Source organism: Chanodichthys erythropterus, chromosome 11, assembly GCF_024489055.1.
Source record: "Chanodichthys erythropterus isolate Z2021 chromosome 11, ASM2448905v1, whole genome shotgun sequence".
NCBI lineage: Eukaryota > Metazoa > Chordata > Actinopteri > Cypriniformes > Xenocyprididae > Chanodichthys > Chanodichthys erythropterus.
In genome coordinates, this window is record NC_090231.1 from 12,693,667 (window position 1) to 12,930,847 (window position 237,181).

Here is a 237,181-nt window from a genome sequence, read left to right on the forward strand (position 1 = left end):
GTCCACCAAGAGAGAGATACGTGACAGAACGAACGATCAAATAACCTTCAATAAACAGGAACCATAAAACACTACACACAGGAACACTGACACAGGACAAGGAACTGAGGAAAATCAAAGGGCTTAAATACACAAGGGAAGATAATTAACAGAACAGGGAACAGGTGTGTAAATCAATTAGAAACCAACACAGAACTAGAACGCACAGGAAGAGGAAAAACAAACTAAAACACTGAAAATAAACATAACCCTTATGGATAGTTCACCCAAAAATAAAAATGTTCATAATTGTCATAATTATTTTCTTTTTTCTGTGGAACATAAAATAAGATATTTTGAGAAATGTTTGTGTTTGTTTTTTTGGTCCATACAAAATAAGTCAATGAGGTCCAATGATGATTTAGACTCCACTGACTTTCATTTTATGGGCAAAACTGTTAAAACTTTCAAAATCTCTTCTTCTCTCAAGTAAATTTAAGTTATTTAAAGGTGCCCTCGAATGAAAAATTGAATTTATCTTGGCATAGTTGAATAACAAGAGTTCAGTACATGGAAATGACATACAGTGAGTCTCAAACACCATTGTTTCCTCCTTCTTATATAAATCTCATTTGTTTAAAAGACCTCTGAAGAACAGGCGAATCTCAACATAACACCGACTGTTACGTAACAGTCGGGGTGTACGCCCCAATATTTGCATATGCCAGCCCATGTTCCCAACATTATGAAAGGCATTAGACAAGGGCAGCCAGTATTAACGTCTGGATCTGTGCACAGGTGAATCAACAGACTAGGTAAGCAAGCAAGAACAACAGCGAAAAATGGCAGATGGAGTGATAATAACTGACATGATCCATGATATCATGATATTTTTAGTGATATTTGTAAATTGTCTTTCTAAATCTTTCGTTAGCATGTTGCTAATGTACTGTTAAATGTGGTTAAAGTTACCATCGTTTCTTACTGTATTCACGGAGACAGGAGCCATAGCTATTTTCATTTTTAAACACTTGCAGTCTGTATAATTCATAAACACAACTTCATTCTTTATAAATCTCTCCAACAGTGTAGCATTAGCTGTTAGCCACGGAGCACAGCCTCAAATTTGATGTTTCCCCATTCAAAGAGATTGCATGATGCCCAGGATGCCCGAGAGGCGTTTCAAAGATGGCCGCCGAGTGAAATGACTTGTCTTAAAGGGACTTTGACAATACTCACATAATCCGACGCATGCATGCTGCATGCATGACGAACACTTTGTAAAGATCCATTTGAGGGTTATATTAGCTGTGTAAACTTTGTTTATGCCCTGTTCAAGGCAAGCGTGAGCTCCGTGGACATGGAGCAGGAGAATTAAAGGGCCAGTAGCCCTGAATCGGCTCGTTTCTAATTATGCCCCAAAATAGGCAGTTAAAAAAATGAATAAAAAAAAATCTATGGGGTATTTTGAGCTGAAACTTCACAGACACATTCAGGGGACACCTTAGACTTATATTACATCTTTTTAAAAAAAGTTCTAGGGCACCTTTAAAGCATGTTTAGATTTTGTTTTGTAAATGGAAAATGCTAATTAAGAAAATTACTATACTAGCCATATCTGCTAGTCAAAAAGGTGCATGGCAAGTTTGAATGATTTTGATCATCTAGATTTTAATCACTTGAACAAACAAGATCTACCAAGGTTTATCAAAAACGCAAGGTGAAAACCACTAATGCAAAATGGAAAAATTTACAAGCCCCTGATAAACTTAAGCTAATTCTTGTGAAGGACGATGATTCCAGCTTATTGAATTCATTTACGCACATTGTATTCCATGTTTGTGATGTTGTTTGCACACAGCAAGAACTGGTTTATCTTGAAATGTTACAATTGTAAAAAAACAAAAAAAACAAAAAAAAAACAAATGGAAGGATGTTAAAACCATCTAAAACAGAGAGCGAAAACCCCATGAAGAATCATTGCAGGCTGTTTCTAATCCAGGAGTGTGTCAGGTAAAGACTTTCCAGAACCAGAACTTAAGGTAAGCATTTTTGTGCAAAGTAACATTTGCATATATGTACAAGAGGAATGTCTGACAGTGTATTATTTACAGATTTATACTTGAAATACATTGATCAATACTGTAGTTGTACAATATTTAATTCAACTCAATACTAACTCAAATCAATATTATGTTTAAACAATGTACATTGAAAGACATTTAAGACAATTTAACATGCAAATACATTTATTAAAGTCTTTAGTGCATAATGATTAACTGCTTTCTCAAGACTGTCAGTTTAGACCCTCATTTGTAAAGTTTAGTATTTAAAAACGAAACATTTGTTTTTAATGTAATGCTCCATCATATTTTAAATACTACAAACTCACGACCTGTAATAAATGCACAATGAATTCTTTTTGAATCAAGTCATGCATTTCCCTGGGTTGAGATGTTGTATGCTTTGCATAGGCACCATGGATCCAAAGCAAATGTGGAATTATGTGAAATCTCCTCCAGGAGGAACTAATACAGCTTGCCTTGGTATGAAAGTTTTATTCCCTAAACAATTGTTACTTCTGTACTTAATGAACATAAAGTATACTGACTCTAGCAACTTTTGGACTGATTTGTATTTCAGTGATTTCAAAACTACTACTCCTGGCTCTTCCCATTGCTCAGATTGCAATAGGTGTGTTTCAGTGAATGTAAGTAATGTAGTTATTCCTCTGCCATTACCTTCAGTCATTTAAGGTGCTCTGGTGTTGCTTATGATATCACAGGTGCAGTATATCTTCAAGACTGTCCCCAGCAGCACTATATCCCACTGTATGTGCTGGTATGTGGAGTGTTTAGTATACTTCTGGCCTTGTTGTCTTGTCTGCCCTGTGCCAGGGAGACAGAGGAAACGAGTCGTACTATGCTCAGCTTCATCTGCACTGTGTGGAATGCTCTGGTTTCTACCTTCTTGTTCTGCTGGCTGATCAGTGGTAAGATAGGGTGGTGTATGTGGGTAGAAGAGGTCATTTAATGTGTTCATAGGTCTTCGACAATGCTTTGTGAATTGTTCCGTTAATCTATTACAAAGACACTTGCCAAACAAACAGCAGATTTCATTAGAATTCTGAGCTGTGAATGAAAAACACTGTCAACGTGTTTTTGTGTGTGGGTCTGTCTGAAATTTGGGTGTGAATTTGAACTTTTGTTCTGTAAAATAGCTCAGACAATGTCTGTTTATTATGTAACTTAAAAAAAACAACATTTAATTTTGAACTTTGCAAATCTGAATTTCAGAGACAAATTTTGCTCATTTGAAACAATTAACAATATGATATTCTGTATAATGCCTATACTTTAATGTCAATGTGCCATGCAAAGAAAAGGGATCAATTCAAACTATATAGCAAGATCTATATAGTCTATAATCTCAAATAACAGTGTAATTTTAATTACCTCACCTGTTGAAATGATGCCGGTGAATTGCAGAGCTTAACATATCCAAATCGCTATGATCAGATGCTTTTTTAATCTGTTTTCTCACCACTGTCATTTTTGTTGTGTTTTTGTTATTGAAAAAGAAAAGCATAGCCTAGCACATATTAATCTGAAACGTCGCTCTCAGCTGTGTGGACTGTCTGGATGTTCATAAAAAGGCCAATCTCTGTTACATTATGTGTGCAAGAGTGCGATCACGAGCAGTAAATTGCTGGCTGCAGTTCACTTTACATTCACTGGTGTCACTAATAACAAGGGTTTCTAAACTTTGAATATAGCCCCTTTTAACCATTTAATTAATTCATTAATAAATAAGTAAAGGTTAAAAAAAATAAATGTGGCAAGTGAAGTCGTTGCCTTTATTTATTGCGCTTTATACAACTGAGATTGTTTCAAAGCATCTTCACAGTGTTAAAGGGTTAGTTCACCCAAAAATGAAAATAATGTCATTTATTACTCACCCTCATGTCGTTCCACACCTGTAAGACCTTCGTTAAATCTTCAGAACACAAATTAAGATATTTTTGATGAAATCCAATGGCTCAGTGTGGCCTCTATTGCCAGCAATGTCATTGAACCTCTCAAGATCCAGAAAGGTACTAAAGACATTTAAAACAGTTCATGTGAGCACAGTGGTGCTACCTTAATATTATAAAGCGACGAGAATACTTTTAAAGCCAAAAAACAAAAAAATGAAATAGCTTTAAGAATCTTTTGTTTCATATTAGTGATTCGGATCGCGTATCAAACTGCTAAAACTGCTGAAATCACGTGACTTTGGCGCTCAGAGACACTGATTCGATTCGTAAAGCTCCAAACCAGTGCACAAAAAGTATTCTCATCACGTTCTGAAGATGAACAAAAGTCTAAGGGTTTTGGAACAACATGAGGGTGAATAACGACTTTTGGGTGAACTAACCCTTTGAACAGGGAAGTAACAGAATGATGCCAAATCCATCAAATCGTAATATAAAATAAATTACATTTTTTATTTATTTATTTATTTTTTAAACAGGCAGTGTGTGGATTTACTCTATTTACCCTCCTAACTACAACCAAACCCTGGCTGAAGTTCCCTACTGCAATAAGACCCTCTACTTGTTTGCATTCTGGACCACCACTCTGGGATATGTTCTGTTAGGTGTGGCGCTGTTGCTTGGATGCTGTTTCTGTATCTGTACTTGCATTTGTGGATTAACAAAAGGTTAAAAAAAACACTCTGTGGGGCACTGTAAAAGTGCAGTTAGTGATTTCTGAGAAACACTGCTGATATTTGAAATCAACCCAAACAAACACCACCCTTCATTGCTCTGCCCCCAAAATACAAAAACACACAGTGAAAGAGAGGATGTCTCTTTATCATAACTGAAGCTGAAAGCGAAGAATAAAGCAAAGATGATGAACGAATGACAAGGAAGAAAAAAAATGATCAATCAGTACACCAGAGTAAACACAAACCAGAGTTGGTTGCTAGTCTCCAGCAGCACACCAGCTCCAGACAAACAATGATCCTCAAAACTGTCCTGTTACTTTAGCTAACATTACAACAACAGCATATCTTGGTTCTTTGAAACATGGCAAAACCAATGTTACTCACATTCTCACATACCTCTGTGTCTGTTTTCAGGCCTTCCCGCTTTCAGGTCTCTCCAGTGCTGAAAAGCTTTTCTAATATTAACATGGGTCCTAAAGCTCTTTCCTGATCATTAATGTCCCTCAGCCATCTCTCTTTCTAATAATAATAATAATAATAATAATAAATATAGCTGCAAGCAGCAATTATGGGGCCAAGCACAAAAACGGCACAAGAAACCAGCCAACACGGCTGGGAGCATCAGACCAACTGCAACAGTGAACAATTAAAGACGTATTAAGATCATTTTAGGCATAAGAGCTGAAAAATTATCAAAAATGAGGATTTAATGGTTCATAACTTTCGACCAATAGGTGGCGCTGTGTCCAAATTGTTGTGGTATGGTCAGAGTGAGGTGACAATGACACTTCCAAAGTTTGGTGTCAATATGTCAAAGCACTGAAGAGATACAGCTTCAAGAGTCATTTTTGAATCATGCCTCAAATTCTTTGCTCTGGTATACAAAAACGGTTTGACATATGGACTTGAAATCCATAACTTTTTGTCGGCATGGTCTGAAGATGACACGGTTCAATTTTGGTGAAAATCGGAGCAACGGTCTAGGAGGAGTTCGAAAAAGTAGGTTTTTAAAGAAAAACAATATGGCGGACAGGACGTTTAGCTGACTATGGCAAATTTGATATCTATGTTCTCAGCATAACCCAAGGAATCAACAGAGACCAGTTTCATTACAATTGGTTAATATAGACAAAAGTTATTAGCATTTTTGTAAATTTTGTTATAACTTTTGACCACGAGGTGGCGCTGGTCCGAAACTTCTCAGGCTCCTTCAGGGCATTGTCCTGATGACCCATACCAAATTTATGAATTTTGGTCAAACTCATCAGAAGTTATGAGCAAAATAACAATTTTTCATATCTCCAGTAGGTGGCGCTGCACCGAAACACTGTATAATGCCTCAGGTCATGCTTGTGATGACATGTACCAATTTTGGTCTAAATATGTCAAAGCATTGTAGAGATGCAGCTTCAAGGGTAATTTTTGCATCACATCTCAAATTCTTTGCTCCGGTATACGAAAACGGTTTGACTTATCGACTTGAAATCCATAACTTTTTGTCGGCATGGTCTGAAGATGACACGGTTCAATTTTGGTGAAAATTGGAGCAACGGTCTAGGAGGAGTTCGAAAAAGTAGGTTTTTGAAGAAAAACAATATGGCGGACAGGAAGTTTAGCTGACTATAGCAAATGTGATATCTATGTTCTCAGCATGACCCAAGGAATCTACTGAGACCAGTTTCATTACAATTGGTGAATACAGTCAAAAGTTATTAGCATTTTGTAAATTTTGTTATAACTTTTGACCACAAGGTGGCGCTGTGCCGAAACTTCTCAGGCTCCTTCAGGGCATTGTGCTGATGACCCATACCAAGTTTTGTAAAGATACGTTAATGCGTTCGTAAAAAATACAGCATTTTAGCACAAAATTCTAAATGGCCGACGGCCAAAATGGCCGATATGGGCAAATTGGATATCATTCGACTTGGCATGATTCCCCGAATCCAACGAGACCAAATTTATGATTTTTGGACAAACCCATCAGAAGTTATAAGCAAAAATACCCATTTTTCATATCTCCGCACCAGTAGGTGGCGCTGCGCCGAAACACTGCATGGTACCTCAGGTCATGCTTGTGATGACATGTACCAAGTTTGGTCTGAATACGATAAAGCGTTGCGGAGATACAGCCTTACTTCTGTTTTCGCAAGCACTACGTACAATTCGTTCGTGAGTTTTTCGAAAACGGTTTGAGGAATCAACTTGAATTCCATAACTTTTTGTCAGCATGGTCTGAAGATGATCTGATTCAATTTTCATGAAAATCGGAGTAACGGCCTAGGAGGAGTTCGAAAAAGTAAGTTTTTCAGAAAATTCAAAATGGCGGAAAAATTTTCATGACGGAAAATGACGTCATTCTAGCCCTTATGGTTCAAAAGTTATTAACATAAACATAAGTGCAACTTTGGACAGCTGGTGGCGCTAGAGGGATTGAGATAGAGACTCCAAATTTGCTGTGGACAAAGGTCAGACTGTCCTCTAACTGTGTGCCAAATTTCACAACTTTCCCGCAAGCGGTTCTATGGGTTGCCATAGACTTCAAGAGCGGAAGAAGAAGAAGAAGAAGAAGAATAAAAAAAAAAAAAAAAAAAAAAAAAAAAGAACGCCAACAATAACAATAGGTGCCTCCGCACCTTCGGTGCTTGGCCCCTAATAATACATTTTATTTAAAGGCGCCTTTCAAAACACTCAAGGACACCGTACAGTAAAAGGTATAAACAAATCGAGACACAATACAAACAAACCAACAGCTAACTTTCTACAGTCATTCTTCAAATCTCCCTCTTGCTCACTCTCTCTCCTCCCCCATCATGAGTGGACACACCCCCTTCTGCTGATTGGCTACAAGAGTGTTGTGGCGCTCGGTCTGATCCACTTTTTTAACAGCACTTCTCAGAAATCACTTACTGCACCTTTAATGGATCTTGATGACAGGGTTCTTGATGGTTTGGGTGATAAACTCAACTGAGCTTTCTGTATAAACAATTTGTTTAGAAAAAAAAAAAACATTGTAATTTTTTTTTTAAATAATTGAGTTTTGGTAACATTTTAAGCATTGACAGTAAAGAGAATGAATGTAACTGTCTTTTTTTGCTTACAATGAATGGTGATTTTAAATTATAATAATCTAAAATTAATTTGTAAACAGAATATTCTTTGCGCTACTGGTTGCAACTGTGTAACATCATCATAAGACAGCTGAAAACGCATTTTGTTTTTCTGAGCACTAAACCTCATCTTAAAAAAACAAAAACAAACCTATCCTTTCGCTTCATTTAATCCCTCTCTATTGTAGCTTATGATACTCTGCAATGTCCAAACTTGTATTGTGAGAACTTCTTGTGTCTATTTGCCTCTTCATGATGACTTGCTTGTTGTATTCCTCACTTGTAAGTCGCTTTGGATAAAAGCGTAAAATGTAAAATGTAAATGTAAATCTTCACAAAACATGTTTTAGCCACCCATGCACAAAGTGTTTTTATTATTATTATTATAATTATTATTATTCTGTTCAATGTTACAAAAACATCAGAGAAATAATTAGAGGAGAATAAGAGTGGTTAGAAAACATTACAGCTGGATACATGTGAAAAATATATGCATGACGTCACTTTCCCGCCGGAACACGCCCCCTCAGCCCGACGAAGTGGAAAAAGAGCCTGCTGCAAGCAAGACTGGATTTGATAGGGGAAAATGCGGGAAAGGTTGGACTCAATATAGTGTTCCTTAAAACTTACCAAAGATCCAGTGATCCATGTATGTTGACATGCAGTGTTTCCTGACATTTATATGCCTGAAATACATAAAGCAAATTTACCTGTGAACACATCCGGGTGATCACTTATACCAATGTTTCCAGCCCTGAAACTATAGTTTGTCAGTGTTTATTTTAAACATCTATTTGTACTGTAAATCGCAAAGATCTTTCCCGTTTTAGATGTGTTTTGCGTTTTTTTACGGCATTTACGCTAAAAACCAATGTCTTTTTTTGCTACTCAGTGGGCGTAACCCCAGTCACTCCGGCCGACGGTGACGTTACGTGCATATACAAGCAGGCAGTGACCTCTGCCGTTCAGGCAGTGACATTACATCCTCCTTTGCTGGAGAAATAGATGAGCAGTTTAGCGAGTTTATTGTCTTTGCTACATGTCGTTTTTTAATATTAAAAAAGAGAGCATATCTTGTATTTAAACCGGCATTCTGACCACATTTTTGGTCAAAACAGTATAATAAAGCCACCCCAATTCTAATACTTTGAGAACTAACAAGTAAAACTGATAGGCGAGTAATCTTAATTACTATAAATATATGCCATTGTTTAAGTTGAAGTTGAGTAAGGGTCATAGTTTGTGCTATATGCAAGATGTAGACATGTAGGCTACTTCCAACTGGAAATGTAGTTTCTCCGATATAGGCTACCGAAGAAAAAGCAGAAGAATAGACTTACACTTCCGTTCACAAGTTTGTGGTCAGTAAGATTTTTAAAGTCTGTTCTTTAAATAACATATTTGTAAAATTAAACATGTCTTAACTGTCACTTATGATCAATTTAATGCATTCTTGCTGAATAAAAGAATCCCTTAAAAAAATCTTATTGAGGCCCCAAACTTGTGTTGTAATTTCTGTTGGTGGTTTTAGGAAAGATTGTAAAAATGTGTAAACATTGTCTCAATGTGCTGTTTTTATAGTAAATTTCAATAACACATTGATTTAATTGTTTTGGTTAGGCCCAGTGTGGGGCAATGAGTAAAGAATTTTCCTCTATCTTGAAAATGACCTTCAGTCTGGAAAGTTTGCAGCTAGACATTTATGTTCTGGGAATGTTTTATTTTTGTTCCCAGAATGTTCTGCTAAAAGGTAGGATAGCATTCTCTAAAAACATTCAAAAAATGTTTAGTGATAACATTGTTAGAACATTATCCCCTAACATTCTAATAAAGTTTTTAGCGGGCTGGGAAGCTTCCCATTGGGCATAGGATGTGCACTTTAGATGTAAAAGTTTGGTTGAAAGTGAAAATCCAGCCTTTGTTTGACGTCAAGCTCCAACATCATTAAATAATAGCATTACCAGCTTCACTTATTATAAACCAGACTTTATTTTTGACATGTGTACAATGGTTCTTACTGAGAATAAACATATGTTGATGCATTATTGAATAGTTTGGTTTGATGTGCTCATTATGGTGATCAGTATTTGATTTAGTTGGGCAGATTGACTCTTGACTTTTCAATGTTATTTTTATAACATTGAAAAGTTGTTCAATATTAATATTATAAAGTGACGAGAATATTTTTGGTGCGCCAAAAAAAATAAAAAAAATAACGACTTATAAAGTAATGGCCGATTTCAAAACACTGCTTCATGAAGCATCGAATCATAAATGAATCAGTGTATCGAATCTACTGTTCAGAGCGCCAAAGTCACGTGATTTCAGTTTGACAAGCGATCTGAATCATGATTCAATACACTGATTCATTTATGCTCCGATGCTTCCTGAAGCAGTGTTTTGAAATCGGCCATCAATAAAATAAGTTGTTATTTTGTTTTGTTTTTTGGCGCACCAAAAATATTCTCGTCGCTTTATAAAATTAATATTGAACCACTGTACTCACATGAACCTATTTAAATATGTTTTTAGTACCTTTATGGATCTTGAGAGAGGAAATGTCATTGCTCCCTATGGAGGCCTCACGGAGCCATCGGATTTCGACTAAAATATCTTAATTTGTGTTCCGAAGATTAACGAAGGTCTTACTGGTGTGGAACGGCATGAGTGTGAGTAATAAATGACAGAATTTTCTTTTTTGGGTGAACTAACCCTTTAACTGAGGCGCTAAAGCGATCTGTCACGTCACATTATACAGCACCAAAACAGTATTTATTTTTTCAATCCCATAATAAGATGGACATCATTTGAAATCTTAGACTTTGCTTCATATCAAAAGTAACAAAGCACAAAGATTATTGTGATTTATTGGATGGGAGGCGCTACATATTCTGCTCATTCATCAACTGAAAACAGACTAGACTAATCGATACTTGGGATTTAAGAATTGATATTGGTTCGTAAAAATGAGAATCGATTAAAATCGAGAAATCAATATTTTTTACCCAGTCCTACACATTTATGATGTCTTTTTTACTTATAGCAGTTATTTTACATAGGCCATTCAGCAACTATGATACTCTGAGGATGGACAATTCAAAGCCATCATCATTTTTGACATCACTGTTCGGTAAGAACTGTATTAACAATTATGTTAAGATTTTGTTACTTAAAAAAAAAAAATCTATATTAAGACAATATATGTATTCCAAATGTCATAGTTTCACTGTATACTTGGCAAATTGTGTAAAAAATATTCTTGTCTCAGCAGTCTCTTCATTTTTCAGTGATACTGCCTATTGTTGTACTGGGAGTTGCTGCAATTGGAATAGGTAAATCATGTACTTTTACCTCATTATTCACTGTTGTCTGTGCTACAAACATTGTCTTTGTAAACAAATAATGTGCATGTATCAATATGTTCCGGTATAATATTGACAGAAACATTGACATACTATTGTGTACAGTGTACAGTGAGCAAACACTCTTCTCCAAAGACTAATGAATTTTATTTTTATTATTTTTTAGGGGCCTACTTTCTAAGAGAATGTCCTGTCCAGCCTTACATCCCAGTCTACCTTATAGTATTTGGTGTATTTGTTTTGCTTGTTCTGGTAGTCAGCTTTCTAGGCTTGTTCCGTGGTTCGCTTGCAAAAGACACCTATGAGTTGCTAGCATTGTCTATGCTGTTCATCTCCATCAGCATCATCCTCTACCTGTTTGTTGTCTGCTGGTTCATCACAGGTGAGTGGTAATAAATTTGTCAAATGGGAATAACAGAAGAAGGGGTGAAGATATTTTATAGAAAGAATAATGCAGAAATTATATAAAGATGAAAGGTATAGTATAATGTTGTGATGTTGTAATGCTGAAGAATGTGGGGCTACAAAGTCACAGTTAAAGGGATAATTCACCTCTGGCAAGATGGGGGTTTAATAAAAGTTGTCTGTCTATGCAGTAGAAATGTGATTTTTTTTTTTAAATCGGTGCTACATGACTAGAGAAAACTGAGGTAAAGAGCTGTGGTGACAAAAGGTATGAAAACTTCAACACCCATAATGCTCTAGGCTTGATCAGACCCTTGATTGTGCTGGTCTTTCATGCAAAGAACTCTCCTCATATTAATGCATAATGGTGCATTTAAAGGTGCCCTAGATTCAAAAATTGAATTTACGTCGGCAAAGTTGAATAACAAGAGTTCAGTACATGGAAATGACATACAGTGAGTCTCAAACTCCATTGTTTCCTCCTTCTTATATAAATCTCATTTGTTTAAAAGACCTCCGAAGAACAGGCGAATCTCAACATAACACCGACTGTTACGTAACAGTCGGGATCATTAATATGTACGCCCCCAATATTTGCATATGCCAGCCCATGTTCAATGCATTACACAAGGGCAGAATGTCTGGATCTGTGCACAGCTGAATCATCAGACTAGGTAAGCAAGCAAGAACAATAGCGAAAAATGGCAGATGGAGCAATAATAACTGACATGATCATTGATAACATGATATTTTTAGTGATATTTGTCTTTCTAAATGTTTCGTTAGCATGTTGCTAATGTACTGTTAAATGCGGTTAAAGTTACCATCGTTTCTTACTGTATTCACGGAGACAAGATCCGTCGCTATTTTCATTTTTAAACACTTGCAGTCTGTATAATTCATAAACACAACTTCATTCTTTATAAATCTCTCCAACAGTGTAGCATTAGCCGTTAGCCACGGAGCACTATCAAACTCATTCAGAATCAAATGTAAACATCCAAATAAATACCATACTCACAGGAATTGATGTATGCATGATGAACACTTTGTAAAGATCCATTTTGAGGGTTATATTAGCTGTGTGAACTTTGTGTTTGCTGTTTAAGGCAGTTGAGAGCTCGCGGGGGCGGGGGAGCGGGAGATTTAAAGGGGCCGCACGCTTAATCGGTGCATATGTAATAATGGCTCAAAATAAAAAAATTAATAAAAAAAAATCTATGGGGTATTTTGAGCTGAAACTTGACAGACATGTTCAGGGGACACCTTAGACTTATATTACATCTTTTGAAAAGGCACCTCTAGGGCACCTTTAAAAGTTAATGGCCAAACAGATCTTTATAAAAGTCCACATTGTTATTGCAGATGATTTATAACACGCATAACATTAAATAAATAATTTTTTATCAGGTTAAACTGATTATTAGTCACTCAAACCTTTACCTAAACCTCTCACTGTCGGTCAAGCATATCTGCAAGTTTTGTAGTTTGTAAACACTTTTTACTTGTGTTTGTAGTTCTGAATTGAATCCTCCTCCAAAGCGCAATGGACTGTGGGCAATATTAGCCTTTATACTGTGCACAGATCCACACTTCCATCTACTGGAAATAGTAGACCTTCTGGGGACTTTTGACTCTTTTCAACATACTATGCTTTGGGACACACTTATTTTAATCTCACATACTATTTAGGGTGGATAGTATGGATATTGGGACGAAGGGAAGGAGAATACATAGGGCAGCAAACAAGGCAGTTAATGAGGGAGGACAGGTGGGGCAACTGAACCAATAAACAGGTAATAAGATGGGCAGGGTTACACAATAGACATGAGCACACATGGCACAAAGAAACAGACATGACAAGCCATGTGCTCACACTAAACAAAACCAAAACGCGAGCACATGGCCAGTGAAAACAATCACATGCCATGTGCGCAAACATAACAAGTCACAGACACAGAGGCAATGAGAGCACTCATTGTGTGTATCCACACAAAACATGACAACGTGAAAGTGTGCAACTGATGGAAACATGAACCACGGCCTACACAGAACATGACGACCCATGCCCAGTCAATGAAAACATAAACCAAGTGCTCACATGAGACTAGAGCACACATCGAGTTAAAGAACACACAACCTGTGCCCTCATGAGACACAAAACATGGAGCTTAAGTGTCTGAACTCTGACATGGAGCCGAAACCAAACTAGACACGAGTGCCGGAATCCAAACACCACGCCTCGAACATGAAACAAGGCACACAGACAAGAGAGCAAGCACGCTCGAAATGCACTCACACAAAGACAAGACAATGCAGGAGCATCAGGGCTCTGTCACAAAACTAAGATTAAACTAGACTGAAGTGACAGAACCTTGACATAAATCTTTTCATCTATATCTATATAACTGTGATTGGGGCAACTGGTCAGTTAACTTATACCCTTTAACTTAAAAAGGAAGATGTTGGCATAAAAGTGAAAATTGTCATTGCTGTTCAAAATTCACAGTTATCAAAGAAATATTTAGCTCAACTAAAATGTTTCCTCTATGTATTGCAGGAAGCGTCTGGATATACTCAATGCATCCTCCCAGTTATGACCCAAGAAATCGACAGAACTACTGCAACAAAACTCTGTACCTCTTTGCATTCTGGTTGAATACAGTCTGTTATGGCTGTCTGGCTGTCCTGTTGCTTTGTAGTGGATGTTTAGCGCTTTATATCTGTGTACAAAATACTTGTCAAAGACCACAGTCATCTGCTTCAAACTCTCAGCAACAAGCATGAGATTTTTTGGAATGTATGAGTTTATATTTGGCAGATGCTTTATTTAAATCAACTTACAGAGCACTATATTTTATAAATATGCTCCCTGAGAATCAAACTTGTGATCTTGGCATTATCCTATATTCTACCAGAAAAGGGCACAGAAAAGCACCTTTTTAGGATGAACTGATTTGACATAATCTGTATAGTACTGTATTACCATCAAGATTTGAATATACTGTACAGTATTACTAAATAAAATATATATGTTAACTACAGTGTATAATAATCATAACATTGAGATTTTGTCAACACAAAGTAAAAAAAGCAAAACGGTTATGTTTCAGTTTGGGTTGGCTAAAACTGTTTCTCAACATTTCACCAAAGGAAGTGTTTCAAAGTTACTCTGCAAGTCTGGAGACCACAGAACTGTGAAAACATACTGGTTGACTCAGAGCAGCTCTTTTTAGTCCTATTCACATATTCATAATGAAGCTAATTCTGGGGGTCCTCCTCATATTTGAAAGCCTGAGGCAAATTAATAATAGCTAGTTCAAAATTTTATGGACCGTTTAAGAAATAAAGATTAAAGATGGAGTCTACTGAGAGAGCTGCCAGTAAATCTTTCATAGGTAAGAAAATCGAGAAAGCTTTGAAATTTTGCTGTATTTTTTTTCAATTACTACAATAAAAAGAACAGAAAACAGCATTCTTCTTTCTTTTCTTTTTTTTTTTTCCAGTGGTGATTAACATGATTGCGTGGATGATTTTAATAACAGCTACTGGATTAGGTAAAAAGCAGTTTTCATTTACAATGTAAGACACGGATGCCCAATCCTGTTCCTGCAAAGTTCAGTGCGAACCTGTCTGTAATTCTCAAGTGTTCCTGAAGATCTTAATTAGTCGGATCATGTGTTGGGGCTGAACTTTGCAGGAAAGTAGATATTCAGGAACAGGAATGGGCACCCGTGATGAAAGATACTGATAAGGTGATTAGTTTAACCTCCTAAACAATCCAGTCACAATCTGGAATGCTGTAAATGCTTGTTTTCAAATAAGAATTGTATGCGAGGAGAAGCTTTATTGCACCTGAAGTCTGATCGTTACACTGTCATATTGGCTGTTTGGAAAAATGTTTCTAGGAACGACCCATTTTCACGAGTGCCCTGTTCAACCAAACCTCCCTATCTATGTAACTGTGATTGGAGCGACTGGTCTGTTTTCACTGTTGCTCATGTACCTGAGGAACACTTTGGATGACTGTCTGCTGGCTCGCTTCTGCAGTGCCTTCAGCTTGATGCTCTGTGTATTCATCGTGTGCTGGTTCTTTGCTGGTGAGGGAAAGAGATGTTACATTTCTGGTAGTTTAGGGAAAAAAATTATTATCAGTCTAGTAAATATTTGTATTTTTATATAAATAATACTGAAACTAATGTAAATGATTGTTACTTTCAGGTACCTACTGGATTTATTCCATATATCCTCCCAATTATGACTCCACCAGTACTGGAATCCACTGTCATAGAACCCTGTACCTGTTTGCATTTTGGTTCAACAATATATGCTTTTTGTGTATGTCCATACTGTTTGTTTTTTGTTTGTATACCATTTTGAACAACTGTACTATTGTTTTCTTCACTGACAGAGCTGTGTGTTAAAATAGCTGCAGTAATTCTCTGAAAATGTGCTGTATTATTAATATATGTTAGGCTCACAGTGGTTGTTTCATTAATAAAGATTAAAGGGTTAGTTCACCCAAAAATGAAAATTCTGTCATTAATTACTCACCCTCATGCCGTTCCACACCAGTAAGACCTTCATTCATCTTCAGAACACAAATTAAGATATTTTAGTTGAAATCCGATGGCTCAGTGAGGCCTGCATAGGGAACAATGACATTTCCTCTCTCAAGATCCATAAAGATACTAAAAACATATTTAAATCAGTTCATGTGAGTACAGTGGCTCAATATTAATATTATAAAGCGACGAGAATATTTTTGGAGCGCCAAAAAAAACAAAATAACGACTTATAAAGTGATGGCCGATTTCAAAACACTGCTTCAGGAAGATTCGGAGCATAATGAATCAGTGTGTTGAATCATGATTCGGATCGCGTCAAACTGCCAACGGCTGAAACCACGTGACTTTGGCGCTCCGAACTGCGGATTCGATACACAGATTCATTTGTGCTCCGAATCTTCATGAAGCAGTGTTTTGAAATCGGCCATCACTAAATAAGTCGTTATTTTGTTTTTTTTGGCGCTCCAAAAACATTCTCGTCGCTTTATAATATTAATATTGAACAACTGTACTCACATGAACCGACTTGAATATGTTTTTAGTACCTTTATGGACCTTGAGAGAGGAAATGTCATTGCTCCCTATGAAGACCTCACGGAGCCATCGGATTTCAACAAAAATATCTCAATTTGTGTTCTGAAGATGAACGAAGGTCTTACGGGTGTGGAACGACATGAGGGAGAGTAATAAATGACAAAATTTCCATTTTTGGTTGAACTAACCTTTTAATAAAGATATTTTTTTATTATTAGCCTAATTAAAAGTTTCTTGAGAGTTGTAAGCAATCAAAACAGACTTATATAGAGGCCTAATGATTATCTTGTTAAATAAAACCATTCTCTTGTTTAAGCACCTTTTGGCATTTGACCTTCTTTGTATCCTCTGTACAGACTACGTCTTACAATGTGGACAGTTGTAACTATCAAAATACATCAATTAGAAACAATAAAAATTATTCAAAGCAAAAAAAGTTGAAAATAAATACAATTTTACTCCAATATGATTGAAGGTTACACTTTATTTTGATGGTCCACTTTAGACATTCTACTAACTACTTCACTTTGCAACTGTCAAGTACTTCTCATCAGAGAATTAGTTTAGACTGTGAGACTAGGATTATATGTTAGGGTTCGGGTTAGTAGAACAGGTTAACATGTAGCTGCAAAGTCAGTATAGCATGTCTGTTGGGGGAGCATCAAATTAAAGTGTTAGCAAATATTAAGCAGACAGTCTAATAATACTCTAATGGGAGTTAGTTGACATGTAGTTGCAAAGTTACTTATAGTTAGAATTCTAAAGTGAACCATCGAAATAAGGTGTTACCTGATTGAATAATTCATGAGAGGGTTGTTAGCAAGGAGATCTATAATAGGTTGTTAGGGTTGTTTGCCCCGCCCACAACACTTGCGCGATGCCAGTTGTCCTGTCACAGCACCCGTCCCAGAAATGTAATTATTCTTGGAAAGTCAACAACAACATTGTTCTCTAAACTGCTTTCAGTTTTAAAAAACACGCTGTCAAAAGCACTATACCTAGTCCAGCGTAACGAGACGGTTAGTTGTTATGGCTGGTAGGTAAACATTTAATCCAATACACACATGTAAAATAGACACTCAAAGCGGCTTTGCATTTAATGCACGTTTTGTAGTTGATATGTTTGGCGTGTGTAAGTAACCTTAGCTTGACCCAAAATAACCTGACTGTTAAGAGTGTGATTAGCAAAGCAGACCTGCTGGGTTGTGTATACCTATTGCAATATCATGCATCCCTCATTCTTTATGCGTAACCATAATAACCTCATAGAGTTGTGTGGTAAGGTGCATTTCTGTAAATAAAAATAGCGTGTCAGTGCTGTGTTTTGATATCCCTTTGTTTTGGTATATCTTGTGTTGTTTTGTAATGAGTTAACCGTTGTTGTTAAGTTGCGGAACTAGTGGCAAAATGCTTGCAGGCACGAGAAATGGCTTACTGTCCGTACAGTGGGTTTCCAGTCGGCGCTGCCATTTTGACGACAGGGGGCGCCATTATCACTGGTAATCAGATGCAGATGTTCTTTTCAGTTTTTTTGTTTGTTTGGAGGAACATGATTCGACCGGATTTTATCTGCCATATAGTGAGCTCTTTATCATCCTATGCTGTCAGAGTGATCTTGATCTCCATCATATGTTTTAGGCTGTAATGTTGAGAATGCCTCCTATGGTCTTACCGTATGTGCGGAGAGAAATGCCATACAGAGAGCGGTCGCGGAAGGCTACCGAAGATTTACAGCCATAGCTGTCACATGGTATGTCATACATAGGCTATATATTTCAAATACTGAAATGTTGTTGTTTGAATCACTGGGAAAAATCTTTTTTTTTTTTTTTTTCATCTGACGAACAGTGATATCAAAGATAGTTTTGTAGGACCCTGTGGTGCTTGTCGACAGGTATTAATGGAGGTATGGCTGCACTCATATTTTATCACATCTATTACTTTTGAACATCATGTTCTCTCTTAATTGTTTTATCTTTCTCTTTCATTTGCTCATTTCTTCTAATTCTGCAACATATATTGTGTTAGTTTGGCGCTGAATGGGACGTTTACCTCACTAAGCCAGACGGAAGCTATAAGAAGACCAGTCTCAGAGATCTCTTGCCTTTGGCATTCACCCCAGCTCACCTGCAAAAGAACTGAGTGCACTGTCCTAAAATTGATTTTATTTTTTGCCTTTTTAGATATGTAAAATATTTCATTTTTGATCTTAATTTAAGAATGACATCAACTGTGAATAATTAAAATGTGAACTTTCATGTGAATGTGCTGTTCCTGACGAGTTTATTTTTTAGCTAACTTTTGTCTGTTTCATTCCAGTCACAAACATCACCCCAGACCCACTAGAGAGCACTGCACACTCTGGAATTACACAAGCCATTCAAATGTGGTACATAATAATGGTCAATTATGTTTGATTGTGTAAACATCAGTCATGGTGGCAGTTGCGGCCTAATGGTTAGAGTCAGACTTGTAACTTAAAGGTTGTGGGTTCGATTCTCAGTACCAGCAAGGAAAATGTAGGTGGGGGAGTGAATGAACAGCACTATTTTCCACCCTCAATACCCACAACTGAGGTGCCCTTGACCAAGGCAGCTAACCACCCACCTAACCCCCAAGCTCCACAGCAAATGGCTGCCTACTGCTCCAGGTGTGTGTCACAGTTTGCAGTGTGTATGTTCACTACTCACTGCTCCTATAATGTGTGTGCACTAACTTGGATTGGTTACCGTACTTGGCCTTCATTTCAAGTCACTTAAAGGTGCCATCGAACGTTTTTTTACAAGGTGTAATATCAGTCTAAGGTGTCCCCTGAATGTGTCTGTGAAGTTTCAGATCAAAATACCCCATAGATGTTTTTAAATTATTTTTTTAACTGCCTATTTTGGGGCATCATTAACTATGCACCGATTCAGGGGCTGCTGGCCCTTTAAATCTCATGCTCCCTTCCCATCGAGCTCGTGACTCTATAATACAGTGCATTTACAAATTTCACACAGCTAATATAACCCTCAAATGGATCTTTACAAAATGTTCGTCATGTATGCTGCATGCATGCTTCGGGTCATGTGAGTATAGTATTTATTTGGATGTTTATATTTGATTCTGAATGAGTTTGATAGTACTCCGTGGCTAAAGCTAACATTACACACTGTTGGAGAGATTTATAAAGAATGAAGTTGTGTTTATGAATTATACAGACTGCAAGTGTTTAAAAATGAAAATAGCGACGGCTCTTGTCTCCATGAATACAGTAAGAAACGATGGTAACTTTAACCACATTTAACAGTACATTAGCAACATGCTAACGCAACATTTAGAAAGACAATTTACAAATATCACTAAAAATATCATGGATCATGTCAGTTATTATTGCTCCATCTGCCATTTTTCGCTGGTGTTCTTGCTTGCTTACCTAGTCTGATGATTCGGCTGTGCACCTCCAGACGTTAATGGCTGCCCTTGTCTAATGCCTTTCATAATATTGGGAACATGGGCTGGCATATGAAAATATTGGGGGCGTACACCCCGACTGTTACATAACGCCTGTTCTTCTGAGGTCTTTTAAACAAATGAGATTTATATAAGAAGGAGGAAACAATGGAGTTTGAAACTCAGTGTATGTCTTTTCCATGTACTGAACTCTTGTTATTCAACTATGCCAAGATAAATTCAATTTTTAATTCTAGGGCACCTTTAATAGGTTTCATTGAATACCAACATTTTCTTTTGCAAATGTTAGGCACAATCTTAGGTTGAATAGATAGAACACTACATGATCCTTAAAAGCAGGGCTTCATAAAGACAGTTTCCCAGTAGAGAGAATTATTGGTAATCCCTGTGACCCCGCTGCCCCGGGACTGTTTGAAATTCTCCTCACTGTGAGGCAGAAGGGGCCAACATACTGTTCTGTCACATGGGAAAAACACTCACACATTGTTCTCTTGGTAGGCTGAGAGGGAAAGTGAACATTATGTGGTGGGAGAGAGATCTTTGTCAGGAGTATTTTTTTTTTTTAGAGTTGTTGAACAATCATATAAATGTTCTGAAAAATAAAAATTGCGGACTAATGAGGGATGAACACTAGAGTTGGAAGCACAATGTTCATTGTGATGAGATTGCTGTTGAAAGGAATCATGACAACTACAGCCATGAGATAAGAAACTGGTTGCACTTCATTGCACAATGTTTTTCAAGCATACAGCAACCATGCTACTATAAAAAGTATGCCATGTGGCACTAAAAAGAAATCGCTCTTTTTTTTTTGTTCCCTCCTTGCATGGTAAAGCAAGCACTCATATAGCTGTGAATTTATACAACCAACCAGAAAACTGACAAAATTAAACCTGTGTTTTCCATGTGGCCTATATTCACATGAAACAATCATGTGCTCATATCTGACTGTGGCATGTGGTTTTTTAACATTTACAGAACTAAAATTGAAAGAGTTTTGTAACCTTTTACACATATATAACAAAATAAAATATTACATTTTACCCAGTGATCAGGATGAGCAGTCTAGTTAAGTATTTTGAAGAAAAGTACTTCACAGATCTTGATCAAATAATTCAGCCTTTGTGCGCTGGAGCCCTTGTTACAGAAAGCTCAACCCACTGTTTTATGACATGATTGCGTAATAAATTCAATTCACTTCATAGGCTATTGCAGCTCAGGGCAATCTTAAGGCTGCCTTAAAGTTATGAGTAAGCACATTTTGAATGTGATTTTTAGCGTTTCTCTTTCATCAAAGAGAGCTGTATTGGTTCTCATGAGGATGTTTGCAGGATGAATTCCAGTTCACTCAAGTGAACTCAGGCTCAATGATGCGCTCTGGAGGGGATATTTAAGGTGGAAACTCCTTAGGAACTATGATTGTATTACAGTCTTGATTATAGAGTAACTTATCGAGCATTATGTAAATTCAGTACATTAAAACGCGTGTTATTTGATGTTGTCGCAGAAGACTGTTGCACTGTCTTATCTGTTTCCAAGTTACTTTTGAGGTCCTCCTTAGATAGTGACTGGGCGGGTGCAAGTGGCGTCGGCACTATATAAACCGAATTTACCATCATCTCTAGTCTCTGTAGAGTCGAACAGCGGGAGTCCTGCTTGAAAAAGAAGCTTCTTCTTTTTGCAGGTATGTCTCTTTCATTCATTAGGATTATTCTGTAGTGTTTGGAGCTGTTTAACACAGCCTACTTTTATTTAAAAAAAAAAAAAACAGCAATTATGCAAAAATAAATATGGCAAAGAAATTTGAAACATGTTTAAAATCTTTATTTTTTGTTAATTTGATTTAAATGTATTTATTTGTTTGTTTTGAGTTTATATTGTAGTCTAGCTTTATAGGCTATGGGTCGATTTTTTAAAAATTGTATTTAAATTTTCATTACATAATATTTTAGAGTTATTTATTTATTTATTAAAAATGTAATATTCATTTTGAATTAAATATCGGCATTTTGTTGCTTTTGGTGTGAATTGTTTCGGTTATTTGTAATCATAATTTTTCGTAAACAGACAGCACTGAAATCACCGTCAAACATGAATAAAGAAGACGACATGAAGGACGTAGAACTGAACGAGATGGATCAGGAAAAACAACCGATGACCGGAGAAACTCCGACAGGCACGGAAAAAAACGGCTGCGTAAAGGTCAAAGTTCCTGAGGACACAGAAGTCAAATTTACGGGCCTCTCCAAAGAGGAGTTAATGAAAGTCGCCGGTACAACTGGGTACAATCTATCAATCTATCTATCTATTAGAGCTGCACGATTCTGGATAAATTCAGAATCACGATTTTTTGTTTCAAAAACAGATCACGATTCTCCCACTTTTATTAATTAAACAAAACAACAGAGGTTCTGACAAAATGTTAATTTCTGCAATCTATTTAAAATGTCGAATTAATTTGAATGAATTATTTTTAAAAATGGTTTTGAATTATGAGTCATTGAATCATTCAATTCTTAACTTGTTTCATTAGGCTACTGGATGAATCAGTGTTTTTTATTTATAAATATCTTGGCTGAATGGTTTGATCTGTCTATCTGATATATATTTGGATATCTTCTGCAGGTGGGTTCGGACTCGTTGGGCCTTGCTGGTTCTGTTCTGGCTTGGCTGGGTTGGCATGTTAGCTGGAGCAATAGTGATCATAGTACAGGCCCCACGCTGTAAACCCATTCCTGAGATGAACTGGTGGAACGAAGGTCTTCTGTATCAGATATCTGACGTCAATGCTTTCTCTGACAATGGATTGAAAGGTGAGACTATCTCCATTTGCAGATTGCTTATCATTTGTGTTAATCATTGAATGGGAACACATCCTGCCATTATCTCATCTTCATACGCTCTTGATAAAATTTATAGAGGTTCACATACTTTTTAATAAACAAATCGGACAACAACCCACAACAGACGTCAAGTACATGAAAGTCTCTGTATTTTGGCTGTTTGCTAAGATAACATTAGGAAAACACTAGAAAAAACAGAGGCAGATTTGCTGATGCTGTAGCTAAGCTGAAACCGACTGTCTTGTGACTCCCTCATGTGAGGAAGCATGTGCTGATCTACGCAAGATTCTGCCCTCTCATCACAATCGTGTTGTTGCACAAGTATTCACACTCTCACACACATACCGTAGACTAAATTAAGATAATCAAGTACAGTGACCTTAAACCCTGATATCTTCAGGTGTGCACAGTACTGTGGTTATACAATCAAAGCGGATTAATAATTAAAAGACCGCCCTGAAGTCTGTGGCTAGAGTAAAAGGAAGCAGCATAACTGATGATGATTTCTCATTCACTTCCTCTTCTTCTTTTTAACCCTTCTGATTGTCATTCCGTCTGTAGGAGTGGAGGAGAAGCTGGACTATCTGAGCCAGATAAAGGTGAAAGGTCTTGTTTTGGGTCCGATACACACCGTGCAAGCAGGCCAGTCGAGCACACTGGAACTAACTTCCATTAACCCTGAATTTGGCTCTGAAAGCCAGCTGATTTCTCTGTTGGACCGAGCACATAGAAAAGGTGACTCACTTGTTTGCTTTGAAGGTTTTCAAAAGAAAATATCAGCCTCATCAGATAACAAGTGATCTGTTTAAAAATCACAAAATAGGTCACTGGAACAAACCTTATCATTAAGCTCCTGTTGGTGGTTTAGGGGAAGGCTGTCTGAAATTACAGTGAGCTGTCAGTTTAACCTTTGGCCTACTGCCCTGACTAAATGGCATTCTTTTTTTTTCTTCTTTTGTTAAGGTTTTTCTTAAAATTAACGTCATTTTAAACTTTAACCATTTCCTTATAATTGACCTTTGTCATCTCACAAACAGTCTGTATGTTCCCCCAGCAGTTCACAGATAGATATTGTATCATTTATTGTACCATTCTGCCTTGGAACTGACACACTAACTCAAACACAGTTGTGTTGGTTTAGCAGGAACATCCCTGTGGTTTCCAGCAAATAAAGCCATATGCCTTTAAATAAAGGCTTTATATAAGGCAAACATGCAAGCTTTTGGTTTCGTCAGGAAAGATAAACTCCAGAAAGATCATTTAAAAGCCTTCTGGTTTGTTAACCTTCCCCCTCCTCTCCTTGTTTTCCTCTCTCCCTTTCAGGAATCTCCATAGTGCTGGATCTAACTCCTGATTATGAGGGAGTTTCAGCATGGTTCATCAATGCTGCTACTGTTGCTGAGCAACTCAAAGTAAGTGCTGTTAAGAATGGGATAGATATATTGATGGGGCTGGTCATTTAGTGAGAGAAAAGACAACAAGAGGGAAGGACATATCCTGATATTAGAGTAAAAAATTACTTCTGAGATCAGCATACCGGTGTACACTACCGTTCAAAAGTTTGGGTTCACTTTTCATCAGTGTCAGTAAAAATTTTTAAATTGTTACAAAAAACGAATAAATGTCATATAAATGCTATTCTTTTGAACTCTATTCTTCAAAGAATCCTGAAAAAACTGCATTACATTTTTTTCATGCATTTTTCCATTGTCTCCAGTCGAGTTTGTATGTAAATTGCGTGAGCTTATTTCATCCATTAGATTGAAAGATCTGAAAAAGCCTATATATCTACACACCCATATACCCTCACCTTGAAGAAATCAGGACAGAAGTGGTTGAAAATGGACAAAAGAGACGGATTAAAACACAATGTGTAAACGGGAATGTGTCTCTTGTGATCCAATCGACTGAAATGCATCTTAATACCAGGTGTTAATAGGGCCTTAGAATGACTTCTGAAGGATCATGTGACACTGAAGGGCTGCTGAAAATTCAGCTTTGCAATTACATGAAGAAAATCTATTAAAACAGAAAGCAGTTCTTATAAATTGAAATCCTATTTCATAGCATTACTGTATTTTTGATAGAATCTCTTCTGCTCGCCAAGGCTGCATTTATTTAAAGGTGCCCTAGATTCAAAAATTGAATTTACCTCGACATAGTCAAATAACAAGAGTTCAGTACATGGAAATGACATACAGTGAGTCTCAAACTCCATTGTTTCCTCCTTCTTGTATAAATCTCATTTGTTTAAAAGACCTCCGAAGAACAGGTGAATCTCAACATAACACCGACTGTTACGTAACAGTCGGGTCGGGGTGTACGCCCCCAATATTTGCATATGCCAACCCATGTTCCCAACATTAAGAAAGGTATTAGACAAGGCAGCCAGTAACGTCTGGATCTGTGCAGAGCTGAATCATCAGACTAGGTAAGCAAGCAAGAACAATAGCGAAAAATGGCAGATGGAGCAATAATAATTGACATGATTCATGATAACATGATATTTTTAGTGATATTTGTAAATTGTCTTTCTAAATGTTTCGTTAGCATGTTGCTAATGTACTGTTAAATGTGGTTAAAGTTACCATCATTTCTTACTGTATTCACGGAGACAAGAGCCATCGCTATTTACATTTTTAAACACTTACAGAAAAAAACACTTTTAAACACTTGCAGTCTGTATAATTCATAAAAACAACTTCATTCTTTATAAATCTCTCCAACAGTGTAGCATTAGCCAGTGTAGCATCAGCCTCAAACTCATTCAGAATCAATTGCTGTTGAAGGCAAGTGCGAGCTCTTGGGGTGTGGAGCACCAGATTTAAAGGGCCAGCAGCCCCTGAATCGGCTCATTTCTAATGATGCCCCAAAATAGGCAGTTAAAAAAACTAATAAAAAAAATCTATGTGGTATTTTGAGCTGAAACTTCACAGACACATTCAGGGGACACCGTTCTAGGGCACCTTTAATCAAATGATTCTTATAGACCCCAAACTTTTGAACGGCAGTGTAAATGGAAACTAAAAGTTTGTTTTTCTTTGATTGTAGGAAGCTTGCGTATACTGGCTCAGTAAGGGGGTGGATGGCATCTTCTTGTCTCATCTGAATGACATCGCAAACACTGAAGCCTGGCCGTCTATTCAAGGCATATTCAACAGAACCGACGGGACCAAAAAAACGTATGTGCTTGTGGTTAGTGAAGAACTAAATGGGATCAAAACTCTGTTAAAAAGTGTAAGGTGGAAATTTAATTAGTAAAACAGAGACACCTGGTGACCAGAATGGAGTACTGCTCACAGCTAGTGAATACAGTTGAAAGAAAAGAAAACATACTTCTAGAATTTATTATTAACAGCTTCACCTTATGCAAACCTCTCCTCCTCGTCACTTTCAGAGCTCTGATGGGATCAGTCACCGGCCTTTCTGTGGATGACATCTCTGTTCTGCTGAACCGCTCAGGTGTTGACCTGCTCCTGACTGGACTGCCTGATCCGGCCGAGTCCGGCGTAAAACAGGCCCAGGAAATCCAGGTGCTCTACTCTGGTCATCTGCAGACGAGTCTGGGCTGGAGTCTGAGTGGACGGACTCTGGGCTCTCTGGCTTCCAGAACTCCAGCAGTGCCAGTGAAGCTCTTTCACACCCTGCTGTTCACACTGCCCGGCACACCTGTGTTCAAAGCCGGAGATGAGGTCGGCCTGAAGGCAGGGGTGAGTTGAGCATGAAATTAAAATTGAGTAAGATGTTGATAAACGTTTGCTTAAATCATGAACTTGACATAATTTCACCTACACAGGAGAAACTTGAAGCGATGTGGGACTTGGAAAGTAAAGCAGAAGATGCCAATACAACAGCAAAGGTACATTTTTATTTTCACATTTCTGTTCATATCAATGTACTAAATGCGTATTTTAAAAACACACACTGTTTCTTCCGTTCGTTCTTCTGACTCAGACTGTACAGGAAGAGCGTACCGCAGTGCGTGACTTCTTTAAAGCGCTCAGTGATCTGAAAGGAAAAGAGCGATCGCTTCTGCATGGAGAATATTACAGCCTTTACAGTTCACCCACTTCATTAGCATTTCTCCGCCTTTGGGACCAGAGCGAACGCTTCCTGGTCGCCTTAAACTGGGGGAATGACTCTGTTACCATGATGCTGACCAACAGCGACCTGCCAGCCGAGGCTCGGGTCCGTGCCACCACAGATGCAGAGAATCTTGCTGTGGATAGCAAGGTGTCAGTAGAGAAGTTAGAGCTTGGGCCCAAACAGGCTGTTCTGTTGTCTTATCCTTTTCCTGGCTAGACACACACACAAACACACATAGACAGTCCTTAATGTCTCAGACTTTCCAAACACAGTGCTGAGACTGATCTTTGTCTTTTGAGTAGAAGAGTTTATATTGAAGTTTTAATTGTATTCTCAAACAGAAATACTTTTAGGAGCACTAACTTTGAAGCAATGAATGGCCAATTGTCATAGTTGTTATAGAATGGAGGATGATCTCCATACAGAGACATGTAGATCTAAAGACCTGCTATAATAATAATAAAAAAAAATGGCAACTGTTTGTGTGTGAAACTGTGTCCACTTTACTGCACTGGTGTGGTTAATGCTTAGTACACTTTAAAGAGATTGCTGTACATTTTACAGTAACTTATTGGCAGCTGGATGCCAGTAATTTACTGTAAAATGTTTAACAGTATTATTACTGTATTTTCAATTACAACATTTTGTATAGTACTTTCATTTACAGTATTATGTTATCCTTGAGTTTATTTTTTTACCTGTATAAAATGATTCAATTGCAGTAAACAATATTTTAAAAACATTAAAATAGAAAAGAGTTATTTATATTTTAATAATATTTCACATCAGGATTAGGCCTTAGTTCAATTAGGGTCTTTAAGTAGCTTTTATAACTGTACCCCAGAAAAAATACTGGTGTGCATCTTGAGACAAAACAATGGCACTGACATTGTATGTCAGTACAAGTTGCTTTTTAAAACAGCTCAAACATGCATTTTAGTCAGGGACTAGCTTAAAGGGTTCACCCAAAAATGAAAATTCTGTCATTTATTACTCACCCTCATGACGTTCCACACCCGTAAGACCTTCGTTCATCTTCAGAACACAAATTAAGATATTTTAGTTAAAATCCGATGGCTCAGTGAGGCCTCCATAGGGAGCAATGTTACTCTGTCAAGATCCATAAAGCTACTAAAAACATTTTTAAATCGGTTCATGTGAGTACAGTGGTTCAATATTAATATTATAAAGCGACGAGAATATTTTTGGAGCGCCAAAAATAACAAAATAACTTATTTAGTGATGGCCGATTTCAAAACACTGCTTCAGGAAGCATCGGAGCATAAACAAATCAGTGTATCGAATCATGATTCAGATCGCGTGTCAAACAGAAATCACGTGACTTTGGCGCTCCGAACAGTAAATTCGATACACAGATTCACTGTGCTCTGATGCTTCCTGAAGCATGGTTTTGAAATCGGCCATCACTAAATAAGTCGTTATTTTGTTATTTTTGGCGCTCCAAAAATATTCTCATTGCTTTATAATATTAATATTTAACCACTGTGCTCACATGAACCGATTTAAATATGTTTTTAGTGTCTTTATGGATCTTGACAGAGGAAATGACATCGCTTCCTATGGAGGCCTCACGGAGTAAACTATCTTAATTTGTTTTCCGAAGATGAACGAAGGTCTTAAGGGTGTGAAACGGCATGAGGGTGAGTAATAAATGACAGAATTTTCTTTTTTGGGTGAACTAACCCTTTAAGCCTTGTCTGTGAAACTGGGGGTAACTGAGGGAAAGGCTTGTAAGTGGCAGCATTGGTCGGTGAACAGCTTGTGGCTTCTAGAGGGCACTTTATGAACTGTGAACGTGATTTTACCAAATACAACATATTTGTTGATCCTGAAACAACATTCCAATCAACCATCAGATTTGAGGGACAAGTTTACAAATTATATCAAGTTTAGGCTTAAAGCCAGGGTTAGGTGCTTCTACATCAGTGTTAGTCACCTGCATTTCCCTCTGTTTTTATGGACTCAATTTTCAGACAGGAATGTTGTTCCAGGATCAACAAAATATGCAAATCACGGTGACCCTTTATGAACATGCCCACAACTTTTTAGCAATGCACAGAAATGTATGGCCTAAACCCCTCAAAATAACTGTTATAGGGGGAGACCATGGATGGTTGTAACATTTTTGAAATTTCTGTCTGTATCTTGGAGTTCTTTTAAGCCAGTGTGTTCAAAATGTGATTAAAACTAGATAAAAGTGTCAGCTATCAAATGACATAGCTGTTATCTTTGCAGCACAAACAGAAAATGTGCGGTTTAGTTTCAAACATGGGGAGTGAAATGTTACAATTCACCCAGTAGTCCGGGTTAGTCGTAACAGACCCTGGGGTGAAAAAATAAAAGATAAAAAAAAAAGTATAAAAAAAGTTTTTTTATTCAACTCTTTTTAACATAATTGCTGTGTGTGTGTAACAAAAATGAATAAAATGAGCAAATGTATATTATTATATATTATTAATCTATTTTGAGGAGAAGAGAATATATATTTGTCCAAATGTGTACTCTACAAGCTAAACGTCTTATAGCACAAAATTGGAGGCACCAAGTATAGGGAGATGGCTCAAAGAAATGTCAATGAAAAAATAATAACATATGTTATTAAAGGCAGATATAAGGCTTTTGAAGATGCTTGGAACCACTTTATGATTTTCTTAGGAAAAGAAAACAATGGGGATATATCTGATGGGATGTTAGAAGATATGTAAGAAAAGTATTGTTTTATGTTGTTGTTGTGAATTCTTTATATTATGTTTTTTTCTGTATTATCTGCTGCTGTATTCTGAATCAGTTAAGGGTTTGTAGTAATTATTCTACATATAAAAATGACGTATTACGCAAGTCGTAGTGAATACAGTTTTGGCATAAGTGACGCATACTCCGTTGCGCAGACGGAGCCGTCAGTATATGACGCATTTTCCACCCGTGCATCATCTTTGATTGCAGGACAAAGTTATTGACGAAAAACTACCTCCAATGCATATGTGTATATGGTGAAACCCTGCACAAAATAAAAGGTGGAAAAGATATGATGACTCCTACTCCCTGATCAGAGTGCTGAAGTGGTTAAGACCATTAAAGAACCGGCATTCAGTGGGGCAATCCCCAACAAATGGTCCTTCGAGCCGGAGCCTTGACTGCATCAGAATGTCATCAGATGGCAAACCATCATCCGCTTCCCATACTGATACTTAAGCAAGACCATCACGGCGATGTCAGACCCCCAAGCGCTTTGAAGATTACATCCTTGACTTCCATCACCGACCTGCCCTTACCTCCAGTCCTGTTCAGAGTGAGTCAGAGGAGCAGAGAGGAGCAGCAGCCGGCGTGTATACTAGTCAAGCAGATGTAGTCACCAGTCAAGGTGGACATCGAACAACGCCCAGTCCGAGTCAAGCAGATGTATTGAGTATGGACTCATTGACAAAACTCATGGAGTCTATGAACGAGAGGGAGAAAGAGGAGAATGTTGAAATGGACAGTCTTCTCAGAAAATTAGATCATCTTAAGAAACGTAAGCACCGCCGAAGCGAGATGATGGAACACATTAAAACGTTCTTGAGGGAGGAACAGGAAGATAAGGACAATGAACCAGTACAAACTGTTGCTGTATCGCCACAATCATCTCCAGCACCTTCTAGTTCATCAAGCCCTCTTCCCTCACATTCATATGACCCTGCATCACATGCTGGGAAACAAGCTGAATGCACATCGGTGAGACATGAGGAAAAGTCAGTTAAAACAGGTGCTATTCCTAAAGCGGGGCTGGAGAGTCGCAGCCTTGGATTCACTCCCATTCATCCACATCAGCCAAGAACAACGGGTTCAATGTATTCCCCTATCTCCTCTGGCGTGGCATCTCCTGTCTCACATCTGTCCCTGCAACCACTATTTCAGCCTGTTCCCACCCATTCTCTCACGCTTCTGCTCAGTCAAGAACGAGCTGTAACGAGCTGTAACCGAACATTCATTCCAGCCGCAGCAGCTGATTGCGTCAGCACCTGCCTATCAACATCCTACAGCACCTCATGGCTATCTTGCAAAACCACATTCGCAGATGCAGCAGGTGAATGAACCTACCTCATTCAGTTGTGTCCCTCCTTATCAAACGATGATGTCATCAGCATTATCATCTCAAAACGTGATACCTGGGTTTGTCCCTTCAGTGAACACTGCAGCAGTTCTCGCTCCTCCACAGCTGATAGCAGATCAGACTGTAGCTCCACCGGGTGGCAGTATACCGCAACGGACATTGTATAGCCCCCCTAAACCTAAAATTCCGGACTTCACAAGTGACAGTGAGAAGGAATTTGCTAATATGAAGCTGGCATTGGACAACTTGCTTGAGCCTTACCCAGAGTTATCAGAGAAATATAAATAGAAATATAAATACCATGTACTGTTGGAACATCTGAAACTGCCTGAAGCTCAGATGATAGGGCAGTCATGCCGGCATCATCCCTATCCGTATTCAGCAGCTATGCAAGCACTTCAACTGCAGTATGGTCAGCCACATCAACTGGCTCAAAGAGAGATAGCTGCCATCCTCACATCACCAGATGTCAAGCCCAATGATAGCCACAGCTTTCAGAGCTTTGCTTTGCGTGTCCATCTCCTAGTCAGTATGCTGCTGTCCCTAGAGGGACCCAGAGGGATGGAGCTTAATTGCTGCTCACATGTAGACCGCCTACTTAGCAAGCTGCCAAAGTATCTGCGGGATGGCTTCATTGAGTTCCTTCAACAGCAGGGAAAGCTCAACTCCATAAATCTTAACCCCAATAATCTGCAGGACTTCGCTGGGTGGCTACAAGTCAAAGCACAACAGCAGAGACTGTCTATTCGATTAGTACAGCGCTACCAGCACAAGAAACTTCCAGGTGTTAGTAAAGAGAAATCCTCAGCTAAACCAAAGGGACCAAGTCTGGTTGTTTATCATGGTGCATCCCCTGCGGAAACTGTGCTTGCTACTCGTCCCAAAGAACCCAAGCAAAAGAAACCATTCAAGGTACACTGCCTCTTTTGCAACAGTAAAGAGCACTATATTACCCGCTGTGATAACCTCAAAGAGCAGTCGGTTGCTGACCTGCAGAAGTGGATATCTGATGGAAAAAGATGCTGGCGATGTGCACGATTGCAGGTACCAGAGATGTGGAACCTCAAAAAGCCATGCAGTGACTGTGGTGGAATACATCTTCAAGTGCTTCACCGTATAGCACGCGATGATCCAGCGAACAGCTCAAGTACATCAGAGAGTCGCATTTACCTCACACCAGCTAGTGCGACATGCAGAGTGCTTCTCAAAGTGGTACCCGTGCTGTTACATAGTAAGTTCAATTCTGTGGAGACTTATGCTGTACTAGACGATGGAGCACAGCGCACCATGATCTTACCGATAGCTGTCCAAAGGCTACAGTTGGAGGGTGAACAAGAAACACTAGCTCTACGCACAGTACGATCTGACATCACTCACCTTTCTGGGTCCAAGATTAACCTGGAAATCTCTCCAAAGAGTGAACCAAAGAGGCGCTTCCAGATACTTGGGGCCTTCACAGCTTCGGGTCTGGACTTAGTAGAGCAATCATATCCCGTGCAGAGACTTCAGAAACGGTATGCTCACCTCAGAGGGCTTCCTTTACAGTCCTTCCACAATGTGCGTCCACTGGTACTGATAGGATCAGACCATGTCCATCTTATCACAGCAGATAAACCAGTCCGTCAAGGAACTAAAGGTGGTCCAGCTGCAGTGCACACAGCCCTTGGGTGGGCCCTACAGGGGGCTGAGGAGAGTACACCAAGCCACAACTCAGTACAGCAATGTCTTTTCATGTCAACTGCTTGTCCCAATGACTTGCTCTATCGTAATGTTGAGAAGTTATGGCAACTTGACGTCCTGCCTTATCGGAATGAAAAACTGGTGGTTCGATCCAGGGAAGATCAAGAAGCAATTAAACTTCTTGAAAACAGAACGCAAAGGGTTATGGTGGAAGGGATTCAACGTTATGCCACACCCCTCTTGCGTAAACCTGGTGCTGCAAAACTCATCAGCCCGATTCAATCAGTCATGCCCAGTCTGAGGAGTACAGAGAGGAAACTTAAGGGAGACCCAGAGAAAACTTCCATCTACTCTGGTGAGATCAATAAACTCATCAAGGCAGGTTATGTTACTAAGCTCCAACCTGAAGAAGTCACAGAGTCAGAGGAGGCCTGGTACATTCCCCACCACCTGGTGTGCCACAATGATAAACCAAGACTGGTCTTCAATTGCTCATTCAGGTATCAAGGTCTGTCTCTGAATGATCAGCTTCTGCCAGGGCCTACCCTTGGCCCATCATTGTTGGGTGTCCTCTTAAGATTCAGACAACATCAAGTGGCTTTAAGTGCGGATATTCGTGGAATGTTCCATCAGGTCCGCTTGTTGCCTGAGGACAGACCTCTGCTCCGATTCATCTGGCGAGATTTGCACTATGAGAACTGTCCAGATGTTTACGAATGGCAAGTTTTGCCTTTTGGCACAACCAGCAGCCAATGTTGTGCCATTTTTGCTGTGCAACAGCATGCTCGCAATAACCAAGACAGTAACCCAGGTGCTCTGAAAACAGTGCAGCAGAGTTTTTATGTGGACAATTATCTGGAAAGCTTTCCAACCATATCAGAGGCCAAACTGACAGTTGATCACCTGCGCAATCTGCTGGCATCCGGTGGATTTGATCTCAGACAATGGGCTTGCAACCAGCCATCAGTAATATCACATCTACCTACAGAAGCAAGGTCCTTGGCTGCAGAACAGTGGCTTGGGCAGAACAGGACTGATCCAATGGAGCCAACTCTGGGCCTTAAGTGGAATTGTGCTGCTGATACACTAGGATACCACTATCGTCCCATTGAACATGCCGCACTAACAATGAGAACGGCCTATCAGGTGCTAGCAACACAGTATGATCCCTTGGGCTTCATCGTGCCGTTTACCACGCGAGCAAAGGTGCTCATTCAACAACTATGGTCTAAAAAGAGAGACTGGGATGACCCAAACTTGCCGCCTGACCTTCGTGCTGCTTGGAATACATGGGAAAGTGAGCTGCAGTGTCTCAGCACCATAACAATTCCTCGCTGTTACTCATCAGTTCCTAATGATGCACAACGGAAGTACGACCTCCATGTGTTTTGTAACGCATCTGAACGAGCATATGGGACTGTGGCTTATTTAGTAGAGTACACAGGAGATGTCGTTCATACATCCTTTGTGATGGCCAGAACACGAGTGGCACCCAGGAGGCAACAGTCCATGCCTCGCTTGGAACTCTGCGCAGCATTAGCGGGAGCACAACTAGCAAAGCTTTTGAGAGATGAGATAACTCTCACTATCCAACAGACCATTCTGTGAACAGATTCTACAACTGTGCTGGAGTGGCTTCCGTCCGACTCCTGTAGATTCAAGGTCTTTGTTGGAACACGAGTCTCCGAAATACATTTACATTTACATTTACATTTACATTTATGCATTTGGCAGACGCTTTTATCCAAAGCGACTTACATTGCATTATGCTATACATTTGTATCTGAGTATGTGCAATCCCTGGGATCGAACCCATGACCTTGGCATTGCTAGTGCCATGCTCTAACCACTGAGCTACAGGAAAGCTACAGGAGTTGACAGAGCACAGTACCTGGCGTTATGTAGACACACAGCAAAACCCGGCAGACGATATCACAAGAGGTAAACCACTCTCAAGTTTCACTGTGCCTGGCTGCTGGAGTGAGGGACCATCATTTCTAAAACTGAGTTCTGCCCACTGGCCGAAGAGACCTAATCAGCCACAGTCAGAAGAGTTACCTGAACTGAAAAGTCTTACTATCTGCTGCCTAACCACTGTGGAATCAGATCATAACTGTCCTGATGCCACTCAGTTCAGTACATGGAAAGAGTTAGTGGAGGCAACCCGACGACTATGTCAAAAGGTAATGGATGATTCAGCAGACACCCATCGTGAAGCAGAATTGGTACTGCTGAGAGAGTGTCAAGCTCAGAGCTTTCCTGAGGAGATAGCGGCCCTCAAAACACAAAAACCTATACCACATCACAGTCGGCTTGCGTGTCTTGCTCCAGAGTGGGATCCAGTGACTAATGTACTCAGAGTTGGAGGACGATTACGGAGACTGGAGAGCCCAAACGTTGAACAGATTCACCCCATAGTGCTAGATCCACGGCATCCAGCAACGAAGCTTCTCATTAAAGACTTCGATGAACGCTTGTTGCACCCAGGTACTGAACGGCTGTATGCAGAAATACAGAGGCAATACTGGGTCTTGCGAGGACGCCAAGCTGTTAAACACCATCAGCTTAACTGCTCATCCTGTCAATGATGGAGAGCTCAGCCTAAGGTACCACAGATGGCAGACTTGCCACCAGAGCGGCTCAGGCTTCTCTCTCCACCATTTTATTCAACAGGAGTAGACTGTTTCGGCCCTTATCATGTCATGATAGGCAGAAGGATCGAGAAACGTTGGGGTGTAATTTTCAAATGCCTCACCACAAGAGCTGTCCACATAGAGCTTCTCAACTCCATGGATGTGGATGCTTTCTTGCTTGCTCTTCGACGATTCATAGCCAGGCGTGGCAGGCCAAAGGAGATCAGGTCCGATTGTGGCACAAACTTTCGTGGTGCTGAACGAGAACTGCGAGAAGCCTTTGCAGCCATGGAATCCCAATTAAAAGAACAGTTAGCTGATTACCAGATCCTCTTCAAGTTCAATCCGCCTAATGCTCCCCATTTTGGTGGGGTTTGGGAGCGAGAGGTCCGCTCTATTAAAGCCGCTCTCCAGGTGGCAATTGGAAGTCAGTCTGTTTCTGAAGATGTCCTATCTACAGTCTTGGTAGAGGTAGAGGGCATTTTGAATTCAAAACCCCTTGGATACGTCTCCGCAGACGTTGCAGATCTTGACGCCATTACACCATATCTTCTCCTCATGGGGCGGCGGGATGCATCGCTTCCACAGGTGGCATATGCATAGATGCGTAGATGGCGTAGAGGCGTAGATGGCGTTATTGTCAAAATCTGGTGGACCAATTTTGGACTCAATTTACAAGGAACTACTTACCCACACTTCAGACACGCCAGAAAAGGCACAAACCATCGGATACTCTGACAGTAGGCTCAGTGGTCTTGATAATTGATCCACAACTTCCTAGGGCTCAGTGGCCTATTGGTAAAGTTACTAAGACTGTGGTCAGTAATGATGGATGTGTGAGAACAGCAGATGTCATCGTTAAAGGCAAGGTGTACACCCGGCCAGTTGTTCGCCTTATTCCATTGCCTGCTCTTAAGGATATCAATGAAGACTCTTAAAGAATTCTCTTAACTTGCACATCTGCTGCTCAAATGTGGGGGCGGCTGTTGTGAATTCTTTATATTATGTTTTTTTCTGTATTATCTGCTGCTGTATTCTGAATCAGTTAAGGGTTTGTAGTAATTATTCTACATATAAAAATGACGTATTACGCAAGTCGTAGTGAATACAGTTTTGGCGTAAGTGACGCATACTCCGTTGCGCAGACGGAGCCGTCAGTATATGACGCATTTTCCACCCGTGCATCATCTTTGATTGCAGGACAAAGTTATTGACGAAAAACTACCTCCAATGCATATGTGTATATGGTGAAACCCTGCACAAAATAAAAGGTGGAAAAGATATGATGACTCCTACTCCCTGATCAGAGTGCTGAAGTGGTTAAGACCATTAAAGAACCGGCATTCAGTGGGGCAATCCCCAACAGTTGTATTAGGAGGCCTTACATTTTTTTATATTTTTTTTTTGGGGGGGGGGGGGGGGGGTCATGTATGTATACGTATTTGTGAATGTGTTGTTTTTCCTTTATGTTGATTAATTGTATGTGAATATGTGGGTTTAAAAAGCAATAAAAAAAAAAAAGTTCATTCTTCATCCCTAATTTTGTCTTTCTCTTCCAAGACTTATACTGCCTTCATGTGCTCTCAGAATTATCGTAAATACGAGTTTCCTAGGTAAAAATTGATGAACGCCCTCCCATTTCGATTTCAATTCGATGAGTTCATAATCACGACTTCAGAAGTGGGAATTATCAAATTTTCGATAGCACGTGAAGGCAGCATTAGGCTAGGGGTGTCCAATCCTGCCCCTGGAGGGCCACCATCCTGCAGAGTTCAGCAACAACCCCAATTAAACACACCTGAACCAGCTAATCAAGGTATGTAGACATACTAAAAAACTTCCAGTCAGGTGTGTTGGAGCTAAACTTTGCAGGACAGTGGCCCTCCAGGATCGAGTTTGAAGAGCCCTGACCTAGGCATACTGAAATTAAAAAAGCTTGTAACATGCTTCAGTGATGTACCCTTGTAGAACCAACTCACCTTACCAGCTAACAGCCAAAACATTGGCACCAACTTGCATGATTGCTTCAAAATATCTACAGACACAAATAAACATAATTTAACTATGATAAGTTTAACTACAAAGCAGGAATTGCCATAACAAAAATAAATGAAGTAAAAAAAAGTTACTTTCTTAATCAAAATGAGTTTTTATGTAAAATCTGCTGTGTCCACCACAGGGCTCTACTTTCCCACATGTGGAATAAGGACTTAACCAAGCTTGTGTGAAGTGAATCAGGTGATTTGTTCCTGACTGGAAAAATTGGAAGTGTTACAACTAACCCCGTGTTACAACCATCCCCGGTCTCCACGTACAGTCATATTATGTAAATCCAAATGCCTATAACTTACTCTACCATACTTTAAAAGTACATGTTGTCTTATATACACTAACAGGAAAATAGTAAAACATGTATGTACAATATTTGTGTGGAAAACATAACATATATTGTATTTTGTCAATTCCATACTATTTTCATCTCCACAAAACAATTCTTAAAGTACTTTACAGAAAACTACTGACCTGCATTGGAATGAAGCACAATTCTGCGTCTTTTCAAACAAAACGCAGACTCCTCAAAGCCTACAACAATAACAATAAATATGCTTAGGGAAAAAATAGACCAGTTCCATCTGGTTGTGGTCTGTTATATTTTTTCCATCTCTTTGAACGAGGTACTGGAGAGCAGGATCAGACAGGCTTAGGAAAGGTCCACCCAGACCCCTGCAGAACATCTGTGAACCCCAGGGCCCCATGCAGAGCGCTGAGAAAACAAACCACACTCCTCAGACTCTTCCTCTTCAACTCAGCTGGTATTGTTCATCTTAAACTGAGGGAAGGAGACAGAATAGCATTCAGGGAAGATGTGTCTTTGAGTTGTGTTGATTACATCTTCCTGTAATAGAAAAATCGCAGCTCTGTGTCTGGTTCTATCTTGATAAGTGCATTAAATGTAAACATTTGTGGGAATGGTTTGCAATATGACATTGTATTTATTACAAATTTGGTAATTTTGTTTAACCACAGATGTAGATTCATATAGTATGGGCTATTGCATATTCTATTAAAAATTTGCAAATTTGTTACTTTTTTTCTTAAAAACCAATGAAAATACATCTTACATTATGTAATTTTTTTTTTGTCTTTTGTGTGTATACAAAAGGTAACACCTGACAATTAAACATGTATTTTATTTGGTTGCAGATGACTTTCTCTACTGTTACTGCTCCAGTACTGTATGTACTTGATGGCTTTTAGGGGCGGGAACAGATGAAGTCGACTTCATAAAAGTGAACTGACCACCAAACTGTGCTCTGTGTTCTGCCCGACAACACTGAGGACGACTCGTCTAAACTCTGCACAGGTATTTAACTGTGCAATCTTCAGGTATTTTTGTTTTTGTATTGTTTATTATAGTTTTATTCTATAATATCAAACTATAGCTTACTATTGAGGCCATTACAATGACAGCAGCAGTTATTGTAACCCTGTTTGGTTTACAGTCACTCTATTTTGCTTCTTTGTATGGTTAAAAAAGGTATATTTTTATGACCTGTGTTTATTACTAAACTTTTATGGCTGCCTATAATTTATAAACTTCATTTAAAAGAAGTCCACATAAATGGTAACCATATGTTGCCTGAAATGTAATGAATCTTTTGTAAATAATAGTTTTTGCATTATATGTTTTAATTCAGTGTTTTGACACAAACTTACATAAAGAAGAGAAATGAAGGACTTAGAACTGAAGGAAGTGGATCCGGCAAAACAGCTAATGACCCGAGAAATAAATGGCTGCGTGAAGGTCACGGTCCCAGAGAACACTGGAGTGAAGTATGGCCTCTCCAAAGATGAGTTAATTAAAATAGCTGGTACAACTGGGTACGCAAACTATATGAGGATTAGGAAATTAAAATTTAAAAAGACATTTGACATTTTCTATATCAATCAATCTATCAATCTATCTTCTGCAGGTGGATTCGGACTCGTTGGGCCTTGCTGGTTCTGTTCTGGCTTGGCTGGGTTGGCATGTTAGCTGGAGCAATTGTGATCATAGTACAGGCCCCACGCTGTAAACCCATTCCTGAGATGAACTGGTGGAACAAAGGTCTTCTGTATGAGATATCTGATGTCAATGCTTTCTCTGACAATGGACTGAAAGGTGAGATAAATGAAAATGTCTTCATTTTTTATCCCCCATGTCTATACCTGTGTATTATTTGAATAACTTATTTGAATAATCACAGCATCAAACATTTTGAGAGGTTTGCTATGTTTGTTTGTGTTTTTTTAGCTTGTGGTGTTTGTATTTTTTGTTTATTAGATCAGTAGCCTTGTTTTGCTGTTATTACAGAATTGCGAGCTGCACATTAGGCTGTTAACTCAAATTTTATACATAAATATGACTAATATTCAAATTATATTCAAATTTAAAAGGTATTGGGGGGAAAAGATTTTTGCTTGTCCCTTGAGGCCACAAGAGGGCGCAATGTGCAAAATATTAATCAATTATAATTTCGCAAATTGCATTTAAAAACAATTATGAACAAAACAGCATCACGTATTTATTCATAGTTTACAAAAAGCCGAAGCGGTGATTACACAGAGTACTTTTAGCATTTAAAAACATCAGATGCATTAGAACGGGAGAATGTCTATGTCTCGAGACAAGTTTTTTAAAAGTTGAACTTCTTTTGACTACATGGCTTTCAAAACACTCTCCGGTCAAAGATGTCCATCTAGCGCATGATTACATAGAAAACAATGGAAAAGCAGTGCAAACAATGCGTTAACGGCCTGGTTACGGTTTTGACCAAGATCTTCTCCACATTAAGCTGCTCTATTTCTGAAAATTTTTGAATGAACAACACAGCAGCACCGCAGCTAGTGGTTTAAACTGGATAGGCTAAGGAAAACATTAAAACGCAATGACTGCGTAGTAGTGCCTACATAATCGTTATGCATCCCGTGAGCCACTAATAAGGCTGCCTGACATACACCTAAAATTCTGATGCACCGTTTTTGCATTTGAATGTGGATTTTTATTTTAAATTGGACGAATATTCGAAATTCGAATTTCCTCCTGCACATCTATACATGCTGTAGCTATAACAAATTTATTTCAATTCTTATATATATATATACTGTATTAGCAGTGCTGGCTAATAATGTAATTAGATTCTAAAAATTAGGTACTTGCAATTAGATTATATTACATTTTAAAATTCTCATAATCAGACTAGAGTAACATTTTTATTGATTACAAGATTACATATTCATTGATTCTCCCTAAATGTCTTTTTTTATCTTTTTTAATTTTCCATTCTAAAAAAAAAAAAAATTATTTCACTTATGTATGTTCATAAAGTCTTCTCGATTTGTGGAATTGCACACACCAGCAGTCAATTGGCTAAAATAACATGGAAAAAGGAGAGGCAGCACAGCACTTGACCACTGAATTTACAGAAATCATCTCTAATTCTTAATATTGCATTATCCAATCAATTCCTGTTGAACACATTTTTAATTATAATTCAAATGAATAGTGAGTCATTTAACCATGTAATACCAAGTCTTTAGAAAACTTTTTTTTCACAAATCTTTTCTTTTTAAAATACACAAATTCAGGTCATTTTATGTTTACATGTAATGCAATTATTCCCAAACACTTTAGTCATCTGAACCTCTTTTGACCTAATATAATTAATAATTCAAAAGTCAATAACTTATTCACATATTCTTTGCTTGTACCTTTGTATATGGAGTCAAATTAATGCCTTAAAGTTTTGCACAAAAATAAAGTTTTGCAAAACACAAAAAAGAATTGAGCAATAAAAAAATGTTTTGCAAACAAAAATAAAGAATTGCAAAGGAAAAATAAAGTATTGAGCGGAAAAAAATAAGTTTTGCAAACAAAAATAATAAATTGCAAAATAAAATAAAGTAGTGCAAAAATAAAAATATAATCAATTGCAAAAATCAATGACAGCTGTAATCCTATTTTATCCTTGCCACATATTTTTCATGCTCAAACCTACTCAATCATTTGCAACGCTCATTTTATTCTGCGTTTCATTCAAGCGTGCGCTCACGATACCGGTTTTCTTTTGCGCTCTTTATGGCACTGGTTTGACGTGGGGGTGGAGTCAAGAAACGGGGGCACGCCCCTGCGAAACACGTCATCGGCAGGAGACGCAGATAGAGACAGAGCGCATTTATTATAATCTGAAAACCACGCCCACCGAGGGAAAAACAATCCAACCGTCTCCATTGACGTGAGGCTGCCTTCTTGTCTTTTCTGACTCATTACAATAAACAGAACAATGCCTAAAAGCTGCTGTGTGACAAGGTGTACAGCTAACAAACTAAAAAACCCAGAAATAAGTTTTTATAAGCTGTCGACCCCAAAAAACGAATATTTAAGGACACAAAAGTGGATACAGGCAGTGAGACAGAACGCAACGGGTCATATTACTATAAGAAATGCATTGGAGGGGGTCGTAATCGGCGACAACATATGCTAAACAAACCAACAAAAACAAACCATTAATTTTTTTTACCCATGTCAAAGAATTATTTCACCTGTCGCCGATTACGTTCCCCTCCAATGCATTTCGCGGGGGCGTGCCCCGTTTCTTGACTCCACCCCCACGTCAAACCAGTGCCATAAAAAGATCCGCACAGAAAAGTGCAGCGCAAAAGAAAACCGGTATCGTGAGCGCACGCTTGACTGAAACGCAGAATAAAATGAGCGTTGCAAATGATTTAGTAGGTTTGAGCATGAAAAATATGTGGCAAGGATAAAATAGGATTACAGCTGTCATTGATTTTTGTAATTGATTATATTTTTATTTTTGCACTACTTTATTTTATTTGGCAATTTATTATTTTTGTTTGCAAAACTTATTTTTTTCTGCTCAATACTTTATTTTTCCTTTGCAATTCTTTATTTTTGTTTGCAAAACATTTTTTTATTGCTCAATTCTTTTTTGTGTTTTGCAAAACTTTATTTTTGTGCAAAACTTTAAGGCATTAATTTGACTCCATATTAGTATTATGTGTCTGTTTTGTTAAGTGTCCTTGGGTCCTAAAAGGTACTATATGAATAAAACATATTATTATTATATATATATATTTTCACGATTCTTTGATGTTGATTAATGGTCACATGATATGCAGGTAAACAAATAAGTTATTTTTTTAATATATCTTTTCAAGTATGTGTTGATTTGTTCTAATTTATTCATTTATTATTTATTTTAAATCAATAACTCCCTGCAGTTTCTTCACGAACCACAGTTTGGAAAACCCTGATGTAATGTAATGTTTAATGCCCTTCATATTGTGGAATACATTTTCTTTCTCTTTGTATTTTATATCAATATGGCATCAATAAGACTGTCCTATTCAAATCAATATGATAAATGAGTTGGGTCAAAAGTAATCTAAAAGTAACCAAAAAATATTCAGAACACATTACCTAAAATGTATAATATAACAAATACATTACCAAATATAGCTGCAAGCAGCAATTACGGGGCCAAGCACAAAAATGGCACAAGAAGCAAGCCAACATGGCTGGGAGCATCAGACCAGCAGTAGTGAGCAATTAGAAAAAAAGTTATTAGCATTTTTGTCAATTTTGTTATATCTTTTGACCACAAGCTGGCGCTGGTCCGAAACTTCTCAGGCTCCTTCAGTGCATTGTCCTGATGACCCATACCAAATTTATGAATTTTGGTCAAACCCATCAGAAGTTATAAGCAAAAATGGCATTTTTAATATCTCCACTCCAGTAGGTGGCGCTGCGCCGAAACAGAGTATGCTGCCTCAGGTCATGCTTGTGAAGACACATACCAAGTTTGGTCTGAATATGTCAAAGCACTGAAGAGATACAGCTTCAAGAGTCGTTTTTGCATCATGCCTCAAATTCTTTGCTCTGGTATACGAAAACGGTTTGACATATCGACTTGAAATCCATAACTTTTTGTCGGCATGGTCTGACGATGACACGGTTCAATTTTGGTGAAAATCGGAGCAACGGTCTAGGAGGAATTCGAAAAAGTAGGTTTTTAAAGAAAAACAATATGGCGGACAGGAAGTTTAGCTGACTATGGCAAATTTGATATCTTTGTTCTCAGCATGACCCAAGGAATCTACTGAGACCAGTTTCATTACAATTGGTGAATACAGTCAAAAGTTATTAGCATTTTTGTAAATTTTGTTATAACTTTTGACCACAAGGCGGCGCTGTGCCGAAACTTCTCAGGCTCCTTCAGGGCATTGTGCTGATGACCCATACCAAGTTTTGTAAAGATACGTTAATACGTTCGTAAAATACAGCATTTTAGCACAAAATTCAAAATGGCCGACGGCCAAAATGGCCGAATTGGGAAAATTGGATATAATTCGACTCAGCATGATTCCCCGAATCCAACGAGACCAAATTTATGATTTTTGGACAAACCCATCAGAAGTTATAAGCAAAAATACCCATTTTTCATATCTCCGCACCAGTAGGTGGCGCTGCGCCGAAACACTGCATGGTACCTCAGGTCATGCTTGTGATGACATGTACCAAGTTTGGTCTGAATACAATAAAGCGTTGCGGAGATACAGCCTTACTTCTGTTTTCGCAAGCACTACGTACAATTCGTTCGTTAGTTTTTCGAAAACGGTTTGAGGAATCAACTTGAATTCCATAACTTTTTGTCAGCATGGTCTGAAGATGATCTGATTCAATTTTCATGAAAATCGGAGTAACGGCCTAGGAGGAGTTCGAAAAAGTAAGTTTTTCAGAAAATTCAAAATGGCGGAAAAATTTTCATGACGGAAAATGACGTCATATGGTGCGTTCGATTCGTCTTGAGGCAAGGGATAAGAGGAAAAAAGAATTGTGTTTCTAGCCCTTATGGTTCAAAAGTTATTAACATAAATATAAGTGCAAATTTGGACAGCTGGTGGCGCTAGAGGGATTGAGTTAGAGACTCCAAATTTGCTATGGACAAAGGTCAGACTGTCCTCTGACTGTGTGCCAAATTTCACAACTTTCCCGCAAGCGGTTCTATGGGCTGCCATAGACTTCAAGAGCGGAAGAAGAAGAAGAAGAAGAATAATAAGCGTACGGAACGCCAACAATAACAATAGGTGCCTAAGCACCTTCGGTGCTTGGCCCCTAATTACAATTCCTGTCATGTAATTTGGAATCTGTAACAGACTACAATTTGTACTTGTCCTTGTGCTCTCGTTCTCTGTAGGAGTGGAGGAGAAGCTGGACTATCTGAGTCAGATGAAGGTGAAGGGGCTTGTTCTGGGTCCGATACACACTGTGCAAGCAGGCCAGCTGAGTACACTAGATCTAACTTCAGTTAAATCTGAAGTAGGCACTGAGAATGAACTGGAATCTCTGCTGGAGGAGGCACATAAAAAAGGTGACCTTTGACCCTGAATGGCCTTTCATCCAGGAGTAGTACCTTTTTAATTCTGACTGTCACTGAAGGCTTGCCAATATGTCAAAGAGCTGTACATTTTATTCATCCTCATTGACCACATCCACACCTTAAAATAGACCTCTAAACATACAAGCCATTTTATGAATGGCCTTTTGATTCTTCTGTGCTACAGTATGATATTCGGTAGTGAATGCGCCACTGGTTTATTTTTATTTTATTTACAAATTTTATTTTAGCAGTGTAAAATACTTTTCTGAAGCTTATGCTGACTGAGCCAAGTTTCTTTTTTTTTTCTATTTACAACAGATGAGGGATTTTGTAAATGCAAATGAAATTAAATGAACATTACAATACAAACATTAAGACTGTACAGTTAACTTTATAGATGATCATCTTATTTTCCCCTGCTCTGTCTCTCTTTTTACTTTCTCTTGTTTGTCCCTCTCTCTTTTGCAGGTATCTCCATAGTGCTGAATTTAATACCCAACTATGAAGGAGAATCCGTCTGGTTCCACAATTTTACCACTGTTGCTGAGAAAATCAAAGTAAGTGCTGATAAGTCAGAGAAAATTGTGAAGAAAAGTCCTATTCATGTGGACAGTGAATATGGGTATGCAAAGATAGATCACTCGTATGAGAAAAATTGCATATTTTAGATATTAGAATTACAACATGTATACAAAAGTATATAACACGAAACTTATTTTTAACTATTTAATTTGTTTTTGAAATTTTAGGAAGCATGTACATACTGGTTGAATAAAGGATTTGATGGCATTTTCTTGTCTAACCTGGGAGACATCGAAGAATCCTCCTGGCCATCTATACAAGCTATATTCAACCAAACTGACAAGACTAAAAAAGTGTACGTCTCTGTAGTTGTGCTCTTAGAACTTATATAAACTCTTAAAAGGTGCAGTAAGCGATTTCTGATAAACACTTGATATTTGAAATCAACACGATTTGTGCATTCAAGTCTTCCTGGGAAGTTCGTATTTAGAAGTTGGGAAATCTTGTTTATTGCATCAGTGCGTTCCCAAAAGTCCCTTTTGTCAGAGTAAGATGGCAGTGTAACCTTTTAATTCACTATACAAAAATACAGCAAGGTTTTTAAATGCTAGGTCTAAAAAGTTAAGAACAAAGAATGTGTATGTGTTGCTTTTTATGTTTTTTATTAATTTATGAAGCCAATGTAAACTTTATAATTGCATTGTATATTGTTACAATACAATGCTATCATATTTTGTGCATTATAATGCTGGATTCCAGGCAGGTTTTTAAACCCGTAAGTCACGACTTCAAACCACGAGTGTAGGCTACAAACCAGCCTGGCAGACCGTACGGGGCTTATGCTCGTTTACAATTATTTCTATCGCCAAAGGTGGTTACTCCTTGCTTATTTGAGGGAAACGGAGGAGGAAAAACGGTGCATAAGGGAAGAGAAGCTGTTATACCTTTTATTTAACGTTATTTTTACCATGCACTTGCATAAACACCGCATCCGTAGGGGCTGCCATTGTTGTTTCGCGGTCTATATGATGTAAGAGCGCGGAACTGGGAGTACATCGATCTAGTACGAGTTCACGAGTGGGAAGTCACGGGTTTGACCAAAGTCCCTTTAAGGCAAGTCATTTCACTCGGCGGCCATCTTTGAAACACCTCTCGGGCATCCTGGGCATCATGCCCTATCTCTTTGAATGGGGAAACATCAAATTCTCCAGAACTGTTCGCCAACCTTACGATTACATTTCATATTTGAAATCACCAATGAAATCTGACAACAGCTGTCTTATAAATGTTTTATCCAAACGCTCAAATCATGACAAAAAAAAATTATTTTTTAGGCTGGATCAAGCTAATGCGCATGCGCAGACCTAAATGCGCGTTTCTTCTGCCATGTTTCAGAGGCGCGCGTCTGACTGTTTCTATAGAAACCGGTGCTTCTAACGGCTGCTGCAGTGTTGCAATGACTTTACCAGTCGGCGATTGACGCTTATTTAGAAGGCGGGACTTATTCCGCCATATTGCACGTTACACTTTCTCCCATTCAAAACAATACGAGTGACACGTCTTGTGTTATTCTTTAGTCTTTGGTTTGACTGCCTTTCCAGTGCACTTTCACGAGTAGAAGGTTGGGGAAAAACACGGGTTACGGTTTGCCTGGAACGCGGCATAAAGCCTGACAATGTTAAATACCTGTAAGTATTCCGCAAAATAAAATCTTAAAGGCTTAAAGAAAATCCCGAGCTTGCGACTTGTATTTACGACTTTGTGGTGTCGTTTATGCTCGTAAATATGATCTTTCTCATGATTAAATGTACCAAAACACCGCTTTCTTCAACGCAGGCAGCTGGTTCAACAACAACAACAGCATATATAGGTTATGTGAAATAGCAATAAAAATAAAAAATATAATCACTTATCTAACAGAAACAAATCAACCTTGGTGTCCATTTTCAAGCTTTCCCGCCATCTTCTGGGAAATGTCCAGCTCTCCCGCTTCTCTCGGTGTGTTATAAACAAGATATATCGCACTTCGGAGTGAAAACAATCATGGCCGCCATATTGAAGAGTCGTTCCAAAACGAAGTGCTCAAAACTGGCCACTTCAAAGGGCCCTTCGGAACAAAGGATTACAAAGGGTAACTGATAAATGTAGCATTTATGTATAGTATTTTCTATACTACTTTAACATTTATACAAGTTAGATTTGGTACATTATGGTCAAAACGACATTGTACAAAAATACTTTACAGCTACCTTTATCAGTCCATTCAAATGTTTAAAATATATAGGCTAGACACGATATACATTATATTTCACGTCAAAGGCCTTGGTGCGTTAAACCACAAACAAACGTTAAAAAAAATGTACAGCTTGCACAAACTACTTATTGTTCAGCACGTGTTTTTCTCAGAAATACTTTATTGCACCTTTGTTGTAACTTCTTGTCTGCTGATTTGTTTAATGTAATAGAGACACCTGCTGGCCAGATGGGGTAATGAGCATGCTCCATCAAATGTTTTTTTTTTTTAATCTATTTGTTCTCTTTTGTTTACAAAATCACCAATTATTTTTTTAGCCTTCAACATTTTTTGACAGTTTCACTTTACTCTAACATCTCTCTCTCTCCTCCTCGTAACTTTCAGAGCTCTGATGGGATCAGTCACCAGTCTTGCTGTGGATGAAATCTCGGTCCTGCTGAACCGCTCAGGTGTTGACCTGCTCCTAACTGAACTGCCTGATCCGGCTGAGTTCTTTGAAAAACAGGCAGAGGTAATACAGAAGCTTGGTCACCTGCAGACGAGTCTGGGCTGGAGTCTGAGTGGACGGACTCTGGGCTCTCTGGCTTCCAGAACTCCAGCAGTGCCAGTGAAGCTCTCTCACACCCTGCTGTTCACACTGCCCGGCACACCCGTGTTCAACGCTGGAGATGAGGTCGGACTGAAGACGAAGGTAAGTGAAGCTTGCAAGGGAGGTGACTGGATAACAGTATAAATAGATAAATCAATGGGAAATTGAATCAGTGTTTGGGCACAAATCTCAGAATTAAAGAATTGGCTCCCTTTAGATTATTGAGTTGGAATGTGAATTGAATGGGTCACACTCCACAGGTAGAGAATTTACTGGATTGCAATCAGTCAATCCATCCATCCATCCATATTTAAAGGGAAAATTCTGTCATCATTCACTCACCCCTCAAGTTGTTCCAACCTGTATGAGTTTCCTTCTTCTGCTCAACACAAAAGAAGATATTTTGAAGAATAAGGCTAACAAAACAGTTGATGGGCTCCATTGACTTCCATACATATATATGGAAGTCTACCAAAATTCTTCAAAATATCTTCTTTTGTGTTTGGTAGAAGAAAAACTCATACAGGTTTGGAACAACATGAGGGTGAGTAAATGAACACAAATTTAATTTTTGGGTGAACTATGCCTTTAAGGACTATAAACACTTTTCAAAAAGTTGCTATGAAATGGAAGTAGTGACAGATATGTTCTTTTATATAGTAACTTAAGAATTGAGTTTAAAAAATGAATCACATGCACAGATGAATTGTTAACAATTACATCAATAACATACATTTAGAAAATAGATAGAGTGAATTTTCATTCCATGCCAATTTTAACCTATTTTTAAAAATTCACTTTAGGCTTTATAAAGATACTAACATTCTCAGCCAGACTGCGAAAGTCTTTCATTTCTCTTCTATTGTCAGGCCTTAGTCTTAGCATAGAAAGCTATGTTTATATTCGGCCAAGTTATTTTCATAATGCTTATGACTTAAGATTCCTCCTTTACAGGAAAAACCTCAAACAATGTGGGACTTGAAAACCCCAGATGAAGAGACGAATGCAACAGCAAAGGTAGATTTTCATTATTATTTACATGGCTATTCATAACAAGTAGATGTGATCTCATTGCTGTACTAATTACAAATTTAAAACCAGCACGCTGTGTCTTGCTCTTTCCATCTTCCACTCATTCAGGCTCTGCAGGAGGAGCGTATCGCTGTGCGTAACTTCTTCAAAGCACTAAGTGATCTGAGGGGAAAAGAGCGATCGCTTCTGCACGGAGAATATGTCAGCCTTTACAGTTCGCAAACTTCATTAGCATTTCTGCGCCTCTGGGACCAGAGCGAACGTTTCCTTACTGCTGTGAACTGGGGAACCGACGCTGTAACCATGAAGCTCACTTATAGCGACCTGCCGGCTCAAGCTCAGGTTCGCCTCAGCACAGATGCTGCGAATCTAGCCGTGGATCGCATGGTGTCCTTACAGAAGTTAGAGCTTGGGCCCAAACAGGCTGTTCTGTTGTCTTATCCTTATGCTGGTTAGACAGACATATACAGATCCTCATATTGTCTCAAAGCTGTTTGATTTGATTGATCCTCTGAGACCTCATCAAATCCTAGTTTTAGTGCCTTTCTCCTTTTTGAAGTTTAAGTGGTCAAAGTCGAAAAGCTTTTAAATTGGAAATTAAAGTGATTAATATGATGCTTTGGTAGCCTGACTTAGTAGGCTATGTCATAATTTCGACATTTTGACTAAGTCATAATTGTGAGATGAAAAGTTGAAATTATGACTTAAAAATCATGACCTACTAAGACATAATTTTGACTTTTTATGTCAATTATCTCATAGAAAGCTTAAATTATGATAGTCGAAATTGCCCAAATCTCATAACTTCGAATATAGGCTGAGTCATATTTTCGATTTAGTATGTCATCATTTCAAAAGTTTATTATAATTTTGACTTTTTGACCTGGTTTCACAGACAGGGCTTAGATTAAGCCAGGATTAGGCCTTATTTCAATTAGGGCATTTAAGCAGCTTTTATAAACATGACAAAACAATGGCACTGACATGTTTTAAGGGCCTGTTTACACCTGGTCACCTCATGCGTTTTTACTATTTGATTTGTTAAAATGGTTCCATTTACAGTTGGCCACATAAATGTTTTTTCCGCAGAATGAATATAAATCTGAACTTTAATTGCCACGCTATAGGCGAATTTAAGTTCACGTCAATGAAAGCAACAGATATGCGCATATCATATACATTTTATTTATTATCAGCTAATTTCAAGATCAAAGACCACAATAGGAGAACCAGCAGCATCAGCACTCATTTAGTTTCACTATTTTAAATGAAGATTACTTTTTTTGAGCATCAGTGACTTACTTTCAGTTTCATTTGCAGCAGTTTGGCTTGTTGAAGAGATACTTAGCTACTCATTTGTCATATCTGGCTATAACGTCATATAAAGCGCTCGCATGTTTATTTTTATTTTTTTAACATTTTGGAAGGAGTAAAATCTACATATGTGGTTTCAACAAGATGCATTTACACTCATCCAGTTTCGTCTAAAATGCGTCCCAGACCACCTCCTGAAGTGGTTTGAGAGATCGGATTTAAAAAGCATTTCGCAGGGCATTTAGACCTGGTCTTTTAACGGTAAGGATAGATATCCAATCAGAGAAAATGCATTAAAAGTGACCAGGTGTAAAAAGGCCGTAAGATCTGTCAGTGCAAGTTATATTTTGAGTTAAAACAGCTCAAACATGCATTTTAGTCTGGGACTAGGCTTAAGCCTTGTCTGTGAAACCAGGGGAATAAGTCAAAGTTCAACTTTTCATTTCATTCTTATTACTTGTTATATGTCTTTATTTCAATATGTTCTAATTATGATTTACCAAAGCATGATTGTTTTTCTCATGTGGCAGAAATGGGCTTCCATACTTTTGATTGTCAATCAGTGTGTGTATTAAATTTTGCTTCTTTTCTCTACTAATAAAAAGTCAAATAAAAAGGCTTGACAAGTATACTTTCAATGCAAAACCACATTAAAATAAACTTAACTACAGATTTGATGTATTTACTGCTGTACATGTCCTTTTTGTAAATATTTATGTTATAATGGAGAAATGTGACCTTATGTTTTTGTCTGTATGGCTTTGAATTTTTTTCATTGTGATTTTATGCACACAATACATTATTGTTGTGTGCATGTGTCTTGGCTGTATGCCATTTGTCGTTAATTCTCAGGGCAGGAAAAGGAAGACTCTAAAGTCAACAGGTGTGTGTATGTGTGTCATGTGCGATCGCGATACGTACTATATAAAACACTATTACTTCCTGCACACTTTAGCTTGTAAAAAAAAAAAGACAATTTCTTCCAGCATCTAAATGCCGAATGGGGTCAGCGTGACTTGCAGGATCATGTCATAAATCTAAGCTCTTCTGTTAAGAAACAAGTAACACGATGGATAACTAAATTTGGTTTATATAGTGAAATAAAAATATTCTTTAACTTATATACTCAGGATTTGCACTACTACATTTGAGAGAAAATTCTTCTTTTTAACACTACAAGATTTGGTAATTTTGTATTGTACATGATCCCCCATTTGTTTAATTTTCATGACAATCTAGTGTTGATTAACGCGAGGTCATAGGTCAAATCAGACTCATTTACTTACCTTTTGTATCTGATGCTCCTATGTCATTTTTTCTTCAGCAATAAGACTTATGTTGCTCTTGAATTTAACGCTAATGTGTGTATGTGTGTGTGTAAGACAAAAAGAAATCTTTGTCTACTTCTGATTGTAAACTTTCCCTGATATAAAAGGTGCTGAGGGCTTTTCGTTTGCATGTCCTCCCACAGGAAAGAATTTTTTTGTGGTACAGAAAAGTAAAAAATGAAGACATTTAACTACAATGGTAGAGCACAATGAAATTCTGTTTTTTTTAAGTTAGACTAATAAACCATCAAAACCCTTTGAAATACAATCAATATATTTTCTAATGCCTGAGAAATTCATCTAATATAACAAGAAATCATTAAATTATAGAATCACATTTAATTCAATGCTTTTTAATAAGAGAATCATGTTAATTAAATCAATGTCAAGTTGAGTAAAGCTGCAAAGAATATAAACAGATTGCAAAAATTTTTGGTGAGAACTAAAAGGTGTTTTGTAAAATCTAAATCAGAAGGGAAAAAACATCCAGGTCAGTAGATGTTTAGATAAAGACTGAACAAAACAACATTGTTTCTACATGAATATATTTCACCATCCGGCTTTTGCTGTTTAAAACACATTCGCAGAATCTAAGTTAGCTTGTGCTTTACAGTTATTACATTTAAAAACTATTTAATCATACCTTTTCCTAAAAAAATAAAATAAAATAATAATAATTTTGATGACATTTTTGTTATAATATTAGGTGTATATTAAAGTAATTGCAATTAATGTACAACATGAGGTATAAAATGTTTCTTTGTACAATTGCTGTAAACTTTCCTTCTCTATGATAATTTAAATATTTTATGCATTTTTTTTATTATTATTTTACAAAGAGAGCAAATAACAGTAGTGAACCAAAGTTTAAGTTCTGGGTTTGGAAATTACTACTAGTATAGGACTAAAAGGACTAAAATAGGGCACACTTTATTTCGATGGTCCACTTTAGACATTCTACTAACTATAAATAACTTTGCAACAACATATCAAATAATTCGCAGAGTATTAGTAGACTTAGTTTAGGTGTTAGGTTAGGGTTCGGGTTAGTAGAATAAGTTGACGTAGTTGCAAAGTTACTTCTGGTAAGTAGTATAATGTTAGAAGACATAGTAAGTAATAGTGTTAGCAGATATTAATCAGACATTCAACAATACTCTAACGAGAGTTATTTGACATGTAGGTGCAAAGTTACTTATAGTTACTATAGTGTCTAAAAAGCGGACCATTGAAATAAAGCGTTACCCTAAATGAATTAGATTTTGTTATTATTAATATTTGTTATATAAAAATGTTTGGAGCAATGTTTGTGTAAATAGTTTTGATACATCAATTATGTCTCAAATGACATTATAACAGCTGTTTGTTCATGTGAGTGTTGATCTGAATGTCAGCGGGGGTACAGTGATATTTCAGAGTCGACGGAGACAACGACGTGTTTCTGGTAAAACACGACGTCGCACTCTTGAGATGACAGAGTGTGGTCACAAACCTGTGTGTGTGTGTTACGCGTATTTGTCAGATGTGTCTGTGTGTGTGTGTGTACATATGTGATTGTGTGTGTCTTTTCTGTGGGGATGGGGGTTTCATTTTGACTCTGGGCAACTTTTGACGGCAGCGAATCGGGTTTTTTGAGACTACGAAAATGGAGCCAAATCACATAGCAACTTATCTTATTCAACTTAAGGTATTCATTTGAAATGCCTTTATGATCAGGAAACATTTCTGGTAACTATGAACCGCAAAACTCGTCTTCTCATCTGATTTGGGTTTTGTGCAGGCTTTATCATCTCTCTCTCTCTCTCTAGCTCTCTTTTTCTCTCTCCTTTTCCTCCCTCCTTCTCAATAAGAGATAGATAGAAAGAGAGAGAGAACGACACAACGCCCCCTCTCGCCCTGTTGATGTGAAACTCCTCACCGAACAATGCTCAGTCATGCCTGACTCTCGGTTTTACTGCGACAGCCTACTCACATTCACTATACTTCATTAAACCCTGTTATCTCGAACCCCATCTTCATCTTGAACGTTTCATCGTCTTCGTAAGCATCACCACCTCCATTATCACTATACCATCATCATCACCAAACTCTATATCATCTTCAGCAAAAGTGTGACTTTCAATATCAAAAATACCGTTGTTTGTCACACTCCTTAAAATCTCTGCATGAAATAGTGACTCTCCTTTAAATGTGTTGCCATTACAACAATCATTTTCATACCCAATCATTAATAATGGCCTACAGAAATATGTCATCTACTCATTGAGGTGGGAAACTACAATTGTTACCTTAAAATTAAAATTCTCTCATCATGTGCGTTACAAAATGTCTGACTTCTCATGTGGAACAAAAAAGAAGATATTTTGAAAGAAGTCTATGTTCTTTGTTCATACAACAAAGACAGTGAGGTTCAACGTGGGTTTGGACCCCAATAACTTTTATTGTACAAACATGAGCAGCTGAAAGGTGCTTCAAAATATCTTTGTGTTCAACAGAAGAAAGAAAGTCATACAGATTTGGAACCACGTGAATGTGAGTAAATGACAACAGAATTTTCATTATTTCTACCCAATCGAACTCTTAAAACTAGTTCTGTTGGTGTGATTCAGAATATTTTTGATCATTTATATCAATAATTAATTTAGATGTTACTTTATTTGTTTTTAGTTCTCTAAAAACAACGTCTTTTAGCAGGCTTCATCCAAAATCAACTGGTGCAGCTGTTAAAATGGAAACATTTCTGCTATTCCAATAATCTGTATCAATTTTATTATGCTTTATTATCTACACTGACCCAATGTCGTACCTTCATAGACCCGGTTGAAACCCTTCGATGAGGAATAGGAGACCATCATAAATTACAACATGGAACAAATATATCAATGTCCTACAACCAATATGACACAATTTTGTAGAATACTTTTTTTCCCCAAACAGCATTTCATAGCGGTAAATAACAAACAAACACAAGATGGATAAGAAAGAGAGAATGTAGGGGCAAGGACAGGCGCTTTGTCAAACTGAGAGCTGCCACTGAGGTCTGAGTCGGAGCAATACAGTTTTTTTTCTTTCTCTCTCTCTCTCTCTATGGTGTATGATGTTTTTTTCTCACTCGTTTCCAGGATCACAATGACAAAGGCTTCAAAAGATCAGAGGAACCAAGAGAAGACTGCCGTACCGAAAAGTTAACCATCACCAACGCCTCCGCAGAGTATCTCTATGTCTTTCTCTCTGTGACTGTCTTACCATAGCCATGCATCCCTCCCTCATTCACTCGTGAATACAGACGTTCATGTAGCTGGTAGAGTTCAACTGTCCTGCGGGCCTTGACTTCAGAGAGGTAAGTGACATCTTACTCTATTTATGAACAAGCCAACAAAAAACAGACAGCGAAGTGAGTTAGTGAGCGCTAAAACAGGCATGTCAGTAGTGTTTTACAAGGATGTGCACATCTATTTCAGATGTTTGAGAAACAGGCATGGTTGCACTGACACTCATTTTGTTTGTTTTGTAATCTTGAATGTAAAGCGATACACGCAGGTTTCATTTGTGCTTGAATGTCATAAGATTGTGTATTGCACCAGACTCGAAGACTTGAGCAAAAATAGTTTCAGCTGAGCAACATGGATCTGCGTGTTTGAGGCCTAGCATATCCACTATACTCCTATACTGGAATATAGTGGATCCGCTAGAATCTCAGCTTGGATCAAATGAGGTATCTTTTTGACCGTAATGTACCTCTTTTTGCATTTAATTAAGGTATACCTTCTTTAGTTTAAGAGATGCATAATATGATAATACTTTTAATAACAGCATTTTTAACGCTCCATGAACATATTACAGTGGCTTCTGCAACAGTCTGTGTATTGCGAATCACAAAATAGTTGATTTTGCTGATAATCTGTGAATTTACGCATCCCTGTGAGTCATTCTCACGAGAAATGGAATCGGATTGCGTACAATCCTGTGAGAAAAAATTGTTTTGGTTCTGTGCTCTTTAACTAAAAAACACTGTATAATAAAATGATGCTTTCTATTTGTGTAGGTCATATTCAGTAAATTATTTATTGAATGTGTGACTTAAAAAATTATTTTGTAGCTTTAAGGTTAATTCCTGTTTTAGCTCACCTTTAATGTGCAATTAAAGAGTCACGTTGACAATTATGGGACTGATATTCCTGAACAACTGAGTGTGTGTGCAAGGCTCTTCCTTTTAACCCCGGTCATTAATGACCTAGTTATTGATGGCGGACAATGCAAATTATTAATAACTCACTTATTAATATAATTCAGTGTGCGATTCTTTTGTCATTTGCATACTGTTTCATATTTACAAAGCGGGGTCTAATAAGCAAAGTTGAGAATTTTTGCTATATTGAAAAGTACAATGTCATGCAGGAAAAAGCATTTCAAAATTGTTATTTATGAAATTAAACTCACCTGTAATTAAACTCACCTGTAATATGACGGATAATGTCCTGCAACCGCCTCCATGACTCTGCTGCTATCGACTACTAATCCCAGCGATGCTGATTCCTGAATATATATAATTAATATTAAACTTTACGCTGGAAAAAATATATATACAAAAAAAAAATTATTAGGCTTAACAAGAATCCTACTACTAATAGAATAGCTTCTGGTTTGTGCCTTTAAACTCTTTGGATCATTTAAATGATGTCTAAGCAAGAGTTCTGTCTGATGTTGACATCCAGCAATGGCATATTTCCTGTATACTGATCACTGCGGTCAAATTTAGCTTTAACATCCATAAGTAATGCTGCTTAAACAGTACAATGTTACGTCTTTGTTATTAAGCTATTAAATGGGTGCTGGACTTTTTGTAAGGTGCGAAGTGGATTTTAAGACTCAGATCATTATTTCGTATTAGGTCAAACTGAATATGATAATGGTCACAAACCCTTTTTAAAATAAAAAAAATACAAAATGTAAAATTGGATTTATGTAATCTGATTGATGTGTTAAGTAAAACATAAATTGCATGTTCAGATAGTGTCAAATGTCGCGTATCAGACACAAATATATTTATATATATATATTTATTTATATAATATATATTTATATATATATATTTATTTATATAATATATATATATATATATATATTTAAAATGAGTCTATAGATATTTGTTCCGAGTTAATCTATATTAATTATAATTAGCTTTATATAAAACAACAGTAGTCTATGGTAGGTCTTCATTAAGATGTAGGTTTGAATTTTCTACTTAAACAAGGCTCTGGGAGTCCTTAGAAACATCACTTAGCAGTTCTTGCGTGTCATTTATTTGACTATGGATATGTTGTACTATTTGACGGTGGAAGGCAAGATATTCAATCTAGGTTGCACCTGTTTAATATAAAAAAAAAATCTATAAACAACAAAAAGTCAATAGCTTTTTTTGTTTAATTTCTTTTACATATTATAGGCAAATACAGGTTCAAGCAGTTATGAAGACAGATTGCTTTAGAAGCCTGTCACTACATGCATTTATTTTTATCCTTTTGCGCTAATCATTTTTAAATTAAACGCAGTAAGGCACTCAAATAGAGAAATTATTAAATTTACTATTTTTGTCTACTGCACAGATATAAACAGATATACAGACAAACACAAGAATTTAAATCAGAGTAGTGATAAATCTAATCAATAGTGAGAGAGTCATATAGATTTTGTCCTCTTTATGGTCATTTTATATATCATTCTCTCTATAGAAAACCTTTCGAGCAGAACCAAAATATATTCATGTTATCACAAAAGCGTACATTCAAACTGTCGCTTATTTTAATTTATTTTAACTTTTGTGGAACATTTAATGCTAGATTTATCCAATATACGTTTTCATTTACTGTTTTTTTCAGGGAAAACACTCGCGCATTTGAGACAAGGATTGCCTTAGAGACATAATTTAAGTAAGGGTTGATTTATGTATCATGCATAACATGCGTATCATGCACTGACTACCCATGGAATTTTAATATTGCCAAAAAACATAATTTTCATGCAAATCTGAACATATGATAAATCTAAATTCAAATCTAGATTCTAAAATCTCTTTCAGCGAACTTCGGGCCATTGGGTTCATTAACCAATATGCAAATACAGTTGTGCTAATAATTTGATTGATTAATTTCAAGTTTATAATTACATTTCAGCTATTATAAAATGCCACCATCAAACTAAAAAAGTAAAAAATACTTTATAATAGTATAATACTATCATAAAAAAGGTCACCGGCTCAGAGCTGGGAAGACATGGACAGAAATAAGTATCAGAATCTGAATTGTACGTTTATATTTATTTATATTTAGTCATTTAGCAGATGCTTTTATCCAGTGCTATAATGAAAAACCTCACAACACAAGCAATTCGTCATACAAGAGGCTACAGCTGAAGTAAATGTCCTCAATAGTACAAGATCACGTACTTTTCATGCAGTCGTGTATTTACAGCTATTCTCATGGCCACATGTGGTCTACTGTAATTAGTTAGAATTGACACCTGATTATCAGTGTTGCTGTTGATGTTTAAATACATCACTTATTACTCCTGAAATGCATCATCGGCACATCTGACTTTGAATCAGACAGGAGTAGACAAATGATAGAGAAGAGTCTAAATTCATTAGAAACTGTAGGTATGGGGGGTACGTAATTTGCACTTAAAAAAAGCATTTATTTATTTGCGTAACCTAAACTGTGGGAAAAAGTTTAGGTTCTTCTCTCATTCCTTTCTCACTTCTTTCATTTGTTCGTCACATTCATCTGTGATCTCTTTGCATGCACTTATAAAGGCTGTCTCATAGATAAGATAAACGGTTTGATAGAATGATAGAGAAGGAGAGGAAAAAAAGTCCAAACCGCTCTGCTGCTTTCCCCCTCCTCTGTTCACTCTTTCACACATCTGACAGAAAACTAGAAAACAACCTCCACACTCCTTTTTCCATCAATTATATCCTATGTTGTTTTAGCTTAAAAAGCTCGCCCCTTTCTCCAGTATTATCTGATGATATATAGATTTAGGGCATATGATACTGATTTAAGAATGAACAAATCTGGCATTTTAAGCATGCAAATAAGTCCCAAATTCTCACACTCTCTGTTCTTGGATATTAAAAACTTCTACAAAGCAGATTCAAAAGGCCCAAAATTAAAAGTAGGGCAGCGAGAGTGAAAAAATCTACATTTCTCTGGTCCAGGAATCTGTCTGCTCAATGTGTATTGTCTTACACCTTTATTCTTTCACCCACATTATGCTAATGGTGAGGTTTGTGTAGGTGACTTGTGCAGGTACATTCATACTGTACTCACCACTGAATTAACATCACCCTCATCAGCCAAAACTGCCAAACCTACAACCTGTGCGTGGGCCGTCCAGATTCACAGTCTCTCAAAGTTTAATGGCTCTGACTGAGTTCAAGGCACACGGCGACAGAGTGGGAGGACCTGTAGTACTGGCCTGTCATTCAAAATAAAAAAGCAGTGGTTACATCAAACTGCTATTATCCAGCAAAGAACAGTTAAAATGGTGTGAACAAGATAGCATGAGAGAGAGAGAAAAGAGAGGGAAACACTATGTGTGGGTGGAAAAAGGGGTGCAGAGACAATGTATGCGGTATGGAAACAATTTTATATTGTGGGTATATGAGGGATACACTTGCAGAAACAAAGCGAGAGAGCGGAGGCGGGGTGTACGGAGGTTTCCCTTGTCCACTTCCTGTTCTATCGTTGTTTCATGGTCAACTTCCCGTCACGTGATTTTGAACAACCACAGATTCTCACTGGCGTAAACACATTCTTTTCGCCCACACAAACACATGCACAGAAACACACACAAACACTTATGCATGCACAAAATCTTAATAAAGCAATAAAGTTAAACACTTAACACACCGCACAACAAAAACAAATACACAAGAGAGTTCAAAGATAGCAAAAAAAAAATACACAAACATGTTCTTACTCTGACCGACACACACACACACACTTGACAGGAAGCGTTGCCTCTCACTCATATCATATACACTTACACGCACACCCACGCCTTACCTGCCAGTTAAACAACTCTTACGTTCTTTACACTGAAGTCACTAACCACAACAGATGCGAATCTCAAGATAACATTCTGAGCCGCAAGCACAATAAGCCCAAAAGGTCTCATAACCTGCCAACATCAGTGAAGACAACACACTTTCATCCTGCAGCTTTTGTTAATTGTTAAAAAAAGTGTAGTAAAGTTTTGATGGATTCTGCCGTTTGCTCTACTGTCTGTCTGTTCGTTCACCATCAATGAGACCCTCATTGGACCAGGAGGGAGACCGTGAGTATACCACAGATTGCTTTAGTCTGTGATGAAGGAGAAAAGATAAAAATAGACTGAGAAGGAAAGGAGGTTAAGGAGGAGAGCAAGACAGAAGAGGGAGAGAGATATAGAAAGAGAGAGATAGAGGGAGATCCGTGACTGCTTCCTCAGGATGTGGCTTTCGGTTCAGGGTTTTAAGGGAGGGGGTGACGACTCTATGACAACCGAAGACTTACCTTTTGATCGGTGGCACCTGTGAAAGAAATGTGTGAGAAAGTGTTTTCACATTTAAGCATGATGTGTTTGCGCACGAGCCAGAAAGAGCCAGAGAGAGCGGCTGCTTTCACACGTGGCTCTGTTTTAATTTCGATTGCTGGGTCGCACGCTCTACAAAACTCACGGGTCGACATGAACAGATAGCACGCGAACAAAAGCAACAGGTTATGGATAAAGAAAGAAGAACATTGGTGAGTAAGCGCTAGACAAAAAAGACTGAGAAAGAAGGACGAGAGAAAGTAACAAGCTGAACATAGAACAAACAAAGTCCGTTTGTAGTCTTTTGATTGTTGCTGTAGATGTTTCTCTGTTTCTGCGAAGCTGTTTTTCTTTGCTGTTAAAAAGCAGCTGTTACAGAGGGAGATGCAAAGAAACCATTAATCAGTTGTTTGTGTGGTTTGGTTCACTAACGTTCAGGAGGTTGAAAGAGTTTCGATGACTTCTTATAGTCTTTGTTTGTCTTTTCAGTTTTCAGATGCTATGAGCGTCCTCTAACTCGAGGGTGCTTCGGCCATTTGCAACACGCCACATGGCTGACCATACATCTCCCGAACCCGAGTCGCTCTCCTTCGCTCCGATGTTTCGACCTCAGGCAGAAGGTCAAAGGTCAAGTCACAATCTTTACCAACAAAGTTCATTAAGTGGCCTCGGCCCGTTTGAAGTGACGTGTGAAGCCACGGATGGCACTGGGAGTGCTCTGAATGGAATAGATCAATCGGGGAACGCAGCTTACTGGGGGAATACGTCCCCCGTGTCCTCTATGGGACTCAACAGGAACAAGGCACAAGCTGGAGTGTATGAGACCGACTGGAGTTCTCACTGCCACCAACAGGAGGTGGCAGACTGTTACGAAACAACTGAGCATCAGCAACAAAAACTGGATTCTTTCTCCGAGGCGTTTTGCAGTCGTAACACTTCACGAATGCTGGGTGGAGGAGAGCAGAGCGGCTTCAACAACTCTACTCCTCCTTCACATTCCCTTTCCTTCCCTCTGGTTCTTAGCCCACCTCCGACGCCCCTGCCTCCTCCATCCTTCTCTCCTCCCAAACGACCTCAACACTTCCTGCCCGGACAGATCTTGAGCCAATCACAGACGCAGACGGATGGGTCGTTGCAGTTCTTCCCCTCTCTTCCTTCGCCCTCCACCGGCAGGTACAATCACCCCATTTGGCTCCAGCTACAAGATGATGGCAACTACAGTTTGGACTTAACGCAACACCTCCAACAAGAGTCAAACTCCTCCCTGGTTTATTCAGAGCATGGAGGCCCTCATCTGAAACAAATAAACCCCCTGCAGAAAGGTATGAGTAATAAAAACGCAACATTTTGTGTGTTGACCTATTTTGAAATATAAGTCATCGTGTGATTTTTAATGAATCGCACTTTTCTTGCTTAGAATGTTCACTGCAAATGTCCCTCAACCATGCACTTGCTCAAGATCATCCTCAGTCCTGCGTGCAGCAGCATCTGGGTCACGAGCCTGGGACATCTGAAGATCACATGACATGGCCTCAGGTCTGCACATTCAGACAGATTGTTACCCTGGTCAAGAATGTTAGATTCATGCATCAATGGCTTTCACATTATTCTCATGTTCTGTAGTTGAAGCTGGTCATGCTAGCATGCAGCATTCACTAAATAATGTACAACCACGTTTTTCATCATGACAGATGGGGCAATCATCACATTCATATGGACCTACTCTGCACCAGTCCGGTCTCCATGTGCAGGGGTCAGGGCCAGGAGAAGGATCACGAATTAGTTTTGGACTGAACTTCAGTCCAGGGTCCTCAGACAAACCTCTGGGGTCCTCCAGCACACAGGCATGAGACCAAAATTTTACTGATTCATTTAGTTTTGGCCTTTAACCATTCAAAAGTTTTAGATAAGATTTTTTAGATTTAAGATTTTTTACATTTTTTTTTTAAAAAGAAGTCTCTTCTGCTAACAGAGGTTGCATTTATTTGATCCAAAATACAGCAAAAACAGTATTATTGTGAAATATTTTTACAATTTAAATTAATTGTTTTCTATTTGATTATAAAATGCAATTTATTCCTGTGATGGCAAAGCTGAATTTTTCTCTTCGGAGTCACATGATCCTTCAGAAATAATTCTAAAATGTTGATTTGCTGCTCAAGAAACATTTATTATTATCATCAATGTTGAAAACAGTCGTGTATGACCTTTTTAGGATTCTTTGACTAATAGAAAGTTTATTTGAAATAGAAAGCTTTTGTTACATTTTAAATGTCTTTACTGCCACTTTTAAGCAATTTAACGCATCCTTGCTGAACAAAATATTAATTTATTCAATTTCTTAAAAAAAAATTCTTACAGATGTCAAACTTTGAACCGTTGTGTATAATGTCACAAATGCTTTCTATTTCATAAAATATTACATAATATTGTGGAATATTTTGTTACTATTGTTTCCTATTTGAATATATATTTTAAAATGCAATTTATTCTTTTGATGGCAAACCATTTTTTTTCCTCTTCAGTGTCATATGATTCTTCAGAAATCATAAAATGTTGATTTGCTGCTCACGAAACATTTATTAATAACAAAGTTGAAAACAGTTGTGTACGACTTTTTATGATCCTTTGATTAATATAAAGTTCAAAAGAACAGCATTTATTTGAAATAGAAAGCTTTTGTATTATAAATCACTTTTGATCAGTTTAATGCAACCATGCTGAACTAATTTATTCAATTACAAAAAAAAAATTCTGACCCCAAACTTTTGAACTGTAGTGTATAATGTCACAAATGCTTTCTATTTCATATATTATATATAATATTAAAAAACATAAAATATTATATTTAATATTTCACAATATTACAGATTTTACTGTATTTTTGATCAAATCCAAGTTGGTAGGTGAGCATAAGAGACTTCTTTTTTAAAAAAGATTAGAAAAACTTTGACCCCAAACTTTTAAACAGTAGTATTTATATACTATAAAAGCATTAAAAAAAAACTTCACATATTGTTTGAATGTACAGTAACAAGTGTTAAAAACCACAAGCCTTAATGCCTGTTAATATTATTTATTAATCATTAATTAATAAATATTTTATGTAGCATCACTCACATTTTCCTTTTGCCACATGTAGAATGTTCCAGGTTCCGTGTATACTGGAGTGCCTTTCAATAGTGTGATCCAGCTGAGTAGAGAGCTCATGGAGAACTGGGAAGGAACCGTACCTCACTATACACCACCTCCAATGCTGAACCCGACACGTAGTGGAACGGGGCTCTTCTGCAACCTGTTGTCTTCCTTTGCTGTGGAAAACAGAGCAATGTGGACAGGCGAGAGGAAAAATGATGACTCACAAAGGTGAGCATTCCGATGTTTGTTTGTTTCTTCTCAGTCGCTCGGTGTCGTATATGAGATATGCCGCTGAGAATGATTTTCCCCTGAAACATAAAAAACAAAGTAGTGTTTTTTCATCTCTTGATTTGGTATCAAATCGCCGTCATTTTAAGAAACAGAGACAGATGACATCAATAAACTTTCTATCACATTTACACCCAAGGTGCATAAATATAGGCCCAGAGTTCCAAGCTGAGCTGCCAGATCTGATAACAGATAGAAGAGAGCATGGGGTGTGTCCAGAAGAAGCGGTCAAGGAGGAGCTGTTATGGAAACCTTGGGCGGAGCTAGAAGAAAATGACACCCTTTTACAGCATGGTAATAAAAATATTTACATTACCATCAAACCAGTAATTTCTTTATAAATTATTCATGAGTGTGATTTCAAACCTCAGTTGAGAATCTTCTTGACCTGAGCGCCTCCAGTGTTCTACCAGGAGGTGGCGCCAATTTGGAGCTTGCTCTTCACAGCCTGTCTCGTTGTAATGGAAACATTCTAGTAAGTGCAATATTCATGTTTATAGATTTATGACATTACAAGACTGTATTCACAATTACCTCTCCAAAATGTTCATGGTAATAATGTTGTCTTCCACAAATTAATTTGACGTAATATTTATTAAACTTCCTTCTTTTCCCTGTTATCCCTCTCCACCAATCCTATGCAACAGGCAGCGCTGGAGATGCTGTTGTTTAAAGACTCCCCTCCATCAGAAAACTATCACTATTCTGGTAAATACTCATTTCTTGATTCCCAAAAACATTTAGTCAACAAATTATAAAATAACTAGGGCTGTCAAACGATTAATCACAATTAATCGCATACAAAAGAAAAGTTTGAGTTTGCCTAATATATGTGGGTGTACTGTGTGTAATTATTATGTATATATAAATACAAACACATTCATGTATATATTTGAGAAATATTTACAAATATATGTATTTATTTATATTTTTATATAATTTATATTATATATAAATAAAATTTTTGTACATAAATAACATATTTCTCTTAAATATATACATTAATATGTGTGTATGTATATATACATATTATTTACATATATTACTCACACATATATTATGCAAACTCAAACTTTTATTTTGTATGCGATTAATCGCGATTAATCATTTGACAGCCCTAAAAATAACACTAATCCGATTTCACTTTACATTTAGGCACGGATATCTGGACTTTGAGTGAACAAAGACTGTTCCATAAAGCATTTACAATTTATGGAAAAGATTTCTCCTTTATACATAAAATGGTAATATATCAAACATTTGTTAATCTAAGCCACCAAATATTTCAAATCACAGCATTTGCAATTCAACATGTTCACACTTTCAGGTGAGAACAAAGCAGGTGTCACACTGTATTGAATTCTACTACAACTCCAAGAGGCTTTCAGAGAAACAAAGGAAACAGTGTGAGAGAGAAAGAGAAAGTTTGGAGGAAGAGAGACTTGCAGCCGTCATCAATCAGGTAAGACTGACTTTAAAACTTTGGAACATTTAAGAATCCTTTGTTTCGAATCAGTGGAGAGTTTTTTTAATTCAAAAAGGAGAATTATAAAATTGCTTTTAAACTGACATATTTGCCATACTCTGTCTACACACTAAACAAGCAGTAGCTACACATTAAATAACACAAATTTTACAGAACCTTTATATTTTAAAGTATTTCATTATTTGTCATTACATTTAATAGATTACACTAACTTAAAATATTTGCAATAGACTTAAAAAGGTGTCAAAGTGTTTAGACTGGGTTTCATTGCATTCACACTGCCTTTACCAGCAGGTGCTGTCAGCCTGTTCTTTCGAGCGTTTCAGAATAGTGAATCTCGAAGACCGTATGCATGGAACGTTCTTTAGAACTTATGCAATAATTTAAACCAGCTGAAAAACTTGCGGTGAAATGTCACTTGTTTGTGTGTGTGTCAGTATCTTCGATGTCATGAGGTAGCTTTAACACCATCAATAGTGTAATATTTAGTTTATTATCTGAATAAGGTCACTCTAATAGTCAGGCCTAGCATTAATTTAGTTATTTAAACGCAAGACAACATACAAAAGACACGTCACTCAGTGTTCACCCTCAGCAAAATTCAATTTGACTATCAGTTTTACACTTTCGTGAAAAATAAGCATCAACACTGTAAATTAAATAATTATTTTGCACTTAAATTCATTGAATAAAATGTGAGTTTTCACAAGTGTGTCGAAATCAGTGAGTGACAGCTTCAGTGATTATAAAGGGAGGGAGGGAGCAGTGCCTGCTTTCTATGCAATTCATTTGCAAGACAAGTTATTGTTTTTCATGAGTGTGTGTGATTACTTCATACTTCACCTTGACAAAATTTATTTTTAAAACTAGTGATTTTATCATGTTTTATATTTATTAAAAAACGAAACGTGTGAAAAAATCTTTTTACATGAAATGACTAATATGAGACAATAAATGCTCCCCTTCTGCCATCTGCTGATAATTAATGTCTAGTAATTATTTTATATTAATTAAATAAACGTGTTTTCTATCAAATGATGGATTTCCTACATCTTGAAACTTTAAGTTGTACAAATGGGGACAATCTCAGAAGGATTAAAAATAACATTTAACGTTCTGGACAAATGTTGGAGTGCACGTGTCCAATTTTCAACGTTTCCATTAGCTTCCTTCAAGTCTTCATTGCAACCAATACAACTGGTTAACTGGTAAATAACTATAGTAAAATATAAATACAACATTAAAAAGTAAACCATTGATGGTTTTGTGTCGATTTACAGCGAGTGCAGAATGACAGCTAACAGTTCACCGGAAATGCCCAAGCTAGTTTATCGAAAACCAGCTAGGAAGTAACCGTGCATATGGTCAAAGCACAGTTTCTTCCATTTCAACTTTAACTATAGTACATTTTTTATGTACAAAACATATGAAAACTATCCAAGGTCACTGCTTAGTAACAGTACACAAATCTGTACAAAACTTTAACGTTTTATAATAAACGCTTGAAACTAAATATTTAGCGTGGTTTGGTCAGGTGCTTTGGTAGATTTGCGTTTGAGAAAATTTTCCCACAGTGAATAACTTACATTTTACTGTTATATCCTCATCTGCAAATGAGAGAAAAATTCACAAATTATTCCTTTTTGAAATGCGTAAAAGCTTGCAATGACAGCACGCGAGTCTTCTGACTTTGCTTCACGAGTGCGCATGCGCCTCAAACGGTATTCAGTGGGATATAACTTAACGCCATTTAACTTATTACAAAATACAAATACACATTTGTAAACCCAGTTTAACAGTCCTAACGAAAATTAACCATTGTTTTATAGTATAACCATGTTTTTGTAATTTGTAGTTGCTGGTAACAAAGGTAAACTAATTTGTAGCAAAACCATGGTTAATTTTCAATAGCCAGTAGATAGCTTGATTTGCTAATTCTTTGAAGGATAACACCAGACACCTTGTAGAATACTGTTTTTGTAGTAAATATTTGAAAATCTAACTATTCCACAGGTTCTTCCATCCCCCAAGATGCTAGCGAACCAAGCCAGTATTGAGAGACTGATTCACACCCCACCACTTCCCACAAGCTTTCCTTGTAAACAGTGTGGAAAGTAAGTAGGAACGAATTTTTCCTATGCTGTTCCAGTAGCCTACTTAATATGCATTTGAAACCAAGACCTTGGCTTTCAGTGAACTCACTGGACATTGTCATGTCCAGCCTTCCCCTTGACCTTGCAAATTGTCTTTTCAGGATGTTCTACAAAATAAAAAGTAGAAATGCTCACATGAAGATCCATCGACAGCAGCAAGAGGACTGGAGAGAAAAACTACAGATACACCCAAACCACAACGTGACCAGAGCACTGGCTCATCCAAACCAGACCCACCATCAGAATCACATCCTGACCCAAAGTCTGATTCAGAATTTGGTCCAGACACAGAACCAGTTGGCTTTTCTTCAGAGCACAAAGACTCAGAGTACATGCCCAACCAGTAGTACCAGTTGCATGGCTTCCACCCAGAATCCACAGATTGTGTCAAAAGCGCCCCCCTTATCCCTCCACACTGGACATCAGCAGACATGGGGCTCCCTGCACAGTGTAGAAACAGGCAGCCTGTTTTATAACAGAGGCTCTGTGGTAAATGGGCTTCATTTGAGCATACCGGACAGTGCAAGTAAACAATGGACCGATACCCAATAATTTTCACTTATTACCAAACTGACAGTTTTGTACAGTTTTAACTTTCAATGCTATAAGAATTAAAAATTACTGCTTTTAAACAAGGTAGACTCATCTTCACACATGAATTAACCTAAAGTCATGTAAAAGGACACCAAGAGGCTTTAGTAAACTAGTTTATTTCAAAAGGCAAAGAGCATGATACAAGTTAAATCACTCCAAAATCTAAAAGTTGCCATTAGGTCCTGAAAAAGAAAAGGTACATGCACTTATTATACACATAGTATATGTACATACACATACACACACATATTACACTATATAAAGTTCACCTAATGACCAAGCACGTTTATCTGCTGGTGAGCTCCATTGGCCGACATGCACATAGTCAGCTGGTTTCTTTGCAACAACTGCCTGATAAGAGGGCTTCATAACGGTTTGTTTCTGAAGCTGCATGGGCATTTGGGGAGGAACTGGAAATAGAAAACAAAGATTCAGCCTAAAGAAACCAAATTGCTGTCAGGTAGTTAATAAGCTTGATCAACTTACCCTTCACAGGGTCCTTGATTTGTCCAATTCCAGGTGTCCCCATTCTGAGCTTCCGGTCCACAAAAAGGTTTTCAATACCACTTACTGGGTAAATGCACCTCACAGTCATCCTGAGAGGGGAGGGAGGAAAAAACAAAAAAAAAAAAAAGTGGCTGTGTGCCTAGATAGCAGTGAGCTAATAAATACTCACTAGGGTAATACTACCTGTACGCAGCATCTCTTGTTATTACTGGCTTGCTGTCTGTGGAATACAACTCATGAAATATGATCTCATTTTCATAAGTCACATACTGCTGATCAATCTGAATAGAGAGAAAGAGGGAGAGTAGTAAAGTAAAGTAACTTTCATTTGCATGTGTGGTGGGGGTATTGGTAGAGAAAAGACCCCTTTTAGCACCTGAAATCTAGTGCCACAGGTGTTTAGTCCAAAGGAGAACAGGACTCTGGTCTCATCAGTTTCTTGAGGTCTGCAGCTTGGGTCCAATAGCGTGGTTCGGGCAGGGTTTGCAGCAGGTACCGCTTTAGTGATGTCACTCACTACAGTCATCACACCCTCAGAAGAGCACACTACAAAGAGATGGAAACCACTTAAACTGCAAGCCAGACTATTTTGTAAAAGTGACAATCCTTTACCATCCCTAGACAAAGCCAGCTTGTGTTTTCTGCTGCCAATGCCAAAAATGTGCGTGAAGCCAATAAGAACTGCTGCATTACCCAAGAGCTCAGTGGTTTCAAAGAGACAGCTTTTGGCTGAGGACTGCTTAATCTCCAGGGTTTTAGCATTTCTGGTGAGAAGTTCAAATGTGCCAAGGAACTGCTGCAGAGTGATATTCTACAACAGAGGGATGTTAGTTTTTGACTGCAAGGCTGAAATTAAGAGGCAATTTTTAAGAAACTTGACGCTTACACAGGCCCTGCTAGTGGTTGACAAACCTCATAGATGTATCCGATTGTAAATAGAGGGACATCCAGTGTCAAGGAGATGCTGTCATTGGTCATGATGTAGCCACGCTCAGATGCCAGCTGTTGGGTCAGCGGGTATTGACCGATGACAACGTCCCACAAGTAGTCGTACACATGATGATCTTTCATGAAGCGTATGCCATTGTTAGCACACAGGCTGTCAAAGACGAATGGAACTGTTGAGAGGCAAAGTTAAAGGATTAGTACATTTTCAAAACTTTTCCTTTCAGGTGTCAAAGATGCCCTTGTCCTTTCTTCAGTCGAAAAGAAAAGGGCTGTTTAAAAGGTGCCCTAGATGTTTCAGCTCAGAATACCCCATAGATTTTTTTTTTTATTAATTTTTTTAGCTGCCTATTTTGGAGAATCATTAACTACGCACAGATTTTCTCAGCACGGCCCCTTTAAGAGATGTGCTTCCTCTGCCCCACGGGCTCTCGACTATATATACACAGCGCAAAAACAAAGTTCACACAGCTAATATAACCCTCAAATGATCTTTACAAGATGTTCGTCATGCATGCTTCGAATTATGCGAGTACAGTATTTATTTAGATGGTTATGTTTGATTCTGTGTGAGTTTGAGGCTATGCTCTATGGCTAAAGTTAACATTACACACTGGAGAGATTTATAAAGAATGAAGTTGTGTTTATGCATTATACAGACTACACTGGTTTAAAAATGAAAATAGCAACGACTCTTGTCTCCGTGAATACAGTAAGAAACGATGGTGACTTTAACCACATTTAACAGTGTATTACTAACATGCTAATGAAACATTTAGAAAGACAATTTACAAATATCACTAAAAATATGCCATCATGGATCATGTCAGTTATTATTGCGCCATCTGCCATTTTTCGCTGTTGTTCTTGCTTACCTTGTCTGTGCACAGATCCAGACGTTAATACTGCCTTTCCTTGTCTAATGCGTCAAATGGGCTGGCATTATACAAATATTGGGGTCATACATATTAATGATCCCGACTGTTACGTAACAGTCGGTGTTATGTTGAGATCCAATTGTTTTCCGGCAGTCTTTTAAACAATTGAGATTTACATAAGGAGGAAACAATGGGGTTTGAAGCTCAAGGTATGTCTTTTCCATGTGCTAAACTCTTGTTATTTAACTATGCCGAGGTACATTCAAATTCTGATTCTAGGGCACCTTTAATGAAATTCTCAAAAACCTTAATTTCTTTGACTGAAGGACATGGGCATCTTGGATGACATGGGGTGAGTACATTCAGGAAACTTGAAAGTGGACTAATCCTTTAAAACACCTCAATTAGACAATAGCCTGGTTTCACAGACAGGGCTTAGATTACACCAGGGTTAGACCTAGGTCAACTAGGACAGCCAAGTCACTTTATATTTTTTTAAACAAGCATTTTGGCCATTCATTTACACGCCATTGGTGGTCTGAAACTGCAACTTTTGAGAACTGGTTTGATAACGTCTCAGTGTAAAGAAATGCAAATCTGAAAACAATGTCGTCATGCACATGCGCATTACGTTCAGTCAATAGGGTTATCACCTAAATCAGAGATCATATTATAGGGAGATAGGAGGGTTTGCATCTTACCATTGGAGAAAGCGTAACAGCTAACTTAATCACGTGCGGCACCTCTCAGCCCATTGTGTAATGGCAGACAAGGGAATATGATGCCACTGCCTTCTCTTAAAATACTTTTTTAAAACCAAGCTAAAAATCTACATATAGTTCCCAACAAAAGTATCGTTTAGTGTAAAACATGCTGAAGATTAACAGGCTGTCGATTCAATAAATTAGCCATTTCCCCACAGAAACTGTTTAATCAGCATAGTAAAGCCTCATCCATTGACATCCATGAAAAAAGAAAAAGAAAAAAAAAGCCTCTGGTCTCCTTCCCTGTGTAGCATTAGCCATTATGCTTTTTTGGCTAAAGGTTGCAGGCTTGCCTTCCAGTGACTTTGATCTTATGGCCTGCCAGCAGAACACAGCATTTAGTCATTTTCCCGGATTTGTAAGAATGAGGACCATTTAGAATGTCTCATCTGTATGCAGAACTACTAAAAAACTATTTCCATTTTAAACAGTCCTGTAAAAGTACCCTTAGTCTTGGGCTAAGCTTATGCCTCATCTGTGAAACCAGGGGAATGTGCTACACTTGTCAAGAATTAAGGTGTCCGAAACTGCAGAACTGGCCACGCAAAACATTTAATATTTAAATACTGAAAACTTAAGTGGTCCTCACGGATATCTTGGACAAAAGCGGTCACAGAGGAAAAGTGGTAATAGGACTCCATTTGAGAAGTTATGTTCAAAGTCCATTTAATTTCCAAAGAGTACTCGAAAAGTCCCTCTGTAGTGTACTGAAAGAGACAGAAAACAAAGACCAGTTTGACTCCAATTTGATCCAATTGGAGAGAATGGAGAATTAACCTAGAGAATGGAGATCAGTTGACAAGACCAAACTCACCTGCTTCACAACAAATTGGTCCTCAAATGGCACCCTAAGGATGTACGCAAAGGTAATATCACTGCCCTCTTCTTGGACTCTGATGATGGAGAATCCCATCTGCATGGCAGTCAGCACAGAGATCTCCTGCCCATTCAGCTCTATGGCCACCAGTTCCACATCAAAAGGAATATTACCCAGGTAGACTGTGAAGACTCGTTCCTCAGGGTTAGTTTCTGGAAAAGTCAGTACAGTAAAAAGGGAATTTAGTTCACAAAGAGCAGCAATGACAAACACTTAACATCCATTCCAACTCACGGTTAATTGAAAAGGGAAGACGAGGAATTGGTGGAGTGGCTATTTGCCGGACCACATTGTACTTTGTCTCCACACCACGCTGGTCCACAAACGATTGCTGGTAGGTCAGCTGGGCGGTGTACAACTCATTATACACCCCATCAGTCACAAAGCTCTGTAGGCAAGTTAAAATTTCATAACCAGAATGCATAAAAAAAAAAAAGAAAGTAACATACATGGATAGAATTCCATAGACCATACCTTCCTGATCGCACCCTCAGCAGCAATGGGGATGCTACTGTCAATAGCGTCTCCACTGGCAGTCAGAGAGTAGCCTCGGTTCACCGAGGCCTGTTCATCTAGGAGAACACCATCAACTCCAATGCTTATGTACTGGCTCCTAAGCGCAGATTGAAGAGCCAGAGGAGTCATTACTGCAGGGGTCCTCCAGTGAAGTCTATAGCCATCAAAAGAGCCTTTATCTGAAACAACAAAATATGGTCCAAATACAGAACCTGAAGGGGACTCAAACATTGTTCAAATGCAATGCACTAATCCCTTTTCACAATACTAAACAGGTATAGTTATGGTAAAACTCAATTTGGCAAGTTAAACCGATACACGTTTGGTTCTTACCCAGTGAGCAGGCAACAACCAGGTCCACCATGACCACCATCCAGTTCTGTCTAAAAAACACTGTGGCTTCAACCACCTCAATTGCAACACCACTGACCTGAAACAAAGGAAGAAGTTCTGATGTCAGTGTTAACACTTGAGATCAAGTCACATGTACCCATTCTGGGTTAAGTGGAAGTGACATTAACCATTTTGGTTATGTGGCATACCATTTTGACAGAAGCGTAAGGTTGTCCAAAGGTTGTCCGAAAAACAAGTCTGCCTGGTGTGGCCGTTATGAAGTAGCCCAGAGCAGCAGCATCTTCAGTCGACATGACTTCAGACAGCTGTCCTCCTTGTTGTAACATCACCTGCCAGGTCTCCACTGCTGAACTTCGGGCCTTCAAGCAAAACAGTGCAGCCAAAACCATGTGTTCAAAGTGAACCATTAAGAATAAGAGCTAGCCACTTACCACAGAGAAAGCTGCAGAGAAGTCTTTAACACTGCCAGATGTAGAGCAAGGAAGATCAGTTTTCACGGACACCTAGAGGGGAAAACAATTAGACTGAGCCAGAAGACCATTATCATATTAAAGTCGCTCATACCTCCATGTAGTTCTCTTCACAAATAACCTCTCTTGGAGAAAAAGGAAGAACAGAGCAAGTCTCAGAGACATTGAAGAATAATTCACCCCCACTCTGAGCCACAATGATCACACCGAACATGAAGGAGAAGACCTCATCATTCTGAAAATAAAAATTCAAAAGTTTGAGGTCAAAAAGCAGCTTTTCTTATGATCAAGGCTGCATTTAGTTACAGTAATATTGTGATGTTACACTTAACTACGGTTTAATATTTTAATGGATCTTAGCGTTTTTGCCATTACTTGGGTCTTTAGGGTCACATGATTCTAATATGCCAATTTGGTGCTCAAGAACAGATTCATGCTTAAAACGGTTGTGCTGCTTTGTGCAAACTGGAAGGTTTTTCAGGATTCTTTGAATAGAAAGTTAAGTCCATTTATTTGAAACAGAATTAACAAAAGTCTTTACTGTCACTCATTGACACAAACAAGTCTTTAAATCAAATTTAACTAAACTTATTGACTCCAAACATTTGGCCAGGATTTTTGGCCTAGATAACGCTCAAGTGAGCATTATCCTGGAAGTGATCCATCATTATGGACATCTGATCGTGTACCTGATTGTCTGTGTGACAGGAGAAGTATGAGGCTCTCAGAATAACACGACCCAGCAGGGGTTGGACAGAGTAAGTGTAACCACACTGAGCCCCATAGCTCTCTGTAATAGGATACACACCTGTGGCATCTACAAAGACACCAAAAAGGAGGTCATATCGTTTTGCATTTAGAACTGTACATGTACATGCTAAAAAGAGTGGAAACAAACGCACCAATTGCCTCAAAACGAGGCTCACTGCCAGAGGGCGGTATGGCCAATGAGATGGACAGGTAATGGGCCTTGCACTGAACCTCAATGGGAACTATAAAGAAGACAAAGAGACAGTTTGGAGACAACTAGACAGACAAAACTCTTATTGACAGACATTTTTTTTTAATCAGCCCATTACCTTGTGGCAGTGTGGTGGACTGCTGGAATCTTTTGGCATCAAGTAGAGCACATGTTGCTGCACACAGGAAAAGTACTCCTCTAAAGAAAGAGAAATAAGTCCCATTAGATTCACTTCACAAAGAGAACAAGAAAGAAATGGTTTCAAAAACAATTACCCTAAAACAAATCCAAAAGCCATAGTCACTGATTAACTGAAGTGTCTGTAGTGTGGTAAATTAAAACACTTCCAAAACTACATTAGCACTAAATCACAATATCCCAAACTACACGCTAAGACTGACAACATGTGATTGCTGGCTCGATTTTAAATATGCAATGCTGATTGACTGTGTTGATTGGCGACTTCAACAGCAGTCGTGCTTAATAGGACAAACATAAATCATCATAATTAACCAGCTGCTGTCACTGGTTAGCTCCTCCTTCTCCAGAACTTCCTGGTCCGCCCATTATTCGTAGCTCAAAAAATAGGCCAATTTTATTTCAAAATTGTTTTTAATAATAGTAAGACAATGCCAGTTTTAAATGAATATATACAGAACGTTACATATCTTCAAAAATAGTAACTTTGCTACACATTGCTGCTGGAATTACAGAAAATAAAAGACCACCAGATTTCAATGCAATTTTGTATGGAAAAAAATAACACTTACTATGTGCTTCCATATGTTGCAAGTACTGCATTTAAGTTTCAGGAGAGGAAAAATTACCAGAAAACTGTGTAGGCATTTCTGTTGTCATAAACAATCTGAGAAAGAAAAAAAGACAATAGTTTACCTCTATGAGTCTTATATTTGCATGCTGATATTTGTTAGCCTGGATTCCCTAGAATAAAGTAGGAATAAAGTGAGTATATAATGAGTAAAAGTACAGTAAAATTATAAGGTGTGACTTATTCAAGAATATTATGGAAAAGAAATAGTGGGGAAATATGTATACATAAAATCTACAGCTAATTTAAAGAACTTCTTTAAAGGACACCTCGAACTTAGTTTCAACCGTCCAGTATATATATTTTTTTCTTTCAGTCTTTCACTCATTTAAATTTTCTCAACTAATTTAATAAAACTTCCTAAAGAAAAATTATTGAACTAGTGTAATAATGTTCCTATCCACAAGGTGGGAGCAAAGGCACATAAAACATCAGCCAGGATTTGAGTGTCTAGTGTGTGCATCTTGAGACAAAACCATGGCAGTGACATATTTTAAGATATGTCAGTGCAAGTTGCTTTCAGTTAAAACTGCTCATAAATGCATTTTAGTCTGGGACTAGCTTAAACCTTGTCTGTGAAACCGGGAGAAAGAGAAACAAAATAATAACATAAATGAATGAGGTCAAGTCAAGTTTATTTCAGAGATACATGGCCTTTCGGCTCATAGTTCCACAGAATCACAATAGCATAACAGATATGCCTACTCTTTTCTTCACATATTATGTACAATGCCAATCTCCATGCAAACATGTGACACATCAGTACAAACATCACCAACAAGAGCAAGATCACCCAAAAAATTTTTTACGCAGATCCACATGCAAAGAACAATCATACAGGAAATGTTTCTCATCTTCTGTCACAGAAGAATTCAAAGTTAACTTACAATAGTTGCATATTCTCTCTGCCACTGGTGTGTTAGGCCTACTCCATCTGCCAAATGATAAACTGAGCATCTAAACAGGAGCAACGATCGTACCAGCAAATGAATTAGGTACTAAACATATAATACATTAAGTCAAGATACCAATTAATAAATAAAGCTAAATAGACGTTTTTTCCTGTGCATGCAAATTGCGTTAGTTCCTAGAAGTAGCTAACTAATTGCATTACGTTATTTCTGCGTTACGTTTTCTCACCTGGGCTGGGCCTTCTTGTTTGTTTATTAATATCAAAAAACAACTTCTATTTTTGACAAATGTAAATGCTCTTTCACACCAAAAGTGAAGAAGCCTTAGGCTGAAGGAAAAGCAAATTCGCATCTGTACAGAAGAGGGCGCTACGCAAACAAACCTTTCAGCTTTTGTGGATTTTAATATAATAGGAAGCAGAAGACATTTCAACATTCTTATTTCAGCAATAAAAAAAATAATGATAATAAAAAAAATCTAAAAAATGTCATGCTTGTCATTGCTTATTGCTTATTTAATTGGATCATCGAAGGTCAGCATCAAAAACATTGGTTAATACATTTATTTGTGTTATTGAACATATTTAATTATTGCAGATTTGCATAATATTCTGAGTTTCACTGTTTTAGAAATACAGCTGTTTAGTAAATGCCTGCCTACATTTAGTCTGGAACAACAATAACCACAACCACAGCGGTGTCAGTCAATAAATGTGAAGAGAAAAAAGGAAAAAAAAAAAAAAAAAAAACGTGCATTACTTATTTTGTTGTAATTTTAAAAGTAATGTGTTACTTGTTAGTTAAAAAAAAGTAATTACGTAAATCACGTTACTTGTAATGCGTTACCCCCAACACTGTATTTCAGCGGACATAAATGGGAAGATGTTGGCATATAATTAATGGGTTATACAAGTTTTTCAATGTCTTTGAAAATACATACAGTATTGTACTTCTCTGTTATAATTATGGTTAGAGGTCCAGAAGTGAATTATATTCATAGATAAATAAACAGTGGGTAGTTATTGCACTTTTTTGTGTAGCAGGCTATGTAAACATCACAGCACCTCCTTAAAGGGATAGTTCACCAAAAAAGGAATATTCTGTCATGATTTACTCACCCTCAAGTTGTTCCAAAATTTCTGCTGAACACAAAGGAAGATATTTTGGAAGAATGTTTGTAACCAAACAGATGTGGGGCAGAACTGACTTCCATAGTATGTAAATTATGAAAGAATTTTCATTTTTGGGTGAACTATCACTTTAAAGAACACAATGTATAGTATAGCTATATTATGTAGCTTACTGGTTACACAGGAAAAGAACATAATGCAATCAGTCAGACAGGAAGTGAGATCAGTTTCAAAAGTGTAAATCATCCAATAGCTACCATCAAAATTAGTAGCATTCAGGAAGGTCCCCTCGTGATAAAGAGGAATAAACTGTCACAAACTATAATGAGAAACAGTGATCTCACACCATATTTCTTACTTCTTTATTATATTCTGAGAAGAAGTGACTAGAAGTGAAACAGTGACATCATTAAAGCAGAACAATTAATAAGATCCCAGATTAAAACAGAAAGTACATAATGTATTCTGTCCCACAGAGCATATATAGCTCCACTATACACAATACACATTCCACTGAATCTCTTCTGGCAGCATTAGGCGGCTGCTATTGTGTTCACTTCCTGTTGTGGGCAACAGGGTGACATCACTTTGCTTGATATGCGCATTGAGTCATTTGTCTGTCGACTGCTGAATTCTAGTCAGCACAGAATTTAACAGCTACAGATTGTGTTCTTTCATTTAAAACTGAATTTGATAATATGTATCATTGATTAATGTGCTGAAATTATGAAAAAACGATTGACTTTTTTGATAAACAGATGAAATGGCGTGAATACAGAATGAAACATACAAATGTATGAAGGAACCCATGACTAACATATTGGTACAGGCAATTTCAGAGGGGGTTATGAGATGACTATGAGATGACCAGGCCAACCATCTAAACCCCCAGCTTAACCCATTTAAGACAGTCAAGCCAAGGTTTCACATATCAAGCATTATTACTGCATAATTTATGCCATAAGCGATGACTGACAATGTGGCTAAATGCAAATAATAACCTTGCTATACTAAATTACAGTCCTGTGCCACAGTGCAAATGCAATAGTATTGGCTATTTTACATAAACATTAAAGGGATAGTTCACCCAAAAATGAAAATTTGATGTTTATCTGCTTACCTCCAGTGCATCCAAGATGTAGGTGACTTTTTTTCTTCAGTCGAACGCAAATTATGATTTTTAACTGCAACCGCTGCCGCCTGTCTGTCAAATAATAGCAGTGGATGGGAACTTCAACTATAACAGTAAATAAAACTTGCTTAGACAAATCCAAATTAAAACCTGCGGCTCGTGACGACACATTAATGTCCTAAGAGACGAAACAATCTGTTTGTGCAAGAAACCGAACATTATTTATATAATTTTTACCTCTAATACACCACTATGTCCAACTTCGTTCAGCTTCCTGTTAGTGAGGTCAAAAAACGCGTTCTGGTGACGGAAGTGATGTCTCGCCCATATACTTCAATGAGCGCGAGACATCACTTCCGTTGTCAGAGCGCGATCAGACCTCACTAGCCGGAAGCTGAACGAAGTTGGACATAGTGGTGTATTAGAGGTAAAAAATTATATAAATACTGTTCGGTTTCTCGCACAAACCGATCGTTTCGTGTCTTAGGACATCAATGTGTCGTCACGAGCCGCAGGTTTTAATTTTGATTTGTCTATGGAAGTTTTTTCGACTCTTATTGTTCAAGTTCCCAATCACTGCTATTATTTGACTGACAGACGGCAGCGGTTGCAGGTAAAAATCATAATTTGCATTCGACTGAAGAAAAAAAGTCATCTACATCTTGGATGCCCTGGGGGTAAGCAGATAAACATCACATTTTCATTTTTGGGTGAACTATCCCTTTAAGTAAGCTAATTATTATAACTGAACACAAAACGGCAGTTGGCTATAAAATTTGTGACTATATAAGTTCCAGATTTTCATATATCTGTACGGCTGAGGTAATCATGAATCTTTCAGACGTCATTGACTATTCCCATTGGATTTGATTAGATCAAATGAATCTTGTAATGGTCTTTTAAACGATGCTCTCCGTATATACATAAAAAGTATTACGCACAGATGATGTGTGCTATTTTACGTTTTTCTTTAAGAGCACAACACGCAGACGATCCCTTACGCGCGATGGAAGCATCTGCACAATGATCAGCGCGAGAAATACGAAATACGATCTGAATTCTGATTCACCTGAATAATCTGAGAGATTATTGCTGCATTATTAATAATATCCAAGGAAAGTGATCCAATGTATAGTAGGGGGAACACAAAGAAGTGGATATGGAAATAGGCGTGACAGTGTGCTTGCATTAATTTGTCAAATGTAAATCTCATTTAGCCTACAGCAAATTGGCTTGATTGTGCATATAAACATGAGCTGTGGAGTAAGTATATACAAATGCGCTTGATTGCATGCTTCTTTATGCTCAAATCTATTCGATTAGATATTGTTTGACTGTAATAATTGGTGTTGCATAGCCTAGGTCGTATTATGATGATGTGATGCATTTTTAAATTCATAATACTAAATGCATGGGCTTTTATTTCCTCCTCAACCCATCGCTGGCAATGACAGGCTTGGCTGCAGTTGAATAGTAACAGAGAGTAGATGTGGGCTTAACCAAACCCTTTTCAATTAACATTAGAAGTTAAAACAATTTGTTGTTATAAGTGTGTATTGTATCCAGTATAAGAACAACTAATTATATAAACCGTTTGCCTTTTTGTGATAAATGCAGGAACAAGAACAAAAGACGAAACTTCAGCACTTCCTGTCCGAACTTGCAATATTGGGTTCGTTACAGGTGGGCTGTTACTTAAGTAATACTACGTACCATTTCATATTTAATTAAAACTGCACAGTTTTAATTACATTTTCTAATGCAATTAAAGATCATGCCACTGTTTTTTCACTGTCTTTTATGTCTGTCTGTAGGGTTTCCATTATTTTCAGCCCTGGCTAAGAGGGAGAGAGGAACTTCTGTTGACCGTGGTCAATGATGACTTGGTGGGTCTTTGTTAATCTGTTTATCTCTCTGTTATCACACAGTTTTTATATCCAAAAACGTGTTTTAGATGTTTGGAGATGTTAATTCATCACTGGTAGAGCATCTATAAACATACTATTATATCTCTGGAAACAAAGTTAAAGGGTTAGTTCACCCAAAAATGAAAATAATGTCATTTGTTACTCACCCTCATGTCATTCTACACCCATAAGGCATTCATTCATCTTCAGAACACAAATGAAGATATTTTTGATTAAATCCGATGGCTCAGTGAGGCGCCTGCATTCAAAGCAATGACATTTCCTCTCTTAAGATCCATAAAGGTACTAAAAACATGTTTAAAACAGTTCATGTGAGTACAGTGGTTCCTCCTTAATATTATAAAGCGACGAGAATATTTTTGTGTGCCAAAGAAACAAAATAACGACTTTTCAACAATATAGTGATGCTTCGAAGCTTTACGAATCGAATCAGTGATTCGGAGTGCCAAAGTCACGTGATTCAGCAGTTTAGCCGTTTGATAGGAGATCCGAGTCACTGATTTGATTCGTAAATATCCGAAGCAGTGTTTTGAAATCGGCCATCACTATATTGTTGAAAAGTCGTTATTTTGGGGGTTTTTTGCACACAAAAAATATTCTCGTCGCTTTATAATATTATGGTAGAACCACTGAACTCGCATGAACCGATTTAAATATGTTTTTAGTAGCTTTATGGATCTTGAGAGAGGAAATGTCATTGCTTTGAATGCAGGCCTCACTGAGCCATCGGATTTAATCAAAAATATCTTAATTTGTGTTCCGAAGATGAATGGAGGTCTTACGGGTGTAGAACGACATGAGGGTGAGTAATAAATGACATTATTTTCATTTTTGGGTGAACTAACCCTTTAATCTCAAGCGCTTCTGCATCAGACAGTTACATTTGATGGCTACATCTTTTTTTGCTCACAGAGATGGCGTTCTCCTGGGTACGCCGTGTCTGTGGCCTCCACCTTCACCAGCTCAACCTGCAGTAGCAGTTACAGTCTGGACAGCGATTACGCCAGCTCACCTTTAGCAGGAGAAGAACCACTTCCACAACACAAACAACAGATGCCAGAAGCCACACAGCAACAAACTCCCAGCAGGTGGAGAGGAATATCCTTGGGCTCTATCAATTATGAACTAAGTTTTGTAAATCAATTATTTTCATTATTCCCTTATAGGGATGTCGATTCTCATCTTCTCCCAGCCTCACCCAGTGAGCGAGAGATCGCTGTTCCTGTGAGTATCATTTCAGATTCAAGGGCCACTTCAAGGGCCAATGACAAATTCACGGTTTAAGAACATTACCAATCTTAAAACACACTGGCAATGATAAAATATACACTACCATTCAAAAGTGTGGGGTCTGTAAGAATGTTTTTGGAAGAAGTCTCTTATGCTCACTAAAGCTGCATTTATTTGATCAAAAACAGATTTAGCTTGTAATTTATTCCTTGGATGTCAAAGCTGAATTTTTTTTTTTCAGCATCACATGATCCTTCAAAAATCATTCTAATATGCTGATTTGGTGCTCAAGAAACATTTATTATTATTATCGATGTTGAAAACAGTTGTGCTGCCTAAAATGTTTGTAGAAACTGTAATGTATCTTTTGTTACATTATAAATGTCTTTACTGTGACGTTTGATCAATTTAATTCATCCTTGCTGATTAAAAGTATTAATTTCTTTTAAAAAGAAAAATCATGCCCCAAACTTATCAATCAGGTCATGTGCATATTGATTAAAGATGATAAACAAAATAGATAGTGTACTCTTTTTGTATTTTCGCTTTGACTTTTGAGTTTTCTATAAGAGATCAAGACAAAATTTCTGATTGTCTTGCAATGTTCAAGGCTCTCAAAAGAGTTTTTTTTTCTCATTGCAGGAAATGAACTGCACCCTGTTCCTGTTAGCTGGCTATGCCAAGTATGGACAACCTTATGCCTGGATTCGATCCAATCACGAGCGCCTAGTAAACGTTGGAGGAACTGATACGCTAGTCAAAGATACACCGATGAAACTTAAGTCCATCACAGACTGGGTTTCAACATCCCAAGGTTTTAAGATCAACTTTTATTGACCATAATGTCACGGTTTTATTACATACACCATTTCTTCATGCTCCTGGCTCAAGGTTTAGAAACTTTTACAATCTTTTTTTATATATATAAAAAGGTTAGATATTATGTATGAAAGCACACATGACTTACTTTTATGGTGGCACACCAGAAGGACAGTGAGCAAACATCTCGCCTTTTCTTAAAATTTAGCAAAAGAACTAAACCTAACTAATTATAATGAAGTTTTAATTTTAGAGGGACACACAAACACACAAAACTTTTATCTGCTCTGTAGGAACTCATGTATGGGACGTGGTGAGTGAGTTGGTAGGACTGTGCACCATGCCTCCTCCCGACAACCCCTTCTCTCTGGACATGCGCTACCTCCAAACCCTGTCCCTCCCAGAGCGTTTCCTGGCCACTGGGGCCCTTCTGAATTTCCTGGAGATGATTGTGGTTCAGGGAAGCCGAGAGGAACCGTTCTATGATCTGGGTGAGCATTGAATCTCTTTGAAAGATTGGAGTCCGGGAAATCTAGGGTCCAAACATTTTGAATATTCTTTTGTCATTGTGCTCACAAGATAAGGGGTGTAAGAAAAACAGTACAAAAAAACCAAACAGTGAAATCTTAGGCTTGATTCATACATCCTGTGTCTGTCGCATATACCGGTAAACACATCGCTGTTTCATAGAATCACTTAACTTTCTGCTAGAGCTGAAGCTGTTGCCAGTTTGTGTAAAACAGGCTAGTTTTATTCTAGTTTTATCATCATCCTCTAATACACTGTTTCTTCTACTTTGTTTCTTAGTTGTGGAAGAGCTGGTTCCATTGAGACGACTTCATTTCCAAAGCCTCTCTGGGACCCATAAGTTTCAAGGCAGTGACAGATTTCCCAAAACATCAAGTCCCTTTCCTGGCAAATGAGAGCTAATGCTTCAAAATACAACAACATTCAAGGTTATTAAATTGTAAAGGATTTGGCATTTGGCCTTAAACTCCACAAATCACAATCTAGAGCTGTAACAAGTTAAATCATGAACTAATAGTTTCTTTCTTCTCTTTCTTTCTTTCTTATACTAAGGACCATTAATTTAAGGGTAAACAAAGAGGTTCGATAATGACCGCTTTAGCCCCATGACTTTAAGCTCCTAAATGTCAGCCATGGCATGTTTTTGTGAAGCACGTACAGGTCTTTGAAAAGTTACGAAATCAGACCAGGAGTAATTTAATCCCTCGCATTAAAAGATTTGCACCCAATGACTTATGCAGAAACTGCTCCATCTTTAAGGATTTAGTCTGTCCTGGAAGTCAAGGAAACAACTGGCTTTTTTTTTTTTTTTTTTTAGAGGCCGTTTACATGACACTGTTTTCAACTAAAAACGGAAAACTTTTTTTGTGTTTTTGTACGTACATTTAGCGTTTTAGGGGCCTGAAAACAAACTTTTGAAAAGTACACATTCTCCGTGTAAACTACAAAAACACATGCGTATTATGTGTTCAGTATATAAGTGCGTAGTGTTTCTTTATAAAGTGACATCGCCAACTACTGGCATTGTTTTCACAGATACATGTGAATGGAATAGTTTTGACAACAGTCATCTGTACGCAAAAAAAATGCAAAGGAAAAACGTTTCCATTTTTAGTACATCAAAAATTTTTGGTGTTTTCTTCGCTCTTAAAAATAAATGTTCCAAAAGGTGGCTGTCACAGCGATGTCATAGAACAACCATTTTGGTTCCCCAAAGTCCCTTTCAGTGAACAATACTAGTACTAATATAAAGAACCTTTTTCAACTATAAAGAACCTTTTGTGGAATGAAAAGGTTCCATGGATGTTAAAGGTTCTTCTTGGAAGCATCAATGCCAATAAAGAACCCTCATTTTTAAAGGGTGTTTTGTGTGTTTAACAAATGAATAGAATACAAGAATACAAGTGTACAAATGTTCAATGTATAAAACGTTTAATATTCCATGAAATACATTTAAATAGATACATACAAATAGTTTTAAAATAAGGTACAAGAACATTCATAGAACATCAAACACCTTATAAAGCAGACATTACAGATCCAACAACAGATCTGAAGCCTTTGTAGTGCGAGATATGGTTTAATACTATGCTTTAAATAAAATCCATAAGGATAAAACTGAAAAAAAAAAAAAAAAAAACTCCTTTGACGTAATTGCCCTAACGCATCAGGCAGAATGTTAAAAACCATGAGGCGCCGACTGTATACTACTGTGATATGATGCAATTCTCAGTGAGCATATGTAACAGTGTGAAGGAAATAGCTACTTATGGTGCTAGACAATCTTTGTTCTAGGAAAACTTGATTGTTCCAGTCATGCGAAGAAGGGCGTCCTTGTTTAAAATATTTGGTTTATGCAACCTGGCCACTTAAAAATGCTTCCTTGCGCTTCATAACTACATATAACTGCAGTGCAACAGTGCAGCTTTTTCAAGGACATGACGCTCTCTGCAAGCATACTTTTGAATCAGTCAGCATTCTGATGTCATAAGCCGTTGCCTGGAGACAGTGTCTCAGTTGGCTTTTTTCTTTTTGGAGAAAAATGTTGAAAAACAACTTGCAGCTACAGAGAAAAAAAAAAGAAAAAGGAGGGGTGCAGGAGCCATTATGGCCTCAAAAACTGCTGGAATGCAGGTGCATAAAGAGAATACTTCTCATTTTAAGAGCACACAGTAATACCACTAATTCTACACTTCATTATCTGTTCGGATTTAGGACCTATAGGTCAAGTTCAATGCTTGAATGACTTAAACTATGAATAAAAATGGCAAACTGAGGTAGAACCAGGCAAAGCAGGATATGGCTATGATAGACCACCAGAAAAATGAATCTCAGTACCTCCGTCTTTCCAATGCCAAACAACAACCGGTCCTGATTGTCAAGCCGGTCCTGATGCCAAGTAAATACGCAGTAAATAATTCACCATGAATGATGGTCACATAAAGGATGTAATATTAATTCAATATCATTAGTAACAACATGTGGAGATTTGGCCATATGAAAAAGAGCATTTGGTAAGCATACAGTCGTTTAGGATAAAAAGCTGATTGTCTTAATGCACATTTACAGCGTAACTTGTGCATTTGGGATAAAAACACTTTTCAAACGCTTTAACGTTCTGATCCTGCTAGTGTTTACCATCATGCATCCACCCACTTTCCACACAGATCCTTTCTTGACATCTCTAATACAAACAGAAACTGTCTCATTGCTCATCAATCACATTAGCAAACTATCCAGACATGTACACAGAGGAGGAGAATGGGCTAGAAGCCCTCAACTCCATGATACATACATGGCTTTAAAACTACATGCCAGTTCAGTGCAGATGAACAGCTTTGGTTTTGTATCTTTGTCCTTAAGCAAACAGAGATAAAATGACTGAACCCATCAACATCCTAAAACAAAAATAATTATCTCTGGAAACCTATAGTTTATCACTTTGGTAGATTGGTAACCTCAAATGTGTTAGCTGTTCAGACACAGACTCGGCACATACTTGAGTTGCAAACTCTATCAAAGCTCAAACGTTCCACCAGTTATAGGTGTGGTTGTCCTTTTCCTCACATTCAGTTCTGGAAATTCCCAGGAATCACAAAATTAAGGTCCAGGGTGTGACGGGGACTCTCAATGCCAGGTGTCGCTGGCAGAACCTCTTCTGGTTATGGCACGGAGGGGACTGCGAGACACCGACCCCCTCTTCTTCCAACGGACTGCAACACAAAAAAATATATATATATACACAGTTACAACTTTGAAATAGAAGAACATAGGGGAAATGTAAATGTACGCATTTAGAATTTTACAATATTCTAGTGCAGTGGTTCTCAACTCTGCCCTTCGAAATCCACAGTCCTGCAGATTTTAGCTCCAACCCTAATCAGACACAACTAAAACAAGCTAATCAAAGTCTTCAGGATAACTAGAAAGCTACGGGCAGGTGAATTTGATCAGGGTTGGAGCTAAACTCTGAGGGAAAACTGATCTTGAGGGCCAGAGTTGAGAACCCCTGGGCTAGTGGCTGCATTACTCATTGAACTCATTTACATTACATTTATGCATTTGGCTTGGATTGCATTCAAGGTATACATTTTATCTGTTCATGCATTTCCTGGGTTCATTTCCCATGACTTTGGCATTGCTAGCACCATGCACAAATGTTTGAGCTACAGCAGGGATGTCATACTCAGTTCCTCTGTCTTGCAGAGTTTAGCTCCAACCCTAAATAAACACTCCTGAACCAGCTAATCAAGGTCCTCAAGATGATTAGAAACATCCAGACAAGTGTTTTGAAGCTGGTTGGAGATACACTCTACAGGACAGGAGGAGAGTTGGACACATTTAAGCTACAGGAATGTTGCACTCATTGGTCTCTACTTTGTCCTTCTTCAACTCACCTTTTCCCAAACTGGCTGGCAATGTTGACCCTCTAGGTGCAGTGGGCGTACCAGGCATCTCTGGCTCTTTAGTTAGCACTTCCCCCTGCGGCAAGGTGGCGCATCCACCCTGCCAGTCATTAAGTGCTCGCTGAAACGACCTCGCTAGGCAGGCGGTCATGTCCTTTGCCCTTTCTGCCCGACTGCACCAGAACACTCTGCACTGCAGTTGCTGACCGGGCTGCCTGCAGATGTACAGAAACACATTGGGTCTAGCCGTGTGAGAGGCGCAGTATGCAATGTCCTGCAAGTAGGTCTTGGTGAGCTGCCTTCCGGTACTCAGTTCTTTAACCTCAACGTATCGGGGACGCACTACCAGGGCATGATCTTTAGAAAGCTTCCCAGGGGCCCCATCTAGCAATCGATCAATGGCCTCCTCTGCCTGTTCCAAGTCCAGAGAGAAGATCTTCTTGGTGCCGAGGTAATGCACCTTGAAGAGGGGATCGCCGTGAGAGAGGCTTTCCGTGCGGTCACGCCGGAATCGCCGCCGGAGGGCCGCCGGTGAGTTCTTTAGAGTTTGCATCAGATGGAAGGAAGCCAGAGCCATCGTGGGAGAAGACAGAAGTGGAGCTTTTTTGGAATTACAGGGATCCTTCTCCTGCTTATCCAGTAAGGCTCCCAGTGTGGCGCAGCGGAGTATAGCCTTGAGATCTGAAGCAAAGAAGGAAGAGAGAGATTGTCATACTCATAAGGTGAAAAATCGCAACACAAATGGAACACACATTAAACAATGCAGGCATGATTGAAATGGTCTTTTCTTTACCCAAAATAGATATTTACTCAATTGTGATCCAACTGTTACTTTTCATAACCAGGTTTTTCCCTTCATTTATATTTTTAGCCACACACTATTTAATGTTTAAGTATAAAATGACCCAGAACATTATGTTCTTATGTGTCAGTCAGACTGTATCTGTGAGCTCTTCATGGAAAAATGGCCACAAATAAACCCAGATGCAAGATCTTAGGATAGGATCGGTTTCAGTCAAGCGTTAACACACACTTATGCATTGTCTCCTCCTGCATTTAGCACAGGAGCTTCAAATATTAATCAGGCCACATTTGCGTCTGGAAGAACGTCTGTCGTCTGTGAGTCATCCGAGACACTTTGCTGGAAAAAGGACTATAACAAAAAAAAAAAAAAAATGTGTTTGTGGGGAAAACAAGTACTTTCCACTTCAATTGACAAAAATCCCACCATTTTGAAGGGGCTTACGATACTAAACGGACCATACTGATGAATACATTTATAATATTGGCTTATAATCAATATGGTAGCAATATATATCTTGCATCCCAAGTGTCAAGTAACTGATGACCCAGTTCAAGCATGTCCCTTAAGTATATACTTAATATGTTGAAACATGCACACCACCCATTTCAAACATGTACTTTAACAAAGCCTAGTGTTAACATGCCCTTGAGGCCCTCATTAGGTCAAGTCCAAATGCATAGAGGGGTGAAGTTGTACCTTGCAGAAGTTATGTAACACTTGGAGCTGCTGTTTTTTTCCTTTGTCTTGTGTTTCAGAAAACATCTCACTTTTATTCCCACATTGTGTTGGCCATGTGGCCGATACCATTGTGCTGCATTTTATTTTTTTTCTGACCCATTATTTCAGCATCCCCAGAGGCTTCTGACGGTGGTCACAACTCAGACCTCCAACTGGTTTTAGCTCTAATGCCTATTGAGGAGAAACTTTCTACAGGAAACAGCTTTAGACGACATCCCGCCTCCTTCAAAACATTTCTTGTCCTAAAGACAATGGTGTATAATAGTGTGTCATGTGAGGAATGCAAACATAAAATAACCTAGACTGATTTGATCTAGAGGCAACAACACAAACACATACACACCTGCAAGGAAACAACCTGTTAGGCAACCCTTGTAAACATCTGACCTAGAATGAGCTTTGTGAACTATCTGAAATGGCTTTTTTTTAGTTTATGCATTTTAATAATTGTACCAGTTGTCTAATGTTTTTCATTTGCTGTTGTGAGAGACTCAGATGTACTCACGTGGTAATGATGCTCATAGTCAAATACAGTAGACAACTAGACAAATGTAAGGTCATTCTGATGGTTATCTGGTTGCAGCTAATAATAGAGACACGCTTTTTAAATCATGCTGTAGTCAACATGAATGAAAAACAACTTTAACTGACTTAAAAAGTCTGTATTGAACTTTAGTCAGAGGTCCCCACTGTGGTCATCCACAAGTCTTGAAGAGTTAATTATTACAAACCAATGCAATTACTTCATAGTGCTTGAATCGCTGTTTTTTTTTTTTTTTTTTTTTTTATAATAGCCTAAAAGATACCAATATTGATATTACTGAGAGAAAACCTGCCTAAAATTGCTTACTCTTCTTCCAGCCCGGTTTTACCCTGGTTCTGATCGGGTAAAAAATTAAAATACAATTTAATAACGGTAAATGTTGAATTGACTCTGACAAAAACATCATGCGTACAAAGATTCCTAAATCGAGTACATTTCCTTTCCAAATACAATTCAGTAAAAGACTCACCTTTCATGCACTCTTCGTTTTTGGTCCGGCACAGATAAATCATGCGTCCTCCACAAACCGCTGAATGGAAAATAGACGTCCAAACCTCGTACTTTTTATCACCTCATAAAACGTTTCTCACTAAAATCGAAATTGTAGCGGCATGGGCGCTTTAGGACACACTGAAACGAACGCGCTCTTTCACAATATCGAGAGTGGATATGATACGAGACAAACGCATGATCTGGCGTGGGCAAGGCGGCTCTGCTTACCTCACAGTTTAGCTCAGTCAGACCAACCGAATGAGTCAAGCGCGCGTCTGCAGCGCTATATTTGAGCGGTGTGGGCACGCCTCCGCGGGGAGATGTGAGACAAGCATGAGGAGACGGAATTAACGAGTGCTGGAAGTGTATGAGGAGGGTGTGGGTAAAGTTCAGCCATGAAGAAAAGCGTCAGAGGATAAAATAATATTTAAAAAAAAAAAGGATTCACTAGGGACAAAGACAATGTATTTGACACGGTGGAGTTAGAAAGTGAAGCTGTCAAGTGAATAATTATGTAAATAATGAACTGATAACATCGAAATATGACGAACTTGCTTTAAGTACATAGACTGATAAGGTAACACAACAACTGCATATTGTGTGAGAGTATACTTTTGCACTTTCACCGTGACTAATGTGTGCTTACCTGCACTTACAGGTGATATAAAATATACATTAATGATAAAACATTCACTGTGTATAATTTGAATTCTTTTTTTTTATTTTTTTTTTTTTATTCAAGGTCAAATTTAAATTTCAAGGCCTAGATATGACACTTTATTAAACACCTGACAAGTAGAGGAAACCAGGGAGTGCACCATCAGTTTAACCAGTATGACCTCCACCTTTCCGAAAGGACAGTGGAAGGTGTAAGACTGCGTTTAAAAATATAATGGATTTACAAAATAATAATAATAATGTTTAAAGGTGATTTTTTTCGTCGACTGAGAATCCAAAGACTGTTCCTGAGTTTTGAAATGAACGCATGCGTAAGAACAGCCTCCCTCCTTCACAGCTCATTTCAAAGGAACGCCTCCCAAAACTCGTGCAGGAGTATTGGAACACGAGTGTTTACCACCGGCATTCGCTGTGTCGTGTAAGTGGATTCATTATGTCGGACTCACCGCAGGTAACTCATAATGTGCAGTTGTTACTCCTGTCTCCTGACAAAAACATCGCATGCGGCGCCTGTGGAGTGTGGAAAGTTACTGGAGCGCGCAGCCGCGCTCGTCTCTCACAAGGAACGTCACGGCAGTGATTGACAAGCCAGAGGGCCAATCGTTTACGCGATGAAGTAAAGACAGTTTCAAGTAATATTGCAAAAATGTATAAAACAAAACATCCTCTTTAGCACCTTTAATTTAATATTTGATCATTTTTGATTGTTAATGGATGATAAATGACAGATTCTGTTGTTTAATTAGATGTATAACAACAATACAAACTTCGTATACACGCTTGAAAAAAGAAATATCATAGCTGATTAGAGGGTTGTAACATTTTCTAAGGGTATGTTTACATGACAACTATGTAATAAAAACTGAAAAGTTTTTCCTTTGCATTTTTGCACATACGCAAACCTGTAAGGAAATAACCTCTCTGTTAGTCAACCTTTGTAAACATCTGACCCAGAATAAGCTTTGTGAACTATCTGAAATGGCATTTTTTAGTTTACTGCATTTTAATAATTGTAACAGTTGTCTAATGTTTTTCAGGTTGCCTCATTTGTTGTTGTGGGAGACTCAGATGACTAACATGATAAGGATGTTCATAGTCAAATACAGTAGACTATATATAAATGTAAGGTCATTCTTATGGTTATTGTTGTAATAATAGAGACAAGCTATTTAGCTATTTAAAACATGTTGCGGCCAACATGAAGGTAAAACACAGCTCTAGCTGTATTGAACTTTCTCTAGCTGTATTGAACTTTCTCTAGCTGTATTGAACTTTAGTCAAAGATCAAAAACGTTTAAAAACACTTTATTATTCATGTCAGGCCAGTAGTTGGCGATGTCACATTGTAAATAAACACTACGCGCCTGTAGACTGAACATGCAATACGCGTGTCACCATTTGCATAAATTCATGTTTTTCTAGTTTTTACACAGAGACAACAAAGGTATCGTTTTCAAAAACTTGCACTTTTAATCCTGTTTTCAGAAGTTTACATTTTCAGGCTGTTGTTATGTAATTGAACAGCCAAAATGCAAAAAGTTTTCTGTTTTTAGTTGAAAACAGTGTCAAGTAAGCATCCCCTAATTTACTTCTATGGACCCACAAAGATTGCACAAAATATGACAGTACAGACATTTGAAGCAAATGAGACTCAAATTAATTAGCTAATCAACACCAATGCATAGCAAACGACCTTCAAAGAGTTAATTAGTAGGGTGAGCAATTGAAAGGTTAATGATCATGGAACATCAATGCTAAGGTTGCTTGATTATTCCCAAATGGAGATGATGCATCACCTGCAGAATTTAATAAAGTAACCTATATCTGTTGCTATTGTGCCAGAGCAAAGCACTTAACCTCAGGAAAAGGCAAATGGACCTGTTTCTGAAATTAGTGTGTACAGTATGTCCTTTAACAGCATCTTTCCCATTGCAACCAAAGCCTTCACACTGTGTTTCCCCCCTCAAACTGCTACTCACCATGTTGCAAATTGACTGTAATTTAATGTCTTCTCTCCGGCACTGCTAGTTATGCTTCTCTCTGTCAGTGATTTGTTTATACTGTACGTTTATTGTTTGGTTGTGATATTATTTCTCTGGAGCACTCATTTGTTTATCTCTTTCTATTTCACCATACATTATTAAACACAATTTCCACCAGCCTGGTTTTTTGAAATTATGAATCTTGTCTCCTAAATATTGAATCTTGATTTTTTTAAGTGAACTAGAGTCCACAAATAAAGAAGATTGGATGTCTTATATTTTAGATGATTTAAACATTTTAATGTGTTTAAATAGTTTTCTGGGTTTTTCAGTAGAGTAGGTGAAAGTGAATTGAGTTAATTCATGCCATGTGTGTGGACTGAGAAAGGAACACTGAGCCCCTGTGTAATCAGCAAATGGGAGGCTGGGGAGACACACCCACCAAAGTACCTTTGGTAGCACAGCAGTGCTATTATACAACTGCCAATGACGCCACAACACCCCCCCCCCCCCATCCCAACAAAACACTCACAAACACACACACACACACACACACACACACACAAAAACACACACACCGAATGCATAATGAGTCCAATACATTCAGTACAAACACACTGTCTTTCATGTAAACCCAACATGAAAAAAATAGTGTGCCAGGTTCATCGCACAGTGCCAAAGCAGGAATGACTGAACAATTGTCACGGGTAAAGCTTTTGACGTAAACCACTTCATGTTTTTGCCAGTAGAATAGCAAATTTGGATGAACAAGTAGGGCATCATGCATGCAAAAATTATTATATTAATGTAATAAAAAACACTGCTCTATAAAAAGAAATACAACCATTTCTGGATAAAATTTGATCATATCTCTTTGGTTATATATCTGGTCTTAATCTAATGTCCATTAAGTTTTGTTGTTTTTTTTAAGGGTGGGGTTGCTATTTGTGGAGCCTGAGAACTTCAGGAAAGCAAAGCATGAAAAGTGTTTGCTGCTTTCTTTCTTCAACTTTACATCTTAGTAATCAGAGTAACCACCCACTTCTCTCTCAAAAACCTCCATATCTTATCTCACAGGCCTAAACTAAAACTTTCCAACAAAAACAAGAAGCAAGAAGCAGACAGCGCCTGCTGTAAATACAGTAGGGGACAATTGCCTAAATTATGATTTGGGCTTTTTCTCTCTATAAGCAATTAGCTATTTAGCAGATGTTTTTTCCAGAGCGACAAAGACAATCCCCTTGGAGAAACTTATGGATGTTGCCTAAAGGTCAGTTTACATCAAGTACAATAACTATAATGATAAAGATACAGTTCTAAAAATTGTTCAAATGTAAAAGAATAGCAGAGTCCACAACACAACTATAACGATAAATTCACAGCAGAACAATATTGCTGGAATCACTTTCAGAATGATTTTCACCAGCTGATGAATAAAAACATTGACAGCCAATCAGAATCCATCCTGCTTTAAAGAGGTCAAGCATTTAAAGTGGCAGAAGACAAAACTGCAGCACGTGCTTATAATAAACAAAACAATATCATGCTTTAGTGTGAATGCTAATATAGTTATTAATATAGTTATCTTTATAGTTATCATTCTTGGTGTGAATGGGCTTTAATGATAACGATAAAAAAATTATTCCAAAAAATCGTTCCGAATATAAAAGAATAGCAGAGTCCACACCACAACTATAACGATAACGGAACAGAGAGACAAATTCGTTGGAACTTTTTTTTTCTAGCTGATGAACGATAAAAACTTTGAGAGCCAATCAGAATCCATCCTGCTTTCAGAACTCGAGCATTCAAAGCAGCAGATGACAAAACTGCAGCGCGCGTTTAAAGGGGTTAGTTCACCCAAAAATGAAAATTTATTTCTTACTCACCTTCATTTCATTTTTAATGCTTTCTGATCCCCCATAGATTAACACTTTCATTGGTGTGGATGTGTATATAGTCATCATTATAGTTATTGTTCTTGGTGTGAACAGGCCTTAAGGGTGTTATGATACACCAGTTCTCTATGCTTAAGTTGAAGTGGATTAACCAGTTTTACATGAATGTCTTGAGTTTTACAGTGCTTATTTATTAACATGCACAAATACATTCTTCTGGTGCAAAGTCATGATGCTGAATCATAATGAGGTCAGTCAATTACAATTATGATTCAAATGTAAAAGTGTGAGATGTACATCATTTACACTTGTGGTATTTGATTTGGAGAGACTCCTAATATGCCTCTAACAGTTAATGTACAGTATTTTAAACTAATGTCTGTTTAATAAAATTATAAATCACTTTTACAAAAGAGTCAGGGTTAAGAGATGCTGCATGTTTTAATTTGGAACACAGAGACATTTATTAGTACTGGACTTTGTCTGCTATAGCAGATTCGGAGACAGCTGCGTGCTGAATATTTATGTGTGACCTCTGACAAAGCACTGGTGCTATATTTAGTTATGGTGATCGAGCCATACACAGCGTTATTAGATTAGTTGTGACAATGTATGCAGCATCTTCCACGTAACACACTTTGAGTTCACAACCTTACAGTAACCTGCATGTATGGAGTTTTAACATTAGGACAATGTCAGTCTAATTGCTTAATGTAATTCTTAATTAGATGAATTTCTATTAACCCTGTTGAAGTATAAGGTGGTAATCATCTAATATTTTAGAACACGTAAACAGTCTTCCTTTTAATCAAACAAAACAAATGCCATAGATTTATCTGACAAAAACAATACTTCACACGTGCAGGAGCATGTGCAGAAACATAATAATCTAAGCAAGAGCTTCCTGTTTATCTTTTTTAGATATGGGATTATATGTTGTATTTACAGTTTCAAATTTATAGCTTTTTATACTTTCAAATGATCTTTCTTTTACTCGTATGCTTCAAAAACAAAAACAAGACATTAAATTTATTTATGTTTTGTGTCATGTTTTCCAGTAAGATGAATGTTTTGTTTTGTTTCATTTTTCTCAGAATTTGAACCATTTACATTAGTGTAACCTACAACTATTACTCAAATACATGTTTAAAGAATGATAAGAAAACAAAGGACAAAATATAGCTGCAAGCAGCGATGACAGGCTCAAGCCTGGTGGCACCGCCAACCCGATGGCTTCAGGGCAACTGTGCATGCCGGGCAATAGGCATTTAAAACAAGTAGACATAAAAGGACTGTCAAAGTCATTTGAATACACCACACTTACTGCAGCAGCTGGTGCCCATATGATCACAAACCACAACAGCCACATCTATGAGATCATTTAAATTTAGATGAATTTCATGTCAATTGAATGTCATAAGTCAATGTCAAATGAGTGCAGAATATCATCCTAATCTGCCATGTCTTTGTTTTTCTCAAACAACCCCTATAAAAATTCCAGAGAATTTAACAGAACTCTGAGAAATCTCATCCAATGTAATGCAAATGTCTGTGATTGCTAGTGTTGTATCTTTTTGTGTGTTTTTTGACCTCCCTGTGCTATCGTTTGTGCACCAATCTTATGCACCAAAAGCATGCTTATATGGTCATTTAATTTCAGTATGTGTGGTATACAATGAAAAAATAAAATTATAAAATTAAATAATAGAGCTAAATCACAGAACCCGGAAAGACGATTTTAATATCAGTCTCAGGTAATAGGTAATAGTATGGTACATACTATTAATATACCTAGATTTTTCTACTCACTTGTGCAAGTTTATTGTAAACAGCCACTCATGTGAAATGTACTTAAATAGGGTTTTTAATAAATTTGAATTATATCAATAAATAATTCATTTAAAGACATATGAATCATACATTATGTTTGCAAACACAGCACATGACCTTCTCTAACGCACGTCTAGAAAACACACACTCTCCTCTGTAAAAAAAAAAAAAAAAAAAACAGATGTAAGAGATGTTAGTCTTGTATGAATGAATACATAAAATCACAGGTATTGGGTAATAATAATTGTAACTCAAACAACATGTAGAAAACTATTCCTGTCCAAATAGGGATATAGTATCATAGCTCAATTTCAAATGCGTGTGAAGTTATCATTTGCAGTTCAAAATTTTTATAAGGTCATCAATAAATGGGCCATCAGTAAAAGGGTTAAAGACCACTAATCAAGACTGTAATACACACACACACACACACACACACACACACACACACACACACACACACACACACACACACACACACACACACACACACACACACACACACACACACACACACACACACACACATCCACATTCAAACCAAAATATCTGACTTCTTGTAGGTCGGAGCTAATGACTACAAATTAGAAAGTTGTCCGGCTTAATGAGAACAATATGTGTACTATGTTTGGTGACTGTAGGTTAAACTAACCCCCCACTTTTGTCAAAAGATGGAGCTATAGAGGCCCTCCTCTCCACCTTTTTCTATGGTTTTTAAGAGGGTGATCTCAAAGCATTTTGAAAGTGACACACTTCCTGCTGCCAGTTGGTGGCGCTATAACTTTTTTACTTCAAGTTGACCGAGTTTGGTGGTGATCGGATTAATTACCTAGGAGGAGTATATCAAATTCCTGAGCATGCGTTTTCCAAACAACCCATAATAGCCGACTTCCTGTTGAGCTGACATATAACTTCTTAGAGCATGAAAGTTGTTCGGCCTGATGAGGTCTATATGTGTACCGAGTTTCATACAAATATGTGCGCGTGTGGTTAATATATGGACCAAGTGTTTAGAGACCGTTCAAGGGGGCGCTGTTGAGCCCCCTGCCACACTCAGGTACCAGCTTCTGCCTGATGGCTGACGATTCCGATGTGTGTGCAAAGTTTCAAGAGTTTTGAGCATGGTAAGGGCCCCAAAAATGTTCGTTGAAAAAAAAAAAAAAAATCCTAAAGAAAAAAATAGGGCCTTTGCCTTCAGCTGTTACAGATCCCTTGTTTCCCTGGACTCCATTTCCCAGAATCCTCCTGTTCTCCACACCTGCACTCACTTCCCTCGTCAGCTCCTCATCATCACAGATCACCTGCACCTAGACTCTATTGTCAGCACTCCCCATATATTGCACTCACTCCCTTCACTCCTCGTCCGTTCTCTGTTTTGTTAAGATGTATGTTTGGTGTTCCCTGCTTTCTGTTGAATAAACGTATCATTCGTATTGTGGAAATCCGTATCAGCCTCATCTCTACCAGCATCCGTAACAGAAGAACGGACCTTAAACGACCGGATTTTCCACAAAAAAAAAAATGGAGACTTCCACCAGCTCTCTGGCTCCTGCTCCTCCAACGCCTCTCACTCATCTGACAACCGGCGATCGCCTCATCGGGCTCCTACAGGTGGGTCGTTCGCTGGAGAGGTATGTGGAGGAGTTCGTGGAGCTTGCTTTCTTGTCTGACTGGCCTGATGCTCAGTAGATCTCCTTGTTTTTGGATGGATTGGATGACGACACTATCCGTTTTGATGAACCTGTTTTTTGTTTCTCCTTAAGCGATACTATCAATTTAATTTTGTGGTTGAATGGCTCCAAATTCTTAGTGGAAGAGGTTCAGGATCAGTGTTGTCGTCCGGTCCATCCAGAAACATGGTTGGCCGGGCCAGTCAGTCAACCTCCGGCTTCCTCCGCATACCGCTCCAGCGAACTCCCTGCCTGCCCCAGGCTGGACCCATATTCCGCTACTGGGCCCAGTAAGCGGAGGAGGAGGAAGAAAGCGGCCCCAGTGTCTCCAGAGCCCGCTCCAGTGTCTCCAGAGCCCGCTCCAGTATCTCCAGAGCCCGCTCCAGTATCTCCAGGGCCCGCTCCAGTGTCTCCAGAGCCCGCTCCAGTGTCTCCAGAGCCCGCTCCAGTGTCTCCAGAGCCCGCTCCAGTGTCTCCAGAGCCCGCTCCAGTATCTCCAGAGCCCGCTCCAGTTTCTCCAGAGCCCGCTCCAGTATCTCCAGAGCCCGCTCCAGTCCCCACAGAGCCAGCTCCAGTGCCTGTGGGGATTTTAATTGTATTTGAGGGGATGAAATGGCCCTCAACCCCAGTCTCCTCCGAGCCAAGTTCTCCAGTCTCCTCCGAGCCAAGTTCTCCAGTCTCCTCCGAGCCAAGTTCTCCAGTCTCCTCCGAGCCAAGTTCTCCAGTCTCCTCCGAGCCAAGTTCTCCAGTCTCCTCCGAGCCAAGTTCTCCAGTCTCCTCCGAGCCAAGTTCTCCAGTCTCCGCCGAGCAAGCAGCGCCAGTCTCCGCCGAGCAAGCAGCGCCAGTCTCCGCCGCCGAGCAAAGTTCTCCAGTCTCCGCCGCCGAGCAAAGTTCTCCAGTCTCCGCCGCCGAGCAAAGTTCTCCAGTCTCCGCCGCCGAGCAAAGTTCTCCAGTCTCCGCCGCCGAGCAAAGTTCTCCAGTCTCCGCCGCCGAGCAAAGTTCTCCAGTCTCCGACGCCTACGAGCCCTCAGCTCCAGCCGCCGCCTACGAGCCCTCAGCTCCAGCCGCCGCCTACGAGCCCTCAGCTCCAGCCGCCGCCTACGAGCCCTCAGCTCCAGCCGCCGCCTACTAGCCCTCAGCTCCAGCCGCCGCCGCCGAGCCAGCCGCTCCAGCCGCCGCCGCCGAGCCAGCCGCCGCCGCCGAGCCAGCCGCTCCAGCCGCCGCCGAGCCAGCCGCTCCAGCCGCCGCCGCCGAGCCAGCCGCTCCAGCCGCCGCCGCCGAACCAGCCGCTCCAGCCGCCGCCGCCGCCGAACCTACTGCTCCTATGAACTGTGTTTTTGAACCCTCCAGCCCAAAGACTGTTTTCCCTCCCTGCCTCCCTCTCCCACCTCCATCCAGTTATGTTTACACGGAACCTTCACCTCAAGCCCTCGCCCAGATCTCCACCTCGGACCTCTGGGCGATTACCTACACCCCGGCTCCAACCTCCCTCTGCTCCACCGTTACCCATCAGTCCACCAGCGTCACCAGTATCCATCCTGCCTCCACTCACACCTTGTGCACTCGTCAGCCTGCCCTTCCCTCTGGACTACACTCCTCCGTCTCCGCTCCGTCACTCCGTCCCTCAGTTTCAGTTGGCTTCCTCACTCCCCCCCCGGTGTTCTTTTTGTTGGCTGTCCTACTGCTTCTACTGCGGCCTTCTGGAGTCCCGGCTGCGCTTCGGTCGGCGGAGCCTTCGGTTCCGCCATCACCCGCCAGTCCTTCAGCGACGCCTGGGCTCAACGCCTCGAAGGCTTCGGCTCCTGACCCGCCATGGCTGCCCGCTGCACCTGACCCGCCATGGCTGCCCGCTGCACCTGACCCGCCATGTATGCCCGCTGCATGTCTGCCCGCTGCACCTGACCCGCCATGGCTGTCCGCTGCACCTGACCCGCCATGGCTGCCTTCAGCCCCTGACCCGCCATGGCTGCCTTCGGCTCCTGACCCGCCATGGCTGCCTTCGGCTCCTGACCCGCCATGGCTGCCTTCGGCTCCTGACCCGCCATGGCTGCCTTCGGCTCCTGACCCGCCATGGCTTTTGAGCCCGCCCTGGAGACCTCCACTCCAGTCTACTCATCCCCCTGCTCCGGTTTGAGGTCTCCAGGGCGCCCGCCCCCCTCCCGGTTGTTACATCTACGGCGCGAGGACGCGCCTACCGGGAGGGGGAGGTACTGTTACAGATCCCTTGTTTCCCTGGACTCCATTTCCCAGAATCCTCCTGTTCTCCACACCTGCACTCACTTCCCTCGTCAGCTCCTCATCATCACAGATCACCTGCACCTAGACTCTATTGTCAGCACTCCCCATATATTGCACTCACTCCCTTCACTCCTCGTCCGTTCTCTGTTTTGTTAAGATGTATGTTTGGTGTTCCCTGCTTTCTGTTGAATAAACGTATCATTCGTATTGTGGAAATCCGTATCAGCCTCATCTCTACCAGCATCCGTAACATCAGCTTGGGCCCTAAAAATGACAGACATAATGCCAAATCTTTATGTCAACGGCAATTAATATAAATCTCAGGGTCATTTAGGGGCCGTTTACATGACACTGTCTTCAACTAAAAATGGAAAACTTTTTAATGTGTTTTGGGGGCCTTTTGAAAACAGGTTTCAAAATGCTGGTTTTTGAAAACGATACTGTTATCGTTTCTGTGTAAACTACAAAAACGTGAATTTATGAAAATTGAAAAAAGTGTATCATGTTCAGTCTAAAGGCGCATAGTGTTTCTTTATAAGGTGACATTGCCAACTACTGGCCTGGCATGAATAATACAGTGTTTTTCATGGATCCATATTAACAGGGATTGTTTTGACAAATGTTGCCTTCTGTATACAAATTGTTTCATAAACGCAAAGGAAAATCTTTTCCATTTTTTGTACATTGTTTATGTAATTCTGTTCAAATCTGGTCATTTTGTCAAAAGCAACTACTTGAATTGCATTGTGAAACAATCAGGCAAACAATAGGCCTTAATTTTGTGTTCTTTTTTCTTTTCTTTAAAAACGTTCTTAAAATGTTCATAGGTAGCAGTGCTAATACACTACAGCACTCACACCATCAATGTTCTTTCTTGTTGGCATGAGTAGGTGTGTGCACACTATGTCCATGAGTGCCTCTACTCATAGTCGTCTGGATGTGTAAATAACACATGTACTAGAAAATGTACTTGTTTGTTTTGGCTCCAAACACACCCTGAAGAGCAGCTATTTCTGCTCAAGAATACTGCCTGAAGGTCAGTTTAGTGTAGACTAGAGTTATCCATTATAAAATAAGATTTCACCTATATGAATTATTTTAAATAGCAGATGTAGTTTAGATTAGGAAAAATCAAACCATTTCTGAATGGCTCACTCACTGACTGAAACGGTTAATGTCTAAAAAAATATTAAGTCTTGCGCTGGACGACTCACTGTATGTCACATGACTAATACGTCAACATTTGCTTAGTCTGTTTCCTTACTCAGATACGGCAGTGATGACAAACAGTTGTTCTTCTCCTAATATGGGAAAGAGGGACGTTAGTCCTGTACACTGAATAACAGTTTTTTTTTTTCTTTTCCTCACTCTTGAATTCTCTTGCGGTTCAGTTGCATCAGCTAGACTATGAGCTCATTTCCTTTTTTTTATCTGATCTATATATAAAACAAACAGTACAACAAGCTATTACATAAGTCTGTTAATTGTGCTTTTTTGACAAGAAATGCAATTAAACTGTAATACTGTCCATACTGTCCAGCTAGTAGTGATTTTACAAAAATATATCTTCTAGGCCAGGGGTTTTCAATCTTTTAGACCAGTGTTGCCAATTGCTTTCAGTTGAAAGTAGCTAAAACTGGTCGCTAAATGTCACTAGATGACGTCATACTTGTGAGTCCACTGATTTATATTAATATTAATATAGATCAGTGGGCGAGTCATGGAATCTAGATGAGGTTTGTCCAAGAAGTTGCTAAAAAGTTTCAAAAGGGGCGGGAGAGTCGCTAAATCTAGCGAAAAAAACGCTAGTTTATACTGTGAACAATTTATAATATGCGTAAAATATTTAGTTTCTGTTATTTCCTTAATGGAACTGTTCTGTTTGATGTATTAGTTTTTTAAATCAATTTATTTTAATATTTTTTTATTTTATTCAAAGCAAGTATTTATTTAGTATGATAGTTAATTTAATGTTTTTTTTTCTTTTTTCTTTATATATTTTTTAATTATTTTATATATATATATATATATATATATATATATATATATATATATATATATATATATATATATATATATATATTTTTTTTTTTTTTTTTTTTTTTTTTTTGTTGTTTTTTTAACATTTTATTTATTACACTCTTTTTCTCTAAACTTCTCCACAGACACCCGAGCACTTCCTTGAGGCCCCTCAAGTGGTTCCTGGATGGCAGTTAGAAAATATTGTTATATTATAATTTCTTATTTGAATTAAATTGGCTCTGGATTTATTTGATAAAGTTTCAGCATGCTACATTTAAACGCACCCTAAAATTTGAATGAAAGCACCCCAAAAAAAATACTAGTACTGTAGCAGAAAAAGAATGTCATCACGCCATAGACTAAACAGGAAAGGAAGACGGTTTCCTGTTCAGCACAGGATCAAGAGGAGAATGCATTATATAGGCTGTGAGCGGACCTTCATCTGATGTTTTTTTGGGTGTAGACAGTTGTTATTTGTGCACTGTTTACATGCCATATTTACATTGTTTGTAATGACAGTTAAATACAGTTAAAACCCTCATTTTTTTCAATGTTTGGATCAATCACATTCTGCATAAAGGTTCTTGCATCCCATGTGAAGAGTGAGCCTCTGTTCTTCCTGGTGTTCTTTATGAGGTGTGCATAAAGGGTTTTAGGCTACTGGTTGTGACGTAATTTTTCCATGAATGCATCAAGCGTTGTAGTTATAAGTGTTAATGTCAGTTATATAATGGTTCTTGGCACTGTACTGGTACTAATGAGCCTATGTCGGGGCACCATGTGGTGTAAAGAAAAAAGTTGCATTTTCTCTTTTATGTTGCCACACCTTCAGCATTTTCATACATCTGTTGATCACTCACAGGTCCTCTTTACGTCAGTGATGTCCTTGACATTTCGGGCACAAATAAAGCTATTCAGTTTGTAGTCCTAAACCCCAAAAGAGAATGAACTTTTTCCAGTCATGGTTTTAATCCTAACCTTAACTTTCTGAAATTTACTATGGATTTTTTTTATGGTCTGTGGTTATCATTACTTGAAGAGATTTTTATGTTGTGTTTATTAATTGCATTCTATTTCATTTATTTATTTTACATAAGTTAAAGACTACATCTATACAAAACAATGTTGATGCATTCAAGTCATGTCGGAAAGGTCGTATGAGTTGAACACACATGAAGTCCACAAAGTCGTAAATGCCAGTGGGAAGCTCTGGATTTTCTTTGAGCCCTGAACTTTAGGAGTTGGTGGCGTCAGTGAGAAACGTGGCAGAATACCACAATTCTTATTGGCATTTAGCAGTGACATTGTCAGGCTTTTTATTTTATTTTATTTATTTTTTTATTCTGCATCGTGTCGGATTTGTAGATTGTACACACAAAAAAAATTTGATGTATTTTCCTTTTTTGCCTATTTCCCATTCATATGGCGTCATTTTTGACTGCGAACAACACAATTTTAACTATTTTTTACGACCACCTCCGACAAAAGTGACTTGATCCACTTGATGTCGTAAACACAACTTCTCTAATGCTATGAACTTCACATGGACTGATGCTGCCTTCACGTGCTATCAGAAATTTTATAATTCCCATTTCTGAAGTCGTGATTACGAGCTCATCCCATTCAAGTTTTGAAATGGGAGGATGTTCATGTGCAATTTTTGCCTAGGAAAGTGATATTATGATAATTCTGACAGCACGTGAAGGCAGCATTAAAGGGTTAGTTCACCCAAAAATGAGCCAACGGATTTCATAAAAAATATCTTAATTTGTGTTCCGAAGATGAACGAACGTCTTAAGGGTGTAGAACGACATGAGGGTGAGTAATAAAGGACATTATTTTAATTTTTGGGTGAACTAACCCTTTAAACGAACCATGCAAGTTGTTGAATCAGACAACATTGTATAGGCTATTCTATTCCTTTCAAAGCAACTAGCAACATATATTTAAAAGAGTGTGGCCAATTGCGGTATAACTGCGTAATTTGTGGAATGTTGTAATTAGATTTAACAAGTAGCCTATTTTGTCTAAATATTGTCTGGTATTTCAAGATTGTCTCGCCCTCACCTGTCCATTCAGTATACTCAAGTAATATAAGACAACATGCTGTTTCCGTCTGAAACCCACGCGCGCTCATCCCGTTGAATGGACTGCATGCGGTTCGACGTCATCTGAATATCATATCATGTGTATAGCTGATGGAAAACGGCAGCATTTTCCCCCTCGCTTGCGTGAGTCAGCCTCAGACAACGGTTCAGTCAGCAGCGCCCATTACTTCAACACTAGACCTGTTTTGAGTGGAACGAGGCCAGTTTCTGAGAGTGAAATCTGAATATAACTGTTCAAATGAAAGCATCCCCACCCTGTCCGTCTAAGTAATGCCTGAGCCAACGAATCTATATTTAGCAGCATATATACAAACTGAAAATACAGTTTACACCCCTGAGTTGAACAGCAACTTTGTGTGTGGAATGTGTGGTGTGATTGTAGTCTTTATATGAGCTTATGCCACACTGACACTAAATGAATGAAAAAGCTCAAGGAACGATCATATTATGAGCTGGTTGGTTAGGCCTACATATGCAATCTAAACGAATATATAGCCTCTCTTGTAAAATTCAATGATTCTAGATATGATCTAATTATGTTTAGGCTATATATAACCTATTAGCCTATAGTTGCATCAAATAGAATGTATTAAATTACATTTTAAAGGAACAATATGTCATACCAAATAAGTCTGCTGTCTTAATAAATGTTGGCCAACTGACTTTCATTTGGAAGGCTTGTACTCAAGGTAAGCGTGTGTTTTTGTTCAAGGTTATTCCGGCTTGAATATTGGTTGAATATGCGTCATATTTGAATGATTCATGAAAGAATGTGTGAGGGAGAAATAGTTTGATCACTGCATCAGCACAAGTTAACAATTAAACCACATAATAAAATGTAATACTAGTAGTAACTGTTAAACCAACTGTCTTGAGTCAGCTAAATGGTTATAAACCAAATTGGGTTCTTCAGCTTGTAACAAGCAGAACCCATTTTTTATGCTAAATAGAACCCTTTTTATAAGGTTCCATAAAGAACCTAAGTGCTTTACAGGACCTTAATGGTGTTATAAATAACCTTTTTATTTTCATTAATATTAGTATATTAATATATTTTTTATATATTTAGTATTGTAAATATTGTAATTGTTACATTTTCTAAAGATCAGCATTCTCCCCTAAAAGTGTTAGGGCAGACCTATCACTTACTGAGTTACATTTTATGCAACTTTACACATTTATTAATAGTAAATTAATAATTAATAAATGTAAGATCATCATGTTTGCAGCAAACAATAGGCTGTATTTTAGACCTTGTGGAGTAATAATAATAATAGTATCACTCCACTAGGTCTGAAATGAAATTTTATATATATATATATATATATATATATATATATATATATATATATATATATATATATATATATATATATAGTACGTTTTAAGGGATCATGCTACAAACATAACGATCGTGATGCATTGCTGTGTCCGTAATCCCATAGGCTAATTCCCACTTTTGGTGACTTTTGCTTTAGACAACACTGCAAAATCAAGCTGTTATATTCATATATATTGTCCAACATTCCCAATTTTTCTGATGCATGTCTTTAATTTAATTTCATATGTTGGTATTAAAGGTGCCATAGAATTTAAAATTGAATTTATATTGGCATAGTTGAATAACAAGAGTTCAGTACATGGAATTGACATACATTGAGTCTCAAACTCCATTGTTTCCTCCTTCTTATGTAAATCTCATTTGTTTAAAAGACCTCCGAAGAACAGGAGAATCTCAACATAACACCGACTGTTATTTAACAGTTGGGATCATTAATATTTACGCACCCAATATTTGCATATGCCAGCTCATGTTCAATGCATTACACAAGGGCAGCCAGTAACGTCTGGATCTGCACAGCTGAATCATCAGACTAGTTAAGCAAGCAAGGACAACAGCGAAAAATGGCAGATGGAGCAATAATAACTGACATGATCCATGATAACATGATATTTTTAGTGATATTTGTAAATTGTCTTTCTAAATGTTTCGTTAGCATGTTGCTAATGTACTGTTAAATGTGGTTAAAGTTACCATTGTTTATTACTGTATTCACGGAGACAAGAGCCGTCGCTATTTTCATTTTTAAACACTTGCAGTCTGTATAATTCATAAACACAACTTCATTCTTTATAAATCTCTCCAACAGTGTTTAATGTTAGCTTTAGCCACGGAGTACTATCAAACTCATTCAGAATCAAATGTAAACATCCAAATAAATACTACACTCACATGATTCGAAGCATGCATGCAGCATGCATGACGAACATTTTGTAAAGATCCATTTGAGGGTTAAATTAGCTGTGTGAACTTTGTTTATGCACTGTTTTATAGTCGAGAGCTCGGGGGCGGGGAGCGCGAGGATTTAAAGGGGCCGCAGCCTGAATCGGCGCATATTTAATGATGCCCCATAATAGGCAGTTAAAAAAATTAATTTAAAAAAAATCTATGGGGTATTTTGAGCTGAAACTTCACAGACACGTTTAGGGGACACCTTAGACTTATATAACATCTTGTGAAAAAATGTTCTAGGGCACCTTTAATTTAGTATTTATAAGCCTAATGCTAATACTAGATCGTTTAAAGAATTTTAACCCAACTGGGTTTCTAGAGAGCAAAAAGGTTTTGTGAAAATAGTGGAAGGCTTACACAAAGTCTGTAAAATAAATTGTTAAAAGGATTTGATGAACTCTAGTGATAGTATTTTATTCTGTGTTGTCATCATTCAGATTGGATTTCAGCTTTATTGTACTTTTTTTTTTTTTTTTTTAACAAAACAGCTGATATTGCCATAGAAACTAGTGGACTGCCGAGTCGCTTTCACCACAAAATGGTGGTGCACGGGTTGCATGTGGGCACTGATGTTGCAATGGAACGTTCTATTGAGTGTCGCTGCTTGTTAGTGTATATTCTTTGGCTCAAGTGTCTTATATTGTTGGAATCCTCAAGGCAGACAAGATGCATATCTCAGATTTGCTCGTCGCCGTGGCGAAATGTTCTGATATTTTAGTTTTTTTGGAAATCCTAGGTTTTTGACCTGATCGAAATTTTGGTTCACAGTCGCTAAGGGGCGCCAAAATGTACGATGTGGGCGGAGCCACTTCTACTAAAATGGCTATAACTCGAGAAAGAAATTAGATATTTGCACCAAACACATGTGTATAGGCTCAATCTTTGGTCATGATAATAAAATTGCATCGATTGGACACTAGATGGCGTTATAACTTGAAAAAAACATGAAAACAGCTGTAACTATGTAACCATCAGTCCAATCGACTTGAAATTTGGCATGCAGTGTCTTGGTCCAAGGGGGCATGATATTCTATGAGGACATTGGCGTATCTCAAAAAACATGGCTGCCATCGGCCAATGAATTTTGAGCACCTATTAGACAAGGTTAACGGAGGCCGATCGGAATGAAACTTGGTGGGCATGTTCGACTCATGGTCCTAGAGGTCTGTAAAAATTTTGAAAGAAATCGGCCTCTAGTTGGCACTAACGAGTTTTATGCCTCAGTAATCACATGGTGTTTCACAGATCCACAAAATATGCATATCATTTGATAGATCTCCTCATTCTGAACAACTTTGCCTCAAAAACTGCCTCAATGCTGTCAATCAAATCGTTCATTAAGTATTTGCGAATATGTGAAAAACCTACTTTTGCGAACTAGTTCTAGGTTTTTCGCCCGATCAGAATGAAACCAGTGCAGAACAATTCTCTGGACTCTCTAGATCAATTATTATCAAAAAAAGATGGACTTTACCCTTTGGGTCACTATAACAGGGTTATTTAGAATGTGGGCATGGCTAAATATACCCAGAAGCCCATAAAGCCTAAACGAAAACTCAGAACTTCACGAAAATAGATGAGCACATAGGTGAGCGCTATAACTTTAAAAAAAAAAAAATTTTTTTTAAACAAATTTAATGGTTTTAGCTGAAAACGTATGACAGGCATGTCAGGTTTTGTGCAACGTTGTGATTTAGCGCTTAAAAAACTTTTGCAAATATCTTCGAAACCGATCAAGACAAAACCACAGTAGGAAACATGGAACCTAAGTTGGTTTACTAAATGTTTAGACCCAAATGTCAAAATTTTGATTGGAATTGGCAAAAAAATCCAATCAAACTCTCTCATGGGTCATTTTTTTATGCTCTCAAGTATATGTGTCCATAACTTAATGAGATATTATGATATAATGAAATGAGATATTTTCTTCAAAATTAACATGCGTATGTATGGGCACACTCTGAGGACACCCAAAAAAGCGGGGAAGATCGCACAATAGGTGACGCTATAACTGTCAAAAAACCTTTAAAACCATGTTTTTTCTATAGTAAATTGCCTGAAACTGTCATTTTGTGCCACCAGATGGCAGCAGAAGGCCACTAATATAGTTCAAGGTTTCAAGGTTTTGTCATTTAAAATCCCTTTAAACTATATAAATCATTATAATAACATTACAAATCAATTTTGTCAAGGTTTACCACTTCATTTTTTAATTTGACATATGTTTTTGCAGTAATATAACATTACAACCACTTTGAGACCTGAAAATGATGATTTTTAAAGGGGAAACCTGAAATCGGCATTTTCTTACTTCATTATTGATTTCAAATATCCATTTCTGCAACAAAATGTGTAAGCACGTTTAATTAATGGAGTTAACATGTAAAATAAACTTAAGACAAGACAGACACTTTTAAAATAAATAAGTGAGCCAATAAGAGGTGCCTCTGCTGCCACCTGCTGTCTAAAATAGTAATTTTGTCATACTACTCACTAATATTGTTCTATAATTCATATTTAGACTTAATAAAATTATTATTTTAACATTTAACATTTACTAACACTTTTTTTTGTCAAAATGCATCTATATTTCCATTAGAGTATTAGCTTTAACAGTTGTGCCACACTAAGTAAAAGTAAACCTGAAAATGATGTTTTACTGAGATTTGCAGAAAACATCTTTACCCTTCATGTATTTCAAATACTGAATCTACAAGAAAATATGTGTGTGTCTGTGTTTTTATTTGTGTGTGTGTGTGTGTGTGTGTGTAAGCATGCTTTGTGTATATCAAGTATTATTGTTTAAGCCTTGTCTTTCTGTGTGTTTGTTTTAGCATATATCATAGCTTTTATTTCGCCTCTATTTCGGTTTTACATTATAAAAAAACAGCATGTTGTGTCAATTAGCCTAGTTGAATACACAAATTACAATCAACACTGAACATGATAGATGTAATGAAGACCAAGTTCCAGTGAAATATCTTCACAATTCTATGTCTTTATGTCCATTATTATGTGTATTTTAAGTGTCAGTCAGATGATGAGGCTGAGGGACATGACAGCATCTGAAATACACAACTTTAGTTTAGATTTACAGTGTGTCTCTTCTATTTGTTTATTTAAAAACAATATTTTAACAATATTATAACAATATTTTTATATTTATGAAGGCCAAAATTAGCAAAAATGGGCAGTATGTGAGCCCTCCACAATATTAAAAGGAGAAAGTAATGGTATAGCTTTTTTTTGGTGACTGGGTAGGTATGTTTATGTATGTTTAGTAATAATGAAAAAAAATCTAACCATATGGATCATAAATTCAATATCTCTATTACTTACTTTGTGGAGGAGTATTCTTAACTGAACAAATCTGATCACACTTACATGTCCTGTTAAACTAAAGAGAGAGAGAGAGAGAAAAAAAACTATTAGGAAAAGTTACAACTTGAAAATTAAAATGTATAAAACATTTTAATTAAGAAATCATTAACCTGTTGAAAGTGTGTTTACAGTCTGTGTAACTGGATAGCTGAGCTCCAGAAAATCAATAATGAGGTGGCTTTGACAGTTAGATTTGAAAAACAAAAAGGCGGGAAAAAAGAACCCTAAACTCTAACACAAAGAACCATTTCAGCATATGAACGGTTCCTCAATACAATACAGTTCTAAATAGAACTGTTACTACGTGTAAAGAACCTTTTAAATTTAGATTGTAAGAATATACTGTACAAAAGAAATGTTTCTGTGGAATCATACTTCAAACAATGACGTGCATATATGTCTAATAATAAGTGTCTGATAATACACACATTTTAATCTACTCTTTACAAAGGTTTCTTCACAATAATAGTATAAATGGTCATGATAACAGAACTCTATTATCATATAAGAGCATGCAGATGGCGCTGTTTCAGCAGTTTCTTCTCTAAGTGCCGCGTGTCAGAGCAACATAAACACATCTCTTCCGTATTTCCATTTCTTAATATTCCACGTTGACAAACACTCAGGATTTGTTGCACAGTGTGTTATTATTGTTGAACAAAAGATGGACTTCACAATCCGCGCCGCCACGCTCGAGGACTGTAAGGATATCTCGCGGATGATTCTGGTGAGTCGAAGCGCCCGCGTGTCATATGCGTGCGTCTAATTCTGACGAGTGACGATTTTACAACCTGAAGAATTGAAATACTGGTGTTGCGTCACCGACAGCATGCGCAATCTTTCATTATCCTCCAAACACTGCTGTTGTTTAACGTGTAATGTGCGTATAATGGCATCAGTGTTGATGGCAGGGTTACAGTAAACCATATTCATTTGACACACTGTAATCTGACACTTTCCTGTCTGCAAACCTAGTGGACGGCATTTGAAATGCTCGGAAAAGGTGCAGTAGCCTTCACCTGTCATCCACGACTTTTGTGCGTTTTGAATGGTGGATCTGAATGACGTCATATTAATAAAGATGAAAAGCAGGCCAGTGTCAGATCATCATTATTAAAACCTTGTTATGGTGCGTGCGACAATAAAAAAAAGCCCTTTTCTGATGTCAGAATAGTGAAAACTAACAACTAGGACAAAATCTAGTATAATTAAAAAGAGCACTTTAATAATTGACGACATGATCTAGTGTGAAAAAGGTTTTGGCTTATTAGACATTCTTTCATTTTTAACCAAATTATTGTCATCATGAGCAAGGAATATAGGGTAAAACTGTATTGTCAAATCCTTCACACTAGGAACTGGCAGAGCATGAGAAAGTTTCAGACCAGATCAAGATTACACAAAGAGGTAGGCCTGATTGTCACATCTCTCCAATACAAATAATTCATGCTGTGGATTGTTTTAGTTAGAATTTGGAGCTGGTACCAATCATACTTATTTATTTACTATAGATCTGGAGCAGGATGGATTCTCCAAAAACCCTTTTTTCCATGGAATTATTGCTGAAGTGCCAGAGCATCTTAAGTCCAGAGATGGTGAGAAAAAAAGAACCAGGCTGCTCAGTTCAATATTTATCCTTGATCAACAATCCTATTAAAAACATCAGATAATAACTGCAGTCCTTCTGTGTTGCCCTACATTAGGATACACATTTGTTATCTAATCTGGGCATGGTGTCATGTCTCGCCTGAGTGCATGGATGTTACATAAGCGTTGCCATTTTATTCTCTCTTGTTTTACCTCCTCACAGGTACATTTTACATATTTTTAAAGGGGTCATGACATGAGAAATCAAATTCGCCTGCCTTTATCTTTTGACACAAGAGGATGTTGTACCATTAAAACATCTTGTAAGTTTCATAGCTTAAATTATCCTCCTCATTATAAACATTTATTTAATCAAGCTCCACAAAAGGTCTTGTTTTGATATTGTGGGATCTGTAACGTCGAACGGCCAAATGCATTTTGAATTTGAATTCAGTACTTGAGTCTGTTGATAACAGGACAAATGGAAGAGTGAAAGAACGTTCGCTTTGATCCGTCCAGTTAAAACAGCTCGTTTGCGTCTCTGTACAGACTTCAGAAGGATCTCAGCACTGGAAACAAGTGGATGGTTTATTTTAATGGCGCCCCGGATCGCAGCAGAGGATTATATGTTTGTTCGGAGCATTTGACTACAGATTGTTTTTTAAATGACGCACGGTGTAATGAGAGTTCGCATAGAGAAGTTGAAAGATGAAGCAGCCAAATATATTGGATCCGAGAGAAGCTGCATCACAAACCATGGGTAAATTATTTCAATGCTTTGTCTGTAAATGATTTTCTGTATATGTGTTTTTTTGTTTGGTGCAAAAACCGTTAACACGATACAACCCGAATTCTGGAAATGTTTGGACATTTTTTTTTAAATTTGAATACAATGAAAACTAAAAGACTTCCAAATCACAAGCCAATATTTTATTCACAATAGAACATAGCTAACATAACAAATGTTTAAACAGAAATTTTACACTTTTATCCACTAAATGAGCTCATTTCAAATTTGATGCCTACTACAGGTCTCAAAAAGTTGCCACGGGGGCAACAAATGGCGGAAAAAGCAAGACATTTTGAAAAGATTCAGCTGGCAGAACATCTAGCTACTAATTAAGTTAACTGATATCAGGTTCAAAATGATTAGCTATAAAAGGGATGTCTTAGAGTGGCAGAGTCTCTCAGAAGTAAAGATGGGCAGAGCTGTGAAAAGTGCGTAAAAAATAATGTTCCTCAATGTCAAATTGCAAAGGCTTTGCAAATCTCATCATCTACAGTGCATAACATCATCAAAAGATTCAGAGAAACTGGAGAAATCTCTGTGGGTAAGATGACACTGCATCACTCATCGGCATGATTGTGTCAATGACATTACTAAATGGGCCCGGGAATACTTTCAGAAACCACTGTCGATAAACACAATCCGCCGTGCCATCTGCAGATGCCAACTAAAGCTTTATCATGCAAAAAGAAAGCCATATGTGAACATGGTTCAGAAGTGCCCTCGTGTCCTGTGGGCCAAGGCTCAATTATAATGGACTGTTTCAAAGTGGAAAAGTGTTCTATGGTCCAAATTTGACATTCTTGTTGGAAATCACAGATGCTGGACACCTTCCAGCATGTTATCAACGTTCAGTTCAAAAGCCAGCATCTCTCATGGTATGGGGGTGCATAAGTGCATACGGTATGGGCAGCTTTCATGTTTTGGAAGCCACTATGAATACTGAAAGGTATATAAAGGCCCTCCAGACGACGTCTATTTCAGGGAATGCCTTGTATATTTCAGCAGGACAATGCAAAACCACATAATGCAGCTATTACAACAGCATGGCTTCGTCGTAGAAGAGTCTGGGTGCTGAATTAGCCTGCCTGCAGTCCAGATCTTTCAATTATAGAGAAAAATATGTCAAAGATGACCACAAACTCTTCAGCAGCTGGAAACATATATCAGGCAAGAATGGGACCAAATTTCAACATCAAAACTCCAGAAACTCAGAACCTCGATGCCCAGACGTCTTCACACTGTTTTGAAAAGAAGAGGAGATGCTACAACTATTTTGAGAGCTGTAGCAGGCATCAAATTTGAAATTAGCTCATTTTGTGCATAAAAAAGTTTCTCAGTTTGAACATTTGTTATGTTATCTATGTTCTATTGTGAATAAAACATTGGCTCATGTGATTTGAAAGTCTTTTAGTTTTCATTTTATTCAAATTTAAAAAATGTCCCAAAATTTCCGCAATTCGGGTTGTAAGTGAACTTTAAGAAATATATTAAAATAATTTAAAAATCCATGTCATGACCCCTTTAAGCTAAATTGCATTTACATATGCAAGTTAGAATTGGAAACAAATTAAGTGCCAAGCCAAATGTGCTAATGTGAGAAAAAGAGCAATAACAAACACAGTACTGATATTGTGGGGGTAACTAAGTATGTTTTGCAACTTGATATTAGCTCACAGTATTGTTTATGAGTTTTGTGTTTGCATCATGTTACTTTTATTTTAGCCATTAAGCTGACAGAAATGATTCTCTTTACAGGTCATACCAAGGTAGGTTACTCTCTGTACTTCTACACGTACAGCTCATGGAAAGGTCGGGCAGTGTACATGGAGGATCTGTATGTGATGCCAGAGTTCAGAGGTGAGGAAACAACACTGTGTGTTTTTGTTTAAAAAAAGTTTGTTTGAAAGTAAAATAAATTGTAAGCCTTTTGACTGATTAATGATTTTCTGTGAGTATTTCCAGGGAAAGGCATTGGCCAGGCTCTGATGGCCAAAGTTTCCCAGGTGAGGGGGGTTTATTTATTCTAGATAATGGCAGCATATGCACCCGGACGTATGAAGCTGTTAAATCTGTTGTTTTTTAAAATACGGTTTGTTGATTGTGCACAAGTTTACATGTGTGTGTTGTTGATCACCTTCAGCTTGGCCTGGCTGCTGGTTGCAACCAGCTGAATTTCACTGTGCTGGACTGGAACAAGTCATCTCTTGACTTCTACCGAAAGCAGGGCTGCTGGGATGTGACCTCCGAGCTCGGCTATCACTGCATGCGCTGTGAGGGCGATGCCCTTGAACACTTGGCACAAGGGGATCTTTAATTTTAAAGCACATTGATTCCCCTGTCAACCCTAGACCAGATCCACAAGTAACAAGTTCTTTGATAAGCACAGGAATAGAGTAAGCTGTCAGTTAAAGTGGGCAAAATGGATTAAGTAACTATGCTCATCTCCTGTATCAATTTTCGAAGGATAACTCAACGTTATGAGGCGATATAGACGAGAAGTATCACAGAGAACAACAGCCAACAGATGCTGCATATTTATGTTGAAAATGCACATGCATTATAATTTGATACAGTGTGATACAGATTAATTGTACACATTTACTCCCTGTTTCACAGACATGGTTCAAGCCTAGTCCCAGACTAAAATGCATGTTTGAGCTGTCATATCTTAAAATATGTCAGTGCCATTGTTTTGTCTCAAGATGCACACCAGTAATTTTTTTTTTTTTTTTTTTTTTTTTCTTTTACGGTACGTTTATAAAAGCTACATAAATGCCTTAATTGAACTAAGGCCTAATCCTGGCTTAGTCTAAGATCTGTCTGTGAAATCAGGCCTTAAATTATGAAGTCTGGTCTAACCAAAGATTCAGAAGTTCACTGTTGTGTTATTGGGAATCACATGTGTTGGGCATATGACATAATAATTTTTCTACCAGTGGAAAGAGTGGAAGTGAAATTGTTACAGTTGGTACTGTTACCATTATATTTATCATTGTTGTCCTTAAATGTTCTATTTAAATAGCCATTTTAGGGTTTAGCCATATGTCATTTTACTGGTACATTTGAATATGTGTTTGCTTACAACACCACACTATCTGGAAACATACACAAGTTTTTTTCTTAAACTATGTTGTAATATGTGTAAAACTGATTGGTAAACAAGAGTCACAGCTACCTAGAAGATAAAGATGTTTCTGTTTACATTGTACACGCACAGATATGAGCCACACACTTTTCTCATTTAACATTTAATAACTGTCACCAGACATTTGTTAACCACAATGGGGAATAATCTCACCACAACTAGAGAAATGCACTACAACTGTGAATAAGCTGAATCCTATATGTTATTGGTTAGTGAAATGATGAATGGATTTTGCTTTTCTGAACTGTTCACATTACCTTGCATTTTGCCTTTGGTTATTTTGTGCATTTTTTTTAGACAATGGATATTTTTGTGTTTATTGCCAAAAGGTCTTTGGCAAGAAAACAATGTGCTGTTACTTAATACATCACAAACAATGTACAACTCATAAGTACCTCAGTCTATAAATTTAGTTAGCTGTAAATCGGTAACAATTTTATGACCTGTTAGAAAGGAACTGTTTTGTAGGACTTTAAAAAAATAGCTGCTGTATCCAATGTACTGTGGATTCTCTTGTTGTTCTTTCAACCATTAATAAAAATAGATTTGTGCAGTTTCATGTGTTTTAACTTGCTTAAAAGGCCATGCGCATGCGTCATGGGGTGTGCAGCTTTGGCCAATACTGAGCCGGCATTCGGACGTAAACACGGAAGCCTTCGCTGCGCTTACTGAGGAAACTGCATAAGGATAATGACAGGGAAGAAAAGAGATTGTTGAGAAAAGTCATTATTTTTGTGCACTAAAAGTATTGTCGTTTCATAAAATTAAGGTTGAACCACTGCAGTCACGTCGAATATTTTAATGATGTCTTTAGTACCTTTCTGGAACTTGAAAGTAATTATATTGCTGTTTACGGACGAGTCATAAATCTCGGATTTCATCAAAAGTATATTGTTCCGAAAGATGAACGAAAGTCGACATGAGTGTGAGTAATTAATGACAGAAACTTAATTTTTGGTTGAACTAACCCATTTAAAGCATCAGACTACAAATCTGCAGCACGCTTAGAGTAAACACAAAGTATGGCTGGTGTGAACGCCAATATAGTTATCGTTATATATCTATATAAATAAATATAAATAGCTTATATATCTTTATAGTTATAGTTCTTGGTGTGAACAGGCTTTTAAAACAGTGTGATCTAGATTAATGTTGAACAAAAAACTATGCACGACTAATCATAAAATAAACATTGTTAATGCCATCAAATCAGTGACCATAAGATAAATTGTTACTGGAAGAAGGATTCACATTCGGCCTGTAGATGATCACAACATTTCAAAGCTGCTGAAACTCCAACATGTAACAGTTACCACACCTTAAACAACAGCGACATCAAGTGTTCACCAGGAGAAGTGATTAACAATATACCACATTTAGGACCTTTTCCAGAGAACTTCACTGAGAATTTCAAATAGTATTTCAATGTTAATAACAACTTAGATAACAGTTTTGAAGTACATATGTTCCTTCGTTTAATCCATTAAAATCTCGTAGCGAATTAAATGAGTAAAACACTGTGAATCAGACGCATGGCTCTGATTTGCTCATTTTCTGACTCATACTACTCAAACTCATGGCCAGGAAACCAGCCTGTTGTTTGGGTCTTATTATGAGAGGGGGAAAGAAGAGCAGAACTACACACATCTTCACATTATTGACGTTTATGTCAGGAAACTGATTAGATTGCCTATCAATTTAGAGACCACAGAGGAGATAAAAATGACAACATATTTTAGAAATAGCATATTCAACATATTACATTTAGGATTAAAAGATAAAACCCAGCTCAAGCAAACAATCTATATGTCATTTGATGTTAATACATTTTAATAATCACTGAAATAGCACACACATAAAGTTTTTTTTATAGGCCACATAGCTTCTACTAAAGATCTTATGAGTTGATTCAGGTTACATAAAGAATCCACAATGTGTAATGATGGAATATGAAATAGAGTCATTGTGCTGTTTTAACACAAAAATATCACACGGAATTTGGTGCCAATTTAATCAGAACTCTTTCATTAGTCAATGGCCACACTCTGTAAAACATTAGAGAACAACCTGTTCAACCAGCCCCCTAGAGAAAGACGCGGAAAAACGCACTTGCTGATTTGAATCAGGACAGAGCTAAATAGTATTTCACTACAGAATAAGAATACTTGGCACCGCACGAGGGGGGAAGGAAATCTGTTTTCCACTGCTGTGCAGGACTCACTTCCCTGCAGTGCATACTTGAGCGCATGGACGCAGAAGTGCTTTGAAATGACATCTCTTGTGGACTAGACCATGATCTGTTTATCAAAGAGAACACGAGGAAGTCATGCCAAAGAATCAGGTCTCTGGAAGATGCGAATAAAATCCAAATCCCACAGTATTGCTTTGCTACTGTCAACCCTCTGCACAAGAATGAAAGGAATATTGCTATGCCATTTGGGCCAGCTGCAGTTTATGCAATAAACGCAGACAGTTCTCCGTATACCAAAGCACTGCCAGCGGCGACTGATTTGCTGGGGTCAATCTTGCAACGTTTGCAACAGGGTTCGCGTTGACCGCGCTGCACTGAAGTTGAAGAATCTCTAGCGCATGGGACCTACCAAAGAGGCTCAGAGATGTTCTCGTGGAATATGGACAGAATGATTGATGTGGAAGCTTCAGAACGGTAAACGACCCGTGTGCGCAACAATGCAGCGAATTTTTCAGAGGAAACGGATCCGTACACTGCGCTTGGTTTGGTCGCTCATGGCCGCGCTCGCGCTGTCACTGGCCGTGTGCAGTGCCATATTTACAGTGTGGACATTGCGACAAACGCGGGACCTGTCGAGGTCTTTCCAAACTCTGCAGGAGCGCTTAGAGCAGGTAAACGCGATGGCTCGTTTGCTTTGGTTTTTCTCTTTCAAGTGCATGACAGATGCATGCATGCGTGCACGCATTCTCATTCACATTTGTCAAGACAGTTCTCACTAATCATGCAGTGACTTTGCAATTACGCTTTTTTCTTTTTCTTTCTTTTAATCACGAGGTTATTTTACGCTCTTGTGGTCCTGAGCATGAAAGCTTTTTTGGGGAGGTAGCTATATCATAAGGAATGTAATCATATAATTCCAAGGCACTTGATTATACAAACATACAGCTGCGGCACCGCTGGGGGTCTGCGGGACGCGTTTTTATGATCCTTCCAGACTTTGCGCGCGGGGTGCTCTGAGTTATGGCCTATTTAGTTTCTAAAGTCGCTGCCAAGAGTGATGGTTTTGTTGCCAATTTTGCTCCATGTTTAGGGCAATTTACTGGAAATCTTAGACTACTTGGCACGAGCGCGTTTCGAAGCCAATTGACAATAGTGTCTCGTAAAAGCGTTTGTGTAATTATGGTTAAATGATTTGCGACATGTAAGCAGCCATTTAGAGCAGCTTACCCTCAGATAAAGATAGGCAACTTTTTCATGAGTGGGCAAGGCTTTGTTGTCATCTTGAGTGTAGTTTAATTATAGGACTATTTTGTGACGTTCGGTTCTGTTAAGTGCGTTCTTCCGCCGATGTGGAAAGACTACTAAAGTAGGCTGTGTTCTCAGAGGGTTCCTGCACAACTATTCAGCAGCGCCCTAACACTGCTACTAATTCCAGAACGAATGACTCTTTTGAGCCGGTTCTTTTTAGAGAATCAGATTATACACCGCGACCAGTGTAGAGCGATTACCGCACGATGGACTCTTGTGAACCGGTTCTTTTTAGTGAATCGAAAACACTTATGAATCGGTCTTAGCTGTTACCGAATTAACTCATGGTTACTGAATTAGCATGGTATTACTTTTGCTGTAATTTAGGCTCTTTACACTTAAATTGCTTGTTCGTGTGACAAACGGGTAAAAAACAACGACGAAATAATTAATGAAATACCAGATAAAGTGCTGCGTCTGAAATCGAATACTCTCATACTATATATAGTAGCTAAGTGAAAAACAGTAACTTACGCGAAAAGTTCCCGGATGACCTACTATTTTCGGCGAGATTCTGAAGTGCGCATATGATGGACACTACCATCCCATGAGGCAACGGGTGAGGATTTATGAATGGAGGTGAAGCAATGCAGCTGACCCTGGTAGGTCACATGATAATGACAACCTGGCAGATGTAGTATGTCCGGATTACATTCATACTACACACATTATTACTATAGGCTATAGAACATACTTTTTCAACGGTTGCAAAGTTCAAATTCAAACGTTTGTTTGTTTGTTTTTTCAACAGGATTTGAGAGCAATTCAACACTTAAAAGATTTTTTCACGACACAGATTCGAATGAAACATCACTACTTAGGACACACTCAAACACACAGACCGTTATAGATTTAAAAGTATGCTTATTTTTTCCCTACCTTATTTGTAGATTAAATTCATTCTCCGAACAGTTTTTTTTAGGAAGTAATGCTAGCGAGTAACTGTTAGCAAGGTTTTCAATCAGTATTGCCAGAAAATATGTTCGCTACTTTCAGGCTTCGTCAATACGGAGCCCCAGACATGACATGCAGGAAACGATTTATTAATTCTTTCCCTCAATTTACTAAATTGTGCGCACGTTTTTTAGTAAATTGAGGGAACGAATTAGTAAATCGTGCGCACGATTACATTTTTTTTCTTGCATGTCATGTGCGGGGCTCCGTACGTCAGAAATCACATGAGTAGGTACTTATTTTGAATAAGTAATTACCAGTGTTGGGGAAAGTTACTTTTAAAAGTGCTGCATTACAATATTGCGTTACTCCCTAAAAAAAGTAACTAATTGTGTTAGTTACTTTTTCTGAAAAGTAATGCATTACTTTTGCATTACTTATTCTCACCTGGGCTGGGCTTGCTTGATTGTTTTTTAATAACAACAAATAAAGGTTCTATTTTTGGCAAATGTTAATCCCCTTTCACACCAAAAGTGAAATTAATAAGCCTCAGGCTGAAGGAAATGCATATTTACACCTGTACAGTAGAGGGCGCAGGATACAGGAGATGGAAGTTCAACACTTATTTCTAAATCTAAAGTTATTTCTGCTTATTAGTATGGTTGAATTAAATCATTGAAGGTCAGCAGCAAAGACATTGGTTAATAAATTGAGATTAAATACATAAAGTATATTTGTTTAATTTATTATATAGTTAATTATTACAGGTTACCGTAAAATTCTGAGATTGCATTTCACAGTTTTTTTTAAAATACTGAATATTTTCATGCAAGTGAGTTGAGTATACATGTTCACATTTAGTCTAGAACAACAATAACCTTCATGTTCACACAACGCATAAAACACCTTTGCACTTTATTTCTCTCAACATGGGGACAGGAGAGCTGTAAGTCAAATGTGAAAAAGATATTTAACTTAGATATTTTGTTGTAAAAGTGAAAAAGTAATGCGTTACTTCACTAGTTATTTGAAAAAGTAATCTGATTATGTAACTCAAGTTACTTTTAATGCATTACCCCCAAAACTGGTAATTACTTGACGACTACTAAAAAATGTTCTATATAGTATGAATGTCTGTAGTATGGATGTAATTCGGATGTTGTCATTATTATGTGACCTACCAGCATCAGTTACGTCCCTTCACTTCCAATCACAAATCCTCTCCCGTGGCCTCATGGGATAATAAAGTGTCCATTGTATGCACACTTCAGAATCTCACCGGAAGTAGCAAGTCATCCGGGTACTTTTTGCCAACTCTTTTATGAGTACTGCAATTTTTTTTGTCACATACTGTTTCTTGCCTACTATATAGTAGGGAAGAATGCAATTTCAGATGCAGCCATTGTTTATGTATGTAAATGCAGGGAATATTTTCTGTGGATTTTCAGATTTTTAAAAAACTTAAATATTTACAGTTTCAGTTTGGCTTCAGCTACATTTATCTGATGTTTTGTAAGCATTATCTGGCAACAGTACATCTTTTTCCACATGGGCAAGCAATTTACTGTGCATATTAATTTAAGTATTGCATTCCCCCCAAATATTTCACCCTTAAAAAGCACAAAAAGCATTTCCAATGTCTCTGCATATGATTCTAACTTTGTCTTTCGTAGCATAGTACAATTTGTGTGCACTCCCTAACTGTGTGTTATACTTTGCATGGAGTAGATTGAAAGTCCAGATGGACAGGTACTCACTTCACTTCGAGGCACAACCGCAGTTCCTGTTGCCAGACATGTGTTAATCTGCTGACAAAGCTTTCACATGCTTGTCACATTGTTTGTCAGCTTTTCTTTTCCACTTAATTTAAAGTTTCCTTTTAACAGAGAAGCATTCCCGGAATGTATTGCATTAAGGTAAAAAAACAAAACATTACAAGGTGTTGTTACTGGTTTTCATTTAGGGGAAGTGGTTGACCTATTAAAAACTGAGTTTTAGTGTTTGCCAGGCTTCTGGTGACTTTGTTTGTGTCTCGCTCAGGAACGCCTCCAGATTGGGTTTGATTATTTCAAAAGCAATGACTACTGCATGGGTTACCCACAAAACGCCAGTTAATAGAAGCCAGCAGTGTTTCTCCCCAGTGGCCTGCTCAAACTTGACACACATATTTAGGTTCCATTCCTGGCCCAGTCACGCTGGTGTCGTCTGTCTCCCATATCTGTCTGCAAAAGCTGTTGAGCGTGTTGAAAAATGTTATTGTCTTCTACTCTCACTTGTTATTTCTCTCTCTTGCAGGTGAATATGCAGCGGAAGGCCATCTTCCAGCTCATCCTGGAAAAACGCGAACTGCTGGAGAGTCAGAGGTTCCGCAGAGATGGTACTGAAGGACATCATATGTCATAATGTCAGGCATAAAGCCAGTTATTGAAATCCATTCAAAGCACTTGACTAGTAAAATCTGAGATAGTTTCACACACAGACCATTCATTATCTCAAGTTTACTCTTTGAAAGAAAGTGAATAAAACCGTAGAGATTAAAAAAAATGCAGGAGATGTATAAAAACACTATTAAACACGTAGCCGTAAAACTGACACATGACAGCTGTTGTCAGAAATCCTTGGATCACCTGCAGTCTTTCCAGCTGCAGAAGGATGATCTTTGCTCATTGCACGGAATATTTACAGAAACCAAACCGTTTTGGACACCGAGGCACCTTGGGTAAACCATGGGCATATGTTTCCAAAAGCTGCAACAGGAAACAGTAGGCAGCAGGCTGAATGACAGCAGAAATTACAGGTTTGAGCTGGATGGACACGCACCCGGCAAAACCCTGCTGGCACAAGGACCGCAAGGGCATATTGGTTTTTAGCAACCTTCTAAAACAAGTGACCCCTGCATTGAAGACAGAAATAGCTTTAATTAGCAATAGACCTGATTTAATTCTGTTGCAATTATGCGATAAGGCATCTCAAGGCCATTCTCCCGAGTACACAGTGGAAAAAAACAGTGCCAACAGGGTAAAAACAACAGAAAGTGAGAAGCTCAGGCTAAAAAGATCAACAAAATAGACATTAGTGTTGAACAGATGGACCTTCAGAAGTCTAATGAGCAGCCGCAAGTCTTCAGCTGACACCTGACGGCTGTCTGATTTCAGAGCCAAAATGCTTATCCACAATCATTCCTTAAAATATATTGTTTTCCTAGCCCAGAATAGTGCCCCTTAGGGACAGTCACGGCTACAAGTTGAAACGGTCAGCCAGAAATAACAGTCGCTTTAACCATTTCTATGAGGTTCCTTTTGAAGTCTGAGACATAGGTGATCAGTCATTGCATATTTTGACAGACTACCGGGAGTTCAGGCAGCTTCCCTGAGGCGAGATTCGAGAGGGAGAAGGGCAAAGAAAAAAACACATTTCTCAAGGTGGTTTGTTTGAATAACTGCATTTAGTTGAACGGTAGCCATAGCTGTTAATCTGTCTCATTTCATAGGAAGATTATTTTCTGTATGAGAAAGGTTAAGAAAGAGCCAAAAATTCATTTCGTTCATTCTTGCAGTGTATAATTTTAAGTTTTGCCTCTTTGTTGACTGGAACCAGCTGGTGGGGTGAAAGTAGAAAATACTGTGCATGGTGCCTGTTTCTGAAAACAAAGGCTAGGAGAAGTGTAGAACAGAGCTGAAAGGAAATATTTCAGCATCTGCTTTGACAATCAGGACTTCAGCTGGTGTATAAATTATTCTAGATTAATCCATGATGTTTGCATCTGCACAGCTGTTTAATGCTGGAAGTTGCAGGAGCTCCACATGGATGACTCTTATCTGCATCCCAGAGAGTTTTGTCTCTTTTTCCAAAACATGCCTTTCTTTTGTCTTTATCTTGCAAGTGGGAGGGAGGAAAGGAAATGGACGAAAAGTGGCCTCTCATTTTGAGAGTAAGTTGACAGTTTTGCAAATCATTTCATTTATCAATGAAACACCCAATTTCTGTTTCCCCCCCAGTCTAATATACATGTCATTATCTCATTTTTCAACAGTAACCAATGATTCATTCCAAAAAGGTGAGTTTTTTGGAAGTGTGTGTGTGTGTGTGTATATATATATATATATATATATATATGCATCATGTGGAATATTCTCTAATAATGTGTGCGTCCTAGTGGGGAACGAGGGAGTCATTAAAGGATGGACTGAGGAGCAGCTGAATATGAGCAGGGCAGTTCATTATAATCCAGAGACCGGCACCTTCAAAGTGGAGCGCAACGGAGTCTACTTCCTGTACTGTCAAGTGAGTTAAAAAAGACCAGTTTTCTGCAAACTTTCCATGCACATCACCTGCAATGGTAGCATATATTAAGAGAGACAGTGTGTGTGTGTGTATATATATATATATATATATATATATATATATAAAAATATAAATATAAATAAATATATATAAAAATATAAATAAATATATATAAAGTGTTTATTACTATTAATTACTAGCTACTAACTACATCTTCAACAGTGTAATCAGATTACTGTACTAATTATTCTCTCTAAAAAGTATTACATTACTCATTAGTAATTACTTTCTAAATCACATATCAACCTCGACCAGTTGAACAATACAAGGATAGACGTGAAACTGCTCTTTTAATTCGTTCAAATAAATACTATAAAATTTCATAAATTATTCTTGAAGTGACCAAAGTATTTAAAGGGAGAAGGCTACATTAAAAAAAAAAAAAAAACATTTTATCATTAGATGTTATATTTATATGTTAAAGGGCACCTATTATGCCCCTTTTTACAAGATGTAATATTGGTCTTGGGTGTCCCCAGAATGTATTTGTGAAGTTTCAGAACAAAATACCCCACGGTTAATTTATTATAACCATTTGAAAATGTCATTTTTGGGGCCTGTTTTAAAAAGAGCTGTTTTGGTGTGTACCACCTTAAATATAAATGAACTGCATATCCCCGCCCTGCCTTTGGATGAGGGCGTAACTTGCATACCTATGGCAATAAACAGTCGGTAGAAGCAGAATGGCTGAGAGTGAGAGACCCGCTGTTTTGTATGGCATTCAGCCGTACATGTTTGAACCGGAATCAGACCCAGATGATGAAGAGACTCTGGCAGAAGAAACAATTGAGAATGGAGCAGGACGTCTCTGAATGGTTATTCGATACATTTATGTACTTATAGAGTTTTAATCGCGTCCCCTTTGCAATTATGGATGTGCAACACACACACACACACACTGTGATAACGTTTGCTAAGTACGTTAGATACACACTATACAAACAAGGTTTAAAATATATACACAGACATTCTACGACGACGACAACAACTTTAGACGCATTTGTTATTGAATTGGCTGGCATCGACTGAAATGACTATTTGCTCAAAAAACATTAAATACACTTACTTCTTCTGGAGGTGACGTTGTATCGCGAACAGTAGGCAACGATCCACACTTGAGGATTAACTTCGAAGCAAGACCTGCTTTGAATTGACCCTCGTTCTCAAAACAGTCAGTCAAAAAATTATTCGCGCAAACATAAACGTATTTTGGAATTTTGAGTGGCGCCTTTCCTTCATAAATAAAATCCATCCACTGCGTTTTCAGTGGCTCTGATGTCGGAAGTGAGTGAAAACTACTATGTTCATTATTACATCCCACAACAGAACACTTATGTTTCTTAGGAGACATTACCGGCTGTCGTTGAAACAATGGAGGATGGTTGACAGATCACCGACAGCGGGGTCTATGCCAAAAAAAAACTTTTTTGGTTCAAAATGTTTCAAAATCAATTTTTGAGCAAGTACATAACCAGCCAGTGTTCAAAACTATCTCCTTACCTTAGCCCGATTCACAACAGTAAGCTTGTAATAATGTTTTACCGGATGGTACTGGTGGGTTTCCACGGGAAATTCAAGCATGCCACTGTTCGTCTTTGCATCACGTCTGTTTACATAGTCCCAGCTAGTAGGCTATACAGCATGTGATGCTGCTGGTGGCGGATCATTTATAGCCTTTTCTCACAGCAGCTGCAATAATGAAACTTGTCATTTCGATGGCGGATTGTAATCCAGAAAGGTCCAAATGACAATCATCAGTGACAACTGGAGATTCACCCGTAGTTAAAAGCAAAAGACTTCAGACTGCGGAGTGGCTACAGAAATTGAAATCTACAGGTAACGCTAATACACACTAAATACACATAGCCACGCAATGCTGATGTTGTTAACATTAATAATTTGAGAGCAAAGTATAATGATTTGAGAACAAAGAATAATAATAATTTGCATGGTTTGACGTAATCCAAGCTAAGTGATCGTTAGATTTAATCACCTTTTGCAGCGTGATTTATTACTTTATTTCCTCAGTTGGCCAGAACAAAAGTGGCAGACACGTTACTTACTTGTTCAGATGACATTTTCTGGTGAAAATTCTTATTTTGGTCATACTTCCAAAATGTAGAATCTGTGATTCTGAAGTACAGTATCCACACCGATGTGGTGACTAACAGCAAACATTAGATTCATCCGCGCTGAGGAGCCGTGCCGAGCACAACCCACGTAACGACGATAACTCTGCAAATAACTGCAATTGCAGGTTTCAAACAGAGATGGTGACAAAGAGGCAAAAGTTATGGACTGCAGCTTTAAATGACAGTATTTGATTACTTATTAATGATAGATAGATAGAAAGAAAGATTTGATCATATTTAATAAATGAAGTGTTGTGGAAATGCATGTCTGCAAAAAAACTTAATTTCCCAGAATGCATTACCGGTGTTGAATTTCCAATTCAACTTTCTGTGGTTCTTGAGAAATAAAATCAAAAGGCTTCTGGTTTAATCATAACTTCTTCTTTTGCTCCCTGTTGATTTTTTTTTGCTCCATCTACTCTCTCATAACATTCCTGTTTCACTTGTTCTCTGCATTTCCACCTCCAGGTACACTTCAACGAGAACCAGAGTCAGTACGTGAAGCTCGAGGTGTCCGTCTCTAAAGGCCCTTCACTCCAGTGCATCGAGGGGTACGGAACCACACCAGCCTCTGGCTCCCACAAGTTTCACTTCCTGAAGCCTTGCCAGGTCTCCGGCCTCCTACGCCTTAACAAGGGCGCCGAGCTGAAGGCCGTCACCGGAAGTTCTTTCAGTCTGCAGATGTCGGGCAAACACTACTTTGGCCTCTTCAAAGTCAACTAGAGGCATGGACATTTTTCCAGACGCCTCAACTGTATGGACAACATAGTTTTATAGTTTTCCACAGATCACTGCTCCAAAAGTACCTAACCTAAACCTGTTTCTTTGAACCTGGCATTGCCTTAACAGAGGAAATTTTGACTCGGCGAGGAACGTTTCTATAACCAGCTGTCCACGGTCACAGATGACCCCTTTATGAACGCAAGTGCCCTTCCATTAAGATGTCATCGGGATGTTAATGACTGCACAACTTGCCTTGTTGGACCAATTTATGGAGAATCATTTGGTACTCTGTCGGTCTGGCTGCAAATGCCTTATTAAACGCAAACCAGCACAATTTCTACTATATAAATATAGCATTTAATTACAGCATACCAGAGACATTGCTCCAGCAGCGTGGTTGGCTTATATACTGGCATAACCAGTTTGAACAGAAGGACTATGAATTTTCAGCAGCGTTGCAGGCCACTACAAGCATGAGAGGTTTCACCACTGGTTACTTGGCTGGACCAAAACAGAGTTGCCCCAGTTCCTGAACTGCCTTACCACTGGATGGGTTCAGCGCAGAAAAATGAAAGTTTTGGTTGGTTGTTATGAAAATTCTGAGTGACTAAATATACATTAAATAACTTTATTGTTGTTGCATCAATTTGAAACAACAAGCCACACACCTTTTCTCTCCAAATACACTGTCACTGTGATATATGAAACATATTAATATTTATCAAGGAAAAGGCAGTGACTTCTTGAAGCAGATGATGTATTTTGTGTACTGTACTGTTACTGAAAGTGGACTATGCGTACAGGTTGATGGTATGGACGGTTTAGACCTTTAAAAAAGTCACAGTATGCCTTTAGTTTTTATATAATGTGCAATTTCATGTTATTTTTTTAAAAGGTAAAGTTGCAGATTTTCATTTAATCTCACTAATTAGAAATGTATGAAACCACTGGTGACTCGAATCTGTCAATGTCTACCTGACCTACCGCTCCTCAAGCCTTTTGTAAATCTTGTCAATACTGTTAATTAAATCTGAAATTGAAGTTACAACCGCCGTTCGAAATGCACTTTGGCCCAAATGGGTTTCCTAATAACGCAATTGGCTTCCTCTTTGTATTTCCTGAACCCTCATACGGACCCTCGCAAACCTTCTCATTTCCACTTGCTTCTGGACTCTCACTTCCTGTATTGGAATCTGCAGCAAATAGTTGAAAACCTTTTGAGGAAAAACATGTGCTTATTCCCCCCTGATTTCTAGCCCCATTCCTTCCCCCTTGTCTACTCAGTAGGTTTTTTTCGTCTGTTTGGGTTCACTCCTCGCACAAAATTCACATTTGGCTAGCGGCAGTTTCTGCTTTTAAAACATCCAAGATAAACCTGACCTATAGTCGAGATGAAGTACAGACAGATCCTGCGAGAGTAAACGTGTGAATCTGAGGAGACCGAGGCAGTTTTGATGTCCAAATATGCACACAAGGTGTTTCTTTGTTTTCATGGCCATATTTTTTTAGAGCATCTAATTTTTTTTTTTCCCCTGTAAATCAGTTTACGACATTTACGGGAATTGAGAAGGTATCAAGAATGTAATCTCTGGAGATTTGGAGGCCAAAGTACCTGTAAAACAGTTGAAGAAGTTACATTGCAAGTTACATTACTTCCGTCAATTATAGTGTAATATTAAATAATAGTCAAACAGAGAAAATACCAGATGTTGACACTTTAAATGGCATGTTTCATTTTAAGTCTGACAATACCAAAGGCAAGAAGATGGATAAAACAAATGCTCTTTTTTTGTGTGAATCATCAAGCTCAAGACACAATGGTACAAACCTAAAGTAATCATCACAGAAACATTTCCTGGTACGTTTCAAATTAAACATAAGGAAAAATGACTTGCGGATTTGTCAGTTAGGCTCTGAAAGATTTTTTATCTCACAATTCTGAGAACAGCCATTGTAAAGCCCAAAGTATACTTTACTTTTTATGTGTACGTGAGGGTCAGCATACAATGTGTGTAATGTGTATTTCGTCATCTGAATAGTATGGCGTACGTGCATCGGTGGATTTTTGTAACCACGCATACCACCCCCCACAATTATAACCTATTTCACTGTTGTATGTTTATTACATAAACTGCACAAACAACATGCTTGAAGTATAAAATCAATGCCTCTGTATTGCTTAACAAAACAAACTGGAAACAGATATTGGAAGCAAAAAACATACCTAATATAAGCTAAGCTAGCAGGCTAATCGGGTAGATGTATGCTATGCTAGTACATTAACTAAAAAACGGTAAGAACGAGAAATGCTTGATTTCATAACCTATAGCTTCAGTCACATACTAGTATATTAATGAACCATGTAATATAAAACACAATAATGGTCATTATTATAACACATTTCATTACATAAATCATAACGTGATTTTGCAGGAATTATAATCAGGCGCTAAAAATACTACCCATTAAAAGTCAGTTGAACCAATGGGATCACTTGGGGTCCTAAAGGAGACCCAATTCCTGGGGGGACTCGATTTCTCACCACACCGGAACGCATGCAAGCTACAGCGACAATGGAGGCCTACATAGACGAGAGATTGTGCAAAGAGGTTAGAAAGTACCCTCATTTGTACAACTATAACTCCATACATTGCAAGGCTGTGCGTTCACATATGCGTAAAAAAAACTAAGTATATTTTGGGCTTCAGTCCACAAGACCTAAGTGCATATGAAGTTGGCATTTGGGACAGGGCATCTGGGGCTGTTTCGTGAATCTTTTTGAGTGACACATTAAAAAGAACCGGTTCATAAGAGTCATTTGTTCACGAATCAGACATCATGGCTGCACTGCATTCGTGGTTGCTTGTAGAAGACACTGGCCTGCACTTTAACAAGTGTCGAAACTGCTTATGGACGCTACAAAACATTCCCAACTGGATTTTAAATTACTTTTGCAAATTCATTTCTTTGTTTAGTCACAGTCTGGAGCCCTGCTCAAATTCTGCTCAAATTCTCCCAACCTTGTATCATCTCTTTCGATAACTCGATAACAAGCACAGCAAACCAGAAATTGTTCATTTGAATTTTTATTTTATTACAAACAAACAAAACAAAAGAGAGAAAGATGCATTATTAACATGTTCCGTTCGGTGTGCCGAATGTTGATCACAACAATGTCACTGACGGTCTGGAATCACAACGTACACAGTAACGCTTAGCAGGAAACAAACAAAATGCAAAAAAGGCTGAAAACAAAAAAGTATTAAAAGACAGAAATGAAAAATGGACAGAAAGTGCTTGTTTTGACACAACTCTCCCAAATAATACCAAGCACTGAAATTAACAATATTTCAGAACTATACTGGGGCAAATAAATTAACATTTCAACTCGTGATCTGTCAGAGTTGAGGCCTAGCTAGGGATAGTACAACTGCAGCCATATACAGAGTTCACATCTGCTGATTAACCCTTTACAGCTGTATTACCATTTAAGGCGATTTACATTACAAGGCTTTGCATTTGTAGGAGCCAAAGATCATGAAGAAACACAGCAGAAGGAATTTCATTTGCTGATTTGAATATATGCATTCATGTTTTCAATTTCATGGTTACATGTGATCCACTGTATACAGGTTATTTGTTGGCAAGCCCCGAATCTAGATATAAGCGATGTCTGTTAGATAGCAATGATATCAATCATTCCGAAGTCCGTTCAACCTCTTCATGGAATATTATTACAAGAGGTCCGCTATAGAGAAATGTCATGGACCAAACATACAATGTTTTTTTTATTATTATTATTATTTTCATTTGGTAGAAGCTTCGCAATCGTAACATCAAGGACAACATCAAGAGCAACAACAATAATCTTAGTTGTAATAACAAGAATTAAAAACAGGAGAACACAATGAAACCGGGTTTAAATATGCAAACAATATCAAAGAGCTCGTAAAAACAAGTAGAAATGTGAATAAAGGATAGGAGTGAGATGTGATTCAATGAAAGAAGGTGAGGGTGAAGTGATGGGGGCATGACAGAGAAAGAGAGAAAGAGGAGTTTGGAAACTACAGGACTGCCAGACGTGCTTCAGTAACAATCTTGAACGTTATTAGGGAGGTCTCTTCACCTCACTGTAACGCAAGATTAAGGGTCAATACTTAAAAAGGCAGGGAACTCTACATATCAATGCTTGATGTCCCAATATAAGGCTAAATAACTTCATTACAAACATGTCTTTTTATCCCAAGGCAATACTGCAGCCAATACTGTTATAATCGAACATAATACATTACTTCCTTACTGTCGTGGTAGGTTATAAACTATACCTCGTGTTGATGCAGAAAATTAGCCAGGGTACTGGTATCGTTTTTCCCCCCTCTTTTTAAAAAATGTATATATATCCTCCCAAACCAAATCATCACTATGCTTAAACCCCATGTCCTAAAAGGCACCGTTTACCCCAAAATGAAATTTGTTCCAAATCTGTTTTCTTCTTTGTAACAAATATATATTCTGAATTTTTCTTTTTTTAACCATACAATGAAAGACTTTCATTGTGTGGACAAAAAAACAGTTCTTCAAAATACCTTCTTTTATGTTCTGTGGAAAAAACAAAGTTAAAGGGATAGTTCACCCAAAAATGAAAATTTGATGTTTATCTGCTTACCCCCAGCGCATCCAAGATGTAGGTGACTTTGTTTCTTCAGTAGAACACAAATGATGATTTTTAACTCCAACCGTCGCCATCTGTCAGTCAAATAATGAGAGCGAATGGGACCTTGGATCAATAAGAGTCGAAAAACCTTGCATAGACAAATCCAAATTAAACCCCGCGACTCGTGACGACACATCGATGTCCTGAGACACGAAACAATCGGTTTGTGTGAGAAACTGAACAGTATTTATATCATTTTAGACCTCTAAAACACCATGTCTAACTGCGTTCAGCACTCGCTTAGTGAGGCCTGATCGCGCTCTGACAACGACAGTGATGTTTCACGCATATATTTCAGACATCACTGTCGTTGTCAGAGCGCGATCAGACCTCACTAACCGGATGCTGAACGCAGTTGGACATAGTGGTGTTTTAGAGGTAAAAAATGATATAAATACTGTTCGGTTTCTCACACAAACTGACTGTTTCGTGTCTCAGGACATCGATGTGTCGTCACGAGTCGCGGGGTTTAATTTGGATTTGTCTATGCAAGTTTTTTCGTCTCTTTTTGATCCAAGTTCCCATTCGCTCCCATTATTTGACTGACAGACGGCAGCGGTTGGAGTTAAAAATCTTCATTTGTGTTCTTCTGAAGAAACAAAGTCACCTACATCTTGGATGCGCTGGGGGTAAGCAGATAAACATCAAATTTTCATTTTTGGGTGAACTATCCCTTTAAAGGATTAGTTCACTTTAAAATGAAAATTACCCCAAGCTTAACTCACCCTCAAGCCATACTAGGTGTATAGATGGTTTTCTTCTTTCTGATGAACAGAATCGGAGTTATATTAATAAATATCCTGACGCAGTTTTATAATGGCAGTGAACAGGAAACAATGAGTATGAAGCCCAAGAAAGTGCATCCATCCATCATAAATGTATAAAATATCTAGCTTCCGCCAGACCGCCTTCCACATTTAACTTCTGTATTCGCATCAGTTACGCTTTTCCGTAAGTTGAATAGGGAAGGCGTAGAACGTTTGAACTCAGAGAGGCGTTACACTTTCTTTGTAAGTTGAATACGGAAGGCTGTCTGGCTGAAGCTAGATATTTTACTTAATAACTTGTTAAATATGGATATTTTTTCTTACATCGCTTCGCTTAAGACGGCCCCCTGGAGCCATGTGGAGCACGTTTATGTTGGATGGATGCACTTTCTTGGGCTTCATACTTGTTGTTTCCCATTCACTGGCATTATAACTCTTGGATGTGTCAGGATATTTAGTAATATAACTCTGATTGTGTTCATCAGAAAGAAGAAAATCATATACACCTAGGATGGCTTGAGGGCGAGTAAAGCTTGGGGTAGTTTTCATTTTTAAGTGAAATAATCCTTTACACGGGATTGGAATGTAAATAATGAATTGATTTTAATTTTGGGGTGAACAATCCCTTTCATACATTAAGATTAAAGTGCCCCTATTACGCGATTTTAAAGGTTTCTAATGTTGTTTTGGAGGTCCTCTACAATAGATTCACATGCATCCAAGGTCAAAAAACACTTTAATGTTTTTCATAATATACATTGCACATCGCCTCATTTCTCAGTCTGAAAATGCTTAATTTGAAGATTCAGTCTCTCTAAACCCCTCAGACGGCCCAGTCTGTTATGATTGGTCTACCGCTTAAACTTGGTCTGAAATGAAAGGCCTATTACCATATCTGAATTTCAGCTGTGGAAGCTTCCTCAGCACTTGATACACAGCAATACAAGCAGTGACGATGGCGTCTGTTTTTCCATATCAATTCCAGCGCAAGTCCTCATCCTTTTGAAGTGCATCAAGGTGGATTCGCAGCGCTGAAAACAGCGTCTTCTCGACAAGTTGACCATGTCGAACCAAACTCTTCCAGGCCTCAGCTACAACTACAGTGTTTGAGGGTCAAAGTAGAAGTTGTTCGTGGGCAGCCAATGAAGACCATATGCTGGCATTATACAAATGTGAGATTGGAATTGCTGACGACTCATTTCTGCAGTTCAGAATCAATTCTTTCTTTTAGGAGACAATAAATGTATTTGTCGTGCAGACGTTTTACATTCACAAACAGCTATATACACACTTCATTGAAGGAAAGTATTTGAAAAAGCATAATAGGGGCACTTTAAAGATTGCTTTAAAATTGAAGCTTATGGTACATGGCACTCTAAAACTGTCACGCTAGCTTATGATGAGGGTTTTCTTGAAAGACTGCACTATGCTAGAGTAGGCACAGCTCAATGCACAGGCATTTTTCTTGACTAAACCGTGGACTGTGAGGTGCATGCTGTCGGAAAACAAATCACTGCGGGTGATGTGAAGCTATTCCACATACATGCAGCTTCATGTCTGAGTCGAGATTACGGGACTTCGGATGAACGTGAGCATGTGGATTGTTCTAAAATGTGAGGCTGATTTGGGACAGATAGTTATGAGAGGAAAGGAAATAAAATGTTTGTGTGTGTATATGCGCACATACGTATTCGGGAGGAAGTAACCAAAGGCGAGTGTAAGCTCTGAAGTAGCTGAAACTCGAGGTGTTGTGAAAGTGCTGCCGTGATACTGAGGGTAGTCTGTTCATTCGTCAAACTGCATGTGCATGTGTGCATGTATGTGTTCAGGAATAGTCGTGTTTACGTTTGCATGCAGATGTCCTTTGACTGAATCAGCTTGTGTGTGTGTGTGTGGGTTGGGAGGCGCTGAATTCAGTCGTCGATGCAGATCACCTCCCCGCTGCGTTGTTCCCTCCGCGCCATCAAAAGCTCTGTCTCCCTCTCTTTCTTTACCGACATGGGGGGCCCGTTCAACACTGTAGGAAAAAAGCAAACATACAGGAAGGGAAGTTAATGATCTGTACACTAATTTGCTTTTTTTTTGATGACATCAAAACAGCAAAAGTTAAATCTGTCCTTCCAATCTTTATTATAATGAATTTTCCATTTCTCACCAGCTCTGACTTCAACTTCCTCTTTTCCCTTTCTGTCTCATTGGGTTTCATTCACTAACCGTGAATATGCACATACTTATGTGGAAAAAACGTGTGAATGTTTTCACAGAGAAATCATGATTCATCCACAAGTTTGCGCTTAATTTTTTCTTCTTCTAACTGCTGTCATTGCTGAGTATTCCTGCTATACCCATGCATATACTATGCAAGGAAATAGACAGAGGGCAAGAACAAACTTACAGTATGTGTAAATGATGTACTTGAAGACTTGTACACAATTATAAGTGGAAATGAGCCACTGCCTTTCTAACACTGAGTTTAGAAAGCAGTGATCAGACTTAATCAAGAGTACCGATGACTCAAACTCCATACCAGACAGGAACTAGAAATATTACAATTTATTCTGAATATTACATCTGAAGTTGGCATGTAAACCGCACCCTATATATTTTGTAAATGATTGTTATAGATCTTATAGTGAACGATTCATCCATGTTCATGTATTTCGGAACTCTCCAATCATTTAGTCTTAAAGTGCCCCTATTATACTATTTTAAAGGTTCCTAATTTTGTTTTGGAGGTCCTCTACAATAGGTTTACATGCATCAAAGTAAAAAAAAAAAAAAACTTACATTTTCTCATAATATACATTTCACATCACTTCATTTCTCAATGAGTCTAAAAATGGTCTGTTTGAAGATTCAGTCTCTCTAAACCCCTCCTTTCTGAGAGCTACTCTGCTCTGATTGGTCAGACGGCTCAGTCTGTTGTGATCGGTCTACCACGTACAGCGCATTTTGGAAATGAAACGCCCATTACCATATCTGAATTTCAGCTTTGGATCTTCCTCAGCGCTTGATACAAAATTATACGAAGAGCAATGATGGCATTGTTTTTTTCCATATCAATTCTAGCACGAGTCCTTCATGCTGAAAGAATCTAATCTTTCTTTTCACCGACAATAACTTTATTTTGTGCTGTACTTTGATCTTTAAAGGTGCCCTAGAATTGAAAATTTAATTTACCTCGGCATAGTTAAATAGAGTTCTGTACATGTAAATGACATACATTGAGTCTCAAACACCATTGTTTCCTCCTTCTTATGTAAATTTGATTTGTGCAAAAGACCTCCGAAGAACAGGTGAATCTCAACATAACACTGACTGTTACACAACAGTCGGGATCATTAATATGTACACCCCCAACATTTGCATATACCAGCCCATGTTCAAGCATTAGACAAGGCAGTATTAATGTCTGTAACTGCACAGCTGAATCATCAGACTAGGTAATCAAGCAAGAACAATAGCAAAAAATGGCAGATGGAGCAATAATAACTGACATGATTCATGATATCATGATATTTTTAGTGATATTTGTAAATTGTCTTTCTAAATGTTTTGTTAGCATGTTGCTAATGTACTGTTAAATGTGGTTGAAGTCACCATCGTTTCTTACTGTATTCACAGAGACAAGAGCCGTCGTTATTTTCATTTTTAAACACTTGCAGTCTGTATAATTCATAAACACAACTTCATTTTTTATAAATCTCTCCAACAGTGTAGCATTAGCCCCGTTAGCCACAGAGCACTATCAAACTCATTCAGAATCAAATGTAAACATCCAAATAAATACTATACTTACATGATCTGATGCATGCATGCAGCATGCATGACGAACATTTTGTAAAGATCCATTTTGAGGGTTATATATAGATGTGTGAACTTTGTTTATGCAATGTATTATAGAGTTGCGAGCTTGGGGGCGGGGATGGTGAGCATTTAAAGGGGACGGTCACTGAATCTGTGCATATTTAATTATGCCCTAAAATAGGCAGTTAAAAATTGAATAATAAAAAATCTATGGGGTATTTTGAGCTGAAACTTCACATTCAGACACATTTAGGGGACACCTTAAACTTATATTACATCTTGTGAAAAAGGGTTCTAGGGCACCTTTAAAACTTTGCAGACCTTTACATTCAAAAAACAGCTAACACCCTTCATGAAAGGTAATGTTCGAAAAAGCATAATGGGGCATTTTTAAACCTGCCCCCACGATCATTTGCAAGCTCGCATTTATTTTTTCGCATTTACTCAAAATCCAATCAAAAACCAAGCGCCACTCTACTTTTTTTCTTTTCTGATAAACTATTTTACTCAGATGGATGTCATAATACAGAAGAAAATATCCGTCACTACTTCCATCACAACGTGAACATTGTCATTCATTTAATTGTAAGGGTTTTTAAAGATTAACCAAGATGCCTGATCGATGCTGGGAAAGGTAACTTGAACATTGTAACCGAAATGTAAAAATAGGGCAAACAAACATGCACAATTGATATCCAACACCAACTGATACTGATAAAATGAATAACAACTGATACAGTAATGATATATTGTACATAAAACAAACAAAACAGAAAACCACATTGTGCTCCATTGTGGACATCCTTTAATGGGTAAACTTACAGTCAGAGTATACTATATACCATACATAATAATAATAATACAAAACCTCATCTTGTATAAAGAGATATAAGTGAGGACAACAGTACTGAGTATTTAAGTTCACCACACACAAGCACATAGTGAGTGTATAGTGTTTGAAATTCTTTAGCTTCATTTGCTGTACTTGTAGATTTTTCTGCAAACTCACAGTATGACTCAGACAGGCATGGTTGCTGCCATTCTTTAAGTCACATATAAAATACAAACACTGTCTAACTTTCCTGCCGGGAACATCCTATAGTCACGGAACACATGAAATTACTATATGGGGCTTACATTGAATAAATATAAAGTTGTGGTCACGTTTACTGTTGCTTGGTAAAATTTAACAAGCGAAATCCCATCATTTCATAGGAATACATGCGATTAGGAGTTTTGCGTGAGGGAGAAAATGTTCTCTACACAGATTTTGTTGGTCACACAAATCTGCTGTGTAGAATTTTGTCAAAATTTCACTAATGTGACTCGTCAAGTCACCTTTATTTGTACACCAATCAGGCATAACAAAATGAACACCTTCCTAATATAGTATTGGTCCCCCTTTTGCTGCCAAAACAGCCATGACCCGTCGAGGCATGGACTTCACTAGACCCCTGAAGGTGTGCTGTGGTATCTGATGTTAGCAGCAGATCCTTCAAGTCCTGTAAGTTGCGAGGTGAGGTGGTTCAACTCATTCCACAGATGCTCGATTGGACTGAGATCTGGGGAATTTGGAGGCCAAGTCAACACCTCAAACTCATTGTTGTGCTCCTCAAACCATTCCTGAACCATTTTTGCTTTCTGGCAGGAGCATTATCCTGCAGAAAGAGGCCACAGCCACCAGGGAATACTGTTTCTATAAAAGGGTGTACATGGTCTGCAACAATGCTTAGGTAGGTGATACCAGTCAAAGTAACATCCACATGGATGGCATGACCCAAGTTTTCCCAGCAGAACATTGCCAAAAGCATCACACTGCCTCCACCGGCTTGCCTCCTTCCCATAGTGCATCCTGGTGCCATGTGTTCCCCAGGTAAGTGACGCACACGCTCCCGGCCATCCACATGATGTAAAAGAAAATGTGATTCATCAGAACAGGCCACCTTCTTCCATTGCTCCGTGGTCCAGTTCTGATGCTCACGTGCCCACTGTTGGCTCTTTCAGCGGTGGACAGGGGTCAGCATGGGCACCTGACTGGTCTGCGGCTATGTATCCCAATATGCAACAAACTGTGATGCACTGTGTATTCTGACACCTTTCTATCAGAACCAGCATTAACTTCTTGAGCAATTTGAGCAACAGTATCTCGTCTGTTAGATCGGACCACACGGGCCAGCCTTCGCTCCCCATGTGCATCAATTGCCCTTGTGAACCTCACTCAAATCCTTACGCTTGCCCATTTTACCCGCTTTGAGGACAAATTGTTCACTTGCTGCCTAATATATCCCACCCACTAACAGGTGCCATGATGAAGAGAAAATCAGTGTTATTCACTTCACCTGTCAGTGCTCATAATGTTATGCCTGATCAGTGTATAGCACTTTTTACAATGCAGATGGTTTCAAAACAGCTTTAGAGTGATAGCAGGAAACATAATTCCTGTATAGCAGCTCTAGAATTCATTGTCCAGCTTAATTAAGTCTAGTATGGATTCATTTCCATTGTAAAAATCATTCATTATTAATTTAGTTAATTTATCTATACAGCAACTCTGGAAAAAAAACTGTGATGTCATCATCCAGCTCAGTTCAGTTCGCATACAATGGTGTCAATGTAGATCAGTAATATTGTTGTATATTAGTTTTCCCCGACTAAGCAAGCCAAAGGCGACAGTGGCAACTCTATTCTATTCTATTCTATTCTATTCTATTCTATTCTATTCTATTCTATTCTATTCTATTCTATTCCAACATTTAGTAAATGGGGTTAAAGCATTTAATACCTTTGGTTCGAAGGAATAACCCACCCCAAATTCCAGGCTACATTCAAATTACTCCTGCTAACAACTGTGCTACTATTACTCTTGCGGATGAATACAGCTTACAGACGCTGCATCTTTATTTCAAGACAATTGTAAAAAACAAAATGTCATCAATGCTTACACAATATCCTGACAGCCACCTTGATTCGAGCACTCGGGATACCTGTTTTGTCTCAGGCCTAAACATGCAGCGCAATGAGCAACAGTTGCAAGATGTTCAAAGGAACAATCTCTCTTGGCTTGTGTTCCTCAAAATTACACAACCAAAGTTTTTCCAAGGACAATAACACCAAAGTCGTTTGTTGTGCTACAGGTTTTGGCTGAGATTAATGTTCTTGAGTGTGCAAAAAAAGAAACGTGTGCACTGGAACAGGCTAATGTTAACGGTTGATTTCAATTATCTGATTAAGACTGGCACCGTTTCGTAAACATGCAATAAGAGAAGAAGAATGCATGGCTTTCAGATGGGAACGCGTCTGGAGAGAGCATGGAATGCGCTGGGGCTCCTTTACAAGGGGGAAATGCTGAGCTAGAAACCCGCCGGGTGACTTTCATATCTCTGAACGTTGTACTGCATACTCCTGCAGCGTGAGCCAAGGAAAATAATTAATTACTCAGATTCAAATCTCGGAGTGACTTGACTTTCTGCTTCTACAATCAACAATCTTGGAACTATCTGGCTCTCTCGCTCAGACTGTCTCACTCTCTTTCAGGCTGCTTCCCAGACTGTCTCTCTCAGACTAGCTCTTTTACTTAGACTGTCTCTCTCTTCCAAAATTTCTCTTTCAGACTGCGTGTTTCTGTCAGACTGTCTTTCTGTCCCAGATTGTCTCTCTCTGATTCACTGAGTCTTTCTTTTAGATTTGTCTCTCTTCCCAGGCTGTCTGTTTCTCATAACTAAAGCTGCAACAAATAACTGATAAAAATCAATAATAATGAATAATGAAAATAAATAATCAAAATGAATTAAATGAAAACAATAACTATCTTTTAATTGGCTGCTGTATTACTTAAAAGATTTTAGTTAGGGAGAAATTAACAGAGAAATGAAGGTCAGTTATATTTTTGTTTAGAAATGTGTTTAAATTTAGATTTTAAATGGCCCATTTAATCATTTAATTGAAATCCTATATACAACACAAGTAAAAATATTTTTAACAGAGCAGTAACTGTAATTAATTATAATTATATGAGGTCATTTACAGGAAAACTAAAATTATATTAACATATCACTTGAGTGCCATTCAAAAGTTGGTAGTCTTTAAGATTTATTTGTTGAAAGAAATTAAAACTTTTATTCAGCAAGGATGCATTAAATTGATCAAACATGTCAGTAAAGACATTTATAATGTTATGAAATACGCCTATTTCAAATAAATGCTGTTCTTGTGAACTGTTTATTCATCAAAGAATCCTGAAAAAAATGATCATGGTTTCCACAAAAACTTTAAGCAGCAACATTGATAATAATAATAGTAATAATAATAATAATAATAATAAAAGAAGTGTTTCTTGAGCAGCAAATCAGCATATTAGAATGATTTCTGAAGGATCATGTGACACTGAAGACTGGAGTAATGATGCTGAAAATTCAGCTTTGATCACAGGAATAAATTACATTTTAAAATATTAAAACAGAAAACAGTTACTTTAATTTGAATATTTTTTCAATATTGCAAATTATCTTTACTTTATTTTTAATCAAATAAATGCAGCCCTATTTCAAAACATAAAAAAATCTTACCAACTCCAAACTGTATGTCTGGGAAACTGTGTTCCTGTAAACATTTATATATTTTTTAATATATATTTTTATTTTTACTGCCTATAATGTTTATTAAAGCCATCCTCCTTTATGCCCCCCTTATATATATATATATATATATATATATATATATATATATATATATATATATATATATATATATACATATATATATATATATATATATATATATAGTGTGTTCCAAATTATTATTATGCAAGTGACATAGTAGGACTTTCGTTTTTCAAAGAAAAACTGCTTTTTTTTAAATATCTTTTTAAATAACTGGTATCAATCTCAGGTTTGTTAAATAGTTTGTCAGATCTTCTTGGGTAAATGGAAAACCTGCTAAAAGAGGTTGTTCCACATTATTAAGCAAGTCACAGTTCTCATGCAATATAGGGAGGAAAAAATATCTTTCTGAAGATGAAAAGCATGAAATTGTGCAATGTCTTGCAAAAGACATGAAAATAACTAATATTTTGTGAAAACTGAATAGTCATTGTGGAGAATAACCTCAAAAATGAGATGTCACATCTCAAGGGGCTTTCCTTCTAATAAATAAATACAAAATACAAATACAAACTAACTAAAATCTGAATGTTTATTGTACTGAAATCCTACTGATACGTCACTTGCATTATAATTTGGAATCTATGTATCTATGTATCTATCTATCTAAATCAAAGAAATAATCAGATATGATGCACAACATGGGTGACCCGACTGAAAAAAATGACCCGACTGAGTTTTTACAAGGTATTCCTCAATGAACTTGTTTTTGATTATCACAAATCCTCATTTTCATTTTTTCTTTCTTACTTTCTGAATAAGAATCATTTTTGTATCACTACCCTTCTAATGCACAACATGGGTCAAAAATGACCCGCATTCATTTTCTATGTTATTTCAATCATGGCTGAGTGATTCTTTGCTGAATATTTGAAAGAAATGTATTTTATTATTTATTTATTTCAGGTATTTATTAAATATCTTGTTTTTGTTTTTCACAGATCATTATGTTTATTTTTTCTCTTACTTTATAAACAAACACAGTTTTTGTATTTCTACATCAATTTTACACACATGGGTCAAAAATGACCCGTATTCATTTCCTATGATATTTCAACCATGGCTGAGTGTTTCTTTGCTCAATTTTTGAAAGAAATGTATTTTATCATTTATCATTTATTTTATAATTTTTCAATCACCCATGATTGAAATAACATAGGAAATAAATACGGGTCATTTTTGACCCATGTTGTGCATTAGAAGGGGTTTTCATAGCTTGTGCATCAAAGGGTTAAAACATATTAATCGCTTATCAAAATAATCATCATCATTAAATTGTTATTCCTACTCAGATAATCTCTTTTCTGTCTTCATTTCAAACATCCCCCTTCTGTATGCCACTTTCTCTGACCAAACATTATCTGAGGGCACCAAGTTTTGCTCCTGCACACCAGCCTGCCTCAAGTCTCTATTTCTCGGTAAACCAGAAAAACATGCAGAGATGGCAGCTGGCCTCAGTGACCCGGCCTATCCAAACAACCAGCACACTCACACAATTAATCACTCACACAGAAGAACCAACACACCAGCAGCCCTGAATTTACATTCGGACAGTATCAACCCCAACCAAACACAACCATATGCACAATTAGCTTCAGTCCATTACAATACGTGACCATGCATTGCACACACACACACACACACGCACACACACACACACACACACACACACACACACACACACAAACACACCACTACAATAAAACACACCCCATTGTGGAAAATAAGAGCTACTTAAGTGGCTCTCAAGTGTGCATGCTTGCGCACACGTGGGTGTGTTTGTGCATTTTTGCAGAATGCAGGGAGTTCTCATACAACAGTCATGTACTGTATAAATGTCCTGCTGGGGATTGAATCTGGCTCTAGCACAACGCAGGAATTTGGTCAGGAAGGTTTGGTCGTCAAGGACTTCTGACCCAGGATCAGTACGCTCCTTTAATAAGGTAGCTTGGGAAAATCATAAAACTGATCTCAGATCAGATGCAAAGATATTTCTGTCTGCGTCAGTGCTCTGGACAGGTTGCAAAAGATGAAGAATCATTCTCCATATATATATATATATATATATATATATATATATATATATATATATATATATATATATATATATATATGGGGCGGTTTCGTGCCACTGTAACATTTCACAGTCCTGGTTTAGGAACGCAGAGAGTCCACGGCTGGAGAATTTTTCGAGAGGTCCGCAGTTTCCAGGAAAAAAGATAGTTCCACTCCACTGTGCCTCGGTTCCAAAACAGTTTTGATTGGGTCAGGGGTTTTAATGACAGAAAACAAACTTGTGGTATTTTGGAAAAACTGCTGTCTTTGGAATCCTTCACTTCTGACATTGTGAGAGGCTGCATGGGTGCATGTGCTTGTGAGAGAAAAAAAGAGAGTGGATAAATGATGAAAGAAAGAGAGATACTGTATAAAGGGATGCAGAAAAATAGTGATTTTCTGGAGGAATTAGGAAGGGACGATTTTGGGCACTTAAACGAGCACTCTTGGTCCTTTGGCCAAATGAAAAATGAATCTGCTGGGACTGCTCGGACCGACAGATGAAAGAAAAAGGACGGAGGGGGCAAGGGGAGAGGGAGTGAGAGTGGAAGGGAGATAGAAAGAGAAAAAAAAGTGCTGGAAAGAGCAGAAGTGGAAGAAGAGGTCTGTGTTTTCGTCGTCCAAACAGCTCTCGTTTCAGCTCTCTTTTCCTTACTTCATTTCTCTCTTTTGCATTTGCTCGTTTTATCTAACTATTATCAACAATTTAACCTGAAAATTTTTTCCTGCCTGCTATAATATTTTCAGACATTCCCACCCTACCCTCCCATCCTGTCTAATTTATCCCTTTCTACCCCTCACATTCTACAGTCTCTTTGTCCCTCGCGCTCTTTCGGGTCAAGGCTTTTTGGGCCGTCCGTTGCGTGGCAGGTTCTCCACCGTGTTGCTGAGGCGATACTTGACGATGATGCTGTGCACGGTGGATTTGGGCATGCGGAGCTCCTGCCCAATTGACCCTTCCGATTTGCCGTCCTTCCACAGGTCCACCACCCTCTGGCGCTGCAGCACGTCATGTTCCTTGGTCTTCAGGCAGGACGGAGCTTCTGTGGAGGCAGAAAGGGGGCAGACTGTAGACACTGGGGGGTTGGGAGCGGTCAATCAGTGGCACAGTATCAGTCCTCAATATTGAAAGATCAAAAAAAAAAAAACATAACTGTAGGCAGGAGGCTGGAAGAGGGCCTTCTCGACCAAAGAAAAAGCATAAAATCTTCCAGTTTTGAACCTCCCGCTCTTATAGTAATCCTGAGAGCCAAAGTCGGGACATCCACTGGCTGCGAGAGCAGTGACGCACTGAACTTTCACAAGGTAAAAAAAAAAAAAAAAAAAAAAGAGAGATGTTAGCGGTTTGGGCAGTATTTGCCAAAGAAATCTGTGTTGACATAATGTGTCTAAAACCTTTTGCTCCGTAAAGTTCATGACATGTAAAACGCTAAGAGTTTAAGTGGCAATGACTTAAAAAAGAAAACAAGACATGCTCGCCAAGGTCTTTATTTCTGACAACTTTAAGAATGATTGAGAGAGATGTTATGGGGTCCTCTAGGATTTCTACCGAGGTGCTCGCACTCCATTTTGTCTCTCTCCTCCCTCTCACTTCTTCTTCTGTCTTTTAGAGAGATGTCTGACCGGGTCCAAAAAATGTCCTATTATGGAGTACGCTAAACGGATCAACACAGTCTGTCCTTCATTTTTCACTTTTCTTTTATATCTCTTTTTCTCTCAGATTTTTTGTTTAGTCTGGCATGCTGTTTTCATCTTGCTCCCTGGCTCGGTTTAAGCTGGGGTCACCGCAGTTGTCTCAATCAGGGACCAGAGGGTTCATACAGGCCCCAAGCGGGGCATATTTTTAGCCAGGCGAGGGTTCAGTGTGTACAGCCTCAACAAACCCAATCAGCCTCTACACCCACCAGGATCTAAAGTCTGGGGCTATTTCAGTGACAGACAGAGACTGAAAGAGAGAGACAGATGGAGAGAGCGGCTGAGCATCTAGTTCTGCCTCCAGGGGGTTTGAAAAACCGGCATAAAGGCACGAGCACATTTGTGTTTCTTTATGGGTTTTTTTTACCCTCTTAAAAATATCTGAGTAGAAAAGCAAAAAAATGTTCCCTCGGCTGAGCGATTCCTGGCACAGCTAAGGTTCTGGATAACTGTAATGACATTTTCAGAAAAAGCACCATGGCAAGAAAATATGCCTCCCTTAGACGCTGCGGTAGAAAGATTGGTATCAGGACTCTCAATCCAGAAAGCCTTCGACTCTGTACGGGTAAAAACAGTCAAGACGATGGACGGAGTTTGGCCTCTGATAGAATAAACAGAAAATGCCAAACAAAAACAACTACATTTGTTCTTTTTTATCCTTCTTGCACACATATGCTGTTACAGAGCTAATATTGAAACAATAAACTCACTGGCAGAGCTAATATGTTCTCTTGGACCAGAGATGGAGAACGTGAAATTATTTAGCCAAAATTCCACAGGGGCCCTCTCAAATTAAAAAAAATACAATTAAGTGTGCTAACCAGGATCATATTTTTGCAGAAATATGAATACGTAAAATGTGACTGTGTTTTTTTTTTTTTTTTAAACTAAGGACAGGGTATGTGTTTTCATTTATGAACAGTTACATATTGAGCAGGAATTGAATTTGTAGCTATGTTTTATGATTAAAAAAAAACTAAATCAAATCATTCCAGGTTCATTGGAAGTTTGGTAACTGATTAAATCTTTTTAAAGAATCAAATGCTACATCTTCAAAGTGCTTTGTAGAGAAATGTCAAAATCCAGCCTGTCACACACTGACCTTACAAATTATTGTGAAATAGAGCATTTGTACACCCACATATACTCCCACATAAACACAAATAGACTGAGAGAGAAAGAGCGAGAAAAAACAGAGGGAGAAAAACAGAAGGAAGTTGAATCATGTGTTGATTTTGCCGTGTTAATCATGAGTAAAAGTTATAAAGAGCTGTTCATTGAGATCATTTATCAATTACTAAATCACTGCGTGCTTAGTCTTTGTAGGCATACAGGATGTCCAGTGTAGGCCAGGGTTATTATACTATTAAAAACATTTTTGTTAATTGAAATAAAGCTAAAATAAAATAATATAAATATTAGATGAAAAACTTAAACTTATTTCAGTTAGTTGCAAGGCAACATTTCTATGTTTTAGAATTGTTTAGTTTAACTTCAAGCACTAAAGTTACTAACTGAAAAAAAAAAATATATATATATATATATTATATTCAAAACTTAATTTGAAATACCAAATATACATATATATATATACAACGTTAAAAAGAATCAGTGAATTACAATCTGTGAACCAATAAGTGATAATCATCTCAGTTTCTCAAAGATACAAATTCACATCAGAGTTTTGCTGCAATAAATTTCAATTTAAGTTTTTTAGCTTTTAGTATGAATATGTCAGACTTAAGGTAAGCTGGTGTGTTCCAAAACAATGACAAAATTCAATTACAAGCATTCAAAACGTAGTCTCTCACTTCCGCTAAAAAGGATCACAGATTATCATGACATCTCTGCGCACTTCAGCTTCTCATCAAATCTTCTGTCCAATCAAATGCTCTCTAGAATCTGAAGTCCGCCCCTCCTACACTATAAACAGACGCTGATGCTGCGGTTGAAATCGGTCATTTGTTCACACATTTACTAGTTTCTACATGGTGAATGGCACATAGTGCACTGTATAGAAAACGATTAAGACAGTGTAAATATGCTTTCCATTCATGTGAATGAAGTCGTTTTTGCGTTAGTGTCACGTTAGTGTCTGCTCCGGTCCAGAGACACGAGAGCACAGAGTGGATCATATGCGTGAGTCGGCACAGACCCTAAAATTAGGAGAAACGGTTAGAGATGAGAAGGAAACCAAAGCTTTACCGAGCTCAGCGGCTCTGGCCGAGCTGTGATTTAAATGAAACGCTACTGGCTATTTAAAAAAAAAATGGGAAGGGCTGTTCGATGTAGCCCTGTTCGATTTCAGTTGAAATTACGTCAACTCATTGAATAATGCTGCGCGTTCCAAGACACTTCAGTGGGCCTTTAATGTAAATTATTATTATTAAAAATGTTACAAAATTGAGCATTGTTTTGTTGGCTAAGTAGTTAGACCTTATTATCCGGAAGGTTGCAAAAACATGAATTCTTTCACTGCTATTCACTGGTGTTTTATGTGTATGGACTTTTTTTTCTTTTTCTTTCTTTCTTTCTTTTTTTAACAAACCTGCTTATCTGAAAATGTTACCTAGAATTCCTCTGCCCTTAAGGGTGAAGTATGCTCCATATAACTTCTGCCACAAAAAGGAACTGTAAAAAAATGACTGTTTGCAAACAGGTTTTTAGAACACTCCCCTCCCCATTTGCTATTGGCCAGCCAAACAGTCGGCTCCACCCCTACATCAAGCCATTGGATGCTCAACTGTGAAGAGCAATGTTTTGATAGCACCACAGAGCCACAGTGTATACACCTTTCAGCTAAATCAACCTATGAATGGCCTACTTATAGCTGTCTCTGCATATTAAGCTGCGACTGAAGAATTTAACATCCCAAAAATTCACTTCACCATTCACATTTAAGAATCTAATCCAGAGCTGCATACAAGAAGCACTTTGTTTTTGCAGATTTTCAGACTGCAATGATCAACAGATGGCAAGCAATTCTGCCTTTCAAATTTCAACCAACCAAACAAACATGTCAATACCTCCAGCTGGCCAATAGTCCAGCTGGTCAAAGCAGGCAGACCGTTTCTAAAACCATCACAAACATTCAAATCAACCGTTTCACCATCTTAACCTGCTTTTGTGTACAAGCATTCCGTTTAATATGAGCAGTTAACACACACTGATCTGTTTTTTTTTTTTTTCATGAGTGCATCTGAAAAGCCTTTAAAATTGTTCAGAGTTTGTTTGGGGGATCTTTCAGGGGATGGATCAGCAAAACTGACCTGATATGAAGGAGCCAGGGGGCATCTGGCTGTAGTTGGCCCCAGCTAGAGTGAGAGCCGCTGAAGGTGCAGGTGTGAAGGGAGGGCCGAAGTTCTGTGGGGTGGCATACGGGCCTGGAGGAATAGGCTAGATAAAGAGATAAAGAGAGAAGGAGAGAGAGTGTGTATGTTATAAATCTGAGAAACCAAAGCGATTTAAATTAAAGCAGCTAAAAATTCACAGCTGTGTAATTTTAATTTTAAAACTCTGCACATTTTAATAATGCCAAGCGGCTGCAACAAATGGGAGTATTGGCATGTAGGTGGATGTGAGTGTGTTGCTCTGTTCCAAAGCCTAATGTGCATCCCAATTTGCATACTTATGCACTATTCCACTGACTTCAATAGTAGGAAAAAATACTATGGAAGTCAATGGCTACTGTCAACTGCCTGTTTACCAACATTTAAAAAAAAATATCTTTTGTGTTAAACAGAAGAAACTCATGCAGGTTTGAAAACTTGAGGGTGAGTAAATGACGACAAAATTGTAATTTTCAATATGTATAGTCTTATGTGTTTGCGTATTTACCGGCGGGGTGTGAGTCTCGTTGCCTTTGTTGGCCAGTCTGCTGAGGATGCTTCTTTCTGACATCTGCAGGCGGGCCGTGATCGGCGGGACTCTGGAGAGTGTTGCCGGGAGCCGCGTTACGTCTGCCTTCATGTCACTCAGAAGCTCCTCCAGTTGGTTAAGAACTACATAAATGTGCATTATTACAACATGCCAAGCTGTAGAAACTAAAATGAGCAAGTGTAATTGCTAATAGGCTAAATACTATTTATAAGACTACCTAAGAAAATCAAGTTAATTTGTTCACTTTAAAGCTTTATAATTTTTTATTTGGAACAATGTACTGATAAATAAGACCAATAGCATGTATTAAGAAAGTAAACGGGGTCAACTTTGATTTCATGTTTGTCAACTGAGGGAGTGGGAAGCATTATTTTATTATTTATCAAATACTCTGAAATTCATTAAGCCTCGAAACAATTAGATTAAATATTTTCAGAACAGAGGTTTTGAACAGTGTTGTTATTGTTAACTAAAAGTAAAACTATTAAATTAAACTATTTTTTAATTGAAATAAAGCTAAAATTAATTCAAATATAAATATTAGATGTAAAACGTAAACTTAAAAAACTTTAAAAAAAATGTTGCCTTGGCAACTTGAATTTGAAGTGCTAAAATTACTAAAACTTAAATAAAAAGTAATTAAAGCTAAATAGAAATATAAAAACACCCCAAAACTAATAAAAATGACAACAACATTTAAACTAAAATGAAAATAAAAATAAAGAGTTAATTGAAATAAAAAAAATAAAAATATTATCATAGTATATATCTAATACTAAAATACTTGATTTGAATCATATCAAATAGGAACCTTTTTTATCAATATCAGCTTTGAAAACCGTCCCACAGTTCAGAAAGCTAACTAAAAGTGATATAATTTATTCTAATTGTCAGTTCTTTCAGCAATTGCAGGCAATAATAAGAGTGACATGCCAAGTGAACTGGTTTCCAATAAATGGTTCATCGGTACAGATTAAACAACATGCTTGAGAAAACTCCAGGTCTAATTAAAAGTGCCTCATAGTTTTGAACTGTTCCCATATCAGAGCTGGCAGGAACACTGGTCCCGCTGGATCTATCCTGAAGCCCTTTATCAGACTCTCAAGACGCCAACAAACTTTGTGAGATACACACAAACATATTCCCTCTGATACATCATTTTTCATTTAAAGATATTTACGAGATAAATCTCAGACACACACTTTTTCCTCACCCTTATGTAAGACAGCATTGGCAGGTTTGTTTCCTGCGAGCGACTCCTTGCTGAGATGCTGATGGGACTCGGCTAGACATTCAACCTCAGCAAAACGAGCATTCAGGGCCATGGCCGGGTGAGTGGGGTCCTGGGTCATGTTGAGGTACGCAGCCCGACGCAACTGCTCCTCTATCACCAGGGCCTGCTCCAGCAACTGAGAGAGAGACAGAGCCAGTCAGGCAACACACTGACTACTCGATGTGAAGCAATGGCCAAAAATGACCATGTAAATGTGCTTCAGAAGTCATGAATTTATAAATGCTGCCAGTAAAGCACTACTGCTTAAAATATTTAATAATATTTTAAAGGGGTCATGAATTGAGAAATCAAATTTTCCTTGATCTTTTGACATCTATAAGGTCGTTGTACTATAAAATATATTCTGTATGTTTCAGAACTAAAACACATCTTTGTTAGTCCAAAAACAGCTTTCATTGAAACCAAGCTCCCAAAACAACTTGTTTCGGATTTTGTCTTAGTATGACATCATTGCCTCTTTAGCCCCGCCCACCATTTCACACATGTCATGTAATAGTAAATAAGAGAAAGATGTAAACACAGGATTACTCCAGCAACAAAACCATAGAGATGCCTCTGAATATTACAAGACAAGATTACAATTACAAGTTTGAAGTGCCGAGTACTAGAAAAGTAGTAGACTTTCTTATGATCTTAACATTTTAGAAAGCTCTAGAACATGTCAGTACTGTATGTGTCAGTAAGACACTGGCCGCTTGTTCGCTTCATTTTTTCCCGTGGATTTGTTTTAAAACAAGACACTGTTTGGTCAAGGTTTTTCAGAGAGATAGAAAATAAAAGATGATGAAGTGCTGACTAGATTGAATTTGACAGTAATGTCGCAACACACATAACAATGTTTTTACCACGTATCACTACTATTGCTTTGTCGGTTACATATAATTTGATATGTACTCATTTTACATTCATCAATAATACATTTACACGAAACACCGTAAGTTATCCTATGTCAACTATAACTGTGGTAACTCCAAGTTTTCAAACTTTATGTATGGCTGAATTTCACTGGTTGCCATTTTTCAACATCAGAGGTTTTTTTTAAAACAACTCCACATGAGTAATTGCAGAGATGTTGAAAATTATTTTAAAATGCAAAACTGTTACATAATCATAACAGTGGGCATTTACTTCCAAGTCTTGAATGCAATACGCCCATCAAAACTGAGTGTTTCAAAGAAAGGGATAAAAAACAGATAGAAAATCGCCTATTACTTCTAAATTATGATGTTTTTGATGTAAAAAAAATCTTGAGAACACTATGGGCTATTTTAACATTCTAAGCTTATGGTCGTGTCCCAATCCACTTTTTCTAGTTTAACAACATAAAAAATGGTCACCATGCCTGGCGCATGGTCTAAAAGAGTTGTATCTAGTCTCTTAATGAGTCATGGGTGTGTTTTGGGCATAACATGCAATAAACCAATCATAGTGTCATCTCCCATTCCCTTTAAAAGCCAGGTGCGCTTGCACCATGGCGGAGTACAGTAAAACCCTCAACCTGACGAGTCAGTTTAGGTACATGTGTGTATTTCCACGACTGGTCAAATAATTAGCCAATTTCATTTGTCATTATTGCAAATAGGTAATTCTGATATATGCAATGACTATCCATTATGACATGTAGGCATTTTTATCTTTATGTACACAATAATAATCTTTTACATTGTAATACTTTTATTTTTAACATTTGGCATGTTTGTGTGCTGCTGCGCGTCCCTGTGTGTGTAACAAAATAAATTAATTAATTTAAATATATATATATATATGTATATATATATTATATATATATATATATATATATATATATATATATATATATATATATATATATATATATATATATATATATATATATACTGTGCCATTGACTTTAGACCAGGTTTTTGTTGGTCAATGGAGCAGTCAAAATTTTATTTATTCATGTGATGGCAGAACTGAATTTTCAGCAGTCAATACTCTTCAGTGTCTGGTACTGCTTAATATTTTTGTGGAAACCGGGATTCTTTGATGAATAGAAAGTTCAAAATAACAGCATTTATTTAAAATAGAAATATTTTGTAAGATTTGCACTTTGGATTAATTTGATGCACACTTGCTGAATAAAAACAAAAAAAATCTTACTGACCATAAACATTTGAATGGTGGTGTAGATTTACCTTTTCATTACATCATGTAAGCACAAAAACTAATTCCTGCTTTAAAGAAAAAGTGAGGAAAAGACAATGGAAAAAAAGCATAGTGTGAAATAGAAAAGCGGCTGAGAGCACAAAGAAAACAGATTAAAAAAGACAAAGATTGAGAACACGTAGCTGGATAGAGGGAGAGTTACACAGGCAGGAAAATAGGCCACTAAATAAAAGGGAATTTAAGAAATTTATTGAACAGAATTGACAGAAAAATTACGTCTGGAGCGATAATCCATTCCAGTGATTTATGAGCATGAGAAAGCACCAGCTTCCAATTAAAAGAAGTTCCACTGGAATAATAGCGGTTCTCAGGTTGCTCAACGCATTCAGAATTATGTAATAGAAAAAGAGAAAGACAGCGAGAGAAAGAGAGCAAGGGAGGCTGAGAAAAGAAAAAGGAGGATGTAGAGAAAAGGATATGAAACATGTGATGAAAAAAAAAAACAGGAAAAACAACGAGAGACGGGACTGTTTCACAAGAATGCATGTCAGCATATTCAGGTTTTGTGTTTGCGATTGTGACGCGTCAACATGTAGAGATAAAATCTTCCGGCGGGAGTCATACAAACAGCAGAACAAAAGATAGAGTAAGAAGCATGCTAAAGCAAGACGCACAAGTATGTAATTATGATACAAATGACAAAACAAAAGAAGCAGCTTTCAAACAAAGACCTACCACAACGTAAGAAAAAAAAAAAAAACTACAAAAGCCACAAGGAAACGAAATTAACTCGACCAAGGATATCACAACAAACAAAAAGAAAAGAAACTAAACAAATTTTTTTTTATTCTTTATTTACAACATACCTTAAACCGTCTGGCCAGGAACTTGTTTTTCATCTCTAAGAAGTTTCCCTTGTTGGCTTGAGTTTTGAAAGGCTCATTTACGATGGCGAACTGAGGGTCGTTCTGAATGTCCTGCCATCGTGCATAGCCATGACTGCAACAGGTCAAGGATCAAACAACACTTTCAGGGTTTCTACAAATTTTCCTTTACAAAATTCAATACTTTTCCAGACTCAAACTTCCAAAGCTCTCTGTAGATTTTTATAGACTATATTTAACATTAATGGTTCATATAGCATTGTTTTCAGCATTAATTTGGTATAGTACAGTCATCTCTAAATAATTTTATGGCAGCGGATGCTATTTACACTAAGTGCAAATAGTGATAAATGCTATTTACACAATACCAATTAGATGCTATTTACACTAAGTGAAAATAGCATATTTTGTTAGCGACAGATGCTATTTACACTGATTGAAAATAGCAATATATTCTATTTAGGCTAAGTGAAAATAGCAGCATTTTCTTAGCAATATGCTATTTACGCTAGGGGAAAATAGTGATAGATTCTATTTACACCATGTAAAAGTATCAGTTCTTTGCAATAAGAGCAACTCAGTATTTTTGTACATTAACAGGATGCAATAATATCATAGAGTGTAAATGATTATATTTATTACAATTATTAAATGGATGCTGCCTTATTGGGAGCATAAAAACACAAATTCCCCTAACCCTATCCAATAAACACTCGTTCGCAGTTTATTTCCACTTTTAGAACATTATTAAAATTTTTTATTGAAAATAAACACAAGCTCAGCAAAAGGCGGATTCGAACCCACGTTGATCGCGTTAAAATCCAGGTCTACGAGCCCTATTCGCTACTGCTGTGTAGCGAATAAGTACAAATAGTGTCCCTTGTTTGCAAACGCTATTTACACTAGCTCCGCAAGGGACGCTATTTGTACTTTGTTTACTTCAAATAGACACTCAATAGTAATTTTATTTTCTGTTGTTTTCATTTGTTTACTCGTGTTTAAATGAGGAGAAGAAACCTTTTAACCTTTTAAACCTGCGTATTTTCTCACATTGGTTTGATACTGCACTCGTGGTTTCATATTGCATGATCACCAAAAAGCAAAGCCCACTTTCAACCACTTCTGTCCTGACTTCTTTGAGGAGAGGCTCAATGGGGCGGGTAAATGTATGGGCTTTTCTGATCTTTCAATCTAATAGATAAATTTACACAAATTTTTCATTTTTAAACTTCAAACCAACCTTGATTCTTCAGCCAACAAAGTTTAAATCCCATCTAGCTAGCTCGCTTCACATAATGTTTAAGTATTGAGTCAGTAGGCGAAGAGCAGGCGGTCTTTTGTGGCTGTTTGAACGCATGTGACCACATGAGCGTCTACACTTTAAAAGCAATCCGTTCAAATGCGTTTTAAACTACCTCTGGAAGTGGTTGAAACTGGACAAGCTCAAAACTTTTTAGACCCCGTTTACACCTGTATTTTGCGTTTTCCACTTGTGATCGAACTGACGAAAATGCTTCTTAATACAAGGTGTAAACAGGGCCTGAGTTGATCGTTTGCTTCTTTATCTGTTTGCTGGTTTGAGTGGCACACGCACATTCGTTCAAAAGAGTTTAGTTTATAGTAAAGACAAAGTTTGGCATAATGAAATCGTGTTCAGTTGTGTTCGACCCGAAACAACTAAGTATTGTCATGAAAACACTGCTTGTTTTATACATTTCCTTTTTTAGAACTTCTTAATTTTGTATTTTAGAAATCTAGAAACAATTTTCTATACTCTGTTTTCTTTTTTCCACACTTATCCAGACCTGGAAATTATTTAAATTAAATTCCGCACTTGAAACCCTGAGGTGTTTAAATGTAAAGATCTTTATTTTCAATGAAAAAATAACAATTTAGCTTTCTGTAGTATTCACTAAAGCAATATAAATGTATTTGTAGCAACTCTGTTTTTACCATCTCATTTTATTGCCTTGTTCTTCTTGGCTTTGAGCTCTAAACAAAATGTTAATTTAGCAAAAACACTATAAATATACATTAATGGAACTGGATTGTTTCTACGGTGACAGCAGCCTATCTCCAAGGATACCACACAATGCCTGCCAGCAGCCAGAAGTCGTGTCGCCGGTGCCAGATCTCATTGATCTTGCCTGATGAAATGGCCGCCCGCTCCTCATTCTGCCAAAGAGTGTGGAGCTCTGTACAGAATAGAAAAACACGACATAGCCAGATATCAGATATACCGTTTGTACCTGCTGACGAGTAAATAAACAAAAGGCAACAATCCTCCAACAATGAAGCTTGCAAGCATGTAAATTTAAAGTTATCTAGCTATAAACGAAATGATTTGTCTAGAGTGCAGGCTGTATGCTTAGTGTTTGCTTGAAATGTTTTATCGACGCTGGTGAAATGTTTATAGCTACAGTAATAATAAACCCCTTGATGTTTAGTTGTTCTCTTTTAAAGTTGTAAATGAAACTATGTAAAGTGATTGGCTTCTGGGAACTGAAACTATTTATAGAGACTGAGGCGGGGAAAAATCAAAGAAATAATAGACAAGAAAATGACCACTAGCTTGCTAACTAAGGGTTATTGAGATGACAGGTGTTGGATTTTATCTATCTGGTATTTGAACATAATCGGGGCAGGATAAAAAACATTTAATTAGGGATGCACCAATATTAAAATGATAGCTGATACTGATAAGCCAATAATTATTTTCATTTTAAGGCTAATAAATCATTAATTAATCAATAAAAAAACAATAATGTTAAAATTACTATTATTAATAAATTACTATTATGTGAATAAAATTAGAAATTAAAAATATGATGTCAAAACATTTTATAAATTTTTATACATTTATAAATTAATTTAGGTGTTGCAACATTATAATATACAAAATGGATATTCATTTTGAGATTTGCTAAAAAATTACATTTAACATTGTCATTAAAGTATTTAAAGATTTAACTGAGCGTTGGATGGTGTCAAAAGTAATCTAAACAAAAACAGGAATGCACAAATAAATATCCATTTTATGATTTAGTTAATAACTTGTGGCATCTCTGGGAAAAAATAAACCCAAATGCAATGTTTTTCAAGTGACCCTCCTGATCATATTAGTCATTGTGTTGATGATCATTTATTGTGTTGGTCATTACAGTCATTTTTTTTAAATTTTCTCAGAATTTGTAATGGGAATGGGCACACCTACTCCTTAACTCTCCCTTTATATTCCCAATACTCCCATTACAGTATCCACCCTTACCACATGCCAATTATTCATAGTATTAGTCTCACAGAGAAATACTGATGCATGCACTTATACAGTATCTGCACACAAAATATAAACACAAGAGTGTACATTTACATACGGATTGACCATGAATATAAGCAGAATGCATGAAATCATAGGTTTTCACATTTCAACACAAGTCATTTTAGGAAATAATCAATGGTGAACGATGGAAACTAATCTAAGGGAAGTCTTTGTAAACCACTGACAGATGAAATCACTGCTTGCTGTTCCTGGTAAAACCGCTCAACGGAAGCACAGAGAAGTTGAACTGCTCCTTCACAATGTAACCACACTGTCATGCTACCTCAACAACACACTGTTCCATTGCGCTTTATCATAACAGAACATGCTTCACTTAACATGAGTGAGCAGCTTTACATAATGTTGGCACAATTACCTGGCTCATATTACTGTGCTTGTCAATACTTGGGAAAAATGAACTAGTGTGATGTTCAAAGAATATGGATAAAGATCAAGATGTAGGAGTCAGAATCAAGCAACTAACCTAGCAATATGAATATCAAATCAATATGAATGTCAAAAATGCATCCATAAGCTACAGGGTGTCATTACTGTGTTATTAGCATCATCAAACTAAATTGAAAAATATGTATGTTTCTAAACATGGTCCTGTTGGCCCCTACAGGAAGATGCCATAATTACACCATCAGGAGGCAAACAACATCTTTCTCCATTGACGACATTTCAAAATTAGCTCTTTCAAGCAACAAATAAAAAAAATAAAAAACTGTTTCACTATATAATAGTAGCTTTTTGCCATTGTTAGTTTTTGGATGGCACTTAAAAGCATTTTCATCTATAGCTCACAATAGATGCTAGTGAAGGTCTTGCCCATACAGCAAAAAAAAAAAAAAAAAAGTTATATTTTTAATATTTATGTATATATTTTACATTAACATACATTTATAACACACACACACACACACATATTATATATATATATATATATATATATATATATATATAGCTAACATAGACGTTAAAATATATTGATTGATTTAGCTAGCTTGCTACCAAAAAATATATTAGGAAATATATGTATATATTTACATTGTCCACAATATATATTTTTAAAAATCTAATATTAGATATATATCGTCTTGCCACTTGAAGTACATTTTCTAATATATTTTGGCATTTGAAGTTTTAAACGAAATATATTTGAAATTTGAAAAATATATTTTCTTAAGCCCTGCTGTTTACAACATATATTTAATGTAGCTTTTTTTGTTCAAAATAAACATAACATTAACATGTTTTTGTCTTACCCTGATTCACTATGGTAAGCGTATTATAAGCGTTTATATTTTAGACCTGATGGGGTGGTTTTCACTGGAAATTGCGTATATACGTCACTTGCCCGTGCGTGTCTTGTCATATCCGTAAATTGAGAAAAGTTGCTCTGGCTACTTTGACGCATGTATGGTGTGTGAGTGACATAGGTTAGTTGTTACAACGAGCGAGAAAGGTTGACATGGAGCAAGCTAAATCTCCAATCTCTGAGGAATCACCCGTTTTAAAAAAAGCAGAACAAAGGAGAGTCTGCTGACAAAAAAGAGCGTGACGGAGCTTGTAATAAAACAAAAATCAACATTGGCTTGTCTTTTTGTAGATGGTGAGAACTGAGGGATTTGAAATGTTGTAAAAGCCACGAGGAGATGGTGTTTTTATTACTCAATAGGTGAGTAAAGTATTTTATTCAACAGATAAATCGCCATATGTATGTAGCTCTCTAACAGAGTTGATTGTAAAGCATTATCTATTGTGAAGGGTCATTTCATGATAGTTTTTGTAGAGCAGTGCTGGTGTTTATTTTAAAGGAAGTACCATGTCTATTAATGGGTAAAGCTACAGTAACGTCTATCTAAATCTTATATCTCTTAAGCCTGGTAATGAATGTTTTATTAGAAGTAGGATAATCACAACCAAAACAGTGTTCTTCTGCAAAATGCATGCATTTTTTTTTTTTTTTAAATACTAGAAAAGTTACATAATATAGTCTACATACATTTTTTATGTAGCTTTAAACAACCAAATGGATGAGTTTACCTGTGAATCCTCCATCTGCAATGTTGAACATAAACCGTGGACGCTCTGTGGGTTTGCCATTACCTTTGGGTACCTCCTCCCTCTGACCTCTGACCTCCTTCCCAGCATCCCTTTCACCTTTCACCTCCTCTGTGTCCCAAAAGAAAATGTTTTGCATCATGTTTAGTTTAGTAATTTATTCCCAACATTAATACACCAAAAAAAGGAAGGCTTAACTTCAGTAATACTGTTGGATGCACCACTGACTGTACTCAGTTTTTGTGAAAGACTGTATGAACAACTTTGGTCAGGTAGTTTTTATTCTTCTCTATGTAACTATGAAACATACAAAATGCGAAGAGGTAGTATCTAGTAAGATTCACCTTTTTTGATATCAGAAGTTTGATCTAACTTCTCTTTCTTTTCTGTTGTTTCTGTGAGAGGAGACGTCACCTCACTCTTCTCTTTCTCTTCTCCAGCCTTCTCTCTTTTCTCTCCCTTGTCCCCTTTCAGAGCCTCTGTAATGACAGACAACAATCAGCCCTCAAATTACAATGAAATGATCGACTGGCATCACAGGCAATCAGATTTCACCAGTTGGTGCCACAGGTACCTCTGCTTTCATCTTTAATGGATGGGGAATCAGACGTTTTCTCTGGGGAGGCCTCTTTTTCAGTGCTCTCCTCGTCTTGTTTTTCTTTTTCACTCTTTTCTTTCAGAGAAGATTGAGAAATGTCAGGATTTTCTTTCGTTTTTGAGTCATCAGATGCTGCTGTTGGACTTTCAGATGACTGAGCTTTTTCAGTGGTTACGGGATCTTTGTCACCCTCTTCCAGTGTGGAGGAAGTCTGGAAGAAGAGAAAGAAACACTCTCTTTATTTGAGTTTCACATGTATTTATACGAACTTAACAGTTTACAAACAAACACACGCAGCGGTACTTCCAGCTTCTTCAGGCACCCCGGAAAAGGTTATTGATAGTTACTCAAAGGCTGCATTCTGACAAAATCATTTTGTATCAAGAAACAAATAAATCATAAATATTTCATTATATTAAAACAGATGTTTATTTCATTAGATTATAGCAGACGTTCAGCTAAGGACAGTCACTTATGCAGGGTTTGGAATGGTTTGCTTCTTTCTTCTTCAGGCATCCTGGAACAGAGCTGTTTTATATTAGATTTGTTCAAATTAAGCTGAAAATAACCAAAAGTGCTGTGCATGCAGTTGAAACGCCCCCTTTCCAGTTTTGAGACTTTAGATTTCCATCGGGATCTGTGGATTAGGGAAACTTAGTTGTTCATGCAATAAATTAAAGGGATAGCCCACATAAAAAAAAAATAATAATAATAATTTATTCGCCCTCATGTTGTTCTAAATCTGTATGACTTTTATTCTTCTGCAGAACATAAAAGAAGATATTTTGAAGAATGTTGGTAACCAAAAAATTTAGGTGCCCACTAACAAAAAACAACAACACTGATGCATTTCTCAAAATATCTTCTATGTTCCACATGAAGATGAGTAAATGAAGACAGAAGACAAAATCATATTTGGGTGAACAATCCCTTTTAGGTACATACAAAAGTCTGATCAATGTCAAATACATTTACTTAGGTGTGAAATGTGATATTTTGCACTGTTACTAAGAAGTTTTACTTGTATTTTACTTTTATATACTACCATTAAAAATTATGGGGTCAGTAAGAATTTGTTTGAATGAAATAATTATTTGTATTGAGCAAGGATGCATTAAGCTGATCAAAAAGGAACAGTAAAACCTTTTACCTTAATACCAAACAATGTATTACAGCTTTGACAAAAAATGATAATAGGAAATGTTGAGCAGCAAACCAGAATATTAGAATGATTTCTGATGGATCATGTGATACTAAAGACTGGAGTAATGATGCAGAAAATTCAGCTTTGCCATTACAGTAATAAATTACAATTCAAAATATATTCAAACAGAAAATGTAACTGTTTTTGAAAAAAAAAAAAAAAAAAAAAAAAAAAATATATATATATATATATATATAAAATACAATATTACTGTTTTTACTGTATTTTTGATCAAATAAATGCAGATTTGGTGAGCAGAAGAGACTTCTTTCAAAAACATTAAATAATCTTACCGACCCCAAACTTTTGAACAGTAGCATATACCACACTCTAAATCATAGGTTTCACTTCATAATAATATTCTGTTATATAATATTCTGCATACTCTGTGCAGCACTTTGGTCGACTGGTTGTTTTAAATGTGCTATATAAATAAACATTGTATTATAAATTTAAAATTAACAAACATTATTACATTATATGATTCTTAACAGATCATTAAAACCACCACTAAAAGCAGCTTGTCTGAAGAACCAAAAGCAAACCAAACCAAAAACCAAAACCAAAGCAAACATATATGCATGCTCTCACACACTTTCTGAAACACTAGATTTATATAGACAGGTTCATGTAGTGTTTAACTCTAAACATGTGCAAAAAAATAATCCCTGCCACCAGGGCTTGACATTAACACCCATCAACCCGCCAAATGCGGGTAGATTTCAGCTGTGACGGGTAAGACAGCCACTCCCACGAGTCACTTTGGAGGGTTGAATATAATTTCAGCCTACAGCCTAATCAAAGGTAGCCAAGCTCGTCGTAGCACAAAATTCATTATTAATTAACTTGCAGTTAGTGAAGGCGGGATAGGCGGAATCGCGCTGAATGACACACAACAGAAGCACACTCAATGTCGCATGCACGATCATATCTCCTTGTGCCTGTATAGTCAAATACATGCACACACAGATGTCAAAATGTCCATAGTGTGGAGTATCTCGCGTGAATCGGTTATGGCTTAAGTGGACGTAAACAGGTGGGTAAAACTGAATATGTGTCAGCATATTATGTCCATGCATTCAGCAGCCCAATTAAATACCTGTCTGTCATTAATGTTGATCAAACAACAAAAGATGTTAAATAAATGTATACATGTTAAACAGTGATGGGAATAACGGCGTTATAAATAAACGGCGTTACTTTTTTCAGTAACGAATAATCAAACGAATTACTTTTAGCCCCGTTACAACGCCTTTACCGTTACTGACAATAAAATGCCGCATTACTAATTGAGCTCACTGATGCGGTTTATATCAAAGACTCTCTCTCAGCCATAAAACCTGCAACGTTTTTTCTCTGGTGTGTGTGTTTGGGTGGGACACATAAGCTAACTGATGACGATTGGTGTGTGACTAGAGATGAAAGACCTGCAAAGCGTTTTGTACAGGTTAGTCATGCACAAATACAATTTTAAACTGATAATAATGTACGATGCTCTGTGTGTGGGTCTGTGTCAGAGCATGCGATTGGAGCGTGAGCTCAAACCAGAATACCCTTTGTGACATGCTGGATCGAAAATATGTGAAATAAGTTTTTTCTAGTCGACTAGTAGTTGTTCATTTAAGTATTAGTAGACTAATCACATTTATATTCATTTAATTTCTTAAATACTGGAGAGAATAAACCATAATAATGAGGGTTTACGTAATAAATCTTGCCATAAAGAACCGGCAAAAGTAATGATTATGAATATAACAAAAAACAGCAAAGAGACATTTTAATTGGTCATTAATAAACTAATGTTTTCTGAATCAGTGTCGGCTGCAAAGATGAAGTTGACATTGCTGACTCTCATCATCTCTGCATAATGGATGCGCCTACAGAGAGAATGCATATTTCATTCAGATTACATAATCAGAGAGTGGCCTATTTTTTTTCGTTTTGAATTATTTCATTTAAAGGTAGACATTTCAAGCTTTCTATAGATATATTTCTCATGTCTGTGAGGCAAGCAGCCTTATACGCTGAGTTTCGGTTCATTTAGTCTATAAGACGCGCAAGTGATCGCGCCGGAGCCTCCGTGTCATGATTATATTGTCTGCTATATTTCTTCTTATTTATTAAATCCAGGCAAATGGTTGATGAAACATTGATTTAAATTAAGATACAATTTTTACAAAACAAAATTCTCTTTAAAGAAAGGCTTTCTTCAAAACAAAACTTAATGAAGTGGTCAAAATCATGTCTGACCCACTCCATGTCCCTACATATTGCGCATCTTATGATGTATCCTATCTTACTCATGCTGTTCACTTTTCATAATCAAATAGATTCATTTAAAAAATAGCATAGGCCTATTTAAACATAAATATGATACTACGTATCATGAATCGAGTCGGATCAAGCATAATTTATTTTTAGACATTTAATTTTGGGGCATCCAAGTTATTTGACATATTTTAAAAAGTAACGCAATAGTTACTTTCCCTGGTAATTATTTACTTTTATAATGATGTAACTCAGTTACTAACTCAGTTACTATTTGTGAGAACTAGTAACTATAACTAATTACTTTTTTAAAGTAACATGCCCAACACTGATGTTAAATAAACCTACCGTATCTGAAAAAAAGTTTAAGCTATTTAATGTACTATTGTATTTGTAATTTGCTTCTTTTTTCTTTTTATATAGCCTAACAAAAATAACTTATCATATTATGTTCATATTACCCACCCGTACATACCAGCTGATATACCATGTAGCATAGTCTTGATTTGGGTCGTCAATCTGCATTTGAAAGTTTGAAAGGGTTTTAAATCTAGCCAATCAAGTAAAATGACTCAAAATCAAGTAATTGTAGCATGCCAAAGTCAACTTTAATCATATAAAATGTAATTTCCCAACAGCAAAATTGTGGCCAGTGAAAATGCTGAGTGGCTAGTAACTTTGGAAAAACCCCTAGCCACAGTGGCTGGTGAGCAAAAAATGTAATGTCAAGCCCTGCCTGCCACACCCCGACACTGGAGATTTTATCTTGTAATTTTTTACTTCTGTTGTTTTTATAGTGAGATGCCATTTTATAACCCCTAAACATAACCATCACACAACATTTATGCATTTTCATTATGACATTATTTAGTACTATTATTTAGGACTGTTGGATGGTCTCCATTATACAAATTTGTGCCCTCATAAATTACAAAAACGTGCGAGCGCACGCACACACACACACACACACACACACACACACACACACACACACACACACACACACACACACACACACACACACACACATACACTCACTCACCTCTCCATGTTCTGTGCTTTCCACACTCTCCCCCTCCTTTCCTTCTTTTACTTTTTCCTTCTCTCTCTCTCTTTCTGGTTCTGTCTCACACTCATCTTTCTCCGCCTCTTTTGCGCTCTTTTCTATCTTGTCGGGTGGAGAGGGAGTGGCTGTGGGAACAGGTCACGGCAGGTGAAGTCTCTGTGTATGTGAGATTCTCTCTTTGAGCTGCATATGAGGGTTTTAGGTTGGTTTGTACCTGGTTTTGAGGTGCATGGTGTGTTGTTACAGCTCAGTTCAGGTGTGGGAGTGTCTGTCTTAATGGCAGGTGAAGAGGCTCTTGAAGATTTCTTGGAGTCCACAGTAATCTCTGGCTTCAGTTCAGGCATGCTCCATTTACCGTTAATGTGCTCAAACTCTTGCACCTGCACACAATATGTATATATCTATTTATCAATCAATCATAGAAATAGGAAAACAAAGCTTACATCTTTATTCTATGCTTATAATTCATTGTTATTGTTAAAGGTTGTTAAACGTTAATTCTAGAATTGCGCAAAACTACATATGGGACTAGTCGACTAATTAGTCTCAACTAGAAGCCCTGTACATATGATTAGGCTGTCTTCTTAGATACATTTCATATGGACAGTTTAAATGAGACAGTGTGTGTCGACAACTTGTTTAACACAAAATACTTCTAATTAATCTTCTAATTTTCACTACATATGAGCCACAAAAGAAATATTAAGAAGATAAATTAAAGGATTAGTTCACTTCTGAATTCATATTTCATGATAATTTATTCACCCCCATGTCATCCAAGATGTTCATGTCTTTCTTTCTTCAGTCGAAAAGAAATTAACATTCCAAAACATTCCAGGGTTTTTCTCTGTATAGTGGACTTCGGTGGGGTTCACTGGGTTGAATGTCTAAATTGCAGTTTCAGTGCAGCTTCATACTAGGAATAAGGGTCTTATCTAGCAAAACAATCTGTCATTTTCTAAAAAAAAAAAAAATTATATACGTTTTAACCACAAACGCTTATCTTGCCCTGCATCCCAATGTGCATACTATCCACCCTATCCGCCCTAAATAGTACTGAATATTACTAGTGTCACATACTTTTTAGGATGGATAGTATGCACATTGAGACGCAGGCTTGCACTAGCTCTCTTCTTCTTGTAGAATTCCAGCAGTGTAGACACTGCTAAGTGTATTACTGCCCTCCACAGGTCCAAGTTTGAACTGATCCTTATATACTTGCACTAGCATATTGTATATGACAATTTAGTTCAAACGTTGACCTGTGGAGGGCAGTAATACACTTAGCAGCATCTACACTGCCGGAATTCTACAAGAAGAGGAGGAAGAGAGCAAGTGCAAGACGATTGTGGTTAAAATGTATATATTTTTAAATTTTTTTTAGAAAATGACCTATCTTTTGCTAGATAAGACCCTTTTTCCTCATCTGGGATCGTGTATAGTGCTTTGAAGCTGCACAGAAACTGCAATTTAGACCTTCAACCCAGTGAAATCCACCATCTTGGATGACATGGGGGTGAGTAAAATTATCATGAAATTTGAATTCAGAAGTGAACTATTCCTTTAAGACATTTATATACTGTTATCAGCATATTTTGAAGTACTTTGATCTTTCATTGTCTCTGAGATAGTATGTGCCATTAATGCAGCATCAGATGTCAAAAGTTTGGTCAGTTTTTACTTTCACTGTAGTGAATATTTGACCAGGGTTTGAGACTCCTTCACCGACATAACTCTTGCATAATGTTTGCCCATTGCTGGTGTGATATCCTCTGGCTTGCATTCATGGTTCAAAACTGAAATATTTCCAATATTGCGACGTGACATTTTCTTGCTCACCAACTCCATCTTTGCTCGCAAAATGATGGATGATTCACATTTCACTCCTAAAATTAAGTGATTAATTACGTATTAATAAACAAGTAAATTAATAATAATTAAATGAGTAAATAAACAACTAAATTAATGATCAAATAAAGCAAAATTAGCAAATATGCCCACCAAACGATAATATCATTTATCTCACACGCTGACGACAGGACAATCTGACCATGAGGAGTATCGCCACACAGTATCATTATTTCTGTTACAAATATTCATATATCAGAAAACTCAAATATTCATACATCAAAAAACTTTTTGCAAGTGAGTGTGCGGTCAGATGTCATGTATTACAAATATTCATATTATCATAGAAGTACTGGAATAAAAGTTTACAGTTCAGATATACACACTGATGTCTACGTAGCAATCAAAATAGAGCATCACTATTTGGAAGTAACATGGCGCTTCAAATAATTGTATCATTACATCGTATGCCAATTGGTGGTGACAAGTGACTGTTAAAAAAAATAATTTGTCATTGAATCATTCATTCAAGAGATTTGTTCAAAAACGCTGACTCATCCAGTAATGAAACAAGTGAAGTATTAATGAGTGAGTCACTGAATCATTCATTCCAAATGTTGTTGTTGTTTTGTTTTTTTTTATAATTCATTCAGATTAATTAAATTTTAAATCGACTGCAGCAATTAACATTTTATCAGAACCTCTATTAAATTAAATGTTTTTTTTTAGTTGTCTGTTTAGAATTGAGGGTAAATCACAATCTCTGTCTGAAAAAAAAAAAATAATAATTTTTAGATTTTCAATTTATCTAGAATCGTGCAGCTCATTCCAAACTCCCGTTAGCAGACTCCAGCCCCGTTCACACCGCCAGTGATATGCGACTTCCGGCGACAAGAGCGACAGTGACGTTGGCGACAGAATGTAGGCGTGTCAAACGATGGAAGACGTGACAAAAGTTAAAATACTTCAACTTTACGCAAATCAGGAGCAAATTTTGCATGCAACAACCAATAGGAGTGAAGGCTCTCTGGATCTCACGTCACCGTCTCGAGTGCAGGCAAGAAGATTTCACTGTTTTATATGATTTGACTGTACATACATGGATATAATAAAATGATACGTGGAAAAGAAATGGTCGGCAGTCTTGTGAGTTTGATTCATACATTTTGTGTTGTTAATTATATGATGCTGTGAGCAGTTTAGCACTGCAGTCACAACACTCTACAACAGCAGAATGTTACTTTTAATTGTTTTAAGCCTAATTCCTAGTCAAATTAGAATGATTTCTTAGTTTTATATATCCTTTGTGATTGCATTTTCTATAGATATGGCCAGACGTGCAGTCTACCAATGATATTATAGCGACAGCACAAGGAACGCCCCCAAGCGACTTCACAGTACAGAGACTAGAGACATGCAGCGAAAAAGACGCTGGCGGTGTGAACAGGGCTTCACACTGACCTTCTTCTTAACCAGAGACATGACCCCTATACGAGTGAGAACTGGCTGCCTGCAGAGCCCCTCACGTGGGACACCGTCAGCGAACGTCTCCGAACCGTCAGCCACCGGCTCACAGAGGTGCCTCATGAAGAGCGATACGTACGCCCTGCCAGAGAAACAAAGAAAGAAAATGGAAAAAAAGAAGAAAAAATTTCCTTAGCAGAACCCAAGTCTAAAGCGTGCACGTTACTATATCAAATTACATCTTTCAAACACATTAACTGGTAAAGAAAGCCATACTTGAACTCTTTCTCGCTCTTGCCGCGGAGGTCTCGCACGAGCCATTGGCAGGTGAAGGCGTCCTGAGCTGGCATCCCCCATCTCATGACGGCATTCAGGAAGGCTTTTCTCTGACGTGTATTAAAGCCCAATACCTGACCAGCACACACAGACACATGATTAAGCAGCAGATTCCATTTTTATGTAAACTGTTTTATTTTAATCAGGCATTGTATGAAAAACAGACATGATGTTATTGACATTATGAAACATTTCTGCACAATTCTCAAAACTGGAAAAAAAAATGCAGCCCTGTTATATCCAGCTGTATGGCAGTCAATTTAATTATGAGAGGCACACATCCAGAGACACTGCATATACTGGCCACAACTTCTAGATAAGCAAACACTTGGAAAATACAATATTATCCACATTAAACTGTGACCAATAGGCTAATGTTGATTTAACACTAAGCACAAGCATGTCTTTAAATGGCCATTTACATTAGTTATGCCAAAACAAACAAACACATAAAGAAAAGCTGGACAAAAACAAATCAGCAATACCTCGATGTTGCCGCCCACTCTGGCCAACAGGGGTGGCAATGGTTTATCTTTCTCGTTTCTGAGCTGCCTGCGTGACTGTCTGCGACCTGGACAGGGGGAGAGGAGAGTCAGCCAAGAGATCAGTTCAACATGTCCATCTCACTGAGCCAGCATCAGGAAACAGGGTTACAGCACAGGAAGGATACATTATCCTGAACAGCTGCAATACATAAACTGTGAATGTGCCTCCAGAAGAATAGCAAAAACTGACAAAACCACAAGACATACCAATTAAGTACCAAAAGGGACAGAAATGTACAAAAAAAACTTAATTAAAGTCTAAATGGTACTAAAAGATTGAAGGGGTTGGGTATAGTAGTTAGAACTAGATCTGTACATTTGTGAGTGGAGCTCGCATGTGCAAAATTCCCCCGCTGGATTGTGTTCAAATGATATTATTTGGGTCTGAACCACAGTATGCATGCATCATCAAAGTAGCAGCTGTTTACCCCTGTTGCAAGGTAACGACAACAGAAGAATGCAGCAAAATCCATAATCCTCACCTCACTCTTATATTTTGGTTTTTGAACCTTTAGTTTTATTTTTCAAAGTGTCAGCACATAATGACACTTGCGTCTATGTGCCGCAAATGCACTGCAAATGTTCTAAAGAACAAAAGAGTCCAGCAGAAATGACATATTCATTCTGTTTGCAGTTTGTCAGTCATGCTTGTCAGGAAAGTAAGTGAGAACACACACAAAAACATCATACGTCAATAATAATGGCTCATTTCCGCGATTTAGTACGATTGCGTTCACATCAGCAGCGAACCGTACCGGAGTTCACATGAACCGTACCCCAGACCGCATTTTTATGCGACATATGTAGGGTTCACGGGTGTAAACCACAGTTCAGAAAACAGGCGTTTTGAGATGTTTTAAAGTGCCAAGCTGTGGAAAAACAGTCTTTGCATTACCATCCTTGTGATCCTTACACTAAGAAAGTGTGGATGAACTTAAGTTCCAGTCAGATTGTATCAGTAAGACACTGTTGGTTTGTTCGTTTCATTTTACTATGGATTTGTTTTAAAACTACACCATTCAGCACAGGCTTTTCAGAGAGACTAAAATTAAAAGATAATAATAATAATAATACATTTACTTTGTATAGTGCCTTTGTTGCTTTCTCAAGGAACTTTCCATAAAAGCTTACATAAAAGAAAAACACAACAATATAAGACAATATATTATACAATTCAACAACAAATAAATCATAAAACAATACAATAAAAAAACTAATCAAATAAAAACTTTCCTGAAAAAGAATGTTTTGAGCAAAGTTTTAAAAACAGCATCCCTAATGTCAGTTGGGAGAGAGTTCCACAGTTTTGGAGCATATGTTGAAAAGGCCCCGTCACCCCTGGAACAGCTAAGAGACCGTGCTGAGAAGATCGTAAATTGCGAGTTGGCGTGTAAGGTGTTAAAAGATCTGCCAAATACTGTGGAGCGAGACCATGCAGAGCCTTGTATGTAAGCATTAAGATTTCAAAATCTATACGGTATTTAACAGGGAGCCAGTGCAACGTCTTCAAAACAGGAGTTATATGGTCGCCAGCCCTAGCCCCAGTTAAAATTCTAGCTGCTGAATTCTGCAAGTATTGCAGTTTGTTTTGCAGGTAGAGCAAACACTGCTTTTGTTACTGTTTTGATCCAAATGCTTCGGTAAGCGACATCTTCTGTTTTGTCATCTTCATGTTTCATTTGATATAAAACACGACACTGGAAATAACAATGTATATGTTTTTCACTTTATTTAAAATAGCCTTATTATTGTTATATTATAATATTATTATATGAGTACCAGACATATTATATTATTATTAAAGGTGCTAAAGAGGATGTTTTGTTTTATACATTTTTGCAATATTACTTGAAACTGTCTTTACTAACTGATAAAAGACTATTTATTAGGTGCACTGAAAGGAATAATATTAATATACATCATCTGTGCACGAGGTAGAGCCTTAAAAACATCAGCCAATCGTTTACGCGAACATCGCGTAAACGATTGGCCCTCTGGCTTGTCAATCACTGCCGTGACGTTCCTTGTGAGAGACGAGCGCGGCTGCGCGCTCCAGTAACTTTCCACACTCCACAGGCGCCGCATGTGATGTTTTTGTCTGGAGACAGGAGTAACAACTGCAGATTATGAGTTACTTGCGGTGAGTCCGACATAATGAATCCACTAACACGATACAGCGAATTCCGGTGGTAAACACTCGTGTTCCAATACTCGTGGCACGAGTTTTGGGAGGCGTTCCCTCGAAAGGAGGGGGGTTGTTCTTACGCATGCGCTCATTTCAGAAACTCAGTAACAGTCTTTGGTTTCTCAGTCGACGAAAAGATCCTCTTTATCACCTTTAACATTACTATTTAATTATGTTTATTTTATTTTTTTATTATTAAGAACAAAGTGGGAAAGGGTAGTGTGTCTGTGCAGTTCTCACCCTCAGGCCTCTCATCAAAGTCCTCATCTTCTTCCTCTGAGCCCACAGAGTACTCTGATTGGTTATCTGAAATGTCAGCATGCCACTCTGCAACAGCATATAAAATAGAGCACTGTCAGTAACAAGCACTCAGTACAAACCACAGTACAGAGTATGTTCAGCAGTGGTCAAACAATTACCATGCAGCAGAATCCTCAAATAAAGCCCAACCAAAATATTAAATATCAGTTTGGCAACTCTCTCCAACAGTGGAAAAAAGACACATGCGATTATTTCAGATTTGGCTCTTTTGTGAAAAAATGTTCTGTATCTCCACTTATCCAACCATCCACACACATTCTATTCAAATTCCGCTGTCAAAGAGAATGATTTAGCCCTACAGAAAAAAAGCAGAGCTGCTTAAACAAAAATTAGTGAAGCACAGGCCATTGTTGAATTTTAAAAAAGGCCAGCGGATTGTTCTCTGTGCATATGTAATATATTCTGCAGAGGGTATGCCGCAACATTACAACCTTGCAAGTCAGGTTGCTTGGATACACAAAGAAAAGTATGTGTACTTACAGTTTATCTTAAATATCACTGTAATTATGCAGCAGTAAGCACCACTGCGAAACCATAAATTCTATACTACTCCTTTTTGGAGAAAACCTCCTTTTTCGTTTGTGTTATTTGTCTTTTTCCTGACCATTTTGTTTTTCACTTTTTGACACATAAATGAAAAGCTGCCACACTTTTGCATCCCCTGGGTGTTGTGGATGTAGCTGTTTTTGAGTCAACTGCATGTGGCTGTTCTAACCTGACCAAAGCAGCAGTGTGTGGGATATGCTCTTTCTTTCCTACTCAATCAAAAGTAAAGTAGTAAACCACATGCCGAGAATGAAACTGCTACAAGATGTAATTTCAGAGATTTAAATGAGATAATATGCTGCATTTATAGGACAAGCATAAACATGGTTATAGTAATAAAAGGCAAGAAAAATGGGCTAATTAGAATACAGTGGGGTCCAAAAGTCTGAGACCACACTGAAAATCTTGGATTCAAAATTCACTTTAAACCATGACAGACTTAAAATATTACAAATATTTCACAATTTATAGGTTCCTACATCATTTGATGATCACCTTATTATTGCATTTGGATGCCTGGTGTTTGGGAACGCAATCATATGAGGTGCTTCTGGGAGGTCATTATACCAAATTATTCTGATGACGAACTTTGGCTGAGGAATTTCAGAATGACCAAACCAATATTTGAGATGCGGTGCAATGAAATTGTTCCGCTGGTTAGTCCAGTCATCCAGTCACAGTTATCCAGTATCCCATAAGTGTGCGCTGACTGGCCGGACACACAGGAAACACCAGAACCCACCATTTTTTTTAAAAAAAAAGAAGCAATGTACACACACATATTATAGCCAATATGTTTACTCCACAAACTAACTCTACAAACACGGAAAACAACAATGGATCTCAACCTTTACGCTAAAAAGGAAAATCTAATGCAACTTTGGACCAACCAAAACATGATTATGTACTTCTGCTCAGCTAGCGACACTGGGCATGAACCACACAGTAAACTTTTTCATATACTATCTACTTTCTTTGTATAACAGTTCTATCTAATAATGTATTAGACAGGACTGTTTAACAGATCATAAATCAATGGAGAATAGGAGTGCTGTGTGCTCAGGATCTGGCGTTCTCAGTGGCATCAAAATAAAAGTCATAACAACAAGCGCGGCTTACGTCACTTCAGAGTTCCTACTGGAGGTGTGAATGCAACAGTAAAATGGCCCTAGGGGAACTGTTAGTTCTCGGGGAACCACCCTGGTGGCAAGTACCTAGAAATAAGTTCCTAGAACTACCTGGTGCGACAAAAGCCCCTAAAGTGATGTGAGTTTTTTGCTGCGCATTGAGGGATTTATTCAGTAAATATTTTTATATCGTAGTTTATGCATATGTCTTCTTATCGGATAAAAATTGTATCCACCTCTATTTAGCACACAAATTTTTAATGCGTATTTTTAGAATTTATGTGTATCTTGCCGTTTCCATCCAGTGTTCTTAAAATAGAAAATAGATGGAAACATAGCTAGTGACCAAAATGCAACATACCAAATACTAAGAAATGACTGAAATTCTGTAGGAAGTGTTGAACTGTACCTTGGTCCTCCTGAGCTGCGTCATTGTAGTTGACCTGTTTGCGGACTCTTTTTCCTTTGCCAAGATTGCGGGCCAGATCTTCCTGCTGCTGTTCATAGTGATGCCTCAAGAGTTTCTCCCAGTAATCAGGATCCACATTCTCTTCCTGCTTGATGATTTCTCTCTCGATCTCTTCTATCTGGACACACAATCACAGTGAGATCTCCTTAATATTTTGATTAGTTAATATTTTGCTTTTATTTCTCATAGAGACCAATAAGATTAATGGAGAGCAAATGGAGACCAAGACTCCTGCTTTTCACATGTTTCCCCTTACAGAAAGCTTCCAGTAATCTCCAATTTCCACTAGAGTTGAGTCAGACATATCAAAACAACTCTGTGGGTTAGTTCACCCAAACATGTAAATTCTGTCATTAATTACTCACCCTCATGTCATTCTACACCCGTAAGATCTTCGTTCATCTTCGGAACACAAATTAAGATATTTTTGTTAAAATCTGATGGCTCAGTGAGGCCAGCAAGATAATTAAAACTTTCAAATGCCCAGAAAGGTACTAAAGTTATATTTAAAACAGTTCATGTGACTACAGTGGTTCAACCTTAATGTTATGGAGCAATGAGAAATACTTTTTGTGCACCAAAAAAACAAAATAACGGGATAATATCTAGTGATGGGCGATTTCAAAACACTGCTTCATGAAGCTTTGAAGCTTTATGAATCTTTTGTTTCGAATCAGTGGTTCGGAGCACCAAAGTCATGTGATTTCAGTAAAAACGTGGCTTCGTTATGTCATAAAAGTTTTGAAGTTTCAACAGTTCACGTGACTTTGGCATTTTGATACGGGCTCCAAACCACTGATTCGAAACAAAAGATTCGTAAATTAACTTGCTGTCAATGCAGGCCTCACTGACCAATCGGATTTTATCAAATATATCTTACTTTGTGTTCTGAAGATGAACAAAGGTCTTACGGGTGTGGAACAACATGAAGGTGAGTAATTAATGACATTTTTGACGATTTTTGGGTGAACTAACCATACAGATCATCACGGGGGGCTTGAGATCAATGGGGGACTAAGCACCCCCAAGTCCCCCCTTGTTGCCGAGAGCCTACTCTACTTGATCAGAAGGCCAGGTCTGTTGTCATTAGTCTACCACTTACAGCGCTTGTCAGAAAGAAAATGCCTATTACCATATCTGAATTTCAGCTCCGGAGGCTTCCTCAGTACTTAATACACAGTGAATGATGGCGTCAGTTTTTCCATATCAATTCAAGCGCTTGTCCAAATGCCTTTGAAGTGCAACAAAGTGGATTTGCAGCGCTGAAAACAGCATCTGCTCAACATGTCGTCAACAAGAACTAAACCTTTCCAGGTCTCAGCTACAACTACAGTGATTGAGGGTCAAAGAAGACGTTGTTTGCGGGCAGTCAGTGAAGACCATAGACTGGCATTGCAAAATATGTTGAGACTGGAATTGCTAATGACTTGTTTCAGCAGTTCAGAAACAATTCTTTCTTTTAGGATACAACAGCTTGTAACAATATTTGTTGTGCATTTTGACCTTTAAAACTTTGCAGACCTTAACATTCACAAACAGCTATAGTACACACTGCATTAAAGGTAATATTCAAAAAAGCATAATAGCGGCACTTTAACAGTTCCACTCTTTGATACTCCTCAAAAACATCCCCCACCTTGTCATCTTCTCTGACAGTATACTGGGCAACCTTGAAGGAGCTCAGATACTCGTTCATGTTCTGCATGTCAGAGTCATCTGTGGCGTCCTGGCTGCGGTCTAGCAGTCGCTCGATGGCGGCGTTGTCGTAGTGAATGACACTGCTGTCATCATCCTTATTGTCCCCTGCTGAAAATAATAAACACACAGGTGAACCTTCAGTATAATAAAGTGTTTTTGGTCATTCAGAGCAGGGATGTTGGGCACAAACATGAGGTACAGAGCAAGTTCTTTCATAACATTTAAACACTGGTTTTGATTGGTTGACACAATTATTAAATTGTTCATTTGCTTATTATTAATTCACAGGTTCATTAAATTCTTCACATCAACCGATTTATCTTATCAATCCCACCCTCAATCTCATCCTTGAAAAGCTCCTCAGTGCCGAACTTGAGGATGTCGTCCAGCTCTTGCTTAGACATGGATCCGGCTTTTGAGCCCAGACCTGGGCGCACCACCAGGTGAGTGAGCATCATCTTCCTTTTGGCCACCTGAGTGATTCGTTCCTCAACCGAGGCCCGAGTCACAAAACGGTATATCATCACCTTATTGGCCTGACCAATCCGGTGAGCTCGGCTGAAGGCCTGAGAGAAAGAGGTAATATTCGAGACGACTTAGAAACTTCTACATTGAGCTTCTTAAAATATGTTTAGCTTTGAAACCTCACAGATGCTTTTCTGAGTACTCAAACTGTCCACTAGATGGCAAAATACATGACAAAGAAAATAGCCGGAACAAAACCGACAAGTGTCACACAAGTAAAGTGAGTATCTAATTTACCTGAATGTCATTGTGGGGATTCCAGTCAGAGTCAAAGATGATGACTGTGTCCGCAGTGGCCAAGTTGATGCCCAGACCGCCCGCCCGTGTAGAGAGAAGAAAACAAAACTGACACGCTCCAGGAGCTGTAAGACAGACAGAGAGAGATTTTATGCAGATATTTAAAGATATTTACACTATGTAACTTTTTGGTTCAAAAATTAACATACACTACCGCTCAAAAGTTTGGGATCGGTAAGATTTTTAATTTAAAATAAGTTTTGTCTGCTCACCAAGGCTTAATTTATTTAATTAAAAATATAGTAAAAACAGTAATATTGTGAAAAATATTACAATTTAAAATAACTGTTTTATATTTGAATATATTTTACAAAGTAATTTATTCTTGTGTTGCCAAAGCTGAATTTTCAGCATTATTACTCCAGTCTTCAGTGTCACATGATCCTTCAGAAATCATTATAATATGATGATTAGTTCCTCAAGAAATATTTGTTATTATTATCAATGTTGAAAACAGTTGTGTACTTTTTTTTCAGGATTCCTTGATGAATAGAAAGTTCAAAAGAACAGCATTTATCTAAAATACAAAGCTTTTGTAACATTTTACACTACCATTCAAAAGTTTGGGGTCAGTAAGAATTTTTATTTTTATTTTTAAAAAATATATATTATACTTTTAAAGAAATTAATACTTTTATTCGGCAAAGATGCATTAAATCAATCAAAAGTGGCAGTAAAGACATTTAAAATGTTACAAAAGATTAGATTTCAAATAAACGCTGTTCTTTTGAACTTTCTATTCATCAAATAATCCTGAAAAAAAATATTGTACACAAATATTTCATACAATTGTAAACAATAAATGTTTCTTGAGCAGCAAATCAGCATATTAGAATAATTTCTGAAGGATCATGTGACACTGAAGACTGGAGTAATGATGCTGAAAATTCTGCTTTGCCATCACATGAATAAATTACATTTTAAAATATTTTCAAATAGAAAACAGTTATTTTAAATTGTAATAATATTTCACAATATTACTGTTTTTACTGTATTTTTAATTAAGTAAATGCAGCCTTGGTGAGCAGACGAAACTTCTTTTAAAAACATTAAAAATCTTACCGATCCCAAACTTTTGAGCGGTAGAGTAATTACATACATACATCATCAATCCTTCTTCCAAAATTTGTTTGTCTTAGTTTGATTCACTATGGGTTTATATTTTAGACCTATTGGGATGGTTTTCATAGGAAATTGTGTACATACATCACTCGCCCATGCGCGTCTCGTCATATCCGTAAATAGAGAAAAGTCTCTCCGACTACTCTGATGCATGTATGATGTGGGAGTTGCATAGGTTAGTTTACACACTGAGTGAGAAAAGTTGACATGGAGCAGCTAAATCTCATACATCCGGGGAATCACCCTAAGCACAACCAAAACAATGTTCAATGTTTTTAACCTAGAGTTTTTTTTTTTTTTAACCAATAGGTTACATAGTGTACCTTTATCTTTTTTTTTCTTTTTTTTTTTAACAGATACTGAAATTTTGCTATGCCCCTAATACCTTTCATTTAAATATATCTACAAAGCTAACATTGAGCATGTGTTGAGGTTAACGACATGCGAGAATAAAGAATATATATTGAGAAATGCAACTTACAGAGGTAATGTGTCCCAAACAAGTTAAGAAGAGGATTACTTTGCTGCCAAAAGGGGTGCAACTTTTGTTGTCTGTTTGGATTTTTAAAAATCCAAAAAAAGGGATGTAGAATTTTTCATAGCGTGATAAGATTTTTGTCATACATTTTGGCCACCCAAAAAGTCATCATAACAAATAACACAATGATTAAAACCTCAATAAAACACATTCAATCAACCTCAACACCACAAAATACCAAAATAAAATCTCCCATCAACACAAAATAAAAATATAATTATAGCACCACTGTTGTTCAAATGTTTATATATCTTTCAATACTTTGAAACATTCAAATTCAACAATCATTCCAGACTTTATAAACCCTTTAAACAGAGGTATAATGTCCCAACCATGTCTGTTCTCAAGTAATTTTGTCCTATTGTTTTGCTTACCCGAAAATAAAATAAATCAACTGCCATTTTAAGATAAGACATTTGACATTTGCATAAACTTTTCTCCACATCTGAAAAACAACTGACTGAATAGCTCAAAGAATGGATTGTATCTTACAAACAAAGAAAAATAGTCTCTCTAAATTCACAAAACACACATTTATCATCAACATTTGGACTGGGAAGAGAGAGGAGAAGGGGGGGGAGTAAAGATGACTTTGTGATGACATTTTAATAGCTATTAAAACCAAACCTCTGGCTCAGTGTTTCTTAAACATTTCAGACCACCTTTGTTCAAGACCATCCAAGCACCTAGTGACCAATTTTTTCAGCATTGAGCAAATTGGCATCTCTTGAGCACAAGCTTAAGAACTGTCAGTTATGTGTTTTGATTAATATTAATATTCCTATAGTCCATATGAATCATACCGCTGCAAGACCCTCATGATACTCGCATGCACCCTGACTGGCATTTTACAGATCTGTGGACAATCTGGACATATATCATATCATTTAGAGAGGATTTCAATGTTACTGCATGTGCAGTTTTTTTTAAAAGAAATAAATACCAAATGTATTTAAAAATTGAGGCAATGTAGATAATCTCTTAAAACTTCTATCTTTCTAGAAGCGCTCGGAATCGGAACAGGTCTGTCAAACTAGTTTCATTATTGATATCATGCGCAAATCTAAGTGCTGAATCCAAGGTTTTTGAGTTCACAGCAGACTGCTCTTAAAGCTTGATGCAATCTAGCATTAGATGCCACTCACAGATTCTGAGGGCGAACAGAATAATATCTCACCCGTTTTCTCAATCACCTCAGTTTTGCTGCTCTCTTTTTAGGGCATTTACTGAAAGTGTTAAAAGTAGGGCACAGCTTGACGAAATTCATACAGGGTTTCTGCAGTTTTTATGAATGTAATTGTAAGACTTTAAAAAAAAAAAACTTTTTAAGAGCAAGTAAATAAAATTTATTAAGGGATAAATTGAAGGGAACACAATGTGTCGATGGGTTCTCTAAATGTTAAGGGAGAAACACAATGAGTTGTAATAGTTGAAAATACAGCTTCAACAGATATCCATTACTTTGTAATTTATTTTACAAAGAAAAAATTAGCTTGAATTGCTCTGCTTCTAACCACTAGAATAATGAAATAACTGTTACTGTATCCTCTGATCACATTGCACAAAAGTGATGTACTTTCTCAGTGTTTTCATTTTGTTTTCCAGTTCAAATGTCTAAAGATTCTTATATCGAAATTTACAGGAAATACAAAAGTCTTGTTTTCTGTGAAACCGATCAAAAAAAATTTGAGTTTATTGTTAAAACTGGAACAAATATCTGCCAATGGGCTAAGAAAAATCAGTTTTTCATAACTCATTGGCAGATATTTGTTCTTATTTAAGCATAAACCCACTTAATTTTGATCATTTTCACAGAAAACAAGACTTACATTTGTGTTACATTTGCGCATCTTGATAAAACATTGGGAAACAGGATACATGCACACTACATATTACTCAGAGTATTTATCTACAAAACATGTATATGTGGAGAGCTGCTCTTACCGTTGAATCTGTCGATGGCTTCCTGTCTGAGAGCTCCAGTAATGCCTCCATCAATTCGCTCATATTTATAACCCTCATAATCCAAGAAATCCTCTAGCAAATCCAGCATCTTGGTCATCTAAGTAGGAAACAAGTGTGTGTAAATATTTATATGACCCAATCATACTTTTCAGAGCAAGTACCACATCTGATCAAATCAGACCAAGCATGTCATTGGCTCCATATTAGACTGCAATAATTAGAAACACAAAGCGGTATTCAATTTGAATAGAAATAACACATGGTAAAAACAATATATTTTGTAATATTTTTTGTATTTTACATTTCTAGAGTTTCTGCTGTGTACCACCTGGGGGCACTAAACATTACACAATTTGAGAGTCCATGCACTAGCAAATACAGCAGCTTCTTTTGTGACATGTGTAAATAACAGGTTATGTGAATGTGCATTTGTACCTGAGAGAACACTAGCACTCGGTGGCCTTGTTCTTTCAGTTTTCTGAGCATTTTCTGCAGCAGCATGAGTTTCCCAGAGGCCTTAGTGAGACCGACACCTTCATAAGCTCCACTTGGTGTTTTGGGAGCTTCCTGCAACACACAAACACAACAAAACAGCCTATGATACATATATGCACAACAAAAAAAAAAAACTGACAAACGGTAAACTCAACATTTTGGCTGCATTTGAACAACATTTTCTAACAGCAGGTGGCAGTATTTCACACTACACAAGTTAAAATGGGCCCAAAAAGAGCCAAAAACCCATCCAAATGTTCTAAATCTCAATGTTTTCTTGAAGCTGTCAAAGATACAGTGTGCGTTCTTACGGCAGAAGCGACAGGGAAGAGGTAGGGGTGGTTGCAGCACTTTTTTAGGTCCATCATAATGTTGAGCAGAGACACCTGGTTCCCTCCTCCCTTAGAATTCAGCGCCTCAAAGTTGCGTGTCAGAATGAACTTGTAGTATTTTCTGTTCACACACAAGTTACACACAAAAATCAAATGAAAAAAAAAAAAAAAAACACTCCACATAACTCTATATATCGGCTATTTCTCTTTTTGTATTGAATGTTTCAAGCTGGCACGCATAATGTGAAATATATATTTAAGCAATTTAACTGATTTAATTACTTTTGCTAATAATTTTGAGATGTATGAATAAATTCAACGTCATCGCATTTTGTTTGTGATACTGATGTTGTGGGTCTCACTTCTGCATGGGGCTGAGCTCCACTCGGACGATCAGCTCAGTTTTAGCCGGCATGTTCTTAAACACATCAGCTTTGAGTCTCCGGAGCATGTGTGGGCCGAGCAGGTCATGCAGTTTCTTGATCTGGTCCTCCTTAGAGATGTCCGCAAATTCCTCTAGAAAACCCTCTAGATTGCTGAGGGACAGAAACAAAGTTAGTTGATTGAAGTGTCTGAGTTGATGTGTACATCCAGTGGACCCAAAAAGTATCAGAACACTTCAGACAAACTAAAAAAAACAATATATAATTGCATTAGATAACATACTACGTTTTACTGTCAAAATAATTTGTTGGGCCACTTTTATAGTCTAGAGTGTATAAATATGCTTTTATGTGTTTGGTGGTACTTGAAGCGGTTGGGCGTCAGGAAGTTGAGCAGGTGGAAAAGTTCTTCCAGGTTATTCTGGAGTGGCGTTCCTGTTAGCAGCAGCTTGTGGTCTATCTTGTAGTCATTCAGTCTCCTGAAGAACTAACAGACCACAACAACAGACTTCAGTTAATAAAACACACACACAAAATACATTTTTCTCTCAACTGGAAACATAAAAAAAAAAAAAGGTGTATTAAACCAAGGTAAGCAGCACTTCCAGAATGCAATTTATGTATGTGTAGATTTTCCTCAATGTACAGTGGGTACGGAAAGTATTCAGACCCCCTTAAATTTTTCACTCTTTGTTATATTGCAGTCATTTGCTAAAATCTTTTAAGTTCATATTTTTTCCTCAATAATGTACACACAGCACCCCATATTGACAGAAAAACACAGAATTGTTGACATTTTTGCAGATTTATTAAAAAAGAAAAACTGAAATATCACATGGTCCTAAGTATTCAGACCCTTTGCTGTGACACTCATATATTTAACTCAGGTGCTGTCCATTTCTTCTGATCATCCTTGAGATGGTTCTACACCTTCATTTGAGTCCAGCTGTGTTTGATTATACTGATTGGACTTGATTAGGAAAGACCTTATATAATACCTATATAAGACCTTACAGCTCACAGTGCATGTCAGAGCAAATGAGAATCATGAGGTCAAAGGAACTGCCTGAAGAGCTCAGAAACAGAATTGTGGCAAGGCACAGATCTGGCCAAGGTTACAAAAAAAATTCTGCTGCACTTAAGGTTTCTAAGAGCACAGTGGCCTCCATAATCCTTAAATGGAAGACGTTTGGGACGACCAGAACCCTTCCTAGAGCTGGCCGTCCGGCCAAACTGAGCTGTCGGGGGAGAAGAGCCTTATTGAGAGAGGTAAAGAAGAACCCAAAGATCACTGTGGCTGAGCTCCAGAGATGCAGTCGGGAGATGGGAGAAAGTTGTAGAAAGTCAACCATCACTGCAGCCCTCCACCAGTCGGGGCTTTATGGCAGAGTGGCCCGACGGAAGCCTCTCCTCAGTGCAAGACACATAAAAGCCTGCATGGAGTTTGCCAAGATGGTGAGAAATAACATTCTCTGATCTGATGAGACCAAGATAGAACTTTTTGGCCTTAATTCTAAGCGGTATGTGTGGAGAAAACTCATCACCTGTTCATTACAGTCCCAACAGTGAAGCATGGTGGTGGCAGCATCATGCTGTGGGAGTGTTTTTCAGCTGCAGGGACAGGACGACTGGTTGCAATCGAGGGAAAGATGAATGTGGCTAAGTACAGGGATATCCTGGACGAAAACCTTCTCCAGAATGCTCAGGACCTCAGACTGGGCCGAAGGTTTACCTTCCAACAAGACAATGACCCTAAGCATACAGCTAAAATAATGAAGGAGTGGCTTCACAACAGGATCTGCAAGGAGGAATGGCAGAGGATCCCCAAATCCAGGTGTGAAAAACTTGTTGCATCTTTCCCAAAAAGACTCATGGCTGTATTAGATCAAAAGGGTGCTTCTACTAAATACTGATCAAAGGGTCTGAATACTTAGGACCATGTGATATTTCAGTTTTTCTTTTTTAATAAATCTGCAAAAATGTCAACAATTCTGTGTTTTTCTGTCAATATGGGGTGCTGTGTGTACATTAATGAGGAAAAAAAATGAACTTAAATGATTTTAGCAAATGGCTGCAATATAACAAAGAGTGAAAAATTTAAGGGGTCTGAATACTTTCTGTACCCACTGTATATACCCTAACCCTACCCTAGTTTGGGTCAGGAAGATTTTTTTAAAAGTAATTAATATTGTTATTCAGCAAGGACTCTTTAAATTGATCAAAAGTGACAGTACAGATTTTTACATTGTTACAAAAATGCCCTATTTAAAGGAGCTATATATACGAATTGTCATGTATTAATTGCATTTTTTATTGCCGATATGTGAACAACTTGAATTATTATTTATTATGATGGTTTATAAAAGTGCAGGTTTACTTCTGTCATCCATTTGTCATCTACTATGTTGCAAAGAATCCAAAAAGTAATTTCCTTTCCTGTATTAAATTAGAAAAAAATTCTAATTAAATTTAAATCTACCAAACTCTCTCTCTCTGTCACACACACACGCACGTACGCACACATGTATACGAGAACACAAGAACACACACACAAACCAATCCTGGACAGAAAACCGGGAAAAACCCATGAAGTCAGTATACCTTAGACTGGTTGTTTTTGAGACGGTGGGCTTCATCCACTACAAGACAGGCCCAGTCAATGGATTTAAGAACATTCTGGTCTATAGTCACAAGCTCATAGGACGTCAACAACACATGGAACTTAATGGGTGCTTCTCTCTGGAGAAATGATAGGCAGAAAATCAAAAGAATGGTTACAGTAAAAGCAATTTATTGTATGTTTCTTCTTACATTAGCAAATTACATCTTTTCTCCCCTCTCTCATACTATGGCTCCTCTCCTTCAGCCATTTTACTTCTCTTCATTTTCCTCCTCACACTGTCCATCTTTGCATTTCACCTCTCCAATCACCAACCATTTCATCCTTTCAGCACTCATCTCCTCACCCGTAATTTGAAGGCTTTCTTTCCTCCCTTAACCGCCGTGTCGTCGAAGGTGAACTCATTCTCACGGATGATGGCCCTGCTGTCCTTGTCTCCGGTGTAGGTGACAACGTAGAAGTCGGGAGCCCACATCTCAAACTCCCTCTCCCAGTTAATGATTGTGGAGAGTGGTGCACTCACCAGGAAAGGCCCTTTAGTGTGACCCTTGTGAGAGAAATAAACCAAGTGATAAGGAAGGAAGGACAGGAGAGGAACAGGAAGGGAGAGAGAAAATATAACGTAAAGTTCAAAGCTTTATTTGTCATTTAACATAGACTTTTGTAACCTGACCCACACAGACCTCTTTAAATAGTGAGTAGAGGAAGACAATGGTCTGGATGGTCTTGCCCAAGCCCATTTCATCAGCCAGGATGGTGTCGGTACCCTGAGCCCAGGAGAAGCGTAGCCAGTTCAGCCCCTCCAGCTGGTAGAGGTGCAGCGTCCCTCCTGTCTCTGTCACAAAGTCTGGTTGCTCCTCATACTTGATTGTGGGCTGGAAGAAGAGAGATGGGTAGAGAAGTGGTGAGAAAAGACAGAGAGAAGGGTAATCCTACATGCCCCAAAAGCTTTAAACGGGACCTTTTTACAAGATGTAATAAAAGTCTCTGGTGTCCCCAAAATGTGTCTGTGAAGTTTCAGCTCAAAATACCCCACAGATCATGTGTGTCCCTTTAAATGCAAATGAGCTGCTGCTCTCGGCCCCCTTTCCAGAAGAGGGTGGAGCTTTAACAGCTCCTGCTTTAGATATTCAACAACAACAAAGCTGGAGAATCTCACACATTCAAAATGAGGATTGTCAGTAACGGTGTTCAGCCTTACATTGTTCAAACCAGAGTCGGACACTGATGGAGAGACTCAGGAAGAAGTTTTAGAATGCATCTGGACGTTTCTGAATGATTAGTTGATAAATTTATGTAGTTGCTGCGGAGTTGATTAACTCATCGACTAGCATGTGCCGTTATGTTAATCTTTTGTGCAAATCCAGCATTGAACTGACCCTCAACCTGACCAATATTATTTTAAAAAATGACTAATTATGCTTCACACTGAAAGAGATGTCCATCTGCTAAACAGATTATGAGAACACCATTCTGACTATGTAGTACTTGTTTGATTTTACTACAGACTTTAGCAAAAATTGTACTTGGCCAAAAGATATTAGAACCACTGGTATAAAAGACAGGGGCTGACACTAACATCATTAACAGGCGTGCTTGGAGCTTCATCATTCTCCTCTCTCCTCCTCATCTTCCTTGGCTTCTCTGGGTCTTCCCTCATCACTTCCTCCCTGTGATAAAAAAAAGAACAGAACACTGCATCATTCAAGATATATTGATAGAAAACTAAAAACATTATGTAAAAGAGGTTATAATGCAGATGTAGCACATTAAAGGTACAATATGTAAAATTTTTGCAGTAAAATATAAAAAAAAAACACTAGGCTAGTGTTATATATTTTGTCCAGCTGATTACAAACAGTATCTCTAATGTTTTCAACTACTTGTAAATCATGAGAAAATTCCCATTCTAAACAGTGACACAGGGCAGTGCAGTCGCCTGTCAATGACGTCAGTTACCTTTGTTACCGCCTTTACTGACGTAGAAACCACATGACAACAGTGCCGTGGACAAATGCGGAAGTAGTGTCTAGCGTCCAGCAAACCACTAGCTCGCTTCAAGCAGTTCCTTATTTACTTCTTGCACGTTTTATGGTGGATTGTGTTACTTATTTATGGAACATAATTACTGTTTACCATCTGCCGCTGGTTCTGTCGACAAGGACAGCTCCCGTAAACTCATGACCGGAAAAGCGGAAGGGGCGCCGGTGACTGTTTCATAATAAAAGTCCCGTTGCTCGTGAGGCGTGTGTTGATCAATCGCTCCAGCTCCTCGTTCAGCTCCCGCAACACTCGGTCCTGCTCTGCTTCATACTACAGTAACGTTAATAATCGCATCCACGAACATGAGTTCTTCCGGACTCCAATCCCTATTCTTTTGCACCGTCCGTTGAGTTAGAGACCACATGTCCCAAGTTTCCGCTCTAAAACTTGGTGTCATCAAACTACGCCTTTGTTTTGAATAGGCTTCTAGCGACCTCTAGCGGAAAAAAATATCACAAATTGTACCTTTAAAGTCAAAGTTTAGTGAATAAGGATCATCCATCTATGTATGAAACATCTATGTATGACTGCACCTGTGTCTCCAGTATGCCGTTTTGTATGCACTAAACTCAGGGATGTCCAGCTCATCTCTCTCCCAGGTGCACTGGTCATAGGTCAGATCTCTCCATTTAACCAGGTAGTGGTAGTTGCCCTTCTTATCCACGCTGTGCGCACACAAACACACTTTAATCTTCGGACAGTACAAAGTTTTAGTATATACAGTATAATATAGTTGATTAACACAAAAAACACACACACCTATGACTGATTATCCTGTGAACCATCATCCATTCTGGCTTGATGCCATATCGATAGTACTTCTCCTCCAGAATCGCATATTGAGGGTCTTTGGCCCGCCGCTTTTCACTTTTCCCAGAATCCTCCTCTCCCCCAGAGCCGTAGTCCAGACTTGGCGGCTCGTCCATGTCCGTTTTCCTCTGGTAGTTCCGGAACATCACAGAGTGGAAGATCTCGAGCTGAGGAAGGACAGATGGATAAGAGAAAAGTCTGTACATCCTGTAACATCTCACACATCTGCCTCACTCTCGCACCTGTAGCTCTGTAATCCAGGTGCAGTGCCAGTAGGACTGTGCCGCTAGCTTCACAAAGAACTCTCTCTCTGGACGACCCTTCATGGGCGGAGGGGGCGGGGCATCAGGGGGTGCATCTGGGGGTGGAGGGACAGGAACAGGGGGTGGGGGATCACCCCATCGCCAGTGCAGAATTTTTTGCACTCGCCCTTTGATTGGTGGACACTGAAAAACAGACAACAGAAGTTAACAGCAGATTGTATTCAAAATTTCTGCTAGACTGACCACTGAGGAATTTGTGATGTATTAAATATAAATTAAAATCACAAGCAATAACCTAATATTTGACTTTGTCCCCAAACCCAATCAAAATCAGCACAACTCAACTTACTTATCCCATCTAAATTTAACCCAATTCAAATCAGCCAAACCCATCTCAGTTAACACGCCTCTTTTTAACCCAAATCATTCCAAGTCTTTACTTCTCTTTATATACTATATATTATTTTATTGTGTGTATTAAAAATACATAAAATGCTAGATATATACAGATGCAATTTATTGCTGTGATGCAAAGCTGAATTTTCAGCATCATTACCCCAGTCTTCAGTGTCACATGATCCTTCAGAAATCATTCTTATACGCTGAAGATATTATCTAATATGCTAAAGAAATTTTTTTATTATTATAAATGTTGAAAACAGTTGTTTTTCTGAATATTTCTGTGAAAACTGATACAATTTTAATCAGGATTCTTTGATGAAAACAAAGTTTTTTAAAAAAAAGTCTTTGTGTCCTTGCTAAATAAAAGTATTATTTTTTTTTAACAACCCCATATATATTTCACACATAAATTAACAAAATTACAGCTTGTAAAATAAGTTTAAAAATATTCTTTTCAGAAGTGATATTTACCTTGAATTTCTTTCTTTTCTTCACACATCACATGTCTCATATTTCATCTCAAGCATGCTCTTCACTGACACTGTTGTCTCCACCAAGTACACTAACTTTTGAAAAAACTTCATTAGGGCCAATTTGTTTGTTGTGGTGACTCCACAACTACGGGACATCCACCCGTCATTTTTCCACTTTAAATACTGAAATGGTTTAAGTTTCTATTTCCACAGTTTTAATTCTTAGTTTAAGGTTTAATGTTTGGGTAAGAGACAAAAACTGCATAAAAGCAAAAAAGACATTTCAAAATCAGCAAATATCAATGATGGAGTTATTGCAAAACGTTTTCAAGACACTTTCAATGCAACAAAAATTAGTCAATATTAAGCCCTAGGACATAAAATTGGCAGTCACGATAGAAACACCTGTGTAGTGACAATGTATTACTCACAGTGCAGCGTGGACAGAGCCATTCTCCGTTGGGAATCTCCGGTAGTGGGGGATTCAGGCAGTGAATGTGATAGGATGACGGGCAGGAGTCACAGCACAGCAGCTCTCCTCCATCTTTACACACACGACAGAACTCCATGTGATCATCCTCCTCTTCCTCTCCACCAAGCCCAGCCTCCACATCCCGGACATCATCACACTCCTCTTCAAAGTCCTCAAAGTCTTCTTCCTTTGCTTCCCACTGGATCCCTTCTTTCTCCTAAAAAACATGGACTTTCATTACAATGAATCTAGAAAAGCTTAAAAATCCTACAGAGAGGAAAATATATCAGACAATATCTGACTTCACTGAGTCAAATCAGTCAGTGATTCTATAATGATAGGTTTTGGTGGATGTGACTCACACAGTGAGGGCAGCTCCACTTGCCCTCAGGCGCTTTCTCCAGCTCAGGCTCAAGGCACACCAGGTGGTACGCTCGAGGACAGGTATCACACAGAATGATCTCTCCTCCCTGCTGACACACCTCGCAGTAGTCCTGATGGTCTGTCTCATAGCCATCACCATCCTCATCACCCAGCACTGAGAGCGAAAGCGAGAGATGCAAAATTAATTTGAACTCTCTGATGCATAATGTCCACTTCAGTAAGAAGATTTTAAAAGCGATTTTCAGCCATTAGGTGTGGGTGTGCGGGGTGGGGGGGGCATACAACCAAAATCTTATAACGTCAGTCAGCACGAGTTCTCATGCACGCCCCACTCTTTATTTTCTCATTTGCACATGTTTCTTTATCACTTTAATATGTCAATAACTTTAAGTAGTACTGTGCTATGTGGATAAATTTACATACCAGGATATAGCATAATCTGTAACGTAGACACTTTATATATATCGTTGCTCTGATATATACCGTCATACCACCCAGCTCTAATTGCAGTGAACAATTTCGAATAATTTTTGGGACACAAGAATCGGAAATGATTATATTTTGTTTTCAAGCAAGTTTTTGCTTTTGTGATTTATTTCATAAATCAGAGGGTTAAACAAAAGCATTGTTTTTAAAGACAGATCCAATACAATGATGAGGGGAAAAAACTCTCACCCTTTTTCTTCTTCTTTGCTGGTCGACCCCTTTTGTTCTTCTTGACCCGTCCCGAGCTGTCAGAGCGGACTGAAGAGCTGTGAACGCTGGAGTTCTCCTGCTCAGAGTCGTCCTCATCCACCTCCTCACTCTGCATTACAACCACACACAATCAAACACAACTACTGCACCCAACACACATTTATGTGCACACATTATGCATTACACACAAACTCTCACCGAACTGCTCTTCTTCCTCTTGTTACCAAGTGCTCCCAGTTTGATGCGCAGAGGAGCCATTTTCTTGGGTTTTGGCTTCTTCTTGTCGGAGACACGAGGACTCTTACTGCGTTTCTTGTAGCCAGGGCCTGCCGATAACCAATAAATGGGCAATATTAAAATTATATAACATTTTGTCTTGATAAATTAAAAAATAAAAGACTAAAATCTAAAATTAATTGTCTTAAAACACTACAAGTTCATTTAGCATCACAACATTATAAGGTACGGTATAAAAAAATATTCATTTTGAGATTCACAAAATTAAATTTAATTGCTTATTAAATTAATATTTTATAAGTGCCCATATTATTACCCTTCATGCAGTGTGTACTACAGCTGTTTGTGAATGTAAAAGATGCAAAGTTTTAAAGATCAAAGTGCACGACAAATAAAGTTATTGTCTTCTTAAAGAAAGAATCGATTCTGGACTGCAGAAACGAGTCGTCAGTAAGTCCAGTCTCACTTCCTGTTACAAACCTACGTAACAAAACAATGTAACAAATTTGCATAATGCCAGTATATGGTCTTCATTGGCTGCCCATGAACAACGTCTACTTTGAATGTCAAACACTGTAGTTGTAGCTGAGGCCTGGAAGAGTTTGGTTTGTGTTGTCGACATGTTGAGATGATGCTGTTTTCAGCGCTGTGAATCCACTTTGATGCACTTCAAAAGCATGAGGACTAGCGGTGGAATTGATACGTAAATTCGCCTCTGTTCTTATCCCTGTTTATCAAGCGCTGAGAAAGATCCAGAGCTGAAATTCAGATATGGTAATTAACGATTCGATTCCGACACACCCTGTAAGTGGCTGACCAATCACAAAAGACTGAGCCGTCTGATCAATCAAAGCAGAGTAGGCTCGAGGAAAGGAGGGGTTTAGAGAGATGGAATCTTAAAACTAACCGTTTTTAAACTCTTCGAGAAATTAAGTGATGTACAATGTATAATAAAATTAAAGTGTTTTTTTGACCTTGAATGCACGAAAACCTATTATAGGAGACCTCCAAAACAAAATTAGGATCCTTAAAATAGCATAATAGGGACACTTTAAGTGACCGTTAAGATGATGACACAGGTCATCTGAATCTAAAAACAGAAGAAATTAGCATACACATCTAATTATTCAGTATTATAATTTTTCTATAAATTGCTATCAATCCTACAAAATCATACATTTTTGATGCTGTGCGTTTATATTACCAAAATCTGTACTGAAACCCATAAAGCTGCCCATGCTTTTTGACCCCTAACCTTTGCCCTCTTTGGTCTTGGCCTTGCGAAGTGGTGGTGGCTGAGGTGGAGGTTCAGGGGAGGCTGTTGCTGCAGAGACCTGCTCGGCAACGGCCGCTGCGGCAGCGGCGGCAGCAGCAGCGACGGCTGCTGCCGAGCCTTTGAACGGATTATTGGAGCTGAACTCACGCCATTTGGCCCCCAGAATGGTCATCATCTTGGACATGGGGATTTTAGGGTTCTTCTTAGCAATCATGGGTCTGCAGAAGACAATATGTTTAATGCACAAATGTTGCTGCAAAGGAACTACAATGTGGGAAACCCCTGGTTCAAGTCAGTACCTCATAAACTGGCTGAAGGCCTTGTAGTTGGTTAGTGTGCGGTAATCTTCTTCTGTGAATGTGTGATCGACATCTTCCAGCCCCCACTCTCTAGCCAGCTGGGCTGATGTTTTCATCTCTACCGGCTGGAAGAGAGGTTTCATCATATGGCTGTCATTGTGTGGATAGGTAATAAACATCTGGAAACATTTGGGCTCCACTACATGTTAGAAGGATCAGTAATTATGTGTGTGGTACAACAGCTAAAACACCATGTCACAGTTTGTGCATGTCATTCTTTCATAATTTCTAGATGCAAGTGCAAGTAGAATCTCTGCATATGTGTTTGTGAATGTGAAGTCTCTGTCTGCAAATTTCTTGCATATACAGCAACACCAGCTCTGCAGATAAAAGCCATTCATCTTCTGGCTGAGAAAATTATGGAAGGCCCTTTCTTATACACCAAGACAACCTTTGTTTTTAAAGACTGGTCTGATTCCGGTATTCATACCCTGAAGTGGTTTAATTTCTAAGGTCTATTATTCAGTTCTTTTATTACAGTACTCTTATATTCCAGCTATCTACTCCTGGGAAAGGGAAGGTTTAGTTAAACCTGACTGAGACGTGGTATGGGCCAGATGTTTCACTGCATCTAAGAAACTGGCACACCAGATGATCCATCATAAATGTATAAATAGGGCTTATATTACTCCTAGTGTATTGTATAAGATGAGGGTTAGATCTGATCCGTTCTGTTATCTATGTAATAAATCCACAGTATGTTCTTATTCGCACATGTATTGGGAATGCCCAATTGTGGTTCTTTTTTAGACTTTTCTAAGTACTGTTCTTTTGGATATTCTACATTTGAATATACCTCAAGACCCTTTGCTTTTTCTGCTTTTAAATGACTCTGCTCTCCAGCTGAATGCTCATCAAAAAGGGCCTTATTAGCAGCAAGCACTGCTGCCAAAAAGACTATATTAAAGCTATGGATGGAACAATCCTGCAACTTTCATCTTATTCTAGAGACACTGTCTTGCTGGAAGGTACCAGTGCCAAGCTCAATCGTGCAAAGGATAAGACTATTCAGAACTGAACCAAAATCATGTTGATGCTGTTAGATAAGCATAAATGTTTACTTCCCCCCTCCCTTTTTAATACGACATCTTACATATCCTTCTTTCTTTTTTTTTTTTTCTTTTTTGTCTTTTTTTATATGTGGACAGTTTTCATGACATCTGTCTGTATATAGTTCATAGGAGCTTTGATATACAGTGCACAGCATAAATGAGTACACCCCCTCTGAACAAATACAAAAGATGTATTTTCTTTATGATCACTAATACAATTCACGGAAAGATGGCAAAACTAAAATGTATTAAACATATACATAATAAAAATTGAGAAATATATTTCATTAATAGCCATAAAATAAGTAAATTAGCCAATTTTGTTTAAATCAATGATTGCAGAAATGAGTACACCCTAAGATTTAATTCAACAAATGTATAATATTCTAGCACTTAGCATGCCTGCCATAATTTTGAATATACTGCTCTGACCCTTCTTGGCACAGAGTGTACAAGTTCATGACAAATTGTCACATCTGTCCTGTTTAACTTCTGGATGATGAGCTCCTTAAATGCCCTGGTCTTTAATGGGGAGTGTTGATCAACTAAAGAGAGGAAAAGAGAGCTCAACTCATCTCTACAGAATCCCCCACAGGTGCTCAAGAGTGTCAAGACTGAGTGCAATACATCTCCACAGAAGGTTTTTCAGCTTGAGAGAATGCATATCCTTATTGTCGTGTTGAAAGATTGCCCAACAATGCAGGGAATGAGGAAAGGGTAACATATTCTGTTTTTTAAGTTTGTGTATTAAATTACACAGTGGTGTGGGAATTCATGACAGCATTGATAAAGCACAACTCCCTCACACCTTCAGCACTCATACATCCCTATATAAGAGCTCACTGTACTCCTCCTCTAGCAACGCCATAACATTTTGGATGATGTTAGATCCCAAATGATTGATTTGGTCCAATGAGACCAGAGAATTTATTCCCAGAATCTATATTTTGTAAATATGGGCTTTGGAAATGGATAACTGACTTTATTGTGCTTTGGCTACAGTAGGAGGTTCCAGTGAGAACAACAACCATGCATGTAATTTCTGCAGGCTGCATCTTACTCTGTGAGATAAAAAGTCACTCTTTACATAGCTTTTGCTGGCTCTGAGACACTCGCTTGGTGTTCCTCCTGTCCTTTGTCTAGCAAAAAAATCCCTCATCACTAAATGAAAGCTTAAAATGAAGGCCTCATTAATTGAGGGGCCTTGACACAAGTCTATTGTTTTTGAATTTCTGTTACTTTTGCTATATTTTCAAACTTAAAACAATGATTTGGTAATCCTCTTGTTCCACTGTCTTCTTTTGTGCTAAGAAATAAGTCTCCTGACAGTTCTCTCCCAAGTGGTTCCATTGTTGTCAGCATTAAGTCTGAGAATCATTCAGTGGGCTATATAACACTTAACTGTCAAGAAATTACTTCTCTTTAAATGTTTTGGTTCAACATACTTACCTGTTAATCAAACATTACCTTAAACTTACACCAGAATTTTTATGTTTCGTTTTATTTAGTAACTTTTAGGAGGGTTTACTCATTTTTGCTACACAACATTTTATCACCTTGATAAGAAAATCTTATTTCCCTGAATAATTTTGACATGCTTCTTTGGTAAATGATTAAGCAAACTTGCTGGACCATTATATCTCTAAAGAACCCTAAAGCTGAGCACACATTTAACGACTATCTAAAACATTCTAAGACTGTGCTCAACACACAGCGATTGTTTCCTGCGACTGAAGCCGATTTATATACTTAAACATGGAATTTAAACACCGAAGGTAATCGCAGACTGAACGCAACTGGCTCTGACTGGACGCGTTTGAACGCGTTCAGTCATAAGTATCAATTTACATTCATAATCGGCCTTACAATCGTTGAGTGTGTGCGCGGCTTAACATGTCTTCTAAGTAATTGAGTAATTGCTGACTTTGAGATTTTTCAGAGGGGGTGTACTCATTTATGCTGTGCACTGTATTTTCCTGTTGTGGAAAATTACATTTAAAGAAAATGTTGGTCCTATAAAAGCATCTTCTGATACACAGTAAATACTAACTGATTATTAATATCACACAATTATTACCTTTTTGTTACACATATTTAGCCAATGTATTGAATATAATGCATTGTTTACAATGTTATTCATTGTTATTTGTTTCTAAGAAATGCCTGGACAAGAAGCCCAGAGCTGACTACCCCTTTGATTCAAAGTGTGATTATTATATTTTATACTTTAATGATGAAGTTTTACTAATGTTTTACTAAAGTTTTTTAATGATTTACCTTTACATTTTTGTAACAAATTAAAAGAAATATAACTGATTACAAAAACTGCCAACCGAGGTTTTGATTTATAGTGTTTTAAGAACATACCAAAGAGAAAACTTATGATCAAATAGTTTTAAAATGCTTATAATTTAGGCCAGACTCAACTTACTTTACCTAACTTGAGAATAAATAATAAGGTAAAAGGTGCGAAGCAAAACCCTAAAGTTGTTATTAACAAAAAAGTCCTAATCAAACATTACTTGAAATGTCAGTTTGGAAACATAATCTCTATTGTTCCTTAAACTCAAAATTCATAAAATTATAAGTACTAGTAATTCTTTTCAACCCTGTTGTTTGGTTGTCGTTTGTATTTGTGTTTTGTAAGAAATCAATGTTAAGATGATTAGTTTTCCTCTGGTGAACTTGGACCACATTGAATTTAAGCAAAATCTCTTCAGCACAAATGTAAATATTTTAAATAATTACATAAAATATGATACTTTAATCCTAGATCTGGATTAAAGTGTTCTTGCAACTAGGTAACTTTACTTTATTAAAGGGGTCATGGCATGGATTTTTTTTTTATTATTTTAATATGCTCCATGAGGTTCACTTATAATGGTAATAAAGATTTTTGCCCAAAATACAAAAAAAAAAAAAAAAAAAAAAAAAAAAATTATATATATATATATATATATATATATATATATATATATATATATATATATATATATATAAAACTGTCATTTACAGACAAAGCATTATGCTGCTTTTACACTGTGCCTCGTTTACAAAACAAAATGCTCCAAACAAACATATAATACATATAATCCTCTGACATGATCTGGGACACCTTTCACTCTTCCATTTGTCCTGTTGTAGACAGACTCATGAATGGAGTACGTCAGAAACTGAATGCGCATCTGTATACTATATCCAGTGTAGACAGTGTCAGTGAGTATAATGGGTTTTATTTGCTTTTGATGCGATGCTCACATCCAGTAACTATTCATCAATATCTTGCTCTGGAGGCAGACAAATTGCAAAGCAAATTTGATTTCTCATGTCATGACCCCTTCAAGTTAATTTGTCAATAAAACTATTTTCTTCATTAAATAATGTGCACAGAAAAACACATGCAATTCCTACTCCATTTTACTTGAGCCAAAACAAATATGTCTGCTTTTTTTTAATTTATATTTTATTATCTAAGTCAGGTAAACTAATTCAATTTTACACTTTACAATGAGCTGATTGTGTTTAGATACAGAGGAGAATAAGGAAAAACACACAAACTGCATCAGCAAAGATAACATGCAGCTCAGCATGCAGAGCAAGAAAAGACAGAGAGAGCTCAAATGGATAACCTTTGTGGTCTCTTCATGTGTGCTGTCTTCATCCTCTTTCTTCTTTTTCTTGGTTTTCTTCTCTTTTTTGTCCTTGTGTTTCTTCTTCTTTTTCTTCTCCCCTCCATAATCGCTGGCAGCACTGTCAGAGTTCATGGCATAGTCTGGCTCTGAGTCTCTCTCTATGTCACTGTCCTGAAAGAGACAGAGAAAATAAGATCAACCTTAAGAACATATCATTAGAGATGTTAATATAATGCATTAATTCAATACACTTAATTATAAAAAATAATGTGATAATAAATGTGCACAATTACTTTTAAAGGTACACCATGTAACTTTTTTTGTTCAAAATTAACAACATTTAAATAATGAGTCAATAATTCATCAATCTTTTTTTCCATAATGTGTTTTTGTCTCAACCTGATTCACTTGTCGGGATGTTTTTTTGTGCAACATTGCATACCTATGTCACTCAACCATATGTGTCTTTTCATATCCATAAATAGAGAAAAGTTGCTCCGGCTACTTTGACACATGTATGGTGTGGGAGTGACAGAGGTTAGCCGTCACAATGAGCGAGAAAGGTTGACACGGAGCATCTAAATCTCCAACCTCTGGAAAATCACCCGTTTTAAAAAACACAGAACAGAGGAGAGTCAGCTGACAAAAAGAGATTGTGACAGAGCTCGTAATAAAACAAGAATCAACATTGGCTTGGCCTTTTGGGATGGAACTGAGGAATTTGAAACATGGAGATGGTGTTTTTATTACTCAACAGATAATCTCTCTTTTTTAGTTATGCGACATAGAAGTTATGCGAAAGAATCATATTCATCTGCACAGTCACAGAAAGCTGAAGCACAACCAAAACAATGTTCTTCTGCAAAACGCATGCAGTTTTGTTTTGTTTTTTTAACTGCTAGAAGGCCAAAAGTTACATAGTATTCCTAGGGTTAGTTCACCCAAAAATGTAAATAATGTCATTTATTACTCACCCTCATGCTGTTCCACACCTGTAAGACCTTCGTTAATCTTCGGAACACAAATTAAGATATTTTTGTTGAAATCCGATGGCTCAGTGAGGCCTCCATAGCCAGCAATGACATTTCCTCTCTCAAGATCCATTAATGTACTAAAAACATATTTAAATCAGTTCATGTGAGTACAGTGGTTCAATATTAATATTATAAAGGGACGAGAATATTTTTGGTTTGCTGCAATGCTTCCTGAAGCAGTGTTTTATTTATTTTTTTATTTTTTTGGCGCACCAAAAATATTCTCGTTGCTTTATAATATTAATATTGAACCACTGTACTCACATGAACTGATTTAAATATGTTTTTAGTACATTAATAGATCTTGAGAGAGGAAATGTCAATGCTGGCTATGGAGGCCTCACTGAGCCATCAGATTTCAACAAAAATATCTTAATTTGTGTTCCGAAGATTAACGAAGGTCTTACAGGTGTGGAACAGCATGAGGGTGAGTAATAAATGACATTATTTATGGGTGAACTAACCCTTTAAATGTATATATAAAAATGTTATATATTAGTTGATTTACTATATATATATATATATATATATATATATATATATATAGGCTAATTAACCAGCAAAACAATATAATTTGCAGATTACTATTTAATAAAAATGTAATGAAAACAATGCATTTGAACATTAAAAACACATCAACCACATACTATTTTTTTGCGCTTGCGTGCTTTGGCCATCTTCCCCTCCTTGTCTTTGTCTTTCTTCTTCGTCTCTTTCTTTTTCTTAGGGCCTCGTTTCTTTTTCCCCAGGTTGTCCCTGTCTGATGTCTCGCCAATGTCGTCTCCATCATCTAAGTGAGAGAGATGCAGGGAAATGAGGGAACATGGTAGGGCTGATGAAATGAAAGTGACCATAATTCTTTGCAAAACCTCTGGGGTATACTTCAAATCATTTCCCACTTCAATTACTGAACAACACGAGTGGTGCAGAGACCGAGACTGTCACACAGGAAATAAGTCATTCCACTTTTGACTTGAACTAAACTGTAGGACTTAATGAATTAATCTCGCAAACATGATTATCTACATGACCTAATTATGACAGCCGGCTCGCATGGAAAGCTATTTACAGAGTGAATTTTAAGATGATGATAAATATTGTATGCACTATGCAGCACTCCATAAGGTGAAAATTTCAGGTCACTGCATGAGCAGCCATGAAATCTAAATTGACGTTTCTTTCTCTTTTTTTAAGGAATATTGCAGTATTTATTATAAAAGATTTATCCATGCATATCTTTTTTTTAATTCATGTGTCCTTGTAACCTTTAATCAAAATAACCCCCCCCTTCCTCTCGCAAAAAATATATCTTTTCTCTGATGACATGTTTATTGGCACACGGGCGGGACAACCTGTCACTCACATGAGATCGACCAATTGCAAACCACAACGATCCAATTCCTGAAGGACAAAATCACAAAACAATCAATCCTACTTTTTTCTTGTGAAGAGAAGCTTTTTCACTTGGATAAATGTCACAATAGAGAAGAAAAGACTATCGCAACTTCCGTTTCATGTTGATTTTAAGTAAAATAAATAAATAAAAAATAGAAAAACGAATAGAATAGAATAATTAAATGATGGAGTAACTCACTTCAAAGATTCTTTAAATCTTTCAAAATGTGTTTTCAGTCCAGCTAAAAATCAAAATCATCTAAATCAAATGGGTTAATATTATATATTCCAAATAAGGTGCTTGTATTACGCTTCCATAAAAGGAGCTTTGACAGACATCTTTCAGGGGGGCAAAGTGGAGTTAAACAGCTGTAGTCATGTGACAATTTACAGCAGCCATGTAAAAATCACATGCAACCAAACCAGTCTGTTCTTTCAATTAATAGCAGACAGATCTGTGTAGAACGCATCAACAACTCTTTCAACTCATTTAAATAAAAAAAAAAATAAAAAAACATTTTGGACATAATATTAATAAACCTGAAACGAAAGAGATTTTTAGGCTCAGACCAGATAAAAAATACCTCCTCACGTTAACAAGTACACCTACTCACTTTTTACACTGCATCGTTTTACACAGTTTGTTTTATAAACGTAGCACCGCTGCAGATATATCATCATATCATGTCAGTCTGACTAACAGCAGATAACGCAGAAGTGTCGCCATTGCGCTGCGATAAATGTGTTTAAATAAATTTGATAGTGTCTTTGTTGCTGGGGCGCGCGGGCAGAGCCCTTTTTTCCCCGCTCGCTGCAGCCAGGGGCGGCAGTAGCACGCACTCGGGGCTCGGTGATTGAGAGGCCGCGAGCCGAGCTGATGCTCCCCTCGTCGTGAACTCTTGCACCTGGGGAGCAGACCACCAGATGAACCGCAGTTGAAGGTCGCGGGGGCGAGACAGGACGCGCGTGCTAATTGATTCACGCGCGCTGTGGGAATGCGCGAGACACACACACACTAAACGAGGCCCCAAATATGACCACAAACATATTCAGCGCGGCTGCATAGTATGGCATAAAAGTTATAATTAATAAAAAAGTTATTTTAAAGAAAAATATTATTTAAAAATTGCATTCTTTAACCAGTTCATTTTAAGAAAAACATTACAAATATAATCGTCAAATAATAATATGACACAGCATCATGTTTTTAACTAAGCTTTGTGCACTATAAAATGGCATGCTGTGTGGCACATTCATCGACTGAATAGTGGAAACTTTTGACTCGTCACTATCTGTTGATGTCATGCCACAGATACACATAATAATTTAGCGTTTTATTGACATAGTCACACAGCCAAACAGCCTGAGGGCTGGTGAGAGGACAAACTACTGTCATTTTGCAAAGTGAAAGCATGGCAGTCCAGATCTTTGCCCTGTACTGAACCAGGCGGCAGTGGGTCGGGTCAAGTTTATTTACATTGTCACAATCAAAGCGGTAACAGTCCTGACGCTCACGCCTCTTTCTGTCCCGCATTTAGATCAATGAATTGGCTTATTATTCTTTATCTGCTTAAGTATTAATCCGTAACCTTCAGGGCAAACAAAAACGAGATGGTGGCAGCTTAATGATCCTTTGTCAGATCACAGCGGGAGATTAAAAGGCACCATCATATGACAGACCTGATGAATGACACAGACGGGACAGAGAGAGGGGGATCGGTCAACTTTAGTCAAACTCCATGCAACTCTTTGCCGAAATGCACGCGGATAAATAAAGCATACACAATGCCTAACCGCTTGAGAGCAATCAGAATGGAAGTATACAGTAGCACTGATGTCGCTGTCGCAGTTTAAGGATTATTCGCGTTTGTTTCGATGTGTTTTTGTGCCCCACGCGCGCTCCCGTGTGTGCCGCGGACTGTACGGTACCTGGCGCGGCTCTTGCTGCAGTTTCTCTAGGCGCCGCCGGCGAGTTTATGTCGCTTGCGTTCTCGTCCAGGTCTCCGTCGTCTTCTTCTTCTTCATCAAAATCTCCTCCCTCGGAATTAACCGCCGTGCCCTCATCTTCCTCACAAGAACGGAGAAGAGATGACATTATATTCCCGTTGGTTACCCCGTTCCGCGAGATCTAAAAGTGTATTCCTTCCGAATTATGATATTTATTTAATATTCAAATCGACACACAAAAAGTGGGGGGCGTTTTGGAATATTTTACACTACAAGGCAGAGAAACAAAGATGGCCGCCCTTATATTTATTTTTTAACAACCCCCCCCACCCCCCAATAAGAAAAATCCCCTTACATAAAAATGGCTGACTATATTATTTCAGAACGCCCCCCCCCCCTCCTCCTCCTCCTCCTTTTTTTTCTTTTTCTTTCTCTCTCTCTCTCTCTCTCTCTCTCTCTTTCTCTCTCCCGTCTCCCCTCCCTCCTTAAAAATAATCACATTGTTACCGGAGGGGAGCGTATAGCTGATTGCAACTTGTATTTGAGCACATTTTAATGTGTGTGCTTTCTCTCTCACTGCTTCAGACTTGCCTGGTGGTAACTGTGTCTGTCTTTCCGAAAGTGCACGTAGTAACGCCCGCGCGCACTGCCGAGAGCAACACGAATCTAACAAACATGGCCACCTTAATATTCTTTAAGGCCCCCACCTTTGTAAAAACAAATCCACAAAAAAAAAAAAAAAAAAACCCAGAGCGAAAGGGCTGATGTGAGGTTGGCAAGAGGGGGGAGCGCTGCCGCAGCCATGCCCACACTTACATCATGTTGCATTGCTTAAAAATTAACTATTTGAGGTGAGGACAAAACAAAGCAAGTTATCAGAGCAGCACAAAATAGAATAAATTATTATCAGAAGGAAATGGCATAGATCTTTCTGCATATTCTGCTGCATTTGGACAATGACACCATTTTCTTCTAGAGCTGCTGTGCAGCCAAAATTATTTACCAGTTATCAATGTAAAGCTGCTTTGACACAATCTGCATTGTAAAAAGTGCTATATAAATAAAGGTGACTTGACTTGACTTTACTAGTAGTTTGCAAATACACATTTGCATTCTGAAGTCTGGGACTTTTTTTCCAAGGATGCATGCCACAAGTATCCATGCAAACCAGCCCACGCACGTTTTCCTGCTTGAAATACCCTTTCTTTGATTACACTTTTTTTTTTTATTAAATTTTTTAATTAAATAAAATTTATTCAGACACCTTGAACATTTCATTCATCAATATTTCATTCATCAGTTTATTAACTCTTAAAAATGGTAAATGGTAATAAAATATGACGAGATCTCAGAGTTAAACTGTCAGGGAAAAAAATCATCTTAATTATGTCAGATATAAGACTTAAGCAAAATATGGTCAGGTCAAAGTGTCTGAATAATTTTTGATTGCAATTTTTTTTTTTTTTTTTTTATCAATTTTACTGGTAGTCCACTGTATGAAGAATTTTTGGGCTTTATTTTGCTATCCTCACTTACATAAATGAACTATAGTGTCCTGCACCCACTAATAAAAATATATCAAAAATATAAAAATGTCTGAATAATTTTTGGTTTGACTGTGTGTGTGTATAATATATATATATATGTATTTAAATATATATATATATATATATATATATATATATATATATGAAGACTTAAGATGCAAAAGCCTCTAAGTGCCGTCTGAAATTTTCTTATAAAATGAGCATTTTTTCAGTTTATTTATAATAATGTTTACTTAAAATAATTAAATAAAATTAATTATAAATAATTAAAATAATACAATTACATAACATAATATTTTAGAGCTTGACAATAACTAGAAAATATATATATGTGTTATAGAAATGTCAGAAATTCCAGCTCAAGAAATCACACTCATATAACCAGGTTTTCCAAGACTGTGGAAACCCTGGTTCTTTAAATGACAGGTGTTTGAGGGAATTAATTAAAATAAGAAATATGACATCAGCTCATTTTGTGTTTCAGCTGTTATGCTTATTTTAAAGTATATTTTGACTTATTTTAAATCATTTGAAGCCATCTTTAGGCCTTCTTGGAAATGTGCAGAAGCCCCCTAGTGGGCCCTGATTCCCTGGTTGAAAAGATGTTCATCCAGATGTTCTTTCTTGTGCACAAGACACAAAGACAACCCCATAAAATTTCTTTAGACCAAGTGCATATAGCAAACTAAACTGCTTGCCTAAAATATGCATATTTGCAGATGTTAATGGCATGACAAAAAGTCTCATAAATGAGTGATTTCATTGATATGTTGACTGCATGAAATCAATTCTGTGTACATGCATACATACATAATGCTACTTAATTAGGGTTGAGAGCCCGCTGTGGCCTACAATACAGTAGCTGCTGCATTTCCTCCGAGCAATTACCATGGCAACCACCAGACTTTATGGTTCAGGGGTTTATTATGTAGGCTGACATTCATCTTTTTTATTCTGTTGCTCAGCATTTGATTGGATGAAGCCCAGAGAGCTGCAATAAGATAACCACAGACAGAAATCGATAAAAACACTGAACACATGAATAGTTGATGTGGCATTCGTGCTTCTTGCTCAGATGCCTATAAATTTGCTAGCAGTAGTTGCAATATTCTAATGAATTATACGCCATTGTTCATATTAATGCAAACGTCTTTAGAGTTCAGTGAGGTCGTCGTTAAAATACAGACATATGGATGGAGAGAAGAGGTTACAGTCTGGGCTTCCGCAGTAAAACTCATCCTCTTCAGGGATGCTGTTTTCACGCAGAGTCTTGCTCATGTCCAAATTTATGCCATTGTGCTTCCAGGTGTAGCTTGCTGCATGGGAATTGTAGCACAGGTATCGCTGGAGAATCTCATCCAAGGTCTCCTCTGAGCATACCTGCTTAGAAAACAACCGCTTAGAACTATCTGGCTGCTGAAAAGCGATCCAAATATATGTTTATTTTATGAACGGTGTAAATAAATATTCCTACAGAAAGACAGAGGGCAGGAATTTGTCTTGGACAGGCCCAGAGAAGGCTTGTTTTGGCCATGGAATAAAAAAAATAAAAAAGGAAATCTCACAATTATAGTTATATCTAAACTCAGAATTGCAAAAAAAAAAGTCAGAATTGTGAGTTTATAAATTCTGAAATTTTTTCTCAGAATTGTGAGATATAAATTTGCAATTGTGAGTTAAAGTCTGTATTGCAAGATATAAAGTCACAATTCTGAGACAAAAGTCAGAATTGTGAGATATAAATTTCTCAATTGTGAGATTCTGAGTTTATATCTCAGAATTTTGAAATATAAACTTATTATGAAATATGAAATATAAACATTGTGAGTTATAAAGTTCAAATTGAAAGATGTAAACTCACAATTCTGACATTTTTCTTGCACTTCCGAATTTATATATCCCAGCTGTGAGGTTATATCTGAAAATGGAATTACAAGGGAAAAAAATCTGAATATTGAGGTACAAATTCGCAATTGTGAGAAATAAAGTCAATATTGCAAGATATAAATTCGTAACTGCGAGAAAAATTTCTTGCATTTCCGAGTTTATATCTCACAATTCTGAAATTTTTTTTGTCAATTGCGAGTTATAAAGCCTTTATTGCGAGATGTAAACTCGCAATTCTAAGAAAAAAGTCAGAATTGTGAGATATAAATTCGCAATTGCAACAAAATTCAGAATTTCAAGATATAAATTCTTAATTCCATGAAATATGTATATCTCAAAATTTCTCAGAATTAATATGAGATATAAATTTGCAAATGCAAATTATAATGTCAGTATTGCGAGATATATAAAAAAAAAGTCATAATTGTGAGAAATAAACTTGCAATTGCAAAAAAGTCATAATTGTAAGATATACAGGTGCTGGTCATATAATTAGAATACCATCAAAAAGTTGATTTATTTCACTAATTCCATTAAAAAAAAAGTGAAACTTGTATATTATATTTATTCATTACACACAGACTGATATGTTTCAAATGTTTATAATTTTGATTATAACTGACAACTAAGGAAAATCCCAAATTCAGTATTTTAGAAAATTAGAATATTGTGAAAAGGTTCAATATTGAAGACACCTGGTGCCACAATCTAATCAGCTAATTAACTCAAAACACCTGCAAAGGCCTTTAAATGGTCTCTCAGTCTAGTACTGTAGGCTACACAATCATGGGGAAGACTGCTGACTTGACTGTTGTCCAAAAGACAACCACTGACACCTTGCACAAGGAGGGCAACACACAAAAGGTCATTGCAAAAGAGGCTGGCTGTTCAGAGAGCTCTGTGTCCAAGCACATTAATAGAGAGGCGAAGGGAAGGAAAAGATGTGGTAGAAAAAAAGTGTACAAGCAATAGGGATAACTGCACCCTGGTGAGGATTGTGAAACAAAACCCATTCAAAAATGTGGGGGAGATTCACAAAGAGTGGACTGCAGCTGGAGTCAGTGCTTCAAGAACCACTACGCACAGATGTATGCAAGACATGGGTTTCAGCTGTCACATTCCTTGTGTCAAGCCACTCTTGAACAACAGACAGCGTCAGAAGCATCTCAACTGAGCTAAAGACAAAAAGGACTGGACTGCTGCTGAGTGGTCCAAAGTTATGTTCTCTGATGAAAGTAAATTTTGCATTTCCTTTGGAAATCAGGGTTCCAGAGTCTGGAGGAAGAGAGGAGAGGCACACAATCCACGTTGCTTGAGGTCCAGTGTAAAGTTTCCAGTCAGTGATGGTTTGGGGTGCCATGTCTGGTGTTGGTCCACTGTGTTTTCTGAGGTCCAAGGTCAACGCAGCCGTATACCAGGAAGTTTTAGAGCACTTCATGCTTCCTGCTGCTGACCAACTTTATGTAGATGCAGATTTCATTTTCCAACAGGATTTGGCACCTGCACACAGTGCCAAAGCTACCAATACCTGGTTTAAGGACCATGGTATCCCTGTTCTTCACAGACCGATCGACTCCATGCCACGCTGCATTGCTGCAGTAATTAAGTATTGAGTGCTGTACATGCTCATACTTCTCATGTTCATACTTTTCAATTGGCCAATATTTCTAAAAATCCTTTCTTTGTATTGGTCTTAAGTAATATTCTAATTTTCTGAGATACCGAATTTGGGATTTTCCTTAGTTGTAAGTTATATTCATCAAAATTAAAAGAAATAAACATTTGAAATATATCAGTCTGTGTGTAATGAATGAATATAATATACAAGTTTCACTTTTTGAATGGAATTAGTGAAATAAATCAACTTTTTGATGATATTCTAATTATATGACCAGCACCTGTAGATTCTCAGCTGTGAGAAAATGTCAGAATTGTGAGTTTATATCTCACAATTCTGACATTTTTTCTCAATTGCGAGTTATAGTCTGTATGGCGAGATATAAATTCTTAATTAAAGGTGCCATAGAACGTCATTTAAAAGATGTAATATAAGTTTAAGGTGTCCCCTGAATGTGTCTGAAGTTTCAGCTCAAAATATCTCATAGATTTTTTTTATAAATTTTCTAAACTGCCTATTTTGGGGCATCATTAAATATGAGCCAATTTAGGCTGCTGCCCCTTTAAATGCTCACGCTCCCCGCCCACGGAGCTCGTGCTTGCCTTTAACAGCATAAAAAGTTCACACAGCTAATATAACCCTCAAAATTGTTCTTTACAAAGTGTTCGTCATGCAGCATGTCTAATCGCGTAAGTATGGTATTTATTTGGATGTTTACATTTGATTCTGAATGAGTTTGATAGTGCTCCGTGGCTAAAGCTAACATTACACACTGTTGGAGAGATTTATAAAGAATGAAGTTTATGAATTATACAGACTGCAAGTGTTTAAAAAATGAAAATAACGACGGCTCTTGTCTCCGTGAATACAGTAAGAAACAATGGTAACTTTAACCACATTTAACAGTACATTAACAACATGCTAACGAAACATTTAGAAAAGACAATTTACAAATATCACTAAAAATATCATGTTATCATGGATCATGTCAGTTATTATTGCTCCATCTGCCATTTTTCGTTGTTGTCCTTGCTTGCTTACCGAGTCTGATGATTCAGCGGTGCTGCTCCAGACGTCCTGCCCTTGTGTAATGCTTGAACATGAGCTGGCATATGCAAATATTGGGGGCGTACATATTAATGATCCCCGACTGTTACGTAACAGTCAGTGTTATGTTGAGATTCGCCTGTTCTTCTGAGGTCTTTTAAACAAATGAGATTTATATAAGAAGGAGGAAACAACGGTGTTTGAGACTCACTGTATGTCATTTCCATGTTCTGAACTCTTGTTATTTAACTATGCCAAGATAAATTCAATTTTTAATTCTAGGGCACCTTTAAATTCTGAGGTTATATCTGACATTCTGACATTTTTTTTCAGAATTATTAGATATAAATTTGCAATTGCGAGTTATAAAATCTGTATTGCAAGATATAAAGTCGCAATTCTGAGACAAAAGTCAGAATTCTGAGAAATAAACTTGCAATTGCAACAAAAAAGTATGAATTCTAAGATATAAATTTTCAGTTGCAAGAAAAATGTCAGAATAGCAAGTTTATATCTCGCAATTCTAAATTTATATCTGCCAAATCTGAGTTTATATCTAAACTTGGAATTGTGAAAAAATAAAGTCAGAAATGAAAGATGTAAATTTTCAGTTGCAAGAATTGTGAGACAATTAAAAACTATTAATTAACTATTAATTAAAAAAAAATACAACTGCAATATATAAATTCTGAAATGTCAGAATTGTATCTCAGAATTGTGAGTTTATATTGCGAGAAATAAAGTCAGACTTGCAAAATATAAATTCACAATTGCAAGAAAAAAAGTCAGAATTGTGAGATGAAAAGTCGCATTTAACTTTTTTTTATTTTATGGCAGAAACAAGCTTTCATAGACATGAGAGAGAGAGAGAAGCATCTGGGCTGAATGAAAACTGGCAGCCCAGAGTTTAAAATACAGCCTGGTGGCTGCTGAAGCAAGTAAATCAGCACACTCAGTCTGAGAGCGCTTGTAATGCTAGAGGTTCAACATTAGGTCCATTTCCATCAAGCTGGAAAAGGATCGGATGCAAAAAGTGGGAGGGAGGATGAAATCAAAAGATTTAGGGGAACTAAAAAGAGAAGAAAAAGTGCAATCCTGCCCTCTTCAGTATGCAGCAGCACAGTGCCAGCATGCAATATGACTTAAGGAATGTGGTCTGTGCAGTACAACAATCACTGAATCTTCTCAGGAATGCTTAAATAATTAATATTCACTTTTTAGGGCACAATCCTGAAATCATTTTGCAGATGAGTCAGCATTGTGTATTTTCTTTTCTGCTTGTGGCAACTAGGAGGCAGCAACTCTATGCCAAGCTTAATACTGGCTTACCTCCAGCCTCTGCTCCTGGGAGGTTAGAGTGTTGATAATGCGGATCCAGCGTGTTTTGGCAGACAGCAGCCCAACCTCATAGCGGTTATCCTTCCACCACGGCTTCCCGAAGTCATTGGCCCAGTCAGTGCGAGGGCAGGGAGGGGGTACATGTATAAAGCGCCCCCTAGGGGTGTAGTATTTAATGCAGCCAGTCATTGGGTCAACATGGGTAAGAATCTGAAAAGGGAAAATCACACACACATATACATATATATATATATTTTTTATATTTATATTTATATATATATAAAATCCAGCACCATAATCTTGTAATAACAAATATTTTGTCATTCAGAAGATTGTGAGATAGAGTGCAACAGTGCCTGCCCACTTTTTCAGCAGTATTGGTTACAGAAGTATTTTTTTTCCATTAGTTTTCCCACAGATTTCAAAAAGGTCTTTGTTAAAGCTTTTTAAGCCATGAACAAAGGCAACTAGCTACAAGGTGAATCATAACATTATAAACTTTGATTTGAAGCAAAAAAGTATTTGAGAATAGTACAAAACCGAGTAATTAATGGCTGCCTCTGAAATCACATACTCTCGAGTAGGTACTTATTTTGAATAAGTAAATACATCACAACCACTAAAAAAAGTACACTATATTGCCAAAAGTATTGGGACACACCCCTCCAAATCATTGAATTCAGGTGTTGCAATCACTTCCATGGCCAAAGGTGTATAAAATCAAGCACCTAGGCATGCAGACTGCTTCTACAAACATTTGTGAACGAACCGGTCCCTCTCAGGAGCTCAGTGAATTCAAGAGTGGTACCGTGATAGGTTGCCACCTGTGCAATAAGTCCATTCATGAAATTTCCTCACTGCTAAATATTCCACGGTCAACTGTTAGTGGTCATAACAAAGTGGAAGCAATTGGGAACAACAGCAACTCAGACACAAAGTGGTAGGCCACATAAAATCACAGAGTGGGGTCAGCGAATGCCAGGGTGGACAGTGCACAGAAGTCGCCAACTTTCTGCAGAGTCAATAGCTGCAGACCTCCAAACTTCATGTGGCCTTCAGATTAGCTCAAGAACAGTGCGTAGAGAGCTATATGGAATGGGTTTCCATGGCCGAGCAACTGCGTCCAAGCCTTACATCACCAACTGCAATGCAAAGCGTCGGATGGAGTGTTTTAAAGCACGACGCCACTGGACTCTAGAGCAGTGACGATGTGTTCTCTGGAGTGACGAATCACACTTCTCTGTCTGGCAATCCGATAGACGAGTCTGTATTGGGCGGTTGGCAGGAGAACGGTACTTGTCTGACTGCATGGTGCCAAGTGTAAATTTTGGTGGAGGGGGGATTATGGTGTGGGGTTGTTTTTCAGGGGTTGGCCCCTTAGTTCCAGTGAAAGGAACTCTTAATGCTTCAGCATACCGAGACATTTTGTACAATTTCATGCTCCCAACTTTGTGGGAACAGTTTGGGGATGGCCCCTTCCTGTTCCAACATGACAAGCAAGGTCCATAAAGACATGGATGAGCGAGTTTGGTGTGGAGGAACTTGACTGGCCTGCATAGAGTCCTGACCTCAACCCGATAGAACACCTTTGGGATGAATTAGAGCGGAGACTGCGAGCCAGTGCCCGGTTGCATAAAGCACCTTAAGTTTTTCCCTTAAGTATGACACTTAAGGCGTGATTTCCCCTTAACTAAGGGAATGACTTAAGGATGTTGCATATAATCTCTTAAACTGTTCTCTTAGGTAACGTTAAGGGAAACCGTTAAGTGTTTAACGACAGCATCCCAGGTTTTGCCGTTAAAAAATTCTACTGTTGCCATGGACACGTTATTTGTTAATACGTATCGTGATAAGGAAAACAAAAAAGAAAACCAAATATGAAAGAGACGAGAAACTCAAATTGATTGTTTACTCAAAAATGAGATTTCTGCCGTCATTCACTCACCCTGACACCCTCATGTCGTTCCAAACCCATAAGACTTTCATTCATCTTTGGATAACAAATAAAGATATTTTTAATATTCTCTCATCATTTATGTCCATTTATTGAAAGACATCCATATGATTACGGCTGTGTCGGAAGCTCAAATGTGCGCGCAAGAACAAATGAGGTTTGTTTTTGCGTGTGATGCACGCACGTTTGCGCTTCCGTTGACCATATAAGATGTTATAAGATATGTTATATTTCATCAATGTTTATGTGAATAAACCGCTAAAGTACAATTTGTCTATCATATAAAGCGGCCGATCGTGGCACGTTATACGACTTGGATTGAACCTGCTCACGCTGTGTAACACTTAAGGTGAAGTTTTACGAACCTTACAATATACTTAGGGAAATGAAGGTTAAGGGGCTTTATGCAACACTTACGCATTACTTAAGTGAAAAATATATACTTAAGGGAAATTCTTAAGGGTTTATGACGTTTCGCCTAAAGAAACCCTTAAGTAACACTTAAGGGTGTTGCAGAAAATAACCGTTAAGTTTAAGGGAAACATAAGGGCGATCTTAAGGGAAAATTACACTTAAGGTGCTTTATGCAACCGGGCACAGGCCTTCTCGTGCCTGACCTCACAAATGCGCTTCTAGAAGAATGGGCAAAAATTCCCATAAACACACTCCTAAACCTTGTGGAAAGCCTTCCCAGAAGAGTTGAAGCTGTTACAGCGGCAAAGGGTGGGCCAACTCCATATGAAACACTAGGGATTAAGAATGGCATGTCATTAAAGTTCATGTGCACGTAAAGGCAGGTATCCCACAACTTTTGGCAATATAGTGTATGTTCTATATAGTATGAACGTGTAGTATGAATGTAATACAGACATACTATGTTCGCCATATTTTCATTATCATGTGATCTACCAGCATCAGTTGCGTTGCTTCAATGTCATTCAGAAGTCCTCTCCCGTGGCCTCATGGGATAGTAAAGCGTCCACTGTATACACACTTCAGAATCTCACCGGAAGTTGTAGGTCATACGTGTACTTTTTACTGTTTTATGAGTACAGTAAATTCAGACATACTCTATTTGTCACAAACTGTTTTTTGCCTACTTTATAGTATGCAATTTTGGATGCAGCCCATGGCTTTACTGATCAATCCCATGAAGAATTGCGAACAGCATAATCAAATAAAAAAATGACAGAGAAATATAAAATTACTCATTTAAAAATATAAACAATATATTTTAAGTTAATAGCAAAACATGCACATATATTTTTAAATATTTAAGTATTTTGAGATTGAATGAATTCTGCTGTTAAATAAATTATTTTAAAAACTAATTTGAAATAATGCAAGCTGACGTCTTCTAAAGAAACAAACACTATCGAATAACAACCTCTTACCTCACGGCTGTCTTTAAGGGTTTATAAGTTATTGTTAGAAAATAATTTACCCAAATAGGAACCCAACTGTTGCACTTTATAATCTCACATGAGAAAATAATGTAGGGTGGGACTGATTTTGTCTATAAAATATAAATGTCAATTTTCATTTAATGGTACTTTAACAAAACTAACAAAACAACAATAGCCTAGTTTGGTTTTGGTTATATTCCTTGGCTATGAAAAAATGTACTATTTGTGATACATTAGGGAATATATATATATATTTTTTTTAGTTCTTATATTTGAAATGACCATTAAATATTGAAATATATTTGGGAAAAATACTAAAACAAATACTATATCTTTACACAATGACAAAATAATAAAGTTATTTTCTTTACAGTTCTTGTTTTTGCCAAATGACATGAAAATAATAAAATATATTTTCATTAAATTCTGTCGACTGTTTTTGTGTTGTTACAGTAGCTTACGTCCTTTGTCTTTGGGTCAAACCAGTGGCTGATGTCCTTTCCTGCACACTCTGCAATAGGTTTCAGTAAAACATCACCTATTATGAGAGAGAGCGTCTTTGATATATTGCTTTGAATAAATGGTTAATAAATGCCACATTACAAACTGTTATTCCTTTTCACTCTCTCTTTTTCTTTTTTTGTAATGATACGGTGCGAGTTACTCACCTTTATATTCCTCCAGCAGTGGTGTCAGATCGTACACTTTGCCCAAATACGACACCCACATATCTTTGACAGTGTTGTGAAGGGACACCTCCTTCGGCGTGAAATACCTTGGGCGACGCATTTGAACAAAACTATTTTAGAGAAATAAAACTGTTCACTCGATTTAAAGTGTACTGAGGAACTGCAGAAGCTGGTTGTTGTGGTAACCAGGGTTGCCAGGTTTCTCACCTTAACAAACACCGCCCAAACTAGCCCAATCGCTGACAGGTGTCGTGCCGAAAACTGATCGTCTGCCGAAAACTGACTGCCGTCCGCGGGAGCGCGCACAGCATGTTTTAAAGGGTTTCGCCCCTGTTTCTACACGTCTACAGCTGCTTTTATCATGATCAAACGGCCATAACCTGCAAATGCATATAACTCTGTGTCCGTGGTAATATGTCCGTGCTAATAGCAAAGAAACTTTTCATGTAACGCATAATCAAAATTATTCATTTAATTAATTTGCCGTACTGCTTAATCGCGATTACGTTTATTTAGTTTTGATTAAGTTGCTCGAGCATGATTTTTACGTGATTAACAGAAAGCCTATTTACTTGCTTTGTGCCAAACAATCCAGTCCTGTTTACGATGTGAAATACCTTTAAATGGTAAATAAAATCCATAAAATGCAGATTTACACTTGCCGAAAAGTGATTACAGCCTCTATTTATTGAGTGAACTGTTCTTTCTGCCTCAAAATGACTTGATTTCATTCATGGCTATACTATTGAACAGATCATAGCTCATTCAGTCCTTTTTATGTGTTGAAATACCTTTTAAATGGTCAATACAACCCAGAAAATCAAGTTTTACATTTGCCGAAAAGTGATTACAGCCTCTATTTAATGAGTGAACTGTTCTTTCTGCCTCAAAATGACTTGATTTCATTCATGGCTGTTATATTTGACAGATTATAGCTCATTCAGTTCTTTTTATGTGTTGAAATACCTTTAAATGGTCAATACAACCCATAAAATCAAGTTTTACACTTGCCGAAAAGTGATTACAGCCTCTATTTATTGAGTGAACTATTCTTTCTGCCTCAAAATGTCTTGATTTCATTCATGGCTGTTATATTTAACAGATTATAGCTCATTCAGTCCTTTTTACCTGTTAAAATACCTTTAAATGATCAATAAAACCCATAAATTGCAGTTGCCAAAAAGTGATTACAGCCTCTATTTATTGATTGAACTGTTCTTTCTGCCTCAAAATGACTTGATTTCATTCATGGCTGTTATATTTGACAGATTATAGCTCATTCAGTTCTTTTTTTACCTGTTGAAATGCCTCTTAAATGGTAAATAAAACCCATAAATTGCAGTTGCCGAAAAGTGATTACAGCCTTTATTTATTGAGTGAACTGTTCTTTCTGCCTCAAAATGACTTGATTTCCTTCGTGGCTGTTATATTTGACAGATTATAGCTCATTCAGTCCTTTTTACCTGTTAAAATACCTTTAAATGATCAATAAAACCCATAAATTGCAGTTGCTGAAAAGTGATTACAGCCTCTATTTATTGAGTGAACTGTTCTTTCTGCCTCAAAATGACGTGATTTCATTCATGGCTGTTATATTTGACAGATTATAGCTCATTCAGTCCTTTTTATGTGTTGTAATACCTTTAAATGGACAATACAACCCATAAAATCAAGTTTTACACTTGCCGAAAAGTGATTACAGCCTCTATTTATTGAGTGAACTGTTCTTTCTGCCTCAAAATGTCTTGATTTCATTCATGGCTGTTATATTTAACAGATTATAGCTAATTCAGTCCTTTTTACCTGTTAAAATACCTTTAAATGATCAATAAAACCCATAAATTGCAGTTGCCAAAAAGTGATTACAGCCTCTATTTATTGATTGAACTGTTCTTTCTGCCTCAAAATGACTTGATTTCATTCATGGCTGTTATATTTGACAGATTATAGCTCATTCAGTTCTTTTTTTACCTGTTGAAATGCCTCTTAAATGGTAAATAAAACCCATAAATTGCAGTTGCTGAAAAGTGATTACAGCCTCTATTTATTGAGTGAACTGTTCTTTCTGCCTCAAAATGACTTGATTTCCTTCGTGGCTGTTATATTTGACAGATTATATCTTATTCAATCCTTTTTATGTGTTATAATACCTTTAAATGGCCAATAAAACCCATAAATTGCACTTGCCGAAAAGTGATTATAGCCTCTGTTTATTGAGTGAACTGTTCTTTCTGCCTCAAAATGACGTGATTTCATTCATGGCTGTTATATTTGACAGATTATAGCTCATTCAGTCCTTTTTATGTGTTGTAATACCTTTAAATGGACAATACAACCCATAAAATCAAGTTTTACACTTGCCGAAAAGTGATTACAGCCTCTATTTATTGAGTGAACTGTTCTTTCTGCCTCAAAATGACGTGATTTCATTCATGGCTGTTATATTTGACAGATTATAGCTCATTCAGTCCTTTCTATGTTTTGTAATACCTTTAAATGGACAATACAACCCATAAAATCAAGTTTTACACTTGCCGAAAAGTGATTACAGCCTCTATTTATTGAGTGAACTGTTCTTTCTGCCTCAAAATGTCTTGATTTCATTCATGGCTGTTATATTTGACAGATTATAGCTCATTCAGTTCTTTTTTTACCTGTTGAAATGCCTCTTAAATGGTAAATAAAACCCATAAATTGCAGTTGCCGAAAAGTGATTATAGCCTCTATTTATTGAGTGAACTGTTCTTTCTGCCTCAAAATGTCTTGATTTCATTCATGGCTGTTATATTTAACAGATTATAGCTCATTCAGTCCTTTTTACCTGTTAAAATACCTTTAAATAATCAAAGAAACCGATAAATTGCAGTTGCCAAAAAGTGATTACAGCCTTTATTTATTGAGTGAACTGTTCTTTCTGCCTCAAAATGTCTTGATTTCATTCATGGCTGTTATATTTGACAGATTATAGCTCATTCAGTTCTTTTTTACCTGTTGAAATACCTTTTAAATGGTCAATACAACCCATAAAATCAAGTTTTACACTTGCCGAAAAGTGATTACAGCCTCTATTTAATGAGTGAACTGTTCTTTCTGCCTCAAAATGACTTGATTTCATTCATGGCTGTTATATTTAACAGATTATAGCTCATTCAGTCCTTTTTACCTGTTAAAATACCTTTAAATGATCAATGAAACCCATAAATTGCAGTTGCCAAAAAGTGATTACAGTCTCTATTGAGTGAACTGTTCTTTCTGCCTCAAAATGACTTGATTTCTTTCATGGCTGTTATATTTGACAGATTATAGCTCATTCAGTTCTTTTTTACCTGTTGAAAAGCCTCTTAAATGGTACATAAAACCCATAAATTGCAGTTGCCGAAAAGTGATTACAGCCTTTATTTATTGAGTGAACTGTTCTTTCTGCCTCAAAATGACTTGATTTCATTCATGGCTGTTATATTTGACAGATTATAGCTCATACAGTTCTTTTTACCTGTTGAACACCATACAGACTTTATCAAAGAATTTGCTGATTTTCTATCGGAGTTAGTACTAGCTGCAGATAAAGTCCTTGTTGTTGGTGATTTTAATATCCATGTAGATAATAAAAAGACTCATTGGGATTGGCATTTACAGGCATTCTAAACTCTATTGTTGTTAGACAACACGTGTCAGGACCCACTCATTGTCGTAATCATACTTTAGATCTAATATTGTCACATGGAATCGATATTGATGCTTTTGAAATTCTGCAGCAGAGTGACGACATCTCAGATCATTATCTAGTCTTGTGTATACTACATTTAGTCAAAGCGGCTAAACTGCCTCCCTGCCATAAATATGGTAGAACCATCACTTCTACCACTAAAGATCGCTTTATAAATAACCTTCCTGATCAGTTTCATCGCCTTAGCATACCAGACAGCTTAGAAGACCTCGATGTTGCAACAGAAACTATTGCCTCTGTCTTATCCAGCACATTAGATTCAGTCGCTCCTTTGCGTTTAAAAAAGATTAAGGAAATTAATCCAACACCATGGTACAGTGAGCACACTCGGGCCCCAAAAATAGCAGCCAGGAAAATGGAGCACAGCTGGAAGTAAACAAAACTAGAAGTATTTCGCATTTCGTGGAGAGAGAGAATGATACGTACAGAAAGGCCTTAAATACTGCTAGATCTGTCTATTTTTCAAAACATTTAGAAGAAAATAAGCACAACCCGGTATTTATTTGATACAGTGGCTAAATTAACAAGAAATAAAGCTTCAACTTCTGATGTTTCCAAAGAGCACAGCAGTAATGACTTTATGAACTTCTTTACTTGCAAGATTGATAATATTATAGAGAAAATTATAACCATGTAACCGTCTACTACAGTATTGTGTCAGACATTGCATTGTAGTGTCCCTAAAGAAAAATTCAATTCATTTACTGCTTTAGGAGAGGAAGAATTGTCTAAACTTGTTAAATCATCAAAATCAACCACATGTATGTTTGACCCTATACCAACTAAGCTATTGAAAGAGATGCTTCCAGAGGTCATAGATCCTCTTCTTAATATCGTTAATTCATCTTTTTCACTAGGATACGTACGAGAATTAGTCAAAAATACTAGAAAAGGCAGTTTCATCACAACTATGTTCCTTTTTAGAAAGAAATGGTATCTGTGAGGATTTCCAGTCAGGATTTAGACTGTACCATAGTACTGAGACTGCTCTCATTAGAGTTACTAATGATTTGCTCTTATCATCAGATCGTGGTTGTATCTCTCTATTAGTGTTACTGGATCTTAGTGCTGCATTTGACACTATCGATCACAATATTCTTTTAAATAGACTCGAAAATTATGTTGGCATTAGTGGAATTGCATTGGCATGGTTCAAATCATACTTATCTGACCGTTATCAGTTTGTAGTAGTAAATGATGAGATGTCATATCAATCACAAGTTAAATATGGAGTACCGCAAGGCTCAGTACTAGGACCGTTGCTTTTCACTCTGTACATGCTACCCTTGGGAGATATCATTAGGAAGCATGGCGTTAGTTTTCACTGTTACGCTGATGATACTCAGCTCTATATTTCTTCGCACCCTGACAAAACTTACCAATTCACAAAATTAAAGGAATGTATAGCTGATATAAAAAACTGGGTGACCAGTAATTTCAGCGATTCTAATTTTTGGACCAAAAACCTCTTCATGTAATAACCTTGAATACTGTCTAACACTTGATGGCTGCTCTAAGTCTTTGTCGTCAGCTAGTATCCTAGGTATGCTTTTTGGATACCAATCTTTAATTTGAAGGCCATGTTTAACATCTGTAAAACCGCATTCTTCCATCTTAAAAATATATCTAAACTACGACATATGCTCTTAATGAAAAATGCAGAAAAGTTAGTTCATGCGTTCATGACCTCAAGGTTAGATTACTGTAACGCTCTACTGGGTGGTTGTTCTGCTCGCCTGATAAATAAACTACAGCTCGTACAAAATGCAGCAGCTAGAGTTCTTACTAGAACTAGGAAGTACGACCATATTAGCCCAGTTCTGTCATCACTGCATTGGCTTCCTGTTAAACATCGTATAGATTTTAAAATCTTGATAATTACTTACAAAGCACTAAATGGTTTAGCTCCCCAGTACCTAAGCGAGCTCTTAATGCATTATAGTTCTTCACGTTTATTGCGATCTCAGAATTCAGGCCAGCTGATAATACCTAGAATATCAAAATCAACTGCAGGCGGTAGATCCATCTCCTATTTGGCACCTAAAGTCTGGAACAATCTTCGTAGCATTGTTCGGGATGCAGACACACTCTGTCAGTTTAAATCTAGACTAAAAACACATCTCTTTAACCTGGCATACACATAAACCATTATAAATGTATATTTTATATAAGCTTTATATTTAGCTCATTCAGTCCTTTTTACGTGTTGAAATACCTTTACATTACAAATAAAACCCATAAATTGCAGTTTTACAGTTGCCAAAAAGTGATTACAGCCTCTACTTATGGACTGAACTGTTCTTTTTGCCTGAAAAAATGATTACTTCTACCCAGTAAAAAGAACTGAATGAGATATAATCTGTCAAATATTACAGCCATGAATGAAATCAAGTCATTTTGAGGCAGAAAGAACAGTTTACTCAAAAAATATAAAGGCTGTAATCACTTTTCGGCAAGTGTAAAACTTGATTTTATGGGTTGTATTGACCATTTAAAGGTATTTCAACAGGTAAAAATGACTGAATGAGCTATAATCTGTCAAATATAACAGCCATGAATGAAATCAAGTCATTTTGAGGCAGAAAGAACAGTTCACTCAATAAATAGAGGCTGTAATCACTTTTCGGCAAGTGTAAAACTTGATTTTATGGGTTGTATTGACCATTTAAAGGTACTTCAACAGGTAAAAAGGACTGAATGAGCTATAATCTGTCAAATATAACAGCCATGAAGGAAATCAAGTCATTTTGAGGCAGAAAGAACAGTTCACTCAATAAATAGAGGCTGTAATCACTTTTCGGCAACTACAATTTATGGGTTTTATTTACCATTTAAAGGTATTACAACACATAAAAAGGACTGAATGAGCTATAATCTGTTAAATATAACAGCCATGAATGAATTCAAGTCATTTTGAGGCAGAATGAACAGTTCACTCAATAAATTGAGGCTGTAATCACTTTTCGGCAAGTGTAAAACTTGATTTTATGGGTTGTATTGACCATTTAAAAGGTATTTCAACACATAAAAAGGACTGAATGAGCTATAATCTGTCAAATATAACAGCCATGAATGAAATCAAGTCATTTTGAGGCAGAATGAACAGTTCACTCAATAAATAGAGGCTGTAATCCCTTTTCGGCAAGTGTAGAACTTGATTTTATGGGTTGTATTGACCATTTAAAGGTATTTCAACAGGTAAAAAGGACTGAATGAGCTATGATCTGTCAAATATAACAGCCATGAAGGAAATCAAGTCATTTTGAGGCAGAAAGAACAGTTCACTCAATAAATAGAGGCTGTAATCACTTTTCGGCAACTACAATTTATAGGTTTTATTTACCATTTAAAGGTATTACAACACATAAAAAGGACTGAATGAGCTATAATCTGTTAAATATAACAGCCATGAATGAATTCAAGTCATTTTGAGGCAGAATGAACAGTTCACTCAATAAATAGAGGCTGTAATCACTTTTCGGCAAGTGTAAAACTTGATTTTATGGGTTGTATTGACCATTTAAAAGGTATTTCAACACATAAAAAGGACTGAATGAGCTATAATCTGTCAAATATAACAGCCATGAAGGAATTCAAGTCATTTTGAGGCAGAAAGAACAATTCACTCAATAAATAGAGGCTGTAATCACTTTTCGGCAAGTGTAAAACTTGATTTTATGGGTTGTATTGACCATTTAAAAGGTATTTCAACACATAAAAAGGACTGAATGAGCTATAATCTGTCAAATATAACAGCCATGAATGAAATCAAGTCATTTTGAGGCAGAAAGAACAGTTTACTCAATAAATAGAGGCTATAATCACTTTTCGGCAAGTGCAATTTATTGGTTTTATTTACCATTTAAAGGTGTTACAACAGGTAAAAAGGACTGAATGAGCTATAATCTGTCAAATATAACAGCCATGAATGAAATCACGTCATTTTGAGGCAGAAAGAACAGTTTACTCAATAAATAGAGGCTATAATCACTTTTCGGCAAGTGCAATTTATTGGTTTTATTTACCATTTAAAGGTGTTACAACAGGTAAAAAGGACTGAATGAGCTATAATCTGTCAAATATAACAGCCATGAATGAAATCAAGTCATTTTGAGGCAGAAAGAACAGTTCACTCAATAAATAGAGGCTGTAATCACTTTTCGGCAACTGCAATTTATTGGTTTTATTTACCATTTAAAGGTGTTACAACAGTAAATAGGACTGAATGAGCTATAATCTGTTTAATATAAACCTCATGAATGAAATAAAGTCATTTTGAGGCAGAAAGAACAGTTTACTCAATAAATAGAGACTGTAATCACTTTTCGGCAAGTGCAATTTATGGGTTTTATTTACCATTTAAAGGTATTATAACACATAAAAAGGATTGAATAAGATATAATCTGTCAAATATAACAGCCATGAATGAAATCAAGTCATTTTGAGGCAGAAAGAACAGTTCACTCAATAAATAGAGGCTGTAATCACTTTTCGGCAACTGCAATTTTTTGGTTGTATTGACCATTTAAAGGTACTTCAACAGGTAAAAAGGACTGAATGAGCTATAATCTGTCAAATATAACATCCATGAATGAAATCAAGTCATTTTGAGGCAGAAAGAACAGTTTACTCAATAAATAGAGGCTGTAATCACTTTTCGGCAAGTGTAAAACTTCATTTTATGGGTTGTATTGACCATTTAAAAGGTATTTCAACAGGTAAAAAGGACTGAATGAGCTATAATCTGTCAAATATAACAGCCATGAATGAAATCACGTCATTTTGAGGCAGAAAGAACAGTTTACTCAATAAATAGAGGCTATAATCACTTTTCGGCAAGTGCAATTTATTGGTTTTATTTACCATTTAAAGGTGTTACAACAGGTAAAAAGGACTGAATGAGCTATAATCTGTCAAATATAACAGCCATGAATGAAATCAAGTCATTTTGAGGCAGAAAGAACAGTTCACTCAATAAATAGAGGCTGTAATCACTTTTCGGCAAGTGCAATTTATGGGTTTTATTTACCATTTAAAAGGTATTTCAACAGGTAAAAAGGACTGAATGAGCTATAATCTGTCAAATATAACAGCCATGAATGAAATCAAGTCATTTTGAGGCAGAAAGAACAGTTTACTCAATAAATAGAGGCTATAATCACTTTTCGGCAAGTGCAATTTATTGGTTTTATTTACCATTTAAAGGTGTTACAACAGGTAAAAAGGACTGAATGAGCTATAATCTGTCAAATATAACAGCCATGAATGAAATCAAGTCATTTTGAGGCAGAAAGAACAGTTCACTCAATAAATAGAGGCTGTAATCACTTTTCGGCAAGTGCAATTTATGGGTTTTATTTACCATTTAAATGTATTATAACACATAAAAAGGATTGAATAAGATATAATCTGTCAAATATAACAGCCATGAATGAAATCAAGTCATTTTGAGGCAGAAAGAACAGTTCACTCAATAAATAGAGACTGTAATCACTTTTCGGCAACTGCAATTTATGGGTTTTATTGATCATTTAAAGGTATTTTAACAGGTAAAAAGGACTGAATGAGATATAATCTGTTAAATATAACAGCCATGAATGAAATCAAGTCATTTTGAGGCAGAAAGAACAGTTTACTCAATAAACAGAGACTCTAATCACTTTTCGGCAACTGCAATTTATGGGTTTTATTGATCATTTAAAGGTATTTTAACAGGTAAAAAGGACTGAATGAGATATAATCTGTTAAATATAACAGCCATGAATGAAATCAAGTCATTTTGAGGCAGAAAGAACAGTTCACTCAATAAATAGAGGCTGTAATCACTTTTCGGCAAGTGCAATTTATGGGTTTTATTGGCCATTTAAAGGTATTACAACACATAAAAAGGACTGAATGAGCTATAATCTGTTAAATATAACAGCCATGAATGAAATCAAGTCATTTTGAGGCAGAAAGAACAGTTTACTCAATAAATAGAGGCTGTAATCACTTTTCGGCAAGTGTAAAACTTCATTTTATGGGTTGTATTGACCATTTAAAGGTATTTCAACACATAAAAAGGACTGAATGAGCTATGATCTGTTCAATATTACAGCCATGAATGAAATCAAGTCATTTGATTTCATTCGTCTGAGTCGTCTGAGGCAGAAAGAACAGTTCACTCACTTTTCAACAGGAGTAAATCTGCATTTTATGGGTTTTATTTACCATTTAAAGGTATTTCACCTAGTAAAAGGGACTGGATTGTTTGGCACAAAGCAAGTAAATATGCTTTCTGTTAATCACGTAAAAATCATGCTCGAGCAACTTAATTAAAACTAAATCAACTTAATCGCGATAAGCAATAAACGGCAAATTAATTAAATGAATAATTTTGATTATGCGTTACAGGAAAAGTTTCTTTGCTATTAGCACGGACATATTACCACGGACACAGAGTTATATGTATTTGCAGGTTATGGCCGTTTGATCATGATAAAAGCAGCTGTAGACGTGTAGAAACAGGGGCGATACCCTTTAAACATGCTGTGCGCGCTCCCGCGGACGGCAGTCAGTTTTCGGCAGACGATCAGTTTTCGGCACGACACCGGGTTTGGGGTTCCCCGTATAAATCGCGTTCCGGGGAGTAAAAATTGAGTTCCGATTCAACCCGAGGCAACAGTATAAAAGTAGCCCAATTCTGGGAACACTGGCGGTAACCGAAGTACTGAGGAGCGCGCAACAGAGAGCTACGGAAGCCTAGAACCGCAAGAGGGAAAACGTATAGCTAATTTTCTTCATTCGCCATTTTTTTTATAATTAGTTTGGCAACAACGTCCAATTAGTTAACGTTAGTTTATGCTTTAAATGAACGAGCAAAACAGTATTAATCTTTGTTAACGACCTCTAACCCATGAGCAACAATAATAGTGCTGCTTGCCTTGACTTTCAGTTGAATGCAGTTCAATTCATTAATTCATCAAAGAATCTCTCTTAGATGTATCCCCCCATACCGACTAAACAAAGACACTTGACAAACGAGTCTTCAACATTCTTTTTTAAATACAGCATATCTTGGAGTTCTTCATGATTCTGTTTATCTTAAAAGAAATGAAAAACAAGCATAAAACTTTAGGAAGACCCATAACATCAGTGAGGTCAAGAAGACATTTGCAATGGTATGTTGGCACAAACGAACAATCGTATAGCCACAAAAAACTGCAAATCTTTTAAATAATGGTGGCCACATGTCATAAACCTACTAATTATATTTATATATATATATATATATATTATATATATATATATATATATATATATATATATATATATATATATATATATATATATATATATATATATATATATATATTTATATATATATATATATATATATTTATTAATGTATTTCCCAATAAAATAATGATTGCTTAAGTGGGTTGACCTTCAACTCGAATTTAGACAGTGCGGGAGTAACTCGTCAAGTTTACATAATAGTTTCAACGTGTTGTTGTGGGACATTGACCGGTTGATATATTAATATTAAACAAAAAAACTTGAACCAAATATAGGCTGCTTTATAGTCGGTCATCTGATTTATCATCGGCAACAGCTGTAGAATGATCATAAACATTCTGTCATGTAAACTTTTAGCAAAGACTTGAAAAAAAAAAACTGGTATCAGATCAAAAGTGTCAGGCTATAAAGCAGCCCAAAGACAGGTCAATTTCAGGTGGTTTTATGGGATACACTTCAGTATTATGAGAAAAGGTACCTCCTTTGCCAGAAAAGCGTGCAATACTGCTTTATCTACTTCAATGCTGCCAGCATGTCAGAGCTGAAACTTGAATGCAAATATGACATACTGGTGTCAGAAGTACATGGCACAGTCTAAATAAACCACAACCCTAAATTCTGGAGTGTCATTCAAAGAAAAGAAACAAGCAGCAGAAAAAGAAAAAAAGACAGTATGAGAGAGACAAAGTAATGTTAGAGATGGCACGTACGTCAAAGAAAATTTCAAGCCGAAATAACTCAGCTGGGTTTAAGACTGCAAGTTCAACTAGACTCCATATTTTAAAGTCTTTAGCAAAGAAAATCAAACACCAAACTAATGGTGTTTGCCCGATCAAGTAAGTTGCTCCTGGAGAAGTCCAAAACAGCCTGTGGATTCAAGTCTCAACAACAACAAAAAACCTCTCCCTTTGATAAGATTCCTCCAAAGTTCAGTTTGGATAATGCAAGTTCTCAAGCCAGGTTCTTAGTCCAAATCATTGTCCATTTATACTGCTTCAGCCACTCTGTTATTAGTTGTACTGGAACTTGAAGTGGAAGTTTCCACCCTCAAAGGGGTTGAAGCCAAAGGGCCATTCTCTACCTCCTCCACCTCCTCCACCCTGCTGATTCTCAGGGTCAAGAGGGTCCTCGCCTGAATCAAACTTCTGACGCATTTCTGTACAGAAAAACAACAAAGAATGCACATTTGAAGGTAAACAGGTCTTCATACATCCAGTGATAAATGGAACGTTCAAGTGTCTCTATGTTTCCTAATTTTGATTTGGAGTCTCTTAGAAGAGATTTACATGCATCCAAGATCAAAAAACGCTTTCATATCCTTATAATATACATTGCAGCATCACCTCATTCCTCAGAGTGTCTGAAACAATTAGATAAAGGATTCAGTCTTTCTAAACCCCTCCTTTCTGAGAGCCTACTCTGGTCTGATTGCTCAGATGGCCCAGTCTGTAGTGATTAGTCTACCGCTTACAGCACATGTCAGAAACTAAACACCTATTATACCATATCTGAATTTCAGCTACGGAAGCTTCTTTAGCATTTGTATACACTGTAACCGTTTTACTGTATCTATTCGAGCCCTTTGGAAGTGCATGCAAAGTGGATTTGCTTTCACAGCACTGAAATGTTCTTGACATGTCGACAACACGAACCAAACTCTTCCAGGCCTCAGAGATAACTAATGTGTGTTTGAGGGTCAAAGTAGACGTTGTTCACATGCAGCCAATGAAAACTATATGCTGGCATTACGCAAATGTGTTACAAACCTACACCTAGATTTGTAACAGGGAGTGAGACTGGAATTTTTAACAAATTGTTTTGGCAGTTTAGAATAAATTCTTTATTTTAAGTGACAATAACTTCATTTGTTGTGCACTTTGAGCTTTAAAACTTTGCAGAACTTTTACATTTGCAAACAGCTATAGTACACACTGCATGAAAAGTAATATTTGAAAAAGCATAAATGGGGCACTTAACTTCTATAGTGAGTCATTTCTTTCCAATAACAGACTTATGGAAAGATTGACAATGGTGTCTTCAAGTTTCATTATGTTTTTGCTGTCACCTGACATTCTCTTACCTGGATCTGTGAGCACTTCCTTTGCTGATGCAATGTCAATAAACTTTTTCTCTGCCTCTTTCTTGTCTGCTTCAGACTGGAAATTATCAGGATGCCACTGCTGAGCCAGCTTTCTATATGCTTTTATGATTTCCTGTTTGTTGGCGCTCCTGAAAACAAATGAAAAGAAACAAGCATTTCTGTCAAACAACCTTCATTTGGCTGACACTTATATGCTTATTATCTACTTAAATTGTGAGGTAAAGAATACCGTTTCCCCATTTCAATTGAGAATACCATCTCAACAGGCATTTATGAGCACTAATTATTCATATTATACATTTAAGCTAAGCTTTTAAAAACCCACACAGTGCGTCCAAAATCGTATACTGTATAGTAGGTACTACATTGGGTTTGAAACTTCATGACTGATAAAAGTATATGTTCTATATAAAGGAATATGTGTAGTATAAATGAAATTCGAACATTCGCCATGTTACGGTCACGTGACCTACAGATGTGAATTGTGTCGCTTCACTGCCATTTTTAAACTTCTTTCCCTAGTAGGGAAATATTCGGTTTCAGACACAGTGACAGTGTATGCTACAGTCTCCATGCTAATGGTGTTCCAAGATACCAATATTTTAACAATTCAGAAAAGATGGATCACTGTCTGGCCCATTGACATTTTGGAATGGAGATAAAGGTTAGGGTCATGACTTTTCAGTAGTATTTCAACACATTTTTGTAAGAAAAATATCCATATTTAAAACCTTGTTAACTATAATAACTAGCTTCACGACCGTAAGCCTCGATTTGCAACGAAAGAGTAACCTCTGATGGAGTATTTTATCCATCCTATAGAAAACAATTGTAGAATTTGTTTGCTTACTATAAAAGCTAGAAGTGTTTTGAGGCCTCTTGGCCTTTGTAACTAAGGGTCAAACAAGTTTACTTGGCCACTGCGCATATTTCGTTGGTAATTTTCCACCAGACAACAGGTGGTTGTCAAATGAACAAGACCATTGTTAAGTGCGTCATATGAAGGCATCTTGCCTCTAGGGTGTATTGACTGGTTTGATGCAATGTTTCACTTGGCCAATGGGAAAAGGGTTGACCATCAAATTGGCAGAAGGCCCATGAGAAATGAAGTCAAAAGATGTACAGTAGCTGGAAGCTGGTCACCCTTACTAAGAAAATTCTCTTACATAAGCAGCACCTGCAATTATATTAGTGAAATGTCTATGGCAGAAAGGTCAGGGAGTACACGGGAAGGAGGTGTGAGAGGAGAGCCCCCGTAGATGATATCATGGAAAATAACTAAGATATTACCAGCCAATGATATTACTTTGGAGTGTTTAAGAGATAAGAAAAATTTATAAAACTGTGCCCCAGCTATGAGAGCCTCAGATGCGGAGCTGGCATCTCACTTTGTTGCTTGACAATAAAGTTAAATACTTCTGAGACCGAGACCTGAAACTTCGACTCTGCAAGTTTTTCTTCGAGACCAGAACTGAAGGCACAAAGAGACATCGAATTTGCCACACCACCTCTGACCCGACGCATGATGTAATGATGAACACGGAAACAAAACAGAGCAAAACAATACACCGCACATGAATTAGAAGTTTAAAACGAGAAATTTTAAATGTTGAAGGATTTCGACAAAAGAGAAGAGGAGCTTGAGCTTGTCACACAGCCCTATTTGTTTGAACCGAAGAGAGGAGTCTAAGCTAATGCTACTACATCCTATGTCATACATCGAGTTAAGGGTTACTCTTGTGGCGCAAGTCGACTTGCGCAGTATGCGTACGATCGTCTGCCGGAAGCTAATCATTTTAAGTATTATATATGGATATTTTTCTTACAAAAACCCATCGCTTCGCTTCAGAAGGCCTTTATTAAGCCCCTGGAGCTGTATGGATTATTTTTGTGATGGATGGACGCATTTTTTTGGGCACCCTCCATGTCTCATGCATGACGTAGTGTTCTAACAACACAACGTTCAAATTAAAATAAGTTCAGCTTTTAAAAAACGCATCTCAGACCTTGCGTTTTTTTCTTAGCTTCACTGACCTGCGTTCTGTGTAAACGACTCTTGACACTGTGACTGTCAGCAACATTTTAAAGCAGGATTCTGATCACATCAATCATTGCCTTACCTGCTGACCCCCAGGATCTTGTAATAGTCCCTCTTGCGAGAGAGCTTGAGAAGCTTCTGTGCTCGATTGAGGCCTTCACGAATCTCTTGGTTCTCTTGATCAAACTCCCGAGCCTCCTGATAGTCCTCCACAGCTGAGGAGAGGAAGAAACATGAGTTTTCATGCAACCAAAATGAAAATCTGTACATTATATAGTAGTTAATGAGTGTTCTACTACCTTTCTCGTATTCCTGCAGTAGGATGTAGGCCTCCGCTCGGTCCCGGAGGATGTGGATATTCTGAGGTTCTCTCTGGTGAGCTTCTGAACAAATGTCTACAGCTTCCTCAGCACTCGTCATCTAGAGGAGTCACAAGAGAGAGGGAGAAAAATCACATCCAGTGAGATGAAGCCTAGACACCAAAACCAGGCTGGAATATGTCTTGATGTTCTTGCATTATTCACACCTCTGATTAAGCGAAATAGAATGTACCACATTAAAGGGTTAGTTTACCCAAAAATGAAAATTCTGTAATGTATTACTTACCCTTGTGTCTTTTTACACCCGTAAGACCTTCGTTAATCTTCAGAATACAAATTAAGATATTTTAGTTGAAATCCGATGGCTCCGTGAGGCCTCCATAGGGAGCAATGACACTTCCTCTCTCAGATCCATAAAGGTACTAAAAACACATCTAAATCAGTTCATGTGAGTACAGTTGTTCAATATTAATATTATAAAGCGACGAGAATACTTTTGGTGTGGCAAAAAAAACAAAATAACGACTTATTTTATTGATGGCCGATTTCAAAACACTGCTTCAGGAAGCATCGGAGCACAGTGAATCTGTGTGTCCAATCTGCAGTTCGGAGCGCCAAAGTCACGGGATTTCAGCAGTTTGGCGGTTTGACCCGCGATCCGATTCATGATTCGATACACTGATTCATTTGTGCTCCGAATCTTCCTGAAGCAGTGTTTTGAAATCGGTCATCACGAAGTCGTTATTTTGTTTTTTTGGCGCACTAAAAGTATTCTCGTCGCTTTATAATATTAATATTGAACCACTGTACTCACATGAACGGATTTAAATTTGTTTTTAGTACCTATATGGATCTTGACAGAGGAAGTGACATTGCTCCCTATGGAGGCCTCACGGAGCCATTGGATTTCAACTAAAATATCTTAATTTGTGTTCCAAAGATTAACGAAGGTGTTACGAGTGTGAAACGACATGAGGGTAAGTAATAAATGACAGAATTTTCGTTTTTGGGTGAACTAACCCTTTAATGGATATTAGAAGGTCTTTCATCTTTTTAAAATATGTAATATAAAAGCATAATACTCAATTACATTGTGTAAGGACACATACTTTGACTAAGCAGAAACAGATCCTCTCCTTTGCTTTATTGGTGTAAAATGCAACATTCGGCTCTGTTCGCATCACAGACTCATACTTCTCAATGGCTTCCTGATACCTGCCGATTAAAAGCAAAAGTAAAGACATAAAACAATTAAATGTCAGGATGATGATGATGATGATGATGTCTGCAAAGTCTGTAATGAAAGAAATTAATTTGAGAAATTTGACACTGCTGAAGCTTCACAGCTGTTCAAAACCAAGTCAGTCTTTTTTTTTTTTTTTAAAGAAATAAACACTTGTATTCAGCAAGGTGGCATTATATTGATAAAAAAATTGCAGTAAAAGACATTTATAATGTTAGAAAAGATTCCCATTTCAAATAAACACTGTTATTTTTAACTTTAAATGTAATTTAAAAATGCATCATGGTTTCCACAAAACATCTTTTTACTGTACTGCAAAACTGCAGCACAACTGTTTTCAACATTGATAATAAGAAATGTTTCTTGTGCATCAAATCAGCATACTGGAATGATTTCTGAAGAATCATGTGACATTGAAGACTGAAAATTAAGCTTTGCCATCACAGGAAAAAAACTACATTTAAAAATAGAATAAATTTGAAATTTTAAAAATATTTCACAATATTACTGTTTGTACTGTTGTTTTTGTTTTGTTTTTTTAAAATCAAATTCAGCCTTCAAGAGACTTCCTTCAAAGGAATCACAAACCTCTGAATGGTAATGTTCGTAATATATAAAAAAAAACAGCTAAAAATAAAATATTACACTTACATTAAAGGTGCTACAGAGGATCTTTTCGTCGACTGAGAAACCAAAGATTCTTACGGAGTTTTTGAAATGAGCGTAAACGATTGGCTGATGTTTTTAAGGCCCTACCTCGTGCACAGATGATGTATATTAATATTATTCCTTTCAGCGCACCTAATAAATAGTCTTTTATCAGTTAGTAAAGAAAGTTTCAAGTAATATTGCAAAAATGTATAAAACAAAACATCCTCTTTAGCACCTTTAATATAATTATATTTCATGTTATTATATTATAAAGAATCTCAAATAAAGGCAGATTTTGAGTGAGGTAAGCGGAGCCTAGACCTAAATGATTAAATTCTAGAAGAGATGTTTTCAGCACCTCTGTTCTGAGATCAGCTCTTCTGCAGAATCCAGCTGTTTGCTGAGCTTCTTGACCTGTTTGTAGTGTGCAAAACACTCCTTATCATCCTGATCCAGCTTCAGACACTCACGGACATGGCTGAAAACAGAAAAAGAGGGAAAGACAAAGTGAACAGCAGCAAAAGAAAGACACATCTTTCCTTTTAGAATCACACAAGTTTGATATAGTATTTCTATGTCTACATGCACACAGCCAGTATGCGGGAATGACAGCTGTATTTACCATTTACTAAGAGAAATGACCCTAGAATTGTCCTTGAAACAGCCTACAGGAGAAGCTTGAATACTGTCTGTATGAATTCCTAACTAAGAGCGCAGGTGTCATTCAGCATTCTAAAACAAGCCTGACAACTTGACATTTAGTTTGCTGTACATACTTAAGTGAGTCGTGATGCTCGCCTAAACTGTAATGTAGTTGACTGAGTTTGAGGAAGCCTGCTCGGTTGTCCGCACGGAGGCGTGTTGCTGGTGTCAGGTCCATAATGGCCTTTCGTGGCTCCCCGAGGCGGATGTAACACTCAGCTCTTAGTTCTCGAGACTCTGGGTCCCACGGAGAGAGCTGGGGAATGAAGAGAAAATGACTACAGAACAAAGCTAGATGACAACAAAGCACTCACACTGAGGTTTTGAAGCCCTAGAGACATCTTAAGCTTTCACTGCATCATTTGATATGTTCATATGATATGTTGATGTGTTGTTTTTGTATTTTATTTGTGGGGCCATTAGAGGTGCAGTAAGTGATTTCTGAGAAACACTGTTGATATTTGAAATCGACCCAAACAAACACACAAACCCTTCCTTTCATTGCTCAGTGCATATGTGCTTCAAACAATGAACATACAGCACACAAGAGTACTTATTGGTTGGTAGTCACCAGCAGCTCCAAACAAACAATGACACTTAAAACTTTCCTGTTACTATAGCTAACATTACAACAACAGCATATCTTGGTTCTGTGAATCAAACCAAAACCAATGTGTCCTACATATAGAGCAGAAAAACGCTACCTCGGCATCCTTTTCAGGCCTTCCGGCTTAGGTCTTTCCGGCGCTGGAAAGCTTTTCTAATATTAACGCGGGTCCTAAAGCTCTTGCCTGATCATAACCCTTCTTTTTCCAGTGATATTCCTCTGAGCTTTTCCCTTTTGTAATGTCTCTCATTCATCTCTCTTTCTACAGTCATTCTTTAAATCTCCCTCTTGCTCACTCTCTCTCCTCCCCCATCATGTGTGGATACGCCCCCTCCTGCTGATTGGCTACCAGTGTATTTTTGATCTCCAGACTAACTCACCTCTATGACTCGCTCCAGCACCTGGACAGTAGTGATGTAGTCTCCACGATGATTGGCCTCATGTGCCTCTTCCTGGAGTAACTCCAGCTCATCAGCCTTGTGGAGCTGATCATGTGCTTCCTCGTGATCCGGGGAACGCTTCAGCTGCAAGAGAGAGAGGTTAACAGAGCAGGCGTCAGGCAAAAGAACAGAGCACCAAGTAGATGCAGAATGTGATCTGGTTTGAGAATGAAGTTGGACCACAATTTTTTATTTATTTTTTTATTTTTTTATAAACGTCCCGCTCGCGCTTGTCCATATAATGGCAGTGGATAGTGACCAGCATCAAGCTTTAAAAAAAGGGTCTAGGCGGTGCATTTCATGTTGTGTTTTCATTAATCTTGATTTCTCATAACTTGTGTGCTTTTCCTGGGCAAGTCGGTGTGAACTGCGGCACTAATAGTGTCTCATAGATGCAAAGTCGAGCACAGAAGATCAACGGCAGGATTTCTGTTAAATAATACATTAAATTTCAGTTTGTTTTTCATCAAACCCTTTCGTAAACCCCCAGAGCACTTTAAATATACAACACATGTCATATAGGACCATTATGTGATGTTTTTTTTTTTTTTTTTAAAGCTTGATGACGGTCACTATTGACATTAAATGGACAAGCATGAGCGGGACATTTTTTACAATTTCTCCTTTTGTGGCCCAAACAAGAAAGAACAGCATACAGCATTAGAACAACACCAGGGTGAGTAAAAGATGATGTAATCTTCATTTTAGGGTGAACTATCCCTTTAAGGGAATTGTTGTACTTACTACTGCTTGGAAGTCTTCTCTGGCCTCTTGAGTACTTCCCTGTTTCAGTAGGATATTCCCTCTCTGCAGTCTGGCCTGAAAACATGTACACACCAAAGTGAGTGTTTATAATGGACTGTCACCTATAACCCAGTATAATATCACAACAACATAATTTAACTCACAGCAAGGAAGTCTGGCTTGAGCTGTATGGCATGGGTCAGGTCTGGCAGTGCTGACTTGGACTTGCCCATGGCCAGGAAAACGGCAGCCCGTTTGTAGTATGTCAGGTAGTTCTTAGAGTCGCCCTCTATTGAAGAAGTTTGCATTTGTCAATGAAATGCAATTAATCTATTCTTCTTTTTTAATGATCTACATATATTGAAACTAAATGCATTTTAGTACTTATCACTTAGCAAAAAAATGAAGCTACCATTCACAGTTTATTTGATAAAAACAACAATATTGTGAATTATTTTTACAATTTAATATAACTTTTCTATTTGAATATATTTTTAAAATGTAATTTATTCTTGTGTTGGTAAAGTTGAATTTTCAGCATCATTACTCCAGTCTTTAGTGTCACATGATCCTTCAGAAATCATTCTAGTATGCTGATTTGCTGCTCAAGAAACATTTCTGATTATTATCAATGTTGAAAACAACATTAATATTTTTGTGGGAACTGTGAAACATTTTTTCAGGATTCTTTAATAAATAGAAAATTCAAAAGAACAGAATTTATTTGAAAAATACATATTTGTAACATTATAAATCTCTTTACTGCCACATTTGATTAAAGTAATGTGTCCTTGCTTATTGAAGGTATCCATTTCTTTCAAAACAAGCAAATAAAAAACCTTACTGGCCCCAATCTTTTGAACAGTAGTTTAGCTTTCATGTGTGATTTATGTGTGATTTATGTGTGTGTGTGTGTGTGTGTGTGTGTGTGTGTGTGTGTGTGTGTGTGTGTGTGTGTGTGTGTGTGTGTGTCTTACCCACAGCTGAATGATAGTGTGACAGGGCCTCAGCGAGCTGTCCGGCTGCCAGCAGCTTACGGCCCATTTCCAGATGATGCTCGATCTCAACAGGTGTGGCGCCTAACACACCTGAAATGAAACTACTTAATTAATAATATTACATACTTAATATGACACCTGGACCAGAAATTTTAGGATTATTAAAATTATTATTAATTATTAAAAATGTCAGAACAGCTGCTTCTTGGGAAGCTTTGAAAACCCTCTGTCTGCCTTATGGGACTGAGTTTACATGCTTTTTACATGTTTAAATTTACATGCCCAAAACGGTAACCTAAAAAACAAACAAACAAACAAAAAACCTCCTTTAATGTCATAATCAGATTCCAATGCATTTTGTGTTTCGTTTCACAATGGCAGCACAAAAAGTGAAAGCATGCAGCACATTGTTACAGGATTGTTTTGGAAAACAAAACCTAAAATTACTAACTACCACCTCTGCTTACTCTAGTATGGTTTCTGTTTAGAAATTAACCTTAAAAGCTTAAAAAACTACAATATTATCAAGTCCAAAGTCAAGGAAGATTGTCACTACATGTTTAGCTGTCACTGTAATGCACACATAATTAAATACAATCTATCACTTCTAAATCTCATGAAGTTCCTTGGAATGATACATCAAACAAATCATGGATTAATTTACAAAACATAGCATTACCATAGTACATGTCCAAATAATAACGTGATTGTTCTATTGTATTCCTTTTGCATGAAATCAGACTCTGAAGCAAGAGAATTTTAAAATAATATCTGTGCTTCAAATCCCATTGAGCTGTCAATCTAGACAGTATACTTGGATATCAGATGGCATTCATACGCTGTCAGGCATCTCACTAAGTTTTATAAACCAATATGATTTTATACTATTAAAAAAAAAAAAAAAAAAAAAAAAAAGATTGTCACTTCCTGTTGAGCACCTGTGGAGGTATCATGATAGTGATAATAGCGGATGATGATGATGAGGATACCACAGTGTTTTGATATATATTTCATGATTACCATATTCATGTACTATATTTTAAGTGGTACTTCAATAAATACCATAGTATTAACATGGTACGTGTCCAGAGATATGGTAATACTCTGGTACATCCCAGACAACTTAGTACAGACAACCTGACAAAACCTCTATATATAAACATAATCTCATGTGTGGAAGAAGAAGAGTGAAACCTCACCGTCAAGCTGTAGGTCCAGAACCACACAGAGCAGAGACAGGGAGGACAGGACACTGTTCAAACCTCTCCGCCGTCCCGAATCCATGATGACATTTATCACACCCCCGATATACAACCGTGTGTCTTTCCACTGTGATTCACAACGTACAATACGACAGAAAGAGTATTTATACTCAGATCACCATAACAGCGGCATATCCGGCATACTTGGTACGGAGATGTTTCTGTTGTCCGCGATATAAATACGTCCGAGTTGAATAAAGGAATGCGAAACTTTAGTTCCGCGTGTCTCTTAATAATAAACACTCTGTGAAAAAAGTGTATTATAATTTGTAGTGAGTTGTTTCTTAGCCCCGTGCGACAGTGACTGTGCACAACAGCTGTCAGCTATGTACTTTTGGAAGTCTCCTCCAGCTGAACCTACTGGGTGTGCAATTCAAATCGCCCTACATTTCAGCGCGGTGACATCCGTGTTTGTCCACAAACGTGGTCCCGTCCCATTGGCCGAATTATTTTAGCGCACTGGAAAGACACACCCACATCTTTTAATGGAATGATAGTTGAAATGACCCATCATTTACTTGATGAAAAGTCTATTCTTGCCTCGTCCAGTCTCGGTAGTAAAGGAAACCGTGGATGCCATGGTAAATTTTTGTGCTTATTCTATAATATATCTATTCTATTCTATGCTGTTTTATAAAGCTCATATAGCATTATGGAATAGAATACAACATAAAAGAACAGAACCTTAGAAAAATAAATCAATCAATCTGGGACCCCCTTCAAACTGAATATTACCATGGTAACTATGATTTCTGAACTGTATTTAATTGTTTTTGTTATCGATAGGCCTAAGTACTGTATATCAGAATAAAATGAACATAAGATTAAATAGTGTAATTGATCAAATTTTGTAAGAAAATAAAATATGAAATGTAGTATTATTGTTGTTATTATGTGAGAAGTGTCAAACAATAAAACAATCCTAAATACATAATTGCCTTTTTAATGTTTGTATAAAACACATCATATAAAACAGGGTCATTCGTACAAATAAATGGAGAAATGATAATCAACACATTATGAATCTTTTTCTTATTATACCATGATTCATGCAACTGCGACAAAAGAATTCTGAACAAAAGTGAAGCAATTTCATTCACAGGTAATCAACTCTTTCATTCTGTATAATGTTCTCCAAGGTGTTTTTGCACAGCAAAACTGACTTAGGTGACCACAAAACTGCCAGTGCGTCTAGTACTCTAGTATAAATATTTACATAATTGCACGGACAGAATATTAACAGTCATCTGTCATATTATATTAAAATGTTATGTTTAGCCATGAAATTGACCAGAATTGCTTCATTTAGACATAGGCATTTCTTCCATAAGTGCTCTGAGCTTCTCTCCTGGATACGGACGCAGAGTAAACTGTTTCTCGCGTGGGCTGGTAGGGGTAACCGCTGCAAGAGCAAGATGCAGAATGTAAGAAACACAAATTCATCGAATAACTAAAATGGAAAAAAAAATATAGTAACATATTATGTGAAAAGATAGCCAAATAGAAAAGAGAAGTGTGTGTGAGAGCGACAAAGCAACTCACGTCTTCTCCTTTGAGCCTAATTTGCAGCTGAACATGAGACAAGCTCCACCACAGATGGAGAGAACACCAGAGGCCCAGCCGATGTATAAAGCCTCTCCAATCTCATACCTACAGCACTCCACAAAAACAACACAACGGATTCAGCTCAGTTCAGTGGAACATACATAGGTTTCAGTCATTATGAAATTTGCTGTCAAACTAAGGCATGAAAAGGAAGTTGCTCTTCTTTTTTATTTCCTATTGTGACATATATCTGAGTGAAACAGCTTCTCGAATGAAAAAATGTTCGATAGGACTTGATTTTTTCCATCAGATTGTGGTTTGCGATTGGCCAATCTTATGTGAGTGACAGGTTGCCCCGCCCGAACGTCAGTAAACAAGTCATACTGGCCCTGTCCCAAATGACACACTTCATGTGCACTTTCGGTCTTGTGGACTTACAATGGCCGCTGCGTGCGCATGTCCCCTAAGTCCACAAGACTGTAGGGTGTCCCATTCGTCATTTTATCTTAAATAAATGTGCCACTGTGGCCCTGTCCCAAATGGCACACTTCTATGGCCCAGTCCCAAATGGCACCCTAAACCCTCACGGTCTTCCTCTGAGTCCGCACTTTCAGGACGTAATGCCGCTTTAACTGCCAGGTAAAGTCCTCTGCATAGCTCACAGTCTTGCAGGCTCAGCTGAAGTGCGCATAGCAGCTGCAAAGGGGGCGCTCACAAGCACCCTTATTTAAGCTAAAATGAGGAATGGGACACCTTACGGTCTTGTGGACTTAACGGACGTGCGCACGCAGCGGCCATTGTAAGTCCACAAGACCGAAAGTGCACATGAAGTGTGCCATTTGGGACAGAAGAGAAGAGATGTCTTTGCAAGGAGGGGAAGTTGTTTTAATTAAAGATTACGAGGGCACATTAATAATAAAAAAATACAATAAAATAAATAATGATGTGCTCAGATAAAAGGCTAATTTATAATAAATAGGCTACTTCAATAATCCATAAAAAATAATAATTGTTCATTTTGATTTCATGATGACTTTAAACTCATCAACAATCAGCACAATGCACTAATATTATATTTACATAAATAATAAAGTTTTGTCATACAAATATTTTCATTATAGCACACAATTTTAAGCTAGTAAATCACAGTAGGGGAAATTCAGTAATGGTCTGCAGTTTTGCAAAACTCGAACAGGTGAAGCCAGAGGCACCTGTTGGATGTGAGTAGAGTGGAGTATTAAAGAAGACAGCAGGGGGCAGTATTTCCCTTTAAACTACTGAAAGAGCGCACATACTCACTTTTGGCCCGGGTAGAGCGGGTTGAAGAACTCTCGAGTGATATTGGCGGCGTACCAGGACACTGATACCATCGTGCACAAACCTTTACATGAGATTAAAAACACAGCCCTAAAGATTAACAGATAGCATACAATAGCAATAAAGCATTCTGATAGGCTAAGTGCATCTGAGTGAATCTGATAAGAACTGCTTTAAAGATTATTTTTGAAAAGCACAATTTCCAACAGTGAATTCCAATCATCATTCTATAATATTGAGATTAATTATTAATGTGCTTTACCCTGCAGCAGGAAAAATACGCCTCCGGTACCGGCGATTCTGCCTTTCAGTGTGTAGTTTTCTCCGCCGGCCTTCGAGCACTGAACGCCGATTAGGGCCGCCACCACTCCGAACGTGCCGCACACCACCGCCGCGATCACCAGAGCGCGAGACGCCTGGATATAACCTGAGCGAAGAGAAACAGAATCACGTGCTAAAAGATTTGATTCTGGAAAATAATATAAAAAAATATAGGACTGTAATAAAAGAATTAGTCTATGCCACAAAGAATGAAAGAAAATAAATAAATAATAAATAAATAACTGGAATGAATGAATAGCCTGGCTAAAAATAATAATAAATAAAAATAATTAAAAAAAAAATCGATAATAAAAGATCGACCAAGAAAACGCATAAATAAACAGTAAACAAATACATTTAAAACCAATACCGCCGAGTAAATAAATAAATAAAACTAAAGAAGGAAAGACCGACAAAGAAAATACATAAATAATTAGTAAACAGGTCTAAACAAATAAAGAAAGAAAAAAAGGTCAAATATAAAATATTTACTGAGCTGAGAACGAATAAATATGCCTAAATAAAATTAAAGTTTACATACATAAATAGTAAACAGTAGGCTAATAAACAAACAGCCCTAAAGAAAGACTAATAGGCTATTAAATATTTACTGAACTGAAAATTAATTATAAAGACCGACAAAATAAATAAATAAATAGGCTATTAAATAGCATTAAACAAACAAATAAAGTCAAATAGGCTAAATATAAAATAATTACTGGACTGAGAACGATAGATAGATAGATAGATAGATAGATAGATAGATAGATAGATAGATAGATAGATAGATAGATAGATAGATAGATAGATAGATAGATAGATAGATAGATAGAAGGAAGGAACACATAGATAAATAGCTTAAATTAATTAAATAATTAAAGAAAGAAAGAAAGAAAGAAAGAAAGAAAGAAAGAAAGAAAGAAAGAAAGATACAGAAAATAGACTTAGCCTAAATAGCCATAGTAGGCTAGTAAACACTGAAAGAAAGAAAGAAAGAAAGAAAGAAAGAAAGAAAGAAAGAAAGAAAGAAAGAAAGAAAGAAAGAAAGAAAGAAAGAAAGAAAGAAAGAAAGAAAGATGCTCTAAATTATTCCAAAACACTGTTTTGAACACATTGTGAAGCTGTGAGAAAAGTCATGGTCACCAAAGTTCCCACCAAAATTAAATGGATTTACATTGTTTATTAATGACAGTGGTGGCTAATATAAAGTTGCTACACCTGTGATGATTAAATGATCATAAAACTGTGGCTATAAGGTATTTTTGTCCCACCAGACAGGGCGAGCAGAGAGGGGAATTCGCGGCAGTTGTGCACTCCCGTCGAGTCCGTGGCGCAGGACATCCACAGATTCTCGTACAGGGTTGAGGTGGTGATCACAGTCCCATCTAACGACGATACTTTCCAGTAGCGGTTCGGAATTGTGATGCCAACCATTATCCAACTCAGAAAGCCAAGAAATAAAGCAACAACTTCAATAACCGGATCCATGGCTGCTCTAGATTACACAGAGGCTCCAAAATCATCCACAATCGACGTCAGTATTCCTATCTTATGTAGGCTACTTCTCTGTTTTATTTATTAGTTTTCAAAATCTGAACGCCATTTGCTGAAAAAAATTATTAAATTAAATATTCCCAGGTGTTATTGATTTCGCAAGCTGTTCCGTGAGCTGGGCCAGTATTTCCATGAAGAGCGAGATTACACCCGTGTGACACATCAGATGTGTTGTTAAAGTAGCGGTCATTTATAGGCTCTGTTTGCCCTCCCCTCTCTTGTCTTGCTTTTACGTTTTACACCCCGAAACTCAACAGCTGGTTATCACCAAAGTCCAATGGTCGTTGTTTTGTTTTTTTTTGAAAAAAGTAGGCTCTCTTATACTCACAAGTGCTGCATTTATTTGATAAAAAATGCTAATAATTTAAAATTATTATTATTATTTATTACAATTTAAAATAGTAAAAAAAGTTTTCTATATTTGATTCTTGTGATGACAAAGTTTATTTTTCAGCATCATTACTCCAGTCTTCTGTGATCATTCAGAAATCAGC

The 237,181-nt window shown here is 37.4% G+C and overlaps 14 protein-coding genes across 26 annotated transcripts; 8 read left to right on the forward strand and 6 right to left on the reverse strand.

Moving 5' to 3' along the window:
- The first annotated feature begins 2,458 nt into the window (after nt 1–2,458).
- Nucleotides 2,459–13,091, forward strand: LOC137030707 (transmembrane protein 272-like). Its single transcript, XM_067401146.1, has 6 exons — nt 2,459–2,525; nt 2,623–2,673; nt 2,765–2,971; nt 4,492–4,680; nt 11,415–11,540; nt 13,081–13,091. The coding sequence occupies exons 1-6, from the start codon at nt 2,459–2,461 to the stop codon at nt 13,089–13,091; spliced, it is 651 nt and encodes a 216-aa protein (XP_067257247.1).
- Nucleotides 13,092–17,565: 4,474 nt separating this feature from the next.
- Nucleotides 17,566–21,792, forward strand: zgc:103586. Of its 3 annotated transcripts, none has more exons than XM_067401743.1 (7): nt 17,566–17,701; nt 18,054–18,164; nt 18,304–18,415; nt 18,514–18,571; nt 18,694–18,807; nt 18,985–19,054; nt 21,744–21,792. In XM_067401743.1, exons 1-5 carry the CDS (start codon nt 17,695–17,697, stop codon nt 18,805–18,807), a joined length of 402 nt encoding a protein of 133 aa, XP_067257844.1. In that variant the 5' UTR covers nt 17,566–17,694; the 3' UTR covers nt 18,985–19,054; nt 21,744–21,792. The 3 variants fall into 3 exon arrangements, with proteins under 3 accessions (XP_067257844.1, XP_067257843.1, XP_067257842.1); XM_067401742.1 differs by lacking the exon at nt 21,744–21,792 and adding an exon at nt 19,169–20,559; XM_067401741.1 differs by lacking the exon at nt 21,744–21,792 and adding an exon at nt 19,169–20,559 and having other exon boundaries at nt 18,694–19,054.
- Nucleotides 21,665–27,573, forward strand: LOC137031101 (amino acid transporter heavy chain SLC3A2-like). Of its 2 annotated transcripts, XM_067401739.1 has the most exons (9): nt 21,665–21,802; nt 22,186–22,400; nt 22,744–22,931; nt 23,523–23,696; nt 24,285–24,373; nt 26,013–26,143; nt 26,359–26,671; nt 26,758–26,820; nt 26,916–27,573. In XM_067401739.1, exons 2-9 carry the CDS (start codon nt 22,210–22,212, stop codon nt 27,261–27,263), a joined length of 1,497 nt encoding a protein of 498 aa, XP_067257840.1. In that variant the 5' UTR covers nt 21,665–21,802; nt 22,186–22,209; the 3' UTR covers nt 27,264–27,573. The 2 variants fall into 2 exon arrangements, with proteins under 2 accessions (XP_067257840.1, XP_067257841.1); XM_067401740.1 differs by lacking the exon at nt 21,665–21,802 and having other exon boundaries at nt 22,253–22,390; nt 26,916–27,571.
- Nucleotides 27,574–38,593: 11,020 nt separating this feature from the next.
- LOC137031107 (amino acid transporter heavy chain SLC3A2-like) lies at nt 38,594–51,336 on the forward strand. Of its 2 annotated transcripts, none has more exons than XM_067401752.1 (9): nt 38,594–38,858; nt 39,170–39,353; nt 39,446–39,633; nt 44,729–44,902; nt 45,380–45,468; nt 45,661–45,788; nt 48,072–48,378; nt 49,231–49,293; nt 49,417–51,336. In XM_067401752.1, exons 2-9 carry the CDS (start codon nt 39,202–39,204, stop codon nt 49,762–49,764), a joined length of 1,449 nt encoding a protein of 482 aa, XP_067257853.1. In that variant the 5' UTR covers nt 38,594–38,858; nt 39,170–39,201; the 3' UTR covers nt 49,765–51,336. The 2 variants fall into 2 exon arrangements, with proteins under 2 accessions (XP_067257853.1, XP_067257854.1); XM_067401753.1 differs by having other exon boundaries at nt 38,594–38,835.
- Nucleotides 51,337–53,527: 2,191 nt separating this feature from the next.
- On the forward strand, nt 53,528–68,284 carry si:dkey-19b23.10 (suppressor of activated egl-4 protein 1). 5 transcript variants are annotated; one of them, XM_067401746.1, is made up of 15 exons: nt 53,528–54,217; nt 54,446–54,482; nt 54,888–54,988; nt 55,073–55,290; nt 61,014–61,846; nt 61,942–62,060; nt 62,216–62,368; nt 63,667–63,890; nt 64,090–64,244; nt 64,322–64,425; nt 64,598–64,658; nt 65,106–65,194; nt 65,278–65,412; nt 67,450–67,550; nt 67,691–68,284. In XM_067401746.1, the coding sequence occupies exons 5-15, from the start codon at nt 61,075–61,077 to the stop codon at nt 68,139–68,141; spliced, it is 2,364 nt and encodes a 787-aa protein (XP_067257847.1). In that variant the 5' UTR covers nt 53,528–54,217; nt 54,446–54,482; nt 54,888–54,988; nt 55,073–55,290; nt 61,014–61,074; the 3' UTR covers nt 68,142–68,284. The 5 variants fall into 5 exon arrangements, with proteins under 5 accessions (XP_067257847.1, XP_067257849.1, XP_067257851.1 ...); XM_067401748.1 differs by having other exon boundaries at nt 53,569–53,637; XM_067401750.1 differs by lacking the exons at nt 53,528–54,217; nt 54,446–54,482; nt 54,888–54,988; nt 55,073–55,290 and adding an exon at nt 55,625–55,665.
- Nucleotides 68,225–75,133, reverse strand: zpax4 (zona pellucida protein AX 4). The gene is made up of 19 exons (XM_067401745.1): nt 74,731–75,133; nt 74,574–74,653; nt 74,397–74,486; nt 74,184–74,311; nt 73,589–73,729; nt 73,456–73,527; nt 73,213–73,383; nt 73,004–73,100; nt 72,629–72,849; nt 72,389–72,542; nt 72,092–72,306; nt 71,867–71,984; nt 69,603–69,808; nt 69,384–69,501; nt 69,067–69,236; nt 68,874–68,971; nt 68,670–68,779; nt 68,453–68,593; nt 68,225–68,365 (listed from the first exon to the last, which is right to left on the reverse strand). Exons 1-19 carry the CDS (start codon nt 74,751–74,753, stop codon nt 68,346–68,348), a joined length of 2,373 nt encoding a protein of 790 aa, XP_067257846.1. The 5' UTR covers nt 74,754–75,133; the 3' UTR covers nt 68,225–68,345.
- Nucleotides 75,134–79,653: 4,520 nt separating this feature from the next.
- On the forward strand, nt 79,654–83,464 carry si:dkey-19b23.7 (uncharacterized). Its single transcript, XM_067401754.1, has 8 exons — nt 79,654–79,720; nt 80,075–80,140; nt 80,272–80,343; nt 81,298–81,473; nt 81,552–81,609; nt 82,258–82,429; nt 82,728–82,925; nt 83,242–83,464. Exons 1-8 carry the CDS (start codon nt 79,709–79,711, stop codon nt 83,355–83,357), a joined length of 870 nt encoding a protein of 289 aa, XP_067257855.1. The 5' UTR covers nt 79,654–79,708; the 3' UTR covers nt 83,358–83,464.
- A 912-nt stretch (nt 83,465–84,376) lies between these two features.
- si:dkey-19b23.8 (uncharacterized) lies at nt 84,377–89,850 on the reverse strand. 2 transcript variants are annotated; one of them, XM_067401756.1, is made up of 3 exons: nt 89,675–89,850; nt 86,859–87,548; nt 84,377–86,174 (listed from the first exon to the last, which is right to left on the reverse strand). In XM_067401756.1, exons 2-3 carry the CDS (start codon nt 87,442–87,444, stop codon nt 86,089–86,091), a joined length of 672 nt encoding a protein of 223 aa, XP_067257857.1. In that variant the 5' UTR covers nt 87,445–87,548; nt 89,675–89,850; the 3' UTR covers nt 84,377–86,088. The 2 variants fall into 2 exon arrangements, with proteins under 2 accessions (XP_067257857.1, XP_067257856.1); XM_067401755.1 differs by having other exon boundaries at nt 89,424–89,849.
- Nucleotides 89,851–110,147: 20,297 nt separating this feature from the next.
- Nucleotides 110,148–115,614, forward strand: LOC137030252 (thialysine N-epsilon-acetyltransferase-like). Its single transcript, XM_067400452.1, has 6 exons — nt 110,148–110,273; nt 110,902–110,953; nt 111,058–111,141; nt 113,679–113,780; nt 113,886–113,926; nt 114,064–115,614. The coding sequence occupies exons 1-6, from the start codon at nt 110,211–110,213 to the stop codon at nt 114,235–114,237; spliced, it is 516 nt and encodes a 171-aa protein (XP_067256553.1). The 5' UTR covers nt 110,148–110,210; the 3' UTR covers nt 114,238–115,614.
- A 1,676-nt stretch (nt 115,615–117,290) lies between these two features.
- tnfsf12 (TNF superfamily member 12) lies at nt 117,291–128,740 on the forward strand. The gene is made up of 6 exons (XM_067401758.1): nt 117,291–117,930; nt 121,757–121,838; nt 123,345–123,392; nt 123,495–123,518; nt 123,618–123,745; nt 126,406–128,740. Exons 1-6 carry the CDS (start codon nt 117,715–117,717, stop codon nt 126,658–126,660), a joined length of 753 nt encoding a protein of 250 aa, XP_067257859.1. The 5' UTR covers nt 117,291–117,714; the 3' UTR covers nt 126,661–128,740.
- Nucleotides 128,741–132,579: 3,839 nt separating this feature from the next.
- chd3 (chromodomain helicase DNA binding protein 3) lies at nt 132,580–198,643 on the reverse strand. 4 transcript variants are annotated; one of them, XM_067401763.1, is made up of 40 exons: nt 198,336–198,643; nt 195,659–195,801; nt 193,975–194,148; nt 189,234–189,358; nt 188,914–189,152; nt 187,620–187,747; nt 187,401–187,530; nt 186,704–186,879; nt 186,301–186,558; nt 184,974–185,177; nt 184,681–184,898; nt 184,455–184,586; nt 183,458–183,548; nt 182,562–182,753; nt 182,225–182,425; nt 181,860–181,997; nt 179,624–179,745; nt 179,238–179,411; nt 178,855–178,996; nt 178,484–178,615; nt 178,028–178,145; nt 174,364–174,488; nt 173,936–174,167; nt 173,540–173,709; nt 171,844–172,021; nt 169,681–169,767; nt 167,196–167,281; nt 166,651–166,784; nt 166,372–166,516; nt 163,277–163,442; nt 163,039–163,187; nt 158,501–158,735; nt 158,271–158,405; nt 157,909–158,037; nt 154,627–154,735; nt 152,523–152,655; nt 149,449–149,644; nt 148,194–148,357; nt 147,626–147,752; nt 132,580–134,158 (listed from the first exon to the last, which is right to left on the reverse strand). In XM_067401763.1, the coding sequence occupies exons 1-40, from the start codon at nt 198,499–198,501 to the stop codon at nt 134,055–134,057; spliced, it is 6,207 nt and encodes a 2,068-aa protein (XP_067257864.1). In that variant the 5' UTR covers nt 198,502–198,643; the 3' UTR covers nt 132,580–134,054. The 4 variants fall into 4 exon arrangements, with proteins under 4 accessions (XP_067257864.1, XP_067257862.1, XP_067257860.1 ...); XM_067401761.1 differs by lacking the exon at nt 132,580–134,158 and adding an exon at nt 142,729–143,704 and having other exon boundaries at nt 173,540–173,706; XM_067401759.1 differs by lacking the exon at nt 132,580–134,158 and adding an exon at nt 142,729–143,704.
- Nucleotides 198,644–200,820: 2,177 nt separating this feature from the next.
- Nucleotides 200,821–210,072, reverse strand: cyb5d1 (cytochrome b5 domain containing 1). The gene is made up of 4 exons (XM_067401061.1): nt 209,819–210,072; nt 209,612–209,688; nt 205,782–206,000; nt 200,821–201,280 (listed from the first exon to the last, which is right to left on the reverse strand). Exons 1-4 carry the CDS (start codon nt 209,937–209,939, stop codon nt 201,053–201,055), a joined length of 645 nt encoding a protein of 214 aa, XP_067257162.1. The 5' UTR covers nt 209,940–210,072; the 3' UTR covers nt 200,821–201,052.
- A 10,847-nt stretch (nt 210,073–220,919) lies between these two features.
- dnajc3b (DnaJ (Hsp40) homolog, subfamily C, member 3b) lies at nt 220,920–232,327 on the reverse strand. The gene is made up of 12 exons (XM_067400453.1): nt 231,888–232,327; nt 230,668–230,778; nt 229,855–229,979; nt 229,691–229,765; nt 228,887–229,030; nt 227,974–228,155; nt 227,556–227,675; nt 226,413–226,518; nt 225,283–225,403; nt 225,066–225,198; nt 222,925–223,073; nt 220,920–222,000 (listed from the first exon to the last, which is right to left on the reverse strand). The coding sequence occupies exons 1-12, from the start codon at nt 231,970–231,972 to the stop codon at nt 221,855–221,857; spliced, it is 1,497 nt and encodes a 498-aa protein (XP_067256554.1). The 5' UTR covers nt 231,973–232,327; the 3' UTR covers nt 220,920–221,854.
- Nucleotides 232,328–232,883: 556 nt separating this feature from the next.
- cldn15a (claudin 15a) lies at nt 232,884–236,849 on the reverse strand. Its single transcript, XM_067400455.1, has 5 exons — nt 236,405–236,849; nt 235,075–235,239; nt 234,795–234,876; nt 233,493–233,600; nt 232,884–233,352 (listed from the first exon to the last, which is right to left on the reverse strand). Exons 1-5 carry the CDS (start codon nt 236,619–236,621, stop codon nt 233,256–233,258), a joined length of 669 nt encoding a protein of 222 aa, XP_067256556.1. The 5' UTR covers nt 236,622–236,849; the 3' UTR covers nt 232,884–233,255.
- Between the last annotated feature and the right edge of the window lie 332 nt (nt 236,850–237,181).

Bases quoted from the DNA above. Each gene is read 5' to 3' on its own strand.
- LOC137031107 (XM_067401752.1), top strand. From the start codon at position 39,202: ATGAAGGACTTAGAACTGAAGGAAGTGGATCCGGCAAAACAGCTAATG. The intron at 48,379-49,230 runs GTAAGTGAAGCT...CCTCCTTTACAG, and splicing joins AGGTCGGACTGAAGACGAAG to GAAAAACCTCAAACAATGTG. The intron at 49,294-49,416 runs GTAGATTTTCAT...CCACTCATTCAG, and splicing joins AGACGAATGCAACAGCAAAG to GCTCTGCAGGAGGAGCGTAT.
- LOC137030707 (XM_067401146.1), top strand. From the start codon at position 2,459: ATGGATCCAAAGCAAATGTGGAATTATGTGAAATCTCCTCCAGGAGGA. The intron at 2,674-2,764 runs GTGTGTTTCAGT...ATGATATCACAG, and splicing joins CATTGCTCAGATTGCAATAG to GTGCAGTATATCTTCAAGAC. The intron at 2,972-4,491 runs GTAAGATAGGGT...TTTTTTAAACAG, and splicing joins GTTCTGCTGGCTGATCAGTG to GCAGTGTGTGGATTTACTCT.
- chd3 (XM_067401759.1), bottom strand. From the start codon at position 198,501: ATGTCATCTCTTCTCCGTTCTTGTGAGGAAGATGAGGGCACGGCGGTT. The intron at 158,038-158,270 runs GTGAATCTTACT...TTTGGGACACAG, and splicing joins AACTTCTGATATCAAAAAAG to AGGAGGTGAAAGGTGAAAGG. The intron at 152,656-154,626 runs GTATCCTTGGAG...GACCTGTTGCAG, and splicing joins CTGCTGGCAGGCATTGTGTG to TCATGGCTATGCACGATGGC.
- tnfsf12 (XM_067401758.1), top strand. From the start codon at position 117,715: ATGTGGAAGCTTCAGAACGGTAAACGACCCGTGTGCGCAACAATGCAG. The intron at 117,931-121,756 runs GTAAACGCGATG...TCTCTCTTGCAG, and splicing joins TGCAGGAGCGCTTAGAGCAG to GTGAATATGCAGCGGAAGGC. The intron at 121,839-123,344 runs GTACTGAAGGAC...TTATCTTGCAAG, and splicing joins TCAGAGGTTCCGCAGAGATG to TGGGAGGGAGGAAAGGAAAT.
- zgc:103586 (XM_067401743.1), top strand. The intron at 18,416-18,513 runs GTATGTCATACA...TCTGACGAACAG, and splicing joins ACAGCCATAGCTGTCACATG to TGATATCAAAGATAGTTTTG. The intron at 18,572-18,693 runs GTATGGCTGCAC...ATATTGTGTTAG, and splicing joins GTCGACAGGTATTAATGGAG to TTTGGCGCTGAATGGGACGT.
- si:dkey-19b23.8 (XM_067401755.1), bottom strand. From the start codon at position 89,466: ATGATTTATCTGTGCCGGACCAAAAACGAAGAGTGCATGAAAG. The intron at 87,549-89,423 runs GTGAGTCTTTTA...TCTTTGCTTCAG, and splicing joins AAACGAAGAGTGCATGAAAG to ATCTCAAGGCTATACTCCGC. The intron at 86,175-86,858 runs GTGAGTTGAAGA...TTTGTGTTGCAG, and splicing joins GCCAGCCAGTTTGGGAAAAG to TCCGTTGGAAGAAGAGGGGG.
- LOC137031101 (XM_067401739.1), top strand. From the start codon at position 22,210: ATGAATAAAGAAGACGACATGAAGGACGTAGAACTGAACGAGATGGAT. The intron at 22,401-22,743 runs GTACAATCTATC...TATCTTCTGCAG, and splicing joins AAAGTCGCCGGTACAACTGG to GTGGGTTCGGACTCGTTGGG. The intron at 24,374-26,012 runs GTAAGTGCTGTT...CTTTGATTGTAG, and splicing joins CTGTTGCTGAGCAACTCAAA to GAAGCTTGCGTATACTGGCT.
- si:dkey-19b23.10 (XM_067401746.1), top strand. From the start codon at position 61,075: ATGGCTGACCATACATCTCCCGAACCCGAGTCGCTCTCCTTCGCTCCG. The intron at 61,847-61,941 runs GTATGAGTAATA...TTTCTTGCTTAG, and splicing joins AATAAACCCCCTGCAGAAAG to AATGTTCACTGCAAATGTCC. The intron at 67,551-67,690 runs GTAAGTAGGAAC...TTGTCTTTTCAG, and splicing joins CCTTGTAAACAGTGTGGAAA to GATGTTCTACAAAATAAAAA.
- cyb5d1 (XM_067401061.1), bottom strand. From the start codon at position 209,939: ATGCGTCGCCCAAGGTATTTCACGCCGAAGGAGGTGTCCCTTCACAAC. The intron at 206,001-209,611 runs GTAAGCTACTGT...TTCCCTTTTCAG, and splicing joins TTGACCCAAAGACAAAGGAC to ATTCTTACCCATGTTGACCC. The intron at 201,281-205,781 runs GTAAGCCAGTAT...TTTTCTAAGCAG, and splicing joins CCCAGGAGCAGAGGCTGGAG to GTATGCTCAGAGGAGACCTT.
- dnajc3b (XM_067400453.1), bottom strand. From the start codon at position 231,972: ATGGATTCGGGACGGCGGAGAGGTTTGAACAGTGTCCTGTCCTCCCTG. The intron at 229,980-230,667 runs GTAAGACACACA...CTTCTTCAATAG, and splicing joins ACACTATCATTCAGCTGTGG to AGGGCGACTCTAAGAACTAC. The intron at 225,404-226,412 runs GTATGTGTCCTT...TGACTCCTCTAG, and splicing joins TCTGTTTCTGCTTAGTCAAA to ATGACGAGTGCTGAGGAAGC.
- si:dkey-19b23.7 (XM_067401754.1), top strand. The intron at 80,344-81,297 runs GTGGGTCTTTGT...TTTTGCTCACAG, and splicing joins CCGTGGTCAATGATGACTTG to AGATGGCGTTCTCCTGGGTA. The intron at 82,430-82,727 runs GTTTTAAGATCA...TCTGCTCTGTAG, and splicing joins CTGGGTTTCAACATCCCAAG to GAACTCATGTATGGGACGTG.
- cldn15a (XM_067400455.1), bottom strand. From the start codon at position 236,621: ATGGATCCGGTTATTGAAGTTGTTGCTTTATTTCTTGGCTTTCTGAGT. The intron at 234,877-235,074 runs GTAAAGCACATT...TCTCATGTAAAG, and splicing joins CGTATTTTTCCTGCTGCAGG to GTTTGTGCACGATGGTATCA. The intron at 233,353-233,492 runs GTGAGTTGCTTT...TTGCTCTTGCAG, and splicing joins TTAGGCTCAAAGGAGAAGAC to CGGTTACCCCTACCAGCCCA.
- zpax4 (XM_067401745.1), bottom strand. From the start codon at position 74,753: ATGGCTTTTGGATTTGTTTTAGG. The intron at 72,307-72,388 runs GTGAGTTGGAAT...TGACTTTTCCAG, and splicing joins TCTTCCCTTTTCAATTAACC to AAACTAACCCTGAGGAACGA. The intron at 69,237-69,383 runs GTAATGCAGCAG...ATCTCTTTGTAG, and splicing joins TGAAACCACTGAGCTCTTGG to TGTGCTCTTCTGAGGGTGTG.
- LOC137030252 (XM_067400452.1), top strand. From the start codon at position 110,211: ATGGACTTCACAATCCGCGCCGCCACGCTCGAGGACTGTAAGGATATC. The intron at 113,781-113,885 runs GTGAGGAAACAA...GAGTATTTCCAG, and splicing joins TGTGATGCCAGAGTTCAGAG to GGAAAGGCATTGGCCAGGCT. The intron at 113,927-114,063 runs GTGAGGGGGGTT...GATCACCTTCAG, and splicing joins TGATGGCCAAAGTTTCCCAG to CTTGGCCTGGCTGCTGGTTG.